Below are 285,636 nucleotides of genomic sequence, written 5' to 3' on the forward strand. Positions count from 1 at the left end.
CCCGCGAGTGCTCTCTGGGGTGTCTCAGGAAGGTGATGGAGCTGTAGGGAGCTGGCGGACTTCTGTGGCCACAGGGACCTGGTGGGCCACCCCGATGTCCGTGGGCTGTGCTGATCTTAACATTCCAGGCCCGGCAGGGGGCAGCAGTCTGGAGGGGAGGCCGTCTGGCTTCCTGGGAGCTGTGTCCATCATGTTCTCTGGCCAGTGGTTCCCAGAGATCCACCCTGCCAAACCTTCCTGCCAAGCACCTGACTCCTACCAGTGTGCTCGAGGTGCATACGGGTATCAGTTCATGAGGGGCCTGCAAATGTGTTGGCACTGCCCGGCACTGGGATGTGAGGTGGATGTCCCCACCCTTGCCCAGCTTGCATCCCACTGCGGTGACACCAGTCATCCACTCGCTGGGCAGGTATTCCTAGGGGACCACTAGGTGCCAGGATTTCAGCAACTGGGCTGGAGGAGGGGGCAAGGGCCCGTGAGCTCCTCCTTGACACTCACCACCTCAGGAAGGCGAGCCCATCTAGTGGGATAACTCCACGCAGGCAGGGTCCTCCAGTCCACCAAGGCCAGAGTGTCAGCTTTGTGGCCAGAGGAGACAGTAAGTGGACGTGGCAAAAACCAGGTTTTATAGACTGACATTTGAATTTCAGCTTATTGTATTGCAAAATGTTTTCCCCAGCCATCTGAAAATGGAAACATTCTAACCTAGGGACCTTAAGGAAGCAGAGGAGGGGCTGGATTTGAGCAGCTGGTTGTCTGTCGACCTTTACTGGAAGGAGCAGAATGGGGATGGTTCAGGGGGCCACGAGGCGGGGGTCACTGCTCCAGTTGGAACACCCAGATTCTCTCTGAGGGGCTGTTTGAGCTAAGACCTGAGTGAAGAGCTGGCTATGGGAAATAAAGCAGGTGAGGAAATGTTCCCGACAGGCACCAGGAAGTGCAAAGGTCCTGGGGTAGCTGTGAGCTTCACCGGCTTAATGGACAGCAAGAAGGCTGTGTTGAAGTGGGGGGGGGGGTTGGAGACACTTGCTCTAGTCCGAGGTCTGTAACTTGCATGGTGGGCTGTGGTTTCCCCCGATGCTTGGGTGTGAACCATCCTGAGGGCCATGGCCTCTCCTGTCAGCTGCTGCAGAATCAGGCCCACAGAAGTGGCTAGCTCGAGGCCACAGGGCGGGGGAAGTTCTAACCGGACTTCTCGCGCTGGTTCCAGTAGATGAGGCATTGGCAATTCTTCTTCTAAGTGCAAAAGCAAAGCCCCGAACATTCATTTCCTTTTACTGGGTGTCCACAGGCCCCTTCTCTGTCACCTAATTTTAAGGTCAGAGAATTGGGTGGTTGGACAACGAGGAGGCGAGGTGCAGCCCCCACTGTCCTTCAGCCCCGCGAGCCAAGCTTTTTCTTGCCTCTGGGCCTTTGTGCCCCATTCCCTAGGCCTGGCACACCATCCATGGCTGGCACGGAGAACTTAAGTTCTACGATTTCCTGGACTCGCTAAGGCAGTCATGACTAAGATTTCAAGAAACACAAGGGCCACCGTGTAGCCCTTCCATCCCAGCCACTCTGGTTCCCTCCAGCGTCCTTCCTGCTTGTCCCTCGGAGTCGGCGATCTCAAACATGCAGAGACATCTGCCCCCTCTTACAAGTGGCGGCGCTTCTGTCCGTCCTTGTATTTAAAATCTCCACTGCTGTTCTTCGTTGGTGCCGTTCCAGAGCGTCTGCCGGTCTTTGATGGTTGTGTGTGCAAACAGACCGTTAGGTTTCCAGATTGTTCTCCAAACACGGACTTCTGCAAAGCGGATCCGCAGCACGAGTGTGCGCCCGTCTCAGTGGGGGTCCTGCGGAGTCCTGAGTGGCAGCTGCACCAGGGGGCAGTGCCTGGTGGGGGAGGGGGAGGGCCTGGAGGTCCAGGCAGGCCTGCCAGGTTTCTTCCGTAATTTCCATCGGGGGCCACCCAAAGTCACAATCTGAAGAGGAGGACATGTGGGGTATGGTGAACTGGAAGAAGCTGCCCAGGGCCTCGCTGCTTCCTCTTAGCAACCGGCCCCCACCAACCAGGAACCGCTGGGACCACCAACCTTTTTATAATGTAATCTGACACTCGCCTCCTGGTGGCCACGTGCAGAACTGCAGTTCACAGCCAGGACTGGGACCTCTGGGAATAGGAAGTGGGTGGGCTCAGATTGTCCTTTCTGATCACGGCTGCTTATTGAGGCAAGCACTGGGGACACAGTGGAGGACAGAACAGGTGCGGTCTGGGTCCTCGCTGAGCCAGCATGCTCACTGGGAAGAAATCATCCAAGGACATCAGCCCTTCTGAGGGGTCCTGCCATCTGCTCCATGACCCTGAGGGGCGGCGAGTATGGGAGCCACTAACCTGTGAAGGGCATCCAGGTGGAGGGCAAAGCACACCACAGGCCCTGAGATGGGACCGGCTTCTTTCAGGAGGCAAAGGCGGCCAGCCGGACAGGGAGGAGGAGGAACTGGGGACGGGCTGTCACGACCAGAGGGGGCGTGTGGGTGGGGGGACTGGGCGCCCTGTGCCCAGAGGAGGCGGGAGGCTGGCAGAGGTGTTGGCTGGGTTGTGGGCATTTTACTGAGATTCATACCACCCAGCTCACCTGCTGCAAGGAGGCATTTTACGGTATGATTGGAACTGCGGAGAAGCACGTGGAACAAGCTGCCATTTTAGTCATGTGGCCATGTCTCTGTCGTGGGAATTTCCACGTGGGCAGTGGGCTCGCTTCTGCTGCCCAGCCTCCTCAGTGCCCCTGTGCACGTGGAAGGGCTGGCGTTGACCACCCGCGTTGACCACCGTGACAGCCGCCGCTGGGCCCACGAGCGCTGTGGTCCGGGTAGGGAGCAGAGTCCGCCCAGCGTGGGGCAGCGGGCTAGTGATGGTGGGGCGGCTCTGGGCGTGGCTGCTCGGGAACCCCGGGGTCTCCTTCCTGCAGCGCCTCCCAGCCCGTGACCACCACGCAGAGGCGCAGGAAGGCTTCGAAGGCGGAGGGTCGCACCGGCCTCTGGTCACCGTGCTTAGATCTGGTGAGACTACAGCTGCGGAGCTGGCAGCGGCTCCCCATGCCACATCGGGTCTCCCGAGTCCTGGCTGCAGAGTTCCAACCCCTGGTGGCTGGACAAGCGGCTCAGCGCTCTTCCGACGGATCGCCTTTGGTGGCTCCAGGCGCCCTGAGCGGAACATCTCTTCCGTGCCCTTCCCACGGCGGGCAGGTCTCCATCATAACCACACCCACGCTCGCTGGCCGCCAGCTCTGCTGCGGTCCCGCAGGCAGGTCGCACGCCCCCTGCCGGACCACTTAGCAGCCAGTGCAGGTCTTAAGTGAATGCAGCTGACTGGCCGCTGGAGAGACCCCAGACCTGGCTGAAGGGGGATCTGGGAGGGTTTTTTTTTTGGGGGGGGTACTGGGATTTGAACTCAGGGGCACTCGACCACTGAGCCACACCCCCAGCCCTATTTTGCATTTTATTTAGAGACAGGGTCTCACTGAGCTGTTTATCACCTCGCCATTGCTGAGGCTGGCTTGAACTCGCAATCCTCCCGCCTCAGCCTCAGCCTCCACGCCTGGATCACAGGCGTGGCCGCCATGCCAGGCTGGGGAGTTTTCGCTTCCTCTTCAATTCAGGAAGGTTGGGCAGAAGCGGGAGGTGTGTGGGGGAATAGTACCCTTGGCTTTGCCACCTAGGGCTTTTCCCGGCCTGGTACTCCAAACTCCTGCCCATCCTGGGCCAGCTGCGTCTTACTAGGTTTGTAAAGACCTGGATCCCCCTTGATGAACCCGAGGGGAGGGAGTGGCGTTGACACGCACTACATCTGTGCACCAGGCAGTTGATTCCAAAGCATCCTCACTACCTGCCCAGAGAGACTGAGCAAGCTGTCTGAGGCCACACAGCCAAGCTGGACTTGAATCCAGTCTGCTCACACACACACACACACACACACACACAATACCTGCTCCTAACCATTACTGTATCTTTGTTATCACTGGAGAAACTTTTGTATAAAATGTACAAATTAATTAGTAATTAATTAGGCACTTTCTTCACTGAGCAGTTTCTGGTCCTGGGACATAACAGAGAGACAGGGTGGTGGGTTAAGACGGGTTGCAAACCCCGTCCTCCCGGGACCAAGCAGGGAATCCAAACTATGCAGTAGGCTGGGGCAAACCGACCTGGACACACTTTCGTCCTTACATTAAGAATGTCACAATAGATTAGTGCGTCTCTTTCCTTCTTGAAACATGCAGCCCCCTTACCGGTTCAGTTTTTGTGTTTCTGCTTTTGATAGAAAGCTGTTTCTCCATGTGATTGCAACAGCCTGTGTGTGTGAGGTTGATGGCGAGCAATGCTTGTGTCAGGGGTGTGATGGGGACTGTGGCCAACAGGAGAGCCCAGCAGGTACAGCACAGCGGGGAGGGAGGCAGAGTTGGGGCTCCTGCTGAGCCCGGGGGATGTTGGCCAGGCTCCCCAGATTATCTCCTTCTATTTTAGAAAAGTTGAAAATTTAGATTTTAATTTTTTTCTTTTCTCTTTTTTGTACAGAGATTGGACCAGGGGCACTTAACCACAAAGCCACATCCCCAGTCCCTTTTTATAGTTTATTTAGAGACAGGGTCTCACCAAGTTGCTTAGTGCCTCGCTAAGTTGCTGAGGCTAACTTTGAACTCTCGATCCTCCTACCTTGGCCTCCTAAGCCTCTGGGATTACAGGCATGCACCCCTGCGCCTGGCTGAAAATTTAGATTTTGAGTCGAATGTCCCAAGTTTCATATAGTTGGGTTAAAGCTTGAACAAATAGTGTGTAGAGCAGTAAACTCCTCTGTGGGCAGATCTGGCCCGTGAGCCCACCTGTGCACCTGAGTCATGGGGTGCTGCGGGGGTCTGAGCCCTGCTCCTTCCAGCTGTGAGGCCCCGGCCCCCTGCAATGCCTCTGAGTCTCGGTTTCCCCCTCTGTAAAATGGGGCTGATAAAAACAATGAGCCCTTGGACGAGCGTATTTGCCAAGCCTGCGCAAAGCTGATGTGGTGATTTAAGAGATTGTGAACTGCATCATTAAAAACTGAGGGCGGGGCAAGGGCTGTGCGTAGGAGCACAGCGACATCGCGGAAGGCTTTAGTTAACTCCTGCTCGCCGTGTGCGCACTGGCCTTCGTGTCTGCGCACGCACGCGCTGTACCGGGTCTTAATGCAATCCTCGATTTTCTGGACGTTATGGCTTGGCTTATTGCGCTATTCAGTTGGGGTTTAATGCAATCTTTCTGTTCTTTTTCTTAAAGAGTTCGGATCTCATTCTGCTGTCCGGGTGGTCTTGAACTCCTGAGCTCAAGTGCTCATTCTGCCTTCGCCCCCACCCCGAGCAGCCGGGACTGCAGGGCAGGCCACCTGCCTGGCTGTAACGTGCTGTTCTGAGTGCTCTCCACGTCTGAATGTGCTCAGTGCCAGCGGCGAGGTGGGGAGGCTGTCCACTGTCGCCTCTGTTTTACAGCTGAGAAAACCGTTTGGGAAGGGGAAGCTCCTGTGCTTGGAAAAGGGAGGGCCGGGTTCCACCTTGGCCCTCAGGCTCTCCCTCCTCTCCCGGTGGGCGAGGGCTTCGTCCAGGGCCTGGTATGTGGCAGGTGCTCATTGAGGGTTAGAAGCAGGCTTGCGGTTGTCCCCCTCGCTGGGCCACCCCAGGTGGCCAGGGGACTCCCCTAGCTGGGGCTCTGTGGGCCCAGACACGGGGTGGGAGCAGCGAGAGCACAGAGGTGCCCCTCCCTATCGCCAGCTGGCTACATACTGAAGGACGAAGCGTCAGATTAGCACCAGCCTCAGTGAGCTTCGGGCTGTAAAACCGCGCCCCTACGTTCCCACGGAAACCGCCATTACAGTTGTGTTATTACAAGTCGGGCGGTGGCTGGGTGTGGCGGCGCACGCCTAAATCCCAGTGACTCGGGAGGCCACGGCCAGAGGATCGAACTCAGTGAGACCCTGTTTCATGATAAAAAATACAAAGGACAGGGTGTAGCTCGGTGGTAGAGCACCCCGGGCTCCGCCCCAGCTCGTGCGCGCACACACACGTCGAGTGGTCCACCTGCAGGAACGGCCTTTCCCAGGCCAGGGGTTCCCTGACAGCTCTCAAGGCCACCAGTGACCATTTGCCTCCCTCACAGACGCTGTGTCTGTTGAGACCTGGTCAGTGCAGAGGTGACCTTACTGGTAACTCCTGGGCCTGAACGCATCGGGGATGGTGCGGCCACTTCGCCAGGGCAGCGGGTTCCTGGTCCCATCTGAGGGCAGCTCCAGCCAGCTGTGGGGGCGCACTGCCCCCTGGTGGTCACTGGTGAGCACAGCTTCGGCCGAGAGCGCCCCAACCCAGGCTCGAAGCGCGTTAAACTCCAGTTCTCCTCCTCCCAGAAGGCGCTGTGGGCCCAGGGCCCATGGATGGACCCTGAAAACAGTCTGGGTGCCCTGTGCGGTGGCGCAGGCCTGTAACCCCAGCGACTCCGGAGGCGGAGGCCGGGGGATTGCAAGTTCGAGGTCAGCCTCAGCAATTTAGCAAGACCGTTTCAAAAACAAACAAACAAACAAACAAGCAAACAGCAGGACTGGGGATGTAGCTCACGGGTAGAGCAGCCCTGGGTCCAATCCCCAGTCCACAGACACACAGGCCACTGTGAGTGACCAACCCTGGGCCCAGAGGGCACACTGTCTGTGACCACATCTAGGAAGCTCCAGTCAGGCCAGACGACCTTGGCGACAGAACCATCACCTGAGTTGAATCAAGGTAAAAATACATCACGATGCCACCCGAGACTTGGATTTGTGGGCCACACTTTACGTAGACGGCTGCTTCCATACTTCCCCCCAAACCGCTCCCTGGGCAGCCTGGCAGTTTCGAAAGGGTAAGTCACAGCCTGCCAGGCTCAAGGCCTCTCCTGTCGTTTTGCTGGATTTAGACTAAAATCCCAAACCCAGGACTGGCAGGTGCAGCCAGATCTGGCCTGGCTCTGCCCTGGGCCCCACAGGCCTCCTACCCACTGAGCCCACCTCCGACCTTGGCCCAGCCCCAGTCACACCCGCTTCTTCCTTTACGCTGGGAGCTTGGAGCTTCCTGCACCTCTCCCGGTGCCTTCCTGGCCTTCTCAGCATCCTGGTCCCCCGGTGGTGACCAGCCCCAGGTCGCCCTGTCTGCATTACCCCAAGACTTCCTCCCGGCCTCCAGGCTCCGTCTGACTCCGCTCTGCACTGTGAGGACAGCGGCCTCAGTCTTCAAGGAAACAGGCTCTGCCGTGTGGCCTCAAAGCTAACATCTCAACTGACAAGAAGGCTCTGCCCCTCGGACAAGCTCCAGGGCTCCTTGGTGGACCCTGCTGTGTGCTTGGGCAGATGCCAGGGTCTTTTCCAGGAGAGTGTCCACAGGGCTCCTTTCAGCTGGTCCTTCTTAAGTGGGCCAACCGGGGACCCCAAGACCCATTTTCTACCCTGATGGGGCTAATGAACCAGTGCCCTGCTCCCGTTGTGTGTAACATGCGTGACTGGTTTTCTGAGTAGAAATCAGAGCCTATGAAATACGGCAAAGCTACTAAGAACACCATTGAGTGCTGTGAAAGCGGAGACTGGGCTGTGATTCAGGAAGAAACAACTCACCGCATTTAAACCATAAGGAGATTTATTAACCAACCTAGTAAATGTAGCTCAATGGGCTGGAGAAGTGACTCGGGGTAGAGGCCTTGCTTAGCATGGGTAAGGCCTTCGGTTCAACCCCCAGTATCACAAAAAAATAAAAATCAAACAAATACAGGCCAGGGTTGTGGCTCAGTGATACAGTGTTTGCCTGGCATAGTGTGAGGCACTGGGCTGGATCCTCAGCACCACATATAAGTAAATAAAATAAAGGGATTGAGGCTGGGGATATGGCTTAGTTGGTGGAGTGCTTGCCTTGTAAGCACAAGGCCCTGGGTTCAATCCCCAGCACTGCCAAAAAACAAATAAATAAACAAATAAATAAATAAATAAAATGAAGGTATGGGTTCATCTACAACTAAAAAAATTAAAAAAAATATATATTTATAATCTGATGATCCTTCCCAGACAGTTACCCTTTTAAAAACTAAACAGTGCTTTACCTGTGGAACTCTTGGTTGATTACAACCTCACAGCTTCCACTCTGGGTATGTCAGGATGGCCCACAGGTGAGACCCAATGAGGAAACAGAATTCAGGATGGAGGGCAAGACAGTGAATTTGAGGGACATGTCTTGCATTCAGCATGGGGAGGGTTGTCCGAGGTCACCCATTCCTGAACTTTTCATTCGAGCAAGCCAAGGACTTCTGCTTTGTTTTAAGCTACTGTTTCTATCATTTGTAATGGAAAAAAAAAATCCCAATGGTAGCTCTCTGAATTCTAAATCCCTGGGCTAGACAAATTCCTGCTTCATTTCCAGAGGCCAGTCTGGGGACATCTGTGGGGTCTCCATCCTGCTGGACTGCTCTGGAAGATCTGGCGTAATTTGGAACTTCCAGAATAGTCTACCTACTCTACTTCTAGAATGTTCTGGAGAGCCCCAGGATGTTACTAGGGAAATCAGAAAGATAGGCAAGGTGGGACCTTGGAATCCTGGTGACGTGTCTGTTGGTCCGTTCAGCCAGCCATCTGCCACTCACCAGGCAGGTTTCTGTCCGTCTGCCACCCCCCACCCATCCACCCAACGCTCACGAAGCTCTGCTTTCCGGTGGACACTGAATACGGATGAGGAGACACTGTCCTTACCTTCCAGCCGTCAGACTCGTCCAGAATTCAAGCTCGAGTGCTTCAAGGCTGGGCGGTCATCTTTCCAACCCCCGTCATCACAACAGAAAGCAGTTGACACCCAACGTCAAGGGCGAGGCCCATCCCCTGCCCCAAGTCTTCCTGTGTGCCGGAATAAAATCCACTAGTGTTGCCAATGGTCACCTATGAAGCGAAAAAGTCTTCTAAGTAAGTAACTGACTTCTATTTTCCCAGTCAGGAAGTTTGGTGGTGGCAGAAACGGGGGTGGGAAGATGGTCATTACGCGTGGTACGTGCGGAAGGGGCGCGGTGGGGAGACGGGGGCACCCAGGGCGTCCCATCCCGGAATCCGGCGGCTCTGCTCCAGTCTCCTTCTTCACTGTGGCCAGAAACCAGTCCATGCGGCACACACCGCCGTCCATGCGGCACACACCTCCGTCCATACGTGAGAAGCCCAGACGTGCCCACTGTTCTGAGGCCAAGCCGGGTGTTCAAGGTGACACTGGGGATTTGGCCTCCTGGCACCCCAAGTCCTTGAGTTACCAGACCACGCTCATTCCGCACGGCCAGGCTTCAGGACTATCAACCACCCATAAACAGCCGTCATCCCAGCCGCCCACCCAGGGGTCCACTCACTCACCTTTGTGGCCATCTGTCCCTACGTCCATCTGCTCTTCCAAACAGTCATCCACTCACACACCAAGCAACCGTCTGGTCGTCCACCCGATCGCCCACACACCCACCATCCACCCAACCACCCGGCTAGCCCCTGTTAGCCACTTATCTATCCACCCAGATGTTGGCCAGCCATCCAATCCACCCCCCACCCAACCATTTAGCCACCAGTTCTCCCATCTGCCCAGACGGCCGTCCACCACCCTGTGGTCCATCCACCACTCCAGTTAGACAGCTGCGCGTCACCTGAGGACACGTGATTCTGAGAAGTGTGTTGCTAGGTAATTTCACCATCACGTGGCTACAATGCGACTAGGCGACACCATCCTACGGGACCACTGCTGGATCTGAGGGTCTTCATGGGCTAAAATGCCACTTGGTGGGTGACCTGTTTTCATCTTCTCCCTGCCTGTCTGGGGATTCAGATTCGTGTCAAGCTCTGTGCTTGAGTCTGTGAATACAGAGATGGAACCAGGACCACCTGCCCCCAGGGAGCTCGGAGCCTCCCGGGGAGTCTCTCCTGTTGCCGAAGGTTTTCTGATGACCGCAGATTCCAGTTCTGAGGCTCCCATCTCCACTGACACAGATATTAGGCAGCTGGCAATGTCGGGGTTTCACCAGTATGGGCTCATATTTCAGCTTAGCATTCAGTCCTCCGGAGCCAGGTCCTACTTGGTCCCCTATAGTAGTGACAGTGTTCATGATATCCTTCAAACTTTCCAGATAGGACCCCCTGCCCCTTTCACTGGGTCCTTGAATCATTTAGAATCTACTGGAAAGTCAAGTCCTGTTGCAGGAAGGGAAGTTGGTTGTATTTTCCACCTCCGCACACTTTCCTCTCAATTCTTTTAGGAATAGATCACTATTACTGATTTTTTCCCTTGGGGCACTAGCCCTCTACGACTTTCTGATCTGAGCGAATCCAAACCTAATCCAGTTCCATGAATATCCCATGACTCAGGTGTGGCCCATGAGGCGCAACCCCAGGTTTTTGTCATGACCCCTGTGGAGAAGGTGCTCTCTGGTTGTATGATTTTGAAAGACGCTTGGAGTCACTGTGCCATAACAGGGAAGAGCCTAGCCTACCCGAGAATTAAAGCACGTAGGACAAAGTCATTTGATCCCCTGGATCCAGCTGTACCTGAACACAGATCTCAACTAAAGTTCCTGGAGGCATCTCCCTTTCTCTCTCCGCTCTCTCTCAGCTTCAGCCAATTTAAGTTGCATTTTATTCTTTTGCAGCTGAAAGAGAGCAACGATCTGGAAGCCTGAAGAATGGGACTAGAGTAACTACAATCGACCCCACTTCAAAATGTAAACGTGGTTTTATTTAATGCCTTTTATCCATCACAAAGTACTGCTTCCTTCCCAGTGTCCTCTCCCTAGAAAACAAGATGGCAGCATAAGGCACGTGTGCTGTCCAGACGTCTTCAAAACAAAGATAAGCCAGTCCTCCCAACAGCCCCGAATCGCCTCCCTCCAGATGCCGAAGAACGATCGTCCCCCAGGGCACGGCCTGGAGGAGAGCCCTGGCCAGGGCTGCCGGGTCCCCTGCCCTGCCAGGTCCAACGAGTGGACCCGCGGCTAGGACACCAACGCAGGTGCCAGAGCGTCACGCAGAGCGTGAGGCCAGTCCATAAATTAAGAACAACACGACAGAAACCCGCCGCCACCAGCCTCCCAGCGGCCGTCCTGCTTCTGTCCCGCGAGTCCTGCAGAAAAGTCTGGAGTCGCGCCAGCCCCGGGTCCCAGGGTGGCGCGGGGCCCTCTCCTCCTCAGGACCCCCGCCAGGCGGCCACCGGACGTCCTCTGGGTGCGGGACGCTGCCTGGGTCCGGCGTGGGGCCTCCGCGGCTCTGGGCGGTGGCTGGCGGGCGGCGGCGCGGGCGCTATAGGTACTCCAGCTCCAGCGCGTGCCTGAGCGCCTCCAGGTCTGCGTGGCAGGAGACCCGCCAGAAGGGCATGTTGTGCTGCGGACAGAGCGAGAAGGGTTAGCGGCCCAGGCCAGCCGGGGTCCCCAACCCTGGGCCCCAGGGCCCTGCTGGCACCCGGGTCTGGCCAGCGCCCTCGGCGTGGACAGCCGTGCCCACTCCCACTGCCCACTCTGGTGCTGCCGGCTGGTCACCCGCTGGCCCTCCCCGGCTGCCTCAGTGGCCAAGGGGCCACAGGGCCACAGGGCCACCTCGGGTGGCGACTGGCTCTGCCCTCACTCGCTCTGGTTGGAAGGTCCCTCCAAGACTCTCGCTGGAATTGAGTCCCCACTGTGAGGCCTTAGGAGGGGCGGGGGGCACCGCAGGAGGTGACCAAGTGGCAACAGCGACAGCCGATTAGTCGCTCCACGGGCAGATGGCTTGTCTCCCAGTGGCTGTCAGGAAGCCAGTCTGCCGTCCTGCCTGGTGTGGGGTCGTGCGTGGCCTCTGCTGAGTCCCCACCAGACGCGGCCTCGCAGGCCCCCAGCCCAGGATCGCGGAGCCAAATCAGCCTATAAATCGCCCGCTGTGGTGTCTGCTTGGAACAACAGGAAGTGGGCCAAGGCAGGTCCCCACCCTGCTCCTTCAAGAGGCCGCCTCCCGCTGGGTGCCGACCTCCACTTGGACAAGGACCACTGGCCTGAGCCTCCGTGGGCCAGCGGTCAGTTAGCCCAGGATGACACGTGCTCCCTGTCCCCACGCCACCACTGAACCCAGGGGCATCCTACCATGGGGCTGCACCCCCAGTCCTTTTTATTTTGAGACAGGGTCTCCCTAAGTTGCTGAGGCTGGCCTCAAATTCTCGATCCTCCTGCCCTAGCCTCTGGGGCTGCTGGGGTCACAGGTGTGCATGGCTGAGCCTGGCTCTTTCCTTTTCTTTAAAGCTCTGGTTTCTATCTCCTCTTTTCTCTACAGCAGGTGATGCTGGCTCTGTGTTGGCATGATGTCGGGTTTTTAATTAAATTAATTAATTAATTAATTAATTATTATTACTTTTTTGCGGTGCTGGGGATTGAACCCAGGGCCTTGTGCTTGACAGACAAGCTCTCTACCAACTGAGCTACCTGCCCAGCCTCCAGTTTTTGATCTTAAATGATCATGAGCTAAGAGAGCACACTGAACAGTACATACAGGCAGTAACGCGGCACGACACGGACGGGAGGGGTCACAGCAAGACGTCCCTAAAGAGGAAGGATCGCCAAGCTCCACAGGGTGACTGATGGCCAGGGGCAGGACTGCCCGTCACGGTGACCTTAGGCTATTTACTTTGCTCCCGGTCTTTAAAAGGGGGACAACACTGCTGTATACAGTTGTTGCAGCTGGTCACAGTGTATGGCACATACTAAGTGCTTACTGAATACCGTGACTACGTCTGTGCACATGAGGACGGATCTGGAGAAACAGGAGGAGGTCGGAGGTGCAGGGCAAAGCCCGCGTGTGCGTGTGAGGATGGAGCGCAGGATTCTTCAATGATTTAAGAGAGAAGAAGACGAGGACGTGGGAATTAGAGGTCTCATCAGCGTAGACATGAGCCAAATGTCAAGGGAGTCACCAAGGGGGAGGCCTCTCCTCGGTGGCAGTGAAGCGGGCGGGGTCTCCCGGAGAAGAGCCGGGACCTAAATGATGTAGAGGGCCTCTGGCTGGCACATCACCGAGGGAGGACGCCCAGGGGGGACATCCCTGCTCAAGCAAAGGAGACTCAAGGATTCGAGGGGCAGAGGGAGCCGGCACCGCGGTCGTGCAGAGTGGTTGTGGCATGAAACATGCATGCACAGGTGCCTGCGTGTGCATGAGAGCGGTTTCCCTTTCCTATCTGGATATTGTCAGGTTAGTATGTGAGGTCTAGAGCAGTGGTAGCCAGTTTGAGGTCATGAGGCAATAAATCAGAAAATAAAAGGTCAAAGAGAGTTAAGCAAAGCAAAAGGATGGAAAGGGGTACCGGGTGACATTAGGACCCGCGGAATCGATCTGCAGCCCCCGTTTCCAAACTTGTTGGACGTGGCAGCGTTTAAGCCATCATCACAGAGGTTTCCTGCGACCCGGGGCAAAAACATTCTGCGCCTCCTTGATGGTCACTGGCGGATGGTGTCTGACGAGCACCCAGTGCCCGGAGTGCAGGTGGCAGTTCTGCAGCCCCCAGGGTTCTGAGCACAGAGTCCTTTGTTCCTGGAACACACTGACGGAGCCCGCTCCGGCCTCCGGGGCTCCTTGCTGGACCCTCCTCCTCACTCCTCCCCCGAGATCACTGTCGCCCTCCTGGTGTCGGGTGGGCAGCACGAAGCCCCAAAGGTGCCCACGCCCCGCTCCCCGGGGCTGTGAGGATGTCGCCTTCTGTGGCAAAGGGCTTGTGCAGACGGGATTAAGTTGCGGATCTCCAGATGGGACACTGTCCAAGGGCAGGACTATGTCCCCAGCTGTGTCCCCAGCAGGGTCTCCACACAGGTGCCACTCTCGCGGGCTTTCCCTGAAGTCACACTCAGTAAGAAACACCCCCCCCCCGGAAGTGGAGCAGGGTGAGAGGCAGCAGATGTGTCCCTCCTCCTGAGGACGGGGACTGGGGAGGCCCCTCCAGGCCAGTGGCCCCCGCAGAAGGCAGAGGGCCGGGTGTGGGGGAGGGAGCGGACGCGGCGTGTGAGAGGGACCGGGGCGCAGCGCGGAATGTCACGTCGCTGCTGCTTGCCGTGGCTTCTGGCACACAGTAGGTGCTCAGAATAGGCAGGGAAGGAAGGCGAGCAGGAGGGGCAGCGGGAGGGGCAGGAGGCCCAGGCAGAGCCTCTGGACGCGCCTTCGCCTCCTCTGTTGTGGGGCTGAGACGCTTCCCGGCTCAAGGGAGGCAGGGAGCTCTGCAGGGAGGGGAGCGGGTTCCAGCTCCTCAAGCCACGGCCCGTCCTCGCCCCGGCCAAGCCCTGCCTGTCCCTGCAAAGATGGATCATTCCCGTGGCCACCTGGCCCATCCTGTCCCTTTGGGAGAGAAGCAGCACAGGAGGGAGATGTCCCAGCCGCCTCCTTCACAGGCCTGACGGCTCCCGGTCAGTGAGGCGGGGCAGGTGACCCCTGGAAGGAGGGCTAACTAACGGCGGGGCGCAGACACGGGCAGAGCCCCGTCCTGCGGCCGTATTTCATGCTGCTCGGGGGCTGGGAAACCTGGGCTAAGACTCCGTTCATCAGGCAGGGACAGCGTCCTTCCCTAACTGCAGAGTCCTCTGCCTCGGACATTGGCGGAGGGAGTTTTAGGGGAGCTTAGGGTGTCTCTTGGTGGTCTCCTTCTTGCCAGGTAGCTCGAGGGGACAGATCCCATCTGCTCCTTGCCAGGCATTGGGAGCAAGACACAGGTAGACTCACACGTGCCAGCTGTGTGACCTTAGGCAAATTAATCAACCTCCCTGGGGGCCGGTTCCCTGGGGGCCGGTTCCAGTCCTGCCTCATGCTCCCTAACATTCCTCCTCTTCTTTCCAGGAGCTCCCATTTCTCAGCCGGGCACCTGGTGCTGGACAAAGTCACATCTCCCAGCTACCTTGTAGCAAGGCGTGGACACTGATCAGAATCCGGTCAGGGGGCAGAAGGAGTGGCAGTGTCCGCGCCTGTGGGCTTGTGCCCTTCCAGGGAGGGGCGTCTCCCCACCTTCCTTCTCCTTCCTGGCGGAAGTGGGGTGGGGTCCAGGGGAGCTGCCCTGGGCCTGGCCGTGGGGGGCCAGGAGGCGCCTGGGCGTGGCTCTGGCCCCCAGCCCTGAGCAGCTCCCGATGGTTTACAGGAGAGACGGAGAGGCCCCTCTGCCCTGTCAGCTGCTGTCTGGTCCCTCGGTCCCTCAAAGCACGTGCTGCTGTGGAACCTGGTGGGGTGGCCTGTGGACACGCCTGGCCTGGGCCCTGCTGGAGAGGCCTCAGCCCTCAGCCCTGCTCAGCAACTAGCCAGCGTGTGGGAATCAGCGCCGGAGAGGGGACCCTGCGCATGCTCTGGGCCCAGCGAGGAGGGTCCTGTCACTAGCAACAGATCCACAGACCAGGAGAGGCAGCTCAGAGAGGGGCAGCATCGGCCTAAGGCCACACAGCCAAGAATGCAGGAGGGAGGACTTAAAGCCAAATGGACTCCCTGGTCTGATGTGTCCCAGTGAGCTGTGCTGGGAGGCAGGGAGGCCCCTCCTGTCCCTGTGCAGGAGGCTGGTCCAGGTCAGCAGCCTCCAAGAAGAAAGAGCCTGCCCACTAGGGGCCATCCGGAAATTGCTAGGGTTCGCATTGCCCCGGACCATCTGGGGGCGTGTTCTGCCCGCCCACGTGCCTTCTGCCTGAGGCCGCCCAGTCGCTGGGAGGTTTCCAGGGGTGCGACCACTGGGCACGAGAGGGGGCCGGGCTCTTTCACCCAGAGCCCCGGCGCGCTCCCATGCGGCTGGGCCCGAGGCCTGTGAACGGGCCTCTGGGCGTGGGGGCTGTGTTTTGTGCGCGGTCACTGACACCCGGAGGCCCACGCTACCCTGGGCTCCATGGCTTTCTCTCTGTCTCTCCTGCGGGTGCCGCTGTAGCCAGGGCTGTGGACCTCGGGTCCCTCTGCCTGCTGTGGACACTTCCCCTCGGGCAGCGAAGGGGTGCCCGAGAACATGTCACTGCTCGTCAGATCTGCATCTGGAGAGGGGCACTGGGGGTCGAGGCCTCCTTGTGGGCAGTGGCTCCAGCCTGGGTGGCCTCTCGGGGTGGACGGTGCTGTCCGTGGCCCGTGTTTCCCGAACGTGGAAATCCGTGTGGCGGTTCACGTGATGCCCTGCCACCCGTTGGCCATATCCTGTGCATTGCCCGTGTCACCATTATTTACTTAATGTCCTTCCCCTCGAAGTCAATTCGTTTTCAAGTTAAAGAAATATGCCTTTAAAAAGAAGTACTCAGGCCGGGCGCAGCGGCCGCGCCTGCATCCCCACAGCTCCGGAGGCTGAGGAAGGAGGATCGAGAGTTCAAAGCCATCCTCAGCAACTTAGCAAGGCCCTAAGCAACTCGGCGAGACCCTGTCTCTGAATAAAAAATGATAAGGGCTGGGGATGGGGCACAGTGGTTAAGCACCCCTGGGTTCAACGCCTGGTTTTTAAAAAAGTACTCAGTGAAAGTGGAAGTTGTTTCAATGGCCTCAGGCCCCTCCCTGGTCCCACCTCCACCACGCCCCTCTCTCCCGGCTCCCTGATGTGGCCATGCTGGCTCAGACCTTTGAACACGGTGCCTCTTGGGATGCTCTCCCCCTGGAATCCACTTGGCTCAATCCCTCTCCCCCACTCTGCTCAGATTCCACCTGCCTAGATGGCACCTAGGCTGTAACCTGTCCCACACCTCTTGCCACAGCCTGCCTAATTCTTCCCCCAAGTTCTTGTCACCCCCTGGCTGCACATCGCACTTCTCTGTCCCGGCTGTGAGCTGCAGGAGGGGTGAGGGCAGGGTCTGCTCTGCTCACTGCGGGATCCCCAGTGCCTGCAGCAGTGGTCAGCGCACAGTAGGTGCCCGGCTAAGAGCGTGGGCACCAGCCGAAGGGCCTGGGATAAAGCAACCAGTCTCGCAAATCACTGTTTCATGACAAGAGGGGACAATGCCCTGCAAGAAGGCTATGGGCAGCTGGAGGAGGACGCAGAGGCCTCCCCGGGAGCCGGGTGGAGTTCTTTCCTCAGGAAGTGTCTAATGGATGTGTCTGTCCTCAGGGGCAAGGGCAGGAGCCCACAGGTGGGGGAACGGCCTGTGCAGAGCCTCCTAAGCCCCTCCCCCTCCGGTCTCCAGGGAGCGACCCTTTTCTTCTGAGTTTCATCCGCTGAGACCCTAAACATTTTTGCATTTCCTCAGGATTTGCTGCCAGGGACGGAAGGGGGAAACCAGGTCCCCCAAATTAAGCCCTGTGACATTAACGATCGCTCCCCAGGCCTCTGGGTTGGGGGTGGCAGGCTCTCTGGGGCGCTGTTGACAGGCCAGACCCGGGGCTTTGGCAGCTGTTTCTTTTCCAAGAACAGAGTTGCGGCCACCAGAACCCCCTGCCCTCTCCGCACGCCCGAGATCACAGATGCGGGATTTTCTTTTTCATTAGCTTAATGCTGCCTTTATTAACTGGGAAGCGTTCCTGGAACATATGATCAGAGCGCATTAAATAAAAGGCGCGCACGTGCATGCCGCCCGCCTGCCCCGCCAGCGTCTCTGGGATCCCCGCGGCGTCCCAGAAACAGTCCAGGGCTACCAGGGGCGCAGCCAAAGGCACGAGGGGATTTGCAGAAGGAAATTACTCAGGATGCTTCTGCGATTTGCACGTGGGAACGGACTGGCCCGCAGCGGCCGAGGAGCGCGCGGCCTGCGGCGGCGGAGGGGTCGCGGGGAGCGGCCAGCGCGGGGGCGGTACCTTTTTGGCTCCTTGCTCCTCTTCCACGCCGTCGCCGATCACGATGTAGACGGCTTTCCTGCCGAACCTCTGCATTATTCTCTCGAAGCAGCTCTCCTTCCCTACACGCGGGGCGGGGAGGCCGGAGCCCGTGAGGACCCGCGCACCCCGGCTCCGGGGGCCATCCCCACCCGAAGCGGGCAACGCAGACCCAGGGAACCGAGCAGCTGGCCCGGGCGGCGACGGCAGGAAGAACCTCGCGGGGCCCAGAGCAGCCCGAGCCGCCGTTGCTGGGTGAGCGCGGGAGCCTGCGCGTCCCGCCTGCGGAGTCCCCGCAACACCGGGTACGCGGCGGCGCCGGCGCGGGGCTGGGCGCAGAGCACCTGCCTCACCATGAGGCCCCGGCGTTGCCCAGCCACGAAGAAAACAAAGCAAAGCAAAACCCCCACACCCACAAAACCCAAAAAGCAACATTTTATATCGCTATCTTATCACAATTAAAAAATTTAAAAATCATTAAAAAAGAGGTACTAAACACACCTGCCTAGAGGTGCCCGGGAAGAAAATGAGAAGGCCAGAGGTTTTGTTGGCAAATGCTATTCTCACAACTGTTTTGGCCTGAACTGCTGTGATTTTAAACTCCAAAGGCACTTTTAAGTCATGTTTAGACTTAGAAGATCAGTACAGGCAAAAACCTGCTCCAAGACAATGCGTCCAAAATCTTAGAAATGGATGCTGATTCCAATTATGCAAGGGGAGAGCTGTCAGTTCCATTCGGTGCTGTTAATTTCTCATTTTCCAATTCTCCCTCATCCAACCCTGGTGAAAGGGTTGTGAGGGTCGCTGGCAGAGTAGGTCAACCTGGCCGGTGACATTTCCCTGGCTGTCCCGTCCCCAGGATGGAAGCCCGCCCAGCTTCCCTACCTGTCTTGGTGGCACTGTAGATGTTCTCAATAGGGAACACGGAGCCCAGTCCATACAGCAGGACTTTGGCCAGGGCAGGGATCAGTTGGGTGGTGGTGACCAGCACGTTGACACAGTTGGGCCTGAGGATGAAGGAGACGGGATCAGAACCCAAAGGTACGTGAGGCCAGGCCTCTGGGCCCCGCAGAGGAGCCTGATTTGGACGGAATTCTGCCAGCCACCTCAGGGGAGGGTGGGCCCGGCGGTCCTCGCGCGCCTCCTCTCCCTCAAGTCTGGAGCTGCCACGATAAAATGCAACCTGAGTCTGATACTCTGCTTATATAATAGATGTTTGTCCCAGGAGCCATGCATTTGTTTAATTAGCTGGAGGGTCTCGGAGATGTACATGAGTGACATGGAGTGAGAGTAGGACAGAGGGCGGTGGGGGCTGGGGTAAGCTGGGGACCGTGTGCCAGTTCTGAGCTGCATCCAGTCCTTTCATTTTATTGAGACAGCCTTGCTAAGTGCTGAGGCTGGACCTGAACTTGTGGTCCTTCTGCCTCAGCCTCCTGAGTCTGGGACTGTGGGTGTGCGCCACAGCGTCCAGCCTGTTCTGGCCTTTGGAGAGAATCCAGAAACCCGGAGCCCTGCTGGACCCCGAGAAGTCTCTGCAGCCACTTGCCCCCCTACGCTAGCGGGTCCGGCGGCCTCTGTGCCTCCGCACGGAGCTTAGCCCCAGGTCGGGGAAGTGTGCCGGTGAGGATCTGGGAGTCCGCTCTCCCAGGTGTGGGAAGGAGGAGCCACACTCTCTCCCGGGAGAAAGTTCAGTGGCACCAAGCGAAACAGGGCTCCTACTTGCCGGGAGTTGATGAGGTTCAGTGCCTTCAGGGAGTGCGTGAGCCAGAGGTCCGTCAGCGCCTCCAGCTCGGCTCGCAGCTGAAGCCAGGCCTCTCTTTTGGGAGCTCCTATCAAGCCTGTGGACAGAGAAAATAGAGGTGCCATTATTATTAGGAAGGGCAGAGGGACAGGGTGGGGGGAGAAGGGCGGTCCAACTGCTGGACCCTGAGGGTTCAATCAGATGGCAGCCAGCACCAGCTTCGCCCAGCAGCCCCTCTTAACTTCTGGGGTCAGCTGATGGTTTGATGAATCCATCTACTGACTGATCCTTCTACCCATCCATCCATCCATCCATCCACTCATCCATCCATCCATCCACTCATCCATCTATCCATCTACTTATCCATCCATCCATCCATCCATCTACTCATCCATCCATCCATCCATCCATCCATCTACTCATCCATCCATCCATCCATCCATCCATTCACCCATTTATCTACCTGCCCATTCATCCATCCATTCATCCACCATCCATCCATCCACTCATCCATCCATCCACCATCCAACCATCCAACAAGGATTTCAGGAATACCTTTTTTGTGCTTGCTATTGTAATAAGCACTGAATAGACAGAGAAGAGATCAACAAAACATGAAGATTATAGAGCTTATACTGTTATGGTAGAGATTATTAATAATAAAAAACACAATAACTAACATTTATTGAGTTCTTACTGTATGCAGAGCTTTGTGTTTTAAACACAACTTATTTCTTTTCACCCTCGAAACAGCCCTAGTGATGAACATTAATTTTATTTCTACTTTTTAGGTGACCAAACAGGCCTTGTGAGGGTGACTGAGCTTCTCAGCATGGGGGAGAAATAATAACAGCGGGCAGTGGCCCCGGAGCCTGACTCGTGGTGTTTCTCGCCCTGTCTGCCCTTCTCAGCCCTCAGCCCCCTACCGATGAGCTCGGAGCTCGTGTGAGTCCTTGAAAGCATGCAGCCTCTGGTTGTCCCCTGGCTCTGGGGTCCACAGTGGTAGCACTGGCTCAGAGCGCTCACGGCACTTTGCCACTTACCAGGCCTGCACTGCCTGCGGCCAGCAGCTCCCACTTGGCCCTTGGCTAATCCGGGGCTCCCCGAGTCGCCTGCCCTCCTCCCGCTCTCTCCTCCAGGCTTGGTCTCCTTCCACCCTCCCAGTCGACGACAGCCATATTCAAGGAGTGCCGTGTGTCACGCACGCTTCCAAGCACCGTCCCTGGTGCTGATCCTAAGAGCTGGGCAGCCTGGGCCCTACTGTACACCCCAGGACAGCGAGGCACAGAGAGGGCAATGACCCGCTGGGGATTCTGCAGGGAGGGGCGGAGGTGGCCTCAGGTCAGTCCAACCTCGGCCTCCCAGATGCGGCTCAGCCAGCCGCTCCCCCTCCGGCCTGCCCGGCAGACGCCTCTCTCTGAGCACTCCGCCAAGCCCCTGGGCAGCCTGGTCTGCGGGGGCCCCAGGCTGGAGGCTGTGGTCCTGACCTGGCTAGTTCTCAGGTGCTGAAGTAGCTGGGGGGCAGGGCTGGCATCCTGCCAGCAGCGGTCCTGTTGTTGACACCTGGGTACCTGGCCCGGCTCGGGGGGAGCAGAGCAGAGTGCCCCAGCCAGGGCGTGTCCTGGGCCTCAGTGTCGGGGGAGCAGATGGCCTCCGTTGGTGGCTCCATTCCCGTCTCCCCTACCCAAGCGCACGGGCTCCCCTCCTGCCTGAGGCCCGTAGCTAGGAGGTGCCAGCACGGGGACAGACGGACCCGCAGGATGAAGACCAGACTCTCCTCGCTCTGGGAACGGTGGGGAGTCCTAGAAGTCGGGGGGCCAATGGGACATGGCGCACTTCCCTGCCGCCTCAAACCCTCTTTCATTTCCTGAAGACCCCGGTGCTCCCCAGGCTTCTCCCAGGAAGAGCCACGGGCCTGGAGAATCTCAGAACCACCAACCGGGGACCTGGACGTTGCCTGCTGACCCTGCCTCCATCCGTCAGATGCCTCCTCCGGTGACAGGCGAAGGCTGTCCTGCCACCGAGGCCTGTGGTTTGCTGGACGGCATGTGAGCCCAGGGGACCTCTGAGCCTTGAAGTGCAAGAGGCAGCCAGACCCAGAAAATCAGCCGCCGACGTTCTTGAGGGAGGGGAGACAGAACCTAGCTTAGAGCCCCATCATCCCGAGGGAATCTTGTTCAAAATGCAGGCTCTGCGTTGGTGGCCTGGGATGGGGCCTGGGGCCGGGCACTTCTGCCCAGCTCTGCGGCCGCACCTCTGTGGACTGCACCTCAGACCGCGGTGCCCCAGCATCACCTGGAGGCTCCCTGGAACACAGATCCTGGCCCAGCCCTGCGTTTGGATTCGATGGGTGTGAGGAGGCCAGAGAACCCGCACGCCTCCCGAGTCCTCGGGTGAGGCTGCTGGTGAGGCTGGGCAGGTAGGGAGGGACATGGGCTCCCAGAGGCCTCCGGGGCAGCCCCGCTCGGCAGCTGCTGGGTGTGCAGAGAAACTTGCAAAAAGGTTATTTTAAAATCAGGACAGAGTGACCTGGAGCCCATAGGGAATCGGAACCTCCGTGACCTGCAGCCCGCGGCCCTTCCACAGAAGGACGGGCGCCGGCTCCATCCTCCGGGCCCTTCCTGACCGCAGGAGTTTATTCACTGGGCTCTCACCTCCTACGTCCCTGAACTCCATTCTTGGACTCCACGAGGCAACCCACCTGACACCTCGCCCCGTGTGGCGCTGCTGGAGGGCGGCCCTCGCAGGGAGAGCCTCGGGTCCTGCTAGGAGGACGCGGCCCTGCCCAGCCCCACCCTCTGGGGGCAGTGTTCCTGGACAGGAGATGCCGCCTACTCCCAGGCTTCCTCACCCTCAAAGTCAGGGAATCGGATCCTACTGGTCCATTCCGGAGGGGGCCACCGGGTTCCCTGCAGCCAGCTGGTGCATGGAGACCCCGCCCCCGACACCCCAGGCGGGTGGCGGGCGACACAGGCGCTGGCAGGCGTCCACCGTGGGCCTCGCACTCACCGCCCACGTTGTTCCTGTAGGTGTTGTACATCTCCTTCACCCGCCGGTAGCGGAAGGCCAGCTTCCTCATCCAGTCCACGCCGCCGTGCACGCCGGTGCCCAGGCACAGGCCGGCCCCCGGCGCTGCGCTGTGGAAGCCATCGGTGGAGAAGTTGTAGGTGCTGGGGAGGCAGGTGGGAGAGCGGGGTTAGTGTCCTCGTGCCGGGAGACCCCAAGGGGGCCTGTGGGACCCCCGTGACTCGGGCGTCGGGGATGCGCCCACCCCAGCAGGCCGTGGCTCCTGCTCCTGGCAGCTCCGCGCCCCCGTCTTCTGGTGTCGGCAGTGCCTCTGGTTTCTTCGGGAAACGACAGCTGCCCCTGCGTGCAGTGGTCACGCCAGGAAAGCCTGCCATACGTGGCCAGGACGCTTCAGAAGTGACACGAAATTGGCCATAAACACGGGCGCCAGGAGGGCAAGGAGAGGCAGGGGGCCCAGATGGGCCGGGCCGCGCCTGCTCCCGAGAGCGCCTCTTCTGCCTGCAGCCGCGTCACCGTCACACTCAGGACACGACGTCACCAGGAGAACCGGGGCCACCGGGGTGTGCAGCCCAGCACGGACAACGCTTCCAAGGCCCACCCAGTGTCCTCCGAGGGGAGGCGGGAAGGGAAGCGGGCAGCTGGCCGCTGGGGTGTTTGTACTCTTCGGTCGTTTCTGCATTTTCTACGCGTGTAAGAGCGGGAAAAATATTTCCTTTGTTCAGGAGAGATGCCGCGGGAACGGAGGAACATTTAGAATCCTCCCTTGTTTGTTGGGAGCGGTGAGGGGTGCTGGTGTGTGAAAGGTAAGAATGGTTCTAACTCGATTAGGTCATTACCCCTATTTTTCTCTTTTTTAGGTGCTGGGGAGGGAAGCTGGGGCCTCCAGCCTGCCAGGCAAGAGCGCAGCTCTACCTTGGAGCTACCTCCTCAGCTCTCCCGTGTTAACATCGGGCAACTGGAAAACTAGAGGCTGTCCACACCCCTCTTGACCTTGCTCGACCTTGACCTGAGTGGTCTGCGCCCTTCATGGGGGTGTTACATGGGCCTCTGGGGGTCCCTTCACCAAGAGGCAGGGGGCACTCCTGTTCAGAGCCCGAGGAAGAGGCTCAAAGAGAAGGAGAAGACGGCCAGCACCCACTGAGTCCCTGAGAGATGGCCTCTGTGCCGGCGACTCGGTGGCCACTCCCCTTCAGTGGGACCCAGCGGGTGCTGGCTAGTTTCCCATCAGAGTTTTCAAGCCCATCATGGCCCCCCGACTCCAGAACCCCAACTCTTAACCACCCTGTGGTCTTCCTGTGCAGTAAAGCTTCCCATCTTGCCAGAATTTATTCTTAAAGAATATTTATTCTAACACTGACCATCAGTTTGGAGGATCCTCTGAGGAGATGCCCGGATACTGTCAAGAGTGGAGGCCCCTTGGGGAGGGTGGGGCAGGGTGTCCAGGAGGGACCGACGGGTCAGTAAGAGTTGGGCCCTGGAGCTGGGCTGCCCGGGGTTTGAATCCTGCCTTACCAGCTGTGTGATCTTGGCAGGTGGCTTAATCTCCGTGCCTCACGTCCCTCGACTATGACGGGGGTGACAGGAGAGCACCTGTCCCTTAGGGCTGCCTCAGAGATTCGAGGGCTTCTCTCAGGAAGTACTGCCAGCAGGCAGGGTGCTAGGCAAGGCCCCGGAGTCGTCTTACTGCCAGCAGGACCCCTCCGGCCCCCAGAAGAAAGCCACACGGATGCTGGGAGCTGGCGTAAGGTAGGTACTCAGCGGCCATTTCCTGAATGACTAGGTGGGGAATCTGATTTGGGGAAAGACCCCTGGGCTCTGGACAGGACTCCGAGCTCGCTGCCGGCAGTGCTGAACCTGGAGCCCCGGCCTCGCCGCCTTGAGCGGGACAGCGGCCCCCAGAGACCGCTTCGTGGAAAGGACACGTTAGCTTTGATCTGGGATTTATTTACCGGGGAGCGCTGGCTGGCCCTGTTCCTCACCAGCCTGGTGGCAGAGGGACGTTCTGGATGTCTAATCAGAGGGCAGCGGGTGTCTGGACGTCCATCACTGTGACCGTGCGGGGCTCGGGAGACACTGGCAGGGCCCCCATGGGGACTCCCACTTCTGGTCCAGGCATGAGCGGGAGACGCCAGCGGGGAGACCTTGGCCCTACAACCCACCTCGTTCGCTCTGTGGCGATGGACTTGGGGTGCGGAGAGGTGACAAGGGGCCGCAGCACAGGTGCGCCGGGCTCCATGTGGGTCGGGTCTCCCCCGGTGCAGGCTGGGAGTACAACAGCCACAGGCCTCTGAAAGCCGCCTCGCCTTGGGCAGCGGTTACCCGACCTCCAGAAACCGAGCCTTAGGGGTGTCTCCCCCGAAGACCAGACTCGCCACTTCCTCCCTCAGGAGGTGTCTTGAGTATCGACGGGATGGGTTGTTTTGTGTTAAGAACACACACATGCTAGTGAATGTCATCGAGGCGCCAAAGGACGTCTCCCAAACTCCTAAGGGCAGTGATTTCGGGCTCGGGGGGCGAGTGCTTATGATGTGTCTGACCCCAGAAGGCAGGGGCAGAGGTCAGGGGGCGAGTGCTCATGATGTGTCTGACCCCAGAAGGCAGGGGCAGAGGTCAGAGGTCGGGGGAAGAGGCTGACGGAGGGGCCGGGTTGTGCTTTTGAGTTCAGAGGGGCTCAGGGTCCACATCTGGCCAGCAACAGGCGCGTCTGGTCCTGGTGACCAGCCCTCCCCTCCTGAGAACCAACCGATAGACATTTTTGACTCCCCAGATTCCTACCTTAAATCTTGGCCATTGTCATCCGAGGAGACGTCGTCAACGTGGATCTGGTCACAATCCTGTGGAGGATTTGAAGAGAAGAGAAGAAGACATGGGTCTGATGAACGGATGGCACCTTTACGAGTGGGTTCCATGAGCCGGGGGTGGGCTGGGCGGGGCGGGAGCCAGCAGCGGGGTCCTGGGGGCTTTGCCACTGCGGGTCAGAGGTGCTCTGCTGAGTCTCCTCCCCTTGCTCTCTGGTTTCCTTATAAGGGAGCAGGTTGGCCGTAAGGAGGGTGATCATAAAATTCATCACCCAAATTGGGACAGTGTTGCAAGGCAGGGGACCACGATTTATGTCACAATGGGGGGTGAAGGCGCAAACCAGCCTCCCTAGCCTCCCACCTCTCAGGGAAAATGGCAGCTCTGGCCACGCAGTGGAGGCCCTGGCCATGCAGTGGAGGCCCTGGCCATGCGGTGGAGGCCCTGGCCATGCGGTGGAGGCCTTTGCCTCCCCGAGTCTCCCCTGCTTGGAAAGCTCTCCTGCCTTAGCCTTGAAGAACCCTGTGCTCTTTAAGCACCAACTTCTGGAGGCCACCTCCTGGGTCCCAGGGTCTGCGACCATCCCTGACTGAACACTACATCCCAGGTGGCTAATCAGAGAACTCAAGGCCTGCTGCTCTCCATACCCTCAAGCCCCTCGGCTTCCGTCTTTCCTTGGTCCTATTTCGAGTGCTCAGTGGCCACAGGTGCCCAGGGACTGCTGTACTAGATGCTGCCCACATTTCCATCACCACAGAAAATTCCATGGACAGCCCTGGGGGGATAAAGGAACTAGGCGGAGTCCTCGTCCACCAGGTTGGTAAGTCCAGTCAGGGCGGAGCTTACAACTTGGCCTGCAGACTTATTTCTTTAGCCTCCCCTGTGCTGCAAAACATTTTTCTGGAATGATACCCGACGTGTAACTCAGGGAGCCCTGTCTCTCCGGCTGCTCTTGGGAGTTTACGCCCTGCAGTGCACAGCCCCCATCCCTGTGTCCCCACCGACCGTCCTTTGGGGCGGAGCCGCAGGGCATCTAGTTGCAGGACCCCACAGTCTCTGCCGGGTTTGCTCCCGTGGGCATCTGAGTTCGAGATCTCTGATTCGCACCGTTTCATACGACTGGAAGGATCTTAGAACCCGCAGTCCCGACGTGCTCATGAATTTGCGTTTAGGAGGCAACACTGACTTTACAGACAAAGCAGGGAGAAAACGAACCCAGAGGCCCATTTCCCCAGTGCATTGGAAAAGCACCTCCAGCCTTTCCCTAAGCTTGAAAGCCCCTCCGGGGTGCATGGGCTCAGGCCCTGGGCAGGGTTCCACGGGCTTTCCTTGATGTCAGGGGGAAGGTATTTGGGGAGGCTCTGTTTTTCTCATTTGCAAGGGGATTGCCGGGGGCGCTAAAGTGTGACAATGGTGGCGATCACATTTCGGGCTTCATAAAATACGACGCTCAGCTAGACACTACCTCATACCCCACCAGCTGACCTGGATCCAGTTACCCACCCAGCCTGCTACGAGGGGACCAGGACAGTGCAGAGCACAGGAGGCCCGACTGGGTTTCTGATGGAATCTGATGGCCCTGAGTCTGCTGTCCCTCCCCCAGGCCCCGGGGCGGGGCCTCTGAACGTCCACGTGGATCACAGGTACTTCTGGTCTCTCCTGGGTCGAGGTGTGACTTCCCTGGGCTTTGAGTGGACCATGCTGCAAAGACAGCAAAGACAGACAAAGGGTGCCCTGGCCTTGACCTGGTAACAGGCCATACGTGGCACTGGGGACCTGCTCCAGGACAATCTCAGCCTCAAGGAACTTCCACTTTTTTTTTTTTTGAGACAGAGGTTCCCTAGGTCTTTGAGGCTGGTCTCGAACTGGAGATCCTCCCTTCTCCCCTCCCAAGTAGCTGGGATCGCAGGGCCACTGCACCCCGAGAGACATCTGCAGGGCTTGTGCCGGGCTGTCCCTCAACCCAGAGAGAAATGGGAAGACAGCGACTATTCCCCAGATGGGAGGACAGCTCCATAAAATGTGGTACGTCCATTCACAGAATGCTACGGGGAGCTGGGAAGAATGAAGTCGATCCTGGTGGTGACACCAGCGGTGTGTCCAGCGTGAGGGGAGCAGGTTAAAGCGGGGTACACTCAGCTGGGCAAGGCAGTGCACAGCTGTGATCCCAGGGAAAGGAGGAGGCGGGAGGATTGCAAGTTCAAGGTCAGCCTGAGCAACTTAGCAAGACCCTGTCTCATGAATAAATCAGTAAATCAAAAGGGCTGGGGATGTGGCTCAGTGGTGGAGCGCCCTGGGTTCAAATCCCAGCACAGACAAAAACAAACAAACAAACAAACAAACAAAACCCTGATGCTTCAGTAGGTCATGTATATTTATAAGAACGTATTAAAACACCAAATATTTCGTATGGATACATGCATAGAATAAGTAAGTGGAAAAGTCACACGTCTGACCGGAAGCGGCAGCTCCGGGAGTTAAGGGAGGACTTGGCTGCGTGGAAACACTTTCCTCTTCTTTAACAAAAGAGAGTAAGAAGTGTGGGTGTCGCTCTTGACACGTTCGTGGAACGTTTCTCGGCAGGGAGGAGATGAGACCTAGTATTGGGTAGGAGCTGGCGTTTAGTAAGCGCGTCCAGTGTGGCGGGACCACGCTCGGCGCTGCACGTGGATGGAGAGGGAGCCCCTGGCACCCCGGCGAGTGAGGAGAGGCGGCGGAGGTGCACGAGCAGCCTGCTGCGGGTGGAGCGCCCCCGGCGGCCGCGGTTCCAACCCTGCTCTCTGTGACTTTACTGGGAAGATCGCGTTACTTGGGGCCTGGGGGCTCTAATCCGCGTGACAGGCGTCCTTATGGAAAGGGGACATTGAGACACAGAGGGCGCAGAGGAGGAGTGCCACGTGCGGTGAGGACAAAGGGGGGGTGACACCTCGGAGACGGCCGGGAGCTGGGAGGGGACTCTCCTCACGGCCCTGGGCGGGAGCCGGCCTGCCCCTGGACGCTGGGCTCCAGGACCGCGAGGCGGTCAGCGCCCGTCACTCACACCACCTGGTCTGTGCTACCTCCTTGCACAGCCTGACGCGATGCCCACGGTGCGGCCGGCCGAAGAGCCAGGCCTGGACGCGGCAGCCTTGGCCGCGAGCTGTGATCATGGAGACGCACCCAGCCGGCGGCGGGAGAAGCACCTGGGCTTCGCCGCTCCCCGTGCATGCTGATCACGGCCACGGTCGAGGCTGGAGGCCGGGGCCCCCACCTTGGGCCGTGCTGACTCCTCGTTTCCCTCGCACCCGCCCTGGGCCCTCCCTGAACACACACGATGACGGGTCACGCTCCCCGCGTGGCTCTCAGGGGGTCCAGCTGTCGTCACCGCCCCAGCCCCAAGGTGGCCTGTGGCCCGTTTGTGCACCTGCAGCTTTGCTGGCACAGGCTGTGTGCGTTCACGTGCACACCCGGCAGCTGCCCGTGCACTGTGTCACCATGAGACGGCAGCACAGCCTGCAAAGCCTAAGTGTCTGCCGTCGGGTCCTTTCCAGAGGCAGTTTGCCCACCGCGGGCCGAGACACCGCATCACCTCCTTGCTCTCCCTGCTTCCCACACTCTCTCCATCCAGCGGCAAGGCGGGCCCTGCTAGACCCTGAGTCAGATCATGTCCCTTCCCAGCTCCAAGCCCCACGATGGTTCCCACCTCCCTCCAAGTAAAAGCACAGCCGTCACAATGAGCCCTGACCCCACCTGCGCACAGCCTCATGCTTGTCACCACTCTGACCTCTTCTCCCCGCACCCTTCTTCTTGCCATGCTATAGACAGAGCCTCCAGCTAGCCCTTCAACAGATGGTGCAACCTGCCACAGGGCCTTTGCACTTGCTGTTCCTCTGCCTTGAACACCTTTCCCTTCTTTTTCCATCTGTCCAAAGCCTGCTAAAGGCTTTGTTGATGTTCCTTCTTTGTAAAAACTCCCCCAACCCTATCCCAGATCAGATTGGGTGACTTCTGTTTTTCCTCCCTAACTTTGTGGGGCCTCTAGGGCTAACTTAGGCCTAATACAATGGCCATTTTCTTCTTTCGTCTGTTAACTTGGAAAAGTCCAAAGACATTGCCCCCCGCTTTTTTTTTTTAAATCAATTTTTGCAAGACTGGAGAGTAGGGCAGTTAAAGGCACAGACTCTGGGGCCTGGGTTCAAATTCTGGTTCTGCAACTTACTAACTAACTGGGTAACCTTGGAAAGGCATTGCGTCCCCCTTGCCCTAGTTTCCCAAGGTAACTGAGCTACTGAACATACCTACCTTGCAGGGGACATAAGGATTCAGTGAGTGGATACAGGCAAAGCCATTTGAAAAGCATAATTGCCATTTTGAGCCGTATGGGTCCAAACTGCCTGGCATAGTCACGGTCAAATATAACCGAGTTCACCATTGAGAGAGGCGCAGGGACGGTCAGCTCTGCAAAATGCACTTCTGAGTCAGACCCCGCAGAGAGGTCAGGATGCTGGCATGATGCACCTTGGAACTTGGGGTGAGGCTCACGACCCCGAGGTGTCAGGGTCTGCATTTGAATGCCGGTCCCCGGGCTCTGATCCCAGCCGTGACATTTTTGGGTGTGATGTGGGCAAGTCGCTTCACACCTTTGAGTCTTCGGCTTTTTAAAGTCAATGTTTTATTTCGGAGTAGGTTTAGATCTGCAAAGTTCCTGCATCCATACCCGTCTGACATTTCTATTCACAGGCTGCTTCCGTTGCAACGCGTAACACATCTTCCACATTATTATTGGCTCCAGCTGATTCTGTGTTCTGATTCCGTAGCTTTCCCGCAGGGCCCGCTTTCCATTCCAGGATCCCAGCAGGTACCACGGTAGGTTTAGTTTCAGGGTCCCTTGGGCTCCCCTGGGCTGCGACAGTTTCTCCTACTTTCCTTGCTTCTGAGTTTAAGGGAGCAGTGTCCAGGTGATGTTGTAGAGCGTTTCTCGGTTGGGATTTATGGGTGGTTCTTCTGGTGGCTGGACTGGCCTGGGGCTTGGGTGGGGAGGCCCCAGAAGGGAAGGGCCCGCCTCACCTGAGAAGGAGGGTCTGGACCCTCACCATGACTTGCCACTGTGGCCGAGGACCGTGATCACCTGGCTCAGGTAGGTGTTGGTTAGGGCTCATCTGAAAAGTCATCTCCCTTTCTACACTGTATTCCGGAAGGCAGGCCCCAGGCAGGGCTCGTGCGGAGGGAGGAACATCCTCCGCCTCTTCCCTGCTCCTTTTGGCTCTCATTTATCTCCATGGGTCTGGACCTGCGGGGACCTGCTTGGTACTTTGGGTCAGGGTCAATGCTACCTTATGTACTTTATGACTGAATCATTCCAACTTAGGCCTTTGGAAGCTCTCAGTTGGATCCTGTGTCCCTTCCCTACGACCCGTCACTGTGGGGTTTTGAGCAGCTCTTACTTTCTGGCCCGTCCTGCACGGTCCCTGCCCCAGCCCTGGCCCGGCCATTTCTCCAGGGAGCACCAGGTCCTTTGATTGGAGGATGATGTTACAAACCAAGATCTGGATGCTGGTGGCCCACGGCGACAGGGGTGTCTTTGCTTCTGGGTCTCCTCAGGTGACGGAACAAGGTCATTGGTCTCATTTTGTGTTTTTAAATTATGAAACATGCCTAGTGCTTCTGCCCGCAGGTGTGTTATGAGGCAGTGGCAGGCACTTAGTAGCTGGTACCAAGTATGGTCCCAGGGTGTCCTTTCACCGGCATGGAAACCGAAGTTCAGGCAGGAGCTCGGGAGCCTCTGTAAGAGGGCGAGGGGCTGATCCCGTCTGCGGCCACGGCAGGAGCACCCACCTTTCAGAGGGGTGCCGTTTGCCCACTCCGCACGAGCTCAGGGCCTAGCTTCAGTTTAGGGGTGACGCCGATCCTACGGAGTGTGGGGGAACATTCCATCTTTTTCTCTGCTCTAGTTTGTGTAGGGTGGGGCCGGCCTCTCCTCCCAGGTTCACTGGAACTGTTGTTGAAAACCAGGGGGACCCGGTGCCATTTTTGGGGAGTACTCTTTAACCCTCTGACACCCTCTTACAGTATCATTTTATTTCATTCATTCATCATTTCCGCTGGGCTGGTTTTGGTAACCTAGAGCTTTCTGATGGTGTCCGTTTCACCTAGCGCTTCAAATTCCCGGGAAGCCTCGCTGCTGCTTCCTGATTAACATCAACGAACCTGCGGGAAGCTGTAGTGAGGGCCTCCCTTTCATCCGGATGTTGTTATTGATTTGTCTCTGCTCCTCCTTGATGGTGCTTGCCCAAGGCGTGTCTAGGGTCATGGTCTTTTCAATCACCCCTTCTTAGGCGTCTCCTGGATCCCCCTTCTCCTGCACCCCACAGGCTTCAGGCTTCGGAATTCACAACACGTACCAGAACCAGCTGGGATTGAGCCGGCGACGGTGGCACTTCCCATACTCTGCTGCTCTCCTCCAGCAGAAAAAAGAAAACGGTTGACAAATCTGCTTTAGAAAAACGACTCTCGACTCTCCTCGGGGCCCAGATGAGCTTGCCGGCCACTCCTTCGTCTGCAGGGTGGGTGTGTTTTAAAAGTGAGATTGTCGTTGCTGCCTCTAGACCAGCCCAGAGGGCCGCCCCGCCTGGGAGGACACCTGGCGTCTTTCTAGTTGTCTCAATGTTCAGCCTGTCCCTAGAGCACTCCAGAGGCTGTGGCCCGCGGTGCCACTGTGGCCCGTGGGGAGCTGGGAGAGCAGCTCAGAACTAACAGTGGAATATCCTCCCCAGAGCGCCTGCAGAACCCGTCAGCAGTCACGCCGTGAGGCACGCAGCGGCTGCTGACCCCTCCAGCACGGGCAGTCCCAAAGCTCCAGAATCTGCACCCCCGCCCACCAGGTGGCCAGGCTGCTCCTGAACCCGCCCAGGCTGCCTCTGCTGAGATCGCCAGGTGCCTCTTGCTCCTCACTGAGGGTCTTGTCTTCATCTGCTCTGCTGATCCACATTCCCGAGTCACCTCAAAACCGCAACCTCCATCACAGCCGGACACCCCAGGTCAGAAGGCAGCTTGGCCTGGGCCCAGATCTCACACCACACCGGCTGGCTCCTGGACTCTGACCTCTCTGACCCTCAGTTTCCTCATCTGTGAAATGGAGGTTGGGAGAACACCTCCCTTGCAGGCGGCGGGGGTTCAGGGAGGTCTTCCCGCGGGTGCCTGGTGCCGTGCAGGGGTGCGGTGCGTCTGTCATGGGGTGAGCAAAGTGCTCAGTGCCTCGGTTTCCCTGTCTCCTCAGTGGGGGTGCAGAGGGCACCTGCCTCCTGTGGCCGTCGGCTCACAGGATGGACATGCAGGTGGCTCTTCAGTCACCGGCTTGGGCACGTGGGATCCCGCCAGGATGGTGTCCGTGACCTCCACGTGTGCCTGCACCCAACAACCACGTCATCTCCCCCGTCCACGGTCATCCTCCTTCTTTCTAGAAATGCGCCTGGATCCCCTGTGCGTTGCTCTGACCGCCGAGGAGTCCATGGGGAGCGGGTGCGGCCGGGTCTCACTGCGTCAGGATGCCATTCCCCGATGAGTCCTGGTCGCACACAGGCTGTGAAGGTGCCGGCAGAGCCGGTGGGAGCTCTGGTCTCCGTCTGCAGCCACCAGGGGCCTCTTCCTCTGAGGTCAGATCTTCCGGCCTCCCGGGAGGCTCCAGTCCCTGCTTGGTTCGGCTCCCGTGAACTGCTGTCTGCTTTCTCAAGCCAGAGAGCCGCCGCTCTTCCTGGCAGGGACAGCCCAGCACAGTGGACACAGGGGACACAGTGAGGAGCCTGCTTCCAGAGTCCCAGTGCTGCCACTGAGAAAGGTCACTCGAAGACAGAGTAAGAAGGTGGCTGTCACCAGGAGGAAGAGGGCTCCCAGCAGGTGGCCTCCGGAGCCACGAGGAACATGCTCCTGTTGTTCGGGGGAACCCTGTCCCCAGAGGAGCCCGGTGCAGCAGAGACGATCCTAGTGGCGAGTGGACGGTCACACCCCACGAGCCAGTGCTGGCTCAGGAGCAGGCCTCGAAAGCGCCAGCTGTAGTCATCGCCATCAATCACCATCACCATGGCAACGGAGAGGCAGCTCGTGGCCGGAAATTCAGGACCTCAGGGCGGCTCTGTCTGACAGAACTTCCACAGCCCTGGGGATGCTCTCCGTCCTTGGGATGGCCACTGGCACAAGGCCCAGCGCCTGGCTGCACCTGCCCCGTCAGGCGCTCAGGACAGACCGTCGACAGGGCTGCAGGACGATCCAGGGCGGTTCTGCCCTAGGACGGGGCTTTCCAAGGGCTTTGACTGATGTTCGGTATGAAATTTCACATCACGGAAACAAATCTCTAAACACTATTCGCCACTACGATTTATGAAGTGCCTTATCATACTGTTTTATTCCCTTTTAAACTTATTAAAGATTATTAGCGAAGACATTGTTGGGGTGTCGGTTCCCCCTTCTCCTTTCTTTCGAGGTGGGGGCTTGTCTTGTTGCCCAGGTTGGGCCTGGACTCCTGAGCTCAAGTGACTCTCCCACCGGCATGTGGGACTGCATGTGTGGCCACCCCGTCCCCCTGGAGTTGACGGGTGACAAGCAGCTCTGGCACAAGGCAGGCTGGCTGGGCGTGGGGGCGGCGGCTGTGGGGGAAGCTGCAGCAAGCTGGGAGCGTCTTGTCCCCACCCCGCCGTCACAGTCTGCCAGGCCTCTGTGTTGCCCCTGCTGTTAGGGAATTAGCATAAGGATTGAGAAGCCAGCGCTACTGCTCAAATGTATAGTAAAATACATTATAGTAAATGTAGTAAAATACATTATAGTAAATGTAGTAAAATACATTATAGTAAATGTAGTAAAATACATTATAGTAAATGTATAGTAAAAGAGAAGGAGCAATTCCCTGTTGCGGACCCCTCCTGCATGTCCCTGGGGGGCCGTCCCTGTGCTCACTGCCCTCCTGAACTCCCTTCATTACAGCCCAGAGGCAGGGGCTTTCCCTCTGCCCACTTAACAGAGGAGGAAACTGAGGCTCAGAGAGATGGAGCCGCTTCCCCAGGCCACACAGCCAGCAGAGGGCAGAGCCCGGGCTCAAGGCAGATGGCCCGGTGAACATCCAGTGATCCTGGTCAGTGTGCGAGCCTCGGGTTCCTCTCCACCGGGGGCCTGCGAGCCCCCCGCCCAGCACAGACACGGCTTCTGTTCTCCGCTGGGCAGCCGGGTGAGCCTGCCAAGTTGTTGACGGTCTCCAGCGGCCTCTTGTCAGATGTGATCCAAAGGCCGCCCATGCGTCACTGCCCACCACAGCCCTTCCTGCCCTCCACTCAGCTGCACCGGCCTCCGTTCTCTTCCTGGAACCCACCAACCTCGGCCGTGCCTCAGGGCCTTTGCACTGCGGTTCCCTCTGTCTCAAATGCTCTTCCACAAGATACCCGTGTGGCCCCTCTCTCACGTCTGCAGGTATCTGTTTAAACGTCAGAGAGGACTTTCCCGGTGAGACAGCACCCCTGAGACAGCAACTCCTGCGGCCCTGCCTTTCTTGGTCTCTCTTAATGGCTCTGGTTGTCATGGTAGCATATATTTGGTTGTTTGTGGTCTGCCTCCGCGACCAAGAGGCCAATGTCTTGAGGACATGGGTCTTGTTCCCACTGGGGACTGAACTCAGGGGTGTTCTACTACCTAGCTACACCCCACCCCTTTCAAAAAATTTAAAAAGTTTTGAGACATGGTCTCACTTAGTTGCTGAGGCTGGCCTTGAATTTATGATCCTCCTGCCTCAGCCTCCTGAGTCACTAGGACAATACTTGTGTGCCACTGTGCTGGCCTCTTGTAGGGTTTCCAGTGTGGCTGAACCCACAGCACTTGGCCAGGGATAAGTTCTCCAGGAGGAGTTGCTGGAGGCAGGAATGAATCTCCTCATTTGCAGATGTCACTGTGGCCTTGGGAAGGGACAGATCTGACTACTCCCTGGGTGGGTCCCTCCAGGGAGGCTCCATGGGGGAGCCCCGGGGCGTGGGGGCTGCTGCTTAGATGCTGGCCGAGGCCACCTCGCACCAGCAAACAACATGTTTCCACTTGTGTGAGTTTTAACTTCTCCCTGCCTAATGGTTCGATTCTGCCGAGGTGCCCTGGGGGCTCCTGGCACGCACGGGGGACATTTTTGAAAAAACATTAGAGAATAAAAACACACTGGCTTCCCCGAGTAGCTCCATCTGGTAGTGAAGACCCTTCTCCAAGAGGCGCGACGCAGACTCCAACTTCGGGGTCAGTGCGAAAGAGCAGAGGGGGAGGGATTCTGAGGACATCGCCTGAAACCCAGGGGAAGCCACCGCCAGCCAAGAGCCACAAAAGCCTCCTGCGACCCGTCCGGGGTTGTCACTGCACATCTCTGCCCGCCCGTGGGAGCCTCCCTAAGGCGCAAGGGGGTCCCCGCGGCCCGCGCTGCTTATCTCGTGACCACGCCCAGGAGCCCCGCCCGGCCCCGCCCACCCCACGCCTGTCCATCAGCAGGCGCCTGGGCTTCGCCTCGGTTCCCGAAGCCCTTCCTTACCCCGGGACCGGCCCGCGTTCTTCCCTTGCTTGGTGGCGACAGCCGCCGTTCTCCCACCTCCACGCCTCCCCCGCTGCTTTCCATTCTCCACGCGGCAGCCAGATCGTGGCCCTTCCTGCTTCGCGTCCCCGCGCCGGGGCTCGCACGGCACTTGGGATAAACTGATGCCTCTGCAGCTCCCTCTCCAGACTCGTCCTCCTGCCGTCCCCGAACACTCTCTGCGCTCCTGTGCTCTCCCCAGGGCCTTGGCCCTCACTGTCCCGCCTGCGGGGTGGCCGCCTGGTGGCTCCCTCCGTCCCTCTGCTGGGAGCGCCCTCCCCGGAGAACGCCCGTCCGCCGCCCTGGCTGGCTTTCTTTGCGTCCCTTCCGCCATCGCAGACCATCTCCTTTTTGGATTTGATCGGCCCGACAGCCCCTCCCTTTTTACTCTAAAGCCAGTTGGGTCTTGATATTTGCAATCTGCTCTGTCTTTTTCACATTTGGCTCCGGAAACTCTTGCTGAATGTAATGGGCATTTAAAAACTCCTCAAAGTTCTCACCTTCTTCCTGTCCTGCGCCCCCCAGCCAGGAGAGGTCGCTAAGGAGCACCCGCGCTTGCTCCTGGCTAAGGACCGGCCTGGCCTGGCTGCCCTGGGCCTCCTCCCCACACCAAAGCTCTTCCTTACTCAAGTTTCCACCTGGACCCTTTCCTTGAATTGGGTTCTTACTGGGCAGAGAACATCCAGTCCATTTTCTGGATGGGACTAGGGGCTTGCACTTCAGAACCCAGCTCACTTGGGCAAGGATTCCCATCTCTGGCTTGTGGAACAGGAGGAAAACCCTGTCTCCTTTCCTGATGATAAATATTCACAAATCCCTGGACTAGGACAGGTCTGGAATCCACAGCCTTTATATTTCAACTCTATGCTTACTCCCCAGGGATTTTCTAGATCCTGAGAAACACTATTCCTAGTAGGATAAACAGCATTGTTTTCTCACATACAGTTTTTATTGTAGGATGCCTTTATTTTCCAACCTGTTGAGCCAATAATGTGATTGTAATTTACTAAGCCAGAAGAGCCCCACACTAATCTTTTTATCCCTCAAACCCTCCTTCACCTTGAGGAAAGCTGCTTGTTCCTCCATTAGAGGGAAGTAATTCATATTTCCCTTCTTGCTTTGGTTACCAGGAAGCTCAGATGGACTCAGAACCTGACTGAAGCAGTTCTGAACCTGGATTTTTAAAACATTCATTACACAGCTCTTTCTCCCTTTGCCTTTGCTTTAATAGTTCCATTTTAAATATGTGTTCCATTTGAAATCCTTCCCAAATCCTTCCGACAGAGGCTGGGTATAAATAAATGAGTTAAGTTTATTTCCGAAGCTGCTCCCCCCTCCTACCTCCTGTGCATCTTGCTTAGGGGCTCAGAGGCAGATACACTAAATAAGATTAGTCCCTCTGCTCGCTCTCACTCTCTTTCTTTGTAAAACATGCTTTCAGGGGAACGTAAATTGTTTTTAAAAGCTTCCATCCTGGCCCGCTGCTAATTATTGTTGACCCAGGAGAATCTGCACTAATTTGCCTTAATAAACTGATTAAATAGCAAATTTCAGGAGGAAGAAACTGCACGGCCTTTATTGGATTAGCAGAACTGCATGTGGACATCACTTGAGCACAGAGGAAGGCCCATTAGCTACCAGGAAAGCCAGGGAGCTAATCCGGCCAAGTGTTTCCAATAAGCCGTTGCTGGCCACAGTTCTGTACCTTCTCGGGGGTTGCTAGCAAGTTTCAAGCCTCTAAAAGCAAAAGAAATTTTAAAAAAGGAAGGGAAGAAAGAAGGGAAAGAAGTATCTTCCTCCCCACCAGATGCAGGCGGCTAAACACAGCAACACTGAGCGAAGCAGAAACTGCAAACCTCCAGGTCGTTGAAGAACAGGTGTGTGTCTGCGAGGTTGAAGATCATTTCCTCCATCATCAGGCCAATGCGCACGGACGTCGTGGTGTCCTGTGGGAGAGAGAAGCGCACAGTCCCATGCGAGCGCAGCCTTTGGGGTCCCAGCCTCCTCTCCCCCCACCCCCAAGGCAGTTCTGGTCCTTCCTCTCTGCTCACTCGCGTGGCCTGGAGTGCGCCTGTGCGCGGCCCGGCTGGTAGCGGTGCCCAGCCTCCAGGTCCTGCTCTGGTTCATATCCACCCGCTTCAGTATTTAAGTCCCCTGCAAACGCCCATGGATCTGCCAAGACACTTCAGTGTCACAAGGACACGTCTCACAGAAGTGGCTGTAGGCAGGGGGGCCTCCTTCCAACACTTTTTGGTTTTGAGGGACCCCTGGTTCCAGAGAAGAAGTATGAACTATTGGGAGAGCCCCCATGTTGGTCTAAAAAGTTTGCTCTCTGGCCCTTGCAGAAAAAGTCTGCTGGCTCCAGTACAGTGTCACTGTTGAATTCAGGTGTGCTCATGTGACTGGCTTTGGCCGATGACATGTGCGCAGAAGTGGAGTGTCACTTTGGCCAGGGGCTCCGTGAGCTAGTGCCTGGTTCCTCAGGCTGTCTTTCTTCCCACTTCAAGGGAATGAGCACGTTCTAGATAAAAGCTATTCTATTTGCCTGGGTTCCAGAGTAAGTGGTGTGGATTCGAGCTGCTGCTGGTAATGGATTTACGCCATAAATGAAAAGGAGACTGAGAAATAGAGTCAGGGATGCTTGTTACGGTCGCACGCCTTGCCTATCCTAACTGACACACGTGGGGAATAAGTAGCACACTCAATTTCAGTTCTGCTTGCACACGGCGATGCTCTGTGGAGCATTAAAAAATCCAAACCTCAGCCTGCATTGCACACCAAGACAATCAGGGGGTGGTCCAGGCACCCAGAAGTTCAAAGTTTCCTGGGTGATTCCAGCGTGCTGCCAAGGTGAAGAGCCACTAGCCCAAAGTGTATACAACACATAGCTGGTCAATTCCTGACAAATACCTGCTAAGTGCTCTCTGCACCCCCTGCAGGTATGATCTCATTTAGTCCCCAGAAAACTCTATGAGGTGAGCGGTTGTTTTCCCATCTTATAGATGTGGAAACCGTGGTGCACAAAGGCAGAGTACCTTTTTCAAAGCCGCACAAGCTAGCAAGTGCAGGGATGTGACCCCAGGTCCCTGGCTTCAGAGCAACTCCACCCCTGAGCGGGATTTGGAGGGACTGGGGTCAGGAGAGGAGAGAGGAGGCCTGTTCCCTCTCTCCATAGACTCGTTTTCCTGTTGGATTTTCCCCTGGGAGTCTGTGTTACTTCCATGATAAAAATAAAAATGAGGAAGAGAAACCCAGCCGAGCACGGGGGTGCACGCCTGTAATCCCAGCAGCTCCGAAGGTCAAGGCAGGAGGATCGCAAGTTCAAAGCCAGCCTCAGCAACTCAGCGAGACCCAGCCTCTAAATAAAATGTAAAAAAGGGCTGGGGATGCGACTCAGTGGTCGAGGGCCCCTGGGTTCCATCTCCAGTGCAAGAAAAAGACAAAACGAAACATAAACCCTTCTCTTTTTTTTTGATTTTTTTTGGTTGTTGATGGACTTTTATTTATTCATATGCGGTGCTGAGAATCGAACCCAGTGCCTCACACAGGCTAGGCAGGGGCGCTACCCCTGAGCCACAGTCCCGGCCCCCATAAGCCCTTCTTGACCCTAAAGAGCACATGCAAAAAAGAAGGAAAGGAGAGAGCGAGAGGCGGCTGCTGATCGCAGCTCACAGGCGCTGAGGACGGAGGCCCAGGCACAGCCTCTAGGCCAGGCAGCTCGTTAGGGCACCAGAGTCAGGACCGGCACCCTGGGCCCCGGCTGGGGGTCGAGGCAGGGAACCTGCTGAGAGACGAGAGCAGATGAGGAAAACACTCTCGGGAGCCGAGGAGGGAAAGGTTTTGGGGCGTTTTCACACATCACTCGTCTCCTAACCATTGCACCTCCGAGAAACTGCATGTCCCCTCCCGGTGTGGCCGTGCTGGACCGCTGTGCCCGCGGGGCGGGGCCCAGCAGGCTGTCGCCGCCCAGGCCCCAGAGGGAAAGCGTGAAGGTGCCGGTGGCTTCTGTGGGGAAGCATCTGCAGAGTGACCAGAAAACCGATCCTGCACACGAGCAGGAAGGAAGAAGACCGTGGGTGTCGGGAGGCGCGAGGGGGAGTCTGGGACGGAGGCTGGGAGAAGGGAATGAATCCTTATCCGGCATTCATGACGCCGGAGGTCAGGCCTAAGCCAGAAAACAGATGGCCAGCCACAGCAGAAGCCTGTCGCTTAGAAAGGTCAGCACAGGACCAGAGCGGTTGCCTCTGGGCAGAAAGCAAGGGTTTCGGGTCACTGGGCCGCGCCTGTTTTCTTAGAGGATCTTTGTAATGAATTTAAAACTGTATGCATGTATTTCTTGTGTTAAGAAATGAAAATGGCAGGCAACGTATCTAGTAATTCCAGTTTTCTTTCTTTCTTTTTTTGTTTTTGGTACCAGGGGTTGAACCCAGGGGTGCTCAGCCACTGAGCCACATCCTCAGCCTGTTTTTTTTTTTTTTTAATTTTATTTAGAGACAGGGTCTTCCTGAGTCACTAAGTTGCTGAGGCTGGCTTTGAACTTGTGATCCTCTTGCCTCAGCCTCCCAGGTTGCTGGGATGACAGGCATGTGCCACCACGCCTGGACATAATTCCAGTTTTCATTATTTATCCTGGAGAAAAACTCAAACACATGAACAAGGGACAAGATGGTCCTTGAGGTCGGGAGTTGTGTCACATGCCTGTAATCCCAGTGACTCTGGAGGCAGGAGGATTCCCAGTGTGAGGTCAGCCGAGGAATCTTAGTGAGACCTTGTCTCAAAAATAAAAAAATAAAAATGGCTGGGGATGTAGCTCAGCCGCAGAGCACCTCTGGGTTCAATCCACGGTGCTCTTAAAAAAAAAAAAAGTTTCTTATAGGACTGTTAGTTGCAAAAGATGGGAAACAATTTAGCTGCCCAGCCAAGGGAGACTAGAGAACAAAATGCAGTCTATTCATATGGAACACTAAATGTCAATGGAAAGAAATGAACTAGATCCTTACGCGTTAACATGAACACACAAAAAAAATAGTTGAGTGAAAAAAATCCCTTTTATATATTATATATTGCATTTGATTACCATTTGTTCGTAACACCTGTTATCACGTATGTTCAGGGTGCTTATGTATTCACTGATATCTGAAAGGATGTCTGCACAGTCAGAGCAGTAAGTGCTTTTGGAAGCAGAGAGGAGGGACTAGGAATCAAAGGCGATGGTCAAAGCAAAGTGTAGTATCATCCAGAATATTCTAGAAAATTTTTAAAGAAGATATTTGAATATTTATAGTGCAATTAAAAGTTAAACAACAACAACAAACTAAAGATACCCCAGTGACTGGAGACCCGGAGCCCACTCTGAGCACGCCCACATCTCAGGCTTCCTGAAATCCTGCTCGCCCTCTGCCTACGGGGTGGCTCCTGCTGCACAGACGAGGCCTCCTTTCAAAAACTCCTTACTGGAAACTAGCTGGGCCCGAGCAGGGGAGTCTGGACCAGCCCCCAGAAAAGCACCCAGGAGCTCGGTGACCCAGTACTGCCTGCAGCAGACCACTTTGCCCAAGTAGAAAGTGTTTTCCCAGGGTGGCAAAGATGGAGAAATTAAAAAAAAAAATTGGTGGCGACTCAATATTAATTAATATAAAGCACATCTGGACTGCAGGATGGGAGCCTGCCCTCTCATCTCAGGTCACCTGTGGAACTTGTCCCCAACACACTCCATAAACACGCCACCCGGCTTTGTGGCTCCAGTCACCCTGAGCAGCGTGGAGGGGCACCGCGTTGGACCCAGTCAAATAAAACTTAAACTATGGAGCCTTTGCGCCTTGCTCTCCAGCTAACCCAGGGCCCCGGCCCCTCAGATCCCCTCTGATCTCTCTACCGCCTGCACAGAGCGAGGGTTAAGTGAGATAGCAGGTGTGTGAACGCCGTGCCCAGCCCTGGCATGCAGCCGACTGCCCGGGCTTTGGTGTGGTCGCCCCCGCAACTGCCTCACACCCCACGCAAAGAACCTGTTTCTGTCAACCCAGCAGGAGCACCGAAATCACCCGGCGGCACAGAGCGAGTGAAAACCGTTTTCCTAATCATTACAAACTCTTTGGATTCAAGAAAAATCAGTGGTTAATTTCCTAAACAAGCACTGGCATAAGTGGATCACTTTAAAAAAAAAAATCAATTTAAACCAGACAGAGAACAGAGACAAGGGAGGTTTTCCAAAACCGGCTTCATCCTGGGAAGGACGGTGCCGGGGCCGGGGGGCGCTGGTGGGTGGAAAGGCATCTCTGTTGGAGAGTCTGGGTGGTTCTCTCCCAGGGAAGGCTCACACCAGACAAGGGCAGGGCGACTGTCCCCATGCCTTCATGTGTCGCAAATCCCCGAGGGCTGGTCTCGCTGAGGACGGTGCGCAGCAGGCTGGTGGGAGTCCTGGGGCGCCAGCAACGCCCACCCCGGGGTAGATCCTGAGGCCCTGGCCGGCAGCGCGTAGCCTAATCCTTGTGTGTTCCTGGTGCAACTGTCTTGATCAGACGGTGGCTGGGCAGTTCATCATCTGGGTGGCTCAGAGATCAGCCTGGGGGATCACAGACACCTGGTGACGTGGGGCTGTATTTCTTGGCCGGAGGGGAGAGGGTAACGGCATAAAAGAAAGTCCCTCCTAAAACAAACCAGTGTGATAAGAAGCAACCGGGAATGAAGAACGCGGGCTCGTGACTCTCGGAGGTTCCAAACGGGGGCCAAAGTTACTCAGGGCTGAGGGAGGCGGCAGCGGTTGGCATCTGCCAAGGGTCTCGGCGGCCTCAGATTTACAAGCGCTCCCGCCGAAGCCACGTCAGGGCCTGCTTCCCAGTCCCTATGGATTAGGAGGCCACCGTTTTTATTACAACTGACCCAAAAGTTGCTCTAATGAACCAGAACCCAACCTGTACACTAGAACTTCCTGTGTTCCCAACTTTTCTAAGCACGTAGCACTTTTGCAGTCGATGACTCTAAAATGCGTTCAACCCAAATAAGGGAGATGTGTGCGCTCTCTGATCGGCAACACGAGGCTCTGGACAACAGGAAGACAAGTTCCAGGTTCCACAGGAAAGGGCCCACGTGACTGGGGTCTTTGGGGTCCTTCCCTGTCCTGGCTGAATAATAATCAAAATAACATAGTGGAGTTTTATCCGGCCATAAAGATGAATGTAGTTATGTCATTTGCCGGAAAATGGATGGAACTTGAGAACATTATGTAAGTGAAGTAGGCCCTGCTCAGAAGATGAAGGTTGTAGTTTCCTCTCCGGCGTGGAAGCTGGGGAGGAAAAAAGAGAAAGGGGGTGGGGGAGTCTCCTGAAAACCTAGGGAGATCCAGAGAGTGGAGGGAAGGGACCTGGGAGAGAGGAGGGAAGGGAAAGGGGAAATACTGAGGAGTGATATTGGCCAAATTACGTTGTTTCATCACGTGCACGTATGGATACGTAACAGCAGATCCCGCATCACGCACGACGGTAAGGCACCAATAAGAATTTGGAAAAATAATAAGGAGAGCCCATCTTCCCGAGCGCTCTGGAGCAGAGGTTAAGTGTGGCTCTGGGCTGTCAGCCTGTGGTCAAGGCCACGCCCGCCTGCACCAGGGATGACCTCTGGCAAGTTATTGGGCCTCAGTCCACCTCCCTTTTCTCACCTGTAAATGGGCTCACTTACTTGACACTTTGTTAAAAAAGATTAAATGAGTTTTTCAAAGTGCAGGTTACGATACTTTTAGTGACAGTTTAATGGGCAGCATTAAGAAAGAAAAAGACTGGAAAGGGCCATAGTATCTAGCGGTCAGCGGACCGTGGCCTGCCGCCTGCTTCTGTGAGTCAAGTTTACTAGAATGCGGTCACCCCGCTCTGGTCACTTCACGCTGACAGCTGCTCTCGGGCCACAGGGCAGCGCTGAGCATCACCACCCAACATGAAGCCAGAGTATTCACCAGCTCTTTATGGAGAGTCTGCCCCTCTCCAGGACAGACAAGGAAACAGCGAGTCCGTCCTGCACAGCAGCGGTGAACGTGGACGTCTTGGGGGTGCCCTGGGCTTGACGCAAAGTTACTTCCCACTGCGCCCGAGTGGAAACTCCTAACAACGGCCAGCCGCTGGCTGCTGGGGAGACAGAACCGTGCCCAGAACAAAGCCAGTGCTGGGGACATTGGCTCAGTCACAGCTCCTGTTACGTGTCACCGCCACTGATTTGTGCGATGCCCCTTGGCTTGGACCAGGTGGCTTTGGGGTTGAGGCTCGTGCCTGATCTGGCTCCATCATTCTGCGGCTGTCCTCCATGCCTGTGAGGGTCACTCTGTGCTGAGGAGTGTCTGCCCTCCAAGGCTGAGCTTCATGCCAGGACAGGGAGGGTGTGCCCCCCGCCCCCCGGGGTATCTGAATGCACGCGGCACCTGCGGTGTGTGGTGGTCTCCAGCCCAGCCGAGGCGCTTGGTGGCTTCCTCTGGGCCTCTGCCGTGAGGCTGTGGAGGCTGCTCGTGCAGGGAAGACCGTCGGCAGGCCTGGTCTCAGACCCCGGGCCTCCCTGAGGAGCGTGTACATTCACACTGAGCTTCGGCCAGCGCCTGGTGCTCGGCTCGGAGGCCCTGGCCACGCGCTTGTGCTTAGTGTGACTTCAGGTGATGTCTCTCATTGCCCTGGGGCTGGGGTCTCAGTAGCTGAGGTCAGTCATGAGGGCCTTGCGTGGTTGTATCACTGGCCCCTGGGAGACACAGGACACGGGTGAGACCCCAGACCCCAGGGCTCAGGTGGGCTTCCAGGGCAGCCCTTGGCACCCTTGCTGCTGGGAAAATCGGGTGGAGTGTTTGTGCTCCACTGGGAGGGGACACCTGGAAGGGACGCTGGCCCTCCCCTGGACTCTTCCCCTGTGCCTTTTCCCGTGGCTGATTTTTATCTGCCTCCTTTGACTGCAATCAACTGTCGCTGTGAGCACAGCAGCCTTCCTGAGGCGTGCAGGTTCCGGTAAGTCAGAGTTTGAGGGGGGTCTTGGGGACCCCTGACACAGTGTCTTTATTAGACACCTTTAAAATCCTCTTTAACAAAGGAGGCAGCATGATATCATGGGGCAACCCGATCTCTCTGGGAATGAGCTTCCACATCTGTAAATTAGCAGTTACTACGTTTTGGTGGAACCAATACCCCTTCCTGGCCTTCCAGGGTGATGGGGGATTGAAGGACTGGCCAGAATCATAGTCATTGGTTCAGGGAAGACCACATGGTCAAGCTGAGCCAATGGGAATTGGCCACAGGACGTCAGCTCCAACTGCGGGTGGAGGGGTGGAGCCGGAGAGGCGGGTTGGTAGTGTGGGAGCTGGGGACCGGGCACCCACTTGGTCAGTGCCCAGGTGGTGACAGATCCATATGAGATCCACAGGAAAGCATTCGGAATCCGGGCCTCGCTATGACTGACGTCTACTTCAGGACATCCTGGTTACATGAGCAAATGAATTTTCTTTTTTCTTAGATTACACTGGGCCACATCATCACATCTGCAAAGTCCCACTTGCCACATAAGGTGACACAGGTTTTGGGGACACTGTCCACCGTGGAGAATGGAAAATTCTGACATCCGATGTGATTTTCAAGCCTCTTGCTGCGTGCATATGTAAAATCCCCGTTTCTCATGACCAGAGCCGAGACTATAACTGCATTGTATCAATAAACACAAAACGTTTTTGCTCAGGTTTGACAGGAACTGGATGTACTTGCTCAGACTCCACAGTCCGCCTACCCGCCTCGACATTTTCCCTTCATCTGTACAGAATCCCCCCACATCTTCTTCATTTTCTTAACTGCAAACATTTAAATGAGAAGCAGGTGCAGGTGGAGAATCTCTTGTCTGAAATGCTTGGCACCAGACATGTTTTGAAGTTTTGATTTTGTTCCGATTTTGGAATACTTGCTTATGGATGAGATGTCTTGGAGATGGGACCCAAGTCGAAACACAGATTCGTTAACATTTTATACCCATCTTCTACGCACGGGCTGCAGGTGGTCTTACGTGATACTGTTAGTGCATCTGTGTCTGACCTATTCCAAGGTCAGCTGCGGACTTTTCCACTTGGACTTTTCCGCTTGCGGGATCACACTGGTGCTTAGAATGTTTTGGGTTTGGGACGAGGGACGCCCGGCCTGTGCAAGGATCAGGTGGTTCTGCGTGTCCTCTTTGGGGTCATGCCCGAGCATGTGCACACTGAAAGATGTAGTTTAAAAATACTTTTCTTCTTTTCTTTCTTTCCTTTATATTTCAGTTAGGATATTAAATTAATTTGTAAAATGCTGTGAGTGGGCAGGATATATTATTTGGGATTTTCATTCAGGATGGTAAAAGAGTCATTATTTTAAGGAATTATTTTAAAAGGGGACTTTGGATGTTGATAAAGTTGAAATCTGCTGTGGGCAAAACTGGCCTCTGAAAGGGGGACTCAAATCCTGCTGCCACCGGCTCTGCCAACAGTGCCCGCTCGTCTTCTGGGCCACGGGAACACGGGGCTGCAGCTCACCCACACCACCCCGCCTGCCCCCGCGGTTTTCCCAGGAGCAAGGGATTCAGAGACATTTCCCCAGAGTAATAATACGCACGGGGTCTCCTGATCTGAGTGTCCACTCTGTGGGCGCTGTGCCCAGGCATTTGACCTGCTCCTTGTCATTTACCTGCTTTCCATGGGACTGTTAGCTCCTCATTGACAGAAGGACCGGTGACAAGCATGTCTGTCATCCATGGAGTAGCTAGAATGCTCTTTTAAAAACAAAAATCAGGGCTACCCCTTCTCATATGAAACCCACTGGACATCCCCTGGTCCTCTGAGCACAGCCAGCGTCCTGCAGAGGTCTGCATGTTCTGATGGTCACCTACTTCTCCACTCCCCCAGCCTCTCTGCTTCAACAGGTCGAACTCGCCTCTGCCCCAGGCCCTTTGCACTTCCCATTTCCTCTGCCTAGAACCTCCTCTCCCAAGCTCTTTCGAGGCTAGCTCCTTGGTAACATTCACTTCCTACTTCCAGTGCCCGAAAGGCCTTCTCTGATCATTCTATCTAAAATAATCTAAGATAGCCAGGAGTGGAGGTGCATGCCTGTAATCCCAATGACTTGGGAGGCTGAGGCAGGAGGATGGCAAGTTTGAGGCCAGCCTCAGCAACTCAGCAAGTTAGTGAGACCCTGTTTCAAAATGGAAAACAAAAAGGGCTGGGGAGGTGGTTCAGTGGTTAAGTGTCTCTGGCTTCAATCCCCAGTACCACCCCGGACCCTGCAACAAAACATCCAAGATGCCAAGCTCCCACTTACTCACAACCCGTGTCCTGCCATAGGTTTTAAGAGCATTTATCATGATCTGAAATGAACTTGTTCCCTTATGATTTTTGGTGCTTCTCCCCAAGTTGGAGGAGGCACGTCCATGACAGCTGTGGCTTTGTCCCTTTTACCCAGAATGCAGCTGGGACAGCAGATGCTGCATTAAGTATTTCTGAAGTGAGTGTGTGAATGGGTGCAGCTCTATGATCTCACTGCCTCTCCTCAAGAGACCTCTTCCCTATTTGACAGAAAAATCAAGACTCAGAGTGACGAGGTGACAGTCCAAGGTCACCGGCACAGGACTGGACCACGCGGCTCCCCCTTCACTCCTGCATGTGTCTTTGCAGGAACTAATTATTAAGAAAAGATGCTTAGGGGTAGATTACAATTTTTTTTCGGGGATTGGGGAGAAGGTAAGTGCCTTATTTAAAAATTGTCTACTTTTAAGAAATGAGGAATTCACTGGATGACATTCTACTTCCAAGGAGAGAGACATGACAAGCGGCTGTCCTTCTGAAACCCGCGCTGGCCCTCTGCTCAGGCCTCAGCTGGCTTTCCACTCTAACGACCTCCAGGCTTGGAAGGGAGCAGGGAGGTCTGTGGGGTGGGAGAGGCTCCCCTTTATTGCCTCTGAGCATTTGTGCCTTTAATTTCCTGGATTTGATATGAAAAAGCAAAGTTAACTGGTAAATCCCCCCTTCCCGGAGCCCTTTCCCCCAGGAAGGGCTGTGCGGGAACCAGACCTGGGGCCAGACTGGAGGCAATTCCAGCCCTGCAGGCTCAGGGCCCGCCTTCCGCTCCCAGCCTGCCCCACGTGGGTGGGGCCTGTAACCCTTTGGGTGGTCACCTGGGAGTCAGAGAGGGGTGCTGTGGGAAGACTGAGTTAGGAAATCAGCTGTAGGGCCTCTTCACAACTGCTAATGTTAGAATCTGTAAAGAAGTGTCAGGCACACACACACCTCTGGGGGTCGGGTCTCCTGGCGACCCAGAGCCAGGCTGCTTGCTTCCTTCTGCCACGGGTCCCTCGGGCCCACCCAGGGTAGGAGGGAGATGCCCAGTCTTTGCTCCCAGATGCACCAGCTCTGACATCCCAACCCCTGGACTCCCCTGGCCCGGGCTCAGCCTGTCTGTTGTTTCCAGCTGGAAACCTCTGCACCATCCCAGGGGCAGAAGCCCTGAACGCCGCTCTGCTGCAGCCGGGAGGGGAGTTATTCGGCTGCCTTCTGCTCCCCGGGGGGCATTTCCCTGAGGAACTGGGTACCAAGTGCGGGAGCGGCCTGGGATTTGGAGGGTCTTCCATATGCTGCTCTGGCAACTTTGTCAACAGCTACTGCTCGGAGAAGAATACTTAGCTCCTCAGAAACATTCTAGAAAACTGGTGGTATGGTAACCCAATTCAAAGGGCTGATTAGTTTCTTTTTAAAGTAGGGATGTGGGCTGATTTTTTAAAGGGGGAGTTGTTGGGAACATGAACATTTTGCTTGTTTACAAACTCCCTCTCCGTGAAACATTCAGCCTTCTATGAATCAGGGGTTTTCAACCATGGCTTTGTTGACATTTTGAGCAAGACCACTCTGTTGTGGGGCGCCCTGTACTCGGCAGGATGTGCAACGTGTCCCTTACCTCTACCCGCTGGATGCCAGTCACACCCCCACCCAGAGAGGACAGCCACCAGGGTCTCCAGACTTTAGGAAATGCATCCTGGGGGCAAAATCACCCCCGGTGGAGAACATGCGCTCTAAATGATCTTAAAATCATGAAAAGGCACGGGCCCGCGTGTTAGGAGGTCAGCTCTGGAACTGCAGAGCGGAGAAGCCAGGCGATGAGCTAGAGTAACGGGAAAAGCCTCCAGCGGGCTGAGCGGGGTGCGCTCTCCTGTCCCGGGGCAGTGTGACCCCAGTCAGTCCCACCCCTGCAGCCAGGCACCTGGCAGCAAATCGGGGACCTGCCCTCACTGTCAGAGAGCGACTCGGGCAGGTGGCTCGTCCTCACGATGCCCGCTCTCTTGGCATCCACCTCCTGGAGGCAGGGGTGACGAGCGGGTGACAGGCGCCCGGCTCACAGGGAGCACTGAGGTCGGCCAGACTCGCTTCCCGGGCCACATCCATCGTTTGCACTTGCCTGACCTTTCTCAGGTGCCACCTGAGAGGAAGCTCAGGGAGGCGCTCGGCTTGGCACCTTGGGATGCAGGCCCCTCCCTCTCCGTCAACGCCCAGAGGGCCCCGAGCCAGGCCGTGTCTCGGCAGGGCCCTGTCTGGGCTCGCACCGGGCAGCTCGAATTCGGGCGCCTGCTGGCTGCGTTGGACTTGCTTTTCTTCTGTCAATTACCCGACACCCCAACTTGGGGACAATGGGCTCCGGCACCTATTTTGGAGGGCGGGCTTCCCTCCCTCTCCTTGAAAGAAAAAACACACAAACACACACCAATCCAAGCCATCACGCCATCCAGCCAACCTTTAAAAAGTCCCCCGCCAAGTAGCTGTTTACAAGCTGAACAAATAATGACTCTGCCACAAGGAAGAAAAGTATTAATTAAAGCTATTCATTAAAGCAGCTTCCCTATTCTGCAGGGTTTATCTCGCAGAGGTGTCAGCCAAAGGTCAGGGACGGATTAAGGCACAATGCCGAGTTCTGCCAGTTAAATCTCCTCCTTGCGGTTGGCTTTTCATAATAAAGTTGTCATTAAAAGAAAGAATTTAATGGTTTTAATTGAGTTTAATTACATGGAAACTCCTGGAAAACAGATCGGCTTGTTGAAAAAAAAAAAACTTTTTTAGAGAAAGACAAGAAAATGCTGGTTGTGAGGCAGGAAGAGGTGAACTCACATGTTCAAATGGCGAATCAAAAAAAAAACCAAAACTGACTCGGCCCCTTGGCAGATTCAGTGGAGAAGACAGGAGACGGAAGGGGCCTGAGCTCAGCTGGCAGAGCCGCCAGTGCCAGGAAGCCCGTCCTGGCAGAGCCGAGCGGGCAGACGGTGGACCACGGTCCAGTGGCCCCTTCCGAGAGGCAACGCAGCCCCAGACGTGGGTCGGCCTGGGAAGAGCGTCCGCGGCCGCACGTCCGAGGGCTCCTGCACATCTTACCAGGGTGTAAACTTAAAGGCAAGGATAGACGGGTGGGCAGGGCTGTGAACACGGAGAGGGCAGTGACCGTCCTGCTGTGCCCGGGACTGCGCGGCTCCCCGGGTCTGGGGGCTTTCGGTGCTCTAAGTGGGAAAGCTCTGGACACGCCTGGGTGAGGTGATCTCTGTCCGGGACCAAGCGGTGGCCACGTCCTGGGAGACCAGTGGGTTTTCGGAAGTGCTCAGGACGGGCCCGACGCTCAGGCCACTGCCTCCGCCGGCCCGACGCGGTCCTTGCCAGCCCTGTGCGCCTTCTGCTGGATGCCGGCAGTGGCCCCTGAGGGATGGCTTCAGGGCAGGCTGCCAAAGACTCGGCTTTGTTCTAGCACCCAGTCACCCCCTGCGGGGCCCTGTGACGTCACTACCCTGCTGTACACCAGGCTGCACAGGTGGAAACTGAGGCACGGGGAGGCCAAAGCACCTGTCTGGAGTCACCTGGCTTTGAACTCAAGCACTCTGGCCCCACAGCCCACGCTCTGGCCCCAGGGCCGGTGAGCTTGTCCCATGCAGGGTTGTGGCCTGCATGGTGTCCACCACGGCTACTCATCTCTGCTGCCGCAGCATGCAAAAGCAGCTGTGGATGGGATGTACGTGAACGGGGAGGCCGTGTGTCCATAAAACTTTATTTACAAAGACAAGCTGAGGGCCAGGTGTGGCCACGGGATGGTGGGGAGAAGGAGCAGCAGACTCTGTAAGGCCACATCTAGGGACTGGGCCAGAAGATTGCACTTCAGCTCTGAAGGTCTACTGAGCACCTACTAGGTGCCAGGTGAGACCAGGCAGCCCGTGGCCCCCAGGTGGCTCACCAGGGTACCTGCTGCCCTCACGGAGACTGAGGAACAGCTGGCAGGGGGCGCACACAGCCTGGGGGGCTTTGCTCTCCCCACTCCACATACAAGAAACCCTTACATTTCCCCTTCGCTCTTATTAGAGAAAAACACCTGTGTGAACGAGAAAAACTTGGCCTCAGGGTCAGAGGCCATAGGGAGCGGTGGGGACTGTGGCAAACTGGCGAGCACCTGCCCTGTGTCAGGGAGGCCGCGCCAGCCAAGGGGTACCCTTAGGGATGGTGGGCTCCGTATGGTCACATCCTTTGTTTTTTCAAGAGAATCCAGAAACCTGAATTTTTCTTGTTATAACTGATGTGACTGCACCTGGGATACTACGTGCTAGCACAACACGGGTGCAGTGATTTGACCAGGTCTTCAACGCCAACATTCTCATGTCCTGTGGTGACACCATTCAAAGTCCCCCTTCCAGCTATTTGGAAATACATGTATGTCACTGTCCCTTACAGTCAACTTCCGACGGAACAGCCTCTCACGATGGCACCTCTGTGCCCAGGACTGCCCACTCTCTTCCCAGGCTCGCCTAACCACTGCTCCATTTTCTGCTTCCACGAGAACAGCTTTTTTAGGTTCCACATTTGAGTGACATCATGTGGCTTTGGTCACTTAACATAATGTCCTCTGGTTCCACCCCTGTTGCCACAAATGATGGGGCAGAAATCTGAATTTTAATGTGAAATCCCCTGGGTTTACATGCTGGCAACTAATGGAAAAGTGTCATGAAAAGACTGCGTTTAAGAGTCAGCGTGGCCTGTGGCCCCCCCACGCCCCAGTGTGGCAGCCGGCGTGGGAGGAACCGGGACCAAGGCCTGAGGGTCGTCTTGGGATCACGGGGGGCCTGGCTGGCCGTGGTAGGCCGGCTGGCTGAGGGGATGAGAGTGGTCTTTGGAACTCTGGGTCTGATCCCTTCTCTGCCACTGACCGGTGTGGTGGCCTTGGGCAGGGCCACCGTGTCCTTCTGGGTAGAGGGGGGATTGCCACCTCTACCAGGCAGGTCTGTCTTGGGGACTGAGGAGATGACTCATGTGAGGAGTCTGACCCGGAGCCACACACGGGAGGAAGATTTATGCCTTCCTGCCCGAGACTGAAGGATTCTGGGTACGGGTTCTGTGCCACAAACTCACCAAAGTAAATACTCCAGTTTTGATTTTCAGCTCTCTGCCTACATCGGACAATGGATGAAACAGACCGATTCCTAGAAAACCACAAATTACCAAAACTCACCCAGGATGAGGTCACTGCGACGATGAGAGAAGCCGAACTCGTGAAACCACCCCAAGGCCCCAGGCCCAGCTGGCTCCGCTGGAGACGGTACCCGTCAGCCCTTCCGGAGGGGCTGGTGCCGCTCTCCACGGTCTTGCCCGGCACACACAGGCAAGGGGACGCTTTCCCACCCTGACACCAGGACCAGACGGGGACGGACCAACCAGACGGAAACCAAGCACCAAGAAACAACGAAGAAAATGACCCAGTCTTTTCAGTTAAAAAAAGAGCCACTCTGCTCCCCGGAGGCAGGACTCGGAGGCAGGGGCGCAGTGCCCGGGCTTCTCTTGCGGGGAGGGTGGGCAGAAGCTCGTTTTCCGGTTCACAGCCGAGCAAACTGAGGCCCCAGAAGAAAGCGACTGGCCCGGCCGTGCATCCAGGAAGCAGTAAAGATCGGATCCAAGGCCTCTGGATGCGGCCACGTCCCTCACCCCACAGGAGTTCCATTAGAAATGGCACAACAGACGAACGAGAAGTGACCTTCTGCCCTGGCGGGCACACGGGACACGGCCACGTGCTCCCCAAGTCTGTGCACGGGGAGCCTGACTCCCTCCCCCTCTTCCTCTTCTCTTTTTTTCTTTCTTTCTAAATCCACATAACACGAACCTTTTAAGCCACACAATTTGGTGGCATTTAGTACACGGGTTGTACAACTGCCACCTCCGTCTAGTTCCCCAAAGAAACCCAAAAAAACCCCTGACCCATGAAGCACCGGCCCCCTCTGCCCCTGGCAACCCTGGTCTGCACCCCATCACTGTGGATTTACCACTGTGGTTGTTTCACAGACGTGTACAAAGCACGACCCCCTGTGTGTGTCTGGCTTCCACTCAGCATCGTGTTCTTGGGGTTCATCCATGTTGTAGTCCGGAGCAGCACCCACTCCTTTTTCTGGCTGAATACTACTCCATCCTACTCTGATCCTATGATTTGCTTATCCCTTCACCCACAGATGGGTGTTTCCAAAGACATCCTTAAACTGCATTTTCTACTTCGAATTATGCCCCTTCAAAGTTCTCCTACTCTGCCACTGGAAGGGCAGGAAAGTTCAGGAATTCACAGGAAGTATGGGAAATGGGTTCTGGTGAGGGGGGTGAGGGGGACAGTTCCCATTTTCTTATCAAAGTCAACTCCAAACTCAAGGCAGCGATGATGACAATGACAGTTGACGCCTTCCTGCCATTGGGCAGGTGACACCTCATCACGGGGGCTCATGGAATCCAGCAATCTTTGGATAAGCTCAAAAACCCCATTGTTGAGAAATATGCGCAGCACAAAACCCGCAGGTGGGGTGCAGGGGAGACAGCTTCTCAACCGCCCAGTTAAGCATCAAGGAAGATTGTTCCCATTATTTCGGTTCCCAGGGTGCTTGAGTTGTTTTCCACCGGATCATTGTGAGGCGCCACCCCTGTATTTATAGGAGACAAAAGAGCTTCTCACTCCCGCCCAACCCACAATTTGTTGTAGGAGATTTAAATCCATCCTTTTTTTCCCTTCAGCATTCACCAAAAGGTGGGCTGGGTGGGGAAAGAAGTTGGCAGAAGGGGTCTCGGGGAGCAGGCGGCATTTGTTCAATAGGGGGGTGGAGACTTGGGAGCCTGAACAGAGACAGCCACTCCCGAGGACCCGGCCTCTCAAGCTGCAGAGAGCACAGAGCTTCAAAGAAAGTCTGCTAATGAGCACTTTCCTGACAACCCCAGACCATCTCCAAAATATATTTTCTGTTGGAAATAATCCTTTAATGCTCTAAAATACATAAGCAGAGGCACTTGGCAAGGAGGCCGTGGCCCAGGGCAGCGCTTATCAGGAAGGATTAGGCCGACAGAGGGTGCCACTCCCTCCCCCTGGGTCAGCCCCTCGCGACACCCTTCAAAGCTTTCCCAACCTCTTCCTGGTCCCGGTCCCCCCCAGTGACTCCTGCAGATGTCTGTGTCTCGCTGTGCCTCGAAGAGTGAGTGGCCAGCCCTGCAGCCCTGGTCCTGCAAAGAAAATAACCAGAGGGCCGGGAAGCCCCATCCCAGCCGAAGCTTCTCGTAGCCACAAGGACCAGTACCTTCCACTGAACTGGAGAGAGCGCTGGGGGCGGGGGCGCAAGGTTTAACCCCCGTGGGAGAATGAAATCCCCGACTTCCTCAGAGAATCCCTTCCAAATTGTGTTCATCTTGACTTAATCCACCTCTACCGAGCGAATTAGGCAGTATTTATTTTGAGAATCTATTTTATAGAGTTCCAAGGACTCTGTTTTGCTTGAGCCGCCCTCCCTCCCCATTTCCAGACCTGCAGGCTGCAGAGGCCGCCAGGCCTTTAAACTCGCAGGGCGCTCCGCCCACGTGACCAGCACAAGGTAAATAAACACAGCTGAGCTCCGAGACCCGGGAAGGTTTTCTCATTAAAGAAATAAAATAAACAGATGTCCTTAAGCACTTTGGCTTGTGTTTGCCAAAGGATGGAAAGCTCTAGATGTCTGAGCGGCAGACGTGAATCAGAGCCACATCTCCGGGTGGAAGGGGGAGACAGAAAGGAAAGAATCCGGGGTCCTTGGAATTAACTAATAGTCCCCCAGGGAGGGCGCTTTTGATTTGAACCTTAGCAACTTCTACAAATAGTTTTTAACTGCTGGGTCATAAAACCAGGGTTTTTTATTTCTTCTCAGTTTGTAAAGCAGTAACGGACAGGCCACGCTGCGTATCGCCCACGGGATCTGATTGAATCCGGATGGTACTGAGCTGGGTCCTGGGTTGCGGAATGTGAGCTGGAGTCATGTAATGGCACCCGCTGAGGACCCTGGCTGGTTGGAGGGGGCAGAGGAGCCACAGCGGGGAGAGCAGGCCAAGAGCTGGCCGAGCCCAGTCTACCCGGGCTCTTCCGGACACACTGGCCGGTGTGGGTGGACCACAAGAAAAGCCACCGCGGGTGAACTCAGGGCTTCCACCCTGCTCAGACTGTCCTGAGTGAGAGTCACCGAGGACGCAGCTGAGACGCAGGTTCCATTTCAGTACGCCTGCGGGCGCCTGGTGCTGGGCCCTGGATGGACTCTGGGTAGCCCTCGGAGCTTAAGTTACAGCAGGGCTCAGGCAACGAGGAGTTTTAACCTGTCTAAGAACCAGCCATGGTGCAGCCAGACATTGGTGCGTCCTGGATGTCTTAGTGTGGGTCTCCCCCAAAGCTGACCCTGAGTCCTGGACTCAGGCAGCTTCCTGGGAGGTGATCCCCGGCATGGCTGGTGACCCTGTGGGGGTGGGAGGGAGGCTGGGTCAGTGAGCAGGTCCCCACTGTGGGGACACGGTTCCTTCCCCTCTCTGGGCTCATTTGGTGCTTTCCGTCAGGTCTCTGAACTGTTTGGGTGGAACCACTTCCTGATTGGCCGCTCTGAGGTGGGACTCGCGGGCCCCTCCGTGGGCAGTGGCCAGCAAGCGCCCGCTGCCCTCGCCACCCATGCGGTCCTTCTGGGTCTCCTTCTCCAAACAGAGTTGCGGCAGTGACTGGGGTAGCAGTCCAGGTCCTCTTCCCAGGAGGACCGTGCAGACCCCCGGCACTGACCTCAGTAATGTCCTCCCACGTCCTCGCCCTCTTCTGGTGATATTAACTCTCCTCCCTTCGAGAAGGGAGGCTGCGGCCCTGCCTTGGGACTGGCTGGCTGGCTGACTTCGGCTGACAGAGCCAGCAGAGGTGCCGGGTGCCATTCCAAGCCCACTTCACCCTCTCGCCTCAGGAGAAACACGGTGTGACCACAGGAACCAGCCAGGGCGTCCTCGCTGCAGGGTGAGAGGCCCCCCCCAGCAGAGACGAGCAGAGACGAGCCGTCCCAGCCGAGGCCACTCTGTACCCGTGATCTGCCAGCTGTCTGTAGCTACCTGAGGGAGCCCAGCCAGGTCGGCAGAGGGCCCTGCCCACCCACAATCTCACGGGCTTAACAAATGCTATTGTTTATGCCACTAAGCCAGTGATTTGTTGCATAGCTAACTGGTAACACAGCTGAGCCCCCTTGGAAACTGGGATTACTTTTCTTGCCTTTTGTTTTCCCGTGAGTTCATAATGGCCTTAAAACCCCTCCGAATGCATCTGGATGCCCGGGTATTTTATCACACTGTCTTCGTGAAGATCTCTCTTAGCACCTCGGACCCGCTTCACTCAAGATCACTGCAGCAGTCGCTTTCTTTCACACTGGGACCTTTCCTTGGGATCTGGGGATTCCCTTCCCCTTGCGACAACGGTGAATTCCCTGTTCCCTGTGCTTCCCCGTGTGTGCTGGGCATCTCTGGAAAGGAGCTACTAGACAATGATTTGTTTTCAGGCAGTGCCTCTGCGCTTTCCTGAAAATGATTTTACTATACTGTCCTCCTCGACAGTGTGGCTGGGTATTAAACTTTTGCTTGGCAAATAACTTCTTCATAGTTTTTAGGCTTTTACCTGTGGAGTCTAGCTTTCAGTGGCTGCTGAGAAGTCCGAAGTCTTGGACTTTGATTCCTCAGAAACGTGGAATAAATCTTGACATTGCATGTCATCCTTACATGGGGGCCACGCTTACTTTTCCTGTGTGTGCCTGTGGGTTGCTGGAACGTGCATTCTGACTGCAGTTTTGAGCTCTTATTGGGCGGAAACAGTTTTCTACTTTTGGTATCTGAACTTCAATGCCAAGGGGCCAGGCCCAATCTGTCTTCAGGCTAGATGTGACTCCAGGTGGCCATTGGCTCCCTCTATCCTGAGGACTTGAGCTGGGCCTGGCTCTTGAAAGGAGTGGTGGGGAAGGAAGCTCAGGCAGGTATGGAGGGACACCTGACCCTGCCGCCTGGCCCCAGCCCAAATCCCCACTTGCCAAAGCATCTCTGGCCCCAAGCCTGTGTGGGAACACTCTGGTCAGCATTCCAAACCTCTGCAGAGCCCCTCCGGGGTCAGGCTCTGGGAGGGGCAGACCAGGCTGGCACTGGTCATGTGTGTGGAAGCTTGTTCCCCAGCGCGCGGGCTCCGCAGAATGTCACTTCTGCTGTGTTGCCATTGTGCCTGCTAAAAACTCCCTACTCGTGAGCTATTTATTTACTTGTTTGTTGAACAGACATTTGTCCAGGTTCCAGGGTGGCAGAAGATGAGTGTGTGGCCACACAGGCCCCTCCGTGTGCGGGCAGGGTCACAGTCTGTGGGCAAGCTCACTCCAGAGGCTTTTCATAGCCATCCTCCAGACAGTCACATGACCACTGGCGGCTCACACCACCAGCAGTGGCCCACGGCTTGCCCTTCATCCCTTCTGGGCTGGGTGACCCTGGCTGAGCCACACCACCTCTCTGGGCCCGTTTCTCCTGAAATGAATATGAGGGGAGCCGAGGGGTCTGCAAGTCTGTGGTGGGGATCACACGAGAGAGAGGGCTTAGGGCTGAGCTGGCTACCAGGGTGTTGTCCACCTCTGTCACCCAGAAATGTTCACGACTGCCAATGTGCCCCAGGTGCAAAACTGCTTCTGATGACTAGTCACTGCGTTAGAGCCCTGGGGAAGGATGCGGGGCGGCGCGGAAGGATCTGGACCAGCGTGCGGAGGGCAGAAGCCAGAGGCCGGGCATTTCCGCGATGCCACTCGCACGAGAAATAACCGGCAGGCGAGGACAAGCACACGTCTCAGGACACAAGGGAAGGCCACGAGGGAGGGGAGGGAGGATGCACGGGGTTTTGCACGGAAACAAGGGACCTGGTGTGGACGAGGAGCACCGGTGACGTCCGGCGCTTGAGCCTAACGTCAGCAAGTTCCCTGCAGAGGGCATGCGGTCGGCGGCGCCAGGGCTGAGGAATCTGTGCAAGGCGAACTTGCCAGCTGGCAGCAGGGGTGGAGGGGAGACCTCTTCAGCGGAGATGCCGACAGAAGCAGCGGCGGGGGCTCCAGACCCCCGCGGCTCCCACTTCCCACCTCTCCAGCCTCGCTGGCCTCCTCGCTGTCCCTCAGGCTCCCCAGGCAGGCTCCTGCCTCAGGGTCTTTGCACTTGCCCGCGGGTCTCCCACCAGAAACCTGTGGCTCACTTCAAGACTTAGCTTCCCCGTGAGACCCTCCTTCCTGCCCACGGCGGCTCAGGTTTCATCCCACCCTCTTCCCGCAGTCCCTCCTGCACCCCGCCCCCTTCCAAGCTTTCCCTCTATTTCTCATTTGTCTGGTTTATTGTCTGCTCTCCAGGAGGCCGAGCTCCCTCCTTCACCCCTGCTGTATCGCCCATGCCTGGAACAGTGCCTGGCTGCAGGGTGCCTGATGCACAGTCATGACAGAGGCCGGTCCGGGATCAGCATCTGTGAGCTGAGTCTTTGATGCATGTGCCCCTAATCGCCATGACGACAGAAAACACCTGGCTTTTCTGCCCCAGTTTGATCTGTGGAGGGTCTGAGGTGTCCCTACACAAGGACTAGGCGTGATGTGAGTTGTGACTCCCTGTGTGGCCTTGGGTCCCTGTTTGTGGCCTCCCATTCCCGAGGGAGTCGGTGGGAACTCTGTGGCCCTGGCTGGTGCGTGGAGCTGGTGTCCTGGCTGATTTCCAGCAGCCCAAGCCCTCTGGGAAGGAGGCCCCTGCACCCCACATTGGCACTTAAGTGTCTGTGAGGTCCTGTACCCCGGGGGGGGAGTGACGTCTGAGCCGGAGGGTCAGGCAGATGTGACCAGAGTCCGTCTCCCTGAGACTCCAGATGCCACCAGACCTGAAGGAGCCCTGGGCGGGAACCAGACACACCCCAGCACCCAGAGTGGACAGGGGACTTGAGGTCTGCGGGCTCCCGCCTGACCCCTGGGTGCTGCGGGAGCCCCCGGGGTCTGATATCACCTGCAGAAGGCAGAGGAGCACCTGGGCAAGGGGAGACTGGACCTGGGAGGGGCGCTGCATCACGAGAAAGTAAACTTCCCCTCGTGCACCCGCGTGGGTGGCGATCTCTCCCTGCCACAAACAGGCAAGTGTCCCCTTGCTAGCTCCGGGGCCTGGGCGGAAGGAGAAAACGGGACCTGGCCCCGGGCATACTTATGGAGAGATTTCCCCACATTTTGAACCAAGTGGAAGAAGCTAATGAAATCCGTGCAGTCCACAACCTGGCTGCGTAAAGCCCCTCTGTGGCCATGTGTTCCTGCCCCATGGAGACGTAAGGGCGCCCGGGCCAGGGAACCACAGGCCTGCCGCTCCTGGTGGGGCAGCCTGTGAAACCAGCAACCGCTGAACTGCATTTAGGGTTTGATTTTCTTTCATTATCAGTTTTTTGTCATTAATATTGATTTTTAAGATATCACGTTGACATATGATTTTTCTTGGTTGCTCAGTTTCTTGGCACCACTGAGCTTTGGTGCCCGAGGGACCATAACCCTGCCCTGGCACTAGCTTCCACGGAGTTCGCCTTCTAGCACGTGTGTCGGGGTGGGGCAGACAACAGGTACTAATATCTAACGTGCCAGGTGGAGACAAGGCTGGCGTCAGACGGGTTCCTGCGTGGAGGGAGGGAAGTGCAGTGGAGGACACTGGGTAATGAGCCTTCTTGGCAGAGAGGTCAACAGGTACAGGGTTGAGCCCGTGAATGGCTTGCCACTTACAAAGATGGAGGCTGCTCATGAGGCACAGCTGGGGGACTCTTCCTGATTTCAAAACCTACTAGGAAGCTACCGTCATCAGGGCGCTGTGGTCCTGGCACAAACACAGGTATTCATCAGTGGAGCAAAATTGAGAGTTCAGAACTGTGTATGATCAATTGATTTTGGGGGGCAGTGTGCTGGGGATTGAACACAGCAGGGTTCTACTACTGACCCACATCCCCAGCCTTTTTTACTTTTTATTTTGAGACAGGGTCCCACTAAGTTGCTGAGGCTGGCCTTGACCTTGTGGTCCTCCTGCCTCAGCCTCCAGAGCACTGTGATCGCAGGTGTGTGCCGCTAGGTGCCGCCACACCTGGCTGATCAACTGAGTTTTGATGGAATGCTGACCGTTTGATGGGGAGGGAAGTCTTTTGGAGATGGTGCTGGGCACCTGATATTTCTGTTTTCCAGCAAGTTTGGACCCCTGCTTCACCCCAAACAGATCACAGACCTAAATGGAAGAGATACAACAATAAAATTCTTAGAAGGATGCAGAGGACTGAATCTTAGAGGCCTGGTTCAGGCAGTGGTTTCTCAGGTGGGACACCAAAATTACAAGTGACAAGAGAAAATACAGTTGAACTGGATTTCATCAAAATTAAAACTTACTACTTCAAAGGACACCATCAAGAAAGTGAAAAAACCCCAGGATGAGAGAAAATATTTGCAAATCACGTATCTGGTAATGATTTGGAATTCAGAATATATAAAACTTCTGCCAATTCAACAATAAAAAGACAAGTAAATCAATTAAGAATGGACCAAAGATTTGAATAGAAGTTTCTCTGAATAAGATATGCTAATGTCCATGGAAATAGCCCACAGCAACAGCCCTCTGCCATCTAAGTCACCAGTTCACACAGTTCGTTATCAGGGAAATGCCAGTCCAAGCCACCGTGAGGCACCACTTCACGCATCCTGGATGGTGATACCCCAAAAGACAGACAGTAATCAACACAGGTGAGGATGTGTAGACACTGGAACAAGTTTACATTGTTGATGGGAATATAAAATGGCACCGCCATTTGGAAAATACTCTGGAAGTTCCCCCAAACCTTAAGCTTTGAGTTACCATGCGGCCCACACAGGTGTATACCTAAGAGAATTGAAAATCCATGTCCCCGCAAACGCTCGGCTGTAAGTGTTCCCGGTAGCATTATTCATACAGCCGGAACCCCAGCCATCCATCGGCTAATAAATGGGTAGACAAGAGGTGGAATGTCCACACAGTGGAGGCTCATGTTGTCATCAAAAGGTACAGAGTACCCATACATGCTACAACAGAACCATATTGTGGGAGTGCATTTAGACACACTATCCGGAAGAGGCAAATCGGAGAGACAGGAAGTAGGTAGTAGTTTCTAGCAGTGGAGGAATGGGGTGGTGGCGAGGGAGATGGCTCCTAATGGGTGTTAAGTCTCTTTGGGGGAGTATTGAAAATGTTCTAGAATCAGTGTCTTATTGCTCAGCTCTGTGAATATACTAAAGATCACCGAATTATATACATGGAAGGCAAATTTTTTATATGCAGATGAGTTCTCATGGTAATTAAAAAGAACTGCTGGAGCAGTTGTCTTAGAGCTGAGGTTTACATCCGCACCGAGCTGCCCAGAGGGCGCTGGGGCAGACTCTCTGCGAACCCAGCATGCTGGAGAATCCTCTTAGTACCCCTTCCTAGCCACAGGCAAAGGCTCCTGACCATCCTGACCACCCTGTGTCTGCCCGACCCCAGCTGGAGAGACTAGAGTTCAGAGGCCAGGTCGAGGAAGACGGGTTGGGAAAGAGGCCGGGGCCCTGGTGGCTCCGGCTCAGCAAGGGATTTCTGATGCATGCACACGATGCAGGGAGGCAGTTTGGCTCAGCCCTGGGGCGCAGGAGACGGGAAGGAAGAGATGACAGCCTCCAGCCGCACTTCCCCTGATCGGGAACAGGAAGAGAGCCCAGTTTCTGGTTTAGAATTCAGACACCCTGTTTTGAACCATGGCTTAATCAGGTTGGCTTTGCTGGTCTTCTTTTCCTAAGTAAATGGCAGATCCTCCCTGGGCTGGGGCTGTAATTGATATGATTTCTGCCTCCTGCACAGCGCTTGGCATAATGACCATAAGCAACGAGGTGCCAGGCCTTGGCAGGGATGCCCGTGAAGAGGCAGCAGCGTCTTGGCCTCCAGAGCCACATCCACTGGATAGGCGGGGCTGTACACTTGGCTGGAAAGAGCACTTGGGGTTCCTCTGGGGCCCATGCCTCTCCCACTCAGTGCATCTGCTGGAGACGGAGGGGGCCTGCCTCTCCTCTCCTCCCCAGGAGCGAGTTCTTGAGCTGGTCTGGCCCGTCAGAGCTTCAGAGGCCGGCATGTGGATGGGCCCGTGGTCCCGTCTGGGACGATGAGATTCAAGCCTAGGAGTTGGGCTGGCATCTACACAGCAGAGGTTCCTTCTTTTTAGCTGGCATCGCTGGGAGGAAATCGCCACATGGAGAAAGTCAAGTAAGGAAGAAAGACCTGAGAAGACTGCCTGAGCTCCCAGATTCCATCCAGCCAGAGCGGAATCCCAGATAGCCCTGGGTGTTTCAAGTTGCCATGTGATAAACCCCCCTGCAGCTTAAGGACTCTGTGCTTCAAACTGCGAGTCCTGCTCGAGACCAGCTATTAATAATGAGCTTCCCACGGCTGCAGCGGTAGGAAAGCCCAGCGAGGAAGAGCTGGGGGCTGGCAGTTGGGCCGTGAGTGTTTCTGTTCTAGATACCCCAACTGCACAACCTCCCTGGGCCTCAGCTGCTCTGTCTGCAAAATGGGGCTCACCATCATGCCCCTCCTGGCCCTGCCATGTCTGTGGACTTCCAGTTCAGAGCTCTGGCCGACACCTCTCTCTGGTGTTCCAGGCCTACAAAGGCAGGTATCCCCTGGGCCTTGTAAATAGAACTCACTCGATTCTTTGTTATCCCTTTTCTATTTTGTTATTCTTCCTCTTATTGTATGGTCCCCTGGGCTAGAAATGGCCAGTTGCCTTCCACTCTTTCTCCCTCTTAGAGTAATAGAATTCATACATTTTAACTTGGCATGTGACTGGTCCAAAATAAAGACTGCATTTCACAGGCTCCCTTGCAGCTAGTTGTGGTCACGTGACCAAGTTCTAGCCAGTAGTTTGTGAGCAGAGGTGCTACGTGCGATTTCTGGGCTTGGCCCTTAAAAGAGAGACATGTGATTTCCCTCTCAGCTTCCCCTTCTTGCTGGCTGGGATGCAGACGTGGGGGCAAGCTGTGCTTCATCTTGCCAATACTGAGGGGACGGCAGAGAGTAAGCCTGAAGGAGCCTCAGTCCCTGGTGCCGCTCAGCCGCCTCACCAGCTTGAACTGCTCCTTGCCGCAGTGCCTGCTGGGGAGGGCCAAAGTCAACCTTTGTCTAGTTATTTTGCATCTCATTTAGGATCGCTGGATTTAGCAAATAAAAATACTCATTTTGCACCTTATAGAGAGCAGGAGGAGGGGACGGAAGATTCTAGAACGGAAGTGAAGAGGTCCAGACATCATGCAAGAAGTCATTGTCCTCTCATTTTCTCTTGGACGATCTTACTCCTCAGCCTCAATTTCTCCTTATGCATGAGGGAGACTAATTGGACATGATGGTCTCTTAAGTTCTTCCAGTTCTGACCTTCTGTGGGTCTCATAATCCTAGGACAGATGTTGACACTCAGATTCCAGGGGGCCAGAGAGTCCCATCACTGGGTTTGAGGGCCAAGGGACCGGAGACAGATGTCCCCCTCTGCGGGCCCTTGCTGTAGGCTCCTGTTGATTGCCGCCACGGGGGAATGCAAGATTCCCGGATTGCCTAATTTTTCAAGAAGAGCTGGAAATCTAGATTGTTTTGGTCTGTGCAATCTCCTGATTTTTAAATGTTGGCAATAAATTCACATTTTTTCAAACACTCTGGGGGCCAAACAAAAAGATCTGCAGGCTGAATTTGGCCGGTGGCCACCAGTTAAGAATTTCTGCTTGATACTATTTTTTTTCCTTCCTTCCTTCATTTAACAAATATTTACTTGATACCTACTAAGGGGGAACACTGTTCTCTGCACTACATATAAAGCAGTGAGGAAGAGGGGGACCCTGTGCTCCTGCAACCTGATGTTCTAGGGGATCATTCCAGGCCATTCATGTGACAGGTATCTACTGAGCAGTCCTGTCCCCTGCACTGGGCTGGGTTCGGAAGATGAAAAGGTTCACGTTCCTTGCCCTTGTGACGCTCCTGGGCTACACGGGAGGCAGACACTTCAGCACAAGTTAAAAACGAGGTCGTAGAGAGAAATGCAGTTTAGATGGAAGGAAGAGGTTGGGAGAGGCCTCCTGGAGGAAGGGAGGCCCACACCTGAGTCCCAGCGACTCGGAAGGCTGAGGCAGAAGAATCACAAGAACCCATGAATTTAAGACCAGCCTGGGCAGCACAGTGAGACCCCGCCTCACAAAGAAAAAAGTAAAAGTAAAAAAGAACCAAAAGACAAGCAGGATTTAACCCATAAAAGAACATTCTAGAACATTCTAGATTAGAGCAGAGGCTTCCATGTGCCCCTCTTCCATGTCTCCTCAGCTTTGACCATTCCTGCGCGCAGTCAGGCCTTCCACAGTCAGCACCTGTGACTCCCCACTTTGGGGCTCCTGGGGGCAGGCCCTCAACCCGTGGCAGGAAGGATTTTGTGGGTGACCATCCCAGCTGCCTCACTTTCTTGTGGGTCAATGCTGGGGTGTCTTCCATGACTGGCCAGTGGTCTCCGGTGGGACTGTGCCTGCTGCCCAGAGCGCTGTTACGCAGCCTGCTTGGATGTCCTTCCCCTCCCTGCCTTGCTTCCTGGGGACACCTGGGACACTCCCAGGTCGACTACCCACACTCACTCCTAGTCTCAGGATCTGGTTCTGGGAGGCACCAGTGGAGATGGGACAGGTGTGGCAGGTTCAGGACAGAAAACTACTCAGGGCACGTAGCAGGACATGGGGCTGGAGAGGGGGCAGGGCCAGCTCGAGGAGGGCCCAGGAGGTTGGCGCTAGGGCTGTCAGTGTGGAGGCCACTGGTGATTTTTCAGCAGGAGTGACGTGACCAAGCTTGTATTTCAGGATGACCCTTCTGTCTGGGGCAAGAGTAGAAGCTGGGAGGCCACATGGGAGGTCAAGCTGGAGGTGACGGTGGCTGGGATAAGGTGGGGGTTGGAGAGGGGTGAGAGGCAACGAGGAATGACATGGGCCCAGCAGGGAGCTCGGGGCTTCCTTTTCTTGAGGGAGCCCCAGATTTGGCTTAAGGACTGGTGGTGAGACATGGGTGCAAAGGTCACACCCCAGGTCACAAGGCCCTGCCCAACGTGGAAGCAGGTTGTTGGCAGAGCCACAGAACTTCATGGTGGGCAGCCTCAAAGGACAAGAGGAGCACAGGTAGGGGTGACTTTACTGGGGTGGGTGGGACAGTCACGGACAGCCTGGCCTTGTGGACACTGCACTACTGTGGCCCCTCGGGGGCAGCCCACCTGCTTGCAGGGCCTGCGGGGCCTGAGGAGCCCACGCTGGGCCTTCAGCCGCCACCCTCTGCCAAGCTGCACGCAGCCCAAAAACACATGCCGGGTTCCCACAGGCCCTGCTGGACATATTAACGGCATTCCAACGCGGCGAGAGATTTCTGCACCACCAACACCATCTTTACGTCCTTTGCAACGTCATGGCAGACAATAAATCTATCTTGCTAATTATACATCCAGCTCGCTGTGACCCCCATAAAAACCAGACACAGCTGGAAAAGCCATGAAGTGATGTCAAACCATATTTCTGGTCTCTAAACAGAAACAGAAATATTTTCCAGGCGCTGGCGAGAATCACGGTTCCCACCCATGCGTGGAAGCAGCTGCCGGTGGGTCACTCACCTCGGAGGAGTTGATCACTAGGCTGTCCTGTAAGCACTGCCCTTCTGCCCCCAAGGGTCCCCCAAAAGAGATGACAGATCCATCACTTGGGGCTGTTAAGAAGTCCGTGGCATGGAGGCAAAGAACCCGGGAGGTTTTAGCAATCTGGTTAATTACTGCATCATTAAGGGCATTAGATCTCTTCCACTCGCCACCATCAACCAACAGCACTTGCCCAGAATTCTAACTGAATGGGTCCCCAACACGATTTGTCCACCATGCATTTGCAAAGCTATTGCTAAGTTCCATGCTGAAGTTGACAATGCCCCTCCTTCGTCTCCGAAGAACAAAACCTATTTGCTGGAGACATTCGGCTGAGCAGCAGGGAGAACCCTTGACTCACTTCGTTTTCTAGCTAAGACGGCTGCCTCTGGCTGCAGGGTGTCCTAGCCCTTTCAGGAAGGGGACAGCTGAAGATTACAGCTTGCATGCAACCAAGTAGATTGTCCAACACTTCATATATTGGAAGAAAAGGCACGGGGGACGGTAGAAGGGGAAGCTAATTAAATTTTCACATGTCAAGGGAAAATGCACAGGCATTTTCAAACTTGGGCAGATCTAAAGAGGTGGTAGCTTTTGTTGGAGAAGCTGCTTGAGGAACTGCCCCCACAATTCCCAGGATAAACTGGCTGGACGGAAAGTTATGTGGTTAAAAAAAGAGAAAAAGAATGGATTCTTACCTTCCCGTATCTGGATGCGAACGTCCCCGTGAGTAAGGAGTGAAAAATAATTATGGTCTCATCCAGGTCCCACACGAACACACGCTGTGAGGGAGAGAGGGGACAATGGAGACACATGGACTCACTAGCGTCTGACTTCATGTCTGCAGAAATCGATTCCCTTGGAGGAAAAGTCATCTTGAAACACATCACCCTGAAGTTAGAAAGCATGTGACTCACCTACGCGGTGAATCCCCATCCAACCTCAGCTGGGTAAATGTATCACGAAGGCCCATCTTTGGGCTCCTAACCCTACAGATGCCAGAACCAAGAAGCCTGTTCCTGCCTTCCACATAAAAACTCAGAGAAGGAGCAGCTCAGGCCAAACACAACAGTGAAAATCACATGATTCACTTGACAACATGAAATAGTACCATTTTAATTCACTGCTCACCGTGAGCCCGACTGTTCCTAACCATATATGTTTGGAGCAAATCTGACGATTACCTCCGTGGCTCTCCATCACATCTCTGTACTCACTGATCTGCCAACAGTGTGACAGAGTCTCCCGACTAGGCCGTCTGAAAGATGAAGGTTGGCTCATGGTAACCTCCTCCCTTTCTCCAGAACCTTACATCTTTTCCTTAAGTGAATCCTCCTATTTCTAATTCCATAGCTTTGAACATTCTCCCTGGGCTCAAACAGGAAACCCGACTTGGAAGATATGGATATTGGCGGCCCTAGTTTTTCTCCTGTCACCTCCTCTCTCTGACGTCTTTCATCTTTAGCTTTACTTCTGCACTGTCAATGTGGATAAATTAGTTCTAAGTTTGGTTTTATATCTAAAATTAAGTCTTTTGTGCTCTGTCTACATGTTGATTCTAAAAGTTGGTAACCAATAAAGAACATTTATATCTTATGATCATTCTTTACACAACCAAGTAACATTCTGGATGTCCATTCTCTATATCTTCAGTCTGATAGCCCCAGATCCACTCTAATGACCATGTTCTTACTCTCAAGGTCATATGTGTCCCCTTCACTTGGATTCCTTCCTGTTTAAAATAATGGACCATATGTCAATTTTATGAATCAGCTTGTCTGGTATAACTTTTTGGTTTTGTTTGAGTTTTATTCACTATTTTTATTTTTTCTTGTTTTCTATGATGTACCTTCATTATAATGTCCCTCTCTAGCAAAGATGTACATCCCCAGAGTTAGTATCAGATTTCTGTATCAGAGATGTGCATCCTCTGATAGAAGGCAAACGATTATATTTGAACTTTCTGCAGAACTTACACTCTGAAACCTCCCTTTCTGAGTTGAATCCACTGTTACTTGGATTCCAAGTCTCTTTCTTTCTTGATTTTCTTCCTTGTTTTACTTGAGTACATCCTTAAGTTGCTTTTTCTGAATGGATTCATAGAAAGAAATCTTCCTGAATTCCTGGATAGCCGCTATCTTTATTATCTCTAGTTTCTCTGGGTACAGAATTCTAATTGGAAAATCATGTCTTCTAGATCTTTGAAGGAATCATTCATTATTTCCTAGTGTCTGTGGTCATTGATAGAAAATCTTAGTTCACTGATTCCTTGTAGATTTGACTTTTCGTTTTCCTCTAGGGTTTATAAAGATATTTTGTTTTTCCTTGATAGCCTCAAATTCATAAGGTTGTACCTAGTGTGATCTTTTTTCATTCATACTGTTTAACACTTGAACATTTTTAATCCAATGACTTACATTTGTGATAGCTCTCAAAAACTTTACTTTCTTCTACCTTCAAAATAATTTCTTCCTATCTTTTTTTTTCTTTTTCTTTTTAATAGTTCTCTCTTTCTGGAATTTCTGATCGTTAAATTAAACATTTTAGATTGATATTGTTTCCTTTTAAAGAAGATTTTCTATAATTTTGTCTTTTTGATCTATGTTTTGGGATAGTTCTTTGCCTTTTCTTCTGGTATTGGGAATTGAATCTAGGGGCACTGAACACTGAGCCACATCCCTAAACCTCTTTATTTTGAGACAGGGTCTCGCTAAGTTGCTCAGGGCCTGGCCAAATAGCTGAGACTGGCTTCAAACTTGTGATCCTTCTGCCTCAGCCTCCCAAGTCGCTGGGATTACCGGCGAGCACCACCATGCTTGGCTTCTGGGAGATTTCCTAAACTTTCTTTTTCAACCTTTCTTGCAGTCATCTAAAAATTTCCAATAACTGTCTTTTTCTTTCTGAATATTTCTTTCCCAATAGCCTCCCCTTCTTATTTTATGGATACAAAATCTCCTTGAATTTTCACAACAGAACCAATCAGAATTCTTCTAAGTTCATTTCTGTTTATTAAATCCCTTTTCTTCTCATTTATCCCATTTATTTATCCTCATTTTTCTGATCATTATTTTTAAGAACAAAGGAACTTTTTTTTTAGGTCTCTGTGTTGAGAGGAGAGCAAATACGCCACTCAGTCTGCCACTGTGCCACGTTTGAAAACCCTCTGGAGGTCAAGGACTGTATTTACGATGGCATTGGTCATGCCGTAAGAAGTACAAAGAAGCATCTAGAATAAAAAAGTCACACCAGCATGCCAGGTCCTCTCGTACAGAGGTGTCTGAAGCAATCAGCGCAGTCGAGGGTTGTTTTGTAAATTTTTCGGTCCCGCCAGTCGCACGCAGGTGTATGTATGGGCTGGGTCGCGGTAGAGTGTATTTCTTATTCTGCTCATGCTAAGGAGTGTTTGCCAGCCACTGCTCAGGAGGAGCCCTCTGAGGTTCCAACATGCTAATTCTTAATTGATCTGAACGAAATGGGCGAATCCGTTTAATTTAGAAATTTTAGCTGCAGGGGTTTTTAAAAGTCAGGGAGTATTTTAAGAGTCGATGCAGGCTCGGTTCATCCACCCTCTCCAAGTCCTCTACCTCCATCTCTGCCCCCAGCCCTAGGGTCTCCGCGGCTCAGCTCCCGGTGGCCGTTGTGCAGGTGATCTGTTCCTGAGCTGCCACACTTTGGACCACAGTGGGTTTCTAACCCCCGATGGGTCAGATCTTTATCTGGAAACTTAAAATTGGGGCCTAGAAAGAAAGCCATTGTCTTTGGGGGCTGGTGGCCCATTTTTGACATGTGATCTGAAGGGCAAAGATGGCTAGTTGGTAGGGAGAGGACAGAGGGTGAGAGAGAACCCAACACTTTCCCAGGACCTGATTTCAGCTGAGAGTAGAGCAGGGTCAGGGGAGGCCCAGGGACAGCCATGCTGGGGCACCAGTGCTTGGACACTGCAGAGACACCCTTGTTGGGGGACTCTGGTCCCTGCACTGGGGCTTGTGGCAGCGAAGGCCTAACACAGCTCCTTGCCCGTCCCTGGCCTTGTGGGTCCTCTGGAGTGCCCCTGCCCTGCTCTAGGAGGGTCTCTGCATCCTTAAAAGAAATTCTGCTTTTTCACTTAAGTAGCTCAAGTTGGTTTCTGGCACCTGCAGTCACAGGATTTTAGCTAATACATGCTCAGAATTTTCCTTCTTTCCACTTGGACATAATTTCTCTCTCCTGGGCCTCAGTCATTAGCAGAACTGCTGAAGACTTAGGAGGTGTGACCCAGGCGGCCCTCCCTGCTGACATTAAGCCCAGAAGCGAAGCACGCCTCACACCTTTCTGACTGTTCTCTCCCAGTGGTACTTACTCTGGAATCAAGAAGCAGATGTTTCCAGAATAATATCACCCTGTAATCCCCAACTTCCATGCCACAACCCTTCTCAGTTTCATGGAAAAATGTCTCTCCACTCCCAATGTCCCCTACCAAGAGCAGAAGTGCTGGGCGACCCAATATTTGCGGGGAGGAAATATAAAGGTATGCATTGCCCTGCGAGCTGACTCTGGCTCTGCGACGCCAAGTTGGTGCCCTTGGGAATGTGGGAGGCCATCGGTGAAGGTGGCCTGGAGCCAACTGACCCCCTTCAGCCTTCTGCAAAGGCCTGAGCCCACTGAAGGCCTGTGCAGTCTCCTGATTTGGGAAGGGAGGTGGATAAGTGGATGGTGATATGTTATGGGGGTGGGGGAGGTAAGATAATAGAATGAGACAAACATCATTACCCCGTGTGCATGTACGATTATGCAAATGGCATGGCTCCACTTCGGGTACAACCAGAGAAACGATAGTTGTACCCCATTTGTGTACAATGAATCAAAATTAAAAAAATAGAAAAGACAATGAGGGGAAGCTGGTGCAGCAGCCTGTGCCTGAAGTCCCAGCACTTGGGAGGCTGAGGCAAGAGGATCGCTTGAGTTTGAGGCCAGCCTGGGGCAGCACGATGAGACCCCATCTCAATAACAAAAAAGAGGAAAAGCAAGAGCAGACTCCCCTGGCTCTGCAGCCCAGGGCCCTGGGCTAAGTAAGGGGCTGGTGTCCCTCAGGAGGTTGGCTAATCACAGAGGCCAGTGTGATGAAATGCCTTCTAGGACAAGCAGCCTGGACACCTGCTGTAAATGACCACTGTAGCTGGACTAACAAATGCTGGCTTAGTACCAAATGCCTCAGAAGTGTCCTTAAGGGTCTGGGTCTCCCAGCATTCAGCCCCAGGTCTTCTGAGAAGAGCACTTTGGTTTTCTTTCCCCTGTGTGGGCTGTCTTGGTGGAGCTGTCAATCAAGGGCAAGCACATGACCCAAGTCGGTACTACGGGATGCTGTCACCTTGAATCTGAGACTGGGTGAAGCAGTACTAGAACCTAAAACAGTTGCTCTCGGACTGAGTGAGCACCTTCCAGGTTCCCTCGATTCCTCAGCACTGCCTGGGTTGGTTCCTTCCTTCCTAAGAGTGGTCAATGGCCTTCTCTTCCAGTATTTTCCTTAAGTAACCGGAGCTGGCTTCTGTTGCCTGCATCCGAAGGCTGGTGGCTAGTGCTCCGAATTCCTCAGGCTTGACAAGGATCTCTACCCCCCACTGTTCAGCATGGAGACTCCAGCAAGCGGCTGGACGGCACACGACCCCTGCAGATGCCACACCAGACTGTAGAGGTTCTGGAGTTTTCTGGGACCACTTAAACCCCGGGATTCTCATACAATTCTGGGGCAGGGGAGAGCCCCCCAAATGAGATGGAATTTTCTAGCAGCCTGGTGGGATTAGGGCTCAAGGTGGAAATCCCGAGTTCAAGGCAGCGGTGTAGACGGCATTTCTTAGCGTTGGAGTTTGTGGCCGAGCTTTGCAGCTGCCACGTCGAGAGCACAGGGGTACAAACAGGGCGTTGGAGCCATCAGCCGAACTGCTGGTGCTGACCCAGTCTTCGCCAGCACCACTTGCTGAGCTTCGTGAACCCAAAGGGCAACACCTGCCCCCCTCCTGCCCACCGCCACTTGGGCCACAGGGAGAGATCCCATACGCCAGTCACCAGTCACACAGGCCGTCTGGGTTACCTCGATCTCACTGTCTCCTGTCGGGGAGGGGTCGCTGCTCCTCTTGGACCGTCCCCGGAGCTTCCCCTCCGCGGCCCGGTGCGGCCTGTCTGTGTCCCCCTCTTTGGCTGGTGTGGAGGGTCCATTGTGTGTGTTGTATTCACCTGGAGCAAGACAAGGAGCAGTGGACGAATCAGAAGTGCTGCGGGGGCTGCTCCCAGGAAACGCCACGCCGGCCCACAGAGCCCAGGGCACCCGGAGGCCGGATGGCGAGCTGAGCTGCTCTCCAGTGACCCGCTTGCAGCACTCACGAGCTTCCATTCGTCCAACCACTGCCGGAGACTCAGGCACTGTTCAGGCGCTGGGGGACCTGGCCTGTTCTCACAGCACTTAAAGAGTCTAAGGAGAGGAGAGAGACGTCACCTGAATCAACAAGCCAGTCTAGTGTCGGGGGGACCAGGCAATCAATCAGGACGGGGCGAGGGTGCCAAGAGGTCACCCAGTTCCACGGGGCTAGTCCAAGAAGGCCTCATGGGCGAGGGGACACCTGACCAGCCATCTGGAGGACGTGGGGGAGGGGCCCCTGGCAGAGCTGTGTTTATGGTGGACACAGTTTTATGTGTACACCTCTATATCCAGAAGCCCGCGAAGCCCTGGACTCGCAGGAGGAAGAAAATCCACATTGTAGGCAGCTGGGCATCCAGTATTTCTACTGCTGTGGTCTGGATGTGGTTTCAGTGTCCCCACAATGGTTCATGCATCAGGGGCGTGAACGCCAAGGTGGCTGTGTTGGGAGGAGGTGCGGTTTTTAAGAGGTGGGGCCTACTGGGTGGTCCTTAGGTCAACTGGGGACATGCCCTCCGAAAGGACTGACTTCCTGCCCGGTGGAGCGATCGCTTCCTCCCGCGTGACACCTGCAGTACCAAGGTCCTCCTGAGAGTGGCGCTAAGCCAGCACCATGCCCTTGAACCTCAGAACTGTGAGCCAAGAAAACCTTTTTCTTTGTAAAGTGAGTCTGCCTCAGAGATTTTGTTCTAGCAACAAAAATAGACTAACACGTCAACCTTAAAGAGCGTCCTCCCAGAAGGTTCCTCAAAAAGACTAGGCACAGAACCACCATAGGAGCCGGCTATACCACTCCTCAGTATTTATCCTAAAGAATTAAATTCAGCATACTCTAGCCATATAGCAGCACAATGCTCAGGAGTCAACGGAAGCAGCCTAGGTGTCCATCAATGGATGAGTGGATAAAGAAAATATGGCATATGTGCACCATGGAGTTTTATTCAGCCATAAAGAAAAATGAAATCATGTCATTTGCAGGAAAAATGGATGGAACTGGAAAAACATCATGTTAAGCAAAATAAGCCAAACTCAGAAGGTCAAGGGTCACATGTTTTCTTTCATAGGTGGGAACCAGAGAGGAAGAAGGAAAAGAAAGGTACGGGGGAATCTCATGAAAAAATCAAAGGAAGTTCAGTAAGTAGAGCGAAGAAACCAGTGGAGGGAGGAGGGGAGGGAAGGGGGATCCACAAAGGAGATCTGCCACAGAAAACCGCGTGCTGCATGAATGTGTGCCAACAGGCCCCAGCCGCGGGTACCACCATAATGCACCAATAAAAATATGGAAAAAAGAAAAAATACACAAACATTTCAGTAAAAAAATAAAATAGAGGTAGATGGGGGTACACGGGAAGAACTCCCCACGTCCTCTTATGGGCGTCTGGATCGGTTCTCTGCTAAAGCAAGTCTTCGAAGCTTTATCGCGAGAGACTTGTTGACCTGGGAACTCCGTGAGATTGCACGTGGGGAGCATCTAGCGCGGGTCAGGCCACCAGGAGCCCATGCGGCTTGAGCCACAGATCCACGCGGGTCAGCGAGGAGGGTCAGGGCGGATGGGACTTGCTGCTTCTCATCAGGGTGGGTTTCAGGGTGGGCTTCAGGGTGTGGCCACGCTGAGAGGCTGCCGCACTCATGCCCCTGGGCAGTCCAGTAGCCCCAGACAAGCCAAGAGGTTGATGACACTCCGCCATCTCCGTTTGACTCATGAGGGGCTCAGGCTCAGCGAGGTGATCAGACTTGCCTACTGCACCCTGCAAATTACTGAGAAAATCTGGGCCTGTCTTTGTCATCAAAGAGTGACAGAATTGTGACGCAGCATGGAGCCTTCAGGGACTTGCCATCCCACTTTCTTACTTCACAGTCGCTTGTAAATGCATCCTGCAGACCCTCTCTCCTGCTGCAACGGCCAGTTCTTGGACCATCAGGGGGAAATGCCTTCGTCTAAAAGTACTTGGCAATGAACTGATTCTTTTTCCTACCCTGGAAGGACTATTTCCCCCCAAAACCCAAGGGACTCAACTTTGTTTATTTAATGTTTAAAAAAACTTCTTAGCAGACTGAGGACATAATAAAAAGGATGTGATTTCGGATCGTCAAGATGGCCGGGTGTTCTCCAACACCCTCGCATTTTCAGGATATAGCGTCAGAGATTCCCAAACACTGAGCTAGCAAGACTTTGTGCAGGAGAAAGAATTTCTTCTGAACTCACAGATGCTGAAAAGCAATGTAAATAAGGTCCATCCTGAGTCACTTGTTCACTTAAGGTAGTGGGGCTTAGAAAATAGTTGTTTTCCCCATTACAATCCGGGCAGACATTATTTTTAAAAGGAGTAAATGCCAGCTACCTAAGAAATGTCTAAAATAAGATGTGTGAAGCCAAATCAGCATGGATGCCTGGGGACAGGCACCCCTTTATCCAAACTTCTACATTCCGGACAGCAAAGAGCCCAAGTTCAAGGTCAGAGTCAAAAGTTCTCAAGATAGAGCAAAATTAATCTTCTTTCTTAGAGTCACTTAACTCTCTTTCCTCCTGTCTTTTAATGTACAGGTTCTGTATTTGAAATGCTTGGGACCACAGTGTTTCAGATTTTGGAGCTTTTCAGATTTTGAAATATTTGCATAGACTTTGCAGGTTGAGCATTCCTCATCTGATTGACTCTGACCCTCAAAAAGTTTTAGATTTGGGGAGTATTTTGAGTCTTCTTGTGATCCCACCTCTGGTCCTGCTCCCCATGAAACCTCTGATCTTCTTTCCTCCACTAGCCATTAGACTCGTCCACTAGGGTTTTAAACAAATGGAATCCCACAGCACAGGGTGCGTTCTTTTACAGTCTGGCTTCTTTTTTTTTCTGGTCAGCATAACTGTTTGAGATTCAGTCCATGTTATTTATGTTAGCAGCTTGTCTCTGTGTGACTATACCACAATTTGTTTATCCATTTGCCTTTGGTGAACGTTTGTGTTGATTGAAGTTTTTGGTTGGAATAAAGCTGCTATGAGGGAGATCCAAGATGGTGGACTAGCGGGAGGCTGCATTCCTTGTCACTGAAACTTGGGTTTCAAGTAGAGGAAAATCTGTTTCTTTGTGGGCAGTCTTTGCTGCTCATCAATCCCCTGCTGTTTACCCCATTTGTCCACCTCGATCACCCGTTGTCTGCCAGCATATCAACTACTTTTTGAGTGTGGACTGCTCACTGACTGCCACCTATCATCTGCCATTTGCTTGTCTGCCTGCCTCTTGCTTGCCCATCTTCTGCCTTTCACCTACCCATCACCCACAGATTGAGGTCCATCTGCCGATCATCCCCTGGCAGCCTGAATATCTCCAGTGAACTGTCAATGGATCACCTGCTGCCTACTGTTGCCTGGAAGTCCATTGTCACAGTACCCACAGGTTTGGTTACACACGGCTGACACCATTTGGGGACAACAACCAGGACCTGCAGGAACCCCCCGGCCCAACTGACTGTGCCCCACGGGAACTCAGTGCCTGCACCCTGTGCTGCAGTTCCCCATTTGCCAACACGTTTGGAAGCCAGTGCAGTCATCTTGGATTATCCTGGAAGTGGAGGCTGCCATCTTTAGGTGGGGCAAATCCCATCCTGAGACGTCTGCTGGGGACTGGAAGCTCATTGTCAGGTACCTCTCATGCACCAGGCTACTGAAGACTGGGAGGTTTGAATAGTATATGACTGTTACAGTGAAGATTTTTTTTCTTCTTTTTGAAAAATTTTAAGTTTTTATTTCTTTAATTTTCTCATGCTATTTTCCTTTTGTTTACCTGTTTCCTCAGAGTCTCTTTCTCCCTTTTCTCATGCTAACAACCAGCTTCTTTTGATTACACTTTCACTCTTCCTATGATCTAGTACTTCTAGGTACTCTTTTCTTATCCCATTAACAGTTACATCCTACACCCCTCCCCATCCTCTTTTCCACCATTAGAAACTGTAGACCTTATTGCAAATGAATTTGTTATACCAAAGATAATAATCAAACTCCTCCTCTCTGTTTATTATGACAATACTGTTAACATCTTCATAGGGGCTATTTGGTTTAGGGCTGTATATTATATGTACTGGGTGCTGCTAATATTGATCTCTCCCCTAAAAGAGAGGTTTTGGAAACCTTCAGGGTTACTATAAGCCTGTGTGGAGGGGCTGCAGTACCCCAAATTTGCACTGCTAGAGGGAAAGCTATGTGAACAACATGAAAAAACAAGGGAAGAAAGTGTTCCAAACAAATCGAGATTCTATATTAATAGAATCAAATGACAGCATGTTAGAAGAAATGTCAGAAAAGGAGTTCCGAATATACATAATTAAAATGAGTTGCGAAGCAAAGGATGAGATAAGAGAGCAAGTGCAGGCAATGAATGATCACTCCAATAAGCAGTTGAAAAAGCAACTGCAGGAAGCAAAAGATCATTTCAACAAAGAGATAGAGATTCTGAAAAAAAATCAAACAGAAATACTTGAAGTGAAGGTAACAATAAACCAAATAAAAAACTCAATGGAAAGCATCACCAATGGACTAGATCACTTGGAAGACAAAACCTCAGACAATGAAGACAAAATAATCTTCAAAATAAAGTTGACTGAACAGAGAAGATGGTAAGAAATCATGAACAGAACCTCTAAGAACTATGGGATATCATGAAAAGACCAAATTTAAGAATTATTGGGATTGAGGAAGGCACAGAGAAACAAACCAAAGGAATGAATGATCTGTTCAATAAAATAATATCAGAGAATTTCCCAAACCTGAAGAATGAAATGGAAAATCAACTACAAGAGGCTTACAGAACACCAAATGTACAAAATTACAACAGATTCACACCAAGGCACATTTTAATGAAAATGCCTAACATCCAAAATAAAGATAGAATTTTAAAGGCTATGAGAGAAAAGCATCAGATTGCACATAGGGGGAAACCAATATGGATAGCAGCAGATTTTTCAACCCAGACCCTAAAAGCTAGAAGGGCCTGGAACGATATATTTCAAGCTCTGAAAGAACGTGGTTATCAACCAAGAATCTTATACCCAGCAAAACTAACCTTCAGATTTGAAGATGAAATAAAATCCTTCCATGATAAACAAAAGTTAAAAGAATTTACAAATAAAAGCCTGCACTACAGAATGTTCTCAACAAAATATTTCATGAGGAGGAAATGAAAAACAACAATGGAGGTCAGCAAAGGGAGGAACTACCTTAGAGAAAAACCACTCAAAGGAGAAACCAAGCCAACTTAAAAACCAAAACTAAGCCCAAATGACTGGGAATACAAATCATATCTCAATAATAACCCTGAATGTTAATAGCCTAAACTCATCAATCAAAAGACATAGACTGGCAGATTGGATTATAAAGAAAGACCCAACAATGTGCTGCCTGCAAGAGTCTCATCTCATAGAAAAAGACATCCACAGACTAAAGGTGAAAGGCTGGGGAAAAAAATCTACCATGCACAAGGACTCAGTAAAAAAGCAGGAATTTCCATCCTTATATCAGACAAAGTGGACTTCAAAATTAGTCAGAAGGGATAAAGAAGGACATTTCATACTGCTTAAGGGAACCATAAATCACGATCACACAATGATCGTAAATATTTATGCCCCAAACAATGGCACATCCATGTACATCAAACAAATCCTTCTCAACTCTAGGAACCAAATAGACTGCAATACAATTCTGGGTGACTTTAACCCACCGCTATCACCACTGGATAGATCTTCCAAACAAAAGCTAAACAAAGAAACCACAGAACTTAATAACACAATGAATAACTTATACTTAACAGACAAATATAGAATACTCCATCCATCAATGAGTGCATACACTTTCTTCTCAGCAGTACATGGATCCTTCTCTAAAATAGACCATATGTTGTGCCACAAAGCAGCCCTCAGTAAAAAATAGAGATACTACCCTGTGTTCTATCAGATCAAAATGGAATTAAATTAGAAATCAATGATAAAATAAAAAACAGAAACTGCTCAACATCTGGAGACTAAATAATATGCTATTGAATGAAGTATAGATAACAGAAAACATCAGGGAGGAGATAAAAAAAATTCTTAGAGGTCAAGAAGAACAATGATACAACATATCAAAATCTCTGGGACACTATGAAAGCAGTACTAAGAGGAATATTCATTGCACGGAGCACATTCAAGAAAAGAATAAAAAGTCAACAACTAAATGACCTAACATTATATCTCAAAACCGTAGAAAAGAAGAACACCAAAAGTAGAAGACAGGAAATATTTAAAATCAGAGCTGAAATCAATGAAATTGAAACAAAAGAAACAACTCAAAAAATTGACAAAACAAAAAGTTGGCTCTTTGAAACAGTGAACAAAATAGATAAGCCTTTAGTCACACTAATAAAGAGAAGGAGAAAGAAACTCAAATTACTAAAAGTTGTGATGAAAAAGGAAATATCATGATAATTTCTACTGAAATACATAACATAATGAGAAGGTACTTTGAAAATCCATACTCCCATAAATACAAAATCTTGAAGACATCATCAAATTTCTAGAGACATATGATCCTCCAAACTGAATCAGGAGGACATAAGCAATTTAAACAGATCAATTTCAAGCAACGAAATAGAAGAAGCCATCAAAAGCCTACCAACCAAGAAAAGCCTGGAACCAGATGGATTCTCAGCCGAGTTCTGCAAGACCTTCAAAGAAGAACAAATTCCAATACTCCTCAAATTATTCCATGAAATAGAAAAGGAGGGAACCCTTCAATTCATTCTATGAAGCTAGTATCATTCTGATACCAAAACCAGACAAAGACGCATCAAAGAAAGAAAACTTTAGACCGATATCTCTGATGAACATAGATGCAAACATCCTTAACGAAATTCTGGAAAATTGCATACAAAAATATATTAAGAAGATAGTGCACCATGATCAAGTGGGGTTCATACCAGGGATACAAGATTGGTTCAACATCCGGAAATCAATAAATGTAATTCATCACATCAATAGACTTAAGGTTAAGAATCATATGATATTTCAATAAGTGCAGAGAAAGTGTTTGGCAAACTACAGCACACCTTCATGCTCAAACGCTAGCAAAAATAGGGATAGTAGGAACGTACCTCAACATTGTGCGGGCCATTTATGCTAAGCCCATGGCCAACGTCATTTTTTTTTTTTTTTTTTTTGTGGTGCTGGGGATCGAACCCAGGGCCTTGAGCTTGCAAGGCAAGCACTCTACCAACTGAGCTATCTCCCCAGCCCCAACATCATTCTTAATGGAAAAAAAACTGAAGGCATTCCCTCTAAAAACTGGAACAAGACAGAGATGCCCTCTTTCACCACTTCTATTCAACATCATGTTTGAAATATTAGTCAGAGTAATTAGACAGACCAAAGAAATTAAAGGGATACGTATAGGAAAAGAAGAACTCAAGCTGTTACTATTTGCCGATGACATGATTCCATATTTAGAGGATCCAAAAAACTCCACCAGAAAACTTCTAGACCTAATAAATGAATTCAGCAAAATAGCAGGACATAAAGTCAACACACATAAATCTAATGCATTTCTATTCATAAGGGATGATGCATCCTCTGAAAGAGAACTAGGAAAGCTATTCCATTCATAATAGCCTCAAAAACCAAACAAACAAACAAACTTGGGAATCAATCTAACAAAAGAAGTGAAAGATTACTACAATGAAAACTACAGAATACTAAAGAAAGACATTAAAGAAAACCTTAGAAGATGGAAAGATCTCTGGTGTTCTTGGATAGGCAGAATAAATATTATCAAAATGGACATACTTCCAAAGGTGCTATACAGATTTAACACAATTCCAATTAAAATCCCTATGACATTCCTCATAGAAATATAGAAAACAATCATGAAATTCATCTGGAAGAACAAGAGACCCAGAATAGCCTAAGCAATCCTGGGCAGGAAGAGTGATGCAGGAGGTATCACAATATCAGACCTTAAACTCTACTACAGAGCAATAGTAACAAAAACAGCATGGTACTGGCACCAGGATAGACAGGTAGACCAAGGGTAGAATAGAGGACACAGAGACAAACCCACATAAGTACAGTTATCTCATACTAGACAAAGGTGCCAAAAACATACAATGGAATAAAGATAGCCTCTTCAACAAATGGTGCTGGTAAAACTGGAAATCCATATGCAGTAAAATGAAATTAAGCCCCTATCTCTCACCCTGTACAAAACTCAACTCAAAATGCATCAAGAATCTAGGAATTAGACCAGAGTCCCTTCCCCAAACAGAAGAAAAAGTAGGCCCAAATCTCCATCACGTAGGCTTAGGACCAGACTTCCTTAACAAGATCCTCACAGCAAGAAATAAAAGCAAGATACAATAAGTGGGATAGATTCAAACTAAAAAGCTTTTTCTCAGCAAAGGAAACTATCAATAATGTGAAAAGAGAGCTTACAGAGTGGGAGAAAATCTTTTCCACACATACTTCAGACAGAGAACTCATCTCCAAAATTTAAAAAGACCTTAAAAAACTTTACACCAAAAATAAAAAGAACCCAATCAATAAGTGGGCTAAGGAACTGGGCAGACACTTCACAGAAGAAGATATACAGGTGATCAACAAATATATGAAAAAGTGCTCATCAACCCCAGTAATTAGAGAAATGCAAATTAAAACCAACCTAAGATTTCTTCTAACTCCAATTAGAATGGCTATTATCAAGAACACAAGCAATAATAAGTGTTGGAGAGGATGTGGGGAAAGAGGCACACTCATACATTGCTGGTGGAGTTGCAAATTGGTGCAGCCACTCTGGAAAGCAGTATGGAGATTCCTCAAAAAACTTCGAATGCACCTACCATTTGACCCAGCTATCCCACTCCTCGGTTTATACCCAAAGGACTTAAAATCAGCATACTACAGTGATGCAGCCATATCAATGTTCATAGTTGCTCAAATCACAATAGCTAGATTGTAGAACCAACCTAGGTGCCCTTCAACTGATGAATGGATAAAGAAACTGTGGTATATGTACACAATGGAATATTACTCAACCATAAAGAAGAATAAAATGATGGCATTTGCTGGTAAATGCATGAAGTTGGAGAATATCATGCTAAGTGAAATAAGCCAAGTCCAAAAAAATCAAAGGCCGAATGTTTTCTCTGATAAGTGGATGATGATACATAATGAGAGGGGAGGGCAAGAGAAGAATGGAGGAACTTTGGATTGTGTAGAGAAATGGGGTGGGGGGTAAAGAAAGATAGTGGACTGAGACAGACATCATTACCCTATGTACATGTATGATAACATGAATGGTGTGAATCTACATTGTGTACAATCATAGAATGAAAAGTTGTACTCCCTTGTGTACAACGAATCAAAAGACAGTCTGTAAAAATTAAAAAAAAAAGTTGCTATGAACGTTTGCCTATCAGTCTTTGGACAGAAGCTTTTTTTTCTTTTATGAGTTCTGTGATTGCTGGGTCATACGGAAAGTAATGTTGAACTTTCTGAGAAAGTGCTGAACTGTTTTGCACAGTGCCCATGCCCACCTCCTTCCCCCCAGATTTCCTGTTGCTCACATCTCTGCTAAGCTTGGCAATGGTCCAGTGGTCCATCCGTAATGAATCCCATTCTTGGGGGGATGCAGTGGAGTCTTATTATAGACTCAGCATGCCTCTCTCTAATGACTAATGACATTCAGCATCTGGGTTACGTGATTTTTCTGGCCATTCCCGAATCTTCTTTGGTAAAGAGTATGTTCAAATCTTCTTCTTTTTTTTTTTCCCAGTGCTGGGGCTTGAACCCAGGGCCTTGTGCTTGTGAGGCAAGCACTCTACTAACGGAGCTATCTCCCTAGTCCATATGTTCAAATCTTTTGCCCATTTCTTTACTGAATAGTTTTCCTACTGTTGGATTCTGAGAGTTCCATATTTATTTTTGATGTAAATACTTTATCAGATAAATTATTTTCTCTCAGACCCCAGCTTGTCTTTTCATTCTTCTGTTTGAATTTTTGTGAAGTTCAATTGATATATATATATATATATATATTTTTTTTTTTCTTTTTGCATCAAGTTTTTGGTGTCATGCATGAAAAAATATTTGTCTAACTCAAAGTCACAAGATTTTCTCCTGTGTTTTATTATAGAAATTCATAGTTTTTATTTAAGCCTATGATCTCTTTAGCATTACTTTTTTATGTCTTCTGGAGTATGGACAGAAGTCTAGCTTTTCTTGATATAGATATCTGTTTTAAGTGGATGAGGACATATAATGGGGGGGTGAGAGGGGTTAGCGTTAGGGTTAGGGTTAGGGATAAGGAGGGTAGTAAGAATGGAGGAAGGAAGGACTGTATAGAGGAAAAAGAGGGGTAGGAGGGGTGGGGAAAGGGAAAAAAAATAACAGAATGAATCAAACAACATTACCCTATGTAAATTTATGATTACACAAATGGTATGCCTTGACTCCATGTACAAACAGAGAAACAACATGTATCCCATTTGTTTACAATTAAAAAAAAGATACCATCAAGAAAAAAAAAAGAAGATATCTGTTTTAGCAACTTTTATTGAGAAGATTACACTTTCCTCATTGAATTGTATATTCATGTGAGGTTATTTCTGAACTCCATGTTGTTTCCAATAGCACACTGTTGTTAACTACAGTCACTATAATGCACGATAGCTGAGCTTATCCCTCCTATCAAACTGCAGCACTGTATCCCTTGATCAGCTCCCCATTCTGTCCCACCCATGATGCTCGGTCCCTGGCAGCCAACAGTCTGCCCTGTGCCTCTGAGTTCCACGTTTTTCAGATTCCACATTAGAAGTTGGACCACATGGTAATCTTTTTAAATACAGATGCCTTTAATTATTTTTCTTGTCTTATTGGACTATCTAGAACCTTTCGTACAATGTTTACTGGAAGAGATAAGAGTGGATATCTTCGTCTTATTTTAAATCTTAGGGGTAGTTGTGGGTAGTGGTTTTAGTTGTCCAGTCTTAGTGAGTTAAGTCTGCTGTAACAAAAATGCCATAAAGTAGGTGGCTTAACAATAAAAATGATTTCTCACTGTTCTGGAGTCTAGAAAGTTCAAGATCAAGAGGCCAGTTTATTCAATTCCTTGTGAGGGCTTACTCCTTGGCTTGTAAATGGATGCTTTCTTGCTGTATCCTCACATGGGAGTTGGTAGGGTGGGGAGAGAGAGGTTTTCTCTCCTCTCTTCTTTTTTTGGTACTAGGGATTGAACCAAAGGGTGCTTGACCACTGAACCACACCCTCAGCCCTTTTTATTTTTTATTTTGAGACAGGGTTTCACTAAATTGCTTAGAACCTCGCTAAGTTGCTGAGGCTGGTTTTGAACCTGTGATTCTCCTGCCTCAGCCTCCGCAGATGCTGGATTACAGGCTTGTGCCACCTTGCCTGGCTCTCTTCTCTTCTAAGGTTCTTGTAAGGGCACTAACCCCATTCGTAAGGGCTTTACCCTCATGACCTAATCACCTCCCACAGATCCACCTCTCAATGCCACCACATGGACGGGTAGAGCTTAAGTGTTTGGATTTTGGTGGTGGTGGGGACACAAACATTCAGTCCATCCCGTGTGCTTTCCGATTAAAGAAAGTTCTGTTTTACCCCCTGCTCCTGGTTTGGAGTTTTTGAAATAGATGATGGTTTCATTCAGTGTGTTTGCTGCATTTGCTGAGATAATCCGCCCCCCCGCCCCAGTTTGTGAATGTTGCAAATCGTAGATTGAATTTTAAATTTAGACCAACTCTGCATCCTTGGGATAGATCCCATTTAGTTAGGATGTATTATTACCCTTTTAAAATATGTTGTTGAACTTGGTTTGCTAACTCTTGTTCAGAAATTTTGTGCCTAAGTTTACGAGCACATTGATCTGTAGTTTTCCTGTCTGCATCTGGTTTGGTATCAGGATGATGCTGACCTTGGAATGTGTCGGGAATTACGGTTCCCCCTTCAGTTTTCTTGAAGAATTTGTGTAGAAAGTGTCTTCTTTCTTAAATATTTGGTAGAATTACTGAAGGCATCTGGGTTTGGCATTTTCTTTATGATTTATTTTATTATACTTTTGTACGGGGGATTGGACCCCGGGCCCTCAGCATGATAGACAGGTGCTCTTCCACTGAGTTACATCCTCAGCTCTTCTTTATGATTTTAAAAATAACAACAAAAAGTCAATTTATTTAACAATACAGGCCTATTTAGGTAATCTCTTTCTTCTTGTGTGAGTTTTGGTAGTTTTTTTCTTCTTTTTTAAAAAAATGTTTCTATTAGAGCATTTTAGCTTACTTGAGAGTTGCATTCATTTGTGATATGATCACACATACATGGAATCTAATGTGCTTCATTTCAGTCTCTAGCTTTGTTAGTTTTTGTTGTACAAGGAATGTGTCCATTTCATTTAAGTTGTCAAATTTTTGGCATAACAATCACACAATTTCATTACGATCCTTCCTTATCAGATTCTTGTGATATCACTTCCTGCATTTCATGGGTAATTTGCATCTCCCTTTTTTCTAATATTTTCGGTTTTTAGATTTCATGGATTTCCATTCTGATCTACTATGGGTAGCAGTGTGCAGAGGATGCCAGCCTCTGAGCTTGGCAGCAGCAACCCGGGGGGGATTGAGGACAGTTTCAAAGGTGGAGTTTTTGTGGGAGACTTGAAGAGTGCATGAGCTTGGGTACAGACTCACGTGCCCTTCCCTTATAACAGACACAGGAAAAAGAGCTGACAGCTATTTATGTCATCAGAATTTGCTGAGCTTGTTAGACACACAGTAAAAGCCAGCTCACCCACTTGTTGGTGGACCTTACACCCAAGGATCAGTGAAGAACCGGGGGATATAATAAGGATAAATTTCAAAGAGATACAATGTACCTACATTTACTTCTGATGGGGAACAAAGATAACCTTCTCAAATTCTTGGAAAGGAAGTCTTTAGAGTCCAATTTGCCCTTGGATACATAGTGATGATTACTTAATTTTTCCTGCTTATAGTTCCTCTCTTCCCTAACTCCTCATCAGTTTTCTTCTTCGTTGTTGAGACCATATGGCAGAGGGTCTCAGGCTGAAAAGCAAGTTGTCTGAAGATAATTCAAGATCACGAAGAAGGAAAGTCTGTTAGACCTCAGAGAAGGCAATTTAGAAGTTGCTAAATAGGCACCTGCATTGGCTAAATACTCTGGGATGAGAACACAACGGCCAGATCAATGCTCAAGCCTCACGCTTCCTTAAAGGTTGACTTAAAAATGCTCATCCACACTGTCTACATCTGACATCCAAGCAGGGGTCCTCCTACCCACCCCGCGGGGGTGAATCAATAGCCACACTGAGAACTCCAGGGACCAAAGAGGTTCCCTCTGTGCCTTTTCTGTTCTTTTTTGGGAATCTGTATTAAGGAAAGCCCACACGCCGTCATGCTGGCTTGACTTCCACAAAGTCCCAGCACAGGAGTGGGTTTCAGAAAAGAAGGCAAAGGAACAGCGCTCAATGATGGCTATTTCGCATTTGAACACCCTAACTTATAGCTGCCACGTTACTTAATGCTGATGAGCCCAAAACACCTCATAAAAGGGAAGACGCACGCACAGCACATCCAGGGCGTGGGGCATGGCTCCCCAGGCTGGTGGGTGGGTGGGTGGGAGTTTGCCCCCACCAGCTTCTGACATCACCGGGACCCAGGACGGGACTCTGCCATACACAGCTCACACCAAGGTGGGATCTGCAGCACGGTTGTGAGCATGGTTTTGCACACCCAACGTGTCTTCTGCGTATGCAGAAGGGTTTGGGAACCCCCTCTGCCTCACCCTTCGCTGACCCCAACTGCAGCTCCAGCTGTGGGGGAGAGACCCAACTGGGCAGCCCCAACCCAGCATTCCATCCCACAGGCCAGAGATGTGGCAGGGGATGGACACGTGACCGAGTCTGGGCCAACGGGAGCTTTCCAGGGTTGCTGTGATAGGCAGGTGGGACTGAGTCGTGGTGGGAGGCAACGGCTTAACAATGTTTGTTAATAAGTGTCCAAGTAGAGAAGACCACACAGGCATGTCCTTGGCACGTCACTGATTAATACCAGCCTCCCTTCCTTCTGGGCACAGGTCACAGACTCCAAGGCTAACGTGGGCCAGGTGGGTAACAAATCTGAGCTAAGTTGCCGGATATGGAATCGCACGTCCTTACTAAGTGGACCAGGCATGCTTAGTTTCCGCCAAGCGTTGTTCCTTGGGAATGGGGTTAGACCAGCAGGATCTTTCCAAAGAACCCAGAAATGAAGATTTTTAGGTAAATATTTCTACTTTTGAACTCGGCTGCCATTAAATGCACGCACACACACACACACACAGACACACACACACACAGAAAGGTCAACACATCTGGGGGGTGGATTTATGGATTTAGCCCTGGAGTAAACAGTTCATCACAACTGAAGCCCACACCACATCCGGGTCCCTCTTTCACCTAGGAGCTCAGACCACACAGTCACGAGTGACCCCGTCAAGGTGACTCTACGTACGTACCAGCCAGGGACTCAGAACTCTGGTTGGGGACGTTGTGAGGTGCCTCCTGGAGGACGTAGGTGGACGTGGACAGGGGCGAAGGGCAGATGCTGCTGGCGGGGACGTAGGGGGGGTTGTAGGACGAGCTGTAATACTGGGGGTACTGGCTCTGAGGGAAGCCGGGGTAGGAAGGGTAGTCCTGGGAAGAGAGAAAAAACCAAGCCGCGGGCGTGAGTGACTTGGGCCCCGGGGCCCCAGAACGCTCTCCCACCAGGACAGACCCTCCAAGGGCAGGGATGTCTTCACCACGGTTTTCCCAGAAAAGTAGCCCTACTAGAAGGTGAAGGAGACACCAGGAGGGGTGTGAGGGCGAAGAGGCTCTCCCGGGGGCCTGGCCGGGCCTGGGTAGTTGCGCACCCGCTTCGGCCTGCCTTTGAGGGCTGCTCCAGGGGCTTTAATTCCCTGGCACTTCCTGCCTGCCCTGTGCACTGGTTCTAGAAAGAGTCCCAGGACCAGAGATGCAGGAATTGGCAGTTGGACGTGACCCCGAAGGATCAGGTGTGGCCTTGACAGAGTCCTGTTGGTCACTGTTGTGTTCCCAGCACCTGGAACAGTGCCTGGCATACATGGTGACTCAGTGAAATGAAGAAACAACGAAGACCACGTGTACCCAGGAGACTAGGTCACATCTGAGGTCCATGAGAAGAAGGTGCAAATATAACAGCACCTGCATGCATCAGGGATCCAGACTATTCTTTGAGGGTGTCATGGAGACCAAGGCAGTAATGTCAATCACCTTTGATCAAGTTCGCTTCAACAGGCTAGACTTTTCTTTCATCTCACTGAAGAAGAAATGGTGCATTCCTCACCTGTTAAAGGGCCCATCTCCCCTGGCACAGTTTAAAAACTTGTTTTAAAAAGCTTTTCTTTGGTTTAAAAATGACTGGAGACACACGGGAGAGCAGTGCAGGGGGCACCCAGGTCCGGTGCCTTCAGCAGAATCCTCCATCAACCCCCAAAGTGAACCAGGCGGCTCTCTATAGCGGTTGGCATCCACCTCTACAGGGCCGACCTGGTTTGGTTAAGCCAGCATTTGTGAAGCGCCTACTATGTGCAGGGCTCTTAGCACTGGGGATGAGGGGGTGAGCTGGATGTGCTGGTCCCGTGAGAGGCCCGTGGCCTGGTGAGGAGCACGTGCACCTGCGTTGGTGTAGACGCAGCAGGTGTGGGTGGGGGCAGGGCAGGAAGGAACATTGACCCCCAGGCCATCTTGAAAATCTCAAAAGATCTCTCCAGAGGCCTCTTGCACAATTGGCCCTGTGGTCTCCAAACCTGGGGACTCAAAGGAGGGAGTTCTGGTGGGGGCTGTGCAGTGCCTCGCAGGCCACTCTGCCTTAAGGGACTGAGAAAATGGCGCTGTGGCCATGCCTACCTGGTGCACGCTCCCGAATCCGGCCGAGTTGGTCAGTCCGTTTGCTCCTTGGTAGAGGCCCGCCGTGCCTGCAGGAGAGACGGGGTACAGATTAGGCTTCTCACAGTCAGAGGCGGATGCCGAGGAGAAGGAGTGGTGGCGAGGCGGGGTCTTCGAGGGCTGAGGCGCCTCATTACCACATCTCCCTGAACCTCCAAAGTGAGGAAAGCAAATCACGTCTTTATGAAGGGGTCACAGTGAGTGCAGCACACGCTGCACACAACACAAATTCTCTTGAACCTCAAGGATTATGTTTTTATAAGTTATTTATTTTACAAATTGTGGTAAAATGACCCAATATGCACCATCTCAGCCATTCAAAAGTGTACAGCTGAGTGGCATGTGGACACGTGCAATCGCCAGTGTCCATCTCTAGCACTTTTCCAGCTTGTGAAGTGGGAACTCTATGCCTTGAACAACGGCCTCTGCCCCACCCCTGCCAGGTGGCTTCCTGGCTGCCTGACTTTGACTCGTCCAGGAGCCAAAGTGGAACCCCACGGTGTTTGTCTTTTTGTGACGGGCTCATTTCCCTTGGCACAGTGTCTTCAGGTTCATTCATGATCTGGCCTGTGTCAGAATTTCAGGATGGAGAACGTTCCATCGTGTGCACAGACCATAGTTTGCTTATCCAGTCATCTGTCAATGGACATCTGAGTCATTTCCAGCTTCCACCTACTGTGACTAACGCTGCCGTGAGCTCGGGTATACAGGTGTCTCTTTGAGACCCTGCCTCCAGTTCTTTTGAATATATACCCAGAAATGCCATTGCTGGGTCTACGGTAGTTCTGCTTTTGATTTTTTCAGGGAGCCGTACTGTCTTCCCTAGATTGTACCACGAGGTTCCGGTTTCTCCTCATCTTTACCGAGGTTTATTATTATTATTTTTATAGTAACCATCTCAATGAATGTGAAGTGGTAATAATTTTGTTTTGAATAAATGAATGAAATGACTTTCCCTCTCTGAGTCTTAGTTACCCCGTCTATAAAGTGGTTATGAAAATTGGGCTGAGGAGGTAGCTCAGTTGGTAGAGTGCCTGCCTTGCAAGCACAAGGCCCTGGGTTCAATCCCCAGCACCAAAAAAAAAAAAAAAAAAAAAAAAAAAAAATGCTACTATGACTAACAGAAAATGCTCTTCAGTGAATAAGTAAAAGGATGCACTGGTGGGGTAGCATTTTCTAAGATGGGGTGGTCAGGGAAGGAGAAGCCAAGGTGACATCTGAGCTGAGGCGTGATTGGTGAGAGCCCAGGGATGGAACCATCCCAGGGGAAGAATATTCATAAGTATTGGATGCAAAATTCCTGGGGTGGGTGGCGATGGATTTGGCAGACTGGAGAGGTGGAAAAAGGCCTGATAGTGCAGGAGCCCGCAGTGAGAAGGGGGTGACTACAGCAGCAACAGCAGTGGCCTTGTGTGTGTCAGGCACCATGCTGAGCTCTTCATGGGAAAGAGGTGCATAGACAGGTTCCGTGACTCAGCCAGGCCACACAGACTGCGGTCACAGCAGCTGGGATAGGGTCCCAGGCAGTCTGCTTGAGTCTGTTCCCAACATTCTCCATTGGGCTTCTACTGCTTCTTTTAAAACTTTATTAGGTTATATGTCATTCGCTATAAAATGCCACCATTGTGTGCGTTCAGTGTCTGAAGTACATCGGTATAATTGTGTTAACCGTCTCCATGATCTAGCTTTCAAGTCTCTCGGTTACCCCAAAGTTCCCTTCTGCCGGTTCAGTCAGTCTCCATCCCCCATCAAGCAGCCATTGAACTGTTTCTGATTCTATAAAGATTTTTCTGGGCCTGGGCTGTAGAGCTCAGGGGTGGACCACTTGCCTAGCATGCCTGAGGCACTGGGTTCGATCCTCAGCACCACGTAATAAATAAATAATAAAATAAAGGTATTGTATCCATCCCCAACTAAAAATGATTATTATTAAAATAATAAAAAATTATTATTATTAAAAATAATAAAAAAGATTTTTTCTGGAAATTCATGTAAATGTGAAGGAACAACATGCACTTGCTTGTGTCTGGCGCGTTCGCCAGCGGGGTGCGTGGTGCTCATCTACATTCGAGCCAGGTCTGTGGTTCATTCCGTTTTCTCTCTGAACAGTTTTCCACGGTACACATGCAGTGTCCAATTTTTAACTGTCATGGACAATGGGACAGTAAATATCTGTGTGCAGGCTGTGTGTGTGTGTGTGTGTGTGTGTGTGTTAAAGTGGAATTGTGGAGCCATTGGTAAGTGCATGTTTGACATTGAAATAAAGGGCCACATTGTTTTCCAATGTCTCTGGGCCATTTCACAGCCCTACGAGCAAGGCATCTCCAGATTCTGGTATTTTCCGTCCTTTTGATTTTAGCCATTTTAGTAGGAACATAGCAGTATCTCATTGTGATTTTAAGTAGCGTTTCTCTAATGACTAATGGTGTTGGATGATTTCCACGTGCTCATTGGCCACTCCTGTGTTTTCTCTGGTGAAATATCCATTCAAACCTTTTACCTAGCTGGGCACAGTGGTGCACACCTGTGGTCCCAGGTCCTGAGAGGCTGAGGTGGGAGAAGCACTCGAGTCCCTGAGTTTGAGACTAGCCTGGGCAACCTAGTGAGAGCCCATTAAAAAAAAAAATCTTTTGCCCATTCTTTGAAAAGTTAGATTGTCCTCTTATGAGTTACACAAATTCTTTAAATATTCAGGACTCAAGTTCTTTATTAGATATGATTTGTAAATATTATCTCCTAGCCTGTAGTTTGTCTTTTCAGTTTTCAATAATGTCTTATGAAGAACAAAAGTTTCTAAGTTCTCAGTTTTTTTTTTTTTTTGAGTGTCTTTTTATAATAATAGCTCTTACATTTAGATCCATGACTCAACTTAAGTGAGTCTTTAGTACTAACATGACTGGATGGGTCTTTCTAAATATCCACCCGAGCTGCTGGGCAGAGAACAGATGGATACTTAAACCAACTGTGACCCACATCAAATAAGAAGATTCTAGAGTCCTGGGCTGGTTTTGTGTGTGTGTGTTATGGTGCCTGGAATGGACTCCAGGGATCTTTTTCCCTGGGGATGGGATAGGAAAAGGTAAGAGGACAATAAAGGAGTAGTGGACACCTCCAGGAATGTCTAAGAGGACAGATCCACAAGGAATGGGGGTCTCTGCACTTGTTCTGCATTAGCATCTCCCAGGAACCAAAGCAAACCAAACAGACACCTGGAAAATTCTAATGCACAGCAAGGGTCGAGAACCAAGAGTTGATGCTGAATCCTCTCTCACCCAGATGGGAAGGCTGAGGTCCAGAAAGGGAAGGCAGGTGATGCTGATGCTATGCCTCCAGAGACCGGGTAGCAGAGATGGGCTGTGGCCTGTCCCCTGCTTCTCAGCTTGGTGCCCTTCATGGCAGCACAGAAAAGTCAGGATCCCCCAAGGGCACTGGGACCATCAGTTCATTCCTTGCTCAGCTGGGATCACTGGGGGCCTTTTGCACCATGCCCTGGATCAGGTCTTTCCTAACCATGCCACTTTGTTCTCACACCAATCCTGAGAAGGCACAATTACAGCCCTAGTTTCCATGCCGAAAACGGGGGGCTGAGGAGTGAAACTTGCCCAAGGTCCTAGGGCTGGTCATCTGTGGAGGTGGGATTCATTTTTTTCTCCATTAATTTATTCAAGCAAACAAAGTGCTGGTGGGGGGGGGGTAGAGACAATTCAAATGACAGCAGATGTTGCAGCTGGTACTATGGAGGCCAGGAGGAAGTGGCACACCATTTCTCAAGTGCCTAAAGAAAAGACCCATCCACCCCAAATTCTATATCCAGAGCAAACCTCCTTCAGGAGCGAAGCGACATCAAGGCATTTGCAAGTGAAGAGAAATGGAGAGAACCTGATCTGCCCCGAAAGTTCTTAAAATAGAAAGGTAATTTAGAAAATTTTAAGAAAAAAAGTAAAAACATGATAAATAAAGTCCTGTAAGACAGTTCCTTGCTGCGTGGCTGGGCCAGCAACTCAGCATATAGTTGGGTCATCAGTTTCAGTTTGCTGTCAAATTTCCGGAAGTTTTCAACTGTGTCTTAAAATTCTACAAAAGATTTACATAATTCCAAAGTCACATCTGCCAAGTAAATTATATTCGTATTTTGGAGATACGCTGGGTGCTGGGAAAGAAGTGGAGAGGCTTTTGGGAAGCTGCTTTCCCAGGGAGCTTTGGGCAAAAAAAAGGTCTTGAATGTTGACTGGGGAAGAGGTGGAGCCAGGGAAGAATTCTAACCCAACCTCCAGAGGATGAAGAGGGTCAGCAGAGTGAAGGGCACAGGAACCTGAACAGGCCACGCCGGGCCTTCTCTGCTGAGCTTCATCACACGGCTGCTCAGCTGCGGCTCAGCAGCCACGGGACTGGGGCCACAGCAGTGTGGCATGGGGGAGCCCCCTCTGTCTTCGATGGTCTGCCCAGACACGTTGAGCAGGAGGTCGAGGCCGACCTATTACACTCAAGGTCAGCTGTTTGGCCCTGGTTACCATGGCAGCAGCACCTCCTGAAGCTTAGGGAGCCACTTGTTCCAGGAAGTCTCCTGGGGCAGCGTCTTCTCTTGGGACTTTGCTTCTCTTTTGTGCCCACCTTCTGAATAATGACTCAGGGCAGTTTGGAAACAAGTAGGCTGCTGTCTTGTCCCTGGGTATTCTTTCTCCAAAATAGCCTCTTGTTTATTTTCATTTTGTGACCCAGGGTCCTCTGAAGAATGGAGAGCTGGAAAGCCGGCAGTGTGAGGGTGGCCGCAGGGCCCGCAGCACGGGATCCATCCTGCCCAGAGAGGACCTGGAGGAAGGGACACGGGGTCCCAAACCTGTGCCACAGCAGGTGGTCTTGGAAGCAGCTGGAAGGTCAGGCACAGACACTGCTGGCTGGGCAATACCAGGGAGGCTCCCAGGATGAGACGTGACGAGGGGATAGAGGCAGGTCCAGCTGGGGTCCCCCAATGCCTACTCACCCCTCTTCCACCAGAGTAGTGGAATCTCTGCTCTCAAGCTGGGCACGTGACTGATCAGAATAAACACACTTCCCAGCTCCCCTGGTGGCTCGGTGTGGCCAAGTGATGAGTTCAGACTGGGACAGGGGTGAATTAAGGCCCGCAGCTTCCTGGTTGTGCCCCTGAAGGGCAGGGCAGCCCCTGCTTCCCCCTGGAACAGGGCTAAGCCACAGGCCAAAGGAGCCTGGTCCCTGTCACACTCACAGATGGGAACTGCCACATCGTTTTGGATTTTTAAGTGAGAAACACCCTTCTGTGTTACTGAAGGCATTTTGAATCATTGTGGCAGAGAACTGCTACCTCGTTTGGTTGATTAGTTTGGTTGTTTTAAGTGAGAGCAAACTTTCTATGCCTGGCTCAGTACACTTTTAAAGTGGACGCTCATTCAGTCAGTCAGTCCCTCCTTCAATCACGCGTTTCTTCACGAGTCCACAACATCACCACGAGGTGACCACTGTCCTAGATATGGGGTGGCAGCTGGCATTGGGAGAGGAGACAGGCAAGAAGCAAGTGGGCAGATACATGAGGAGTTAGGGTCATTCCAGAAAGACCACCACGCAGGGATGGCTGAGCACAGGCCTGCCGACAGGTGCCCTGCAGAGGCACCCACCTGTCAGGGGACAAATACAGAAATTGGGGTGAGGTATAGACACCTCTAGAGAAATTCCATGGAGTAACTGTAGATCAGCCACATCTAGTAATAACAAATCAAATTGCAGTTTCAGATTTTTGTTTTAAAATAATTTTTAATTTATTTTAAACATAAATAAAATAATAATTTAGTGCAGATTGCTGAAAAAATTTGGTGATGGTGTGAAAGTGTCTTGCCTGGTGTTTAAACTCAAAAATATGGTGAACAATGCAAAAAAGTTAAAAGGCCAAGGAAAAAGCAGCCAGTATATTGGCTTTTCAATCTAAAGTCATCCAGGATTCAAAGAATGACAGGACCCCTCTCTGGGCCCTGCACCTCTGAAATAATAACTTAAATATGAAACAGAGAATAAAACAAATGGATATGTGAACAGCAAGCCCTGTGGATGAAATGGGAGAAGGCAACATCAATTTTGTAACATTTTTTGTCTTGGGCCGGCCCACAGTTAACTGCATGGCCACTTCTAGTTAAAGAGTAAGTCTCAGAGATCCAAGATGGCGGACTAGAGGGAGGCTGCGTTCGCTCCGTAACTCCGGTTTCAAGTAGAGGATATCTGCTTCTTGGTGAGGCAGTTTTTGCTGCTTATTGATCCCCTGCTGTTTACCCCATTTGTCTGCTGTGATCACCTGCAGTCTGCCAGCATATCGTCATGTTTTTTGAGTGAGGATTTCTCACTCTCAGGTGCCTATCATCCACCATTTGCCTGCCTTACTCCTATCCATCATCCAAAGCACGAGGTTCACCTCCCCATCCTACGACAACAGTCAGCAAACTGATTACTGACTGCCAGTGGAGCACCAGCTGCCTGCTGTTTCCTGGAGGTTCACCGTCACAGTACCTGCAGGTTTGATTACACGTGGCTGCTGCCATTTTGAGACAATAGCCAGGCCCCATAGGACCCCTGGCTGGACTGACTGAGCCCCGTCTCCAGGATCCCTCAGCCCAACCCATCACTCCCTGCCTCTGGGGCCCTCACATCGACTGACGGCTCCCTGCCGCCAGGACCCCCAGACCAACTGACTGCGCCCTATCACCAGGACCCCAGACCGACTGATTGCAACCGGCCTCCAGGATCCCACAACCACACCAAACACACCCTACCTCCAGGATCCCTGCCTGACCAACCACACCCCGCCTCCAGGACCTCCAGCTGACCACGGCCACACCCTGAGCTGCAGCTCCCCATTTGCCAACACATTTCAAAGCCAGAGCAGCCATCTTGGATAATCCTGGAAGCCATAGCTCCGATCTTTAGGTGGGGCAAATCCCATACTGAGACGCCTGCTGGAGGCTTGAAGTTCATCGTCAGGGGCTATTTGGTCTAGGATTGCATGGTGTCTGAATTGGGCACTGCTAATATTGATCTCCACTTAAAGAAAGGGTTTTGGAAACCTATAGGGCCACTATAAGCCTACAGGGGGAAATCTGCAATACCCCAGATCTGCACTGCTAGAGGGGAAGATACATGAACAACATGAAAAAACAAGGGAAGAAAATGATCCAAACGAATCTAGATTCTATATTAATAGAATCCAATGACAGTATGTTAGAAGATATGTCAGAAAAGGACTACAGATTATACATGATTAAGATGATTCACGAAGCAAAGGATGAGATAAAAGAGCAAATGCAGGCAATGAATGATAATACCAATAAGCTGAAAGAGCAACTGCAGGAAGCAAAAGGTCATTTCAACAAGAGATAGAGATTCTCAAAAAAAACCAAAAGGAAATCCTTGAAATGAAGGAGACAATAAACCAAATAAAAAACTCAATGGAAAGCATCACCAAAAGACTAGACCACTTGGAAGACAGAATCTCAGACAATGAAGACAAAATATTGAATCTTGAAAATAAAGTTGCCCAAATAGAGAAGATGGTAAGAAATCATGAACAGAATCTCCAAGAACTATGGGACATCATGAAAAGACCAAATTTAAGAATTATTGGGATTGAGGAAGACACAGAGATACAAACCAAAGGAATGAACAACCTATTCAATGAAATAATATCAGAAATTTCCCAAGCCTGAAGAATGAAAAGGAAAATCATATACAAGAGGCTTACAGAACACCAAATGCACAAAATCACAGCAGATCCACACCAAGGCACATTATAATCAAAATGCCTAACATTCAAAATAAAGATAGGATTTTGAAGGCTGCAAGAGAAAAGCATCAGATTACATATAGGGGGAGACCAATACAGATAGCAACCAACTTCTCAACCCAGACTCTAAAAGCTAGAAGGGCCTGGAACAACGTATTTCAAGCTCTGAAAGAACATGGTTGCCAACCAAGAATCCTATACCCAGCAAAACTAACCTTCAGATTTGAAGATGAAATAAAATCCTTCCATGATAAACAAAAGTTAGAAGAATTTACAAATAGAAAGCCTGCACTACAGAATGTTCTCAACAAAATATTCCATGAGGAGGAAATGAAAAACAACAATGTAGGTCAGCAAAGGGAGGAACTACCTTAGAGAAAAACCACCCAAAGGAGAAACCAAGCCAAATTAAAAACCAAAAATAAGCCAAATGACTGGGAATACAAATCATATCTCAATAATAACCCTAAATGTTAATGGCCTAAACTCATCAATCAAAAGACATAGACTGGCAGAATGGATTAAAAAGAAAGACCCAACAATATGCTGCCTGCTAGAGACTCATCTCATAGAAAAAGACATCCACAGTCTAAAGGTGAAAGGATGGGAGAAAACCTACCATGCACATGGACTCAGTAAAAAAGCGGGGGTTTCCATCCTTATATCAGATAAAGTGGACTTCAAGCCAAAGTTAGTCAGAAGGGATAAAGAAGGACATTTCATACTGCTTAAGGGAACCATAAATCAGGAAGACATAATGATAGTAAATATTTATGCCCCAAACAATGGTGCATCCCTGTACATCAAACAAATCCTTCTCAATTTCAGGAATCACATAGACCACAACACAATAATTCTGGGTGATTTTAATGCACTGTTGTCACCACTAGATAGATCTTCCAAACAAAAACCAACCAAAGAAACAATAGAACTCAATAACACAATCAATAACCTAGACTTAATAGACATACATAGAATATTCCATCCATCAACAAGTGGATTCACTTCCTTCTCAGCAGCACATGGAACCTTCTCGAAAATAGACCCTATGTTATGCCACAAAGCAGCCCTTAGGAAATGCAAAAAAATAGAGATACTGCCTTGTGTTCTATCAGATCATAATGGACTGAGAATAGAAATCAATGATAAAATAAAAAACAGAAACTACTCCAACACCTGGAGACTAAATAATATGCTATTGAATGAAACATGGATAACAAAAAACATCAGGGAGGAGATAAAAAAATTCTTAGAGGTCAATGAGAATGACAATACAACATATCAAAATCTCTGGGACACTACGAAAGTGGTACTAAGAGGAAAATTCATTGCATGGAGCACATTCCAGAAAAGAATGAAAAGTCAACAACTAAATGACCTAACATTACAGCTCAAAGCCTTAGAAAAAGAAGAACAGAATAACAGCAAAAGTAGTAGAAGACAGGAAATAATTAAAATCAGAGCTGAAATCAATGAAATTGAAACAAAAGAAACAATTCAAAAAATTGACAAAACAAAAAATTGGTTCTTTGAGAAAGTAAACAAAATAGACAAACCCTTAGCTACACTAACAAAGAGAAGGAGAGAGAAAACTCAAATTACTAAAATTCGTGATGAAAAAGGAAATATCACGACAGACACTACTGAGATACAGAACATAACGAGAAGCTACTTTGAAAATCTGTATTCCAACAAATTAGAAAATACCAAAGACATCGACAAATTTCTAGAGATATATGCTCCTCCCAAACTCAACCAGGAGGACATACACAATTTAAACAGATCAATATCAAGCAGTGAAATAGAAGAAGCCATTAAAAATATACCATCCAAGAACAGCCCAGGACCAGACGGATTCTCAGCCGAGTTCTACAAGACCTTCAAAGAAGAACTCATCCCAATACTTCTCAAAGTATTCCAGGAAATAGAAAAGGAGGGTACCCTACCAAACTCATTCTATGAAGCTAATATCACTCTCATACCCAAACCAGGAAAAGACACATCAAGGAAAGAAAATTTTAGACCAATATCCTTGATGAATATAGATGCAAAGATCCTTAACAAAATATTGGCAAACTGTATCCAAAATCATATTAAGAAAATCATGCACCACGATCAAGTGGGGTTCATCCCTGGAATGCAAGGATGGTTTAACATCCATAAATCAATAAACGTAATCCAGCATGTCAATAGACTTAAGAATAAGAATCATATGGTTATTTAAATTGATGCAGAAAAAGCGTTTGACAAAATACAACACCCCTTCATGCTCAAAACACTAGAAAAAATAGGGATAGTAGGAACATACCTGAACATTGTAAAGGCTATTTATGCTAAGCCCATGGCCAACATCATTCTTAATGGAGAAAAACTGAAAACCATTCCCTTTAAATACGGGAACAAGATAGGGATGTCCTCTTTCACCACTTCTATTCAACATTGTCCTCGAAACTCTAGCCAGAGCAATTAGGCAGACCAAAGAAATTAAAGGGATATGAATAGGAAAAGAGGAACTTAAGATGTCACTATTTGCTGATGACATGATTCTATATTTAGAGCATCCGAAAACCTCCTCCAGAAAACTTCTAGACCTCATCAATGAATTCAGCAAAATAGAAGCCTATAAAATCAACACGCATAAATCTAAAGCATTTTTATTCGCAAGCGACGAAACAGTTGAAAGGGAAATGAAGAAAACAACTCCATTTGCAATAGCCTCAAAAAAAAATAAAATAAAATACTTGGGAATCAATCTAACCAAAGAGGTAAAAGATCTCTACAATGAAACTACAAAACATTGAAGAAAGAAATTGAGGAAGACCTTAGAAGATGGAAAGATCTCCCATGTTCTTGGATAGGCAGAATTAATATTGTCAAAATGGCCATACTACCAAAAGTGCTATACAGATTCAATGCAATTCCAATTAAAATCCCAATGACGTACCTTACAGAAATAGAGTAAGCAATCATGAAATTCATCTGGAAGAATAAGAAACCCAGAATAGCTAAAGCAATCCTTAGCAGGAAGAATGAAACAGGGGGTATCGCAATACCAGAACTTCAACTATACTACAAAGCAACAGTAACAGAAATGGCATGGTATTGGCACCGAAATAGACAGGTAGATCAATGGTACAGAATAGAGGACACGGACACAAACCCAAATAAATACCATTTTCTCATACTAGACAAAGGTGCCAAAAATATGCAATGGAGAAAAGATAGCTTCTTCAACAAATGGTGCTGGGAAAACTGGTAATCCATATGCAACAGAATGAAACTAAACCCCTATCTCTCGCCCTACACAAAAATCAACTCACAATGGATCAAGGACCTTGAAACCAGACCAGAGACCCTGCACCTTATAGGAGAAAAAGTAGGTCCAAATCTTCACCTTGTTGGCTTAGGATCAGACTTCCTTAACAGGACTCCCATAGCACAAGAAATAAAAGCACGAATCAATAACTGGGACAGATTCAAACTAAATAGTCTTCTCTCAGCAAAGGAAACTATCAGCAATGGGAAGAGAGAGCCTACAGAGTGGGAGAATATCTTTGCCACTCATACTTCAGATAGAGCACTAATTTCCAGAATATATAAAGAACTCAAAAAACTCTACACCAAGAATACAGATAACCCAATCAACAAATGGGCTAAGGATATGAACAGACACTTCACAGAAGATCTACAAGCAATCAACAAACATATGAAAAAATGTTCACCATCTTTAGTAATAAGAGAAATGCAAATCAAAACTACACTAAGATTCCATCTTGCCCCAATTAGAATGGCGATTATCAAGAATACAAGCAACAATAGGTGTTGGAGAGGATGTGGGGAAAAAGGTACACTCATTCATTGCTGGAGGGGCTGCAAATTAGTGCAGCCACTCTGGAAAGCAGTGTGGAGATTCCTTAGAAAACTTGGAATGGACCCACCATTTGACCTAGCTATCCCGCTCCTCGGCCTACCCAAAGGGCTTAAAATCAGCATACTACAGAGATGCAGCCACATCAATGTTCATAGCTGCTCAATTCACAATAGCCAGACTGTGGAACCAACCTAGATGTCCTTCAATTGATGAATGGATAAAGAAACTGTGGAATATATATATATATATATATATATATATATATATACACACACACACACACACACACACACACACACACAATGGAATATTACTCAGCTGTAAAGAATAATAAAATTATGGCATTTGCAGGCAAATGGATGAAATTGGAGAATATCATGCTAAGTGAGATAAGCCAATCTCGAAAATCCAAAAGATGAATGATCTCACTGATAAGCTGATGATGACACATAATGGGGGGTGGGAGGTGGGTGAGAATGGAGGAAGGAAGGACTGTATAGAGGGAAAAGAGGGGTGGGAAGGGTGGGGGGGGGAGGAAAAAATAACAGAATGAATCAAACACCATTACCCTATGTGAATGTATGATTATGCAAATGGTGTGCTGTTACTCCATGTACAAACAGAAACAACATGTATCCCATTTGTTTACAATAAAAATAAATTTTAAAAAATAATAATTTAGAAATAATTTTTAACTTACTTTAATTTAAATAGCTCCAAATTTCCTGTTTTCGCCAGGGATCATTTTCAGACGTCTCTTCCTCCCTAACAGTCCCTCGACTGTGAACAGTTAAGGTCAGCGCTCCACCGTGTGTGTGGGTATTGTCCGTGCCCTTGTGCTTCATGCAGGTTTAGTTCCCTGGGGTCCCGGCCTCCCCTGGGAGTGCGTGTCTGGGTGATGGACTCCTATTGTACTCTGGGCTCCATGAAGGGGAAGCCGTCCTCACTGCGAGGGAGCTCCGGTGCCTGGAGGTGGCCTGGCACCCTGGCACTGGACACTGTGCTGCCTGGGCGGGATGCTGCTGCCCACCCTCCAAGTAGGTACTTGTTACTCAGTTTACGGAAGCTCAGTGCTGGGGGACCCCGTGACTCAGCCCAGGGCGTCAGTGCTGGGGACTGCGGCCCCCACGCCGCCAGGCGACCAGGGTCACACGCAACACGGGAAGGAAGGAGCGCCGGTGGTGCAGGACACGAAGCGAAAGGTGTGCGAGGCTGGGGCGTGAAGTGTGCAAACCCACGGGGAGCAGTTAGATGGCTCCTTAAAAGTCACACTTAGACTCACCAGCAGGCCCAGGGGACTGAAGGGGACACTGAGCACAGATGTGCGCAGCTGGGCTGTGACCACACGCGGAAGTGGCCACGTGTCCACCGAGGGGTGAAGGGCCCGCAAGACCAGGCAGGGCAGCACCCCGAGTCCGAGGGTCGCGACTCCCAAACGCCCGGGTCCGCCGCTGAGCGCCGACACCCGCAGGCGGAAAGTCCCCACCGCGCAGCGCACCGCGCTCCAGACCCTCATCCCGTGCGCGGGAAACGCGACGGAGCCTCAGGGCAGAGCGGGTCTCCCGCCGGGCGTCTCATCACGCAGGTGCCGGCATCCCAAAGTCTGCAGAAACCTGGAATCCACCACATTTCTGGTCCCCAGCATTTTGGACAAGGGACACTCATGCTGTGTTTCCACACGGTGGAATATTACCCAGGTGTGAAGAGGAAGAGACCCACACCGACCACAGCGGGGACCACTCTGGCTGCTGTGCTGAGTAGCCAGACACGAAGGCCCACCCCGAGTGGCTGCCATCACTCCAACCCAAGGGCAGCTAAGTCCAGAGGCAGCAGGGGGTGGCGGCTGCCAGGGTTGCACAGGGCAGCCGGTAGAGATGGGTGCGACTGTCCTTTTGGGGTGATAAAAATGTCTGGGAGCTACACAGAGGTGGTGGCCACACCACACGGGGAAGGAACCTGATGCCACTGAATTGTGTACTTTAAAATGGTTACTTTCCTGGGAATTCAGCTACTTAAAAAACACTACAAAACCTGCTCCCCCTGCCCTCCCATATGGGGTCTCCCAGGCCTTGCAGCAAAGGCAGGGTCCAGAGGGGCCCAGAACTGACCCGTCCTCCTTCCGCACCTCCTGGGCACTGCATCCCGGAGACCCCAGAGCAGACAGCACCTGAGTCTGCACAGCCCCTCCAGCCCAGCCTGAGGCCGGGGACCCTTCTCCACCCCTTTGGCCTGTCCTGTCCCACCTCTCCCTGTCCCTTGTTGACTCTGTGACAATATGAGCAGAAGGTTCTGCCTTGCAGGGAGGACACACAGGCCCAGCCCTCCTGGGCTGGAAGGACCCCCTCTGAGACCACCCAACAGGCCCTGCGTGGGGGAGCTGCTTGTCCCTCGTGTGAGATTCTGGATCTTTCAAAATGTCGGTTTGAAAAGATCCGTGCTCCCTGGTCCTGGGAGGCACTGAACCTACGCGGGGACACTCGTGTCTCCTGCCTGCTCCTCACGCGTGACTGAGCCCTCCTGTGTTCCCGAGGCCTGGAGGTGACCACGTGAAAGAGGTGGAGCCGCTCGCAGCTGTGGGGTGCCTTCCAGAGAAGCCGGTCCCCGCCAGGCCAACAGAGGCCACTTGGGAGTGGACGGCGGATCCCAGGTCCTGTCACGGGGCATTAGACTTTAGAAATCCCATCCATGGGGACGTGTTTCACGGGGAGTGGGTGTGCGCTCTGGAAATCTCTGCTTTTCTGCTGAGAAAACCCTCCCCTGGTGGCCCCAGCTGGATACTCTGATGTCCCTCTTCTGTCCTCCACCAGCTACTTCCTTGTCATATGACCACAGGTGACAGGGGGTCAGCAGGCTGAGGCCGAGGGGGCAAGGCCAGCGCGACGGGACAGATGTCACCGGCTGGGACTCTTCCTCCCAGGCAGTCCTGTCTTGGGCCACGGACCCTGAGCTGGGACGTGACGTGGCAGCAGGAGAAACGGCAGACACGAGTTGTCCCAGCACCCGTGTTCCAGAGCTTGGGCCCCAGCGCCCAAGGAGAGGGCCCAGGCGCTGACCTAATGTCCAACCCTGCGGGGGCAAAGGTCAGCATGCAGTCAGGCCCCAGGTCATTCGCTGTGTGTCAACACCCCACACACCCCAGCGACCAGGCCACCTGTGGTCCAGAAATACCCAGTGGCTGCTCAGGGCTCCCCGCAGACCGCAGCCCCCTGCCCTGCGCAGGGCTCAGCAGGGAACAGAGGAGGAGGGAAGGTGGGCGGAGAGAAGAGCAGGCTCTGGGGCCCAGGGATTCCATCCCCGCACCCACACCCCGGGTCGTGGCCAGTGCAGGCAGCGCTCCCGGCCTCAGGTGACAGGAGGGAGGGAGCATGGAGCAGGTCGAGGCACAATGATAAGTGGCTTCCGCGTTGGGGAGCAAGAGGGAGTGGTGGGGACTGGGGCAACCTGGAATGGACGGGCTCTGCCTGAGCTGCAGTAGTCGGCAGACGCCATCTGGCTCCCTATAGGCACGGCCATCCCTTCCCTCCTTCTCAGCTTCTCCCTATGGAGCATGACAGGACAGTTTGCGTTCCTGGCCTCTCTTGCAGCTTCAGGATGGCCACGCTCTCCAGTTCTAGCCGCGGGTATTTCTGCAAGACTGCTCTATTGTTTTCCTGTCCCTCCCTCCCTGTGCCTGGCTCCTCCTCTGAATCCATGAGAGGATGTGGTGGTTGGAGTTACAGCAGCCATCTTGGGACATGAGGTCATGAGCTAAAAGCTTCAAGTCCCCCATGCTGAGGCTGAGGGCACGAAAAGATGAAAAGAAACTGTCTTCGAAGATATAATTGAGCTGCTGAACGAACCCAGGGGGCCAGGGGGCTTGCTGAACACACACTAAATGTGATTAAATGTGACTGTGGTTTAAGCCAACATCGGTTGGGCTTTTTTAAATGTAAAGTTCAAAGCATTCCTAATGATACAATGCTCGGCTCCTGCCAGCCTCTGCCACGGGGGAGAGAGAGTCTATGTGGCCAGAGCTTCTGACTTTTCAGAAGTCAGAAATCTGGATTGTATGTGAGATGTCTCAACTTTTAAATGTAGGCAACAAACACGAACCAGTTGGACCAAAAACAAAACAAAATGAATGAAAACAAGTTTGCAGGGTGGGCATGGTCTATGGGTTCCAGGTAGTGACCCCTATGGGGCCGGGACTGTGAGAGTCCTCTGCCCGCAGGTGCCAAGACACAGCCAGGAAGAGCTCCTGACCCCGGCCGCCTCATGGCCTTTGACTGACATATCAGAAGCAGCCTGGGCCCCAGAGGTGGAGCCTCCCATGAGCCCCCAGCACCACAAACATGCCAGCGTCTGGTTAGAGACTAGAACTGGGGCCAGAATTCTGGAGAGTTCGGGAAGCTTCTCTCCACCCAGGAGAATGGTGGCTGGGGACAATTTCATGCTGAGAATGAAGTCCATTCTGATTGACAGACACCTAGGCTTGCAGGCTGAGGCTTACACCTGCTGCACCAGGGATTTGTAACGTCCCTGTAACTGTTCTTGGGGATCCTGTGTGGACAGCTGCCAAAGCCAGCCCAGCCCATCGCCCAGCACTGTGGTGCTAACAAAAAGTTAATTGAGTGCGCAGTACTTTTTCCTTATCAGCCCCTACCCTGGACTCGTCTTTTCCTTTGCTTGTTTCCTCTCACTCTCTTCACTCCCCTGGCAAGAATTCTGGTGTGTCTGATACTGACTTAGTTTGTTTATCGTATAATGAAATACCGGAGGTAGGCTAACTTTATAAAGAAAAGAGGTTTATGTAACTTTCATGAACGTTTACCAGGAATAATTTACTATAATAAACAGCATCTTGAGTCTTGCTGAGAGAGAGAGAAAAGGCCAGACCTGAAGGCTGAAAGTCCAAGGCCAGGCTTCCTCATTGATTTGGTGAGGCTGGGTGGCAGATGGCTTCATGGCAGCGGCGAGGAGTCACATGGCCAGATAGGAAACCAGAGCGCGGGGAGGGATCACGTTTGCTCTTCTTACCACAACCCTCCCGGGAGAACAATCTCAGGACCCCTGAGGACGACCTTCATCCCTTCTGAGGCAGAGCGCCCAAGGGTCTCAGACCCCCTGCCCACCGCCCAAGTCCTGTCTCTTAAAGGTCCCCCGGGGACAAAGCTGTCAACACGTGAATCCTCGGGGGACAAACCACATGCCCACTGACCGTAACAGATGCACGCTCCTCTGTTTACGCCTGTCGTGCATCAGCCCGCCCTCGCCCTGGGCAGGGCTCGATTCCCACGCAGCCTGTGCTCCACTTCACGTGGTTTCTTGGTTTTCCAGCGGTGTTGAATGGCCGGGCCCTGTGCTGCTGTGGCCGCCTCCTCTGCTGTCAGGTTCCTCCTTCACGGACCTCCCACTCGCTGTCCCAGGAGATGCTGGCGTGGCCTCCGTCTCTGTTGGCCACAGGCTGCACTGGATGTCCCCCTTGGGGGCCTCCTCTGTGTAGCGAGTGTCCTTGGGATGCAGCCCCAGGAGTGGAACTGCTGGGTCCCAGGGCTGGTCGGGCCCGGTTTCCCCAAGGCCTGGGTGGGAGCTCTGGCCGGGCTGCCCAGGCCCCAGCCCCTGGCCCGGCCACGTGCTGATTTCTGCCTCCTGCTGGGACTAACCTGTTGTTCCTCTGTGGTCCTCATCGGGTTCCTCTGATCGCTGGTGACTGAACATCCTCTCTGGGGCTTGTCACCCTCCCGATTTCCTCCTCTTTTTAATGAGACAGTGACAGTTTTGATGGCAGCTCCTTTGCTGGCCCAAGCCCAGCTCTAACCGGATCCAGGCCCTGGGAAGCCTTTTGGCTATTCCCGTTGGCATCGTGAGGCGAACGGTAATAACGTGGCGCTCCGGGCTTCCACTTATGAACACCATCTTCTCGAGGCCAATCAGTTCACCTGCGTCATCTGTGTAATCCTCATGGGGAGCCTAGGAGGCAGGTCCTCCCGGGAAGCCATGGAGCAGGGTTCCCGCCAGGGTGGCCCAACCCCGCAGCCCAGGTGTCCAGCCATTGGCTGCGTGGCCTCCCAGCAGCTGCGGGACACAGCAGGGGCCACTGCCCACCACGGTTCTTTCGAGCCAACCTAAAGTCCACTGTACAGTCACCCTCAGATTGACGTGCCATACCGGGCAGCACAAGGAAAGCCACTGGGTCACCCTGGGCCACCTCTGGATTGGCTCCCTATACGGTGCTGGCCTAGCACGCTTGAGGCCCTGGGTTCTGTCCCCAGCATCACACACAGCAAACAAAACAGAACCAATTCCTTTCCCCACAGCAAAGGGACTGCTGCCTGCCTGCGGTGACACTCGGGAGCACGTGTCCCCCTCTTAACTCACTGTCCCTGCCATTAGGATACAGTTGGCGGACACGGCCAGGTCTGCATGGGATGAAGCCCGGGCGGTGGGGGGTGATATAAAAAGAGTGGACACGCACCAGTCTCAGCACGGAATTGGAAAAGCGGAAGCAGGTAGAGGGACCCCCAGGAGACCCCCGCTTAGGGCCCCAGCCACGACCTTCACATGCCCACCACTCGGCTCCTCAGCTTTACCCAGAACACAGTGGTGTTGGCAGAGAACTGCCAGAGCTGGCGCCTGCCAGCCCCCGACTCCTCCGCAAGCCCTCGTTCCTTTCCCTCCATCTGCCGAGAGCTGGCCCGGCGCCAGGCGGGCAGCATCTGATGAGCGTGCTGGGCTGACTTCTTGGATCCAGGGCCCAGAAGAGCCGAGAATGCACACGTGATGGATGCATTTGCCTGCCGACCAAGGACAAGCGTGGGACTTTCTAAGCATCCGTTTCCCCATCTGTAAAATGGAGCTGATTTATTTGGTTCTCAGGAGCACAAAGCACAGGGCCCAGCCTCGAGCTTGTGATTGACAAGCGGTCGCTAGGATCACTGCTCCTGTGTATTAATAGCCATCAGTGGAGGCGTCACAAATGCTCCTAGGTCACAGATCTGCTGCTTTTTGAAATGCACGGGAATAAAAGCATCCAGGGAGGGTTAAAGGAGAAGTCCCCCAGTGGGGCCAGAGGGCAGCGCCGGGCGGAACAAAGCTTCTGGACACCCAGATTGAGTCCTCAGCTCTAGACCAGCAGGGACACACGGCGGCCCGCGTGCCAGGAAGGGAGGCGTCCCGGCTGTCTTGCTGAGGCTCAGGTGTCTGGCCCATTTTGCCATCTTAAAAACACACCCAGCCCCACGTGCTGAGCCTGCACTTCTGCATCTTGGCTCCACGTGCAGGGAGTCACATCTGTGTTCAATCAAGCCAGTTGCCAAGTGTCACAATGGCCTCATTCACAGGTAGCATAAAGCGTATTTAACTGGTCATAAAACAATCCGCATTCCTGAGAATGCCATTTCAGAGGTGCCCTGTCACCGTGCCTCTGCCACATGGGTCGGCATAATGCGGGGGCCGGGAGGGGCCCGGAGCAGCGGGCTGGGAAGGAGAAGCTGTACCCACAGCCAGCTCCTGCAGGGGCGCGGGAAGGGGCCCCCGCGGCAGTGGCAGGCGAAGAGCGCGTGTGGCGGGTGGTGAGGCTGCTCCGGGCATGCCAGGCACTGACCATGTCTACCTGTTGGTTCCAGTGACACCAGAGGATGGAGGCATCCGGAAGACCTGACAGAAGGGTGGCATCTGAGCAGAAACCAAGTGGATAAGAAGGAGCCAGTCACACAGAGATGTGGGGATAGAACATTCCGGGTTAGGGGAAACAGCAAAGTGTACACAGGCCCTGAGGACAGTGAACGGCACGGAGAGGACCAGGGGCAGCACGTGAGAAGAGGTCAGAGGTCTTCAGGGGCTGTCTGCACGGGGCCTGGGCGGGGGCAGGGACGTCAGGGTAAGCCATTGGGTTTGTTTCTGAGTGCAAGGGAAGCTCTGGATGGCAGCTTCTAGACAGGAAGTGACAGGAGCTAATTCAACCTGGGGAAGGTCTGACTGTCCACTTTTACCCAGTGTGGCAGAAACAGATCAGGAGCTCACAGTGGATCCCAGGACTTGCTCCTAAGGATCTCATCTGGAGGGATCCTTTGGAATACTAACCTACAAAGATTATAGTCTCTGCATCGAGTAACACATGTGGGAGACGAATTTTCACTGAAATAGTCCCAGGAATTACAATGGTGGAAACTTGGCAGGGTTAGGGCGTGTGACCCAGACTGGACCAATCAGGGCTTCATGGTTCCCGACCACAGTGACAGCAGAACTAAGCAGACCAATGAGAGGGAATTTCAAAGAGGCTGGAGGGTCTGTAGCCGGGTCCTCCACTAGGGCAGTCTGTCAAAGCACAATCGTAGCACATGCTTCCACCCGCGAGGGACAGACAGACAGACACAGACGGGGTGGGAGCGCACCAGCAGGCAGATCTGCTTCATGCTTTTGAGCTCCAGATCCATCCACGCCTGGCACCCTTAATAGTTGAATTTTTCAATTATTTAAATCTGCAAATTTCTCTTAAAAATATCAGGCCAGTTTAGGGTTCATAGGTCGGGTCTCGTTTTAGTTGTGTCTGAAAGAACTCAAGCTGAATCCAAAGTTCACAGGTACCAGCCAGAGACAGGGAACCTGGCCTGCGTGGCCTGGAAACTGGCTGATGCTCTCGAGTCCTGGAGTCGGACACCTGAGCAGCCAGCTGCGGAAAGAGCACCTCCTGGACGCGGGTCAGGTCCCGGCCCTGGGCACCCTGGTCCCGAGGTGGGTCCAGGCTGAAGGGTTTGAGAAGACCGGCCTCCTGGAAAAGTCCTGATGGGTTCTTGAACTCAGCCCAGATGTACCCCTGGCCAGCACCCGGCGGGCACTGTGAGGCTCTCCAGGGAAACCTGGTCCTGGCGCCGTGGCCTTCCTGGGGGTGGCTCTTCATTCGTTCAAACTGGAGCTGGCAGCGGGACCCCCAGTCCTTCACCCCAACTCCCGGCCCTTTGGGGTCTTATCCTTATAAATGCGGTTGCAAGAAACGGACCCCAGAACGACCTGTGTCCTGGAGCTGCTGACCAAGGGGCACCGAGGACCTGGGAGGAGGGAGGCGCCCGCAAGCCCCGGGCGGGCGTTCTTAGTAAAGCTGACACCAAGGACGCTCAGCCACCTGCGGGTGGGCCAGGCGGAGGGTTCCAGCACGCTCCAGGCAAGGCCGCGGGGACCTGGGCGCAGACCTGGCCACCCGCAGCTCCTGCTCTGCACTCAGGTCGGGGCAGGGTCCTCCCTGACCTCCTCGCATGGTCCCCCATCCTCCAGCCCCAGCGCGCACTGCTCTGGTTCTGCCGTTACTTCTTAGGTCGCCCCGCACCCCTGAAATCACCCTGCTGAAGCAGGGCCGTTATCTCATTCCACCACCACGCAGGCTCCGTGGAGCAGACTCGCTCCCGTTCCCTGTCCTCGGCCCGGTTCCCGGGAGAGTAAGAGGCGCCTAAGAAATGATAAGAAGAAAGCACCTGTTTTATTCTTGGCACTCTCTCCAGCCTCCAGCACAGCACCTGGCACGCAGCAAACGTTCAGTACCTATTTACGGATGAGTAAGTAAAAGAGTGAATGAATTCATCTGCATACCAGTGCCAACTGCTGAGCCGCTGTCCTGAGCCAGGCGCTGTGCTGAGGCTCTAGCCCTCACCCAGTCCATCCGCCATTCAGCAGGGACAGGGACAGAGCACGGCGAGGCAGGAGAGGCTCAGTCACGGCACCAACATCCCTGAGCACCTACTGTGTGCCTCCACCAGCGTTTCCTGGGCACCTACTGTGTACCTCCACCAGCGTTTCCTGGGCACCTACTGTGTGCCTCCACCAGCGTTTCCCAGGCACCTACTGCAGGCCAGTCTGTGCACAGCCTGAAGGCAGAGGAGTGGACAAAACCATGAGAAGCACTGCTCTGTGGGGCAGAATCCTGGTCCAGGGGCTGGAGGTGAATGTAAGCGCTGTGTCCGGTGCGAGAGGGGCTGCGGCGACCAGGGCAAGGATGGCCTGTGGGAATACTGGGGCCGGGGCCGAGGGCTGCTGCCTCTGGTTCAAGATTCCCAGGAGACAGGACTTGGAAGCAACCTGCAGCTTCTGTCAGGCCATAGGCAGCAGCGCCGGGACCTGGGCTGGCTGGTCTTCATCTCCATTTCCTCCTACCTGCAGCCTGCTGGCCTTCCCACCCACCCGGAAGGCTTCGTAGCGGTGGCCGCGGGCGTCCGGTCTGGCTTGCTCTAGCCGAGCCTCCTCTCCCCGTCCTTCCCTTGTGCTGCAGATGCGGACGCAGTGTGTGTTTCCGACAGACGCCCGGTTGGTCTGGACGGTGATGGGCTGCCAATCACACGCCCATGGACATGCTGCAGTGGCAGAGCCTGCAGGACGCGCAGCCCCGGAAGCCTGTGTTCAGCAACAGGGAGAAGCCTGGCAGAGGCCAGGGTGTCACCCTGGGGCAAATGGCCAGCCTCCGGCGAGTGACAGGGTGGCCGTCCAGAAAGCCACAATTCCGCCTCTGGTCTAAAGTTTCCTGGCAGTAAAGACAAGCTTCTCCAAATTGATACTTTTTCAAAGAGAGAGGTCAAGCGCTCACCAAAATGACCTCCCACGGCAATCCTCCAACGCCTCCTAAGATCACAAATCTGTCTGTCGGCCCTGACGGGCGAGGAGTCTCGTAAAATGCCACGGGGCGCTCGGGTCCGCGTGCTGGAGCCCCAGGCTTCTCTCCCCTTCTGCTCCTGCAAAGCTGCTCTCTCAACTGTTTACCATTAGGAACAAAGTTCCTTCCGCAGACCTGTAAATTCCAAGTGGGTCTGTCTAATGCACGCCAGGAGGAGGTGGAAATCACTTATGCAAAAGCCCAGCTCCCCTTAAGATGTCCTCTCCTTCCAGATCAAAGCCTTCTTGTCCCGGGTCCTCACAGCCATAATTCACTCCTCGCCCTAAAACCTCACGTCGCTTTTAGAGGTTTGATGGTCGGAGCAGCTGCGGACCCTGGCTTTCATCTCGGCTGGATTTATTTCCCCTCTCTGGTCATCCTTCCAAGCTGCGCAGGTTGTCATCTCCAGAGCCCTGGAACCTGGGCGTTCCTCCCACGCCTGCCGTGGCTCAAGGGTGTTTTAGAGCTTTCCTGAAATTCGCAGGGTCGTCCCACTTCCTGAGCACTGCATAGGTGCCAGGTCAGCAGAAGGGACGGGGGAGGCCTGCCCGTGTGTCCTGCTGGGTTTTGTTAACATTCGGTCCCCTCTCTATGCATGGCAGCAATTTCGGGGAGGGGACAGGGGCTGGGCTCTGCCCACCCAGACGCCAGCACCAGTGTCCTGCGGCCCAGCAGGATGTGCCGGCCAAGGGTCCAACCTCACCTGCGTGGTCTCTTTGACAACTGCCAGCTTGCACAACCAGCAGCAGACCACAGGAGACACTGGACGTGCCCAGGTGAAGGGCCAGTGCCCCAACACCTGGCCAGCGTTCACCCCAAGATCCAGGTCAGGAGAGATGAGGAAGCCCGGGGGGAGTTAGAGACGGAGACTAGAGGGAGGCCCGACGACTCACAGCAGAGGGGAACCTCAGCTGGACCCTGGGGTAGAAAAGGGACATTTGTGGGGCAACTGGTGGATCTGTACACAGACTGCGGTGGGGCCCGAAGCACCGCACCGATGTGAGCCCGGCCCGCGGCTGCAGGGTTAGGGTTAGGGGAAGTCCCGGGTGGCTGGGAACTCCCCCTACGGCCTTTGCAAACCTCCGCAGCTCCCAAGTCTCCATATGACAGAAGGCAGACAGGACGCACGAGGTCCTGATGGTAGGGCCTGAACCTGCTGCTTGCCGGCTCTGAGCCTCCATGCAAGACGCTTAATGCCCTGTGCCTCCATCTTCCCGTCTGTAAAATGGAAATTAAAGAACATGCAGGGCTAGTTGGAGGAACGGGATGAATGGATATACAGCAGGCGAGAACTGTGGTTGGAATAGGGTCCCCCAGAGCCAGGTGCTAAAGGCTTGGTCCTCAGGGTCATGATCTTGGGAGCGCATGGGGCCTTTGAGAGGTGGGGCCTAGCGGGAGGTCCTTGGATTGCTGGGGTGGCCCTTGAAGGGGCTGTGGGGTCCTGGTCTCTCAGTATCTCTCTGCTTCCTGACCCAAGATGTATGTGGCTGCCCCACCAGCTACTCCTGCCATGATGCCCTCCCGGAGGCCCTGAGCCATGGGGCCACCTGATCTTGGACTGGAACCTCCAGAACCATGAGCCCAAATCTCCCTTTTCTCTTTATAAGCTAACGGCTCCGGGTATCTCGTCACAGGCCATGCAGCTGACTAACACAAGTACCAACAGGACACAGCCCGGCACCCACGTCTCTCACAAAGACAAGAGCACAAAGGTGAAGTGGGCCTCGGGGGGCTCGGCCCCCTTTACTCATTTGCGTGCCCTTCCCTCCCGTGGGCAGCTGCGTTTGCTGCTCTCAGTGAGGAGTCTCACCTCGCCGGTCCTGTCACCCCACAGTGCACGCGAGCTCAACCCAGCCCCGGAACCACGCGCGGGGCAATATGGCGGCCTTAAGTGCAGCTTCCAGGGAATTAAATACCACGTCTCGGCTCAGAAGAGAGAAAAGCCATTCTTTGAGAACAGGGACAGGCCACCTTCACAATAACCGGGGTGGCAGATGTTATGCAAATGAGGAAACTAAAGCTCAGAGAAGTCAAGCAATGTGCTTGGGGCCACACAGCTGGTTCGTGGCAAGTTAGCTCCCCAGGCAGCTCAGAGCCGCAGAGCCTTCCCTAGGTACACCACGTGGCTGAGCTGGCGAACCTGCTCCCACGGTCTACGCCTCGGCAGGGCACGCTGCACATGACCACGTGACTCAGAGGCATCAGAGGCTGCAGGTGACCACGTGGCTCAGAGGCGGTTGGAGGCTGACTGCGTGCCACCACGGCTGCCTGGTGACACGTTTCGAGTGGATGAAGGGACTGTTCCAGGGAAGTCTGACCAGCACGAACACCACACCCGAGGCCGGGGGTCGCGGTCCTGCCACCGGCTGCACAGCCTCCCGTGGCCGCTCACGGGTGGACGTTCCTGCCGAGAGGTGGCGCTGACCTCAGACGAGGGCTGGGAATGGCCGGGGCAGCCCGCAGTGATGCTGCCCTGTTGGGGACGCTGTTTGGGGACGTGGGGAGACACTGCCACCACCGTCCTGGGCGGGACAGGGGCCACTTCCCCTCAGCACCACGGGGCAGAGCTGGGCCACCCCCGGCCTCTCTTCTTTCCTTCTCTCTTTTGGGACAAAGCTCATGAGGTTTGCAGGACCCACGTCCACTCTGGATTCGCCCGACTTCTCCCAGCGTCCCCTGCAGGTAGACGCAGCCAGGTGCATAATAATGATCCAGTGCCACCTAAGAGGTGCTGTGCTCAGTACCCCGGTGCGCCTGAGAGAAGAGGGAGGCCCTGTCCTCTCCTCTCGTCCTCTCCCCCTGGGAGACTGGGACGTGGTGCGGTGCCATCCTGGGCTACAGACCCAATGTCTGTGTCCCCTCAAAACTCATGTGCCGACACGGGGTCCCAGGGGGACAGCACGTGGAGGTGGCCTCTGGGAGGTGACGCGGTCATGAGGGTGGGGCCTTGTGCGTGGGGTTAGAGCCCTCGTGACGGAAACCCCAGAGCTCCCTCCCTGCCTCTGCCCGGTGAGGACACGAGAGACGGTGGACATCTGTGAACTGGAAAGCCGGTCCTCACCTGGCCCGGCCGCGTTGGCACCCTGATCTTGAGGATCGCTTCCTCCAGAACCCCGAGAACAGATTTCTGCTGGCTGAGCTTCTCGGTCCTCGTCACAGTAGCTCAGAGAGACGGGTGCTGGGTCCTGCAGAAGGGGCGGCGATGCGGGGATTGTGAACAGCAAGGTGGAGAGAGCCGGGGTCTCTCAGTCTGAAACGTGGGAGGGCAGCAAACCGCTCTCCCAGAACCGGTGCTAAGCGTGGCTTTTGTTACAGCAGCTGAACGTTCCTGATTCTGTTCCCCATCCTCATGCGCGGCCTACGCTGGGAAAACTCTTAAAGACAGGCCCTGCCTCCTTTTTCTTGGTTCAATAGTGCTCTTGTTGCCCACGCAGACGGTCACAGAAATAAGCCGAGGGAAAGGACAGAGGCAGCCTTGGCCAGTGGCTCCCCCAGGACGATTCCCCAGGCGCACATGCTTCAGCCGCTGGAAACCGGTGAGGAGTTCCGGGCAGGCCGGGCAGGTGGCTCTGGAGAAGGGCTGGCTCCACGCGCCCGCGACCCCCGTCTGCACACGCTGCTCACGCCGTGGAGCTGCGTTCCCTCCGCCGGGACCAACAGCACGAGGCATGACCGACACCCTGGGACCCCCGAGCCCGGGCCCCAGTAGAGGCAGGGCCTTAGGACCCTTCACGCCTGGTGTGGAAACGGTCCCCATGAGGACCCGCGTCTACGCGGACTCTGCCGTGAAGGGCGCCCGAGCTGTGTGGACCCAAACGCAGAGTCCCTGCGGGCAGGACGAGGCCGGCGCACGGCCACCCACACCAGCACGACTCTCCAGAAACACGGGCTCGAGTCTGTGGGCGGGAGGATTTCCCGGCACTGACGACCTCGCCGGAACCGGCTGCCTCGTGATGCTGAATGTCTCCTCTGGTGGCTGTGAAAACAGAGCCTTCAAGACCACCCGACGTGGAGAGAGCAGGCGTCCACCTCTCTTGGCCCCCAATGTTGACAGTGACAAGGACGATGGTCCAGGGACATGAATGTGGAGCTTCTTCCCTGCCAGCCAAGCTGCTGTGAGTTCCATTCAGACCTTACGCGGTTCTGTGAGGCAGTGCTATCACATGGTGGATCAGAGAGGTTAAGAAATGCGTCTGGGGCCACCCAGCTCAAAGTGGTGGGGAACATGCCCGGTCAGGCCAGGCTGTGAAGGAAAGCATTCACGTCACCTCCGGAGCCAGCGTGGCCTTGTGGAAGTGTGGGAGAGTGTGGCCACGGCAGCTGCTGAGGGGTCAGACAGCCCGCCGGCCCTGGCCAGCCGTGACACATACACTCACACAGTGACACACCGACACTCGCACATTCACACTCACACTCACACTCACACACACACTCACACACCCTCGGGGTTTCCTCTGTTGCTCTGTCCCAGGAGCACCCTCGGAGGCAGAAGCAGTAGCTGCTTTGTCCCTGCGTCTGTGACCTCCTGTGTGACCAGAGCAGACCCTTTTCACACCCTGACCTTTGACCTTCCTGCCTTGGGCCCCGGGGGCCAGGCGTCCCCCAGCCTGGGTCAGGGCATGGTCACATCCGGGCTGCTCCCCCCCGACCCCTCACCCAACCCAGGGCCCTCCTTGCTCCTGCTCTGTGGCATCCACCTCCTCCTCCTGAGTGTCCCCACAGACTCCCTGACGGCCCTGGAGGGCTGAGTGGTGACCCCCCAGTCGCGGTCCACCCAGAACCTCTGAGCGCCACCTTACTTGGAAACGGTCTGTGCAGGTGTGACCGAGGTAAGGAGAAGAGGAGATCCTCCACACTAGGGTGGCCCTGAATCCAACGAGGTCACCCCGAGGCAGAAGAGGACACGCGGGGCCCAGACACACAGGCGGGGGCGGGAGGGACGCGGCCAAGCCCTGGGCTCCGGCGGCCAGGCAGCTGGAGGAGGGGGTTCTCTGCAGCTCTGGGGGCCGCGGCCCCACAGTTCAGATCTCCCGCCTCCAGAGTGCCGAGAAGAGCTGCTGTCATCTTAGGCCACTGGGTTTGGGTGCTGGTTGCAGGAGTCCCGGGAGCAGGTCAGAGGACCCGGCCGCCTCCTCCCTGGACGCCAGCTCGCCGCCCCTCTCCTCCTCCGCTCCTTCTCCCTGGGCCTCCGAGCGCTGCGCTTGGCCATGCCGTTCTTCTTCGGAAACACCCTTCCCTACTCGCCCGGCCGGCGCTGAGGCCGGTTCCCGAGCCCCTCCCTGTTCCCGGCGACCCGCCGCCCTCTGGAACACTGAGCTCCACCGACCTTCCCAGCAGTCCGGTTGTCCCGTTAGGAGTGACTCCACGGTGCTGCTTTGATCCGGGGCGTCCCCACCGCAGCCCCAGACCGGTGCACGAGGACGCCCTGACTCAGCCCTGCCAGGGCGACGGGCGCGGTGGGCAGAGCGGGCCCCGCACCCAGGAGAACCCGTCGGAGCCTCGATGGCGGAGGGGATGCAGCAGAGGGGACGGCCGGCTGCAGGGGACTGAGGCTGCCATCAGCTGACCTGACCGAGGCCGTCACCTGGCCCGCTCGACGGGGCCAGCTCCATCCCAGGTGGGAGGGGGTGGCAGGGGAGTCAGAGTGACCACAGGGGCAGGACGCGTCCACGGTTGCTGGCTCAGAAGAGGAGGTAGGGCTGCCGACTGCAGACTGTGAAAGGCAGACAGATTCTTCCAGAACCCCTGAGGGGCACAGTGTGCGGACACCCTGACCGCGGCCCAGGGAGTCTCTGCCCTGCTCCTGACATGACAGGTGGCACTTTCTGTGATCATGCAGGACAGCAGCCCGGGGACTGAGGCATGGGACACCCCTGCGGGCTGCTCCGGGGCCAGCTCTGCTCCGTGTGACCCATGACCCCTGCCCTCCACGACGCCGCAGTGGCCTGGGGTCAGGGGGCTCCTCTCACTTGCATCCGACAAATGGGGACCCTGAGGCCAGCAAGAGGTGCCGCTTGCTGTCACCCAGGTGGCAGGGGGTGGAACCCAGTGGGCCAGGTGTGCAGGCCAGGTTCTGAGCCCCCGCACGCGGCTGTGCGGAGACAGGGTGCGGAGTCTAATACCTCTCAGGAGGCAATAAGTCCGGAGGAGAATTCTTCTGATAGAGGCCACTGAGCGGAGCATCCGCCTGTGCCTTGGAGCATCCGCCTGTGCCGTGGAGCCCAGCCGGACCCCCGCAGGGGGCAGAGCGCCCCCCTCGCTCCCGCGGCATTTACCAGAACACCCGCCCGTCTTCTGAAAACGTGGGAAAAGCTGTCTAAACGCTCTGACCCGAGGCCCGACTGGACATCGGGCCGCTCTGCCGGCTCCGCACACCCTCCGGGCCACTGCACGCTGACACCCAGGGAGACGGGAAAGGACGTGTCCTGTTCTAAATGGTGACGCTCCGCCCCCAGGGAGCTTCCGCGTGGACTCTGTTGTAAGCAGCGCCTTGCGGCACCATCTCGGCTGCCGAGCTTGATTTGGCCTTTATCTTCTGCACCTGGGCCAGTCGCCTGCCGTGTCCTCCACCCGGCCCTGGAAGCCTTGTGCTGTCCCCGAGCCTCAGTTTTCTCACCTGTCAAATGGCAAGAACTCACTGGCAGCAGGAAGTGAGGACCAAGGTCAGAGGCAGGCCAAGGGCCCGGTCCGGCCGCTGGAGGCCCTGGGTCAACGCCAGCCAAGTCTGAGCACTCGGCACCTGCCACGCCCTTAGCCACCCTTTCCTGGTGGCCGCCATGAGGCTGGCGGTGCTGGGCGTCACTGCCTCGGGCTGCCGTGAGGTGCACCCGCAGAGACATCTAGTGTGAATCCCCCGGGAGGGGCTGGTGGGCGGCGGGGACAGAAGGGGCTGGTTTTAAAACAACAAAGCCGATTCGGCACGGTCTGCCGTGGTGTTTGCAGATCTTTGAAAGAGATACTGTGTGCTTGGGGAGGGGCGCCGGGAAGGGGTCGTATTTATACTGTAAGGAGGGCCCTGACCTTTGCCTCCGGCGGCCCCTCGCTGCTGAACTTGCTGCGGTCCGGCCCCCTGCGCCGCCGCAGCCTCAGACCGAGACTAATGCGAGCCAGCTGAGCGGCGGGCTCGGCCTCCCCTGCCGGGGGTTTCCATTCTTGCCAAGCCCAGGCACCTCTGGGACGGAGCACGGCTCTCAGGCCCAGGGACCCTGACGGGTGATGCTGCGGGTGAGCTGTGTCTCAGAGCAAGGGTTCGACTCCGGGCCCGTCCCTGGGAATAGGGTCTTTGTAGATGTAAAGACGTTAAGCTGAGGCCGCTCTGGATCAGGGGGTCACAAGAAGAGGGGCAACTGGGCACCAAGACACAGGGAACCCCAGGGGGGAAGAGGCCGGATATTAGAGGGAAGGGACTGCAGGCCCAGGAGGGCGTGGAAGCCAGCGGGAGGCCTGGAAGGGTTCTCCTGGAGCCTCCAGGAGCCAACCCTGCCCACCCCTTGATTTCAGATCCTGGCTTCCAGCACCCTGAGACTCGTGTTGTTTGGTGCCACCCAGATCCTGGGCCACGGAGTGCGACCCTAAGAACACTCACTCAGGTGACCTTGCACACTTGCGGGTCTTCATCGACTTTCCTTCCAACGTTGGCAGGACCCCGTCACGGGCGCCAGGGGAGCCTGGCCTCTGAGTGGCTGCCTCCTGCCCCCAGCACTGGGACGCTGGGTCACCGGGCTGAGCATGTCTTCTCCCCCACCTCTGCCCCACGTCCATGTGGGGAAGATTCGAACTGGATTCCTGAGTCCAGGTTTCCACATCTCCTGCCCCTCACAACCACCCGGGGTCAGACCTCCCGTTTTGTGTTATTTCCTATTTTCTTACACCAACTTTAAATGGTCTCACGTTTTTGTATAGTGTAGCTTTATCTTAAGCCATAATAACTGTGAAAATCACTCCCGTCTTTTATTAGGTTTGACCGAGAGGAGACTTTATGTCACTACTGTAAAGAGAATCCATTCCACTTGCCATTGATAATAAACACACAAAAATAAGACATAGAGAAAACAAATGTTTTTAGGTCTGATAAATATGGTCACCCGTCAAAGATCCCAAACCTGGGGTTTACTCCCATTTTGTTAATAAAAGGGATTCAAGAGACATGGAAGGCGTGCTAGTAACCAGGAAGGACTTCCTGTCTCACCTTATCATGGGGTTGGAAAGAGCAGAAGAGAAAAGAAAGGGCAGAGGAGAGGCTTCCTCGCGTGAGTGGCTTCAGGTCCCCTCTCACCTCCCATGGAACTAATCTCTTATGCTAGTAACAGTCAGGACAGGTAATGGTGTGCGTGGTGACAAACATCCCCAACATCTCAGTGGCCCGACTAACCCCAGGCTGGCTGAGCTCTTACGCTGTGTCCACTGCGGGCGAGCAAGGGCTCTGTTCCCTGGACTGTCACCAGTTAAGCAGTGCCGCCCGCCCCCGGCCCATCTGAACACTGTTGGAGACAAGAGCTCCTGGAGGGTCTGGTACTGTCCCTGGACTGCCCGGAAGGACCCTGGTCCTTCTACTCTCAACTCTCTGCCTCTGCTCCCTTCCCTGCCCACACGAAGGGCAAGAGCTGCAACCTGCCTCCGGGTCATTTCGTGGGATCCAACATCAGCACTAACGCAGTCACCGCGACAACCTGTCCTAGGTGCACCCAGACAAGTCCCTATCGGGAGCAGGCCAACTATGTCTGGTGGCGGCTGCTGATTTGGAAATGAAGTTTGATTGGAACGCAGCCATGACGTTTATTCAGTGGTCTGTGGCAGCAGTCCTGGGTCGGGGCAGAGCTGAGCGGTTGATACCGAGACTACACACCCCGCGGAGCCCGAGGCACCTCCTGTTCCAAACTTTATGGAGAACGTTTGCTGAACTGAGTCCGGAGACGCCAACCAGCTTCCTAGGCGTGCGTCCAGGGACCCCGGGGGGTCGATGTGGGCACCGTCACTACTTCCTTGCCTCTGGGTGACCAAAAATATTTCCTGGTCCTGAGTTCTCAGGCGACATCACAGGGCGCAGCGAGCTTCTCAGTGTGGACTGTGACTTCAGAGGCCCAAAGCCACTGACCTCTGGTCCTGCCCTCCTGTTATGTAGCCCCAGATGGAAGGTATGACCTCCCTCACTGTCCTGTGCTGGGAAAATACACCCTTTCCGGCCTTCCCAGCCTTCCAGGACCCTGCCCGGCTGTGCCAATGGTGACATTGAATGTCCACAGGCACAGTGACCCCGGCAGGTCTCACGGCACAGGGAGAGAAGTTAAATCCCCAGCAACAACAAACTCTAGATATGGGATCCACGGAGGTCACAGCCCTACGACCCTCACCCCAAAGGGCGTCCTCCCGCGAGCGCGCTGTCCACCTCCCTGTTGAGGTCCCGGGGACCTGTCTCTAGACCAGTCGGAGGAGCCTGGGAGCTGGAAGGTCTGGCAGCCAGGACGGCCCTGCACCCACGGGGGGCTGCATGTCCCTCTGCGTGGCCAGCTCTCGAGGCGGCGCTGACGGGGGAGTGGTAGGGAAGCAGTCAGGAGGCCCCGGGAGGACGGTGCAGAGGTTGGAAGGGATCCCTGGTTGTCACAAAGGGACCCCCCAACACACCACGGGGGTGGCAGGTGGCTGCAGCAGGCACAGGCCTAGCACGGCGACCAACACACCAGAGCAGACAGGCGCCGAGAGACCCTGGGCTGCACGGGAGGTGACACGGGGACGCTGGAAACACGGAACTGCCCCTCGCAAGGGGTGCCGGGCACCATGCCCCTCCCTGACCAGGACAACGGCCAGTACTGTCAGGCACCCTGACCTCGTCCCAGGCCTGCCCTGAGCCCCGGGCACGGATCACCTGCATCCAGCCGGTGACGGCTGCTCCTGTAGACCCATTCCACAGATGAGGCTCTTAAGACCCAGAGGAATGTCATTTGCCTAAAGTCCCAAGGTCAGTGAGTGGTGGGGCTGGACTCAGTCCCAGGCGCATGGCTTTCCCTGTGCAGCCCGGGAAGCCAGACCGAGGCCAAGGCGCGAACGGACCCTGAAGGACTCAGTCACGTGATTCAGTGGGAAGTGTACAAGACGAATTCAAAAGACAAAATGCACGGCAAGATGCTATTCATGACTGTAAAACCCCGGAACCTTCTATTGGTGGGAAAGAAGCACACGTGTAAATGCATAGTGACACTTCTGGAAAGATACACACTGTTAGGCTTACGTGGTTTAAAAATAATGAAAAATAAGCAGCAGTATAAAAAGGCAGGTGGATTTGGGCTTCAGGACAGCGCTGGCAGTCTGGGGCACACGGGAGCTTTTGAATATGAAACACCCCTAGAGCGCTGGAAATTCCCTGCAGGTTTCCTGGCTCAGGGGGAGAATCTCCGGCCTCGAGGCGGACGGGCCTGGCTCTGAGTCCCTGTTCCCATCCGACTTTTAGGAGCAGGTAAAATTCGATTTGTTGTAAGAGGCAAACTGTGCACACCACAGTCTGGCTTCTGAGTAGAGATGGGGTCACAGTGTGTCTGTTGGTCTGTCTCTGCTGGGCAGCTCCCTGCCTGCGGCTGTCCCCGCTCCCCTTCCTGCCCATCCCTAATTATCCTTTCAACTCCTGCACAGATGACTGGGCGGCCAGGGCGGGAGCAGGCCTCTGGCCCTCGTCTCTAAGGACCCGACCTGAACAGGACCCTCGGCTTTTGTGTGTCCTTGCTTTTTTCTTTCTCTCACTCCCCTCCCCCTAATTATCGGGTGGGAGAGGATTTATTCTGCCATCTTTTCATCAAGCGCTGCAGGTGCGGACCTTGGTGGGGGCTCAACTCTGACTTCACTGAGACAGAAATAAAAAGGATAAGGAAACGGGCTTTTGGTCCTTCAGCATGGAAGGATGAGCTGGATGATTCTAGAACTTTCTCAGTGGGGTCACCAGATCCAGCAGGGTACTGACACAGGCCTGTCCCAGAATCCTGGCTCCACCACAGTGCCTGACCTGAAGGAGGAGGCTGGAGAGGGAGGACCAGAGGGAGACAGGCACTGTGCCTGGTGCCGAGCGGCTCTGCTGACCCCACCGCAGTCAACGGCTCTTCTAAGATGCAAAACAGATCACCTCCCTGTTTTAAAACCCCAAAGTCTTCCTGGTTCATCCAGGAAAAGTCCCGAAGCCTTCACACTCGAGTCTGGCCTCGCCCCTGTTGACCTCATCCTCTGCCCCTGCCCTCCTCTCCCAGCCTCCGGCCTCCTGCCTGCTGGGAGCACTCTCCTGATTCCATGCACGGCCTCCTCAGAGACCCTGCTGTCCTTCCCAGCTCCTCGTGGTTCCCTCTCCCTGTTGATGTCCCTGGAGCGTCACTGCACCCAGACGCGCTCTGTCACTTGCTCCCTCCCTCCACCCCTGGCTGTCGCACATGCTGTGCACTGGATCACGCCCCACCCCCCCGCCCCGTAGGCCAAAATCTCTAAGTCCCAGTGCCACTGTTGGGAGGGGGCCTTAGGGAGGGGACTAAGGTCAGACCAGGTCAGAAAGGCCATCACGTCATAGCTGGTGTCCTTATAACAAGAGGAAGGGACACCGGAGACCCTTCTCCAGGCAGTCAGAGGCAAGGCCAGCACAGCAAGGAGGTGGACATGCACGCCAGGAGGAGGAGGACAGCCTCTCGGCAGAATCTGCTGGCACTCAAGGTGGGACTTCTGGCGTCTAGACTGTGAGAAAACAAAACCCTGTCCCTGTGATGCAGGCCCGTGTCCTCTCCCTGGGACATGAGGTCCACAGGCCTGGCTGCTGGCTCAGGACTGCACAGCCGGCCCCTGGCCTGCTGCCTGGACAGGGCCTCTCTCACGGCCGCTGGCTGAGTGAGTGACAGACGTCTCCCCCCCCCGCAGCCATCTCCCCTGCCTTGGCTGCCACCGTGCAAAGCTGCCATGGCGTGTGGCACGCTGCTTGGAAATCCATGGGGACACTCTAGGGACACAAGTGGCATTCAGCGGGCAGGCAACAGGGGCACTGGACCTGCTGCCACATGTGGGTTAAGCCCAGCAAACTGAAGACGGTTCTCAGGTCCCGTCTGACTTTCGAGCGGCCACCAGACATTCACGTGGACGAAGGCCTGGCTAGGGTTCCAGGCCATGGGGGTCTGTCCAGCCCCCACCCAGCTTTGTGAGGTCACTGTCCTGGAAGAGAGCCTGCCACTTCATTTTTGTAGTGACCACACCAGCCCGCAAGGGACAAGGGCAGGTCACAAGTCCTTGGGACAGAGCCTTGAGGCTGTCAAAATCTGAAACACGGTCCTCTCTGGTTCCTTTGCAGCGAACGCTGGTTGACCTGTCTTAGCATGTCCGTCCATCGTACCCCTAAATACACAGGGAGTCTTCTCAGGTTTTTTAAAATTTTTTCAGTGGTAGCTGGACACAACTCGTTTATTTGATTTATTCTAGGTGGAGCTGAGGATGTGCGAGGGCAGCACTCTGCCACTGGGCCGGGATCCCAGCCCCATTGCAGGGTTGTAACACACACGGAACCTTGTAGGATTGGGGTTGGCTGGGAGAACAGCTCAGCTGGTGGAGCGCTTGCCTCCCAAGTACAAGGCCCTGGGTTCAAGTTGTCTGTCAGGCTACTGTGAATCTTTGCCCTTCATTATGTTGTCCAGAATGGCCACACTTGGTCAGATAGTGATCAAAAATGTGTTTTCTAAGTCGGGTGTGGTGGTGCACACCTGTAATCCTAGCGGCTAGGGAGGCTGAGGCAGGAGGATCACGAGTTCAAAGCCAGCCTCAGCAACTTAGCGAGGCCCTAACGTAGCAAGACTCTGTCTCAAAATAAAAAAAATAAAAAGGACTGGGGATGTGGCTTAGTGGTCAAGTGCCCCTGGGTTCAATCCCTGGTACCAAAAAAAAAAAGTATTTTCTAAATTATCTTATTTTTAGAGTTCATAGTGAGAGCCTCTTGGTGACTTTTTAAAAACACATACAAACAGGACAATCACACCACCCAGGCCCCGTAGGGGAGGAGAACTGCAAAAAGGCAGCCTGTGTTCCCTTAGGCCTGCACGGGAGTCATCTTTTTAAAAACATTTGTTGGCAACAACTTAACTTTTCTTCTCTGGGAAATTTCTTATAAAAGATTTCTGGTATTTGCTCAGTTTTTGAAAGCGTGGAATGACTGGCCGACGCAGGGACATGTGCCCTTCACGGAGTAGGCCACCGCCTGGCCCGGGGACCAGGGTCCCAGGCCAGCCTCCCCTCCCCCTCCCTGCCCCTCCCCCTCCGCCTCCCCCAGGGTCCCCCGCCCCTCCCCCCAGGCTCCCGACATCTTGGTCTGTGACCAGTCCCAGATGGACAGGGCAGCTCAGGGCCAGAACGTCAGGGGGCATCCATGTTCCAGGTGCCCTTCCACATGTGTGCTGCTGTCATTCACTGCTGTCCACTGTCCCGTCCTGGGCTGTGAGCTCCAGGGGACAAGGGCCACCTCTGCCCAGTGCACCTCAGTCCAGCATGGCGCTGCCACCAGGAGCCACTCCCTTGCCCCCTGGGGGACGATGGCCGCATGAAGAGGCCAGCCCGGTCCCACCTGCTCTCCACGCCACACGCAGACCGGCAGGGAAGCTTCTGAGGTCCTTGGCTTTGCTGCTTTGCCCTGGAAATCCCTCTCAGGGGAGGACGGGCAGGGAGGTGCTAAGGCTGCGAAGGATCACCCTCGCGCACAGGCTCCTCCGCGGAAAGCTCTGTCCGCCCAGGCTGCGTAACGCAGCGCCACCGACCAGCGGGCTTAAGTAGCGGAGATTCGGTCCTCACCCGTCTGGAGGCTGGAAGGCCAAGATCGAGTTTCCTGGTGAGGCCGCTCTTCCTGCTTGCAGATGGCACCTTCTGGATACGTCCTCCCCTGGCCTTCTGGGTGTGAGCACTGGGGTGGGGTGGGCGGGGAGGGCAAGCCATCTGTCCTCACAAGGTCACCAGCTCAGTTCAGAGGCTCCGACCTCACGACCTCAGCTGACCCCGGTTCCATGGCGAAGGCCCGTCTCCAAACGCCCTCATACCAGGGCTTGGAGCTTTAACACACGTGGTTCAGGGGACACGGTTCAGTCCATACCCGTCCTGGTCACCCTCTCACCCAGCCCGGCATTAACCAGGTTAAGAGTTGACGGTTACACTTCCCTTAGAGCTGGGCTCCCCCATCCCTAGCCACATTTTCGGTATCATAAATTAAGAGGAAACAGAACTAAATGCTAAACTCCTCAGCCTCACGAGCCCCATTTCCAGTGCTCGGTGGCCCCAGTGGCCGGCAGCTGCTGGATGCCAGCGTGGACCCAGGATGACCCATGACCACGGGATTTCCATCGGACCGGGCCGCCTTAGCAAGTTGTTAATTAGAGTCCCCGCTGGTCCCCAAACCAATTCGCAATTTCCGTCTGTTTTCACCTGTCACTTGCAGGGGCAAATTTTGGAGAGGGGTGACCAGAGCTAACCTGTTACCCAGCCAGAGGAAAAGGCCACCCCTTCGACCTCCCTGTGTCCTCAATGCGGAAGACCTGAGTCGAGAGGGCGGCCAGCCTGCCAGCCAGGCGAAGGTGACCCCCAGGGCAGGTGCCCCTCGGGGCCAGCAGGACGTGCTGGGAACCTCACCCAGCCTGTCGTGCGCAGAGGAGTTGCTGATTCACACCAGGAAACCCGACCTCAGGCCAGCAGCCCCGGGGGTGCCAGGCCTGGCTCCCATCCTGAAGGACGATCAGGCCAGCGTCGCCCGCTCAGAACTGGCTGGGCCAGGACAGCCCGAAAGTTGCCGCTGCCAAGAAGAAATGGGGACATGGCCCCTCTTCACCGAGAGGCGGCCCTGGGCCCCAGACACCACAACTCAGGTTCCCAGGGACACACCTCACGGGCGAAAGAAGCAGAAGCCGGCCCCCCCAGGGCCTCCGTGCCTCCTGGGTCACCGCTCGGCTTGTGACTGGATCCTTCCATTCCTGGCACCAGGCCCTGTGGTTTGGTCGAGGAAATATGGAGTCGGACGTCAGGAGGGAAGCAGAGAGACCCGCCTGCACCTGCTGGTGGGCTCCCCGGGGAAGCAAGGGCAGCTTGAGATCCGAGGCCAGTGCGGGACGAGGAGGAGGACAGTCCCCCCAATACAGTCTTAGGGCTGGAAAGACGGAAAGACCTGCTCTGCTGGGACCTGCTGTCATCTGGCAGCCGTGGACTCAAGCCCAGCAACACCTCCGACCCAGCTTCAGCCGGCCGCAGCTTCCAGCTTGACCCAGCCCTCGCCGGACGCCTGGCTCACGCCCCTCCTGCACCCCACTAGAGCCCTGCGCTATCCACATATGAAGCCCCGACTCAGAGGAACCACGCCCCAGAGCAGGGGCCCCCCATAGAACTGCTGTAGGATCACTTTAAAAAGAAGGGCATTTTTTTTTTTTTTTTGTACCAGGGATTGAACCCGGGGCACTCAACCACCGAGCCACATCCCCAGCCATTTTTATTTTTTATTTTAAGACAGGGTCTCACTAAGTTGCTGAGGCTGGCTTTGAACTTGTGAGCTTCCTTCCTCAGCCTCCCAGGTCAATGATGGGCTGTCAGGGACCAAGAAGAAGTTCTCACTCTGAGGACGTTCTGACCTTTATGATAAGCAGCAGCCCAGGGAGCATTTTGCCGTTGCCTCCCCTGCACAAACACCCTGCAGCTGAAGGCTGACGGATTCCCGGAGCGCGCCCCCTCCCCACTCCCGGCTGATAGTTCTGCCTATGGCCCGCCGGCGTGAACTTGCACCTTATCAGGAGCCCAAAAGAAAAACACAGCCAACCAGCCTGTGTCTCATCATACCCCTCATTCCCTCAGCATAAATACCCGTGAAAACAATAAAAATTTGCAGCTTGATCGGAATTCCTGTCTTGCTGTCACTCCCTGTGTCTCTTGTCCCTTCATTCCTTCTCTCTTAGGTTTGCCGTCCTGCGTTGATGTCCCGTGGGTCAGGACAATGGGATGACAGGTATGTGTCATTGCATCTGGCTAACGTGCTTTGATTTGAAACGTAAATATTTCTTTCCAGTATGTTGTCCGTGATTTGTTTGGTTTGCTTGTTTTTGTTTTGACTTTACCCTCATTTCTGGTGTTCTTTGCCATGTCCCTCTCACAGCTGAACTTGTCCTTCTTCCCTCCCTCCCTCCCCCTCTCCCTTCCTTCCTTTCATAGAGGGGACTGAACCCAGGGGTGCTTTATCACTGTACTACATCCCAGTCCTTTTGATTTTAAAATTTTGAGACAGGACCATGCCAAGTTGCTTAGGGCCTTGCTAAGTTGCAGAGGCTGGCCTTGAACTTATGATCCTCCTGCCTCAGGCTCCCGAGCAGTTGGGATTATAGGCGTGGCCACTGCACCCAATTGGTCCATCTTTTCCCTTATGGATCCTGGATTTCTAAGTCACGGTTAGAAAACACATTTCCATTCCAAGGTTGTAAAAATGGTGCTAATTCTTGTTTTAGTACTTTTCTGGTTTCCTTTGGACATTCAAACTGTGTGTCCACTTGGGTTTCTTTCTGGTGCATGGTAATGGGGCGTGATGCTTTCCAGCTGTGCGGTGGTCCCAATACCAGTCGCTGGACAACCCATCTTTCCCCAGGGACTCGAGGTGCCACTTCCTAGGGACTAACCCTCCTGTCTTGGGTCCCTTCCTGGACTGTGTGTTCCCACCCGTCAGTCCATCTGTCTGTCCATACTAGCATCACACAACAGTGAGGATGGAGGCTCCCTGAGACCCTTACCCGGCAGCCTGCCCAGCACCCAACGCTCTTCTGGTAAACATTTCTCCAAGTTCAACCTGGTTTACAAAGGAAGGAAGAATTGGTCCCAGATGCAGAAAGTGGGGCCGCCTGACCTGAAGGCAGCACTTGCGGTCACTGCTGCCCCGAGGTGTCATGCTCATGCAGCAGGTGGCCCTGCGCTGGCTGGCACGTGTACCAGGAGATGGGCACTTCAGACCTGCAGGTGGGCACTGGTGTTGGTCAGTGCCCAAGGAGGGTGACCTGGGGAGAGCTACCAGGTTTAAGCATGGGCTTGCCCCTTGACCCAGAGTCCCACTTCCTGAAAGCTGCCCTCCAGCTATACTTGTATCAATCAATCAATAAATGAATACATAACATACCTATGGGTTTTCATAGCCATGTTGATAGTAATTGCAAAAGGCTGGAACTGAGCCAAACAGTCTCTGATGGGTTAAATCACTCATGGCACATCATTCGATGGAATAATAGATGCCCAGGAAAAAGAACGAGGATGTTCTGTCTCCACAGTGACAACGTTCTCCAAGGCATACGGCTACATGAAGCAAGCAAGTGCAGAAGGGTGGAGAGCCTGTTATCTTAAAAACAAAAGCGTGGGCAGATGTTCCTGCACATCTGGAAGGCACCACCACATCTTTCTTCCCTACAGGCCGTGAGCAGTACATAACTGCACCCAAATAACAGGGCTTATAAGAAAGGCGGGGCCGGGTTGGCTGCTCAATGCAGCTTTGCAACCAAAGAGTATCAGCAAAAGCAGTAACGATCCAAATAAAGCACCGTAAACAGTGCAAAGAACCACCAAATACATGACCCACAGGGGAGGCCACAGTAGGACGGACTTTGCTTTGAAAGGAGGTGAAGCACCTTGGCGGGAGGGCCGGGAAGACCAGGGAGGTGTTGGGCCATAAGAACCAGGACCAAGTGCACGGAGATCGGTCAGGCCAGCGAAAGCAGCCCCTCCAAAGCAGAGCCCGTGGGGTGGCAGGAGCCGAAGGGGCTCCCGCGAGGCTGGAGGCCTGGACCTGGCCAGGTGTTTTGCAGGTAGCTGCTCTTGTCACCCAGGCTGGGAAAAGTACAAATGACCCAACGCAGTGGGACAGCAGAACAGACCTGCTAAGGGGGAATCAGCGTCAGAGACGGGGCCGGGGGACAGAAACAGCAGAAGGACATTCGAAGAAAGAGTGACCAAAACACTTCCAAATTTGGTGAAAACTACAAACCCACAGATCTAAGAAGCTCGGTGAACCCAGAGCACGAGACTCGTGAAGGAAATCGCACCAAGACCATGGCCGTCATGAAAACCTGCCTCAGAAGAGGCCAACTCTGAAGCAAGCGGGAGGCTCAGTGGTGGGATGCTCGACTTGAAGATGGGAGGCCCTGGGTTTGATATCCAGCAGAGAGAGAGAGGGAGGGAGAGGGGGAGGGAGAGGGGGAAGGGGAGGGAGATGGGAAGGGGGAGGGGAAGGGGGAGGGGAAAGGAGGAAGGAGAGGGGGAGAGAGAGAGAGAGAGATGGGAAGAGATGGAGGGGGGGAGAGGAAAGGGGGGAGAGGGAGGGAGAGGGGAAGGGGGAGGGAGGGGGAGGGAGGGGGAGGGGGAGGAAGGGAAGGGGAAAGAGAAAGAGGGGGAGGGAGGGGGAGGGGAGAGAGGAAGAGGAAGAGAGGGAGAGAGGGAGGGAGGGGGAGGGGTAGAGGGAGGGAGGGAGGGGGAGGGGTAGAGGGAGGGGGAAGGGGAAGGGGAGAGGAGGAAGGAGAGGGAGAGAGAGAGAGAGATGGGGAGAGATGGAGAGGGGGGGAGAGGGGGAGGGGGAGGGAGGGGGAGGGGGAGAGAGAAAGAGGGGGAGGGAGGGGGAGGGGAGAGAGGGAGAGAGGGAGGGAGGGAGGGAGGGGGAGGGGTAGAGGGAGGGGGAGACAGAGAGATGGGATGGGGAACAAACCAGTGTCACCCTGGAGTTACCCTAGTCATTTCCTTATGTCTGAATCACATATGGACTAACTGTTGTCATGGTAACAGGTGATATGACAGACGCTCACATTCCACTTCTATTTGGGAAAAGAACTTCAGAATGGAGTTAGAGGTACTATTAAGAGTGGTTAATTGTTTGGGGACAGGAAACAGGGTGGATGTAGGAGCAAGGCAGGAGGAAGATTTCTTCAGATGTTTGAACTGGGTGAATGAAAACCTGCTCCTGAAATTCATGTGAAAGGGGAGTAACTGTTTCTTTTTTTGATTTTTGATTTGTTTTAATTCGCTGCACTTGACAGTAGAATGCCTTTCATGGGCCTTTTCTTATTACCACAGGAACGTATGGAGGGCGGGCAGCGGGCGTGGCTGCTTTGGGCCCAGGGTTTCTTTGGGGATGGTGAAAATGTTGGGGCGTCGGTTGTGTTGGCGCCAGGACTCTGTGAATGTACCCAGAACCCACTGGACTGGGCACGTCCCAGGGGCAGAGTGTACAGGGTGAGAATTATATCTAGCAGAAAATAAATTAGTTAAAACAGAAAGAAGGAATACGTGACTGTTGGAAAAACAACTAGAGAAGCACGATTTTAGTACTTCAGACGGGAAGAGACCTGAAAGATCACGGCATCTGGGATGTCCCAGTAGGCACAGTTTGGAGGGGGGACCCTCAGCAGATCTCCCTGGGAACACTGCCTCCCGAATCCCATTCCTGGGGAGTCCCGAGGTGCGACACTCTGGCCACATCCTACACGGGCTCTGGAAGGTCCTTCTTTAACTTGAAGCCACACACCACTTACCGAGCGTTCTTTGATGTATCTGACCATGACCTTTTCCAACCCCTTTATATTCCGCCATTAGCACTAGAGCTGTGGAATGCAGACCAGTACAGCTCAGTGACTCGTCCGATGTCACACAGCTTATTGGTGCCAGAGGTGGGCTAGGTTTCTTAAACCTGACACGGGTTCATTTCATAAGTCCAGTACAAGTCTCTGGCCTTGGGTGTCTCAAGCCAAGGTGCCTGGTTCTAATCCCCGTCTCTGAACTTTCACTTTTTTTTACCCATTCTTGAGTCCCGTGTCCCTATGCTGTCCCTGAAGTGGCTGCTGGTGGGTTCTGAGCTTTGGTGTTTGTATTCACCAAAGACCTGCGTGGTCCATGCATATTCAGGTTCAGGCCCTCACGACCTTCTCACGGCAGCTTTGACCCTCCGCTGGGACTCAGAGTCCACAGGCAGGAGACAGAGGCAGAGGCAGAACAGAGGACCCAGGGTCAAGGGCAGGGGCGGGGCTCTGGGGTGGGGCTGGGACTTCACCGCGTCTCCAGGGGGTTCCACACGGTCCGTTTCTCACTGCGTTTGCCATGAAATCTAAACTCCTTGTTCTTCAGTGGGAACACCAGTCGCCTCCTCTATGCCTCAGTGTCCACTTGAGAGTGTCACCAGGGCTGTGCGGATGACCCACGGGATGCCACCTGGCGCCTAGCGAGAGCTCCGCGAGGTTAGCTGGCACCGTGCAGGGGGCAAGCCAGACCCGGGCTGCTCTTCCTTCCCTCCTCAGGCCCCAGGCCAGGGCTCCTGCACCTGCACCCAGCATTTCCCCGTGTCTGGTCTGCAGCGGATTCGCTTGTCCCAGCTCTCCCAATGCAAGGCAGCTGCAGAGCGCGGGCCTGCCCTCTCCCCTGAGGTCCCCCTCCTACGTGGCCTGTCACCGCTCCAGCATCCCAAGTCACCTTTGGGAGCCTCCATGCATCGACATCTCCCCACACACGGCCTTCACACTGGCCATTCCCTCTGTCCCCAGTGCTGCCCCTGGCGGCCCTGCCTCACCCTCTGGGTCTCTGTCTAGCGCCATCTCCTCACGACGCCTTCTCTGATGTGGCTCGTGCTCAAGCTGCACGGGCGCCTCGGCCCCACGGTCACAGCCCACACTGCTATGGCTTCCTCACCCTGGGCTCCTCAAAACCCCTGGGCTTATCTGTTGGCCTGCGGTGTCCGTCGCCCCGCCGCCACGGAACAGCCCCGAGGGCGGATCCCAGGCCTCACTGCCCACCAGCGAGCCCCAGCCTGCGACGCGCCTGCATGGCTGGAGCAGGGGTCTGTCCCAGGAGCCGGCGCCCGAGGAAGGACGCCCCGCGCAGGCGCCCGGGCGCCACACTGACCGTGCATCTGGTAGGCGTAGGGGCTCTGTCCAGGGGCCGCGGTGCTGAAGCCGGAGCCGTAGCCCAGGAATCCGCTCTGGCTGGGGGAGTGGTTCAGGCTGTCCTCCGTCTTGATGCCTTGGGAGGAGGAAGAAGCACCAAGGACACAGGGTTAGGACGTTCCCACCCCTGCGGAGACCTACCGGTCAAGGCAGCAGCGCGCAGGTCCATCGGCTTCCAGAGCAGCCGTGCTCGGGAGCCCACAGGGTTGCGCATGCGCTCTGCTTGGCCCGCATCACATTTTCAAGGAAAAATCTGAATGAGTTATTTTGAAAACCCATAACATTTCACCCCCAAATATACACTTATGGCTTCTCTGACCACAGGATGGTCCTGCACTGCATGACCACGCTACCAAGTGACAACAGGCTGTCCCTCGGTTCCCCTGGCCTGTTTCCCAGGTCACTCATGGATCCGGCGCTCTCCGTGACCTCAAGTCTGGTATTCGTATGCTCTTTTCTTTTAAATACATTCTAGGACACTCTGGAAAGTGAAGGGAAGCAACACGAGGGCCTCATGTTTGGTCCATGCCGTCAGCTTCATGCTACCTGCCTGGCTTTGGGGGCACGGAACCTGCAGCCCTGGGACCCACTGAGTAGCCATGTATGGCTTAAACGTCCATGGTGATTCTGGGTGGAGGGTGTCACTTAATGGTGAGGGACACTCTCTGCTCTGCACACGGGGGACATGCTTAACCAAAGACCCTCTAGTCACAGCTGAGTCTGCCTTCTGCTCCAGCCACACTCCCCATGATTACCCAAAGCACAGGTGCCGACCCCACAAGCACCAGGCAGGGGAAAGGAGTGGGTAGAGGGTTGCAGGATGAGCCAGCTCCCGTGGCTACTGGCTTTTTCTTTTCTTTTTTGTGGTGCTGGGGATTGAACCCTGGACCTTGTGCATGCAAGGCCTGCACTTTACCAACGGGGCTGTATCCCCAGTTCTTGCTTTCTTTTTATTAAGATGCAATGAACACACTCTAGAAAATTCCAACAGTCAGAAGGTATAGAGAAGTGTCCTTCTCCATCCGCGACCCTAAGCCCAGATCCCCTTCCCACGGGCAGCCCCCCTACCAGGCTGTAGCCCTTGTGTCCACCTCCGGGCATGGACCTGCGCAAGGACAGGCGTGCGAAGTTGCTGGGAGGAGTCTACACAGACTCTTCTGCAATCTTCTCTTTTATCGCTTCAAAATATGTGACACTGATCATTCTCCATCAGATCATGAAGTTCTTCCTTACTCTCTACTTACAGTGTGCAGTAGTTCATGGATACGAACATGCACACACACATATATTTGCTGCAGTTTGGTTTTATAGCCGTGACACACACATTTTCGTGTCACATACAAGTATACCTTTTGGGTAAATTCCCTGCAGTTGGATGTCAGAGTCCAGGGACAGAAGACATTTTTGTGGACATTGCTAAGTAATGGGGTTACAAGCAGTGAATGCCTGCTTCCCCGTGCGCTCTTTTAGATCACTATTAAACCTGCTCATCTTTGTCTGTCTTCTAAGTAGAAAACAGTATCTTGTTGCTGTTTGAATTTCCATTTCTTTAAAGAAAATGTCTCTTTCTGGGGGGGCTTTGTAACTGAGGTTCCCCCCCCCAGTCACCCCTGGGAAGCAGGAGATGGACTCCGAGTCAGGAGATGCGGCGGGAGTCCTGAGGCTCGGCTCAGGGGAACTGCACAGTTTCTCCTGCAACCTCAGCTGGGGAGCCTCCTTCCGCACGAAATGCAGGGTTGTTGGGAAAGTGAAGGGAGAGGAAAGGATGGAACAAGGCGCTCTTTTGTCCTCACGGCAAATCCACAAAACAGGCAACGTCATCTCCCCCGCTTTAAAGATGAGGAAACCGAGGTTCAGAAAGCCAGCCCACGAGTCGGGGCCCTGCACTGGCTGCTCACTGCGAGCTCGAGACTCCTCATCTTGATCCCTCCCAACAATGGTGGGAAGGGGTGTTCTGGTGCGGTATGAGGTGTACCCTCAAAGCTCCCGTGTTGACGCAGGAATATCAGAGGTGAAATGGGGGATTGCGAGGGCTGTCACCAGATCGGCCCACCCTAGTTGGGAAGGAATGAGTGGGGACTGCAGGCGGGTGGGGTGTGGCCGGAGGAGCTGGGTCCCTGGGGGCGTGCCCTGGAAGGGCTCCTCCCTCTGCTTCCCGGCCACGTGAATGGAACAGCGCTCCTGCACCACGCCCCCGCCATGATGTTCCACGCCCCCACCATGATGTTCCCACCGCCTCGGGTCCAGAGCCATGTGGTCAGCCCATCATGCACGGAACCTCTGAAACTCTGAGCCCAAATTAACTTTTCCTCCTCTAAGTTGTTCTTGGGTATTTTGGCCACAGGGATGCTAAGCTGTCACAAGGGGTTTTATGCAGTAGTCGGTGAGTCTACAGTGACAGTGGTGACAAGGTAACGAGTCATATTTACTCCACGCCTTCCACTGCTCAGTGCGCTCGGAAGGGTGAGCTGTGAGTTAGGGACAGCCTGTCTCTGGGCACCTGGAGTCACTCTGACCTGTGTGGTGCCCCCAGGTCCTGCATGCCCGCCCGTCCCTGGGCTCCCTCACACACTCTGCTCAAGCCACGGCCTCAGCCACTTTCATTCATTTTAGTGGCTGATGTCAAAGTACCGGTCAGCACTGTGTACCTGGCCAGTCCCCAGAGTGTGTTCTGGGCTGGTTCCAGGCCAAGACGGAGGGACGCGTCTCCTCCTGCAATGCCCGAGCGTCCGTCTTGGCTGGACAGGAGCATCGTGATGGGTCTCATGGTGGGCGCACCTTTCATTTTAAATAGACACAACTGCAAGAACATCTGTGGACTCGGGGCCTGTGTAGAGTGCACGTCCCGCTCTTGGTCCCTCCTCTGTCTGCTCACACCTCTCACCTTCCATTTCTCAGCTTACACGCTGCTTCCCAGGAAGGGCTTTCCAGGACCCGGGTGGGCCCTCCACTGCACTTCTCCCTCATGTCACTCATCACAGTCTGTCTGTTTATCACCTGTTCCCTCCTGAGGCTGAGAGCTGAGGAGGGCTGGATTCAGGCCAGCCTCGTCCACTGCAATCTCCCCACACATGGCTCCCTGTCTGGCATGTATTAGGTGCTCAATAAATATCTGACGAAGGAATGAACATGAAAGGAAAAAAACAAGGATTTTTCACTTCTTTTGTTTGCCGAAGGGTTGGACCCCAAAATTCTGACCCCTGAGGCTAGGAGGAGATGGCCAGGGGATGCGAAGGGCTTCATCCTATAAGTCAGTGTCCCAGGTGGCAGTCTGGGGGTCAGCCACAAGTTCATGATGGGAAAGGACAGGGAGTGAGGAGGAGACATTTGGAAACCCTACAGTGACCTGGTGCTGCTCGGACACAAGGCCTTGTCTCTAGACTTGTATTTTGCAGATCTTTTTAAATGTTTAATTTCATTCATTTCTTTTTATGTTACCCAAGGGTCAGTCCAGGATGGATTGAAATTTTACAGCAAAAAGTGAAACCCTGGTCCTCCCACCTACGAGAAGCGCTGCGCCAGGGACGGGCAGCTTCTTGGTAGGGCAACACGGACCCCGTAGAGTGCGCGGAACCACCGCCAGGAGCCTCTGGCGTGGCTCGCGGGGGCCCTGGAGTGGGGGTGAGCGTGTCAGAGAGGGTGTCGACGCCCGGGAATTCCCTCACTCGTCGGGCCACCAGGATGTCCTCAGCACCCGCAGCACGCCCGAGACACAGGCTTCCGCTGCTGGAGACAGAGCAGGTTGGGATCCTGCGTCCGGGGCAAGGAGATCGGGGAGAAAGACGGGCGCGACGCTCGGGGTAGCAGAACCACGCCTCGGGCACTCCGGGGAGCGACTGGATTTCTGGGGCTCCACGTGCAGTCTTGATGGTGTTGTACAGAAGAATAGAGCAGAAAAGGACATAGTAATGTTGGGTAAGGGGGAATAAGGAGTTAGAATTTTAAATACAGTGATCTGACAAGGTCCCACGAAGGAGGTGTTTGAACAAAAACCCAAAGGAAGTGAGCGAGCAAGATATGTGGATCCTCCAGGCAGGAGGAACAGTATGTGCAAAGGCCCTGAGGTGGGGTTATACTTCGTATGTTGGACGGGCAAACATCAAAGAGGCCCGTGTTGGAGAACAGAGTGAGCAAGGAGGTCAGAAGGCTGTGCAGTGGGGCAGGGCAGGTGTACTGCAGGGGAACCTTTGGCTTTGACCTGGAGTGGCGGAAGTCAGGAGAGCTCTGAGCAGAGAGGACAGAGTGGAACTGGTATGTGCCTAAAATATCCACAGCTCTCTGTGTCTCAGATCCGAGCCACGGTGCAAATCCTTGATGGGCTCACCACAGCCGCTCTGGGACGCCCCCTGGGCTGTGCCTTCCATGCTCTGAACCCCAGGTTTCTCATGAAGACAAGGAGGGTCTTGAGCCAAATTCATGCTTGCCAGCCCCAGTGCTTGGTGCCACCGCCAGGTGCTCCTGCGTCCCCCCAGTACTCTTTGTATTTTTAAAAAATCTGCTCAGGGCCTGGGAAGTAGCTCAGTGGTAGAGTGTTTACCCAGCATGCATGAGGCCCTGGGCTCCATCCCTGGCACCACAAAAGAGGAAAGATCGACTCAACTTAAAAACGATTTGCTTGCCCTTAGCAATAACGATCAAGAAATTGCAGGATCAGTATGTAATATATTAAATAATATATATTATATACAATGCACGTTAAAATAAATATGCAACCCGAAATCCTTTCTGGGTTGATTTGGGTGCGCAAGGAGAGAGGACCGCCTGAGGTCCTGCCGGCACCCAGGCACCTGTGCAGGTAGCCATCGGGGGCCTCGCAGACCCGCCCTTGCTCTCCCACCCTGCTCTCCCCGAGCTCCTCGCTGGCCTTGACTGTGGGCTCGTGGGCTCTGCCGACCTCGTGGAGAAGCATGGGGTGGGGGAACGGTCTGCCCTGCCAGGAACAACCCTCCCCTTGCGTTTCCTCTTGGGCGGCCCCAGGCAGGCGTCAAAGATTCTAGGACAGCCCTGCCTGCTGAGAGGACCGGCTCTTGCCACTTCTGCCATTAGATGCCAGCGGATTTGCGTCCTGTTCAGGCAGAGCCCACGGTGGTAGAAGCTCAGGTATGCAGGAGACACTGTGGCCGAGATAGGGAACCAGCCGGGGTGGCAAGCAATGGGTGAATGGATAAACGACCTGTGGAATGTGGATAAACAGTGGAATGTGTTCAGCCGTGAAGAGTGAGGTCCTGTCGCTTGCTGGAAGGCGCACAAAACTGGGGGACCTTATGTGAAATAAGCTAGACTTACAAAGACAAGGTCCCCGTGTTCTCTCTAATATGTGAAAGCTAAAAAATAGTCAACCCAAATGTCGAGGTGTGATTACAAGAGGCTGGGCTTGTGAATCAAGGGAGGCCAGATTGGATCGGGCACGCTGTGTGCGTGTACTAAAATAGCCCACGGAGCCCCACCATAGGGCCAGTTAACACATGGCAATAAGAAAAGAAATTCAAACACACCAGTGCGGTCTTCTCAGTTCCTCCCATCAAGATCAAGGTCTTTCCCTGCCCCATAAATAGTGACAAATTTTGGGTGGAAAAAGCAAGTTCCGAGAGAATGCATGCTGCTGTCCATGGTTTGAGGGTCTCTCCATCAGGGTCAGCAGCTGCAGCCCCGGGCCAAGGCCACCTGCCACCTGCTTCTGTAAGTGAAGATGTCCGGCACCCCCGGCATGCCCGCTCACTCCTGGCTGCTTGCACTCCACACTGGCGGAGCCCAGGAGGTGCGGTGGCATCTCACGGTCTGCAGAGCAGCAGTATATACTATCCTGTTATTTCCAGAAAGTTCTCAGACCCTGTTCCACATAAAGAAATGCCTGGGAGCCGGGCACTGTAGCACATGCCTGTGACCCAGCAGCTCGGGAGGCTGGGACAGGAGGATTGTGAGTCCAAAGTCAGCCTCAGCAACTTAGTGAGACCTTGTCCTAAGTACAAAACAAAAGGGCTGGGGATGTGGCTCAGCGGTTAAGTGCCCTGGATTCAATCCCTGGTAGCAAAATAAAGAAAAAGAAAGGAACGCAGGAGACTTATAAACCTCAAACTCAGGGCTGCAGGGGTCTCCGAGAAGAAAGGAAGGCCACCTCCCTTTATTTTTTTAAGTTGGATGGTCTGTTCTTGGGTGTTTGTGGGACTGCTCGTTTTGCTTTTCCAGATGTCTTAAACATTGCATAATAATCGGAGAAAAAAATACCCGGTGCTCCCAACACCCCTGTCTCTACTTGGCTCAGTTTGGTTACTGCCCCTGCCCCCGCCCGAGCTCTTTGAACCACAGTGAGCAGCACATTTGCCAGGGGGGAGCTCCTAGGCAGGATCGGGCACGGTCTGACCAGGCGATGGCGAACACTGTGCTCAGGCGAAGGCCAAGGCCAAGGGGAGCGGCTTTCCTGCCGCTGTTACTCTCCAGTGACTCGGACATTCTGGGGCTGCGCGGCAGCCTGGCTTCTACTTACACAGCTGGCGGCATTCACTGGGCACCCCCGTGGGCAGGGCCCTGAGAGCCAAGCCCTTTATATAGATTGGGGTCCACAGGCTGAATCCGGCCCCGGCCTGTTTGTGTAAATAAAGTTTTATTGGAACACTGACACTCCCATCACCGTTCACACCATCTGGCTGCTTCCATGCTACCATGGCAGAGCTGAGTATCTGTGATAGAGACCACAGGGCCCCAAAGTAGACACTATTTAACATCTGGCCCTCTATAGAAAAAGTTAAGATGATCTCTGGCACAGATCATTGTACTTAACCCTCACAACGACCAGGGGAGGCCGGATTTATTATTACTTCCATTGCATGAATGAGGAAACAGAGGCCCAGGGAGGAGAGGTCACTCACCGGGGTCTTGCGACTGGCACTGGGCAGCGGAATTCCAGGCATGTGCTCTTAGGACCTACCCGGTACTGTCTGGGAACAGACCGTTTGACAGTCACTGAGACAGTTAACTAGCTTTGAACCCCATGAACTTCCATCTATCCAATGCCGTGTTTTGTCTGGGAACAGGGCTAGTTTTTCTCTTTTTGGCTGCATTTTTCTTGGCTCTGAGCCAGGCTGGGTAACTTACATGTGATTGTATCGCAGGTCTTCAAGCACAGGAGGGAAAGAAAGTTAGAAAAGATGTCCACACCTGTCACAGGTAATCCCCCAGGATTTATGAGACTTGGTTCAGGCAGTGTGGCTCCGGATCCAGGCTGCCTGGGTTTAATTCCACCTCTGCCACCAACCAGCTGGGTGACCTTGGGTGAGTTGTTTACCCTCTCTGATCCTCTGTTTCTTCATTTCTCTAGGGAGGATAATGATGTGACCTTCCTTGTAGGGGTGAGATGGGGATTAAGGGAATTAGTGGACATCAAGCCAAGTGAGGGGCAAGAAGTCAACAACGGTGACGATATGGGTGACATGACGGCTGGCAGGTCCTGCCCCTCCAACCTCTGGACACATGGTCAGCTCTTTAGGCAGCTGTGTGTTCACCGCCATGACCTCCAGTCTCCCCGTGGTCTTGCTGCTTCCCCTCCTTTCCTTCCAAGCTGAACTCACCCCAGCAGCCCTGTCTTCTCTCAAACACCTGGAGTGGAGCCCCCGCCCTCTGCTCGCCGGCTTCCCTGTGGCTTCCGGTCTCACCTGGAACAAACCCCAGATCTGTGCAGAGGCTGGAGCTCTGCCCGCCCGGCCCACCCTCCCCTCCTCGCCGGACCTGGTGAGTTCCTGCCCGTTTCCACAGCTGCCCTCTGCCTGGACGCTCTCCCTCCTGAGTCTGCACAGGTCCCCTCTCAGTTCTCGGCCAAATTAGCGGCTCATTTAAAACGTCCTCCCTGGCCCTGGCCCTCAAGTAGACTTTCCTCATTCTGGCCTCTCTTAGGAGCTCCTTGGCTTCCTTCGTGTCACATGACTGTAGTTTGAAATACAAAAAATTTGTTTAGTTTTCTTTTCTCTTTCTAGGACAGGGTATGCAAACTCAAGAGTCGTCCCGGGACAGGCAGGTCATTCAGGGAAGTAAACATGGGCTGGGTGGGGACTGTGGCAAACTGAGGCTAATGGAAACAGCCCGACGCAGAGCCACGTGCTCCTGACACCAGAAACGTGGGCTCGGGGGGCCCAAGCGGCTGCTTGGAGGCATCGGAATCGTGAATTTTGTGTGATCACTTGCCATTCCCAAACTGGCGGTCAACGTTAAAAATGTGAAGTGTGATTAAGGGTCTCGAAAAATCCACCAAAATCCAGAGTTCACACACCCGCTGCCGGTTTGCAGCCTCCGTTCTGAACGGCCAGCTCTGTGAAGATGGGGCTCGTCCTGCTCCGTCGGCCACCGCGTGCTTGGGACGCAGAGATGAAGGAAGGCACGCGTGACGGGCGGAGGGAGGAAGAGGACGAAGAACAGAAACGCAAGGCCCAGGCTCTGCGGGCAGCAACGCAAGGGGGCTGGGAGGAGGAGCATGTGACCTCAGGGGAGGAGACTGCGGCCAGCGAGGTCAGCGCGGCCTCTGGAAGGCAGGGCTGCTGTCCCTGCGTTCTCTCCACCGGGTGCTGGATATGCGGGGACTGCGCGGCCGGCCCGGGTTTCCGCCTGCGTGCCTCCTCTGTGGCCCGCTTCTCCTCCTGTCAACCAGTTGCTCCGCTGAGGCTGGCCTGACCCCTGGCTGCGTGGGCGGGCCTGTGGTCAACATGGCCATCCAGATGGGACATTCCGTCTTCTCTGCCCCGGTGTCGGATCAGGGTGGGTGTGGGAGCCTCTGCTGGGAGCCTTTCTGGGCCTGTGAGGGAAGCCCTACTCTGGGGACCTGCAGCCTGGAAGTGCTAGAGCTTTGTCTGCCACCACAGCAGGAGAACAGGCCGAGACTGAGGCTCACACCCCAGGGCACAGGCTGAGTCCTGAGAGCACCACTTGAGCACCTGGATCCAACCCTGCCTGAAGCCAGTGCCCCAACATTTTTCAGCGATGTAGACAATAAGCTCCTTTGTTTCCTTAAGCTGATTTGGTGCTGGGTTTTTGTCACTTACTACTCTGGTTGACACATCAATTAAGACGGAAGGTAATGGTGAGGATAAAGCCCAGAGGCAGGCAGGTGAGCCAGGTTCACAGAATCCTCAGTTCTTAGCAGGAAAGTGTCGGCAGTCAGGTGGAGAGGTCCCCCCACACCCATTTCTCCTTCTGACACCACCACGATGTTTCCCTGGAGAGAAGCACCCCTCCCACACAGGCCACCCATGTCTCCAGCCTCTTCACCTCCTGCCCCCCACCTCTTGTAAGCCTTGCTTCCAGACCCAATTTGAGCCAATGAGGGCCCGTCTGGGATTCTGGTGGAAGCGCTCAGAAAGATGAACTCTCCACTAGTAATGGAGCTGAAGGGAGGCTAGTTTATAGGCACCATCTTTGTTGCTACATGGGGAGAACTTTAGTGGGAATGAAGTCAATCAGAGGAAAGTTTTTGAAGGTAGAGTGAGACACATTCCTCACCATGTTATCTGAGCACCTGGATCCAGCCATACCTGATGCTATTTGTATCCCCAGATGCACCAGCATGTGAATCACTAAATCCCCAGATAATCCCTAAACTGCCTTGGGTTAGGTTTCTGATTCTTGCAATCAAGAGGCCTTGATTGAACCTACAGAATTTGAACCATGTTTATAGTGTCTCTTTTATCTCCAGTCCAAAATCAGTCTGGCTGCATTTTTCATTCTGCATTTAACTGAGGCAGGAGGGAAGGACGAGGACGTGGTGTTGAGGACCCGGGGCTGTCGGTACTCACTGTAGGAAGGGATTCCGTAGGCTTGTGCAGGAGGCGGGTAAGCCGCGTAGGGGGCCGCCTGCTGGATCCCCCCGCTGTACTGCGTCTGGCCGTAGGCCGCCATGGCGGTGGGAGGCTGGCTGGGCAGGCCACGCGGGCAAGGCCTGTGTGCAGGGAGAGAAGTCTGAATCTCCCGGCCCCGCCCAGCATCCCGTCCCCTGGCTTCTGGCACGAGCACCACCATCTTTGCAGGGAAGAAGCGATTTATGTGTTCACCAAATCTGGCCTCGGTTTCCTCTTCCTGGAAACCAGGAAGATTAATTTCCCTGTTTCCCTTGCAGTCAGATTCAATCAGTGGCTGGTTCCACCCAGCCCGACGTGGGCGGTCACATTGTAAGCCACTCCCCTGTGCCACCAAGGAACCCCCCACGCCTCCTGCTCTCTCTCCTCCTTTGGTAGCAAAGCTGGAGGGCAAGTTAGCAAGAGCAAGGCCATGACCTTGTGGAGAAGGCTGCCCCAGAGTTTCACTGGACCCATGCTGGACTTGATGTGAGGAACCAAAAAGAAATTAACAAAAACAAAAACAAAAACCCAACCAAACAAAAAAACCCCAAATCCTTTGTCACGTGAAACCACTGAGACGTCAGGGTTGGCTGGTTGCTGCAGCTGAACCTCTCCCACCCTGACTAGCCATCCTGATTGAGATACCTCCCTAGCTTTAACAGAGCTGTCAATCAAGGTGTCCGACCGTTGGCCAAGGGGCGGGCCCAGGGTGCAAGGTCAGCCAATCAGACTGTCCTGGGGATCCCAGCAGTGACACCTGGAAGTGACTGTCTTTCCACTTCCTATGTCTTGGATCCCTGGAGCCATCCTGCACTGGAACTTTCTCCAGGCCTGATGATTCCATTTTCATTTTCATTGTAAGTTATTCTAGATCTTTCCAAGACAGTTCCTTGAGACTTACATCAGCTGGAGCCGATATTTGTTGCTTGCCACCCAGTGGGATCTGTGCTGAGTAACAGGAGCCTCCAAGGGCTAGGTTGTCAAGGGCCACTCGCCCCCGACCTTTATAACCTCATGGCTGCCACCAACCACTGTGATCTTATGTGGGTTGGGACGCGTGTCCCACAGGTCTGGCGTGTGCTTTCCATCTCACCTGATGCTCTTAGGAACTCTTTGCAAACGGAGCTCTTACAATTCCCGTTTTAGAAATGAAGAAATCAAAGCTCAGAGACCTTAAGAAATAAACGAAGACCTAGAAAGAGACAAATCTAGAACCTAAGCCCCGGAGTGAACTGACGCGTTTAAACCTGACAACCCTGCGGAGTTACGACTCCTATCCCCACTCACAGATCAGAAAACAGGCAAAGAGGCACCGAAAGCACACAGTGGATACAGAGTGTGACCCCTGCCTCCGGAATCCATGTCCCCAACCCTCCACCCTGCAGCCCTGGCTGGCCACAGCAGGTGGCTGAGGCTGCGTACCTATCGTAACCTGCGTGTGCGCAATGGTAGACACTGATGAGGTCCCCAAGGCCCTGCCTGGCTGCACTGTGGTCACCTTGTGTCACTTTAGTTAAAACCCGTTGGTTCTAGACGTGAAGCCTGATGCTCCCGCCGAGAAGCCTCAGGGTAGGCCTGAGGGGGCCCGAGGTCGGTGGACTCAGAGGGTCCCTCTCCGCTTTCTCTTTGACTCTACTGCTCTGATAAAGGGTTATCTTGGGGATCTTTTTTCTGAAATGCACAAGACACTCATTTGAGCGAGGGACGCTTGAACCAGGCCCCGAAGGGCTGTCGTCCACCTGCATCCTGCCCCACGGGGCCAGGAAGCCGCAGCAGTGGGATAGGCCTCCTCCCACAGAGGTCTGCCTGGAAAAGACTCCGAGGCGCTTCTTTCCTTAGACGAGAAATTTCCGAGAAGGTGGAAATCCCAGAAAATCGACTCCTGCTCCCGCCCAAGCCAATTTAAGCGACTTGGACTAAATTGGGGCTGGATTTACAACCCAGAGAAAGGGTGGAAGCGCTCTCTAGCCTGGGCCTTAAGGTCACCAGGGAGACGTCCACTACCCACACCCCAAGCGTCCCCTAGAGGGAAAGGCAGGTGGGCAACACCCTCTGAACCGCTGGCCCCTGCACGGTGGGAAGGAAGATCTGTGGGTGCTGAGGAACGCGCCATCTCCCCTGAGGGACCGCTGACCACCTGGCCAGCCAAACCCAGGGCTCTGCGCACAGCTGAGGGCTAGGACTGGCAGCTCCAGAGAGTGGGCAGAGAGCAGAGGGCCCTGGGCGCCTGGCCTGGAGCTCCCACGCTTGGGGGGCATGTAAGGCACCCGGCGAGGAATCTGCCTCCCTACTCTGTCCCCGCTGGACCAAGTCCTCCAAGGGCAGGGACCGTGCCTCCATCTCAAAGTCCCAGGACTCAGCGCTGGAGTTGGTCCTGAGGTGTGTTGGGTGGATGCTGAAGGGAGGGCGACAGGAAGGAGAGAAAGATGGAAGAAACGAGAAGGAGGGAGGGAGAGGCCTGGAGAGAGAGAGGGAGGGCGAGAGGGGAGAGGGAAGGAAAGGAGAGCGAGGAAGAGACAGGGCCGCCGGGAGGAGGAGGGACCGAGCAGAGCCACGCAAGGGGAGGAAGGACCAAGGAAGAAAATACCAGCCGGCACCTCAGCCGGCGCCCCAGGCCCTTTCGTGGGTGGGTTGCTGGACTGCACCCGTTTTCCAGATGGGGCCGCGGCCCAGGCAGGCAGGCGGGGCCCTTGGTCAAGGCCCCTCAGCTGGGAGGCCGTGCTGGGCTTCCTGTCCCAGGAGACCTGCCCGAGCAGGAGCCCTCTCCCGACCTCGCCCTCCAAGGAAGGGAAAGGGAGGGTGAGCCGGGACACACTCACCTGGCAAAAAGCTGGGGCACGCTCGGAGGGGCCGGCTTGGTGACACCTGGAAGGGAAGAGAGAAGTGGAGAGGGCTTAGTGGTGGGCCGCGTGCCGTTCTGCAGCGGCGGCGAGGGCAGACGGCACCGGGGCAGGAGGAGCGGAGGCGGGACCTCCACGAGAGCTCACTGAAAGAGGGGTTCGGGCCCCTCTCTGGGTGTGCTCATCTCCCAGTCCTTAGTGAAGGACGGCAAGGGCACCTGGGAGCAGCAGAGTGCGGTCCACGTCCTGCCCATGGTACAGATGGAGAAGCTGAGGTCAAAGAGAGAAGAGTGCCCTTGAACCAGGGGCCTTTCCAAGCAAGGGAAGGGCCATTTGTCCTCCCGGAGAGAAGCTGTCTTCTCCTGCCTCGGTAGCAGCTGGAGCCCCACAGTGGCGGAGCTGGCTGGCTCTGGTCATGCATCATCCGTTCCCCTCTGTGGGGGACATCACCTAGATGTCCCTCCCTCCCACTTCCGGTCCATGGACTTGGTGGTCCACCCCAGTCCACCTCGGGTGTGAGGCAGGGAGGCCTGAGCTCCTGGTGCAAGGGTCCTGCGTGGCGCTGGCAGCAGACCCTGCGTGGGAGGGGACACGCAGGGGGAGAAAGGAGCCGCAGGGGGAGAAAGGAGCTGCAGGGGTGTCTTGGGGAGGATTTGCAGGTGACCTTCGCCTGGAGCGTTTTGCGCTCCAGCATCTTTAACCCTTAGGCAACTGCACACGCTCAGGGCAGCCTGGTCGGATTCTAGATGGTGGGTCTCCTGCCCTCACACCTGCACCTGCTGCGGTTTCCTGCCCCAGCGGCTGAGCCCTGAGCCTTGCTCGGCCCCTGAGCTGGAGGCTCCACCCCTTCTCAGCCCTGAGGCTTGGGGAGCAGCCTGGATCTCGGGGCCCTGGAGTCCTCCCGTGCAAAGGGGCTGGAAATCCACACGCGCACAGGTGAGGACCAAACGAGGGGATGCTGAAGCTGAAGGCCCGGTGCTGGCGACCTGCGAGCCACCACCCTCCCATTGCCTTCCCTGGGCTGATATTTAACCCTCACGATCGTCCTATAAGAAGGGTGCCATCACACCCGCAGGTGCAGGGCTGGAGGCCCAGAGAGTTTGAGGAGCTCGCCCCGGGCCACACAGGATGTAAGGCGTGGCACTGGGACCTGAGGCCAGGGGGCCTGGCCCTGGGGTCTCAGCCAGGACCCTGCAGCCGGATGGCAGTCCTCATGGAGTTAGCAGACAGCATTCCCTTGGGAGTTGAAGAGGAACCCGACCTGGGTCCGTGGTGTAGACGCCCGATCCCACTCAGTCCTCACAGCAGGGCATCGAGGGGGCAAGGCCCCTGTCCCCACTGCACAGACAGAAGCCGGGGCTCCAAGCGCGGGCCACGGGCGCGGGAGCCTGAACTCCATGCCCGTCACCACCCCGCCCCAGCGGAGTCCCTGCTGTCGGGTCCCCAAGCCCTGGGCCCGGGGTCTTCGGGTTCATCTAGAGAGCCGGCTGGAGCTTTAGGACAGACACGCCCGTCTTATTACAGAGGTTGGCACGCGTCGCCCAGAGTGAAAAGGAAGGGCACTTTCTTTCCGTCGGAGGCGAGAGTGCGCTTGGCGTGTGCGTGCGCTGCAGGAGGCGCGAGGATGGGTCCACTACAGGTCACGCTAAGAGACAGCCCAGCGCGCCCAATGGGGGCCCAGCGCCAGGACAGCGGCACCCAGCAGGGGCTCCTCCGCGGGGCCTGTGCCCCAGGCAGGGCCCGCGTCGTCCCTTCCTCCTCGTCCCCAGGACCAGGGAGCCAGCCTCTCATTCTGAAGCAGCCACAGTCTCATATGGGGACAGCTCATGACTCGAGCTTATTTAGCTATAAATAAATTACTGAATTAAACATCTTGAAAGTCTGCTTTAATAAACATGCACATATTCATAGAAATCGAGATCTGTGGAACGACATTCCTACGGGCGCACACGGCTCAGCCTGCCAGGAATCGGGAGCGGGCATCCTTGCTCGGTCTCCACGGAGGGATCGGCCACCTGCCTCTCCTGCGCTGTCTCCTGCCTCCGCCCTGTTGCTCCGAACCAGGAACCACGGCCTCCCCGCCTCGGGCCGGCCTCCCTCGGCCGCTCTGCACCTGCCACCGCTCCCCTCCCCCTGCCCCCAGCAGCCGGGACGGCAGACACAGGCACCGGCCGATGCAGAGATTGTGCTTATGCAGACCGTACAATTTTTAAAAAGGACTTTTACATGTTTTCGACTGTGTCACATTGAACCTTTCCATCCCAGGACACCCGGGGAATGAAGAGGCGGGAAGATGCGGGCATTACTTATGGAATGCTCCTCCCTCCCTCCGTCCCTCCCTCTGGCTGGGGCTGTGGGCTCCATGTCCAATCTCGACAGCTGCATGAGGCAGCCTTCCCTCCTCCAGGGGCCTGGGACGACGCGGTCAAGGTCAAGGTCGGAGATTCTGGGTGTGGATAGGGCGCTGGGCAGGGACTTCCCAGGAGCAAGGTGGAGAGGAAGCTCTGTCTCCTCCTCCCTGCTCTTGCTGGTCCAGGGCTGTGGTCCCTGGAGGTCACGTGGACGGGGATCTACTTGCACTTGCTGTGGCTTAACATCGTCATCTCACCGGGAAGTGGGCTTGCCAAGTGGCCAGGGTGGGCACTGCCAGGTGCCAATGGGAGTGTGGCCACTATGCTCCCAGGAGCAGCCTGGTCCTCCGTGAGGCCTGGGGGGGTCTTTCAGTGACCTCCCAGGTGACCACGTTACCACTTTCTGAATATCGCTAGACTTAGCAGCTTCTTCCAGAGCCTGGACGGACACACAGAGGGTGGAGGCACAGGAGGCTGAGGCCAGCTTTCCACCCTGCTCAGGAGGGACCTTGCCAGCCTTGGCAGCACCACGGGACACAGGGACAGGGCTCTGCTATGGCCACTACTCCACAGTCTGCCAGAGGGACAGTGAGGTGGCGGTCATGGCAACCTAAAGGGAGGGCCACAGGACTCCTGGGTCGCCCCATCCTACACATGGGCCATCAGCACGAGGGACAGAGATGGTGACTCTCCAGGTGAGGCCCAAGTGAAGACCACATGCTCAGTGGCAGCAGCACCCCCTCTGGTGCCCAGCAGGTGCCATGGGACTGGCCACGGTGGACTCACCACGGGACTGGCCACGGTGGACTAACTGCAACAGGGGCCAACAGGGAGTCCTCGGTGACAACTGGGAACGCAGCCCTGGGCCTGACCCCAGCATGGCCAAATCTGTCCACTCCAAGCTTCACTTCCCGTCTCGGGGACAGCTAGCACTCGAGTGGGAAGGGCAGAGCCTCCTCCCTGACTTCGCGTCCCTCCCAGCTTCCTGGGGGCAGAGGAGAAGGGTCAGCCAAGCAGACGGCCAGCACCTCTGGGATGAGCTCACCCATTCATCTGCTGCCCCCATGTGCTGGGCCTGGGGCTGCGGTCATGAGCAAAGGCAGCCAGGGTCCCTGCCCCTCAGAGGCTCCTGTCCACTGGGGCGGAGGGAGACAAAGGATCATGCAAATGAGAACCCGGTTACAACCAGTGAGGTGTGAGAACGGCCATGTCCCCAGGACCTCCTGGGAGCTGCCAAGATGCCGACTGATCCACAGGGCTGACGTGCAGGCCAGCACCGTGGGCCGACCCAGCACTGCACGTTGCTAAGAAGCACCACAGTTCTGGGTTCCTAAGAAAAACTCTTCACCCCAGAAATGACAAACTCAGAAGTATGTCAGGGTGAAGACACTAACACAGCTTAAGTATCCATTATCCGAACTGCTTGGAGTCAGAAGTATTCTGGATTTTTCCAGATCTTAGAATATTTGCACATACATACTATAATGAGATATCTTAGAGATATCTGTTAGTCAGCTTTCCATCACTGTAGTGAAATACCTGAGGCTGTTAATTTATAAAGAGAAAAGGTTTATTTTGGCTCATGATTCTGGAGGTTCCAATCTAAGACTGAATGGCCTTGTGACTTTGGGCCTCTGTCAAGGGTGGCACACCACCATGGGGAGTGGGGTCAGGGTGTGGAGAGGAAGAGGAGGAGATCCGTGACCCACAGTCCCCTGAAGGGCATGCTGCCCTGATCTGAGGACGCCCTGCTGGGCCCCATCTCTTAAAGATCCGAGCACTTCCCATGGACCAGCCTGCGGACCTTTAACACGTTCTCCTTTGGGGGTATTCAAGACCTGCACATGACTTATGTTTCATGACGCCTTATACACACAGCCTGAAAATAATTCCATGTAACGTATTTTGTAGTTTCATGCATGAAGCAAAGTTTCTCAGCGGGGAATTTTTCACTTGGACGTGTCCTGTCCACCCTCAAAAAGCTTCAGCTTTCGGAGCTTTTTAGCTCAGGGACACTCAACCTGTGTGAATGAGCAAAACACAAGATCCAGTTTGAGACAAGAACGACAGCAGGTTTCTGGGTGAGACGCCACTTACCGAGGACACACAGGGTTCATTTGTCCCTTCATGCATTCAGCAAGCGCTCACTGGGCGCCTATCATGGGCCAAATCCACAATTCCGTCTCATGACTTGCTAACTACGCGTTCTTTCCAAAGGAAGCAGGCAGGCTGCAGGCGTCATTTTCAAGTTCAAATCCTGGCTCCGCAGCGCTGGAGCTGAGTGACCCTGTGCCCATCTCTCCCTCTCCCCAGCCTCAGTTTCCTCATCTGAAACTTGGCAACAGCCATACCTGCAGGCGAGGCCCGCACCTGCTCCACATGCCAGGGGCTACTGTTGGCCTCCCACACGCCAGGGGCCCTTGCTGAAGCCGCGCCAGTCCCTGCGCCCCTTCTGAACCTGCCCACCTCTCCCCCCTCCCACTGGGCGGATTAAGAAGCTCATGATTCTGAAAGCAGCCACCAGGGTCACGCCATGGAACTAGACCTGAGGACCAACTCTTAACCCATCCCCAGAGAGCTGAGGGACCTCCGGGCAGTGCGGTCTCAATGCAGATCCTGCTAGCAGTGACATCTACAGACCGCGTCACTTCATGTCCCTTGAGGGGGTGGCTCAAGTCGCCCCCACAGCAGGGACAGAGTATGAAGGTCACCTTACCGGGAGTCTGGCAGTGCACACCCCAGCTTCACCTCTTACGGAGCAACTGTGTGCCTGAATATATCACTGGCCCCTTGTGGGGTGTTGGGGACAGAAGGGAATGAGGTGGCATCTCCCTCGTGTGACGATTTTAGGGGATCCATAGATAGAGGCTCTTTACTGAAATCTCCACAAATTCATCCTAATGCACGTCAGCGTCATAACGCGACTATCAGAGTCATTTTCTGGAACTGATTTAACTCATGCTCTTAACACGAACTTATTTCAAGGGGGTTGTTTAAGACAGATTCGTTAGCACGGGCAGTTCAGGTGTCCCAATCCTGGAGGCTGGGGGTGACCCTGAGGGGACCTGGGGAGGGGTGGGCCCCCGTGGGCAGCTCCCGCGCTCAGCCTAGGGGTCTGCAGTTCCTCAGTGCCCCAGCCAAGCTCACCATGCACCTTGGGAGGCCATGCCTGGAGGTGGCCCTGGGTGTGGGGTCCCGGTGGGCCAGCTGTGGAGGGCTGGGCGTGGACCTGCAGCTGCCCAGGCTGGCACCTGGGCAGAGCTCTGGGCGGCTCCCCCTGGTAGGAAGAGACGCACGCACTGGGCCAGCCTCAGGCTGGAACCGGCGAGACTGAAACTCAAAATCGGGCCTGGTCACGCCCAGGGGAGAGGCGTGCAGGAAGCTGGGGAGCCGGCTTGGTCCTGGACGGGGGCTGGTTTCACCTGTCCTGAAACACTTAATGAGATTAGGGCGTGGCCTCCGAGGACGCATCTGCATTTTAAAGGAGAAAGTGTCTTGCACTGAGCAGGACTCTGCGTCTCCAACCCCCACTCCTTCCAGAAGATGGGGAGCAGTTCAGATCCCAACTTCTCTGAACAGTAATGGCTGACAGGTCCTATTTCCCAGGGGCTCCTGCCAGCCGGGGCTCTGTGTCAGGGCTGCGTGAGGATTCGCCTCTCGATTCCCGTAACAACCCAGCAGGGACGTTCTCCTATCTGTACTGACAGATGCGGGGAAGGAGGCGGGGAAGCTAGGACTTCTTGAAGGATTCAAAGGCATCCAACAGGAACCTGAAATGACCCGTCATAACCTCCCTATAGGCATCTGTCCATCTGTCCATTTGTCCACCCATCCGTCATTCTCACATTACCAATAGTCTCTCGGGTTCTACTATCACCTAGGTTCTAAGGCGTCCGCTGAACAGGAAGAGGAACTGAAATACACACGTAGGACTGAAATGCTGGCTTTGTCAGGGAAGAATTCAGTACCTAGAACGATTCTCAACCTGGGTGCACCACCTTGGCCAGACAGCTTTATAAAATGCCAAGGTGGGGGCCGCGGGCAGCTCAGTGCAGAGCGCTTGCCTGGCACCCGGGAGGCACCGGGTCCGATCTTCAGACTGCGCGCGACTGAAAATTCAAAAAAGAAAGGAGGCAAGTGCCCGAACCTCAGCCGGACCATTAAACTAGCAGGTGGGATGTTAAAACACAGAAAAGCAAACACTTCCCAGGAGATCCCAAGATGCAGCCGAGTCTGAAAACCCCTGCGGGAAACCGTTCTCACAGTGCGACCCCCGGCCAGCAGCACGGCCTTCCTGGGACCTGGGGGAGCGCATCCTGGCCCAGCCGGAGCTCTGCAACCAGAGTCTGGGCAGGACCAGAGGCGCTGTGCTCACGAGCACACCCAGATGATTCTGAGGCAGGCATGGGTTTCAGGGCCAGTGAGGGCCTTGCTGTTCAGGGCGTGGCTGGTGGGCCAGCGTCGGAGTGGCCTGGGAGCCCAGGATGGACGGACACGCCCAGCGGAGCAGCCCCAGGCGATTCCTGCGCACACTCGGAGGGCAGGCCCGACTCTAGGGTCGCCCTGCGTCCAGCACCCTGCTCGGCCTGTGCCAGTACCGTCCCAATGTCCTTTCTGGCCCAGGCCACTCCCGGCCGCGTCCTGCTTCATTTCTTCAGAGACATTACCACGGACGTTCCTTCTTCGCTTAAAGACCCAGGACTTGCCTCTGGGAGCTGAGCACAAGCTCGGGAGGCGTGAGGGGCTGTCTCCACTGCCCACCATCGTCCCAGCAGCACCCCAGCGCCTGGCCCCCGCAGGGGTTTAGGAACAACCTACTGAATACAGGGTGCAGCAACCACAGTCTTCAATATTTAGAAGAGGAGACTGAGTTCAGAGAGGGGCCCGGAGGTGCCAGGTTCACACAGGGAGCGAGCAATGGCCAGGAGGCACACGTGGCTCGGGTGACTACAGACCCAGAGGATGTGACGTGCAGTGACCGCAGGGAGATGTAGAGAGCACGACTAGGAGCAGAGTCCCTGAAAACAGCCGGGGGGTGGCCTGGTTCTCCCCAGGATCCAGCGCCTCGCTGGCTTCTGCAAGGATGCGCTGACCCACGGCTGGAAAACGAGGAGCGGGTGAGCGCGAGTGAGAGGCAGGCTCTCCTGGGGAGGCCCGGAGCCTCCACAGGAGGCAGAAGGGCAGCGGGCTGGGGGAGGGCTCGGACGCAGTGGGGGACCCACCGGGTGTGGGGGGCCATGCACTGTGACCCAGGACTCCCTGCAGAGGCAGCGCCCGGATCCACAAGACTGGCGAGGGCAGAGCAATTAGAAGCCATGGGCGTCACCTCAGCGGTCACGTGCAGGGGCAGCGAGTGACCGGGGCACGGGTGGTCGTGGTCTGCCACGCAGTTGAGGAACGGGGGAGGGGCCACACGTCCCTCTCGGATGGGAAGCACGTTGGGGAAGGCACGGGCAGCAGGGAGCTTGGTGTCTCAGAGGATGTCCTGGCAATCCCGTAATCTCTACAGCAGAGGCGCACTTAGAAGCAGCCCGAGCCGCGCGTTAGTCACACAGACACATTTCCACGAGGTGACCGCAGAGAAAACAGCCTCCAACAGCAAAGCCACAGGACGTGATAACTGGTTATTCCAGGGAAAGAAGAAGACAAGATTGCATGGATGTGCAAAGGAACGTTGGGGCTAATTTTCAAGGTTTTATAAGGACCGTGCATGTATTGCCTGGAGCTTCAAAACTGATTTATCTTAAAAAAAAAAAAAAAAATCCAAGAAAGGCCCTCCAGGCAGGGGAACGGCATGTGCAAAGTCCCTGGGCATGGCTCCTGGGGTCTTCAGCCACTCGGCTCTGGCACAGCGCTGCCTACGTTCACTCCACAGGCGCTCCTTAAGGACCTACTATGTGTCATCCCCTGCCCTCTGCAGTGGGGACACCTGACTAATAGAATAGGCATTGTAGAGAATGTGCCAGACAAGGAAATAAACACTCACGATGGACAGTAGGGTATGAAGAAAAGGAGCCGTGTGGTCAGAGTGGCTGGCTGCCCTGAGCCCTCAAAGCTGACCCAGAATCCGGCACCTGGAACCTGGGCCAATGTCACACTCTCCTCACTGGTGTGGACACTAAGCCAGCTGCCGTCTGTCCCCACCCTGTTTATTCTCGTATCAGGGATCCTGGGGGTGTGAAAGACGGATCCCTTTCTGCTCGAAACCCTCCTGTGGCTCCCTCCTCACTCAGGGCAGCAGCCCACGTCCTCCCAGTGGCCCACGAAGCCCCACGTGGTCTGACGCTGCCATCTGACTGTCGGCATCTGCCCCTCCTTTGCCCCCTGGCTCCCGTGGCTCCAGCGACACTGGCCTCTCTCTCTCCTCACACACTAGGAGCGCTCTGCTGCCTCAGGGCCTTTGCACTGCCTGTTTCCTCTGTTCATAAGGCTCTAGCTCCACAGAGCCCTGTAGCGCCCTCCTTCCCTCCTCCGGTCCTGTCACCTTCCCAGTGGCTTCTCCCATAGCCACCCTAACAAAGGCGGCAGCCCTCCTCCTCGCCCCTCGCCCTCCCTCCCACCTCTTTCCTCCACAGGGAGGGCGGAGTTGTTGCTGTCTGCCCCCTGCTCTGCCAGCACCCTACAGGGGCTCCCGAGGACCGGGTTCTCTGTGCCGTCAGTGGGGACGGGACCCCGGAGCTCCTGGTCTGTTCCTGTGCGGCTGTAAGCTGGCTGCTGGGCACACGCATGGCCTCAGCTTCTACATCTGTGAAATGGGCCCGGCGCCCGCCAAGGGCGTGAGAGTTGGCTGCACCGCGCGGGTCAGGGGAGCAGACGATCGCCCAGGCTCACGGTTCAGTCCAGCTACTCGACCTGCCGCCCTCGGCTTCCTCAGGTGGAGGAGTAGCAGCACCCACTCTCCAGGCCGCGGGGATGGGGCGCCCACGCGGTGCCGGGTGCAGAGAGCGCGATGCGGAGGGCGCAGCCTGGTCCGCAGCTCGGCCGCACCGCGCCTGGCTGCTGGCGGGAAGGCCGGGCCCACACAACCCAGGGCGCAGGGCGCTGGGCCTGGGGCGGCCCGGGAGCTGGGCCCAGGTGGCGGAGGCGTTGGCATTTCAAGAGAAACAGTCCAGACGTTCTGTGCACGTCCGTCGCGTTCACCTCAAGCGCTGCACGTGCCGGGGAAGCCCTGCCGGGGTTCCTGGACTCGCCTGGCCCCCAGGTGGGCGGGCGCTGCACACACCACTCCACCCAGCGGGCGCTGACTGTGCCCCCCGGGGACAGGTGAGAAACTGAGGCTCAGAGAGTTTCCATGGCTGGACCGGGAGCAGTGGGGCAGGGAGCTGGACCCGGCTCCTCCCGCAGCCCAGGCCTTCCCGTCCCTGCAGGCTGTGCACAGAGCACCGTCTCAGGTGGCTGGAGCCTCCACTCAGAAGGACAGGGACACCGTCCTCTCCAACTGTCAGAGCCCAGAGCCGTTTACACAGACGCTCCACGTGCCCGGAGCATGAGGGTGTGTCCTCTGCTACCCAGCTTTGGCCCTGGAGCCCAAACCCTCTTGGTGGGACTTCCAGGAAGGTCGTTCCAGCTTTGTAAGTAGCGTGCAAAGGAAATGTCATGTCCTGGTGACAGCAACTCGTGGAAGCCTGGATCTGCCTCAGAGCAGATTCCTTGTGATGTCACACTCCACTAGACCCATTTGTGCCCCTGAGCTGTCCGTCATCAAACACAGCGAAAGAGAAAGAAGAGTCGGGGGTCTCAGAATACCAACAGCAAATCCCAGAGCTGCCAAATAAAGGGTTAAGCCCAGTGCTTCAACAGCACAGCTCAATGCCTTGTGCTAACTCCAGGCTCCACCAGGAAGGCGACAGATCCCAGCAGAGCAAACAATGGCTGGGATTGTTCTGGTGAAAACTAGTCTGGCCGCATCATTTGCCAAGGATTTTTTAGACAGCTCTCTCTCTCCTCTGCTTCCTTGACGCCAACCCGACCTGAAAGCAAAGGCTGAGGAGTCCTTGTCCTAACGTCAAAGCCCCGTAAACCAAACGCAGTCTGGGACCAGGAGGTGGCCCGGGAGAGGTGGGAGAACTCAGCTCAGCGCGAGGCTGGGACGTGGACCCCGCCCAGGGCTGGGCTGGGGGGTGGCAGTGGCAGGGAATCCCGGAACCAGAGACCAAGAGAGGAAGCTCAGGACACCCTCGGGCACACCGGTCCCACCAAGAATGGGACACAATTGTCAGGGACGTGTGCCAAAGTTTTGGTCCAGGGGTGACGTGTAAATGATGTCAGGAGAACTGGCCCCGGGGGACAGTGCTTCGGGGACGAGCGGGTCCCTCACCACCAGCGAGCCCACCACCTGTCCGCCAAGCTGGCCGCGAGGCCTACCTTCTCCGTCACTCAGCGCCCCCCCGGAGTGGCCGTCGCGGCTGAGGTGCGGTGCTTCCCGGCGGTGGCTGTCGACAGTGCGGCTGGGCGAGATCACTAGTTCTAACATTTCCTTGTACCTGCGAGGAGACAAAGGGAAATGCGATTTACTCATTAATTATGCATGCTTACTAATGAGTCCTATTCCTTCCCTAAGAGGGAAAATATTAAAGCTGATTCCTAATCCCAGCCTTCTCAGAAATCCTACATGGTCAAAATTCACTGAACTTTTCATCCAAGGGAATAAGGGACTGAAACGAAGTGCCAGCTCCCCCCAGAGAACAGCCACCTGATTAAAGGCCCCCTCCCTCCCACTGTATTACGGCCTCTCTTGCCAGGCCGTCTGCATGAACTGCAGCGAGCCGAGGCTTCCTGGCGCAGCGGAGGCTGGGATTCGGACTCCCAGAGGCCTGGGGTGAACTTGGAGCTCACTGTGGCCAGGACAGGGAAATGGCCTGGTGCTATTTGCACAGGTGCAGAAAGGCCCAGAAGGGGTCTGGGTCGGTGACATTTAAAGAGTGCTTCTGGGCATCAGTGCCACAGCCCATCTGCCTGGCCCCTCCCAGGCAAGAGCACACTGTCTCCTGAACGTCAGGAGTTCGATGATAAGGCAGGTCACAGGGACAAGTCGCCTCGGGTCTCTCTCTCTGTCTTGACCAGGGATTGAACCCAAGATGCTTAACCACGGAGCCACAATCCCAGCCCTGTTTAGTTTTTGTTTTAGGACAGGGTCCCACTAAGTTGCTTAGGGCCTCTCCAAGTTGCTGAGGCTGGCCTTGAAATTTTTGTCCTCCTGCCTCAGCCTCCTGAGTCCCTGGGGTTACAGGTGTGCGCCACTGGGCCTGATGGGTCTTTCTCTTTTTACTGAAAGTGTTTCCAACTCGTGCACCATGTCCACAGTTACTCCTCCTAAATTCCTGCCGCTTGGTCAGGAAATGAAGTTTCTAGTTAATGCAACATCGTCACAGCCAAGGTCTCGGCCACACCTGAGGCAGCTAAAACCCGTCAGGTCATCTTCAGAGGAGGCGCCGCATTAGCACAAGTTACCCGCGTTGACACAGCACAGGTGCTGACCAGTGGCACGCGGTCCTGGACACAGATTCTGTCATAAAAAGGTCACGGATTTGGTGAGTTTTGATATCTTGAGCAAGTTACCAAGACAGTCCAAAGCACAGGCTTTCTCATCTGGAAAATGGGGATGACGGGTGTGGCTCTCTGATGAGGTCAAGATTAAGGAAAGGACTCAGAGGCAGCCACCTGGATGCCATCCACCACCACAAGAAAGGGGGGGACAGAGTGGTCACAAAGTGGAATACAACACAGCAGAGAAAAGGACCGAACCAACGCTTCCCAGGTGCCAGATGCAGACCTGGCAGACCAAAGTCAGAGCCCAGCCAAGGGCAGGAGGGCACGGTGGCAGGATCCCAATTCCACAAAGGCCAAAACGTACAAATCAACATCTGTTCCGCTGAGGGAGGCAGGGGCGAGGGATGAGGAGATGAGTCGCGTGTCGAAATGCCGAGCCCCCATTCCAGGGGAGGTCTGGGGGATGCACTTTGGGAAGGGGGCTTCGCCTGAGTTCGTGAAGCGTTGGTGCCAGGGCTGACATGAACGGGGCCATAGGCCAAGCCCAGCATGTGGCCTGCTTTGCGTACCCATGAGCCCAAAATGGCCTTCACGTTTCTTAATGGTCGGAAAAAAAAAAATCAAAGAAGGATACCATTTCACGACACGTGAAAATGTCGTAAAACCCAGATTTCAGGGTCTGTGGGTGAAGTCTGATGGGAACACACCTCTTCTTGGATTTATTCTTCTGCAGCTACCTGCTCACTGCAGCTCCTGAGCACAGCCGTTTGGACAGAGCCCATCCCCGGTGCTCGGAGCTGAAGACATTTTATATCTGCAGAAAAGACTCACCGAGTCCTGTTGACTATAATCAGGGCTCTGGGTACAGCCCTGTTGCGTGCTTTACTATATTTCTTTGCATGCCCGTGACACCTAATTATTACTAGTAGTAGCAGTTTGTTATGGTGGGACTGGGGATGGAACGCAGGGCCTCATGCGTGCTAGGCAAGTGCTCGACCACTGAGACACGTCCCCAGTCCCCTAATGAGACCGTTTTCTTTTCTTTTTCTTTTAAAAGAGGCAGCACTGATCGCAGGCCTACCATGGGAAACACACACTGGTGAATTCAATGAGGGAATCCCACGCAGATCAGCGTCCAGTGCTCGTGACTTTATATCAGCTAATAAAAGTTGGCTTCTAACCTTCCTGGGCACTTCTGCCTCCGGGGTGCCATCTCCCCCAGTGCCACAGGCCCTGCAGGATGAGGCTAGGGGTCCTGTTTCTTTTACATCAAAGCATATCGTCTGGTGCGGGGCAAGGGGCAGACATTGAATCTGCTGTCCGATCGTAGGTGCCAGGTTTGCACTTGACCGGAACCGCTCCCTTCCTTCTTCTGGGTGAGTGCAAAGACTTTAAAGTTGAAAAACATCTGATGTAGAGAGAGCGTTGGTCTCCAGACGTCTGGATGCTCTGGTCACGGGCACCACGGGCAGCTCACTGTTAGTTAAATGTCCAAATCCGGTTAAGACCTAAGTGAATTGTCCTCCCCCACCCTGGGGTTTAAAAATATTTGACGTAGTTGCCAATATTTTAAAAAGGAGGCAATTTCACATGAAAATCTGTATTATTAACTTCTCTTGGAAATGGAAGATGTGGCCCCAATCCAGCATGGCAACCACGAGCTGGAGGTGAGCAGCCGTGGCCGGGAAGCGCGTGGCTTCCTGTTGGCCGCGGGCCCCTCGCTCCCTACTCCCTCTTTTTCCGTTGGCGTGTATCCGTTCACAGAAGCCTTCCAGGAAGGTGACGGCAGAGTGGCCCTCGCAGACCGGTCCTTGACTTGCCTACTTTACGGAGGGTTCCTGCCGTCGGGAGAGCTCTTAGCACGGCCAAGCAGCACTTGTCGACCTCGCAGCAGGGCGGGGACGCGTCTGAGTGTGACTCTGGGATGGAGTCAAAGCTAGGAAGCCCGTGGTGCACCCACCGAGTCCCCCGGGGTCCCCAGGGCCAAGCCAACAGGAAGCAGCTCCCTCTCCCCAGCACCGACGGACGCAGAACCTTGTTGTCATCTACAACTTGTGGAGGAGGGAGGAAGAAAGGGACCAGGGACAGAGGGACAGGGTGGCAGGAAGTCTATGCTCCCAGATCCCTGTTACTCTTCCTTTTCCACCCCACCCTCGGCAGGGACTCCGATGCATTAAATGTGTAAATGGGCTGTTTTGTGTGTGGCCTGTGCTTTAATTTACATGCTTATTAGGTTTTTTATTTTCAGTGTGAACTGTATACATACATACACATGTAAAATGTCTACATGTATTTAACGTGTACATACGTCCATATATTTTAAGTGAGTATATATATAATCGCTGGATGGATATCTAGCTTGTAGCTATAATTTTATACACAGTACCTGCTCTATTAAATTTACGCATTGCCCAAGTGCTGGGTCGCTAGGTGGTCTTCATTTCCCAGCCACCCTAAATCATACTGCAATGAGTATCTTCACTTACCTGCATTAAAAGTTTTGGGGGCTGGGGTTGTGGCTCAGTGGTAGAGGGCTTGCCTAGCATGCGTGAGGCCCTGGGTTTGATCCTCAGCACCACATAAAAAAATAAAATAAAGGTGTTGTGTCCACCTACAACTAAAAGAAAACATTTTTTAAAAAAGTTTTGGGGCTCTGTTTATTTATATCCTTTATCCTTGATTTGTTTTCTTGTTCAGTTGCTGGGTGTCTTGAATTGGTTTATTGTTGGCTTTAGGTGCTCTAACTTTCTTTTCTTAGTCTTTCATTTGACTGTTTTCTTTTAATTCTGATGTCTTCTGTAATGCAAAACAAAAAAAATCATTGTTTTCCTAATAATTAATGAATTCATGTCTTTTTTTTTTTTTTCTTTTTTTTTCTAGGTGTAAAAAATTCTTTCTTTATTCCTGGGATTTAGAAATTGGTGCATGTTAAGCTATTCACTGAGAATTTTACCTTTCCTGTATAAATCTTGAATCTATCTAAAGTTTGCCTTTTTGATGGTTTAAAGTAGTGTTTTTCTCTAATATTTGAGATAATTAAAATAAGCCCTCTTTCCTAGTAGGTATTAAACTGTCCAACTGGACTCACCTCCCAGCTGATAGAAGAGCTTGTATTTTTAGTTCAGTGTCACAATCATGAGTAGAAACAAAAGCAATAAAAAGCGTTTGAAGCCACTGGAAGACAGTTGGGCAGGACCTGAAGGCCCAGATCCCAGAGGTGGGAGTGGACTGAGCCAAGTCTGCTTTCCACCACTTCTCCCTCCAGAGTGTCGCCATTTCATAAGCAAAGAAAAGAGGGACAGCCTGGCCGTTCCTGTCTCGCTCGAATGGGGCGGCAGAACCTTGAATTCAGGACCACCAAGGCAGCTGGGTCGCAGGCGTGGGGACCCTAGGATGTGAGGCCCACAGAGGTGGGAGGCTGATTGTGCACATGGCTATCACCAGTGAGGCAGGTGCTGAGTCTAAGCAGGGGCTGGTGAGGGGCAGAGAAGCCAAGCAGAAAGTGCTTAGCAAGGAAAGCTCTGCTTCTGGCAACTTCCATTACTAGGGAGACAAAAATTGGAGTTCATGGCCAACCAGGATGAGGAGGCTCGACTAAGACCTCGGGCTCTTAACTGAGATCCTTGAGGGTTATTTCCTTGGACTCAGGTAAACCAAATAGATACTGATTTGTGTCATCCTAATCTCCTATTGGAGCAAAGTGATTTGCCTCTACTGTCACCATTTGCCCAAAGAAAAGTCACTTTTCTTTTGGGAAAGAAGTAACCTTCTCGAGACTCCACAAATTTTCATACCTGATTAACAATTACCAGGACTGCAAGGAGAGAAGACCAAAGGATCAAAAACTAAGACAGAAAAACAAACAAATCCACAAGAGATTCAGACTGGAGTTGTCAAACATGAACCACCCAATGTCTGTAATAATATGATCAAGAAAGAGGATTTAAGCCCAAGAATGCTGCCAGAGAATTAAAATATTAAAAAAATAAAAATAAAAAAAATGACAGAACTGAAAAATAAAACAACTGAAATTCAGAACTCAAAGAGCGGAGGAACTGCAGGCCGCACGTGACAGAGGAAAGGGTCAGTGAGCTGGAAGACAAGTCAGCAGGCAGGCCTCAGGAAGGAGGTTGGAAATGGGCCTTCAACAGCATTAAAGAAGCATGGGACGTGGTGAAAGGTCTAGCGTATATGTAATAGGAGCCACAGAAGGACAGGAGAGAGAGAGGGAGAGAGAAAGGGGGTAAGTGAAAAGGAATATTTAAAGAGAAACTGACAGAAGACTTTCCAAGACAGATGAAGGACAGGAAGTTTGGCAAATCCCAAATAGGATAAATGCAGAGAAAAGAACTGGGTGCAGCATGGCCAAAGCACACACGAGCAAGAACCTATTAATCTTAAAAACAGGACGGCTGATGGGAGCAGCGGCTCATGCTTGTAATCCCAGTGGTTCAGGAGGCTGAGGCAGGAGGATTGCAAGTTTGAGGCCAACTTAACAAGGCCCTAAACAACTTAGTGAGACCCTGCCTCAAAAATAAAAAGTAAAAAGGTCTGGGGATGTGGCTCAGTGCTAAAGCACCTGGGTTCAATCCCCAATCCAAAAAAAAAGAGAACAAAAAGACATATCACTGTCAAAGAAAGAATAATAACAAGACTGATAAATGGCTATTTAGAAGACACGATGGAAGACAGAGAACAGTAGATTTCACCTTCTGATTTGGAATTTCATGCCAGTCAAAAAAAAAATCCTTCAAAAATGAAGCCAAAATAAAAACGAAACAAACCCCGATTGGGATTATTTTCCAACAGCAGACCTGCACTACAGAAGAACGTTCTGGAAGCATGAGAATTCAAAGTGCAACATAAAAGGATAAACACATGAGTAGGAGGAGGTTAAATGTAGTTAATATACTTTAGGATCTTGCGTTTTCTAGAAATGGTAATGGTTCTAATTTATAGTAAATTTTAAGAAACATCAGGGATGCAGAGAATCATGTTTAGAGTAACCACTCAAAAATAATAAATGCAAACTTTTAACTTTTTACATTACAATGATTAGTCTAGATATAAACAAAAAATAGACAAACCAGTTAAAGATCACCAGACCAGATTTACTAATCCAGGCTTATTAGAAGAGCCCCCCTTTGTAAATGGAGTCTTGCTATGTTGCTCAGGCTGGTATCAGACTGAGATCCTTCTGTTTCAGCCCCTGAATAGCTGGGATTGCAGTGTGTGCCACTATGCCCAGCTTACAAGAGACTCTTTCTGATATAGAGACATATGAAGATTCAATTCCCCAAATTGGGGGAAAATCCATATGATACAAACATTAATTCAAAGGAAGCTGGCATAAGTCCAAATGGACTTTAAAATAAAACCCATTATTAGAAATTGAGAGATTCAGAGTTGGGCATGGTGGCACACACCGGTCATCCCAGCAGCTCCGGAGACTGAGGCAGGAGGATCACGAGTTCAAAGCCAGCCTCAGCAACAGTGAGGCACTGAGCAACTCAGTGAGACCCTGTCTCTAAATAAAATACAAAATTGGACTGGGGATGTGGCTCAGTGACTAAGTGCCCCTCGGTTCAATCCCCGGTACAAAAAAAAAAAAATTAGAGATTTAGAGAAACATACAATGATGATAAAAGAATCAACCCACTGAGATATAATAATTAAACTGTCCATCCTTTGCAATTAATTAATTTGCATGGTTCTGACTCCAAAAAGGAATAACATAAAAACAGTTGGCTGAGTCTACGTCTGTTAGTCAATGCAGGATCTTAACTTCAAACAGCAATTTGGACATCCCATCCTTTGGAGGTAAATAGACAGCAGTAACGAAGCCAATCAATAAAAGATTGGTCTTCGCAGAGGCAACAGACTTGAGAAGGTGACAAGGGCCGTCTCCTGCCGTCAGCAGCAGCTACAGGCGCCACTGATGTGCAGAAGCAAAATACTACCCTCCAAATATAGGAATGGGCAACTCAGCCTGCAGAGTTAGAAAAGTCCTTCCAAAAATTCTAATCATAGCTCTCCTTTTCCAAGCACCTATTACGTGCCAGGCCATTTTCCCGATTGCTTTTACATTATCTCCTTGAATTCTCTCAAGCACCTGGGACACAGGATTATCTGGCCTATGTTTCCTGATAGGTCGCTGAACACAGATGGAGTCTGAGCACAGGCACCTTGAAAACGCGAATCATTCCTGTTTGGTGCACTTACCCTGGCCTGCCCCAGGATCGAAAGGCAGCTTTTTAAATTTCGGCACACAGTGAGTGTTGTGTTTTATGAGTCATTTTGTTTTATTATTGAATTACAGGGGGCAGTGGAGGAGGGAGACTGATCTCTTGGGTGTTCCGAGGCCTCGGAAGGTCTTAACCTGGCCCTGATTATGGTGCTCATTTTACAGAACACAGAAGTAAAAATAGCTCACTCTTACAGAGCACTTACTCTGGGGCCCAGAGCTCTTTGCAAAGCATGGGCTCATTTCATCCTATGAAGTAGGTAGAGATGAGGAGACTGCGGTTCAGGGTGACTTGGCTCTTTAGTGGGTGGAACCAGGATTCACAATCAGGCGGTCTGGCTTCAGGCTCTGTGCTCTTAACCATAGCTTGCAAATAGAACTGGGTCAAACTTTGAATCCAGGGTCCATTCAAATCTAAAGTTTACTAAACTCCCTGGTCAGAGCGCCTAATCTGTCATCTGGGTCTGAATCCCAGCTGCTGTCTCTTATCAGCTGAAGGTCCTGGGCAATCGACGCGACTTCTCTGAGCCTCGACTTTAAGGATGGAGAAAATCATAGCACCCTCCTGACCTGGTTACCCTGAAAATTAAGTCAGCCCCGAGGGTGTCCTGGCGCTTAGAACACGCAGTCCTGCGCATCCCAGGTGGACCCCGGGAAGCCTCCTGAGCATCACCGGAAGCCACAGGTTCCTGTGGTGGTTTGGGAGGCAGAGCTGGCTTCCCTGCTTTCTCCCCGCCCCCGCCCTTCTGCACAATTATTCGAAATAGGAGCCCGACTTATTCTCTGCAGTGGAGGGAAGAGAGACATCAGACGCCCTCTCAGAGCTGGCCAGAGGCCTCAGCTTCCCTGTACCAAGACGGGAGAGGCAGCAGAGGCCCGGGATCCACTTACCAAAAAAAAAGAAAAAGAAATTTTTTCTCTCTGTGTTGCGTTATTGCAGAACCCTGAGCGCGCGGCTTTGCACCGCGGAGGGCGGGAAGAGAGGCCCGCGGCCCGCCCTGGCCTCTGGCCTGCCGCTGCGGCTGGCCGCCTGGGCCATTTGTTACCCTTTCACCACCCTGGTCCCCAGGGAGTGGGAGGTTTTGGGGGAGCGCGGCCCCAGGAGCGAGAGATGACAGCTGGAGGGGGGCGGGGGCGGCTTCAAAGGCGCGAGGGATCCTAGGCAGATGGAGGGTCCCTGGTGGGCGGCCGCACACCTTTCCGCACCCCTGAGTGCGAGGCTACCTTGGCTGAAGACAGGCCCTGCCTGCGAATTGGAGAGGGCGGATGGCCCGGCGGCCAAGAGGCCTTCGGAGAGCGCCAGCTCCGGCGTCCGAGGAGGGCCTGGAAACCGGGCGCCGGCAGCCAGCGATCACAGGCCACGGGACAGACGGCAGCCGCCACCTGAACGTTTCTGGCCACCTCCACCCCCACCCCAAATGATTGCAGCCCAAAATACATCTGCTCGTTGCAAACCTGCTGGGCCCCTGTCTCCACGCAGGTCACCCTCCCTCCTCCTTCCAGGGCCCACCCGGCCAATGCCTGGCCAGGTGTTGTCAAGTTCACCTCCACGGCCACCGGCCAGGTCCAAGCCGCCACCCTCTCTGCCCTGGAAGACTACCGCGGCCTCCACGCCCCTCTCACCTCGGCCCTGCATGACCTCTGATGACTTCCCGTTGTTCTCAGGGAGGACTGCAGCCTTCTGAATGGCCTCTCTCTGGCTTCCCCTTGCCCAGCGTCGTAGGCCAGCACACTGGCCTGCCTCGCTCCATGTGCTCTCCTGTACCGGGGTCGCTGCACACGCAGGCCCCTCTGGCGTGGGGCCTCAGTTCTAGCAGGAATTCCCCAGGCCCCCTGAACAGGCTGCTTCCCGGCCCACGACCCTCCCTTTACCCACCTGTCACAACACCAATCTTTACCAGAGTTTCTAAGTATTTCGTTTCCACCTGTCTCCTCCACCAGAATTCAAGCTTGTCCAGGGCAGGGATTGTGTCTGTTTGGTCCAACATCATAGTCCCCAAATCTCCTAGCGGGCCACGACAGCAGTTTTAATAAATACGGTGTGAGAAGTGAATGTACTTATGAATAAACGTCCTCACCAGCCGATATTCCGGGAGTGCTTATTATCTGTGGCAAACCTGGTGTCCGTGGTGGCTGTCAGTCAGCACTGCACTGATTAACAGTTTGAGACCCCCGGTCCCCTCTCAGGCCAGCATCAGCACTGCATGTAAGACAAGGTCAGAAGCACAGGGCCCGTGACTCCAGCTGGTCCCAGGCCACCCCCAAAGGGACAGATCCACACAGAGCCCGCGCGAGGGGCCTCCCTCGCATGGCTGTTCCAGGTTAAGCTCTGCCTGGCTGTGGAGCCCTGGGCAGTCCTGGGCTAAGGAAGCAGGAGGAGAAAGCAGACACGTCCAGAGCCAGCGGGACATTCCAGGCCCAGGGGACACAGCGTCAGGTCAGACCAACCCGTTCCCTGCTCTCACCACAGCCGGCATTCTGGAGTGGAGCTTGCTATCCTGACTGGGTTGGAGGCCGTTAGTGGCTGACCTCAAGCCACGGGACGTGGAGGCTCTGTTTGGCCTCTGCCTCGCCCGCTGGGAAATGCCTTATTCATTTGTTTCCCTTAAAATGTAATTTTGACTGCCCAAATAATACCTCAAAACATTTGTAAATGGCTTTTGGAATTTCAGAGAAGATCCAAGCCACCTGCAGCCACGGCCTGGCCTGGATGTATTCACCATGAACACGCTGAGTAGCTCGCAGGTCTGCTCACATAGGAACCCCCACAGGAGCCACAAAAACAGATGCTAGTGTTTTAGAAGGGTTTGGTGAGTGTGCTTTTATTCATGTTATTGATCTGTAGACTTTGTTCTCATACTTCTTCCACACTAATAATACATTACCTTGGTGTTCATGCTCCATCAGGTCCCGGAGATCTAGCTTATTCTTTTCATTGCTGTATAGTATTCCCAGACATATCCCCAGAGTTCATGAGGACAGCCAGCCTGGGTCCTGCATCTTGGTCCTGGACTCAGCACTTGCCTTCAGGGCTTACAAACTCTCACTGATACGAACGTGGCTCAGCGTGAAGGGGACCAGTGACGGAACTTTGTGCTCTATGTGCCTCAATCTCCAGAACACGTAAAACAACAGCCATTTATTTGGTTATGTGGTTTTGCTGTTCAAGGGCTTTTTTTTTGAAATTTTTTATTTTGAGAATAATTGTAGATTCATAAGACTTTGCAAAAATAGTACAGAGAGGTCCCAAGGACTCCTGACTCAATTCTCTCCTGATTTCATCCTCCCTAACTACTGTGTGACATCCGAACAGGAAACGGCCACTGGCGGAGTGTGTACCGTGGTGATGCGGAGAGTTATGTCCCCATCGTGGTCACAGAGATAGAGAACCATTCCCTCACACGAAGCTCTGTCCTTCATGGTGCTCCACCCTGGTCCCCAGCAACCCCCTTCACCCCTGGTGACCACAAGTCTGTTCCCCGTCTCTGAAATGTCATCTCAAGAGTGTTATATAAACGGAATCCCCCAGCGTGTGACCTCTTATGACTGGGTTAAGAAAACAAAAATGACCCACGATGCAAATTCAGGGCCTGCGTTTTACGACACGCGCTCCAATATTCTCTGGGCCCACAAGAGACAACCTTCAAAAAAAAAAGCACCCAGTGTGCGGTGACAGACGGAGACGGACCACACACGTTCTGTCTGATTTCTGGTTGGGTTCAGGAGGGCCCTGGAGCAAAATACAGAACTTTATAGAACATTTCTCATGCAGAGCCATAAAAAGAAAAAAACCCAGACCCACACCCCAACCCACAACCAGCAAAACAAGGCACAAGCAAATTACCAGGCACTCTCAGCACCGGGACGGCGGCCCCTGCCAAGGACAGCAATTACGCCGAGTGCCCGGGGGCCCCAACAACAGGCTGAGGTGGACCCGCTGGGGGTCAGGGCACCTGGACAGTTCAGTCACGGCCTCTGTGCTCGGGAGACGCCACCCTCCACTGTCCCTCTCCTTGTTGGCCCAACCATGGTCCATCACAATGACCAGACCCATCCACATGGGACAAGCCTGCCCTGACGTTGTAACCCAGGGCCCTTTAATTTGGGAAAAGGGATTGAGAGGGAGAGAAATATCGGAGGAGCTGAAATTAGAACCAAGTATCAGAACGACTTCCACCCCATTCCCACCCAGCCCCGCGGAGCGCAGGCTGGGGCAAACTTGAACGGAGGGTCACTTAGACCAAGCCCAGCCACAGGACCGGGTCCCCCTCTTCCCCACGGTCCCTCCGAGCCTGGCAGAGTGTCAGTCCCATTTCATAGAGAAGGAGAGGGAGGACAGAAGCATAAGACGCTTGCTTCAGATCCCGCACCCGCGGCACAGCCGATTTGAAGCCACCGTCTGGCTCGGACTCTTGGGCCTCCCATGTCCCACTCTCCTGCCATCTGTCGCTGACAGCAGCAGATGTCTTAAAATTCATCTTTTCTATGACTGATCTCTAATGACAGCATTAGCCTGAAATCGAGTGGGCCGCGCAGGGATCCGTGAGGTTTTCAACATTGTCATTCTCGTTTTGAGGCTGGAGCGGCTTCACTTGCGATTCACAGTGAAGCCCCGCCCCCGCCCCCCTATTCGGTAAGATGGCTTCATGGCGAGGACCCGAGACCTTTCCCCCAAGAAGTCCAGGCACACAAGTGCAGATCAAGGGCTGGAACAAACCTCCGAGCACCCGCTACCCGGGCGGAGCAATTCCTAAGATCTGATCGCAGCGTCTCCTGTAAGCTTTCGCGTTGTTTTTCTCTTTGCTGAAGTGTTTCCAGCAAACCCAGCTGAAGTGTCTTCTCTCCCCAGAGCAGCATTGAAACCACCGTCCTCTCCTGTGATTACACCCCACAGCGCGCACAGCCCTGGTCACCTGCCCGGGCGTCCCTCCACGCCCTTCTGGTGTGGTTCAGGAGGTTTGCCTGTGGTGTCTGCGACCTTCGTTTCATGGAGAGGAGCCTCCCTCCTTTCTCTTCAGACTCCTGACACGTTGAAGAAACTAGATTAGCTGCCCTACAGGACATTCCATGTTCTAGAACGGAGGGTCACTTAGACCAAGCCCAGTCACAGGACTTGGGGTGGATTTATTTAGTTTTACACTGCATTTCCCATAAATCAGCTTTAAAATGTGAGCAGGTTCAGATTAACTGGGGGCAGGCGGGGTACAGCAATCATGCTTTAGAAGTGCGGCTAGTGGGCCCGGACTGGCTCCGTGGTACAGCATTTGCCTAGCACGCGCAATGACCCGAGTTCCAATCCAGCACCACAAAACAAAAAAAAGGGAAGGTGCTTGAGTTCCGCTTAGCACAATAGGAGGCCTTCGAAGTCCAGGGGCCCCTGTCTCCCAACCAGCCTGGGAGGCGGGCAGAGCCAGCAATAGCCTGGAACAGCTGATGACTAGCCAGACTTCCTGGGCCCCTGGGTCTTGGGTTCATGTCCAGCTCTGCCACTTCCTCGTGGTGTGGGATCTTGCTTGACTTCTTTACATCCACAGAATACCCAGACTCCTAATGGACTTCCCTATCCCCACCCCGTCACCTGGCCCCAGTAACTTTCCTCTCAGGGCCAGCTCTGCCCATGCTCACACCATCTACTCTCCCTCTTACAGTATCTTAAAGCGAGTCCCAGAATATGGTTCCATTTGTAAATATATTTCCGTATGAAACACTAAAGAAAAGACTTCTGTTGAAAACATAGCCCAATCACCATTACCATGCCTGCAAAATTACTGCCTATCACCAAAACATTTATTTAAAAAAATTGTTGTGTATGTTCTTATTCCAAATTAAAAGTACAGCGCCAACAGTTTCGACACATAGTTTTCAACAAGTACACATAGAATTACCTCGTTGTCTTTAACAGCTCTATGGCATTCCATTGAAATGATGTACGCACGTTTATTTAACCTTTCCCCAACTGGTTATTTTATAGAGAGAGGTAGATAAACAGACTAACATAGATTTGGTTTGGCATATATCAGATTTTAAATAACATATTGCCATTTTAATCAATGATGCAATGAACACCTACTGATCTCTGTATTTCTCAGCCTTGGCAGTGTTGAGATTTGGGGCAGACAGTTCCTGGTTGTTCAGGACCACCCTGTGGACTGCAGGCCGTGCAGTAACATCCCTCATCGCCTCCTCTCTGGATACCAATGGCTTCCCTCTCCCCTACTTGTAACAACCAAAAATGTTTCCAAATATTGCCAAATGTCCCATGGGGTCAAAATCAACACTGGAGGAGAACCTTTCCTCTAGTTGTACGCACACTCAAGCAAGCAGAGAACTCCAATTTCTACTGCAGAGAAACAGTAGAGAAACAGTAAGAGAGGAAATTTCAAAATGGCGGCCACTAGAGGACACCATCGGTTCCCACCAACGCTGGATTTTACTGTACTTTCACTGTACTGCCATCGTGCTTACTACGAAAATCTGAGAACTGACTCTTCACCAAGAACTGCAGGTTAGTGTCTTCCATTGAAGGTTGTCAACCAAAGATCCCTTCAGTTGCTCTGCTTTCTAACATCATGCCTCAGCTTAGTGGAACATATGGAAGAACATGAGATATGTTTGGTGAAGGTGGCCTTAGAGCTGGGGACAGCATCACCGCTTGGATGTCCAGCACGCTTTGAATTGTAGGGTTGTTTCTGCATCCTCCCAACCACATTCAATCACAGATCGCATTATCGCGGGGTTGGAACACAGAGAAGGGAGGAACTTCCAAGTTCTAAATGAAGCCTGAAATCAACAGCCTGAGTGCATCTCCTTGGCCACATTTAACATCCGGGCAAGCCTGCGGGGAAACATTAAACAAACCCCAAAAGGGTGCAGTGTGGGGCTGAAACAGGCCAGAGACTTAGGAAAATAGATTGGAGGTTCCCAAGTTAGCTTAGGCTGACTTCAGCTTCAAAGGCTGAAAGCAGGATGAAGAAGCCCCAGGGTCTGGAATTTCTGGGGTAATAAAAATATAGCCACAGTGAAAACAAAGTAAAAAATGAAGAAAACAGAAAAAGCAAAAATGGAGGAAGATGGGGAAGTAAAAAATGAAGAAAACGGAAAAAGCAAAAATGGAGGAAGATGGGGAAGACGGGGAGAAACACAAAATCTAAAAAGCCCTGTACATGAAGAGGAATTAAGTCACTTATTCATTCAACAAACACAAGGGAGCACCTCCTGTGCTGTCTGCCAGCAGCAAGCTGATTCCTAGGAATCCGGGGGGTAAGCCCTTCACCCCCGAGAGCTGATATCCAGGTGGATTTCACTACAGATCGTGGGTTCACATTTGCTCACCCAGCGGGCATCCTGTTACCCAGGAGAGATGAGAAAGGCCATCTGAGCCCACCCTCCAGAGGGACAAAGCCCTCAGTGTGCACCGCCCTCTGAGGCACTTTAGTTATGGATCACTTACTACCTGGAACAGCCCGCGAGGTAGATAAGTTGTGCCCCATTCCACAGGAGGGAAAACCAAGGACAGGAAACTAAACAACCTGCACAAGATCCCCCGAGGGCTGGTGGCCACGCTCCTTTGCAGCCGAGGTTTGGGGGGTGGCGGGGGGGTTGATCTGGCAACATCTGGAGATGTTTTTAGTGGTCGCAGTTTGGAGGGAGGGCAGGGTCCAGCAGGTGGCGGCCAGGGATGCCGCTAAACATCCCGCAGCCCACAGGACGGCCCCCAGCGAGAATCAGTCGGCCCGAAAGTCAAAGGCACCGAGGTGAGAACTGCTCACGCAGAGGGGCACCACTGTGCGCGGGAGAGGAACTTTCCAAACTGACAATTAGCAGACAGAGGTGGTGGAGGGCGGTGGTTAGAGATGGCCGGGGGCCCCGTGCATCCTGGCTCTGCACAGCACCGGAGAGAGGCCCAGACTTGCGGGTCCATGTGGAGGACGCCAGGGAAGGGCTTCCGTGGGAGAGCTGGGCACTGTCCTCAGCAGACATGCACTCGGGCCACCTGGGGTATCTAGCGACGGTGGCCCAGGTGGGTCAGCAGGGTGCAGGCCTTAGATGAGCACCTAGTGCATCTCTTGGCCTCCAGCTGCGGCCCCAGGACAGCAGACGCCAGGGCTCAGGGAGACGAGGAAGGCAGGCGGAGGCGGGGCCCCTTCACGGGCCCCTTCACTTTATTTCAGAGGAATTTCTCCACCGCTCCGCCGCAGACAGCCCACGTGCCCGGGTCACATGACCACGCCCAGCCCGGCGCCACAAAGGCCTAGTCTATCCCGGGGGCCGGGATGTGGCCAGCAGGCAGGAGCAGGGCTCTGTGGGCCTGGAAGGAGGGGCGGTGGCTGGGCCACCCTGGCCTGTCCTGAGGCGTCCAGTGCACCAGGCCACGCCCATCGCCCAGATGTGTGAGAGGGTGGCCGTCCAGGAGCCCGCCGTCCTGGCTGGTGGAGCAGGGCTCGGCCCCAGCAGCTGCACCCAGGCTTCAAGGGACCCGGCTCATTAGTCCCTCACTCCACCCTCGGGTGACACCAGCATCCTACCCGGTGTCCCCTAAGAGCAGCAGGCCCCCTGCCACCTCGGGGTCAGTATTACTGCTCCTCTGTCCTTGCTCTGTGCCCTCCCCCACCTTTATGCATTTTCTGAATAAGTGTCACTGCCTCGGGAAGCCGTCCCCAGCCCACCACGCCAGCGCCACGCTCACCTCCTGGATTGTCCACTGCACCCCGAAGCTGCCCCTCCGGTCACCAGGGCCACCGGAGTCAGTAGCTGTGTATTTAATTATGTCCCTTTAGAATCCACGCAGCAACCCGAGTCACTGGCGGCTTGGACTGTGGCTGTCCACCCTGAGATGTGGCCAGAGCTGTCCGAGCGCAGAGCCCGGGACCAACAGGAAAGCAAGGCGCTCGTGATGCGAGAAGAGCACCTGCTTCTAATCCGACGTCTTGAGTTTTGGTAGCTTGTGTTGACACGCGGTGTTCAAGCGTTTCTTTCTATATTCTCAGCGTGGCGTGCGCCTTGCCCTCGTGAGGCCTGTCCGCCTTCCTGGACGGCGCGGCCTGAGGAGGCAGGTTATTAACTGGAGTGTCCGGCTCTCTTCCTTGTGCCCCGAACGGCCTGGCGCAGAATGAATGAAATCAATCAATAAAACCGGGAAGACCCGCGGGGCTGCCTCGGTGGTGTCCCTGTTGTCACCAACGCACGGCGCTTTGAAGTTCTCCAAAGAACCTTCCGCGCTCTGGCCAGGAGCTGCCGCTCACTCGCCTAATCCCAGGCGGCGCGGGCCCAGCTTGCAGATGGTGGTTCCGCACTTGCCGCGGCGCCTGCCCTGCTGAGCGCCTTGCGCCCCAACAGAGAGGAACGTGGGCCGCAGCCGGAGCCAGAACTTCCGGCAAAAGTCAGCAGACGGCGGCCTGGGAAGTCCGTCAACCTTGACTGGACAAACACGTTCTGGAAAGGGCCGCTCGCGCTGGTGGGGCCCCGCCTGGAGGACGGGAGCCAAGGCGACGCGGTCGTGCCAAGCTCAGAGCGTCTGGGAGACCCAGCAAGCCCGGGCCTGAACCAGCCAGGTGGGTCACCTGTCTCCGTCCCAGGCCAAGGAAAACAGTCCTCCACGGTGGGAAGGAGGCACGTCAGGCCAGACCGGCAGTCGGAGGTGTGGGGCGCAGGCCCTGCAAGGCCACCTGGGACTGTGACTTGTTTCCAGCCTCTTGGAGGTGGCCTCCAGCTGAGGCCGTGGTGGGCTGTCCTCGGCAGCGCCCAGGGACTCTGAAGACTCCCAGCTCAAATTTGGGCACACAGCTGGGGATCCGCTGTGAGGGGAAAGGATTCAGGACTTGAGGGGCAGAGAGAAGGCAAACTGTGTCTCGGCCGCTGACGCTGAGCTTCAGCTCCTCAGGCGCCCATCGGCCGCAGCCTCGGGGAGCGGACCCTGTTGGGCCTGCGCGGTTGGAAAGCGGTCCTCACTGCAGGCAGGCTGGGTCCCCACACTGGACACAGAGCGCCCGGCGAGGAGACCAGCACCCGGGCACCCTCCAGCTGACCGGGAGCAAGTGCCGGGGGAATTTGAACCCCGGGCGTTCTGCTGCTCTGCTCAAAATGAGCTGCTTCTAGCCTGGCCCTGTCCCCACTTGCCAAAGCCAGGGGGGAAGGGCGGCAGGGCCTGACTCACCCCCTCCCCGGCCACTCCCTGCTCCGAGCCTGCTGCTCGCCAAGCGCATGATCCACGACTCCTCGCACCCAGGCTCGGCCCTCCACCATCCCAGGATTTGCACCCAGGTAGTGGGCCCCCACATAACCGCCACAGACGCAGCAGGACCCGGACCCTGAGCTGCACCACCCGGCTGGAGGGCCGGCTCTGCGACCCGATGACAGCTGTGGCCGGGGGCAGGTAACTTATCCTTTCTGGGCCTCAGTTTCCTCATCTGAAAAACGGGGATGATAATGACCCCTACCAATGGGATTGGTGGGAAGGTTTTTAAACAAGGTAACGCTCCAAAGTGTTTGGCAGACTGTCTGGCAAGAGTCCCTTGCCCGCCAGCCACGCTGCGATGCCCGGCCTCCGGCGAGGTGAAGGTGGAGGTCAGGCTCCCTGGGGAGGGTGGCAGGCAGAACCTTCTGTCCCTGCCCTGCTTCCACGAACACGCCTCCCTTCCGTGGCTGTGGCTGCGTGCAGCTCTCTGCTGCCAGCTGCGGGGGTCTCTCTGCTGCTTCCCAAGGACTCCAACAGCCTCCAGAGGCACCTCCCAGCCTCCGCTGCCCGCCTCCCCCAGATCCTCCTCCAGGCCCCTGGAGCGAGTTTTAAACGTGCATCTGACCTCGCTGTGCCCCCTCTAAAACTTCTTTAATGGCTCCCCACTGCCCTTGGGCTAAATTCCAAACTTTCACAGGGACTGAACACAGTGGCTTTCAAACTCTTTGACCCAGACTCGCAGCTAGAAAGCCCCGCACAATGCAGCACTGTGTAGCCCTTTATCAAACTCGAATAAAAGTCTCAAAACACTGTGCTGACCTCCTGCGCCACCCGGGCCGGCACTTTCTGTTCTACCCTTGCCACCACCTCCCTTGCGGGCTGTGACCCCTCGAAGAGACCTCATGGCCCGCTGTCTGCTGAGTCTGCGTCAAGAGCCTGGAGCCCGGGCGGCAGCCCCTCGAGGGAATCTCTCCCCGCTGCTCCTGGCAGCGCGAGCTCTGCTGAGGCCCTGGTACCTATCCTCCCCTACCACTGGGCCTTTGCACTGCAATTCCTTTGGCCCAGAGCATTTTCCTCCTTGCCATCTGGCCTCAGGCAGGCCACCTGCCCACCGCTCACCCTCTGAGCAGGACCCGGTCATCACCCCACGCTCCTCAGCCTCTCTGAACGTCTGAACCCCTTTGGGACTTAATAAAACGATGCCGGGGGCCCTCTGCAGACCAACTGAGTCAGAGGCCTCGGAGCACGAGACTTAAACAACAGCATGGAGAAGCCCCACGAGAACGGAGCGCTTGGGTCCGCTTGGCGTCTTCCCGGCCCCAGCGCTGACCCCACTGCCGCCTCCGCCTCTGCCGTTCCGTGTCCTGCTGCTGCCGGGAGCACCGGCCGCTCACGAGTTTGCAGGGAGTCGTTTCTCGGGCTCTGAAAGGGGCCCCTCTGGCTGCACAGAGCAGACCAGGCGTGGTCCCCGACTCATGACCACATGTCCACTTTGACCCAGGTCCAACCCCAGCGGCTCCGCTTGCCAGGTGTGTCCCTGGGTCACAGTGACATGTGGAACCCCCGCCTTGAGCCCGGTTCTGGAGCGGGGATGACCAGGAGGACCGAGGATCAGGCGGGAGAGGGAGCGCCGTCTCTGACGCGTCCACACGCCAGAGCGGGAGGGGCGAAGTCACACGTGTGTGTGTGTGTGTGTGTGTGCGTGTGCGTGTGCGCGCTGGGGGTCCGAGTGGCAGAGAGAAGCAGGACAAGCTGAGGACTGAGCAAGGCGAAGCTCAGGTCCCGTGGAGGGACAGCACCTGGCTGTCACAGCTAGGGCAGTGACGGCGCAGTGACGGTGACGTGGTGGTGACCCCCCACCCCCACCCAGCACAGAGGACATCTGGAAATGCCTGGAGCCTTCTGGTTGGGGCAGTTCTGGAAGGCAGAGGCCAGGGATGCCGTCAACCAGCCCTACAGTGCGCAGACCAGCCCCTGCTCCGAAGGTCATTCAGCCACGAGTCCCCGTAGTGCGGGGCCGAGACCCCGAGCTGGAGGAAGCCGCCTCTCAAGTGACAGGTATCAGTGCCAAGGCAGCCGGGCAGCCTCGCCCGGGCTTCTGGTCCATTCCACATTCCTTCCTATTTCCTGAGCACGTACTACAGGCTGGGTGGTGAGGAGAGTCCCCTGGGGGAAAGTCACCGCTCGTTTGTTTAATGTTACTGTCTTCACATCAGCCACGAGAGAAAAATTACACAATATGTTCCTTGTTTTTTCAAAATTGTAGAAAACGATCAGATTCATCAAAGATCACAGAACTTTCTTGCAACCAGGCACATTTCCTCTCCCTGCCTAAGGCATCCCCAGCCCGGCAGGGAGCTGACTAGAAATGATGGTGATTTCAAGGCTTCGCTGGGCTTTTTGAGTTTTCTCACTTTTCTGTTTTTTTGTCCAGTCCACCACCGGGCCTTGGCACGTGCTGCTCTGCTCAGTTACTCTTCCCTGCCTCCTCCTCACATCACTGCTCGTCATCTTCAAGTGCCTGCTCAAGCATCTCCTTCTCCATGGCCCTCCCCCACCCGTCACCCTGTCCTTGGTCCCTGTTCATCGTTGCCCCCCACGTCCCAAATGTCAAGTTCATCCTCCCATTCAGAATAATGCTTGGCACACGGTGTGAGTTCGATACGAGTTTGTGGAAGGAAGGGAGCAGGAGGAAGGAAAGAGAGCGAGGAAGAAAAATTAGAGCAGGTGGCTTCGGGACCGTCCGGGAGAGGAGCGGCTCCCACCCAACCGCTGCTTCCCTCTAAGCCCCCTCCTGCTCTGACTTGTGGTCTGTGGACAAAAGTGCCTAGCGATCAGGCGGCCGCTCCCTGCGAGGGACACGTTGACATTATCCTATGCTGCATCTCTCCAGAAACACCACGCTGATCCGTGCTAAGTACCACGTGCTAAACCATCGTCCCCAGCCCGACGGACGCGCCACAGACGCGAACATCAGCAACGACATGAGCAGAGGCTCCTTCCTCCAAGCAACTCGAGAGGCCCTCGTGTGTCCCCAGACGCCAGGGGACGCCCACAGCCACCGTCCCCTTTGGAACGAGTGCTGGGCCGGGGCACGGTGGCAGGACACTGCAGCTGGGCATGGTGGCCAGCGTGGGTCTGGGTGCGTGGAGAGCCACGTCTGAGCCACCGGCCAGTCCTGGAGATGGATGGGCTGAAGCCAGCGGTGAGCCCCCAGCGGGGGTGGGGCAGAGGGAGGCCGCCTCCCGCTCTGTTCATAACGCAGCTGCACAAAGTAGGTGCTCAGCAAAGCCTGTCGAAAGACTGCGTGGGGGCGGGGAAATGGACGGACCTGGAAATTCACCGCGTGGTTCTGCGGGCTTCTGAGCCCAGCTGCGGCCGCGCTCAGTTAAACCCAGGGAGCCTGGGCGGCCTCCACGGCGGCCTCCACGGCTCTGCATGGCCTGCCCCTGGCCTCCTGGCTGCCCCTCCAGCCGCAGCCCAGGCAAGTGTGCGCCTGCCCCTCGTCCCTGTCCCCAGGGCGCTCCTCCTCTTCAGACCTCCCCACGGCTCCCTCATCTCCCTCCACGAGCGCACGTCTGGGCAACCACCCTGTCATCCCACCTGGAAGAGGAGCCCCATCAGCCCGATCCCCAGCCCCGCCTCCGTCCCCACAGTGTGCCCACGTCCCCGGCACCTGAGACGTCCCCTGGGTTAACGATTTCTTGCCGATCTCTCCTCTAGACTAAGAGCCACAAAGAAGTTGACTTCCAGCAACTAGCTGTGCCTGGCAAATAATAAGCCCGGATAAATATTTAAGAGGAGAGAAGAAGGGAGGGAGGGGAACTAAGAACATTCGGGAGGCAGCAAAAGAGGACTCTCCAGAGAGGCTAGCTGCTTTGACCCTTCCTCCAGGTGACCCCAGCCTCCCTGTTGTACAGATGACGAGACAGAAGTTCCAGGAGTCACAGCAGGCCCTCTTCCTGCTGGATCCCACACTCTGACCCACTCCTCTCGCTCACCTGGACCATGGGTCAGCACCCACAGGTCCTGAGAGAAGTGACCCGTCCAGGACCCCAGAGATAGTGGACAGGCAGGGACGAGCGGCAGAGTCCTCCGACCCAAGGCACCTGGCCCCCGGTGGCTCCTCAGAGTGCAGCCCCCTTGCCGTCTGGGGCATTTGTGAGAATGTCTCTCTGATCCCGAGTGACCAGAGTTCCCAGACTGTGACCCAGTGACCCAGGCCGTGGATCGCAACTGGTGGCAGCAGAGAGCAGGAAGGGGCAGCGGGGGCAGCGGGTGACCTGGGGAGTTATCACGGGTGGCGGCAGAGACACCGGCAGACGGCAGGGAGGGTCAGAGGCACACCACGCCTGGCCCAGGGCAGCTGCCGCGCCTCCCGTCTCCAGGCTGGTTGGCGGCAGGACACCCTCTGCAGCGGTGGCACCTGTTAGAATCCTCACGGTCAGACAGGGTGCCCTGTGCCACGCAGCATGGTGGTCGCGCCCTGCTCAAATCCCATCTGTGCAAACCAGCCCGGCCCGCGGCCCGGGAGTGCGATTCTTTGCCCAGGGCTCTCTGCATGTGGGGCATAACTACCCCGCTCCCTCGCCTGGGGAGGGAGCACCCAGGACGAATGCCAGGCCTCCCAACGCACAGGAAGCTGAGGACTCTGGGAAAGCCGGGAAGCCAGCCAGAACCTCTCCAGACGGCCCTCGGTGGCAGAATCAGCCAGGCTCAGCTAGTTTCACCGCGAAGCCCGCTTCCTGCCTTCCTCGGGGGCGACCTGCGTGCCTGGGTGCAGCCCGTCCAGAACCTAGCTGCAAGGGAGTCTGGGAGACGGCACTGCTAAGCTTCCAGCCTCCCGGGCAGGAGGCCGAGAAGATGGAGCTGGAGCAGGAGGCTGCGGAGGCAGGTGTCACGTCCTTCACGCGCTCCGGCGCCCCAGCCAAAGGGCGATTAAAATAAGCTGGGCGACGGCTCTTTCAGGAGCTGGGTGCTCATTCTGGGCCTCCTCCTCGCATCTGGGCTACAGAACTGACCAGAACTGACTGCCCGCCCCACCACCCGACCCTGCACAAACCACGCAGCCCCTGGGGTCCCGCTTTCCTTGTGTGTCACATGCACATAATAATGGGCCTACTTCATAGGGTGGGTGCGGACATGGAGCTCAGGTGAACAGGTGAGGCCCTGGCCCAACATTATGCAGTGAGCCCGTGGCACAGCCAGGTTGCCACCAAGCCACCTGCTTTCACACAGCCTCCATCCAACACACACACACTCCTTAAAATGGGAGTCAACTTAACACCTAAACAAAATTATCAAGCCTGTAAGCCTATCTGAGCAGCCTATGCATTCAGTAAATATTTACTGAGCACCTACTGTGTGCCTGAGAGGATGTGGGGCCAGAGATACCCCCACCATCTACCTCCAGGTGGAGTCTGAGGATGACATCAGAAAAACGAGAATAAAATGAAATCAGGAGTCAGAAAGCAACTAGAATCTTTTCCATATCATCTGAGCCTGGATCTAGCTATACCTGAAGTCAACTCTAACCCCAGACTCTCAGTTCCTTGAGTCCATAAATTCCCTTTACTTGAACCAGTTCGAATTGGATTTTCCAATACTTATCACTGAAGGTCTTGATCGTGAGACAAAGTTTGGCCCAACTTAGTCTCAGACTTAGCAGGATCATTTCTAAGGCATTAATACCCCTCTGTTTCTTTGTCTCACCATTAATGTCAGATTTTTCCATAAAAAGATCTGGGCCATGATGTACAATATAGTGCATTTCCAAGCAACTCCTTATAACAGGACCTCAGCTGAAGTTTAAAGATGTGTATTTGAGGGGGCCCTGGAGGCCCTACCAGGAGGCGGTAGAGCCCTTGCCACCGAGTCAGACACCCCACTCCAGCCCCACCTTGACCAGCCGTGAGCACACAACACTACATGTCGCTCCAAACTGCCACATCCACACCTTTAAAATAATGTTAGTGTCCACCGCCTCCAATTTTTGAGAAAATTAAATGAGCATATACGTATCTGTAAAGCAGCTGACACAACGAACGGTGAACAAATGTGAATACAACAGACACGTCAAGAGCTGGTCTTCCAGGAGGTAGACGGCACCGCGCTGAAGGTGTGGCCATCTCAAACTTGAATGGAAAAACAGTTCTCTTTGAGAAATGAGCACATACTTGTGTCTCTAAGTCAAGAACTGACAGTTACTTTGGAAATAGGGTCAAAGTTTTAAGGATTAGGCAGTAGTGTGTACATAATGGACAGAGGGGCTTTTAGCAGGAAAAGGGTGAAGAGGATTCTCAAAGGCTTCTTTGAATAGTGTTTAGCAGCACTCAGTCTGCGCCGGGCATGGAGGGAAAGCCGGCAGCGCGAGGCGGCGCCCCGGGCAGCGAAGGCATCCGGGGCCTTCACACTGCACAGCCACACCCACCGGGGGTTAGTGAAATCTGTTTAGAATTTTTTTTTTAAATGAAGTAGACTGAGGCAGGGGGATGGCAAATTCAAGTCCAGCCTGGGCAACTTGTCTCAAAATAAAATACGAGGGGCTGGGGATGTAGCTCAGTGGTAGAGCACCGGCAAGGAGTACTGGGTTCAATCCCCAGCACCACCACCACAAAGGCAGGAAGGCAGGAAGGAAGGAAGAGAAAGGAAAAGAAAAAAGAAGAGGAAGAAATGGAGTAGGCCAGATTGACAATACAGAGCCCCTGGGGCAAACCCAGCCTGCTGCCTGCTTTATAGATAAAGCTTTATTGGCACACAGAGGTGCCCATTCATCTTCATGTAGTCTACAGCAGAGCTGAGTGGTTTTGACAGAGACCGTGCGTCCCACAAACTCTAATATGTTCACCATCTGGTCCTTTACAGAAGAAGTCAACCAACTCTCGGGACAGACTTATGATAGTTCATTGATGCTGTTCATGAAATATTTTGGATTGGCTGTCTGGGTCACAGTGGGTCTGTACTGCACCCAGTGTAGAGTATGGTCACGAGATTCACACTGATCCAAGAAGTGTCAAAGGAAATGACATGTATTCCTCTGGACAGGTGCTTGGAAAGCTAGTGTATGATGCCTTGCAGCTTCAGGGTCCCCAGATGACCCAGGAGGGACATGGAGCAGGAAAAAGAGGTAACTGTCTACTGTGTCAAGTCTCTCAAATTTGGGATTATTTGTTACCACAGCTTCGTCAAACTGATCCTGACTGATGTACATGGAAAACATGAGTGCTTGTCACATGTGGTAAGGGTGAGGGTTGTTTCTGGAAACTTCCAGTTATATAATGTGCTGTTGTGGGGCATGGGGTGTCTGTGTGTATTATGCAGCTTTTTCTGTCATTATGAGAGTGTGAAATAAAATATGTTTCTCACTGAGGATCATGATCAAAAATCATTTGACAACACTGGTCTAGAATTTGGAAAAACCTTAAGAGTCCAGAGAATAACACTGAAAATATCCGAAAGACTCAACAAGTCAACTTGGGAGGAAGTTCTCAGAAGCAGCGAGTGGAGGGCTAGTTTCAAGCGCATCATGTATGTTATTAAAAAGCGGATTTCCAGCTGGCCATTCTGGAGCTCCCAAGGACAGGGGTCAGCAAACATGTTTTGTGAGGAGCTACTTGGTAAACATTTGAGGCTGAGGGGGCCAGGAAGTCTCTGCCACAACAGCTCCTCTCTTCTTCCTATAGGGAAAGCTACAGAAAAGACAGAAAGGAATGGGTGTGGCTGTATGTGTGCCAATAAAACTTTATTTATACAAAAGGCAACTGGCCAGATCTGACCTGTGGGGCTCAGTTGGCTGACCCCTGCTCTAGGAGACGACACAAAGGAGCAGAAGCAGGAAGGAGGACTGGCATTTAGGCTTGTGGAGGGACTAAAGAGGAGTTCCTATCAGAGCCAAGCTTCTTCATCTGTACTGGGGGGGTAGTAAACTATGGCCTCTGGGCTAAATTCTGGCTGCTGTCTGTCTTCACAAATAAAGTTTTATTTGTTTATGTGTCGTCTGTGGCTGCTTTACACAGACATGTGGAGACTGCGGGGTTAAGTGGTTATGACAGAGTCCATCTGGTCCACAAAGCCTAGACTACTTGCTCTCTGGCCCCTAGAAGGGGCCTATAGGCTGACCCCCGGCCTACACGGCCTTACTCCTTCCCAGGTTCACGTTCAAAGAATGGTGTTTCATGACTCAGGATGGATACAGGGTCATATTCAGAAAAGCCCTCAGAACAAAGGGAGCCCCAAGCAGAAAGATATTTTTAATAAAATAAATAGGGCAAAAGCCAAAAAAAGAATCAAAGTAAACCCTGGCCCTGCACCCTGGGGAGATTTTGACCGCAGTGACGCTCGAGAAATGAGTTCACAGCTCAGACGTGATCCATAAATGTTAAAATAACAAGAACAATAAACAGTAATAAAGCACAAAGCCACGCACCCCGTCTCCGGGCAAGACCTCCCAGGGTTCTGAGTGTAGGAAGAGGGAGGGAGCAGCCTCCCACTGCGGACAGGCCTGGGCAGGGCTCGGAGGGTCCTGCAGGGACCCCAGGGGTGACGTCCCGAGGAGGAAGGGACTCAGACCTGAGCAGGCAAGGGGACTCAGATTCTGAGGCCCCCTCCCTCTTTGAGGGGCTCGATCCCTCAAAGGGTGCTTCGAGCTGCCTGCGTTCTGATTGTGGCCTCGTCCAGCCACGAGGGCCCCCAGCTTGGCATCCCCTCACTGTGAGACCTCGCGGGCCCTGTCAGCCGCTGGTGGCTTGGCGGACGTGCCCCGCTCCTCCACCCGCTGGAGCGGAGTGCCCGAGAAGGTCTGCAAGCTGACGGGCGCAGACTCGTCGCGGGGAGAGCTTGCCATCCAGGCCCACAGGTGGACAAGAGCCAGCTGCACCCCCTGCCTGCAGCTCTGCACCCGCAGGGCCCCGAGCCCGCAGAGGAGAGGGCCAGGTCGGGCCAAAGTCATCTAATGCCCTCAGGATGGTGGAGTCAAGTCCTCAAGAGGAGGAGCTTGGTGGCCGTGGCACAGACGTGCACCTCCGCAGGGCCCGAGGCCAGGCAGCACCAGGCAGCACCAGGGAGCCGGGGAGGCAAGACAACCCCTTCTCGGGCAGGCACCAGCCGTGGGCCCGGCGGCTGCTCAGCGCCCCGCATGTCTTGAGTTGGTTGAAACAGGGAGCCTGGGGCCGGGGACTCTGTGTGGAACACGCACCTGGCATGCACGAGGCCCTGGGTTCAAGTCCCAGCACCGCAAGAGATGAAAAGAAAAAAGCCACGCGGCTCAGTGGGTTAGAAGAGCTTTACCTAGAGCTGCTCGCTCCATCCCGAGCCCCTATGAGGCGGCAAGGACCCCATTTTACAGATGAGGAAGCTGAGGGCCAGAGAGGCCAAGGCCCCCAGCTAAGGCAGGCGGCTTCCTCTGCTAGTGTCAGGGCTGCTCCTTCTTAGGAACCCAGGGAGCTGCCGGGAGACCCCGCAGGGCCTGCACCCCGTTCTGGCTTCCCTCCTCCACCCGCACCTCCAGCACACGGAGGCCCAGGGAGGCAGGACTGCGGCCGAGGCCTGACGGATGTTCCTGGGACGCTCCTAAGTGGGAGTCCCGCTGGGAGGGAGCTCATGGAACCTTCCAGCACCTGGGAGGTGAAGGTGCTGAGGTTCAGCAAGCGCCCCGGAGCGCTGAGCCCCGCTCCCCTCTCCTCGCCCCACCCTGCGCCGCCCCTTCCTTCTTCTCACCGCCAGGGAGACCGGCGCCCAGAAGCCTGGGTGGCCCTTACAAACCTCCGCGGCACCAGAGCCCCCTGACCACCGGCTCCTGCCCCACCCTTGTCCTCGGGCTGCAGGAAGCGTCCCCGCCACACGGGCCCTGCACACTGAAGTGCTGGGATAGCACGCTTCCTACCAGGCCCCGCGGACCCCGACACCTGTCCCCCAGAGGAGCTGGCGCCACTTGCCTCCCTGTCCCCGCCATTCCCGGGGGACCTTAGTCGGCCTCGCGCTGCTAACCCAGGAGCTGGCAGCACCGTCCCGGCTCCAGCCAGGACGTCCCTGGCCTTGAGGGGGAGGCACTGGAGAGGGAGGAGGGGGACAGGAGACCACGGAACAGGAGAGACAACCGACGCGGCGCGGCTTCCCGCCTGGGGAGGAGCTCGTGAGGGGACACGCAGGCCGCACACGGGGCTCAGCTGCCCTCACGACGGTCCAGCCCGAGGTCAGCGAGGAGGGGCTCTGGCTGTCCTCTGGGCACTTGGGAGCCTTCCTCATCAATCTCACGACAGGTCTGCGGGGTCGTGGAGGTTGGCGGAGGGAGGAAAGCTCCGCTAGTCGCTCAGCACACACAGCGCTCCCTGCGCAAAGGCCCGGACCTCAGCGTTTCTGCGGACGCTGCGCCGCCCCGGCTGGTCGCTCTGTGCCGAGGGGCGGGCGTCCCTCCCTCTGGCCCCAAGGTGCCTCGCCTCCAGCGGGGACACCCAGAAGCGTCTGCAGACGCTGTCAACCCTCCCCCAGGGACAGAGTGGCTCCTGGCTGGGAAGCAGGCTCCGCGGGTAGGAGATGCTGGAGTGGCAGGTGGGCCGGGCGTCAGGTGCAGAGGAGGGACCTGGGTTTGGAGAGGCCACGCGGCTGCCTCGCTCGGAGCCACACGGCCAGTGCCAGCGAGGGGCACAGACCCGGGCGCCCTGCTCCAGAGCCCGTGCCTGAGTCACACCTTCCAGGCCACTGCAGGCCCTGCGGAGGCTCCTTCGGGGGTGGCATGTCCATGGCATGGCCGCCAGAAAGACGTCCCTCAGCGCCGGGGCCCTGGGCCACGTTCCCTGCCTTTCTCAGGGGCCTTTCTGGCATTAAAAGGCACCTTTCCTTAGGCTGCCCACTGCCCCGTTGGTGGGGTGGAGCGTCTGCACAGAAGGGATGTCAGCAGGAGGAACCTGGCGGCCATCGCCCCCCAGCAACGTGCCTCCTGGGACGGGAAGGCCCGCCTGGACCAGTGCTCCCCTCCTGCTGAGCCCCCGGCCCTTCCGTTTCCTCTAATCCCCAGGGCGAGCTCCTGAAGGAGGGGCTGAGAATATCTCCATGATACAAATAGGGAAGCTGAGGCACAGAGAGGGGAAGGAACTTGCCCAGGTCACACAGCTGGAGAGAGGCAGATCCTGTGTCCTCGGCTACTATGCTCAGCAGCCCCTCTTGACAGTGTGCTAAGGTCTCAGGGTGTCACACAGGAAGGCGTTTAGTCTCCCACACTCTGCCGGGTAGACGTTATCACCCCAACTTTATAGATGTGGACACTGGGCCCCCCAGAGATCACCGAGGCCGCTCAAGGCCACAGAGTCAGGAAGGGGTAAACCGAGGAGCTCGCTGCTGCACTGCTGGCCGAGGCCCTGCCGAGGCCTTGGGGAGGATCTGGTTCACCTCCTTGGATCCCGCTGGCTCCTCTGTGGAGGGCCAAGTGCCCACTTTACAGAAGACACGGGCCGGGCAGGGCTGGCCTTCAGTGGCCCCCTCGGGCAGAGCCAGGGTTTGAAGCCGGGCCTGCGGGACTGCAAGCTCAGCTCTTCCCGCTGCCCCTCGGTGTGCGAGGCCGCCGCTGTCCCAGTCCACAGCCTTGGCAGCCAGAGAGCCGGTTTGAAAGCCGGTGCCTGCTCCCCCGCTGCTCCCTCTGTGACTGTTGCCAAAGGGCCAGCCCAGAATGGCAGCTCCAGGTGGCGCGACAGACGGCGAGCGGGGCGGCGCAGGGCCGCAGGCAGACCTTTCACCCGGGGTCACCGGCTCCGCTCCGCAGGTCGCCTGGGGCCGGCAGGCACCCTGCTCCTGCCACAGCTGTCAGGGTCTCAGCCGGAGGGCCTGGGGCGCTCAGCCTGGTCAGCAAGGCAGCTGGCCACCGCCCGATGCCACCAGCTGCCTGGAGCTCGCCCCACCTGGCCCCTCGGCCACCATCGCCGTCCCCTCCTAGAGTCCTTGGCTAGGTCCTGGCCACCCTCGCAGAAGGTCTTTAGCGCTGGGGGACAGGAGGCTTGCGGGCCTGTGTCTGGCTGGACGTGGTCTTGGGTCTCGTCTTTTCTTTCTTTTTGAGCTGGGGTGTGCTCTGCGGCCCGGCCTTGAGCTCACCACCCTCTCTCCTGGGCCTCCAGAGCGGCAGGACTACGGGGACCTCCACTGGGCCTGGCTCGCCTCTTCCTGTCCTCATTCAGGTTTGGGGTCTGTGCCCAGAGCCACGTGGCCACAGCAACTCTGCTGTTTTTACTGTCTTTTTTTTAAATGAGCAACCGCAGCAATGGCAGAGTGGGCTTGGTCTACACGGCTGCGTCTGACACTGGGCTCCTGCTTAGTCCAACGTGACCTGGGCAGATGATTCAGCCTCTCTGTGCTTCTGTGTATTTAATCTGTAAAACTGTTCGTCACGGGTTGGGGCTGTGGCTCAGTGGTAGAGCACTTCCCTGGCACATGTGAAGCCCTGGGTTCAATACTCAGCACCACATATAAATAAGCAAAACAAAAAATCCATTGACAACTAAAAAAAATTAAAACAAAACAAAAAAAATGGTTAAAAAAAACCCTGTTCCTCATGACACCAACCTTGAGGGCGGTCAGGACTATGATGCTGCTGATGTAGAAGAAGCACTTACAATGACACATAATAAATGCTCAATAAATGCTATCACTGTTAATGACCTGTGTTTATGTCGTGTGTGTAGAAAGTCCCCACTATCTACTATATTTTAAAATTTGGATAAATCCTTGAAAGGTCAGACCAAACACTTCCTCCTCCACGAAGGTTACTTAGATTTCCTGGTGGGCATAGCATGCCACCTGAGCATCTCTGTAAGGTTCTAGCATGACCCTAGTCACACAGTGGTTCTTTCATCTAACGAGTGGCAAATTTTATTGAGTACTTACTATATGCTAGTTCTCTCCCTGTGCTCAACATACATGATCTTCTTTTTCTCTTTCCTCAACTTTACATATAACAATAATATATCCACTAGAGATGAGGAAACTGAGGCTTGGAGGGGTAAAAGGACTTATCCAAGGTCACGGCAATCATAAGCGGGCCAACTGGAACATGATAAACCTCCAGGGGACGGCAAACCCATTACAGAAGGGAAGAGGACTAGACGTCTTTGCTGCCCCATCTCTCAGACTCCTTCAAACCAGAGGGTGAAAAACAAACCAAAACAAAAAACCCCTGATGTCTAAAAAGATCAGTCTGGCTTTTTCATTGCAGGCTTCTGCTGCAAACAAATTCAGTCTCTGTGGCAAGGATTTACAGTAAATCATTCCTTTTCCCTGGAAGATGATGTATTAGTCAGGACCCTTTCTGATGCAAATAACTGGAAATTTAGCTCAAATTGGTTCAAATTAAAAGGGGAACTCATTGACTCGCATAACTGGAAACCTTAGCCATAGTGAGCTTCAGACATAGCTTGATCAAGGGATTGAAAGGGAAAATGGAGACATAGCATTGTTCTTTCTCCCCTGGCCACCCCCACTCTTCCCCGTCTCTCTCTCTCCCTCTCCCTCTTTCTCTCTCCATTTTAGAGCTATGCTTTCCTCCATGTTGGCTTTATTCCCTAGCAGCCTTTCCCACAAGCTGCTGGCAAAGATGTCTTCCGAGCCTTCGACCTCACCCCTACTGCCTTGAGTACCAGCTAAAAGCCAGGAATGATTCTGATTGGCTGAGCTTTGGATCACGTGCCACCCCTGAACCAATCACCAGCACCAGGGTCATGCTAAGCACTCATTGGCTGGATCAGAGTCATGTGACCACCTGAGGTGGGGGTGGGGGCTGGGGTCAGACCCTGCCGAACTAGGTGGCTTTGGAGTGGGGAGGCGGTAATTCCCAAAAGGACAATCAGGGTGTCTTTGTGTGGAGGAGGGTGGGCTGGGTCTTGTCTGGCACAGAGTCCTGGCAGACAGCAGCTGCACAAGAAATATTTGTTGAATGAATGAACGGGTTGATTTTCTAACTGGGGCTTGCAGGCTTCTCTTGGATTTGAAGCTCTCCTCTCTTAGCTAATGTGGCCAGAAACTTCTCTCTGGTATTCGAAAATTCCAGATTGCTTTGCTGGAAGCATGGCCTGAAAAGTTGGATTAAAAAAGACAAAAAGGAGAAAAAAATGGATACATGATGAAATATGTGCCTTGGACTCCCCAGCCAGGAACCAGGCCGGCCGATTATAGGTTTCTGCTCTCTGGCCTGGATCTCCTGTGTGCGGGGCAGAGAAATCCCCACCAGTCCTGAAACAGAAGTCTGAATAAGGAAAAAGCAACTACCCCTTTCCAGGAGGGTCCCTGGTCCCCAGGGACTGTCCTCACTGCATGGCGTGGAGTAACTTGAAACCTTGGAAGCAGTACTACTACCATTTTCTCTATTATACAGTCGAGGCACAGAGAAGTTGCCCGGGTCACACAGCACAGGAAGCTGCATGATTTGAGGCCTCCCATCAAATCCTTGTGAACTAAAATCATGACGAAGATAAACTCCTTGTTCTCCATGAAGTTCCTCCCTAGATTCGTGTACACGAACCCAACCCCAGTCCCTCACCAGCAGAGATTTTTTTCTCCTGAAACGTGAGTTAGATCCGCCTGTACTTTTTATAAACACAAAGGGATTTATTACTGTGCAGTCAAACTGCTCCGGAGCGAGTTCTCTTCCCTCGCAGGGCAGGACTGTCATCAATTTAAAGGGCTCCCCCTTCCAGGCGGCACTTAGCGGGGCCTCTTAAAATCACTTTGGACTCTGCCCTCATCTGACCTTTCCAAACCGCTTTCCAGGCACGCTGCTTCCTGGCGGGCGGGCTGCGCAGGGTGGATGGGGAGCTTTGCTCCTGAGCGCAGTCGCAGATTATCCCGGTGTGAGGGACGAGAGACACTCCCGAGTCCCAGGACCAAGACGCTGGCTGGAGTCGCCTTCTGGGGCTACGGGGCCTTCGGGGGATGCGGGGGACACCCCGCTGTCATTCTGGGAGAAGGGGGTGGCTGGAGAGGGCTTGGGACCTGCTTGGAGAGGCTGGGGCAGGTGTCCCGAGCTGATGTTGTGACCCCACCCAGCGGGCACTACCTAACACTTGCACCTTCTAGGAGAAAGGTGCCGCTTTTGTCACCAAAAAAATGGTGTCCCTTTGTCTCCCAAGCCAAATGCCATCATTTTCCCTGAAAGTATCTAATGGTATAATGATGAGTGGTAATAGCCACCATCACCAAACCCTTATTATATTATACGCTCTCCACTCACGCCTACTCATTAATCGTATGAGGGTTACTACTAAATAATAATATCTATAATGTAAGCTGTATCATTATATTAATATGCTATAACCATATATCACAACCTAGGACTATAAACAAGTGACGATGCTTATCTATTTGACGTGTATTGAAAGCTCGCTATGTGCCGGGAACTCATCTGAGCACTGAAGATGATTCCTTGAATTCAGAGAGCGGCCCTGTCCACAGGTGCTGGTAATCGCCCTATTTTTTCGGGTGAGGCGAGGTGACATCATTTGCCCGGGTTGCACTGTCACTAAGGGGGTCACCATTTCACTAAGGTACCTGCTGTCTGATCCCTGTTTCCCAAGAGACAAAGATGAGCTCGGGGGGTGGTGCCCTGGAGACCGTCCGGGTAATAACTGCAGGTAGCAGGGTGAACAGCGGTGTCATTTGAGCACGGAGACGTGAGCACTGTCCTGCACGGTCCTCATGATAGCCCTGCGAGGTAGACTTTGCCACAGTCATTCAGCAAGGACACTGAGGCCCGGAGAGGGGAGGCAGGCCTCTCTTTGCTTCAGTTACTTTGAGATTGCTGTCAGTTGTCACAAAGTAGGTCCTCATTAATGCAGACATTGCTGGCTGCCTACAAAGAATTGCTTGCCCCCCCCAGCACTGACGGGTTACTAATCATCGGCTCACACACCCACCTCCTGCCTTCCGGTGTGAGGTCTGACAGCACGCCCTAGGTCTCGCTCGCTCGCTCGCCTACAGATTCCCAGCACCTCGTGCAGAGCTTGCCCCAGGGCAGGGGTAAATGCATTCATCCGTGTGACAGTTATTTACTGAGCACCTACTATGCACCAGGCCTGGTTCCGGGTGTGCCTTCCCATGGCCTCTCCCTCTGGCTCCCTGTGTCCTGGTGACCTTGCATACCCCCACGAAGGCCATACGGGCCAACCGAGTCTCAGTGGAGAGCCCTGGACCCTCCCGGGGAGGCCAGATGGCCGTCACAGGATGAGCTCCTCCTTCTGCGGCTCCAAGGAGACAGGACTTCCCTCCTTGCCCCTCCTGGGCACACTCAGCCCAGAGTCGGTTCCTCAAGGACAGCGTGTCCTGCCACTTGCGCCGTCTGCCATCTGGCCCTTGGGTCTGGTGTCCCCCAGGGGACTAGGATAAGAGGACCGCCAGGCTGGGCTCACCTGTGTTGCCAGAAGGTCGTGACCCGAGTCTGCCTGAGGGGCCAAATCTGTGGCAGTGTGGCTGGGTGGCCGGGCAGCAGCTGCTGTGCCACAGCAAAGGGACCGAGTGACCACTCAGCACCCACACGAGCCTCATGGGGCCCAATGTTCCCTCCTGTCCCCAGATGCCTAAGGGTCCCTTCCTGTGTCAATGGGGTCCTGGTCCCCTGCTCGACACTGCCAAGTGACCGGCGTACTGCCTTCTCTGGGGGGAGGGCACGGACGCGTCCCTGGTGCCCATTCTACAGGCAGGGACCGAGGTTCTCGGAGGGCAAGCCCCTTACCGGCCCTGAGCAGGCTGGGGTCTCAGCCCATTCCAGGCCAGCACCTGCTGCCGCCTTGTACCCCCCACTGGGGGAGCTGGGGGCTCCCGGCTTGAGCGACGCTGGAGCGCAGTCCCCTGAGGACAGGCGGGTGCCCGTGGGGATAGAGAGTACGCGGGCGGGCAGCAGTGGGACCCAAGGGGGGACCATTGTTGTCCTTGGCCAACGTGTGGGGGGCCGGGGGTGAGAACCGAAAAGCAACCAACTTGGCCCCTGCCCCTGCCACTCTGGAGGGTCCCAGGTGGCACGCCGGGCGGCTCAAGCCGGCCTGTGGCTTCCCGGCTGCCAAGCTGGCACCCTGAGCAAGTTTCAGGGGCTGCTAGATCCGGGCGCTGAGGACAGAGCGTCCGGCCGTCCGTGGCCACGTGAATCCATCTCCTCCATGTGCAGAGACGCTTCCCGAAGCCTCCCGGGGCTCCCTTGGAGGGAGCGCAGATGCCGGGCAGCTTGGACGGCTTCCTGGGGGCGCGGAGCCAGCCCCGCTCTGCTGCCGCTGGAGGTGACTGCTCAGCAGTCAGCAAACACTCGTCCCCCGTTGCCACCCCAGGGCCCGACTGCGGGGAAACAGGCACAGCCAGCCACCCAGACAGGGGCTCTGCAGTAACGTCCCCGGGCCCAGGTGCCAGGGCTGAGGACGTGAAATGGATTGAAAGCTCACGACTGAGAACTGTCAGCTGCCCGGCTGTAGGGAGGCCGAGTCCTCCCACGGGCCCATCAGGAGCGGCCCGTTAGCCCATTTCACAGAGAAGCAGACTGAGCACTAGAGAAGGAAGGTTGCAGAGGCGGTAAGTGGGTTGAAAGGTGGCGTTGGACACAGAGCCCTGCTCCTGGCTGCCACCTGGCCTTCAAACCTTGAGGACGCACGGGTCCCTCCTCCCAGATGCCTGCTGCAGAGCCTCAGTTCTGCTCCCCGAGAGGTGACCCTGTCTCTGCTATGAAGCCGGCATCCTGACAGCTGGGACAGGTTATGAAGGACAACGGGGACACCACGCCCAGGCACAGGAGGCCAGTGGTTCCCAACTGGGGGGTGGCTGCCTGGCTGGGGGCTCCCGCCAGTGCGGAGACACTGTCAGCCGTCAGGACTTGGAGCTGGGTGGCGTGCTGCTGGCATCTACTGGGTAGGTCAGGCCAACTGCTGAGCATCCCGTGGCTCCGTCCCCTGGTCCCAAGATCGGCAGTGCTGAGGCTGAGGAACCTGGCACTGCAAAGTGGCGTCTCTCCCAGGGTCACCATGGAGGTGAACTGGCTGATCATTCCCACGGGCCCCCAGCACAGTGCCTGCCGCAGCCCGGGCATTTCAAAAGAGTCTGTTTCCCCGACTCTGCTTCCCTCCCACCAACCCCAGAAAAGAAAGGAGAAAAGAAAAAAGTGCCCAGAGCAATTAATTGCTCATTTTTAGTGTATGCCAAACTGTGAAATTCCTGAAAATGTACAATACAGAGCTGGGAGCGGAGGTGCCGCCTGTAATCCCAGCTACTTGGGAGGCTGAGGCAGGAGGAGCAAAAATCCGAGGCCAGCCTCTCTCTTTTCCTCCAACCTCACAGAGGTCTCAGCCGGGACAGGGGACACCTGAGCAGGAAGAACTGCATAAGTCTGACTTGGATTATCAAGTCCAAAAATCTGACAAGTCACCCTCTCATAAAGCGAAGCAAACCTCTTCATCTCTCACTGTGGGTCAATGAAATAAAAATAAACAGTAACGCTCCCAGCACAGAACTCCGTGACGGACAGCTGTTCTCATTGGTCTTTTAGTTTTAAAAAGCTTGAAGTTTTTGTCTAAGTTCCTGTAATACCTGCAAGTCACTTTAAAACTCACATCACAGACTTGGTCATTAAGAGACATTGTGCCTCCAGCCCAGTCCTCCAGGGACCCCCATGTCACCTGCTAAGTGTTTCCTCCTGGTGATTAACTCACGTCCCCAAATAACACGCCGACGAGGCCGGTCTCCAGCGTTCGGCTGGGCTGTCGGCTCGCTCCTCCTATCCGGTTTCATCCAAATCAAAAACATATTTTCCAGAATCACAGAATCTTAGCGGTGGAAAAGACCTGGACGTCATCTCACCCTGATATTTTCAGATCGGTGAACTCTGTCTCCTAAGGCAGGTTCGAACACCCGAGGTAGGAAGGGCACCGTCTCCACGGATCGTCCCTTCGGTAGAACCTACCTGGTTTGGGGCGTTGAAACCTCACTATTCTGTCCTTGTTCCCATTTTGCTCTGGGGGCATGAGAGGCCCACGCATGTGGCCCAGGGTTCGTGAACTCTGCTCAAGGCCCATGTTCTGGATCGAGGCTGGGATCCCCGCGTCTTCCCCCAGACTCTGCTCCACGGCTTCTGGGGACGGGCCACTAACTGCTCCCTGCAGAGTAGGTCTAAGGAGCAGGGAGTCGAAACCAGCCTCGGAACCTTTGATCATTTGGGCCTCGTTCACCCCTGAGGACTCTAATTTCCACCAAAAAAAATCTGTGCTTCAACCCTCAAGCTTTTCCTCTGCCTCCTATCCTGCGGGTCACTGAGGATTAGCCGCCGAGGTCGCTGCTCTCTCCAGCCCCGAGATGGGACTGTCCCCTCCAAGCAATCCTGGCTCCTCCTGAGCCCAGGGCTGCGGGCCTTCAGGCCCTGGCAGAGGTGGCTCTGCCTGTGTCCTGCTCCTCTCAGCGCGAAGGAAAACCAAGTGACTTTTTTACACAACTTACTTGTGGCGAAGCACGTCTCCAAGCCTCTCCCACCCCACGCTTCCCTGAGCCTGCTCCAAACCCTCAGGAACAAAGTCTCCATTTTACTATTCTCTCGCGAGTTTCTCTCCTCCTGATCGTCTGCCTTTGCTAAAAGTAGCTGTTGGCAGAAGGATCCGCGTTTCAAGCAGCCTGGGTGGGAGACCGGGGCCAGGGCACAATGTGCTCTTGTTGGAGGGAGAATTCGCGTGGAGTTCAGAGGTAGAGGCCACCAACATCAGCACAGCCGTGTTTCCGGGCCACACAGCCTTCTGGAACCCTGTCCACAAAGCAGCCCGCGGAAGCCGAAAGCCTCTTCCCGACACAGCCAAGCAGGGAACGGGGACCACATGGGGGAGGCAACTTTTCCATGAGCAAACCTAACACTTACTGTCTGCCTAAGATTTTGAACCTCTCTGACCCTCAGTCTCCTCATCTATGAAACGGGGCTAAAAGTACGAACCACCCAGGGCTCAAAGTGAGGAAAATGAGAGACAAGGACGCACTCACGGCCCCTGGTGCCCAGCAGGTGCTCAGTAGACAGTAGATGTCATTCCTGACCTTAGGTAGGAGGAAAGTAAGGTCCGTGGAGTTTAAGAGCAACCGAAGCAGTACTTGAAAGTTCAGAGACTCAGGCCGCCAGCTGATGTGGCCAAAGGTTTTAAGTTCCCATTTTTCCAGTGATCCAAACCCATGTCCTGAAGTCCCCGCGCCCAGCACGGGGCTGAGAGGATCTGAGCTCGTGGCCTGGGCTCAAGCCCACCGCCCCACCTCAGGGCTGAAGCCCCGGTTCTTCACCTGCTTATCAGGCGGAAAGCGAGACTGACGAAAGCCGCCACGCCCCGAGCCGCGAGGGAGAGGAGACGTCCCCGGAGCACGCCCGGCCTCCTTGGACCCTGGGCACCCTCAGCGGTGGGCGCTACCCACACACCCTTTCTACAGATGACAAAACCCAGGGCCACCTCACCCCACACCTGAGGCCCTGCCCTGATTTTCAATTTAATTTTTAAAACAGATACCACAGGCGGGGCACGGAGGCCTAGGCCTGCAATTCCAATTATACAGGAGGCTGAGGCAGGAGGATCCCAAGTTGGAGGCCAACCTGGGCAATTAACGAGACCCTGTCTCAGAAGGAAAAACAAAGGGGACTGGGAATGTAGCTCAGAGGTAAAGCACCCCTGGGCTCAGTTCCCAGGACTACAGACAGACAGGTACTACCTTTGCACGACTCAAAAATTTAAAGGCTAAGGGAAAACGGGAAGGCCTCATTCCTATCCCGCCTCCGTCCGCGTGATGGTTAGTGGGATCTGCCAACTCGACTGGGCCACAGGGTGCCCAGCTTAAACGTTATTTGGGGGTTGGGACTGAGTGGGTGTTTCTAGAGGAGGTCAGCATGGACGTCAGCGGGCTCAGTCAGGTGGCTTCCTCCCGAGGTGGCTGTCATCCAATCCTCTGAGGGCCGAGTAGAGCCCAAGATGGGAGGGGACGAAGGGATTTGTCCACCTTTGTTAAAATCTTTCTGCCTCGTCGCCTGAGCTGGGGCTCTCGCGCCATCCCTGCCCCGGCCCACCCTGGGCTGGGACTTTTGGCCTGGCCGCCCTGGTTCTCAGACCTCTGCACTTGGAGTCCGTGACATCACACCAGGCTGCCCCTGGCAGACCGTGGGGCTTCTTGTCTCCATAACTGCCTGGGTCAATTTCTCATAAGGAGAGAGAAGGAGGGGGGGGGGGAGACCCTACTGGTTGTGCCTCTGGAGAACTCTAGTACAATCCATTCCTTATGTATCCTTTCAGATTTTAAGAATTCAAATAGCAAAAGCAGGGTATTCTTATTCTCTCCACTCCTATTTTTTAAAGGTCAGTAACATAAAACATGACTTCCTTTTGCAGATATTTTTCCAAAAGCTTTTACCTATTTAGTGCCCTGAGTGTCCCCATTCCATCCTGTGGATATGCCACCAGCTATGAGCACCTGGCTGTCCGAAACTTTTGCTGTTACAAACAAGGCTACAATAAAAACTGTGCCCCATCTGCTACTTTGCATCTGTACAGTGGGTCCCAAGCTTACGAGGTCGGGAGTTCACCCCTAATGAGAATAAATCATGCCCAACCGCCCCCCAGGACTCAAGTGATCCCCACTCCTACCAGCAATAGAAGAGAGAGTCTGTTTCCCCACAACCCCACCAGCAGAGTGTGAGCCAACTTCAGAGTTCGTCCATTTTACAGGCGAATTTTAACTATCTCTTATTTTATGTGAGGACCACATTTTCATATTCTTAAAAGCTCTTTGCGTTTCTTTCTGTGAATTGCTTGTTGTGTCTTTCATCTGTTTCTCTAGATTATGGCTTTCAGGTCAATTTCTAGATGGATTTCTGATCAGCCTGGTACGGTGGAGAACCAGCCTCTTGGCTGTGACACGCCCTGCAAACACTCATCCCAGGGTGTCCCTTGTCCTTTGATTTTGCGTATGATGTTTGCTGGTGCTGAAGAGTTTCACTCTTACACGGGCCAATCGTCAGCCTATTCTAGCTGTGGGGTTTGGGAATAAGCCTCTGTCGGGTGGATTAAGGCCCTCAAAGAAATAGGTGACGCCCCACTCCTAGGGCCTCAGAAGGTGTCCTCATTTGGAAAGGGGGTCCTTGCCGATGTAGTGAGTTAAGATGAGGTCGCCGTGGGCCTGGCGTGGGCCCTCCTCCCTCTGACCGTCCAGCCCGACTCTGCTGGAGCGCGTTCCTCCCTGGCTGGAAACCGGGGGTGGGAACCGGGAGGGGCACACGCTGGCCGGGCGCGGAGGGCTGAGTTTTTCTGGTTAACCTGGGAGGAAGGGAAGAGGAAACGACCTCCTTAGGGCCTCCTAGACGGTGGTGTTAATAAAGCAGGGACGGGAGGGGCGAGGGTCACCCTGACCCGGTCAGCGTGACCTGCGGTGGCTAGACAGCGGTCCTTCTGCCTCTGCCACATCCGGGTGCCTCCTGCACCAGGTGGCTCTCCTTTCCTTGTATTTTCTTGCAATTTACTTACTTTACAACAAACTAAAAATAAACATAAGTTAATATACCCAGAAAGGGAGGTTTAAAAATCACAAACATAAATCACTGTCAAGAAATCGAAGGGCACTAAAAAAAGAAAAATCGAGCACCCACCTGAGACTTTCTCCTGGACTTGATTAAAAGAGTTGAAAAAGTGGAAGTGAGATTTAAAAAAAAAAAAAAATCACTAAGAGTTTTTTCTTTTTTGGGCCAGGGATTGAACCCAGGGGGGCCTAACCACTGAGCCGCACCCCCAGGCCTTTCTGCTTTTTAGTTGTAAGGGGACACGATACCTTTATGTTATTTGTTTATTTGTATGTGGTGCTGAGGATCGAACCCAGGGCCTCATGCATGCCAGGCAAGCGCCGAGCCACCACCCCAGCCCCTCCAGCCCTGCTTTATGTTTTATTCAGAGACAGGGCCTCGCTTAGTTGCCAAGGCTGGCCTTGAACTCACGCTCCTCCTGCCTCAGCCTCCAGCCGCTGGATTACAGACGTGCAGTGGTGCCAGCACTAAGTGACTCAATGTCACTCGATGCTCTACTTTAAAGTCACCACCTAAAGTCGTGGTGTGCAGGGTCCTGTGCCCTGGGGCATGTGGGTGTCCCTGACGGGAGGTGACCGGGAACAGCGAGGGCTGGGCGGACACTGACCTCTGCACGGAGCGTGCACACACGGGCGAGCGCGCTTTTCTTTTCTTTATGAGCTATTCCAGAGTGAGCTACACACACCGTGACCCCTGCCCTTCACACCCGTGTGGACTGCCTAAGAACAAGGGCCATCAGCTCCGGTCCATCATCAGCCTCCGTGACCCCAAGACTCAGCCACTTCCACAGCGCGATCTGTCAGCTGACCAATACTGTCCCTTGTCCTGTCTCCCCATCCAGGGTCGGTGTGACCCATACTGTCCCTTGTCCTGTCTCCCCATCCAGGGTCGGTGTGACCCATACTGTCCCTTGTCCTGTCTCCCCATCCAGGGTCGGTGTGACCCATACTGTCCCTTGTCCTGTCTCCCCATCCAGGGTTGGTGTGGGTGCCGCCACTCCTCAGACTCCTTTCACCTGGGATGTGTCCTCAGCGACCCCGTCCTTTCCGACACCGGCATCTGGGGAGAATAAGGTGCCTGCTTTGCAATAAAATGCTCCCCCCCCCCGCCCCCTGCCCCCTTCACGAGTGGACTCAGCCCTGTCCCAGAATTCCCTGCGGGTGGCGGCGTGTCCCTCCCCCGCCTCCGTTCACCTGGCCCCACTTAAGAGGTTGGCACTGGTCACCCAGTGACTACTTTTCCCCTGAAATCGACAGGCCATCTGTGTGGGATCCTTTGTGATCACGTGCAGGGGATCCTCTCCGACACCTCCACGCAGATAGACGTAGGTGCGCTGAGGATCCCGGAGGAGCTGGTCTCCACCGCGGTAAGAGGAGCTTCTGACCCGGCGCCTCCCCACCTCTCCAGGCGGCCTGGGCGTCCTCAGCAAGAGGGCTCCCCATCTACGCGCCATCCGTGACTGGCGTCCCTCAGGATCTGCGCTTTTCCCATGGTCTCGTTCACCGTGCGACGCTCTCCTGGCCCTGGATGGAGTCTGCTGTTAACTCAAGCTCGCTGTTTAGTGGATTATGAAGCCACTCGGGCCCCAGCACGGGTTTAGATCGAACCGGGGGGTAAGCCGGCGGTCCGCGGCTCCCTGCCTGCGGTCCCCTCGCCGTGGGACATTACGGGGCACCCCCTTTCTTCTCGTCTCCCAGAGCTTTTTCTAGGCATCTTGATTACTGAGTGCTGCCCTTTCGATGTCTCCCTGGGCAGCGGTGGGGGCGGGGGTCCCGACCTTGCTGAGGCTGCTCATCAAATCACACGGGACTCCCCTTCCCTGGGGTGGAGGTGCCTGGGGGGGTTGTTCCAGGTGCACAAAGCCTTAGGAGGGATTGGGAAACCCAGGTTCCAGCCCTCTTCACTTCCCCGCTGTGCCTCAGATCCCTCATCAACAAAATGTGGCCAGTGCTGTCTCGCTGTCTCACAGAAACGAGTCCAACTATCACCCAAAGGCTTGCAAGAGGGCCTCAGAAGTGAAAGGTGGTTCTAATAAGACGAGAGGAAGCAGGGTAACTTGGTAAATAGGAAATCAACTGTGTTAACTATAGCGGGTGGGAGAGGACATTTTTAAGTAAACAAAAACAATGTGTTGGCTGATACAGCTTCAGGAACAGCTGGACCCAGGTGCTCAGGTAATGTCATTGGGAATCTTTTGTCTTCCATCTTTGTCTCTTTTCCTCTGAGTTGCCTCTGTTTTCAGGCAGGCCTTCCCTAAACCACACGGCCACATTCCACTAGTTGAGCAACTCAGAGAAAAGAAGGCACCTTTCCCCAACAATCCCAACCAAGTTCCCAGAGTTGGACCTCACTCCATCTGTGCCCATGCCATTCCCTGAAGTCAGAAGGAGACTGCCGTGATGGCCCCGTGGGGGCCGCACGTCTAGACCCGGACCTGGGAATAGGGTAAGAACCTGAAAGTGCAGAGGAAACCCGAGAGAAAGGAAAGGAGAGGAAAACCAGAAGACGAACAGATGCCCGCAAGCAAGAGGAGCCACCTGTACTAGGAAAGCAGAGAAAATAGAGGTGAGTGTGCTTCGTAAACTGTAAAGTGCTGTGAGTCACGACAGGCAACGCTCCAGCCCACGTCTCCACGGCCCGCGGCAACACGACCTCCCCTGGCGGCAGCTGTAGTGCTGGGAGCCAGTGAAGCTCTGCAGGGTTGAGAGGTGGCGCCCAGCAGGCCTGGCTGGGACAAAGGGACTGCAGGGTCAACAGTGGGCAGACTTTCAAAAGGGACACTCTGCTCGGTGGGTAGCTATCCTCGGTGGTCTAGGTTGGTCCGGAAAAGAAAGAAAACCCGCATCACGCTGAAACCAAGAGAGGCGCGCAGAGCCCAGGAAGAACGCGGGCCACGCCCGGTCCCCGTGGCACCTGTTTCTCCCAGACGGTGAGCCCCGCCCCCGCGGCACGCCAGCCAGGGCCCCTGTGCCACCCCGCAAGGTCTGAAGCCGGGTCCCCCTGACGCTGCTCTGGTCCCTGCAAAGGCCCCTCTGGGGCCTGGAGGGAGGGGACGCGCCAGGCTCACCCCTGCAGCAGGACAGGAACGGGGACCCAGCGAGGTCAGGGGAGGCTGGGATTTCCCCAGGGTCCTGCTAAGCCCAGGGGAGCCCCAGGTCGCCCGTCAGCTGACTCCAGATTCCTCCAGGAACATGCCTGCCACAAAAAGAGAAAGGAACAAGTGGCCGCGGGCCGCCCTTTAGATCTCTGTGTGACAGGATGAAAAACAGCACATGAGCAATTTGGTCATAAAAAGCAAACCTGGTAACATCCTCAGAATGGAAAGAATAAAAATAACACTTTTGTGTGTGTGTGTGTGTGTGTGTGTGTGTACGCATAGTGCTAGGGATGGGGCCTAGAGCCTCGTGCTGGGCCGCTGAGCTACACCCCAGCCCCAGGCCTGCCTTAAATCCAGGCCCTGGAGCTCTCTGCATCTGGGCCCCTTTCCTCCCTGTGCAATGGACCAGCTGTCCAGTATGACCCGAGTCCCATGTTATTAGCAGTTGGCAGAAAGTTGAAAGGCTGTGTGCAGCCTGCAAGCCGAGTTCCAACCCTGGCTGGCCACGTCCTAGTTGCCAAACCTCACCCCGTCAGTTAGCTTCTCTGACCCTCGGTTTCCTCATCTATACGATGGGGATAGTAATTCCCGTCTGCAGAGTGTCAGCACACTCATTCGCTGAGGTTTCTTGAGCACCTATTGTGGGCCTGGCACCTGCTGGATGCCTGGAACCCAATGATAGAATGACAGGCACAAGTCTAGCTGAAAGAAGATGGAATTAGGCAAGAGGTCACGCCACGAAGTATCTAATGACAAGCTCAAGAGCTCCGAGGAAGGGCGGGACGTGTGAACGCGTTGACGGACAGCGGGGTGGGCTGACCTCCTGGCCAGGGAGCACTGCAGGGAGGGCGGAATTAAATCAGTCACTTGTGATCCTGTCACATTCCCTGCCACCTGTACTGTATGCATAGTTCCCTTTAAAGGGATTCTTTGGTTCCCCTTAAGCAAACAGCTTCATTCTAAGAAACATCCCTCACTTGGGGCATCGACAGACGGGCTCTGTGACCACGGCTTCATGCTCTCCCTAATGCACACCAAGAAGAACACGCCAGGGTCGGAAGGAGGTCCCAAGGTCACCCTGGACGCAGGAGCAGCTCTGCCCTGTGTCCAGCTCCCAGCAAGGGTCTCAGGTGAACCTCTCTGCTGCTCGACTCCCCTGGGAAGAAAGTGGCCTCATTTCTGAGACTTTTGAGCCCCCAACTCTCCTCTCAATGGAAGGAAAGCCAGCTCGCCAGCAGGCCTTCAAGGCAGGGCAGTGACTCACGGGAGATCCAGAAACGGGAGGCCCAGAAACAGGGCCGCTGGTCCCAGGGAACCCCCATCGATCGGGAAGCTGTCGCGCGCACACACACAATCATCCACTCACACGCCACACCGCACCGCACGCGTGCCACACGCACACCCACACCCATTCACACAGCATGCGCTTCAACACGCGGCACACCCACACGCCCACAGCACACGCACACACACATTCACACATGCTCTTCAGCAGTTAAAGTTATTTAAACTTTTAAATAACTTCTTAATTTGGTTTAATAGCATTTCAAGTTTCAGAGAAGTGGGGCAGATTTAGGTCAAATAAATTTAATTCTGCCTTAAAAAAATAAGTGGAAACTGCAGCCCTGGGCGGCGGGATGGCAGACGTCACGCTGCAGAGCAAGGGGTGAGGGGCCGCTGCTCTCCGCGCTGACCCTGCGTGCGCCGTCGGCTTCACAGAGTTTCTCCCCTGCCACAAAGAAAGAATGGCCGGTATCACGAGTCGTGAAACAAGTGCGCATTTTGTCCATCCGTGTTCCTCTGTTCTGGATAGAGGCACAAGGTCGAGACATCTTTGGCTTCCCCTTCGCAGCAGCCGGGAGGGGATGTTCTGTGATGGCAACTGACACTGAGCCCTGGTGTCCGGGGCTACTAGAGGGATGGGTGGGGACTGTGGCACAGAAGAGGGCATGCTCTGGTTAAAGGGAGAGGCCGTGACTGATTCCTCCATTGTCACCGTGCAAGAATGCAGACCTCATTTGGCAGATCTCCCAACGGCTCAAGAGAAGCCAGAAATCTGGCTTTTTATATGGAATCTCCTGATTTTTAAATGCTGGCAACTCATTTAAATCAAAACACCCTCAGGCCAAAGAAAGCACATCTGTGGGCTAGAGGTGGCCACAGGTTACCCGTTTGTGACCTGTGAGGCAGGAGGAAGAAAACGGCCCTGGAATCAGGAGATCTGGGCAGGACCGAGGCTCCGAGACCAACTCGCCGCGTGGGGCGACTCTTCGGCGTCTCAGGGCCTCGGTTTTCCCGTCTGAATGAGGCCACAGGCTGGCCAGACAGCGTCCCCCCTGTGCTATGCAGACCCCTCCGAAACGCAGTCAGTGGAAAGAATGGAGAATCCAGGCCGTGGAAGGGGCATAATCTGACACCATTTCAAAAACCGGTAATTCAACCAAAAATGTTTCTCTTCCCCGGCTGAGGTTTTTGGAGGCAGTGGGCGTGTTTCTACAAAAACACAGCACACCAAGTCAGGAATGTCATCAGGAAGGACGTGGCAGCCCCACACGGGCTCCCGTCTGGGCTCTGCTTGCCGAGAGTACATGCCGTTCCGCCTTCCCCGAATGACATCTGGGGGCAGAGACACCGAGGCTGATGTCGGCTCCTCTGGGAGGCTGAACGCAGTCAGAGACCCAGGCGGCCTCCTGGGGAGCCCAGCAGACTCCAGATAGGGCCTCCCACGCCAGTACAAGGGAAAGGGCACAGAAAGGGCCAAAGTGCAAGGCTCCAGGCCCCAGGGGCTCCGCGGCCCCCGTACCCACCCCCGCTTTGAAGGTAAGTCAGGCTTTGGCTGAAATTCAGTGACGGCCACGATGCCCTCCGTTGGACCAGGGTGGACTCCGGGCTGAAGGGACCCTCCATCTGAAGGGACCCTCGCCACTCCCACCAGACAGAGGAGAAGACCCAGGCTGGGGCGGGTGAGGCCCGTAGGTGGTGGAGTCCAGCTTCCAACCCACACTCCTGCCCACTAGCTTTTTAAGACACTGGGAGTCCTGTGGACTCGGAATCTTCCCGAGGTTGAACCAGACAACGAGTCACTGGAAAGAGGCCGCCGTGAGCACAGCTGACCTGTGCCCGGAGTTGACCAGCAGCGCTCTATGGCGCGGGAGAGGGTCTTGGTGACAGGGTGGGGTCCTTCCTAGAGGTTCTCTGTCCCCCTGTCCTCAAAACAAGGAGGAGGAAGGAGGCTGGGGGACCCAGAACCCAGGCAGGAAAACAACGGTAGGGTGAGATGCTGGCCTGGCCACACGCCAACAGGCTGGCCCGGGCACGCTGCTTAACCTCCTGGATGTCACAGCCTCTTTCAAAGAGGCCAATAAAATACTCACCTGTGAGGACAGAAGGCAACACCGGGCGGGGGCTGGTGCCAGGTCCTGCCCTCGGCTTCCGCCCGCCCTCCGTCCTCCCAGACGCTCCTGGAGTGGCCCGAGACGCCTCCCTCTGCAGATCCCTCCCCAGCTCGGCCTTGAAAGACATCAGAACCCAGCTCTTCCCCAGATCCCTCGGCTGCCCCCGGCCCGGCTTCCCTGAGGGGTGTCCTCGGCCCCTGCAGTCTGCTCTCAGGACAGCCTAACTCGGGTCTGTCCCTCCCTGGAGAGCTCACCTCACTCAGAGGAGAAGCCAAACACGGGACCGGGGCCTCCAATGCCCTCCCGCCCGCCCGGCTGCTTCTCTGACCCCAACTCCTGCTCCTCTCCCTCCAGGAGATGCTACGGCCAATTCCTGACTCGGCCTGAACGCACCAGGCAGGCCCCGCTCAGCTTCCGTGCTAGACAGTCCTGGAGATGTCCTTGCTAGCCACGCGCTAGAGACGGCCAGGGCCAGCCCACAACAACCACCGTGAGCTTTAGGTGGAATTTGTAGGCTGCCGGGTGAGCCGCTGGTAGCCTGAAACCGGCAAAGGCGGGAACATTTACACCAGGGGAAGCGACTGAGCGAGAAGTCAGGGCCTTTGATTTCCAGAAAGCCAGAGTACCAGGTGGCCACGGTAATGACCTCCCTGCTTTGCACTGACTTAAACGTGTTTTCCCGGCTCCATTCCAAACTCCCACGGGACCGTACCCGCTCCACGCCTCCCAAAAGCACTGGGCACCATCACGATTTATATTTGCTTGTTCAACTTCCTTCCGCCAAAAACAAAAGCTCCCGGAGGGGCAGGGCCGGGTCGGGTTTGCTCAGAGCTGCTCGCCTGGGACCAGGGACAGCGGCTCGTGAGAAGAGTCCAGTGACTCTGCCTTGCATGACTGAATGGCGGCTTCCCTGGGCACCATGCACGACATGAGCACCATGGTATTTCAGACACTCGACAGCACTGGGGACACCGGAGAAAGGCCAGTGGCTCTCTGGGAAAGCAAGAGAGAAACAATTGTGCCTCATACACAGCAGCAGCCTGGGGGGAAGTGAACTCTCCACTGGTGGCTCATGCCCCTGACAGCCATGGTGGGCACGGTTACCAGCTGTGCAGAGGTCGTGGGCAGCATCAGAACTAGGCATGGCAGAGCCAGAGCTGGAGGGGACATCATCCAGAGACATCCCTCTGGTCCCCGTGTCCGCCCTCCAGCAAGCCCCAATCGCCGTCTGCACCCAGAGTAAACCCTTCTATTGGAAAAAATTTTGAAAGGAGCATCAACCGTGTCCTCTCTCAGGTAGAAGCAAAGAAACTCTCAGAGATTCTTTAAGATGGTTGACTCTCTCCTCCGGGGCTGAATTTCTTCTCCAGCTTCTTGGGTGGACCTCACAAATGGCCTCAACCGTTGGCAAGTTCGCCTGATTAAACCAAATCCGCCAACTCGTGACCTGTGCTGCAATGCTGAGCCTGAAGGGGGCACTGCAGAGACAGGACAGCGGTCCTCGCTGGTGCTGCTCCTTCACGCCTAACCAGTGGGCACCAGGAGAGAGACCTCTGCTTCTGCCGGGGGCAAAGTCCGTATGTGCACGGGACTGACCTCCAAGACAACGAATTTCCCAACCCCAGGGGCGAACAGTGCCAAGCTCGGGACTCTCTGACTTGTCAAAGACGGATGTTTTCTCCCATTTTTAAAACACTCGTGGTCAGCCTGAATGACCTCTCATTTTCACATTTTTGATGGAGAACGGCATATAAGAAAGATTTCCTTTCCCTCTTACATCTACAGTGGGAGAAGCAACTGTACCATCCCCACGGGAAACAGTAACTCCCTCTGAGCCTCGGTGTGGGAGGGACAGTAGGGAGTGATAAGGACTGTGGGGAACCGACTTACCCCTCTGAAGGGGACAGCCATTTCCCAACCCCAGTCGACTGAAGCCATGTGTAAATGTGGGCACGGTGTCGACAGATCTTGTGATTTTTTTAAATGGAAACCAGAAATCTGCATTTGTGTGTGTGAAAATCCAGTCTTTCAAACATTGGCTCCATTCTCCATTTTCAGCACTCTGAAGACCAAACAAAATGCATCCTGGCTGCCAGGTTGCAACCTCTGTGTTGCATCAGATGTTACTGCAGGGTCCTGGAAGGGGCAGGGAAAAGTTCAGCGGCGGCGATGGCTGTGTGTGTGCAGAGCTCGGAGGGGGAAGGAAGCTAGGCTGAGAGCAGAGGCCAGGAGGGTCAGCACAACTGAGGGCCCTGCTACTCCTTGGGTCCCAGGGTCATTCCCTGTTTCTCCTTGGATGGCCAGTTCTTCTTGGGTGCTTGGTTACAGTGCCCCAAATATCAAGTGCCAAATTTATATAAGACACCACAGAAAAAGGTGAGCCACACCTTAATATCCTTACTTGAAAGAAAAGATCATCCTTCAAGTCTTTGGGAAAGAGCAGGTCAGGTGCAGAATAGCAGTGAGTCTTAAAGGACCCACCTCAAAGGGCTCTTTGAGGAGTACAGGAGAAGATGCACACAAAGAGCCTAGCACGGAGCCTGGGAAAAGCATGTAGCCACCCAGGAAGAGAAGTGTGGAGAAGATTGGCCTATAGGTGTTACAATAATGTTTGGGGGCCACAAGGAGGCAGTCCACCCCACTCCTAGTAAATGTTACTGACTTCTACTTTTCTTCCACTCCCTCCCCCTAGTTCCAGAGATGGCACAGGGGTGGACTCAGAGATGGGTGCATGACCTACATTTGAACTCTTGAGCCAGCCATACCTGAAACCAGATTCCCTACAACTTTTCATTTCTCATATCAATTTCTTTCTTTTCTTCCTTCCTTCTGTCCTTAGACCGGCTCAGAAGCAAGTTGTCACATCCGCAACAATCTCAACAGTTGAGTCCCCTGGGCTGAGTTTTTGCTTAACAGCAGTTTTCGGGTTGAGAAGGCAGACGATGAGATCAGGGTTCCAGCCTGAGCATCCCAGGTCTCTGAACGCTCCCTGAGCTTTCCTTAGCGCCCCACCCCATCCCTGCCTGATCCCTCAACTTTCCAGCGGCCCCTCTCTCCGGGCTTCACGTCTGCAGCCATTGGAATCTGTGGCCCAGTCGCAGAAACGGGAACGATGTGAGGAGCTTCCTGCCATTCTAAACAGTGGCTGACAACCGCTTATGAAACCTGCAAACATTTCAGCACTCTTAAATCAACCCCAGATGACATAATCATCATCGGGAAACTAATGAAAAGCCGAGGAGGGCGGATTTGGACCGCGCTGCCGTCGCCCCGCGAGCAGGAATCAGGACTCCTGAGAAAGACATAAAGAGAGGCGAGCTGATTGCTCCTTGGAAGAAGTCTCGGCCCAGCCCCAGGAGACTCAAGTCCTACTTTTTCCTGGAAACAATTTTTAGCATCTCTTGGCGTCCTTTCTGGTCAGGAATTGGTAACAAGAAAAGCCAGAGCGAGGGAGAGGGGTTTTTTCACTGAAATTAGATCCCAGGCTCAGCGGGATGTTCAGGGGCGGCTTGCGCACCCCGAGTCCATAGGTGCATTTTGGATCTTGCTTTTAAAAATGCAGATTCTGATCTCTTAGAACTGCTGGCAATTTAGGGACTCAGTTCCTCAAGGGCAAGAGCAGAGCCCCAGGGTCAGTGACCACACCCACTTCATTAACCAGGACCTGTGTGGCCTCTCTGGGCAGCTGATTTCAGGTTCGGGTTCTGGGTAGCTTTAGAAGTCATTTTTAAATGATAATAATGCTGACTTCTGACATGGCTGATTGACAGAGCAGTGGCTGGGCGCTGAGCAAAGCCCCTCGGGACCTGTCCCCCGCCCATGGCCTCATGTCCCCCTGCGCTCCTCCCTCACTGGCCCGGGCCACTCAGACCTCAGGGATTTTATACTTGCCTCCTTGTTTCTCTAGAATGTTCTCCTACTCCTCCCTGTGCTCGCCGAGGCCTCCCTCCCTGGGGCACTTTCTGGACACCTGTTCTTGATTACTCCCTCCCAAACTTATCAGCATCTGACATATTTATGTGCTCATTTTCTGTCTCTTCCATTTAATTACAACTCCACGGAGGAGCAGATTTGGGTCGCTTTTGTCCTCCGCCGCATTCCCTGTGTCTGGAGCAGGGCCTGATGGACAGCAGGTGCTCGGTACCAATTTTGGAGGAATGAACGAATGTAGTCCCACACTCTAGAGGGAGAGGGACACACTGCGGGGACAGAGGAAGGCGATCGCAGGTGAAGCCAGGCCTGCCCCCCGGTTAATGGAAACTAGGCAGATGTTTCTGGAGAAAAACACCTTCCTCAACAGAAGACAGGAAAGAAGAGTAAAGCAATGATCCTAAAATTAGCCTCCGGCTGACACTGGACAGTCGCAGCAGGGTCAGGCCCAGCTCTTGTTCCTCTCTGTCTCTGACCCATGCCACCCTGGGTCTCTGGCTGTTCTTGAGACAGGACTGGGGGTCTCCGCTCGGCCACAGACAGGCCCCATAAGGGGTTGAACCCCTCCCCTGGCCTCTGCAGGTGCTGGTCCCCAGTGGCTCTGGCTTCCAGGTCACCTGCTGACGACAGCCTGATGACTTCTTGGGTGGGGTGGAGGACAGCCAGGGGCCAGTCTCTTCCGCTCAGTCTTAAGCCATTTGAAAACACCCGAGCCGCTTCTTAGCTTAACCCTCGAGTCTCCGGCGCCCTTTCCTCCCTGCCGTCCTGGACAGGGAGTGTGGTTTCAATAGCTAGTTTTTAACAATCACTGCGCGTGTCAGGTGTCACCTGTGAGCTCCTGCAACACAGACTCTGCTTTCTCACTTCGTGCGGGAACCGAGGTGGGACGAGCTCAGTGCGCCCCAGGTCTCCAGGCGCAGTGATCTACCGCCCACACAGCCTGCCCCTGAGGCGACAGTGGGGTGCAGAGTGGGGGGCGCTGCTTTGTGCTGGCGCAGAGACCTGCGGTGCTGCCGTCGGCACCAACACACAGCGCTACATGGCGCCCCACGGCAGGTGCTGTGCCGTCACCGAGGGTCGACAGTGCACTCCCGCCATAGCCGAGGAGGCGCAGGATGCGGAGCGAGTCAGCGCGGCCGCGGAGCCTCGACGGCACGGCGTCGGTGGCTGTGCCACCTGGGTTTGAGTGAGAACACCGACCCGCTCGAGGAAACCACCCAGTGACATCTCTCAGAACGCCCGACCCGGGCCAGAGACCTGGCCTTGAACCCAGCAGAGCAGCTCTGAGCTCCTGTGCCAAGCTGCAGCTGAGGCCATCACAGAACATGAGTCCACCCTCGAAAAGAACCAGAAAATTGCAACTAAGACTTAATGTCCCCTTTGGTGGCTTCCCAGGCCTGTCCTTCATTAACTCATTGTGGAGTTAAGGGGGGCCAAGGAGAAGGCAAGTCTGATTCTTCCTGTGTTTAAAGAGGCGGGGGTGCAGGGAGTAGGACAACCTGAAGAACCACACAGCTGGGCTCCGCCCTTTCACTTGCTGTGTGACCTTGAGCAAGTCACTTAACTTCTCTGTGCCTTACTTTCCTCATCTTAAATGAGAGCAGCATGGCACTGCCTTCAGAGAATCATCGGGAGGAGCACCCGAGGCAAAGGCTACAGTCCCTCAGAACAGTTCCTGGTGTCGAGCTGGCACCTGGGTCATTGTTATCGACATCATATTCACCCGGAGGTTGGCGCTTCTTTCAAAGACCTGAGACAGACTGAACGTGCCCAGACAGGAACAAACCCAGCGCTGGCTCTGCTGACGTCCTTGAGAGACCTTGTCTTTTCATCTCATGCTCCTGAAAACACGGAGTGCAGAAGTGCAATTCTAGTCAGTAACGGGTTCTGGTTATTTGGGGGGATTTGTCATGAGCCACTTGCAGGGACAAGTTTTAGGAGCAAAATATTTCATTTTAAATGAATAGATTGTGGGGGAAACTTCACACCATCTGATTCACATTTCTCAAATGTCACTCATCAGTTTGGCCATACCTGGGTGCCACCTTTGCTATTAATTACTTGACAGACTTGATTTTTAAACTGTATTTGTCTTAAGCAGTAAGAACTCACAAAACCATTTGTTTGAAATGTTTGCTATGTTTTTTCCAAATGCACGATCAAACAAAAACATGACTCTCAAAAAAAAAAAAAGCTCATGCATATTTTAAACTAATATGGGAAAGGTACATACTCCCATTCAAAAGAAGACCAAAAGATTCTTCCAGAATGCTTGAAACCCCAGGACCGCAGCCACCTGAGAAATGGCAGGCATGCCCACAGGGACAGCGTCCTTCACTTGCTCCCTTTCTTGGACTACTCCGGGGCAGATCTCTTCCACAGCAGAACTGGAAGTTGCATAACACCATTCCATTTAAGCTGAATAACAAATCTGCGGTACAAAGTGTCTGTTCTGTGAACTAGTGAGGAGACTGGGGCTCAGAGGCCGGGAGCCACCAGCCCCAAGTCCCACAGCAGGTCAGTGGTGCAGCTGGGCAGTCCACCTCCACATCCTCCCAGCAGCCGCTCCGCCTCTGGCAATCTGCCCGTCAGCCCCACATCAGGGCGCAGGGCCTGGCCTGGTCTGAGGAGGAAGTCCCTCCTCCTGCCTGGCGTGAATGGCAGAGGTCTGCAGAGGAGCTCCACCAGGAGAAGGACTGCCCAGCACACTGCCATCCCCTTTCCCGTTGGCTCTCCAGAAAAAGTTCACTGGCACCCACTGTAAAGGCCACAGAAACCCCAGTTCACTGAGGATGATACTTGCTGTTTTTTCCAGCCCTGAGGCTGGAACCCAGGACCTTGCCCGCGGTAGGCAAGCACTCTACCACTGAGCTACACCCACCCCCAGGGAAGGATGCTGTTGAAACCCACGAATAGGCCATAAATAACCGCTGGCCAGGGTGAAGTCTCCGGAGTCCAGTACGACTGTCCACGTGAATGTTCTAGAAGGTTTATTCCAGGATGACAACAGGTCATACCGGAGAACAAGCCTGTGCCCTGGGTCAGAGACACGGAATGGAATGTCACTGAGTGGCCACCTGACATGCCCAATTCCCAGTTTCTCCATTTGCTAACCGGATACCCCTAGAGCATGGAGATATTTTTTTGTGAAAGGATTAAATGCACTTTTTGAAAGTGCTTGCCACATAAAAAGTCCTGCAAGAGGCACTTACGTCTGCTTCCTCTAGCCGCGATTCCCTGCTCTGAATATTGAGATTATTTTGATTTATAACTCTCAGAGGCAGACCTGCATATTTTCATTCTTTTAAAGTCCCCAAAGGCTGGGGAAGTTTCATTCAATAACAGAAAGTGACAGGTAACTTTTACATATCCCACACAACCCTATAAAGAGGAAGATCACCGCTGTTTTGTGAATGGGGAAACCGAGGTGGAGCTAGGATTTGAACCTACAAAGCTGGGCGGCTGGGTCTGGCTCTCGGTGAGGAGTCCACCGTGTATAAAATCTGGTGACGAATACAACTGAGATTATGTTATCTCCCAGAGCCTATCAGACCTGGATCATTCAAAGCCGGGGTTACAAGGCGGCTGTGAGTCTTTGGCAGGTTAAGGCAGCAGGGAAAAAAAAAAAAAAAAAGAAATCTTTTGTTTTCCTTTTTCAATTCATTAAGGCTGAGGAGGGGAGTAAGAACCTCGTTTCTTTCTTCCCATGACTTCCCTTTCATTTTAACAGGGAAACGTGCATTTCAAAGACTGCTCAGTAGCAGTGTTGAAGTCTCAAGTTCAATCACAATGTCCCCATTGTGGCCTGGGGACTCCCTGGCCTTTAAGCTTGGGTTATAAAAATTTGGTCTGAGCCCAAAGTCTGGCTTTAATAGAATATTTTAATTTTGTTTAATGAATATTATTTTAAATCTGTTTGGCAGTTTTAAAATGTGTTCTTTTATTTTCAAATTAAAATGGACTCATGTTCGGTGCTCTCCTGGAGATGGGGGTGCAGCGTGGGATGGGGGTGATAATAATACAAGCTACCGTTTATTGAGTGCTTACTATGTGCCAAACAGCCCGCTATGTGCTTTGTACATGCCTCCACCTCGAATGCTCACAGACACCCCGTGGACGGCCTCTACCATCTGGAAGGCCGAGAGGCCAGACCCAAGACTGCTGAGTTAGCAAGTACGGAAGGACCGAGGTTCAGGTCCCAGGGCCTGTGCTCTTAACCACAGCCCTCGTCCCCTCCTTACTGCCCAGCAGCTTCCAGGGACATCATTCCCTCAGCTCAACAGCTGGCTTACTCCACAGTCAACCCCAAAGCAAAGCTAAGGCTTCGTAGGAATTGTCTGCTTTGAATTATCAGTGGTTCTATGGACGGCTGCAATTGTCATTGCTATTATTACCAAACTCATTTTGTAAAGGGAGAAACTGAGGCTCAGAGGGCTTAAGTAACTTGGCTCAGGTCACCCAGATGGTAATTAATGATGACAGCAACGACAGCAGCCGACGTGGGTATGGTATGTACCATTCGCCCAACCCAGTCCTGACACTTGCTCTCCACAATGAATTTCTGAGGAGGCGCACTACGTCCACCAGGAGGGGAAACTGAGGCACAGTGAATTGAGGGGCTTGTCTCAAGTTAAACAGTTGGCAAATGCTGAGCAAGGGTCTCCACCCAAGCCGCCCTCTCCGGGTCCCACGGTGCCAGCGCTGAGGCCTGGGAGCCGATCTCCACGGCCTGGTAAGCAGCGCGGAGCTGCCTGAGGGGCCCAGGCACCGGCATGTCCCACGTGCTCCGTGGAGTTTCCGGCACAGGAGCCAGTGCACGACCCTTGCTGAGCTGGGTGAGGGTCTGCAGAGGGGGTCTTTCCCTCCATCCTGCTGCTCGAACAATGGAAAGCTCCAGAAGTCCTAGCAACACCCTCGGTCCCCTCACAGATGGTCCGGAGACAAGAGGCAGGGACCCTGGGGAAAACACGTGGGACCCTGACTCCAGGGGAATTCGGCCCTGCTGGCCTTTGGATCTGCAGTGATTAGCCCGGTCGCAGCCTTGACCATGACGGTGGTCTGGGGTAAAGGACAGCTCAGCGGAGGCGCCGCAGGCTCCCTCCCAGCCTAGGAAGCCCTTGACGAACACGGAACCTGTGAAGTGCTTCATGAACTGTCCCAAGCGCGTGCGCCCTTGCCAACTGCTTGTCTTCCCAGACCGCCGTGGCTCACGGGCGGCGAATCTTTTTGTCAAGTATCACAGTCGCTATTTTAGGCTCCGTGGACCACAGGGTCTCGGTGCTACCTCCTCGCCTCTGCAATTACAGCAGGAAAGCCACACAGGCCAGGTGACAGCAGTGACACGGCCACCAGCCCCACAGCTTCCAGCCCCCAATGTTCATTAATTCCTACAAGGGCAGGTTCAAGGTGCTGCGAGGACCAGCTGGTGTCTCTTGCTTGCCAGGCCTGACTTCTGCACCTGACCATGGGCTGATAGCCATAAGGCAACACAAATGGAGACTGACTTCTGAATCCGGCTCTTATGACAGTGGAGAGCGGGCAGGCTGGGTAGCCTAGTGGTTAGGAACCAAATCTGGGTTTAACCCTGGCTCTGAACCAGACTAGCCTTGGGCACTTTCCTTCACCTCCCTCAGACTCAATTCCTACATCTGTCAAATAGGGGCAATAATAATAATGGTCCAGCACATCCACCAGCTTTTGGAGACAGAACACGAAGTGTTTCCTGAGTAAAGTCCCTGGCACACAATAAGTGTTCAATAAACATGGGCAACTTGTTGTCACCAACAAGTCCTACACGCGTGTAAAAAAAAAAAAAAAAAAAAAAAAAAAAAAAAAAACCCAAAAACGAATTCACTGAAAATAAGCTGAAAAAAAAAATGACAGACAAAATTTCCAAAGTCAGGTTCTTAAAGGTACTTGGGAGTCCCAGGGGATCGGAGAAAGTCTCCACTTAGCAATCCCCCCAGGCTCTGGCCGGCCCCCAGCCTGCATGCACGTCCTTGTGTCACGGTGCCTTTCTTGTGGGTGCCCGAGCAGCGCCCAGACATTCCGAGCGTTTCAGACGTTTGCTGGGTTGAAGACACTCCTCCCCTCCCGCCCTTCTCCTCACCCCGGTCCGCAGCTTCTCTGGGGACTGCTCAGCGGGAGGACAGCATCGGGGAGTCCGGCCCTCGCAGGCCGGGGGCGAACCATCTTCTGGGCGCCACTCTTTTCCACACTGGATGGGGCAAGCTCTGCTGGCAACAGCGGCACAAGTCACAACCTGTTGTGCCGTGTGTCACCATCGGACCAGAGTGCTGGCTCTTCTCCACAGGACCAGCCACAAAAGGCCAGAGGAGCACCGTCCTGCCAGGCTCCTTCCCGGCCGCGCCGGGCACTCAGGCCCGTGCTGCTCAGACAAGTGTTCTGGAACACCCCGGAAACAAAAGTCCTGCTAAGTGCAAATAACACACACCCTGCAAAGAAAACAACCTCTTTGTGCCGACACCTTTTCTGTCTCTCTGAAGAGGAGGTTTACTCCCCAGGCGGAATTTCCATCAGCACCTGGGTTGGTACCAAACTCCAGGACACAGCCGAGGACACTATGTCCGTCTCTGTGTTTCAGTAAACTGCTGATCAGTGAGAATCTAAAGGTTTGTTCTTACACCCTGCAAACCGCCCCCAAGCCAAAAAACACAGTAGGGATAATGGCAAAAAAAAAAAAAAAAAAAATTGTTTTAGATACTATTAATATCTTAACCACAAAGTGACTCTAAGGAGGGAACTGGAGGGGAAGAAACGGGCCAGGGGAAGGCAGAACATGCCCACCTCTGGTTCACACGGATCCAAACATCAGGAAGGGGCTCTGCAGTGACAGATGGTCCCCAAACCTGACTTTTCTCCGGATCTGTGAAAGGGAAAGTTCAGATGGAGACGGCCATCCCAGCCCCCATGTCCATTTACCATGGGATGTCTTCGCTATTCTCAGAACCCGAATCAAATCAGGACCAGAAACCGGCTTTCTGAGTCCACTTCAAACTCATCCAACAGGCAGGAATTTAGGCTTGGCGGGGGAGCTAGGGCTGGTGGCTTTCGCCCTGTTTTGGTGACCTTCCTAGCGCTTATTTATGCACTTCAAGCCCATGACCTAATACACATTGGTTTGGCTTCTTTTCTCATAATAGCAGCCTGTAAAAAGCTTTTGAGAATTCCCTGTGTTTTCTCATTTTGGGGTCAAGAAAATAAAATCGATATCTAAGTAACCTTAAAAAAATGGCCTGCACAATTTGAGAATTTGGAGTGTTTCCACCAGGACGAAAGCTCTCTCTTAAAGCCTCAAAGATCGTGGAAGTAAAGACCCACATTTGCCACTTTTAGGGTGAGATATTTGGTAACGGCATATGTGAGGATTAGCTAAGAGGGACTTTTTGACATAAGTCAAACAATGACATTTAAAACTCACGCTAAAGCAATTACCGTGTGGAATTCTTCCGTGTTTTTCCCATTTCTTAAACAAAAGTGTTCATGTTTTCAGCATAGTCTCTCGCTGTAATTTTTTTTCTTGGCAAACCCACCTCTTACCATGAAACCCAAAATATGCGCGCTGCAGAAACAATAATGGCTGAAACAGACCCGGCTGTCCCTGGCATGATTTTTTCTTTGCAAAATTAAAATGTCTTTTGGCGAATACACTGTACATTTCAGTTCTGAAAGACGGTTCTTGGGAGATGGATAGAAAAGAAAGGGGAACTGATAGATTCGGCTGATGGGATACAAGGGAAGTTCCGTTCAGGCAGGAGCCGGTTCCTCATTCTTCGGGAGGAAAGCATGTCGAGTTTATCATTTTTCCTTTAGTTACGTTCCCAGAGAGTAGACGGTTCTCCTCCGAATGACTGCAAGCAGATACGTGCATATCTGTTGCATCTGGGAAGGCACAGACATAAAAATATCTAACTTCACTAGACACTCGAAGGGAAGCAGAAGGGGCCGAGTCCAGGGCCATAGAAATCACACACGCTTTATGTAACTGACACAGCTCCGCGGATGCAAGATGATAATACAGTTTCTAACCTCTGTTAAGTGCTGTGTTCATTTTTAAAGATGTTGAAATTGGCATTATCGCGCATCTGAGTTCCTGTTTTAAATTTCTGCCTGCATCTGAAAGTAGAGACAGGCTTTTCAAAACAGCGTGAGCAGCCACATCTGGGCTCTCACTACCGTCACCAGAAGGCGATGACAGCGCGGACGAAGCCCCTGCTTTCTGTAGTTGTGCGACTGCGTGCTGAGACCCTCTCTCTATCCCGCCAGGTTTCCCCAGAGACCTGCCTCGGCCCCACTGACCCGCAGCCCGCCTGTCCCACATTCAAGCCGCCGGTGGCCTCCCTTAATGTTCCAAGTGGCAGAGACGAATCGCTTCAGTTACCTGACTCTCGGGACCACCTGTTCCAAATTATTCTTTGCTCTCCAAATGTTTATGATCTAACCCCTGAACAACACCCACCCAGAGCGATCCAGCACCTTCCAGTAAACCTGGCTTGAGCTATGCCTACCGTAACGCGGCGGGGCCTTTCCACTGCCGGTAAATTTATTGACTCACTTTAGGAACTGAAATGTGTAGCTTTAGTATCGAAGGAACAAATCAAATTAGCCCTCATGAATAAACAGTCATTTTCCTTGACAGAACCAGAACCAATCTGCTGAATACAACTGGCATTTGTGTCTTCTAAATACTCGATATGATTTTTTTCTCCCATTTAAAACAACAACAACAAAAAAAATCAAGGCAGGTTCAAAGAAATACTTTGTTCTGTGCATTAAATACCATCCAAATTCAGCGTCTCCCGGGGGGAAAGGGTGCAGGAACTTCTCTGAGCCAGGGTTTTTGTAGCACATGGGTAGGGCATATTCCACGGAGAACTGAAGGCCTGTCTGTCATCTTGACTGGCTCTGGAGCCTGTGGGAGTCATGTGATGTGACTCGGTTTCCTTGTTAACAGGGTTGGGATGATATTAATACTTAAAGGGCTACAGTGAGAATCCACCCTAAAAACTGGTGGAGAGAGTCGACTTCAAGTAATTAATGGCAGCTACTTTCACCATCTTGTGAAATACAAGGATGTAATTTGGAAGTGAAGAAAATGGCAAAGGCACCCATGGCCATGAAAGCGAGTGCCAAGAAAGAGGCAGTAAAAATAAAGCAAAAGTCTAGGGCTTCCTCCACCCGCTTCCCTTCGTACACCTGGCAGGTTCCTTCCCACCTGGAAGCCGACTTCAGATCACACACAACAGGGAACAAGCTCTGGCTCCTGTCATTGATTCAGTCGCTGCAGCCTCGGTCATTGTCAATGGAAGTATTTGTCATCTGATTGAGGGGGTTTTATCCTCCCCAGAGTCAAAGAAGGTGTTAGTCAAACACGATTCGCCAGGTAAGACCTTCAAAGAGCGAAGCTAAAGCACCGTGTCCCGTGAGCCCCTGCTGATTACTGGCCTTCCAGGTCTTCCTTCTCTGGTGCCTTTGGATTATTTGAATAGACACAAATGATAGGGGGAGAGGTGAGGCCTTCAGGAAGCTGCTGGGATCCTGGTGGATGGGGATCCGGAAGAGGGCTGGGAGTGAGCAGGAGTGTGTGTGTGTGTGTGTGTGTGTGTTTTCTGTCAACAGGCCATGTTTTCTCAACTCTGGGGTTAATTCTCTGTAAGGAGATTCCTCTGGAGCAGAGTCTGCCAAATCCTCTTTCAGAACAGCAAGCTAGAAAAAGCGTGCCCCCAACAAAACCCAGTCTTGGCAACAGCAGAAGAGTTCTACCAATCAGCCGCTTTCCCTGCACAAAGCCCACAGGTCAGGAGGACCGTCAAACTGGGGGAACTCCCCCCTCATCAGAAGCCTTTGGGAAGAGGGTTCTTCTCTCTCCCAGGGAATTGAACATCAGGCTGGATGGCCTTGCTTTTCATTTGGTGTCCGGGTAAGAGGCGGGTAAATTTTTCCCTTGCCACGTGACCAAGCCCTTTCCCGGCCTTTGCACCCAAATGCAGGAAGTACACACCTCAGCTGTGTGGACACCGGCTGATCCACACACTTCCTTCTCCCCTGAGCATCTTTGATGGGAAGGAGGCCTGCCCCAGCCCGCACCCCAGGCACGGCTTCCGCACACCCGCTTGCAGAAGGTGGTGTGCCTGGAGCTTTAGCCACAGGCTGTGTCTAAGCAATACGTCGTTGCTCCCCCTCAATTTCTGACAGCCACAGGCTCTCCCTGCCCAGAAAAGTGCCTGTCATGAGTGCATGGAAACCCCACTTCTTGTCCATAAGGGCCTGTGATTTTATTATACAAGGAGTTTATTGCTGGCCTAATTAGTTTCAAACTGGGCATTCCAACTGAGGACACCTAAAAACATCTGGTAAAAGGAGAAAGAATGGCCCTTGTTCTGAGCCGCTTACCCTCGGGTTTCTGCATAACTCTGGTCTCTTGCGCCCAACGCAAGTTATCTTTGGAAAAGTAACTGAAAAAATAAGGAAACGGTTTCTTCTTTGTGGGAAAGGAGTCATCTTGTCAGGGGGGAACCAAAATCATCTTAAAGTGGACGTGCTTGGACTGCGTATTCGGTTTCACAAGCTGCCGGGGTCTCCTACCTCGCTCAGCCTAATTCCAAATATACTTAGCCACACCACAGAGCCTTTAGGCTGAGGGCTTTTCTGTTCTCCCGACAGCAGCTAGCATTTTATCAATTTATCCGTCTGGAACAAGGCTTGAAATCTCTGACATCCAATTTAAAGCAGAAGTAATATACCACATATTTGAAAGAGCGTGTCTTGGTGTTTTTGCCAAATGGTAATCCTGTAACAAGTCAACAAATCATCTCTCTTTATGATGTGTTTAACGCAACACAAAAGGTTTGAAAAGAAGATGCTAGAACTTAAGTGATTAAAACAGCTGCTTTCTTTAAATCCCAAAGTACTGGGGTGCACATCTTTTTATTTCCTTTAGTTATCTGATACTAGGGAAATGATTTATGTGTTTATAGAGAATTCTTATACACACAGGCACTACGCTGGAGCTATGTCAAGGCAGAAGAAAAATGCCAATTCTTTTAGGATAAAATAATAAAGTTAATAATATTGAGAAGCTAAAATTACAAGAGAAGAATGAGGACCTGCAAATTACTTTAAAAAAAAACACTCAGTTTCTTTCAAAGCTACCCAATTTTCACAATTGCAAAATTTAGAGTTTCCTCCAGAAGCAAGGAGATTTTTGAAAATAGACACAGTTTTATGCTTAAATCAAGATTCAAACCATTATCATTTGTTACATAAATTCCCCTTAACTTTCTCTGAGGATGTCTGGAGGTAAGGAAAGAGAACGTTTGAGGAGTTTAAGGTAATGAAGAGAGAAAAGTCAGGGGGTGGGTGGAGGTGTGTATCACTTTTTTTAAACTTCATTTTATTTATTTATTTTTGGAGGGTTTTTTTGCATGTGGTACTGAGGAGTGACCCCAGTGCCTCACACACACTCTACCACGGAGCCACAACCCCAGCCCGGGAGCATCACTTCTTAGGTACAATTGCCTAAAGGACTCTTTCACAAAGACTATTTTGAAAAGGAGCCTCTGTGTCTCAGGCAGGCGACTGGACTGATGTGTACGTTAGGTGGTAACAAATGGGCCCCAGGCTGGTCCGGCGCCTGCTAGCTCTTTACTCCTCCTCTGGTAATAGAAATTTCACTTAAGCAAGCAAGGCTCCTGGAATTAATAGATTCGGTTTGAAATCCAACAATTGTCCGCTCCTTATAATTTCCTTTGGGGGTGGGGTGGGTTCCCTAACTCAAACAGAATTCAGCACTCAAATTCTTCCACGTCGTTTGTAAACCATTCTGCTTCCCCTCCGCCCTGGTCAACAGGACTCAGGGTCCTCTATCCACGGTACCTGGTAATTAAAAGGTACTTCCACCAGCAGTGATTCATACCCCAACGTGATATAAAAAATGTAATTAAAGATGATGTAGCATTTCAAGAAAAGGGGAGAAACGAGAAGGGTATCCATAACTATGTAGCATGGGTCTTGCTTTAAAAAAAAAAATCCAGAAAGCAGCAGGGGTGCGCACTGTCAATGCTGAGCTGCGGCTTAGGGAAAGTAGGAGCCTTTCAAGTAGAAAGCGCTTTGAGGATTTTGTGATAGGAGTATTTTTGCCAGTCACGAGGCTTTCCTAATATTTCTAATATTTTTTAATATCCCTTGCTCTTATAAACTATTGGGGGGCACTAAATACATTTAAGGAGCCGACACGGCCTTTTAACCTCCAAACTGCATGGCGAAAAAACAATTCCAAGTGCATCCGCCGCTTTCTCCCCTTAAACAAACCCTCGCCTCTTCCTAAACCTGCTTTTGATGCGAAGTTTTGTAAGTTTCAACGCCAACTTCGGCAGTCGCTGGGATTGCCCGCTCGCTCGGGTACAAAAGCCCTGATATGGGTCCGCCCTGCGGAGCGCAACTGAATTTTCAACAGAAACGTACGGAGAAAGAGGAGTCTCGGCGGGCGCCGGGCCGGTGCGGGACTCCAGCGGTTCGCCAGCTCCTCGGTTTACCCGTAACCACTGCCCCGGGCGTGAGTTTGTCTCCAGTTCCCGGGGCCGCTCGGATCCATTAGGAGAGCACCGCTCTTCGAGCCTCCAGGGCCAGCGATCCAACCCAATGCGGAGGACCCGGCCGCGTCTACACTGCCTGCGCACCGTGCACTTGTCCCTCGCGCGGGAGTGCAAACTTGAGAGTCGCTGGTCCCCGCCCCAAACGCGCAAGGAAACTGAGGCCCGGGGATTGGGAAGGGCTTTAAGAGAGGGGATCAGCCCGCTGCCCCGCTGCCCTTGTGCCTGAGTGGCCCTGGGCGCCCCGGAAGCCCGGATCCGGGCCGTGCGCCCCCGAGCGCTCAGACAGCTGCAGAGGTCGGGCGCCCGAGTGCCAGCCAGGCGCGAGGCTAGGGCGACTCCCGGTGGGCGGCCCGGGCGGGCGCCGCGGGCCATACTCACCGCGCGCAGTGGAGAGGGCGCCGGCGCGGGTCCGACGCGGCCGGGCTGAGCGCGGCCACACGTTGCTGTCGCCGCCGCCGCTGCCTCCGCCTCCTGGGCTGCCGCGGCCGCTGCCTGCGCGGGAGGACTGGCCCTTCCCCTCCCTCGCCGGGCCCTCCTCTGCCCCCGCCTGGTCCCCGTGCCGCTGCGTGGGCGCGTGGGGGCGCCGAGGCGCGGCGCTGGCTCCGCGGGCGCACACAGCCGGCGGCCGACGCGGCGCGGGGCTCGGGCTCTGCAGCTGCGCCGCACTGTCCCAGCGCCTGCTGGCAGCCCAGAGCGCTCGCTCTCCAGTCCCGGAGGAGGCGAGGGCCCAGCCTCCTCCCCACCCACCGACACCCCACGCAGACTCCCTCCCGCCCTCCCGGGGCAGCACACCCTCCTGCAGCCAGGCACGGCCCCCAGACGGGAAAGGCTGGCTGAAGGGACCTCACCAAGGGCACTAACACGCATTCGTTCAGCCACCTATTCATTCATTCATTCATTCAACAAAGATGGAGCATCTGCCGGGCCTGCGCAGCTGTACAGCTAGAACAAGACGGACGGGTTTCTGCTCTCCCGGAACTTGCACTCACGGACAGACAGACCATAAGCAAACAATCAAGTAAAAAATAGAAAGCGACTTGAGAAAGTTGTAATTACTATGGAGGAAGAAAAAAATTCGCATTGGCAGGGAAAATGGGGCTGCCATAATCTTGGCAGAAGCAGCCAGGGAAGACCTCTCTGAGGAAGGGTCATCTGAATGATGAAAAAGTGTCCTTCACGGTGAGAGGGGCCTAAGAGAGGGGCATTCAGAGATCCCCGCCCCCTTACCCATTTTACAGACGAGAAAACTGAGGCCTCAAGAGCTTCCCTGGCTTACCAAAAGAGATTCTGTAACTCCCTCCACTCACAAGTCCATTTTAGACACTCCACTGACCTCATGGCCAGCCTTCAGTCTTACCCACAATAAACGGTCTCAAATGGAGACCTTGCAGTGTTCTCCCCTCTCACCACCCTCTACTATGTAGGATTCCACTGTGGGACACCCAGGGGGTCCAAGCCCCAAACATGGTCAACCACTGACATATGTGGGCCTCAGTAAAACACAAAGCATCCAGATGCATTTGAATATCAAATAAACAAGGACTAATTTGGAGTATCAATACTTCCTCTGCAACAGGTGGTGTATCCTTATACTAGGGATTAGTCCTGTTTCCCTGAAATTCCACTTTAACTGAGTGTCCTGTATTTTTGTTTGCTAAATTTGGCAACCTGGTACTCCTTTAATGTACCCACTCTCCTGTCTCTGTCTCTGTCTCTCTCTCTCTCTTTATTTTTGTGCTGCTGGGGACAGACAGAACCCAGAGCCTCACACATACTAAGCACACATTCTGCCACTGAGCTGCACCCCAACCCCTTTCTTATCTTGGTTAATTTCCCCAAGACACTCCGAGGTAGCTGCTGTCAGCTTGCCCATTTTACAAATGAGCAAGTCCTAGCTCATTGAAGGCAGTTTGTGGCTGAGCCAGGCATGAACTCAGGTCTGGCCAGCGTGAGCCTCGCTCTTGAGATAGAATCCAGTCTTCCTTGCCAGTTGCCTGGTCATTGGGAAGCACATGTCAAGGTTCCCGGGCTCCTTCATCCCTTGGAGCTCGGGTCCCTTTCTTACGACCCTTGAAAGAAAATAGAAATGGCTTCCATAGTCACTTGTTCTTATAAAATTTACAAACGTCCTCTGCTTTTGACATTTGACTGCAGTCAGTAGAGATGGCTCTTCTGCTCTGCTCCCACTTGCCCTTGAGTAGGATTGGCCACTGGCACTTTGACAATCCAACCGAGGGAGAGAGGACTTGGGAATTTTGTGATGATTGTGCAATTTTTCAGCTTCTTAAAATCTGAACTTGTTTGATTTCTTTTCTTAAAGAAATACTTGCTTTTTTTTTTTTTAATTTAATTTTGGAGTCACAAAAATTTAGTAGCTCTCTTTCTTAAATAAGGGCCCCAAACTGCATAGGCCTCACTCTCCCTGGTCCCAGCTCTGGTCTTAGGTGACTCTATGTATCTGTGGTTCTCTCCAAACGTCTGAGCTGAGCAAAGGTGTCCAGAAAACCTGGCTGCTCTTCCATGAGCCGGTGAGGATGAGGCCTGCAACGGCTCTTCTTCTGCCTCTAGAAGAACGTGTGTATGTCTTTGGCCTTGATTTCCTCACCTCAAAAGTGGACATAACGTTGCTCATTTTGCATTGCGATTGTGAAAATTCGCTGAGTGCACACTCCTAATACACTTCCTGCTATGACTGTAGTGACTCCAGCGATTGCTCAACTAATGTGATTGTTGTGCACAACGTCACATCACTTTCCCAGTATCTTTTTTTTTGGTACCCAGGACTGAACCCAGGGGTGTTTAACCACTGAGCCACATCCCAGTCCTTTTTTATGTTTTATTTAGAGACAGGGTCTCACTGAGTTTCTCAGGGCCTCGCTAAGTTAACGAGGCTGGTTTTGAACTTGGGATCCTCCTGCCTCAGCCTCCTGAGCCGCTGGGATTACAAGCCTGCACCGCTGTGCCCAGCTCCAGCGCATCTTTTCAGAACACTCCCAGATCCTGTCAACTGGGCCCTGTGACGTCTTCCAGAGGGATTTCATTTCTCTTAGCCCCTGAACTTTAATATTTTTAAAGGAATAAAGGGAAACAGAGCAGAATAGGGACTCTCAGTGAATCGGTTGCTTCTGCATTCTCCACTTCAACCAACCCCAGATTGAAGACATTTGGGAAAAAATTTGTCCATGGTAAACACGTACAGACTTTTTTTCCCCTTGTCATTATTCCCTAAACAATGCAACAGAACAACTATATACATAGCATTTGCGTTATATTAGATGTTGTAAATAATTTAGAGATGATTTAAAGTTTATGAGACAATGTGCATAGGTTTATGCAAATAAAACATACATACATACGGGGCTTGAGCACGGGAGGGTTGGTGTCCACAGAGGCGCTAGAACAAATCCGCCTGTACTGTGGGAGTCCTGTGTCACACACACACACACACACACACACACACGTGCGTGCGCGCACTGGGCCAGGATATGCACGTGATCCTTCCCATAATAACTAAAGGCACCCTATAGAATGCAAAGGGTTAATCTATTTCCTTCAAATCTTCTACTCCTTCACCCAAATCTGGCCCATTATCTCATAAATGGCAGCCACACCCCAAAGCCCCCTGAGAGACAGCAGGAGGCAGGTGCTTGTTAATTTTATTTTTCCTTCTCTTAGGGCAGTGGTTCTCCATCCCAGTGCACATTAGAACCTCCAGGGGAGCTTTTAAAACCCCCACGCTGAGGCCCCGCCCCAGAACAATTAAACCAACCTCCCTGGGGATGGACTGTGGCATCTGCACTTTTCCAAGCTCCCCAGGAGATTCCAGCATGCAGCTGAGGGTGGGAGTCCCCATCTTTGGGACAGCAAGAGTCGCAGCAGCTGAGCAGCAGCTGAGATAGGATGAAGATCCCATTTTTACCAAGGTCATGGAAAATTCAGCCACCTTCCTCTTTTTTCTCCCTGATTTCTCCTTGGTAAGTGTTTGTTCTCATTTTATGGCAACCAGCAAAACAATCCCAAACAAAAAGTGCTAAGCCATAAAGAAGAGTATTTAAGGTATAAACCAGGGCATGACTGCCCTGGAAGAAATACATTTTCTCCCCAGAATCTTCCAAGTACTCTAAAGCCAAGTGACCATATTGACTTTGAAAACTTGAACTTCACAATGTATTCAGCACATGTATGCATTACATACCCTACTAACATGCACACATGGTCTCTGTGCATAATTTCTGTGCCTTATTTCTATACAAATTCTTCCACCTGCCAAGATCTCCAAAAAAAAAAAAAAAGTTGCTCCATTTTTTAAGGCATTCATTTAATCTTTGGCTCTTTTAATAAAAGGATTTGAGTCAACATATCAAAACATATATATGGAAAATAAAAGCAAGTCAAAGACATGGATTGCCCAAAAATGTGAATTAGGATGTCTTAGACACTTGTTAGTGGTGGACTGAGGATTAGATGCTGAGCTTCCTGGCAACCAGTGCAAAGAGGGAAATGCGACCAATTGCTTTAGTGCTGTTCAAACTTTTACCCAAGGTGAGCATGTATAGAAGCTTGGTATGAAAAACAGGAGGGGAGGAATCCCAGCCACCACCTCAGGCCTCACCCCTTACTCTCGTGGGTACTTGTAAAGGGTCTTGAAGGAATCCCCAGGGCTCTGCATAGTCAAAATAGAAAACCATGGACTTGAAAGTGCTTCGTTTTATTTATGACTCCTACTGCCTCTAAGATAGAAAGAAATCAAGCTGCTTGCTCAATCAGGGCTTTGCCTGTTATTGTGAGAGAAGTTTTACCCTGAGTTCTTATAAAAGTCACAATGTCGCAGTGTGAATGTGGGGTGGGCGGGGACTTTTTGCAAAGTTTGAGATACAAACATATTCCTTAGCCAGGGGAGAGAAAGAAAGAGAGACAAAGAGAGGGATCTTACCTCTTCCCTAACCCAAGAAGAGAAGTAGAGGCATCCTTCAAACATCTCTCCAGGAAGTGAATTCCCAAAGAATGACTTTGCTTTCAATCCATGAGCAGCACAGGAATCAGCCGCTCACGATCATTGGATGAATATTTATAAAGTAAAATTTGTACTTCTGTCCCGGAATTTGATTCAGTGTTTCCATCAAAATAACAGGAAGGAAAAGTAGCATTTCTCCTACTGTTGAGAGAATGTGGAGACACATTTTGAAGAATGCACCAAGGAGCAGCAAGACAGAGTGTGGCTGGCTATGCCCCTGTCACCATACACAGGCCAACTGCTTGTTGCAAACTTAGTGTCCTCTGGTGATCAGGAGGCCCTGTATTGATCGTTTTACATCCTGGCACTCAAATTTGCTACTCTTAGTAGGCATTTTCTGTGGTTTGAATGTGTGCCCTCCAAAATTCAGGTGCTGGGACTTAATGGTCCGTGGAATGGTAATAACAAGTGGGGATGTAGGAGGTGACTAGACCAGGAGGACTCCTCCCTTGTGAATGGGACTCAGGACCTTATAAAAGAGGTCTGCTTGCTCTCTGCCTTTCTCCAGGTGAGGACGCAGTCTCCTTCGCTCTGGAGGAGGCAGCCACAGGCGCCATCTTGGAAGCAGAGAGCAGCCCTCACCAGACACAGAACCTGCAGCACCTGGTCCACGGACCCTGGACTCTGGACTGTGAGAAGAAAATTCCTCTTCTTTATAAAATACCCAGTCTCTGCTATTGTTGTTGCAGAATGAATGAACTAAGACAGCATTTTCAGTACATAGTTCTGTTTTAGGAAATTGTTTGGGGGCTTGGGTTAACATGTCATGCATTGTAATTTTTCCCATTTAAAATGGTGGGACATTACTTAGGGTTGGCCCCTAGGGAGGCACTATCAGGAAGTGGTAGATCTTTAGGAGGGGATTGCCTAATGGAAAGTCTTTAGGTGACTGGGAACTGCTCTTGAAGGGGACTGTAGGATCCCTGTATCTTCCTATTCCTGTTTCTCTCTCCTTTTTGGCTCATGAGGTGAGCAATTTGCTTGACTACATGCTTCTGTTGTGATGTGCCACCACCCTTATGTGGGGCCCCCCAAAATGAGCCAATCAGTCTTGGACTGGAACCTCCAGAGCCACAAACCAAAGTAAACATTTTCTCTTTATAAGTTAGTTGTCTCAGGCATTCCATTATAGTGATGGAAAACTGACTAATACTAGTTCCAAGCAGACTCTCTCAGCTAGGCTGGTGGCAGGCTTTCTAACCCTAATCCCCAGAATTTCTACCCCTCACCTCCTTCCAATTTTTATTTATTTATTTATTTTTTTGCTGAAGAGAAAAAGCAAATAGAATGACAAGATTTCTGGCTTCTTAATACATTTGGCCCGTCTTTTCTCCTTGCTTTTAGCTGACCATAATATCTTTGTTGATGTGTAGGGCTGACTGACCCTGGTCTGTGTCTGGGGAGTGAACTTGGAAGCACCGGCTGTGATACTTCATCGATTTCCAGAATCCAACCAATGTTGCTCTTTGTTCTAAAAGACTGTGATCCTGCAGATGCAGGAAGGGTCTGGAGAGGCTGGAACTCACTCAAGGCCAGAGGTCTGCAGGCCTTTAGAGAGTGGGACACTTGACAGTGAGAGAAGCACATTAACAATGGGCCCAGTGACCCCCCCGCCCCGCCTAATCAGGACCACTCAGGTCTGCACTGAAGAACAAAGCCATGCGACACGTGGTCAAGCATTGAGCGGGAGGCAGCTGCCAATCCCACGCATAGGCCAGGGGCAGTGAGCAACCTGCTCTCGAAGCCATGAAGTCGCTGACCTAACCCCTTTTGGGGAGAGCTCAGGACATCCCACCCACATCTTCAGTGGACTCCAGTGAGTCTCTGTCCCAAATCCCTGGTAGCTATGCGACCTCCATCACACTGAGGAGGGGTCCCCGCCTGGGTGGGAACCCTTCCTTTGAAGGTCTACCGCTCTGAAGCTCCTGCCCTGCTGGCCTCTCAAACATGAGCCATGGCCTTGGCAGTCCGCGTGGTCTAAGGGTGCCTGTCCAGAATAACGCTGCTCAATACTCAGGAACACACGGCCTGCACCCCCGTGCTGGGAAGCGGAACATGGATAGGGAAAATGACACGCATTCCTACCTCACAGTGTGCACAAGAAAAGCCCAGAGAGGATTTCAGGTTCAATCGTAAACCCTAAAACCACAAAACTTCCAGAAGAAAGCATGGAAGAAAATCACTGCAACCTTGGGCAGGGTACTGGTTTCCTAGAATACCAAGAGCCAGACCCTGAGAGAAGGCATTGATAGTTGGACTTGATCACAGTTTCACATTTTGTTCTTACAAAGCTAAAGTTGAGAAAATAAAGGCAAGCTGTAGAATGGCGGAAATCCACGCTTACACGGATCTAAAAACCACAGAAGGAATATGTAACAGATACAAGGAACTTTGACAACCCTGCAGCAACAAGGCGACTCAGATGCAAAAATGGGCAAAGCTTTTGAACCAGTTCTTCAAAACAGGAGATATGTAAGTGGCTCAAACTCTCCTAAAGTTATGTTCAACATCATTCATCATCGGGGAAATGCAAATTAAACTTACAGGCAGAGGACACATAAGTCAGACTTGTCGATTGATTTACAATGGAGTCAAATCATTGCTTAAGTGTATGATTTTTAAATAGAGGTGTTCCTAAGCTGTCACATAGTCACTGGCACGTTTAAAAGAATTTAAGGGGCTAGGACTGTCGCTCAGTGGTAAAGCACTTACCTAACACAGTTGAGGCACTGGGTTCGATCCTCAGCACCACATATAAATAAATAAATAAGTAAATAAAAAGGTATCCTGTCCATCTATAATTTAAAAAATTTTTATTAATAAATAAATGTGTTCCTCGGAACATTGCTTAAAAGAATTTAAGATCCGTCACAGTGTGACTTGTTAGAGTCATAAATACTTAAGCAAGTAGAAATGTTGGGCAGAAGAAATAGTCGTCAAGAAAATCTAGGGTATCATATTTTCTTGTTGTTCCTGGTTTTCTAGGGACATCAGCTTTGGTATGTAAGCCCAAGCCTAGCAAAAAAAATGTCAATATTTCTTTGGCCAAAAAAAAAAAAAAAAAAAGGAAAGAAATAAAAAGAAAAGAAAATCTAGAATATCAAACTTAGAATGCAGTTTAAAATGTTTGAAGACATTTAAGTATTAAAGATTTGAAAGCTAAGTTTATACATGGGACCAATATTTGTCAATATTTCCTTAAAAACAAGGACTGATTTTTGTTACGCTAGTCCTATGAATAGAACAATAGATTTAAAAAGAAAACTCCAAAGCCAAGGGAAGAACTAGATTTGGTAAAAGGCAACTTTAGGAATTTGCAATTCTTCCCCGGAGTTTGTGCTGGCTTGTTCTGCAGACCCAGCCACTGGCGCGTGGGAAAGAGTGTGTCAGGATGGAAACGGAGCAGTCACAGGAACACAGGCGCCGTCTCCTCTCAGAGCTTACTTTTGACCTGAGCCACCTCTACAGTCATGCCTTGTGTCCCCGTTTGGGCCTCTGCCATTGAGGTCTTAGCCACAAACACAAGAAAATTCTTTGCAATGACCTAAGGAAAAGAAAGGTCATTCATTACACTGGGCTTAGGAGCAAATTTAAAATACTGAACCACTTAATTTTTCAAAACAGAGGAATCTAAACAAATGCTCAACGGGTGAACAAATGAGCTTTGCTTGCCAAAACCCCGCGGTTTGGAAAGCCTTCTTTCCCTGGTTCCTTCAGCAGAGTGAATCCCGGGGCCTGTCCTCTCCAGCAGTGGGGAAGTACCTGGGGGACAGCGTTTCTAACAGCCTCAAGACCAATGGCAGTCAGACACCAAGTTCCAACTTCCCTCCTCGCAGGACGGCTGGGAAGATCAAATAAAATAACCCTTTTTGTGATCTCACCATGTGAATGATAGCTTACTTTTCCTGTAGTTCAGTAGTTAGTGATAGTGTTATTTATGGTATCCGCTTGGCTGCTGTGACATTAGGACACCTTTAAAAAGTGCCCACATGTGATACTATTTTTTCTCTCAAAAAAGTCTAGGAGACAGTGGCTGGCTGGCTTGGGGACCCCATGATCATCTTGGCCCCTGGGTCCCTCCTGTTTTGTTGCTCTGCCATGATCATTAAGAGGGTTCCAGTTTGAAGTCCAAGGTGGCTGCTTAACCCAGGTCCTCATGTCCACTTACTAGGGCAGAAAGGCAGAGCAGAGACTGAGTGACGGCTCTTAACTAGACTTTGTGACATTAAACGTGAGATTCAGCAGGATGTTGAGTTTTGAGTGCGCTGAGTCCTCTTGTAAAATATTCCTTGTAAGTTCGAACTGGTGTGTCCACTTAAGAGAGAAATTAAAAAATACCTGTTAAAATGTAAAGTGCCTGCTGTGGGGTGAGACCCAGGACTGGGGTGCTTCCTGGTGTGCACAAGGCCCTGGGTTCCCTCTAGCACCAGGAAGGAAGGAAGGAAGGAAGGAAGGAAGGAAGGAAGGAAGGAAGGAAGGAAGGAAGGGAGGGAGGGAGGGAGGGAGGGAGGGAGGAGAGAGGGAGGGAGGGAGGGAGGGAGGGAGGAAAGATGGAAGGAAGAAAGGAAAGAAAGAAAAGGAGAAAAGGAAAGAAAAGGAAAGAAAGAAAAGAAGGAAGGAAGGAAAGGGCGGAAGAGAGGGAAGAAGGGGAAGAAGAGAAAGCAAGCATGACCTGGTAATTCCACGCCCCATTTCGACTCTGGAGAAACACATCAGGCCGTCTACAGGGAGCCTGGGCAAGGTGACTTCATGGCAGCCCTGGTTATGACAATACAGAGGCAGCTGGCCAGACGGGCTGGTGGAGCCCTAGCGGAGAGTGCGGAAGGAGGAGAAGCTGCATAGACCGCCATGAGCGCTGTGAGGGACCCTGTCCGTGTATTAGGAAATAATCTGTGTACACACACGCCTGTAAATGCTCAGAACGGTCTGGAAGAATGTGCGTATTTAAAAGATCTGGAAAGGTTTATATTTTTAAAAAGAACACACATATATGTACATGTAACATATTTAAAAGGAATACATGTTCAATGCGTAGTGTCTCTAGTACAATACTGTCAAGCAGTCCTACTATAGTATATAGTGCTACAGGATTGAAATGTCGCTTACTTCATGGAACGTCCCTCATCTAGAGTGACGTGATGCTTTCTCCAATCGGATTTGAGTCACGCCGTTTGGTGACACCATGGAAGTGACGCTGTGTTCTTCCCAGTGTGTCTTCAGTTTTCCGCGTTCATGGTGACCTTAATTCCGACACTTCGTGAAGGTGGCGTCTGCCAGGTTTCCTGCTCTCAGGTCACTCTCTCTTCCTTTGTCATGAACAGGCCTTTTGTGGGGAGATACTTTGAGACAAGGTGCACGTCACGCTCCCCACCAAACTTCCAGTGGATCCATCAGCTGATGAGCTAGCCACTCCCTTCAGGGCAGGGTGTGACCCAGTGCTGCCCTGTGGGTTTCAGTGTCCAGATCACCCAGGGCGTGGCCAGTGCGCCTCTCCCGCCGGCTCTGGCGTCCTCTTGACAAGTCCCCTTCGCTCTGTGAGGGCTCACGTCCCTTCGGGGCCAGTCAGACATTCAGCCCCTCTTCTACTCGGCCTGCTCCACTCCTGGAATTAACCATTTCTCCAAAAGCGCCCGGTTCCTTTTAGTGGAGAAGAACTTGGAAACCGAGATCTGGGTGCCCAGGGAGTCTGCGGCTGGCTGCTGCTGCTGCCTGGCCCTCTGGGTGGACAGAGCTGCCCGTCAGAGACACGGGCTGCGCACGGACTGTGCCCTCGCGTTCCCTCCCTACCCACCTCGGGTGTTGAAGGTGGGAGTTTTCCAGGAAGGCCACACGGTGTGCAGGGCCCAGTGCAGATGGAAATGTGGGGAACCTGGTCCAAAGTGAAGAGTGGGGAGCGTAAAGGGACCAGATGCAGCCTCTCCCTTCCTCCTGGGGTCTCTCTAGACTTGTCGCCATGTTTTCCTTTGGCTCAGGGAAACTTACAGGGTGACCACAGACCATCAGCAGTGCGGGGCCATATCCTGGACCCTGAGCAAGTGCCACCTGCCTGCGGGCTCTTCTCTCTCCTGCCACGGGCTGGCTGGATGTGCTGTGCCCTGCCAGGCGGGGCGGCCAAGCCAAGTGTCTGCCTTCCCAGGCCACCCCTCCACCGGCAGCCACGGGCAAGCCCAGGGCACGGCGACTGCAGGCCTGATGCTCCGGTGCTCTCTGAGGGCACCTGGACAGAGGCTGACGGTGGTCCCCGGGTGGGGATGGAGACAGGAGGCCAGGAGGAGTCTGTGAGCTTTGTTGGTGGGAAGGTTCCTGAGATCCCGACTCAGGGAGGAAACGAGACGTGGGACCACTCTTGAGCCAAGGCTACAGACCTGCGTGTGCTCCTTGTCCTGTTGGGCTTGAAAAACCCCTTGGAGCCCTGGGCTGTGCAGCAGGGTCACAGGTCCAAGGCGCCTTCCCTGCCTACAGGGACAGTTCCAGAACCAACCCCGCCCTTTGCTCTCCCACGCCGACAGTGAGCAGGCTGGGACCAGGTGGAGCCGCTCACTTCCTCTGGTGGCAAGCCACCTGCTCTTCTTGCTGGGCTCCTTGCGATAGGAAGCCAACCTCGCCACGCTGGGGCCCTGGCACCTTGGCCGGGGCTGCCACCCTCAACAGGAGTGCCCTCCTCCTCACTCCAGGTGCGAGGCAGCACCCACCACAAACACCCTCCTTGCCCCTAGGACTCCAGCGCCCATGCCCCAGCCCCCGGGGGAAGGCACCTCTGCACTCCTGGGCACGGGCGGGTTCTGCTGGCCCAACCGTGGATGCCTGGCTTTTTAAATGACTTTGAAATTGAATCCATCAGAAAGAGAAGAGAAAAGAAGGGAAGGGGAAGGGGAAAGAGGCAGAAGGATGGACCCAAAGGATCTTTTGGAAAGTGATAAGCTGATTGTGTAACTTCTCTGAAAGAGGAAATGCCTCAGGAGGAGTCCCTGAAGGTGGGAAAAATCACCTTACCAGATACGCAGACCGTGAGTGGAACCAGAGTCCCTAAACGCACCAGCGCTGGCATAAAGAACCCAAGATACAATGGAATGGAAGAAGGAGCCCAAGACCAACGCTGGCTTGTGCAAATCTGTTTTGTTGGGTGGGGAAAGTGTGGGCCAGACTTAGGCTGCCCAGCAACACGCTGTCCATGGGAAAAGTTCATCTCACCTGAACGCACTGAAAAAAGAAAGGGAGGAAGGAGGAAGAAAGAAAGGAAGGAGGAAAGAAAGAAAGAATGGGAAAAAAGAAATAAAGACGGACAGAAGAAAGGAGGGAGGGAGGGAAAGACACAGGGCTACTTCTGGAACATTAGGGCTTCTTGGAGCCAGACCAGAGAGCAACAAAACAACACAACAAACCCAAACGCAAAATCCGGAGTGAAAAATACTGATGTTACTTGACTACAAAGGCGTTAACCTTTTGTATGGAAAAATATACCCAAAACTAAACTATAAGGCAAGACACAGTTCAGAAGGAACATTTGCTAAGTATAAAACGGATAAACTGTTAACAGTTCAGAGGATATTCATCAAGAATTCCTACAAATAAGACACAGATAATCCAGAATAATAGTGAACAAAGGGTATGATTATGCAAAGAATAAGCCATGAAATCGAAATGTCCAGTAAACAGTAGGGAGATGTTCAATCTCATTAAAAATCAAGACTGGCCAAAATAGAGCACACTGAGATGTCCTTTTGTATCCACTGTTAGCAAACATGAAAACATGCAAAAAACAATTTGCCTGAAGTTGTGAGGAAATAGATGTGCTCATAAAGTATTAGGAGATATATAAATTATTCAGTCTTTTTAGAGACAAGTTCAATAATAAAACTATGTATGTATGGTTACCTATATCATATTTTAGATTTTTACATTCTGTATTATTTTGTTTTAAATTTATAGTCAAGTAAATTAAGTATACAAACCTTTCAGTCCAGAAATTTAACTCCTATTTATCTTAGAAAAACAGAGGCACAAGGAAACGTATATAAGGACCTTTATAAAAGCCCAGGTTGATTGTCCCTATTCTGAAAATTGGAAATCTGACATGCTCCAAACTCCAAAACTTCTCAAGCGCCAATGTGATGTCGCATGGATGCATGATGTCGATGTGAAGCGGAAAATTTCATACCATGCAACTTTGTTTCATGTACAAAATTATTTAAAATACAATGGAAAGTTCTCTTCAGCCGCCATGCATGAGGTCTATATGAAACAGCCCAGGCTTGGGTCGCATGCCCAAGGGATCTCATTATCATGCGTGCCAGTATTCCAAAACCCCAAATCCGAAACCTTCTGGTCCCGGACAATTCAAATAAGGGACACTCACCCTGTGCATATCACAAACTGTGATTTGGGGTTTGTATAGACACAGGAGTGGCAGGCACCACCCTTGCCACCTAATGCAACCTAGCTAAGTGAGTGAGATCCTTTGCCAGCTGCTGTTGGTCCCAAGTGCCATGCACGCTCCAGGGCGGGGTGTACACGGGGCACGAGCAGGGCGTGGAGACCACGGGCGCCTTCTTAGACTCCCGCTGCCATGACACCTCTAGGTCGTGATTATTAAAAACCTAATCCTCAATTTTTTCCATTGATAAAATTATTTTGGCAGGGGAGAGGGAAGGAAGAAAGCGGATTTGTCAGCAAGGTAGAATTTCAAAGTGGAGTTTTTACAGCAAAGAGATGCCAGAATTCTTTGTTTTATGATTTATTCAGAGCCGACTATATACACTGATTTTAAATCGTCCCTTCAAGCCATAGTACACTGAAAAATACATATTTAAAGAGTATGTGAAACTGAATCACCTCTAGACAATTATTTTGAAAAATTAATTCCTAATTGATGATTTTTTAAAAAATCAAGTCCATTGTTGAGATTCCATTTTCCCCATATTTTTCGTGCAATTATATTAAATTGAAAATTGAGGCTCTGGGTGGTTCTGGCATGCTTGGGGGGGCAAAGTTAGAATTGAAGGATCAAATTAAAATAGGTCCCCTTTGAAATGCGCATTCAGGCAGTGATTATTTGCATGGAATCATGTGAAGGAAAGAGGATAGGAATGAACCTTATTCTCTTAAAGAGAAGACAACATCAGCTAAGCAGCAGAAGATCATCAGGGTGGAGGAGAGAAGAGCAAGCGGGGAGGGATGGCCTCGGGTGGGCCCCTTGCCTGGGAGGTTCCAGTAGGACTTCTCTGTGGCTCTCAAGGGCTCCCAAGCAAATCTGCAGCCTTGGGGTGTCAACTTGCCCCCTCTGCAGTGGCGGGCATCGTCCTGCCCGATACAGCCCTGGAACCATTTCTGGAAACAAACAAATCTGCAAGTGCTTCATGTCCCCGCCTCAAGAATGGATTGTGGTTCGGGCAAAGCCAGGCAAAGCCGGGCTGTTCTTTTTCACTTCTCCCAGCAAATGCCACAAGAGTTCAGGCAAATGTTTTGTTAGGAAGCCACTTCCCAGGCCAATAAACATCTTCAGTGCAGTAAACATTACGGGTGTTAGTTAGGGGCAAGAGAAAGTCCTGTCGCGCTGCTGCCGCCAGGGAAGCTGAACTGTAGTTAGTGCACATAAGGGCTCTTGAGCAACAGGCCCCAAACTGGCTTCAGGGTAAGGTTGTGTTTGTCCACTGCGGTATTTCAAAGAAGTTCCTAAAACAAATTAGATGTCTTCGTTGATAATCAGGAAATCTCATGTAACATCTGGATTACTGATTTCTGAAAAAATGAGAAGCTCTGTCAACATGATCCTATATCCTTGCATAAACAGTAGCAGCTGCTGGGCACGGTAGTGTATGCCTATGATCCCAGCGACTCAGGAGGCTGAAGCAGGAGGATTTGAAGTTGGAGGCCAGCCTCAGCAACTTAGTGAGGTTCTGTCTCAAAATAAAAAATAAAAAGTGCTGAATATGTGGCTCAGTGGTAAAGCATCCCTGGGTTCAAAATCCAGTACCAAAAAAATTGTTTAAAATGGCATCAGTTTATGTAGATGCTAACACACAATCTAGAAGTAGGGACAAAGGGAAGAATAAAAGTTCACTGGATTAGATAAAGGGGCATGAAGGGAAGGAAGGGAAGGGACAGGAGTAGGAAAGACAGTGGAATGAATCAGACGTGACTTTCCTATGTTCACATGTGAACATGACCAGTCTAACTCCACATCCCATACAACCACAAGAACGGGAAGTTATACTCCACATATGTATGATATGTCAAAATACACTCTATTGTCATGTACATCTAAAAAGGTCAAATAAAAAAAATTTTAAAAATGGCATCAGTGGACTGGACCTGAGTAGAGGTTATTCTCTCCTGGTTGCCCCAGGCTCTGCCGCACCCTATGGCCTCACACCTGTCTCTTCATTCATTTATCTGCACTCCGTGGCCTCTAGGGGAATTTTAGTTAGTAGCCCTGAATTCATTGTGTGTCTGAGTTTCTCTCACAAACTGACGGCACAGTGCTCTGCACGGGGAAACCAGGCTCAATCCCCACCTCCTGACTTTCAAGAGGCTCCTCTTTCTGTGGGGACCTGCCTCCAATTCTCCACACCCCTCCCGGGAGCTCATGTTTTATAAATTTCTTTCCAACTATGTTCCTAAAATGCATGATTAAATATTCTTTCTTTTTCTTTTTAAAAGAGAATCCTCGATTTGGCATCTATTTTAGCAGGAAGTCTGCTCTGAGGCTTTTGAGCGGCTTCTAATTGGAATTCATGATTAAGACAGTCTCGAAGGCAGAGTGGGTTGGATCATCCACTGGGATCTGAGATCACATGAGCCCTTCTAAGAATTATTTGAATCTAAAATAATAATAAAAATGACACTAACCTTTACTTACAATTAACATTCCAATTGGCAGTGGTGCCCCCTCTAATTGCCTGTCAGAGGCTTGGGTCTTTTGGGGTGTTAGAGACACCAGAAAAAGAGCCGGAGCTTTCCAGTGCCTAGGGTTAACTCATTCCTAGATATGTTGAAGCTAAGTCAATTAACTTACGCTACTTAGAAGTGAACAGGTGCAGGCTGGACGTGTAGCTCAGTGGTAGAGCTCTTGTTTGGAAATGGACAGATGCGACTTAGAAACCATCTGAGTACCTTCCTGTTCCCACCATTTTCCTGCATCCCCACCCGCCATGGTGTTTAATCAATACCTTCCACGGCAGCAGGTGGATGTCCTGAGAGTAGCCCTTGAAGTAGGTTTTCAGGTTTGGGAGGAGTTGAGAATTCTTCTTTTTCTCAGTTCTGCAAAGCAAATCATGTCATATTAATAAGACTTCTGGATCCACACCCCTTTGACCATTGGCCAAACCAGACAGCAGTGTGGCCTCTAACCGGAAGAGTAAAAATTCTGGTGCGCCATTTTATTGCAGGCTACCAGCAGCCCACCAACCTCACAATGAATGAGAATCTGGGTGAACAGATTGTATGAGAAAAGAAAAATCCTATCAGATGGCCTTCTGAGGTGGCAACCAGGGAAAGGAGGCAACTGCATGACCTCAGCCAGCAACAGGTCTGCTTTTGTCAACTGCAGAACTGAAATGGAGGCCCACAATCCAGATACACTAGTCAGCTTTCCATCCCTGTAACAACAACCCTGAGAGAATCAACTTATAAAGAGAAAAGGTTAAGCAGCATGTGGCAGCATACACTTGTAATCCCAGCTACTTAGGAGGCAGAGGAAGGAGGATCTCAAGTTTGAGGCCAACTTGGGCAGCTTAGCAAGACTGTGTCTTGAAATAAAATAAAAGGGGCTGGGAAAGTAACTCAGCGGCATAGTGCTTGCCTAGCAGGCGGGAGGCCCTGGATTTAGTCCCCAGTACTGCACCCCTCCCCCAACATCCACACACAGAAACTGATTTATTTTGACACACGGTCTTGAGGTTCCAGTCCAAATTGGTCCTGTTGCTTTGGGTCTGTGGCACACAAAGGAGTCCCACCATCTCCTTTGGAGGCATGTCCCCCAGTGATCTAAACATCCCCACTAGACACCACCTATTAAGTTTCCACAACCTCCCACTCTCCCGACCAAGCCTGAACATGTGTGCCTGTGGGGAACCTTCAGGATCCAACCATAGCACCCTGTGTCTGAAGAGCGAGATGCTCGTAGGACACCTTCTAGTCCCTTACGTTGGCAAATACAGCTTCATAATGACCTGGTGAGTTAGGCTCATACTGAGAAGTCCTGGACCTCCTTGTTTAGGCAGAAACGGGACCCAACCCACAACCCACGCCCCTTTCCCTTTGCCTCCACCTCCTGCCTGTTCCTCAAGCGTTCTTGCGTGTGAGTCTGCACTGGTCAGCCAGGGTGTCCAGATCCTGTCCCTCCCCTTGGTCTCCCTGGGCTACCGGGTATGCATATCAGAATGCATTTGGCTCTTGGAGGACAGCCCTGGGCAGGAGGCTCGCTGGCCCTGGAAGGACAGTCCCGGGTCCCAGGGTGCAGAGCGTGGGGGCTGTGTGAGCCGGGGGCATGCACGTCTCCTTAGTCTTGCTGATTGCGCCCCCAGAGAGGGCTCAGCCAGGGAGGGCCAGATGGGGACTTCAAGGCCACTCTAGTTTGAATTAAATCAACACTTCCCAAATGAAAATGGGTAAGTGTCCAAAGAGATCCTTTGGGAGAAGTTGATAGGAGTCACGCCGACACGGGGAGGAGGGCAAAGTTAGTGTTCCTCGCAGTCCAGGGCTTGGTCAGCACACGCTTACTCAGGGCCTTCGAGGTCAAGGCAACTCTTACAATTAAAACAGTAAGAGAGAGAAAATGAGTTCTTTCTAAAAGAAACTTGAGCGACGGAGAGAACATTCTGCAAACAGATGTTTGGAAAGGTTATTGTTAAGGGATTATTTTTAATATATTTACATTATTTGAAATTATATAAATGCCTTACATAAAGGCTCACATCTGCTCACACTTTAAAGTCCTGGAAATGGAATTTTAAAAATATAACTTAGAACCATCCTGACTTAGCATTTCAATGGATTTTTAAGCTCTTGTGTTAAAAGTTAAAAATCAAACACTTTTTAATTAATTTGCAAGGACAACAGCTTCACCACAGGGAAGACAGGAATAACCAGAAAAATCTCAACAAAAACCTTTTCAAAATTGGTGCTTGGAATTGAAAGATGGAAAGTGAATTTTTTCTTTTTTTTAAGTACAGCAACCGACACTCTTCTTGCAGTTAGAGGACACAAGTTTATAAATTATTTTATACATTGCTTTTGCATTTATGACAGTCATTAAAATCAAGTATTGACATAAGCTGTAATGTCGGACCATAAAAAATAAACCAAAAACTGGAATATAATGAAGGCTATTCAATTTTCAAAGAGTAATAGTAATTTAGTAAGACGAAGAAAATTCATTTTATCATTGAATGATTTCTTTTCAGAATGTTTATTTCTTCTCCATCCCTTCCTCTTTTTTCCTTGTCTATGCTTTCTCATTTACAGATATGTTAGGAGTTAAGGAAATAAATGAATTTTACTAGAGGAATTGCTTAGACATGTTCTCCTAATGTCTCCCTGATCCGAAGTCTGCAGACCATTGACAGAGGGGAGACCCAGGATGAGCCAACCGCGGCTCCTCTACTGTGGCAGGTCCGTGCACAGCGGGGTGTTTGCTTCTTTCTCCTCTTGGACCTTTCAAATGCATCGTGCCACCTGCTTTTGGGCGCAGGGGCGCGGCTGCTGGCCTGCGGTTTCTGTTCTCTGATCAGAGTGATACAGGCAGCCAGAGACAGTTTGCTTTTGTTTAAACTCTTGCTTTTTAAAGACTGATTTGCAGAATCCTGTTTATTCAATCCCTCACAGAAAGTCACCGACAAGGACAAGGGACAGGGAAAGCTACCAAGTGGAGGCCAGCAGGTTGGCGCTCAGTGACCACGAGTGTGCAAGCAGAGGGCCAGCAGCCAGCAGCGGCTGCTGTGGTCTCCGGGCACTTACCCTGCCCCGCCCTGCCCGCTTTAGGGGTGTTCAGTCTGTATACCAGCTTTTAATTTTGCATTTTGAGATGATTTCAGATTTTCAGGAAGCGATGGAAACAGTACAGAGGTTCTTCTCCTACCCTTCACCCCGCTTCCCCGCGGATGTGTGCAGATTGCCTAGAGTGTAGTGAGTACCAACCTCGTGAAGTGACGTTGCTGCGAGTCTGTTAACTCAGCCATAGACCTTATTCGGGCTTCACCAGTTTCTCCACTCATGTCCTTTTTCTGTCCCCGAACAGAAACATCTGGATGCTTTGTCCCTAGGGTCCCCAATCTCTGACGATTTCTCCATCTTCCTTGTTTTTCTTGATCTTGACTCAGTTATTTTCTAAAATGACTTTCGGCTGGGGTCAGTCTGATGTTTTCTCAGTCTTAGATTGAGGTTGTGTGTTTTGGGCAAGAACACTAAGCTCAGGGCACCAGCTTGAGGGCCACCTTACGTCCCATGTTATTACTGGTGATGTCGACGGATCTCTTGGTTCAAGGGTGTCTGTGGGGTGTCTTCCCATAAAAGCAACTAGGTGCTATAGTTTAGATCTGAAATGTCCCTCCAAAGCCTGTGTGTTAGAGGCTTTGTCCCTAGCATGTGGCACTGGGGAGCTGGTGGAACTTCTAAGAAGTGGGGCTTAGTGGAAGGAAGTTAGGCCACTGGGTCTGTGCCATTGAAGGGACAATGGGACCCAGCCCCTGCTCTTCCTCTCTTTGTTTTCCAGCTGCCAGGAGGTGAATAGGCCTCCTCTGTCACGTGTCCCCTTCATGTTGACTGTGCTGCCACAGGCCCAAAGTGATGGGGTGACCATGAACCAAGACCTCTGAAACTCTGAGTCAAAATAAACCTTTCCTCCTTTTAACTTGATTCTCTCAGGTATTTTGTCACAGCGTGGGGAGTGAAAACACACTAAGTTTCCCTTGGTAATTAGTAAGTGTTTTGGGGTGATACTCTGAGACTATGTGAGTTCCCTATTTCTCGGCAAACTTTTGCAAATGATTTCAGCATTGATGGGTGGATGTTGCCAGCAATGGTTATTATCACTGTGGTGTTGACCTGATGGGATTCACCTTCATGTCACAGATGAGTCAAGGAGGTTTGCAGAGCTGAAGCGGACCTCAAGACCATAATACCACATCCCTCCTCTGCTCAGGATCCTGCCATGGCTCCCATCTCTGTCAAGGAAAAAGCCAAAGCCCTGACAGGGCTCAGGAGGCAGCCTGCAGTCCTGCCTGATGCTGTCCCCGGTGTTACTCAGGCCCACTCTCTGCACCCCCCACTTTCCCTGGGCCACACTGGCTTCCTCGTCCTTCCTCAAAAATGCTCCCAGGCCTGTTTGCTCAGCTGGAGCCTCTCCATCCCTCAGTATCTGCTTTGCTCCCGATTTCACGGCTCAGCTCACGAGGCCTTCCCTGATGACCACGTTTGTCCCTCCTGCAACCTGGAACTCCTTCTCTGCCTCCCTGTTTTAACTCCCTTCCCCAACATGTGTCTAAACTTCCTGATGCCCCAGGGGCGTGCAGATGGGTGTCGGAGAGGACCTGCCAACCCTGCTAGCTGCCCTCTCCGTGAGCACCAGGGTTTGCACATTTTGCTTATGGCTGTCCCCCGGCCCAGCATCTAGGGCCATGTCCAGCACATAGTGGAATTTGATTAACAGTTGTCCAATGAACAAATCGACTTGGGAGCAAGAGTGAAAGGTGGGAACACTTCAGGCTGGGGCGTGGCTCAGTGGCAGAGTGTCTAGCATGTGCGAGGCCCTGGATTCCATCCTCTGTACTAAAAAGAAACAAAAAGTACTTAAGAAGATTTTACTTCATTTATAAGAAACAGAAGGACACGCCTGGAACCGACCACTCCCGAGGAGGCCGGCGGCTCTCCAGAGGGCGTGCAGGGCGCGGGCCTCGCTTCCCTGCGGCGTTCTCAGCCTCCCCGTCTCCTGCACGTGGCTCGCTCTTCAGCTCTACCTCGGGAACCTCCAGAACGGCCTCTTGAGCTCTGCTTTGCCTACAGAGCACCTCCCTCTTGGTGGAACCTCCCACGTGGTGGCTCTCAGCCGCTGCAGGCTCACGTCACCCTCCGGCAGGTGCTTCTAGTGGAGAGGGCTTCTCCTCCTCAAGATGTGCCATCGAATACCGAGGCCGCCAGCCGCCAGAGTCCCTGACTGGCCAGGCCTAGGCTGGAGCTCACTCTTGGTAGTGGGATGAGACTAGGGGACGAGGGGCCGTAGGCTGACTGGATGCAATTACTAGTAGTCTGCATGACAATTCTTATGTCCCCTCCCTGGTCACATGCACTGGGACCTGCTCCTTCAGGTCCGGGGACCTATACTTTTAGAAAGCAGGCCACCGGGACTGATTCACAGCCACGGTTAGAATGACTGGCTTATGGAATTTGCTCCCACCTCCTGCAGCAAGATGGGGGCCTAGTTCACAAATGTGATTCTAAAGTGTTCCGGTGCCATGCGCGTCAGGTGTCACACGCACTCCGTTGACGGCTGTGGTAGGAGTTGGCTTTACTTCCTTGCCCGTCAGGGCGTCAAAGTCATGGCCCTGCTCTCACCTCAGAGTCGACCATGTGACTCCAGATGAGCAGTTCGAACCAGCCGTCTCCTGGCCGCAGTGCCTGATTCAAGAGCAGACACAGGAGGAAAGACAGGTCGATGGCAAGCCTTCCCAGGGCTTTGGGTGGAGCTGTCAGAGAGGTGTCTGCCTTATTCTGGAGGTTAATATCATTAAGGTAGACAGGACATTTCTCAAATACTCAGGGATCAAGTTAATATTAAAGGAAAAATCACAAAATAAATTTTAAAATGTTTTAAATGGAATAATAAGGATAATAAAACCATCAAACTTTATGGGATCTAGTTAAAGTTATGCTTAGAGGAAAATTTGTATCTTTAAATGCTTATGCTAGGACAGAAACAAGATGTACACTTCATTACCTAAGATTCCACCTAAGAAGAGTCAAACAAATTAAACCCAAAGTAAGTATAATGAAGGAAATGATAAAGATAACAAACCCAATGAAATAGTACATAGAAAAATAATAGAGAATCAATAACATGAAAAGTTGGTTCCATGAAAACATCAATAAAACAAATAAACAGAGGCCTCAAAAAAAAAAAAAAGAGGATAAAACATCAAATTCCAATATTAGGATTGCAAGAGGAATCATCACTGCAGATCCTAAAAATATCAAAAATGTAGGAAGGAAGTCATGAACCCTTTTATGCCAATACATTCAACTATTTGGATGAAATGAGTAAATTCCTTGAAAAGTATGACAATAAAACTGATGTAAGAAATAACTAATGATTATCTCCATAACTATTCAAGAGACTGAATTCCAGAGCTGGATGTGGTGGTGCACACCTGTAATCCCAGTGGCTCAGGAGGCTGAGACAGAGGATCACAAGTTCAAAGTCAGCCTCAGCTGCTTAGCAAGGCCCTAAGCAACTTAGTGAGACCCTGCCTCAAAATAAAAAAATAAAAAGGGCTGGGGATGTGGTTCAGTGGTTAGCACCCCTGGATTTAGTACCTGATACCAAAAAAGAAAGAAAGAAACTGAATTCTAAATTTGAAACCTGCCCACAACAAAACCAATAACTCCATAACCTCCCCAGTGAATTCTATCAGACATTTAGGGGAAGAACAGCATCCGTCCTACACAGACATTTTCAGAAACTACAGGAGGTGAGAACACTTCTAAAATCTTCTAATGAGGTCACTATTGTCCTGATTTCCAAATCAAAGTTGTCACAAGAAAAGAAAATAACCAATAACTCCAATGAACATAGACATATACTCCTGAAACAAATATTAGCAAATTGAAAACAGCAATATGGATTTATTCCAAGAATGAAAGACTGACTCAGTGATCAATAACTGGTGTAATTCCTCAAGAAGCAGAACAAAGAAGAACAAAAATGGGTTATTTCAGTAGATGCAGTTACAGCAGGTGACAGAATTCAATACTGTTCCTGATTTTTAAAAAGTACATCTCTGCAAACTAGAGTGGAGGGAAACTTGCTCAACCTGATAGAAGATATCTAAAATAATATTAATAACCCACAGACAAAATTATTAATTAACAGTGACAACATAGTTGCCTTCTCCCGAATTTCAGGAGTTGAGACATTTGCTTTCACCTCCACTCAACATCGTACTAGCAAAGCTTGTGACTGGACAGTGGGGTGTTGGTGTCAGGACAGACGTCAAGGATTGGTACCAGATAGAGAATCCAGTCATACCTGCCCTTGTATGGTAAGTGGGTGTTTTGACAAAGGTACTCTTTAGCCAGTTTTTTTGTTTGTTTGTTTGTTTATTTTACCACTGTGATGAAAAGACCCAACCAGAGCAATTGTAGAGGAGGAAGAGTTTACTGGAGGGCTCACGGTCGCAGAGGTCTCTCCATAGAACCCTGCCTTCGGGCTCCAGGTGAGGCTGCACCTGGTGAAGAGTGGGGAGGGAAGCAACTCACACGAGGACCAGGAAGCAGAGAGTGGGAGAGTCCCCCGGTCAGACACAAAGTCTCCACCCCAGAGCCTCTCCCCGTGAACCACTCCCTCCAGCCACACCCCACCCGCCTCCCGTCACCACTCAGTCAATCCCATCAGCGATCAAGCCGAGGATCAGGTGAAGGCTAGAGCCAATCCTTTCTCCTCTGGACCTTCTTGCAGTTCTCACACGTGAGCTTTGGGGGACACCACATCTAAGCCACAACTGTACCAGGGAAATGCAATGGAAATGAGGGTTACTTCAACCAACCGTCTGGAACACCTGAGTGTTTATATGGGAAGAATTGAAACACACACACCCCATACAAAAAATCACCCAAAGCACACCATCAGCCTAGATGCAAGAGCTGAAATGATGGCATTTCTGGAAGAATCACAGAACCTCTTGTGATCTGCAGTTAGGCAAAAAAAGGTTGTAAACGGGCCAGGAAAACACACCAAACAGGAAAATAATGACTCAATGGACTTCATCAAACTTTAAGAAGTTTGGTTCTTTGAATCACAAAGTGGAAAAGTGAGGCGTAACCTCGAAGACACGGTTTTCAGCAGGTGTGTACAGCAAGGGTTGGATCTAGGGTGTGTAAAGGTTCTCACGAGTCAAGCAGACCTGCCCATCCAGCGGCCATCTGCCACCGTGTGGGACGTTGCTGGACCAGCTGAAGTCATCGTGGGAGATCCAGGGTCTCCATAGCACTCATAGCGGGGGGGTCCTGAGCTGGCCTCAGCCGCAGTTGCAAGGGAGCCTTGACAGGCCCCTCCCACGCCAGCCGCTGACAGAGCGAACTTGGCCTTTCCCAGAGGCAAACGCGAGTTGCTGTTTTCTCTGCTGTTCTATAAGAAATGCCTGATACGAAAGAGCACACGCACACCAAGCTAATGTCCAAAAAACTCCACGAAAACAGACACCAGCAATGTTCCCAAAGTCAGTATTATCAGAAAAGACTTTCAAGAGAACTGGGACAGAAAATACCCAAGGATATGGCCAAATGGTGGCCCCAAGTGTGGAGAGGCGGGTGGTCAGAGGCCGCAAGCTCTCAGAGAATCACATGACTTGCTAGAAAGAGAAACTGATAGCAGCCCAGACCGATCGACTAGACGCAAACCGAAACGTGGGCGGCCCAGGGCGGGGCGAGTGAGCTTCCAGGGAGGCCCAGAGGCCCCCCAGCAGCCAAAACACCTGGGGGGATCCCGAAGAATTCACGCTGACCTCAGAATTCTTTCTACCAACAGCCTCGGTAATCAAGACAGGATGTCCTGACATAACGATGGTCCGGCAGACCCATGGACAGAGCAGAAAATCCAGAAACAGATTCACACTTTCCGGTCCATCGACGTTTGACCAAGTTGCCAAGTCAGTTCAATGGGGGGACAGGAGGTCCTCCCGACAAACGGTGTTGAACAACTGAACATCTGTACGGAGGAAGCCCAGCAGCCGCCAGCGCCCTCACACCACACGCACAGATTAATCCAAGCCGGATCAGAGGCCTGAAGGCAAACCCACAACCATAATGCTTCAGAGGAAACCTTGAGGAGGGCGGAGAGAGCTCTCATGCAGACCACGCAAAGCACGGGCTCCAGTCAAAAAGCAGAAGAAACGAGCTCCGTCCAGGCTGAACGCTTCAGGCCACTGGCAACACCCCCAGTCGGAAACAGCCCAAATGCTCGTCAACAAATAAATAGGCAAATACATGTTGTATCTGTGACGTGGGGTGCGGTTCAGCATTGGGAGGAACACGCGAGTCATCAGAAAAGGTGGGTTTGGGGAAAGATGTCAGATGCAGAATGGTACCATGGACGAATGCGGTTTCAGCCGAGGTCTGGCTCAGGCAAAACGCATCCCTGGTTTTCTATTCTGTTGTAGGGACAGAAGTAACGTTGACTGGAGTGGGAACTTGGCTAACAGAAACATGGGAGAACTTTCTAGAAGGGGGAACTAGAAATGTTCTGTATCTTATTTGCAGATAAGTTACGTGCATTATAACTGTAAAATCTCATCGAACGGACACTTAAGGACGGGCACTTCATTACATCAGTAGGTACCAGTGCAAATTATGCCTTAATTGAAAAACAAAACAAAACTGTGGAATAGGGAGCATTGTTATTCCTGTTTCCAAGTGAAGAAATTCAGGCTTAGCGAGGTTAGGAGACTTACCCAAGATCACACAGGAGGTGGCTACGTGGGTCCTCAATCCTAATTGACCTGAAGCCACGGGAGCCTCCTGCAAGCCTTTCTTTTCCAGTTTTAATAAAAATCCCCCCAGTCCAAGGGTCTTCAGTATATCTGCATTTGGAGGGAAAGTGCCCTGAGACGGATCTCAGGGGACATTGCGTGGACTTCGCAGACCCTATATTTTGATGCATTTTATTCTAATCAGTTTATTTTCTAAATATCTGTAATTGAAGGCAAAGAGCACATTAAGCATCAGAAGCTCTGGCTGGGGAATCAGTGAAAACAGATTCCAGCAAAACACTTGTAAGTGCCACGCCAGATGGCGGCTGCCACCAAGCTCTGCCCCCAGGCTGAGGCTGCGACTGCGGCCGGCTGACCAGTCTGCTATGTCTCCCCCACCCTCACTTTCCACCTCTTGCTTCTGAGCTTCTAGAAAGAATTGCAGAGGATGCCTGCTCTCAGAAACAAGACTCAGCACAGGGCAGCGACCCTGTTAGAAGAGACATCTCACCTGCAGTGATATTTGTCCTTCGGCATCTCTCCTTTCGTCCTCTCTGCCCCCCGACAAAGCTTACAAAATGGGGAGGTTTGGTTCCCCAAAAGACGTGCCTGGAATGCGCTCCAATTTGGAGGAAGAACTTGCTTCCTTGACTCCTAAGCAGGCAGCAGCTGGGATGTGAGATTTACTCCTCAGAGGGCGGAAGGAGGCAGCCGCTCCTCTAAGAGCTGGAACTCAGGACTCAGCAACGCGAGATTCTCCAAAGGATCAAGCAAAAAGCATCAGATGATAAATCTGGAGTGCAGAGTCCTGTGAAGAGTGAACTATTTTCCTCGTCACTAGAGAAAGGCAATGTTTCCAGGCAAAGCAGGAAGCCCGCAGAGCAGAAGCCGGAATCAAAGGAGGCAGGAAAAGAAAGTCAAATGTGCACAGAGAGTCTCTTGCTTCATCTTCATGACGGAATAAACCAAACTCATTGATTGCGACAATACATCTTAGCCTTGGATTTAGGAATAAGCCTTCCAAAGACGATTTAATAACGTGGAAACTACTCTTGATTCAATTGTAAACCTAAAAGCAAGATAATCAACTCTAGAAAAAGATTTCTTTCTATCGTTAGAAATATACCAAAATATTAATCGTGTTCCTGTCCAGGTAGTGAGATTTTGGATGATGTCTATTTTCTTTAAAACACTCTATTTTGCAAGTATTCTACAATAAGTCTGCATCTACAATGCTTTGGGCGGTAAGTAATGAAAAGTCAGACTCTTGGTGCCTTAAGTCATGAGAACACGCACGTGCGTGCGTCCCTGCGTGCGTGCACACACGTATCTTTTTTAATTTGAAAGCTAGTGATTTCAGGGTTGATCTGGAACTTTAGCGTGACCTCAAGGACCCCAGCTCCTTCTTTCTGCTCTATCATCTTTATAGTGTGGCCGTTTGTTGTCAGGCTTCTTGTCTCATGAACACAGAATAGATGCCACCGCTCCAGATATCACAGTCTTTTCAAAGACAGGAAGGGGAAGTATGGCCAGGTCAAGGACAGAAATTCAGTCTTGCCTTTTATCAGGGTGCAAAACTACTTCCTAAAATCTCTCCCATCAGACTTACTTTTACTTTTAATCACCCGTAGCTAGATCACATGGCTACCCCTAAACTTCTTCCCTAAGATCCTGGGAATTCTGTGTTCAGAACAAAACAGGGCTATGCTTCTGACGTTTCCACGGTCAGTCCAGGGGATACATAAAAGGGCAGAAGCCAAGCAGCAGGGAGAGGTGTCCGACAGACAGACACACCACACACACGTATGTACGCACGCATATCCCCAGAAGAAAGACTGGAAGCAAGGTCATTAAAATGTTAATAGGGCTTTTCATGGGTCGGGAGATTCGGGTCATACTAATTTTCTTTTAAAATTTTTTTCTGTCTCTCTACTTTTCAAGGTCCCTATGGTAACTATAATTACAAAATTACTTTTGTCAATGAGAAAACCTTTAAAAGAGTCCGACCTCTGGGGTCTTTCCTCTCACTTCCTTGCGCACCCTGTACCTATCCACCTTGTATCACGCAAGTCCACCACGGGTCTAGCCCTGGGGATGGATGGCCTGAGAGCAGGCTTTCATCCAATCCTCGCCCAAACCCCAGGAGGCGGGCGCCATTGTGGGTCCCATTCTTCACACGAGGAAATTGAAGCTTCGAGAAGCTAGGGGAGTGACTCGGCCAAGGTCCCGCAGGAGGACGAGTCCAGCCAGGACCGGACGAGTCCAGCCAGGTCCAGCCCAGGCCTGCGACTCAGAGTCCCCTGCAGCCCCACAGCGCTGTCCTCCGGGCTGCCCCTCCGCAGTTTCACGGCTTGCGTGCATACTGTATGGAACGAACATTGTTATATTGCAAGTTTTAAGAACCTTTTATAAGTGGTATTATTCGATATGCATCTTTCTGAAACTTGCTTTTCACAGTTAACACTGGGATTTTGAGGCGGGTCTCTCTTGATACCTGACCCTTCGTCTCTCCCACATAAAATCACTGACATGCAACAATGTCTATTTTCCCATCACCTGGACACTCAGAGTCTCCCCCACCCCAATTATATGAGCACTCCTGTATTTGGTTGCATCCTCCTGCAAGTATCCTGGGGCACACGTGGGCACAAAACTAGGAACACAGCTGTTGCTGGTCAACCCTACTTGGTGAAGACTGGTCTCCCGCCAGCAGCTTGTGACCACTGCTGTGTTCCACATACTCGTGAATACTTGGTGCTACTAAACGAATTGTTTTGCTGGATAACTTTAGAGTTCAAAGGTAATCTTGAAGTTAAAAAAAATAAATAAATAAACCCCTAACCTTTAAAAATATTCAGGGCTTATTACATCTTTGATGTCAGGTAAGAGTCAAATCAGACAGAGAGCTTGCTGAGACAGGCGTCAAGGGAGAGGGAGAGAGAGAGAAGCTGGCCTGGTAGTGCATGCCTGTAATTCCAGCAACTCGGAGGCTCGCAAGTTCAAGACCAGCCTCAGCAATTTAGTGAGGCCCTAAGCAACTCGGCAAGACCCTGTCTCAAGATAAAAAATAAAAAGTGCTGAGAATGTAGCCCAGTGGTAAAGCATCCTTGGGTTAAATTCCCAATACCAAAAGGAAAAAAATTAATGGGGTTAATTTACATACAATATATGCACACATCTTAAATGCCAGCGGGTGAGTTTTGACAAAGGCTCACGTGGGTGTGTGACCAGCACCACAGTCTGAATATAGGACATTTGCATCACCCCAGAAAGTTCCCACGTGCCCTTCCCTGTCCATCCTCACACCCACTCCTGGTCCCGGGAAACCATGGTCTGTGTTGTCACTACAGGTTGAATCTGCCCTTTCTAAGTGGAGTCCTATGGCCTCCGCTCCTTTGTGCCTGCTTCTGAGATTCAGCGTGTTCCAGATCTGCCCCGTCTCTGTGTGGGTCAGAAGTGGTTCCCTTAGTGCCACGTGGTGACCCAGCGGATGCGGTTCCAAGTGCCCTTTGCCCTATCGCCCCAAGGACGCTTCTGTCCACTTTTGACTCCCACGAGTCATGTGGCTGTGATCATGTCACCGGCAAGTCGGATAAACGCTGAGTTGTCGAGAGCTGTGCTTGCAGCCGGGACGTCGTGAGTCCCCTCTGTGACCCTTCTGGCCTTCCCCGGCAATCACCTGGCTCCGTGGGTAAGCCAGTGAGTCCTCCCCGAGAGGAAGAAGGGAGGGAGAAAACAGAAATGAAAGAAGAAACGGCGAGCAGGAGGGAGGGACGGAGGGAGTACCGTTCCAATCTGAGGGAAAGTTCTAGGTTTATGATCCGGAGTTGAAATGTCCTCCTGGGAAGGTCCTAAACGGATGCCAGGGGCCATTTGGAAGTTGGGCTGCAGAACCCACAAGCTCACTTGTCACCGGTAATATATGAATCATCACTTTTGCAGAAGTGTGGCCAGGGCGAGCGGTCAAGTGTCAAGGAGAGCCCGGCGTCACTTGATTAGCGTTCTTGACCTTGAGCCATACACCCGCTCCTGGCAATCTTTATTTTATTTATTTTTGGTACCAGGATTGAACTTAGGGGCACTCGACCGACCACTGGGCCACATCCCCAGCCCTATTTTGTACTTTATTTAGAGACAGGCTCTCACCGAGTTGCTTGGCGCCTCGCTGTTGCTGAGGCTGGCTTTGAACTCGAGATGCTCCCGCCTCAGCCTCCCCAGCCACTGCTTACAGGCGGGGGCCACCGCGCCTGGCTTCTCTGGTCAATCTTGAGAGACTCACCCCGGGGAGGAGCAGGCAGGTCAGAGGATTTATCTCGCCAGTGTTTTGGTCTCTGGGTCACTCTGAGCTCATTCTAGAGGGGGCCTCCGAGGCCTCTCCCAGGACAGAGGTGGGTCACCCCTCGTAGCAACCCCTGCAGTCCCTCAGAGACAGGCCACGGGGAAGGGAAGGTGTGGTGTCCTAGGATTGGGTGTGGGTGGAGAAGCGAGACGGCATTAGCTCAGGTGTTCATCCAGAGCTTCGCTTCTGGCTTCCAGGGGCCACGCTCTTGATGCTGGCGGGGCTAGCCCCAGAGAGGAAGGCGGGAGACACCTGGTCCTGCTGGCGCGGACACACGGCCCTCTGCCACACCTCGAGAGCCGCAGCCGAGTGCAGTGGCTGCCAGAGAGACTCAGATGGGGTCTGGCTGGGCTGTGTGACCTTGAGCAGGTCACCTCTGCAAAATGGGAACAAGAGTTCATGCGTCCGGGAGAATTCAGCTTTGGGAGGCCTGACGCTTTAACAGTTTTGGGCTTTTTTCAAAGAATAAGGCTAGAGCAGGTCTCCCGAGTGTGGGGTCTCCCAGCGCTAGGAATGTGTGTCGAAAGTGAAGGCCCTGAGGCCTCGTGGTAAGTCCACCTTTGCCCACCAGCAAACTTTTATCCCAAGTTCTTTAAGGATGCAGGACAAGAGCTGAGCAGGGCCCTAAAAGCAGTGCTAATGAGAAACTGCAGGAACCTTGGTGGCAATTTCCTGGAGTTCGGAAGTGAACGTGTCAATCCTCACAGTGAGTGGGGTACGGTGTAGCCCAACACCCATTCTACAGATGAGGAAATCGAGGCCCAGAGAGTTTGGCCTTGGCTTGTGGCAGCCTGGCTCCAACTTCTCTGCTCTTAACCACTGGCCTTTACGACCGCGGGTGAGAAGTTGTTCCTTCTCTTAAACATCCACAGCCAGCCCCGTCGCGTGACACCTCTCTGGGTCAACGAGACCTTTCCCTGCAAGGCCCATGGAAGCCACTCTGGAGCTCAGAAGCCTGTCGTCTGAAAATGGCAACCCTGGTCAAGGGAACATTCCCCCAGGGGACTGTGTGAAAATACCACCCCCAGGATACGTGTGACACATGACCTGCTTGCCAGAGCCCCAGTCCCTCCGCATGATGTGGTGAACTCTGAGCTCGATCACCTTCCGTGGGGACAAATCCAGTAGCACCCTCTGCACAGCACGGTGGCCCACAGGAACAGACCTGCCCACGTGGGTTTAGGAGCAGAGCTAGGCTGGCCCCAGGAAGCTCTTTCTGGGTGGATTTGACCTCCCGTGGAGGACCTGCCTTTCACTGTCCCCCCACCCCCAACTCTGGCCCACGTGGGCTCGGAGGCAGCGCCATGTCCGCCTCTGAGGCAGCAGAGGTCCTCTGGTCTGCAGGGCCTCTGCCTAGTTACCTCCTTTCCTTCCTTCTTCAAAGTAGACAGCAGTTTCTCTTGTTTTTATTTTGGCAGGCCCCTTATAAATCCCTTCTCTGATAAAAGCACCTCCGTCTCCTCCGGGGACCTCATCCTCCACCTAATCTGAGTAGCAGCCACCAACCTACAGGGGAGAAGGGGCCAAACCACCAAGTTAGAATCAGTCTGAGGACTTCTGCTGGCACCATTGTGAAGTTCCTTTCCCCTGGGGTTTTGAGCAGACAGGGTTTTGAGTCAGCCTGGAGTTGCTCAGGAACATCTTTGCCACTGTGAGAGGGTGGCCTGCTTGAAAATGAAGCCACAGAGAAGAATGCAGATCCAAGAGTCCTATTGACATTGCTTGAGCACCTGGATCCAACCATACCTGAAACAGCACTCTGGGGCTTTCTAGTTACCTGAGCCAATGTATTTCAGTTACATGAACTAATCTATTTCCATTTGCTTAAAGTAGCTGGAGCTAAGTTTCTATCAACTGCAACTAAAAAGTTCTTCAAGGATACACTTTCCTTTTATTTGGTTCACTCTTGTTCATCCTTCAGATATCAGCTTAGTGCCTCCCTGGTTCCCAAGTCGGGGTGGGTCCCTCCTTCTAGACCCACAGAATCCTGTCTTTTTCACGTATCTTGTCATTTCCTGTTTGCTTCTTCCTTTCCCTTCTTAGACTCAGCCACAAACATGTGCCTGAGGCATAATGGGGTCTTCATTTTTGTTGATCAAATACATATCGCTGCACTATAGTGGGTGGGGTGGTGACCTTCAGTGTGGATGAACAGATACATTTAAAAAAATATTTTCTAATTAACTGCCTCTGTGACAGGAAGTCCCAAGGCTTGGCTCACAGAGAGGAGGCTGCACCTAGAACAGGACTTAAGGAGTGGAATTAAAATGCACCTATTTCTGCAAGGAGTTGGGGAGAAGAGAGGCTGCCTTGCCCCAGACAGAGATGCCATTGCTCTGGCCCCAGTAGATTTCCATTTCTCGTCCTGTACCAGTTGGGGCCAGGCACTTGCGGGGCGCAATTTTAAGAACAGACTGATCACCACTGAGAAGTTCAAATCTGAGAATCTTTATTAGCCGGTCGACTGACTGACTCACACAACACCCAAAATGGCTACTGGGAGAACAGCCCCGAGTGTGGGGTTGCAGGGGTTTTTAGACCATCAGTCAGTACATCAATCTTAAGTGCCTGTTGCTATGATTCAAAACTACAAATTAACGTCATGGGATCTGAAACCCTAAGCAGAAGGGGAAGTGGGTCAAAACGACCTTAATCAGGTACAAGTTAAAGAATGGTTACTAGCATCTAGACAATCGCTGTTGACATGACACATTGTCTAAGAAGAATAGGAACCAAAAGGAGAACAATCTTACATTGTATAAGAATTGCCATTTTGTGTTTCCAAACAAGTCACGCTAAGCAACTGTTGATGGGTACAGAGGCGGGTGTTCCCACAGGAGAAGCATTTCCTACATGACAGGGAACCTCAGGGAAAAATGGCGTCTGTTCGGTCACTGCCCAGATAGCCTGGCCCATAACATTTCCACAGAGTCAAACATGTCAGCCCGTCACCGCGCAGTTTTGCACTTTGGATTCCACAAAACAGCCTCTCCCTAAAACAAATTCCTTTGCTATGTTTAGAGAACCCCGTTGCAATTTCATTGAAGTTGCTCTTACTTTCAACAAAGGGCCTCCCTAACCCAACCATCCCGGAATAACTCCATAACACATTCACATCTTTCAGTAGAAGTTTCCTTGTTTGGGGGAGGGGAGGAAAATGTCATCCCAAGCAAATATTTCACTGTTGATTATGTTTTGAAACACCCTCCCCCCAACACACATTTACTCAGACATCCAATCCAAAAATGAAAATCAGCTTCTCTTCACGCTTTGAGGGTGTTGAATGATTTGGAAAGTAGACTGTCTCGGAGAAGTAGGGGAGCAGATTAATGTGTTTACTCAGTGGATCGACAGGCAGACGGATGAGAGACAAAGAAGAAACCGGGTCTGCGGAGTCCGCCCTGCAGGACTGGGCTGCCCCGGACACACCTGAGCTCACTTACCCCGGCAGCCCTGAGGCCTAGCTCTTACCATCCCCCTGCAGAGGAGGGCGCTGGGCGGGTGTTCAGTGATTTGCACAGCTAGATCTAACAGCTAGCACTGGGACCACCCTACCTGGAAGCCAGCCTCCCCTGGGCCCAAAACACTCAGTTCCTAGTGCTCAGTTGCACCGCATGCTTTTGAGCACGCACTGAGGTCCTGGTCACCTGCTTTTATATAAAGTTTTCACTGGCACAAAGCCACACCCAGCCCTTTACATGTCACCTCTGGTGGCTTTTGTGCTACAAGGGTGGACGCCAATAAGGTGACAGAGACCCCGCAGCCTGCAAAACCTCAATATTTGCCTCTTTGACCGCCACAGAGAAAAATATGCCGACCCCTGCTGCATGCTGTGTCTTATCAAATGGAAAAAAGCAAACTCTGAAATAGAAATTGTATTACTGACCCCCACCCAATGACATACACGGGTAATGATTACGCAAGGACAGAAAGAGATGTGTGTGTATTTGAGAAACAGATTGACCATATAGTTTTCTTTTTGGGGAATGGGGAGCTGCTCTAATAACACATTTTTTAAATTAAAAAGTTAATTGAATTTCTTAAAAACACTAATAAGAATTGGAACATCTCTGTTTGATCTGGATCGGGTTGGCAGAACACACAGTTTGCTCTTGGGCTGGAATTCGGGGTGTCTCGAAAGGCAAATCATTGCAAATTGTGGGAAGCAGCGAGATCAAAGCCTGCAGCCGGCGCGGGAAATCCAGGCGCTTGTGGTGCTTGGAATTGGGCTCCAAGCGTAACCCTGGAGCGGGGCTGAGGTGGGTGGTCAGGAGGAGGGCGGCCAAACGTCCCCAAGCTTTTTCAGATGCTTTCCTGTCACTGGCGCTTGGAGGAGAGTGTGTACCGAGATGACCGCATCTGGGCCTGATGGGCTGCTTCTGATTGGCCGGCTCAGCCTGGGAGGTGGTGCCCGGCAACCTGCGCGGTGCTCTTTGGACCAGGATCCCCTGCAAGAAACAGGACAGGAGGGACGGGAAGGCCAGAAGCAGGCCATCCTGGGGAAACCACTTTAGAGAGAAGCCGGATGCTGGCCATCCCATTAGAGTTTAAAGGCCACGTCTGGGGGGCCTTCATGCCAGACCCGGTGCTCGGCTCGGGCCGGATGCCAGGATGCAATCTTGGTACTTGGCCAGGGTCCCAGGGAGGTGACACCACGAGGTTCCAGTTTTTCTTCGCCTGTCCTGAGAACACTCCTTTAATTTCTTGAGAAGTGCCCACCCGTCCGTGTTTAAATGTCCTTTCCAACAAAAGTCCTCCCAGGAACCTTCAGTCATCGAGCAGGCAATTTGGGCCTTTGGACACAAGCTTGGGGTGACCGCTCTCAGTGTTCGCCTGCAGCCCAGGCGTCCCTGCATTCCAGGTTCGCTGCCCCTGCTCCCCAGCTGCTCCTGTGCACCTCCAGCTGCACGCGGCCCAGGCGAGCTCCTGGGCACACGGGTGTGTCAGGACACACCCACGCACAGCAGCCCCTCCCTCGTCCATTGCCTTTTCTTTTGCCCGCAAGACTTCAGAGATGCTGTTTTATATACGCCAAGGTCTGCAGCCAGGACTTAACCTCTGGATTGAACTTCTAGCGGGCACCGACCAATCGTGCGTATCTGTGGAGTGCAGCTTGATGCGGCACCACGCCTGTGCGGTGTGTACTGATCGGGTTCCAGGAAGCAGCATCGCCGTCATTTCTTTGCTTGGGAACATTCTAGATCCTCTCCTTCAGCTACTCTGAAGTGTCCGGGGGTCTGCTGGTCATCGCAGCCTCCCCGATGTACTGGGGAACACTGGAACCCCTTCTCTCACCTGGATTTTGGTACCACTCTCCAACCTCTCTCTGCCCCCTCCCCACCTCTGGGGACCTCTGTCCTGTCTCTTCTGTGACATGGACTTAGGCTTCCGCTCTGGGCTTCCTCCTAAAGCACGTCAGCTCCTTCCTTCAGAGGCCCAGGCAGCCATCGTCACCTGCTCACATCACCTGTCATCAGCGCGTGGCCCCACTTACCAATTCCAGAGCCACCATTGCGACCCAAGGCAGCAAAATCACTCAGGTGCCTCGCCGTAGGGAGCCCCACCCCCTCCCCTGCCACCACCGTCTGCAACCCAGCTCTGGAGAGACCTGTCAGAGCATCAGTGACCACGTGGCTTTCCTCCAGGCTGAGCGTCCCTGTGAGTCCCTACAAGGAGAAGGAGCTTCAGGTGTCCTGTCCTTCTGAGGTCCCTCGCCTCTCTGAGTTCCTCAGACACTTGCCCTTGCCGGTTCCTCTGCTTAAAAGCTCCTCCCCACTAGAGTGACCTCATGCGAAAGCTGGGCCCAGCGACCATGGTTCCTTGGGGAAATTTGAATTTGAAACTAAGAATATTGGTTGGTTGGGAGCAATTAAAATTGTGATTCCAAATTCTTTGAGTGTGGCTTGAATTAAATTAAAATGATAATCAGAAGCCGTGCATCTCTAATAGCACCTCAAGAGAAGAAGCTGAATCGCCGAGGCAGGTACTCGCTACCGCGAGGCACCGCTAGTTGTTAAGTTTGGTTGTCTAAACACAGATGAACACTCCTGGGTGTTTAGAAGTCAGATCTTGAGGACTTCAACTCATAATTATGAGCAGGGAGGAGGGAAAGGTCATCCATCAGAGAAGAATGATGGGCAGTCTACCGCTTGTCCTCTGAACATTTAATTCGACTGTATGCATTTCAAATGTGAACTGGAGTTTGAATTTACAAATCAGCCTCTGAATATGTAACTCAATGACAGTGACTTCACTGATCTCCTTAGTCCCTTACACTTAGGGAGACAGTCTTCTTTTTCTCTGTGCAAATTACAAATCTAGTAACAGCAAATTATGGTGCTAGCAGAAGAGATGACGCCCTGCACCACACACCCTGCTCCATAGCGCCAGCAGGAGAGGCAGACGGGGCGGGTGGTGGAGGGAGCTGTGGGCCAGGTGGCCACGCCCACGTCCACCTTCACTCCTGTGGAGATCAGCAAGAGCAGTGGGGAGCAACATGGATTTCACCCCCAGACAGACGAGGGTTCAACCCCTGCTCCTGCACTTTGCAGATGTGAGACCTTGTTCAGGTCACTGCGTCTCCTGGCCTTCTTTTCCTCATTTGTAGAAGTAATGGTCCCTATTTCAGTTACTGTGAACCTAAAATGTGATCACACCTGCAGAGAGCTGTATAGTGAGGGAGTTCTTTCTCTCTCCTGAGGTCATGTGATGTCATCTCAGGATATGTTTGAAACTGGAAAACTTGCAGAACCCAAAGGATCAGTGAGTTAACCAGACTGGTTGAGTCATGTGCCAAAGTCATAAAGCCGGTGAGCTGCAGAGCAGAATTCAAACCCAGGTGTCCTGGAATCTACCTGGTGCTCTTGCCAGCACCCGAGCATTTTTGGAACTTCAATCACGTGGTAACCCCTTTCCACCTACATTTTTTGCCAGATACATGCACCACCTGTAATATTATTTTAAGTATTTCTGTGAATTGACTTGTTTTATTATTGCGATTAATTTACTTGGGATGCAGCTCAGTGGTACGACCCTTGCCTAGCATGCACAAGACCCTGAGTTCACGGTTCCAACACCGTGAAATAATAATAATGATAGCAATATATTTACATAAATAAGAAACATTAGATCTTTATTCATAATGGAGACTAGTATCATCATACTGAGCACAACTGAGATTTTATATGCATACCTGTACACACGTATAAGTTTGTATCTCTAAATATTAATAAAGCCAAAACACCATTGTTGGATCCCACCTGGCTGCTGTGGCCTACTGTGGGCTCCCAGCCTGAAGCTCCCTCTGTCTTGGTGACAGAGGTAGATCAGCAAGTGATGGAGAGTCCTCCCGTGCATAATCACGATGATTAAGGGATGATTGGACAGGGATTGTTAATGTACTGGCTTCGGGTATGTTATTTAAATCATATCCACGTATAGCAATGCAGCCAAAGCATCGTTTCTCAGCCCACAGTGGGGACACCCGCTATGGGCTGAACCTTACCTCCCACCGAGGAATTGCCATCAAAGATCTTATTCTATTTTAGCAAATCTCATGGCCATAACTTGTGGGAACAAACACATACCCACCTCCAAGTCCGCGTCTGTTGGGTCTCTACCTCCATCCGTGCCAGGTTTGGGGTGCCTGCGACTCTGAGTGCAGTTCTTGTAAGCCTCTGTTGCACACTGATCTCTCATTCCTTTCCCTTTCTGTGTCTTTTCCATCCTTATCTATTTAAATCTTTGAAAATGCTAACCAAGATCAGTACAATAAAGACTAAAGCTAAACCTGAAAACCAATGAGGGATAAAAGATAAGAAGACTTGAGTGGAGATACAGAGAGAGAGAAAGAGACAGAGAAACAGAGACAGAGAGACACAGAAAGAAAGAAATAGAGATAACTGAAGCGATGGAGAAAGAGAGAAAGAGAGAGAGAGAAGAGAGACTTGGTGTCTCTAAATATCCTAAGACAGTGATTGTCAGAGTGTGTTTTGGTGACCTTGGGCTCCCCAAATCCTCCAGGGCTCCACCAGATCTAGCTGTTTTCATCTTGATACAATGCTGAGACTTTCGCCTCCTCCGCCTCTTCTGTTGCAAGAGTGCACTGGAGTTTTGCAAAGGCTGCGTGACATAGTGATGTCACTGGCTGATATTACCCTGTAATGGATTTGTTTTTGTCCTTTTTCACAGACATGGATGGATATGTTTTAGAATTTCCCCAGTTTAAATCCCTGCGATGGTAAAAAGCCATAGAGATCAGCCATGTAAATAAAAACGCTCAGGGTCCTCTGGAGAGGTCCTTTCTAAGAGTGTCAAGGGGTAACAGGCCAGAAGCCTTGAGAACAGCCTCCCTGAAACTCATCTGCTGGTTTCCGGGCGAGCGGGGGCGAAGCAGGACTGCGTGGGGCTGCGCTTGGCAGGGAGGTTGACCTGCAGGACCCAGGGCTCCACCTGCAACAAGCGCAGGGGGCTTTGTTGGGCCCTGGGAGGGCCGCGCAGGATCTCAGCACGCATGCGTGAATGCGAGGCGGGTGGGATAGAGAGGGGCTGGGCCCGCTTGGTGGGAGCCAGCCGTTTAGGGGCGAGACTCTGAGGTGGGTGGCGATGGCCCTCCCGCCCCTCGGTGGTCTCCGAAGTAGTCTCAGAGGCCCCCTTGGCTCAAGAAAGCCAAACAGTCTGGCCTGCCCTCCGCAAAGGCTCCTTCCCCCTGTCCCGGGAGCGGAGACCTCCCCCAGGCCCCCCGTGGGGTGGGAGTCGATCATCAACCACAGCGAAAACCCAAGCGTTTCTTTTCTTTGGAAAGCCTCTCAAAACAGGAAGAGGGGCTGTTGGCTGGGATTTGCCAAGAGTTAAGTCATTCCTCGCTGATACAAACAATTTCTCGGGTTACTCTTTGGGGCTCAGGAACATTCGTGAACTGTGCTGGGGTTGAACTCTTCAACTCTGAACTTCAGTCCCCTGGGTCGTCTGCTGGGGCTGGACCAAGGCACTCTAGCCCTGCCCGGGTTTTCAGAGCGACAGGGCCAAGCCTCAGGGTGGGTGAGACAAGGCCCTGCCACCTCTGGGGGAGACAGAGCGAATTCTTGCCCCAAGTCACTAGAGGGTGGGCTGCCTGCAGTCTTTCCCCGGTTAGAGGAGGGATGCCGGGTGTCCAGAGCCGGGTGCTGCGCAGCGAAGCCCCACGACGCAGTTAGTGCACAGAGGCCCCAGACCAGGGAGACAGGTCTACTGAAGCGACGCTGCGAGCCATTCCCTCCTGAGCCCTGGTGTTCTGTTCTACTCAGACGCGGGGTCACTGTGATCAAGATGCCTGACTGGAACAACTTAGAGGAGGAGCATTTATTTGGAGTTTGTGATTTCAGAGGCCTCGGTCCACAGAAGGCCAAGGCCACGGCTCTGGCCCCTGAGGTGAGGGGGAGGGACAAGTAGAGGGAAGCTGCTCAGCTCAGGACCAGGAAGGAGAAGGGAGGGGGAAGATGCGCCCCTCCAGGCCACGCCCCCAGGGACCCGCCTCCTCTAGCCACGCCCCTGGGCTCATAGGCTACAGCTCTCATAACCTCCTCATTTTAACTCTGAATATTCCTCCACATTAGCAGGAGCTTTTGGGGGGACACCTTATTTCCCAACCATCACACGTGTATAATCTCATTTAATTCCCTAGACCGCCTTGCAGGCTAAGACAGCACCCCTGGAGCCTGGTTGTGCCTTGCCACCGGTCCCGTTTTTCAAGACAGCTGCAACAGCACGGTTCATCCTGCCATGTAACCTCCTCCCAGCCAGAGGGGAGGTCTTAGCTTCGTCTGTTTTGTGCTTCTGTAACAGAATGCCAGAGACTGGGAAATTTATAAAGCTAAGGATTTCATTTCTCACAGCCCTGAAAGCTGGAAGCCCCAGGTCAAGTCGCGGTCCCTGGTGACCGCGGAGGAACAGGAGAGCGTGGGCAAGAGCCAGAGGCAAACCTGCTTTCATGACAACCCCTTCCCGCAGCAATGGCATCGGCCCCTCCACGAAGGCAGACCTCATGGCCTGGTCACCTCCAGAGGGCCCCAGCACCGCTGCAATGGGGATTCGGAATCCCACACGTCACGGGGACACATCCAACCCATAGCGGCCGCCCTCTCCACCTTCTCCTGCGGCGGGGTTACTTGCTCGAGGCCGGTGCCGCCGGCAGAAGGGAATCTCGGGCTTGCGAGGCCAGGCTGGAAAAGGCCCCGCTGCTGCGCTGGTTTGCTGGCAGGTCCTGCTGGAGGCGAGCTGTCAGGTCCTCCATGCTGCCAAGAGCCCAGGCACAGGGGAGGCCAGGGTCAGGTGGGGCCACACGCAGGTGCCTGGGGGTTCAGCAGTGCCCACTGAGTCCAACTGGCCCAGGTGCCATGCCGTGAGTGACGGCACACGCCAGGCGTGACCCCGCTCCAGGCTTCCATCTTTCCAGAAGGAGCCCTGACACCGGAGCACAGGTAAGCCACCCCTGCAAGGCCCTGTCTGAATCCCCAGCCCGTGTTTCCCAAGAACGCTGGCAGAATGATTGTCATTTTATGTCACTAAGTCTGGGGTGGTTTTTATACAGGAAAAATAACTAGGATGTGCCACTAACTTGCTGTGTGACTTTTGGGTGAGCTATTCTAACTTTCTAAGCCTGGGGCTGCTGATCAGGAAAACAAAGATAATTATATAGACTCCACAGAGATACAGGGAGAACTAGACAATGAAGCTCATGCTTAATACGGGACCTGGCACACGGCAAGTGTTTAATACACGTTTTCCTTATTAACTGTTGACGAATCCTTAATAAATAGAAGTCAGGATAGGAAAGAAATTGCTTTCCATCCCACAGTCCCTTTGGCTGTGCCCCAGTGCTGGGGTCAAATAATAAATGTAAATAAAATGGAATGTACAGCTGGGTGCAGTGGCACATACCTGTCATCCCCATGACTCAGGAGGCTGGGAAAGGAGGATCAAAAGTTCAAGGCCAGCCTCAGCAACTTAGCAAGGCCCTAAGAAATTTAGTCAGACCCTTTCTCAAAAATAAAAAATAAAAAGGGCTGGGCTTGTGGCTCAGTGGTAAAGAGCCCCTGGGTACTAAAACAAATAAATAGAAATTTAAACAATAAAATATACAGATCACAGAAAAAGTAATGGAACACACAAACGGATGATCCAGCTGACACTTGAGTTCAGCATAGGGGCATTAAGGAGGGGTGGGGTCTGTGGAGGATTAAAGCAGATATACATTTCTGAATAGGACAGTCACTAATCAATCTCAGCCAATTGCTGATATGAAGAAATGTGGACCCAGTATCATCCAGTATTCTAATTTTCCAAAGGAGCCATAAATCCATATTTGATCCAATGTGAAATTTCTCAATTACTAAATATTAGCAAGGAGCTCAAATTCATAAAAAAATATGTTTAGTGGCCCAAATAAGCATACCAAGGGGTCACTTTGGGGCGCTGGTGTTTTTAATGATGTGTGTTGGGAGGCCTGCTGATCAGGGCCAAAGGGACAGAGCCCCCTCTTTCCCGCCGCTGTCCTGCTGAGACACCTCCCTTCCCTGAAACATTCTTACAACACTCCGAGCCTTTGTGGTCTCACTGGCCAATTGCAAACCACCCATTTAGACCAGAGTTTCTCAACCTTCTAAAATTCATTGCTCTCCTAAGGAGCATTTCAAGATGTATTTTCCTTAATCCCCTCCCTCCATGAAATTCTAGTCCACAGGTATTCCATCCATCTGCTTCGGTCCTGCTTCAAACATAAAGAGTATGATGTCTTTTAACCCCTAAGATCACACTCACTGGTGGACGGTGGGGGGCAGGTGTTATGGTTTGGTATGAAGTATCCCCCTGAGGCCCATGTGCTGCAGGCTTGGTCCCCAATGCAACAAGGTTCAGAGGTGCAGCTTTGGGAAGTGACTGGACCATGGGGCTGGGACCTCATCAGTGGATTATGCCATTGACAGGTTCTTAGTTGAATGGGTGATTGGGAGGTGGTGGAAACAGGGGAAGGGGGCCAGGTGGAGGAAGTAGGTCACTGGGGACACGCCTGGACAGGTATGTGTTGCTCTGGCCCCTTCCTCTTTCTGTCTGTCTGCTTTCTGGCTGCCATGGGCTGAGAACATGTCTTCCACCATACCCCTCCGCCATGATGCTCTGCCTTACTCGGGCCCAGAGCAATGCAACCAGCAGACCATGGACTGAAACTCTGAGACTGTGGGCCAATCTCCTCCTTTAAGTCATTTTTCTCAGGTATTTTGTTCCAGTGAGAGAAAACTGACTAACACAGGGAACATGGCCCCTGGGGTTAAAAATGGGTTCTTGGGAGCAAAAAGGGACCTTCTTCGGTGTGAAGTGCAGATGTGCTTTTCCTAGGGTGATACAGGTGTAGTGTTGGCATTTCATGGAGGGGAGGTGGAATCAGGGGAAAAGGTCTAAAAGGGTCCTCAGAGTGGTGGTCGAAATCTGGTGAAAGTCTGAACCTGTTGTGCCAACAGCCCCTCAGCTCCTTACAGCCGGGGAAGTCGGGAAGTCACTAGTGAGCAGCCTGAGGCTTCAGGGATTTCATTGGTCAACGGGACTATATGTGGCTGCAGGCACAGCTGGATCCAGGCGTCCTGTCAAGATGTCAGAAGTCTACTTTCAGCCCTTGGCTCTCACTGCCTTGATTTCACTCCCAGGTGGGCGTTCCCTAAGGTCAAGGTAAAGATAGACCCTGCACCTCCAGGTTTACCCCCAACCAGCTCAACATCCCCCCTTACTGATAATCACCAACAAACTCCTGAGTTTCGCCCTGATTCTCTTTGGGCCACATGCCCTGCCCATCTCTCAATCATTCACCGTGTACAGAGAGAGAATGTATGGTCATTGGCTAAGCTGGCTCATGTGACCATCCTTGAACCAATCACTAGGGTGAGTGAGTGGCTGAGCCCATCTCCTCTGCCAGCCCTGGAACTAGGGTTGGGGTCAGAACTGCCCAGGAGGAGAGTGAGGGTGGAAATGTCCTCTGTCCCTCTAAAGAACCAGACAGGGTTAGCGGAAGAAAAGGGAATTCATCCTGAGAAGGCAGGATTATCCGCTGTCACCCCTGGGGGCTGGATACCTCCGTGACTCCCAGACTGAACTAGGGGGACTCACAGGGAATTTCCCAACATTCAAACCATTTTATTTATGTTAAAATAGGTCAGGGTTAATTCTTGGGGTTTGAAATTCTAATGGTAGACCTTTTGCTCTCTATTTTCCCACTTCTGTCGCTCACCTGTCCCTGCTCCCCAGAGGCAGTTGCTAGTTTCTGAGGTGACTATTTGTTCCCTGTTGCTGCTGTAACAAATTGCCACAAATTTAGTAGCTTAAAATAATGCAAGTTGGTTATATTTTACTTTTGTGGGTTAGAAGTCGCACACAGGCCCACCTGCTAAGATCAAGGTGCCGTCAGGGCCGAGCTCCTTCGTGGACACGCCGGGGGAGAATCCATCTGCTTTCCTTTGCAGTTTCTAGAGGCCTGAGTTGCTCGGCTCAATCTTCAAAGCCAGCCATGGCCAGTCATGCTTTGCATTCCCCTGGACTCCCTCCTCCAGGTAGGAAGACCCTGTGGTTACCTTTGGCCCACCCAGAGTCCAGGATGTCTCCCCATCTCCAGGTCAGTTGATGACCAGCCTGAATTAATTCCACCTACAACCTTAATGGCACCTTTCCATGTAACCCAACATTTCACAGGTTCCAGGGACTAGGATGTAGATCTCTTAAGGGGACATTATTTTGCCTACCAAAGTATCCTTAAGAAATGAGGTAGCCAGGTGTGGCGACACATGCCTGTCATCCCAGTGACTCTGGAGGCTTACAAGTTCAAGGAAGAGTCGGGAGGATTGCAGGTTCAAGGTCAGCTCCTGTGACTTAGAGACCCTGTCTCAAAATTTAAAAATAATTAAATAAATAAATAAATAGTAAAAAGGGCTGGGAATGTAGCTCCGTGGTGCAGTGCCCCTAGGTTCAGTCCCCAGTGCCACAGGAAAGAAAAGAACAAATCTAGGCATGCATAAGCAACTAAGCATTTTAATTTAAAACCTAATAAACAGCAGCATTGTAGAGTCAAATGTGGTGCACACCTAATTTTAACTTACTGGAATGCACAGCCAATTAATTGCCTTGGATCATGACCATCATTTATTTTTAAGGAAATAGAATGCACAGCACATAATAAAAATTAAGTATTGCTTTGTGAAACTTTTGTTTCAGTCCTTTGTGGGTGGGTGCATATATGTGAACTGCGTCATGATATAAAAAGTATTTTTTACAATGAGTCACAGTAAAAAATGTTGGGAAGTTATTATTATATAGTTTAGTGGTTATGTGAGGTTTTGCTGGGGTCAGACTGTCTGGCTCCATCCCTTACCAGCTGTGTGACCTTGAATAACTGACTGGATTACCCTGAGCCTCAGTTTCTGTGTCTGTAAAATGGGGATGACATCGTGCCCACCTTGGAGGGTTTATGGGACGGTTCTGCGGGCTGTGATGCACTAAGTATTTGGCACGGTGGTTGGCATGTGATCATCCTGTTATTGTCTTTGTTTTTTATTATCCTTATGATTCTTTGAGAGACATGGGGGGGATTAAGTTTCCAGGGGGGGAAGAACAGGGTCGCACAGGGGTTTCTGTACAGGCTGGACGTGTGGGCTCAGCTCGGTGGACTGAGGGCCAGGGAACAGAGAGCAGAGGGGGTCCCGGGCCTGAGCCTAGTGCTGTGGCCCACTCGGCCAGCTCCAGGCGAGGGCTTTGGAGGTGCCTGAGACAGGGAAGCGTTGTCATCCGAGGGGCTGACTCAGGGACCCATCGGAACCCTCTAGCTCTGAGCACAGATCCGCTCATCCGCTCAGCCAGTCGGTGTTTATGGAGACTCCTGCACAGGAGGGTCCTCTGACTCGGACCTCTGTCCTCATGGCGGGCACAGCCTCAGGTGCGCGAGCATGTGGCGGTGGGTAACCGTGGGGTGCAGAGTGGTGTTGCAAAGCAGCATAGAACCTTACAGACAGAAGAACCGGGGACTCTGATGCGCCCGAGTGGACACGTGCAGGGCTTCAGGCGGGGAGGGCTTCAGGCGCCCAGCGAGGCGTGCGTACTCTCGTGGAAATGGAGTGACCTGCCTGGGGACTGAAGCAGGCTCACAGTGTCCTGAGGAACCTGAAGGGGTGAGACCCCAGCAGGGGCCAGAGGCATAGGACTGGGCAGTACTGGAAGCAGAGGCAGAGAAGAGAGGCTTAAGGCCTGAGGGTTTGGAACGGAGACCCCAAACCGAGAAGAACTCCATCAGACTGAACAGGGTCATGGTACATAAAGCCTAATGGCCTGTGCCAACCTCATGGGGCCAGCGGTGCCCAGATAGTTGGTGAAACACTATTCTGGGTAGCTTTATAAGGGAGTTTTGAGATGATATTAACATTTAAATTGATAGTGTGAGCCAAGCAAAGTCCCTGTCCCATCTTGTCACCCTGTACTACTTAGCACGAAATCAAACCCTAGCTCTTTGCAGGGAGAAAACGAACAAGAAAAATTCCTAGTGAGCTTCTTGTGGGGGAAATAAAGAAAGTAACATATCAGGCACGAGTCAGGGCAGATAATTACAAACGTAGAAGGAAGTAAAATAATGATAAGAACACCGTTTTGGAATCTATGGCAAAAACATGGTCTGCCTAGAGAACTTAAGTGACTTCTAAGCAAAATGTAAATGACGAAAATTGACCCCAAAAGAGGTCAGAAATGTTCAAAACAGCAGTCAATCCCAGGAAAAAGAAAAACGTGGTTGAAACTGTCCCAGATATCGTTCAGAGTGTTACAGTCAAGAGAAACAGACGCAAAGGCCCGCAAATCAATTCTCAAGGTGCAACCTTAATGCCAAGGCTTGTTATTCTTAATACAATTAGGAAAACTCTAGATCGCATTGGCTAATGAATGAAGGTGCTAAAATTCTCAACGAAGTGTCAGTAAATATAATCCAGCTCATAATGAAAGAAAATACATTGTGTGAGCCGGTGTCAGGGATTTCAGGGGAACAGGATCGCCCCACAATAGAAGCTCTGATAATAGAGCCCAGTCCCCGAACTGAACAAGGACCCAGAGTTGGTATCAAATGCTGAGATGGCATGTGATTAAACTCCACAGCATTCCTAGAGAAAACTAAATAAAACCAAGAAGAAACTACATGAAGAGGATGAAAAATGTTTACTCCAACTCACAGTAGACCTGCTTCCATGTCATGAATAACGATGTAGGCCCAGAAAATGAGATATAAGACAGGTAACTGCCGGGACCCCGTGAGATCAGAGTTCAGAGCTAATGAGATCCTATAAGGACATGAAATAAGTGGTGAGAAGATTCGAAATAAAGAGGCTAAGCGATCTCGTTTTTGCAGACCACATACTTGCAAGCTTAGGAATTCAAGAGAGTCTGCTTAACGCGGGTCTATACTATTAGCAAATGGTAATTCATAATTTGCTTGAATATGTACTGAATATAAAGATGTCAATAGCTTTCCTTTTCATTAGGAATAATTGATTATAAATGAACCTAGAAAATATTCCATTCATATCAGCGATCGCAACTATTGAAATACAAAGGAATCAGACAGGAAAAGTACCAGACTCATTGGAAATGACTAAGATTTAATTGAAGAACAAGAAACAAAGGATAAGGAACAGAAGCCTAAAAAAAGGAACTGCATAGGAAGACACAGGCTTCCAAATTTAAAAGGCATGAGAATTTTCCAAATTTCATATAATTTTAATGTTGTGAAACATTGAATTTTACAAAATCTCACATTTGGAAATCCATCCTACATGAATAAAATAGTCAGTCTGGGACATAACATCAAGGATCTTAGTGCTGCATCCATTATCCAGGCAATGAATTGGGAATGATCTGAATGTCCTGATGGGCATAGTATAATAACTTCACAAGTTACCTTATATCCATACCGTGACTTTTATGTCACAGTGTGAATTAGATCTATACATGTCAACCTGCAGAGGTATCCATAATGGATACTGATTAATCAAATTTTAGAAAGAATAGGGATCTTAGACCTGTGACTGTGTATTGGCATGTGTTTAAATTCATCTTTATTTTTTAAAATACTTTTTAGTTGTTGATGGACCTTTATTTTATTTATTTTATTTTATTTTATTTTATTTTATTTTATTTTTATATGAGGTGCTGAGAATCGAACTCAGTGCCTCATACATGCTAGGCAAGCACTCTACCACTGAGCCACAACCCCAATCCTTAAATTTATCTTTAAATTATATAAAATGCCAATTCTTATGTCAACTAATTTTTTTTCTTAATGTGGATAAAAATGGCCAAGAAATTTTTGAAACTGAAGATAGGGGTGTGGTGGGACTAGAGGGGCAGGATGATCCGTCTTGGGCTGGATGTTTCCATCTGTCCCTTTTCTACTCTGCCCTGTGAATGTGTCCCCAGCGACCTTGTCCTCTGACACCCCGGTGACTTCAGACAGGGGAGGCATTGGTTAGGAAGGTAGGAAGAGGTCAAAGTGGGGATATTTTGCCCCAGCTCCTTACCTGTGGATCACTGTGGATTGTCCACATCTGACCACTAAGTCAGACTATATCTCCACATAACTGTGTTCCCCAGATCCCAGAAAACACTTCCTCCTGGAACTTTCCTGGTAGGTGCTGAACACCAGGCTCTGGGGGTGGAAAGCATTTGCCAATTTCCTTGGTGTAAACATCCCCACTGAGGCTGATTTCAAGCTACGAATGGGAAGTTCTGTGTTGACTAACACAGCTGGTGTGGCTAGCCTGCAGCGCCCCCTAGGGATAGGTACAGTGGCGGTGCACTGCCCTCCCCTCTTGGCTTCCTTTAAACTGGTCAGCCCCTCCCTGTGGTCCAGCTTGAGTGGCCCTTGGCCTCCTGCTGAGCTCCTGGCTGATATATTGCAAGAAAGCTAGTGAAAGAAAAAGAGCAGAGAATAAACAGATCCATGGGACAGTGTAGAAACTCTAAAAATTAAATCAAAATGTAGTTGGGAGATTTATGAATATATGTTTGAAGGTGGCATTTAAATTCAGTAGAAACAGATTGTTTTTATTAAAAAATGACGCTGCCATAAATGACTGTCCCCTGATAAAGACACTTTGGCTGCACCTCATACCACATTCAAAAGTAATTCTAGGTGGATCAAATATCTAAATGCAGGGAAATAACATTTGAATAATATTTCAGAGAATATTTGCATGTACTCAGGATAAGAATGGGGGGAATTTGCAATAAAAATGACAAGTAAAGAAATAACATCCTTCATCTAGAAGTTGACAAGAAAAAATATTTCAGTTGCAAGATGGACAAAGGATATTCACGATAATTCACTCAAGGTCAGCAAAATCCAAATAGTAGGATACAATTTCACACTCCTTTACTGATAAAAATTGAGAAGATTGGAAACTTCCAGGGCTGGCAAGGATGTGAGGAAACTGTCCCGTTTTTGGTAAAACATGAAGTGCAATGATAGTCTTGGAAGTATTAAAAAAAGAAGTCTGAGTAAGTTAAGACTATTATGAAAGTATTATTAAATTAAACTGCTTAGAAACTTTGACCCAGAAATCTCATGTTTGGAAATCCATCCTACATAAATAAAATCGTCAGTCTGGGGCGTCGCACCAGGATCTTAGTGCCGCATCCATTATCCAGGCAATGAATTGGGAATGATCTCCATGTCCTGATGGGTATAGTGTAATAATTTCATAAGTTACGTTACATCCATACCGTGACTCCTACGTCACAATTTGAATTAGATCTATACATGTCAATCTGCAGAAGTACCCATGTTCTATATTAATTAATCAAATTTTAGAAAGAATAGGAATCTTAGACCTGTGACTATACATTGGCATGTGTTTTTATGAGTACTGGGGAGGAAAATGATACAGAAAGATTCTCACCTAAGTTTTTTTTTGTTGTTGTTGTTTTTAATACTGGGGGTTGAACCCAGGGACACTTTACCACTGAGCTGCCTCCCTATCCCTTTTCAGTTTATGTTTTTTATTGTGAGACTGAGTCTTGTTAAAAGTTGCTGAGGCTGGCCTTCAACTTGTGATCCTCCTGCCTCAACCTCCTGAGTCACTGGGATTATAGGTGAGCGCCACCTCACCCAGCCTCCCCTAATATTAAAACTGTGACTTGAGTCTCAGAGGGTGTGTTTTAACTAGCCTCTGTTGGTTGATTAGTTTCTCTGTCGTATTGTTATTGGGAAGAACAGTACAATTAAATGCACTAAGATACACGCATACACGTTTAAAATCTTGAAAATATGTACTGCATAGACTTTCCACGTATAGATATTCTGTTACATTTAACCAGTTTCCTACAGTTACACGCTAGTTTCCTTTCGAATTTTTGCAATTACAAACATATTTTTTGCATATCACATCTATTCATGCAAATTCTCGTTCGAATCTTTGTGTCTCCTACACGCCACCCACTATGCAGGGCTGGGGAGACAGCCCCTGTGGAATCAATATTCAGGTTACGGGGCACAATGAACACGTGCTAAATGCTCATACAATACAGCATCTGTGCTATGATTTGAGTTTGTTTTCCAAGGGTTCATTTGGCCAAAGCCTGGTATGGTGGTGTTGGCAGCTGGCGGGACACTGAGAGATGGGCTATTGGGGGTCCTGCCCTTAGAAGGAATTAAAATAGTTCTAGTGGAACTCCTTGTTTAATTCTCAGAGGGTTGTTATTAAAGAACAAGCCTGGATGCTCTCTGGATACGCTGGCTTCCTCTCTGGCATGTGATCTCTCCCTCTGGCATACACTCCCACTCCCATCTCCTGAAGCATTCACCAGAGCTGAGATGATTCCAGCACCAGGCCTTCAAACCTCCAGAACTGTGAGCAAAAGAAACCTCTTTTCTTTGTTAACTTGCCCAGCCTTGGGTATTTCCTTATAGCAACAGAAAACAGACTAATACAATCTGGTAGCAAAGAAAAATAAAACCAGGTAACAGAAAGAGTTATGGTAGATACAGGGCAGGAATCTGCTCTTTAAGACAAGCTGACCATGATGATTAGGTGACACTTGAGAGGATACCTGAAGGAAGACAGAGAGTGGGACCAGCATACACAGACATATGAAATACACTGGGCACTGTGGCACATGCCTGTAACCCAGTGACTCAGGAGGCTGAGAAAGGAGAATTGCAAGTTCAAGACCAGTTTCAGCATCTTAATGAGGCCCTAAGCATTTTAGTGGGACTCCGTTTCAGAATTTAAAAAATAAAAAGGACTAGGGTTATAGCATAGTGGCAAAGTGCCTCTGGGTTCAATCCCAAGAAAGAGAGAAAGAGAGAAAAAGAGAGAGAGAGAGAGAGAGAGAGAGAAAGAGGTCTTGTGTTACCAATCAGAGATACTTCTATATAACATCTTTTGATTTTTCCTTTCAGTTATTTGTTTCAATTTGGAATGCCATAGTATAGACATTTTTGTATTGTATTGCTTCTTCTCCTTCCCCTGGACTTCATATGATGGGTATTTTCTCATGCTGTAGGTATGTTTTTCTGTTGATTTCCTTATATGAATTCCTGAGAATGAAGCTGCTGGCGTGGAGGACATGCCACCTAGCACGTCGGTAGTCACAGGCAGACCTCTTTACATCCCGCCAGCAGAGTGGAAGAACGCTCTGTTTCTTAACATTTTTGTCAGGACTGTGTGAGGTTCTTTTAAGTCTTTGCCATGCTGATCGCTTTTTTTTTTTTTTTAAGGAAAAAAAAAATCTCTTGACTACTTTCATCCTTTAAAAAAAAAAAAGTAGAGTTAATAAGCCCCTCATTTTAAAAAGAGATGGGGGAGGAATTCAGGAGTTTGCTTCTCTCTTCAGGCGACAGATCTGGACCTCCGTCTGCATGGACAGCTTCGAGGACCGAGACATCTGCAGGACTTCTTGGTTTTGTGGACAAAGAAACTGAAACACAGAGTTGAATGATTTGCCCAAGAAAACTGGTGGAAGACCTGGGCCTTCGGCTTGGATCTCAATGGCCTTTCTACTAGAAAGTGCAGCTTCAAAAAGCCACGCAGAGGTTGCGGCAGGCTCTAAGTGGGGAGTTTTGATTTGGGGCTGGGGGTGAGGTAGTCGGCTGGGGGAGGGAACGTGGTGTCGTCAGACCTCAGCAGCCCTGGGGACGCAGGCTTTGTGGAGCAGAGGGGGCTGCAAATGTGACGGTCTGCAGTGGGTCCCCAGAGTTTGGGGAGTAAAGCCAATGTCAGGAAATTAGCTCTGTTGGCCGTCTTTGTCATCCTGGACCCCCGGACACATGCCTCCGGCCCCCCCAAACCCATTTCAGAAATCCGGCTCCATTTTCCTTGCCTCTGACCTCCTGGCTGAAGTTTCTCTCAGCATCATAAAACCCAGGGTTGTAAAATTCATATTGTAACTTTAAGAGCCACATCTGTTTTAATCATTTTTCCCCCTGTTTTAAGAACACAACGGGATTTTAATGGCGGCAATAAACTGGGAGAGTTGAAGGAAATTATCACAGATTTGTAAAGCTGTAAGGCAGGTTCCTGGGCTCATGTGGGCAGTCAAATTACAAAGAAGTAACCCAATTGCTTTTATGGCAGGCAGATCTCTGGTTTAAGCATTTCTCAGTTTAATCTATTGAAGAGGATTAGCATTTTATTCACTTTGGCGCTCAGAACAGCCTGGGTCCATATTACCCTGATGGTCCAGGTTGGTAGGAATCATGAATCTCAGAGATGCAGGAAAATCCAGAGAAGTAGCGTGAGGTGAAAATTATTGGGTCTGGCAAATCAGACGGACCTAGTTCTCACCCTGACTCCACCATGTGTAATGGGGTACGTGGCTTTAGGCAAAGTTCTAATTTCCCTAAGCATCCCCTTCCTCATTCAAATATGGGGCTGTATGAGCAGGTTTTGCAGTGAAATTATATGAGGAAGTCACTAAGTGTTGTGCCAGGCAAACAGTAGGTGCTCATTAAATGCCAGTCATCACATCTGGTCCTGATGAGGAGGCTATTTGGAGTAGCCTCCTCTGGCGGGGCCTTTCTCCTGCCAAAATGCTCACTGGATTCACCTGCCACTCCGCCCCAGGCTGTTCCTGGCCCAGCACTCAGGACAAGCCAGCGTGCTGCTGAGTCCCCTGTCCCAGGCGGAGGCTGGAGGGCAAATGGCTCTACTCCTCCCTGCAGGGGGAGGCCCGCCGAGCACACCTCTGCTGCCTCTCCGTCGTGGGGAGCTGTTGCCCACAGTGGGAACCGGGCGTGGGTCGGGCCGTGTTCACTTCTACACAAGCACCCACGACTCGCCCGGGCACCCTGCTACAAGGCCTCTCAGGAGCAGGTATCCCTGCCCCGCTCCTGGCCCCCAGGGCGGAACACGTCCCAGGTGTGTGCTCTGTCACCTGTTTTGTCTGAGGGATGAGGCCGTCTGTGGTCACGTGGTGGTGGCCACGCCCTCTCCCGTCCTCTCCCCTGCTTCTCCTGCGATCCATCATCCCTTCCCATGGCTCGAATGATCCATGTGCTCGCGGTCCTCCTCAGGTGACGGCTTCTGGGAAGCCAGTGTCAGGGGTGAGTCACATTTGAGTGACTAGACGTCAAGAATGAAAAGAACCAGGGAGGAGTGGGGTCAGCCGGTCGCGGTGGCGCGCGCCTGTGATCCCTGTGGCTCCGGAGGCTGAGGCAGGAGGATCAAGAGGTGCTGAGCAACTCGGTGAGATCCTGTCTGTAAACAAAATACAAAATGGGGCTGGGGATGTGGCTCAGTGGTTGAGTGCCTGAGTTCAATCTCTGGTACAGAGAAAGAAAGAGAAATAAGAATGGGATAAAAAAAGGTGCCTAGATTTTTCGATTTTTGTTTTCTTTTACTTTTTTGGTGCCCCATTTTCCACAATGCAGAAGACTGAGCGGGGGGCCTGAGACCACAGTGTTCCAGTCAAGAGCAGAGTCCAGAGCCAGAGCCGGGGTTTGTGTCCTAGCATTCTGCTGACCACCAGAAGGAACAGTGGCTGCGGCCTCTGTTCCGGGTTCAGCTGTGAAGTGGGACTTACACTGTATCCCACAGGGTCCTGATGGGGACTGAACAAGTTACTGTAGCTGACACCCTTGCTGGCGTCTGTCATCATTGCCATGTGGTTGTGGTATTAGCGCTTCTCACATGATAAGCTGGGGACTCCAGAGCCCTCCCGGGTCTCCAGGGAAGCAGTCGTGAGATAATGACGGATATGAGGAGACCTTGGAAACTTGGTTTCTCCCGCTCTGTCTGCCACTCTGAGCCCCAGAGACTGTGACTAATTCCCTTTGGTCCCAGGGTTTGACTCCAGACCGCTCAGTGCAGTGGCTCAGGGAGTCCATGCACTGAGGGGACAAAGAAAGGAAGAAAAGGGGGAGCATGGCTGACTGCAGGTAAGGGAGCATCAAGGAGCTCCGGGCAGCCAGCCCCGCATCTAGTCCACCCGGGAGCTGCTTCCAGTGCCTCCAGTGCCCCCAGGGCAGCTCTAGGGACTTTTGAGCTTATCTACCCCAGAGTGAAAAGGCTCTCTCAGAATGAGGGGCTGGGGCTTTGCTGATCTGAGATAAGGCGGCCAGCTCCCAGCCTGCCCTAACCCGTAACCCGAGCCGCCTGGCTGCCCGGCGTCTGGGTATTTCTCACAAGTGAGGGGGACAGAAAGCCAGCCCAGGTAGACACGCCAGCCCCAGACTCCTCTCAGACAAGAACCAAATGTGCAGATAATGACCCTCTGCTGAAAGCAGCTTAATCCCAAAAGTTGCCTGAAACTCAGGAGTGTACAGTGGTGTAACCCCGAGAAACGCAAATTGGCAGGCAGTTCCTAGTGCCGGGTTCCAGTCATTTTGGATTCTGAAGCCAAAGAAAAAAATGTGCATCCCTACTGTAGATGTGCTTTTATCTAGTATTTTTTTCACAACTAATTTCTTTCCAGGAGGAGATTTTAACTTATTAGCAATGAAGTTGCTTTCATGAAAGCCAGCAAAGAAAAAGTTGATATAAATTCTGTTAAGGGTGTCGATAAAATATTTAACAATAAAGTGATATTGTGAGTCTCAATACACTTCCTTTCAACTTCTCAATATATGTTCCCAACTAGTTTAATGTTCCTGGGAATTACACAAAAATATGTATATGGAGTGCCCTTTTTGTGGCCACAGGCTCTTACAAGGTCACAGTATATGCCACTGCTGGATCCTGTCTTCATTATTATTTTATTTATTTGTTTGTTTGGGTTTCTTTTTTTCTTTTTCTTTTTTTGTTACTGGGGATTTAACCCAGGGATGCTTTACCACTGAGCTACACCTCCTGTCCTTTTTAATCTTTTATTTTGATACAGGATCTCACTAAGTTGCTGAAGCTGGCCTCAAACTTGTGATCCTCCTGCCTCAGCCTCCCGAGCCGCCTGACTGGATCTGTCTTTAAAATTGTGATATTTTGCTCCTCATGGGTGTTTTAAGAATAATCTTGATTGTTAAAACCACTGTATTAAAATATTGTCTCCTTGACAATATTGTCCTTGACTCCTGAGTGTCTTGGCATCCTCAAGTTTGGTGTTCAGTGCTCTGACCCTGGATAAGCTAAACCACCAGAGCTTTACCTAGCATATACCTCCCCTAGGACCTGAGGCTACGGCGACTCTCACACCTGGGCTTGGAGATATTCATTACAGCACAAGCAACCAACCCAAAACCTAATTTTCCTATTTGCACTGTTTGAAGTGTTTTCTGTGCATTATCTCAGTTCACCTCGCAATGTTGCTACAAGATGACAGATGAGGAAACCGGGATCCAAAGTTAAATAATTTTCCCAGGGACACACAGCAAGGGAACGGCAAAGTCAGGCACTCTAGCCCCAGAGTCCAAGACTTTAGCCACCTTTGCATCTGATTTGATTGCAGAATCTCTATGTAGGTGTGCACATGTAATGTAGAAACATCCTGGGGCAAAACATTCAAGTGTTATCCAAGGTGGAAGTGAAATTATAAGGCACCGTAGCTTTTAATCTTTTAATACAAGTTGACAAAGTATGGATTCTTGATGGCAAATATATGTAACATTTATAATAAGACATCAGAAAAAATGCGAACTAAGGTCACTGTATGGTATGTCCTATGCGAGTCAATTTCGGGGTCCTTTAACTCTTGCAACGGCTGTTATGAATTCTGCAGATGAGAAAACGAACCAAACTCGCAAAACTTGAAAGCGCTGGATCCTGAATTCGGATTCGGATCCCTGAAGTAGGACGGGGCTGAACGGGTGCTTAGGACCTGCTTTTCTTCAGTGTGCTTTTAATGACTGTCTGCTAGTGTCCTGCAGAGGAAGCACAGATTTTCTAGTCAATCCCCTGTCGTTGGGCATTTAGGTTATCGCGCTGCTACCCAAAGGGACTTCCACTTTCTGCATCCAGGACGCCCCTTGCCCAGGGACTCGCGGCGCTGCAGGCTGGGTCCCACCGCCCCAAGCTGTCTCCTCGGTGTCCCCGTCCCCAGTCTACGGGAAAAGGATCCGACTTGCGGTCGGGGACCCCTGCTCTGGACCCGCCTCCGGGTCCCTGGGGGAGCCTCGGTGCCTGCTGCCGCCGGCGACACCATCTGCGCCGCGCAGGTGTGCCGGCCCCCTGCCCAACCTGGGGGCTGCGAACACTGGCCCGATTGTGGCCCCCGCGAGCCCGGCGGGCAGCTGCGCCGAGCTGCCATCTGTGCGCGCCGGGCCGCCCGGGCGGCATTCAAGCGCTGCCAAGGCCTAATTGATGAGAAATGGCCCGGAGCAGGTGCGAACCTGCCTCCCGAGGCGGCGGCGCGGGGCGCGGGCTCGGGGGAGGGCCGGCCGCTTCGCGGGGAGCGCAGCTGTCGAGGGGTCATTACCCGCGGCGTCCCGGGGGCGTTCCAGCCCGCGGCGGGCTTGGCGACAAAGAGACGGAGCGGAAAGGTGGGGGGCCGTGGCGGGAGCCGGGTCCCCACCCTTTGTCGCACCCCGGAGCCTCCTCCCGCCAGGACCGTAGGGCCCCACGGTGCCCCTTCGCGCCCGCGACCTCTGGAGGAGCCGGTCGCCAGGGAAGACCAGCCTGGCACCGAGGGCGCCGGCAAGCGGTAGCTCCCCCAGGGGCTGCCAGCGTGGACTGTCCCCAGAGACCTGCGGCGTAGTGACCCTCCCACCTCCGTTCTGTTTTGGTTCGATGTGCCGCCTCGGTATATGCCTGAAACGCCGTGGCAGTCTCCAAACGGCCTGTTGAACGTGCTCACCTGGGCTGCCCCCACCTTTCACCCGCCCCCTGCAATTTGTGCAAGGAAATTGTGCAGTTTCCCAAGATGTTCACGGACCGATCGGTACCACCCGGGTTCCCTAGGGCCCTGCGGAGGGGTGGCCCGCCTGCCCTGCGACACAGGTCTAATCAGCGGACCTCCAGGTGGGAGTCTCCCCTGCGTTCCCAGGGCTGTGCTTGGCACCTGCAAGTGAGATCGTTTAGAGCACCGTTTGGAGGCCCAATAAGAGGCCCAAGAAGAGGTGAAATTCCAGGATTAGGATCCTCCTGGTCCCACCCCACTCACCACCCCAGAGGCCAGCTGCATGGAACCCACATGCCCTGTCACTTGGCTGCCTGGAGCAGCCAGAGTGATCTTTTAAAAATGGAAATCCAGGCCAGGTGAGGTGGCCCAGGCCTGTCATCCCAGCTACCCAGGAGGCTGAGGCAGTGGGATCACAAGTTCAAGACCAGCCTCAGCAACTTAGTGAGACCTTGTCTCAAAACAAAACAAAGCAAAAAAACCAACCAAACAACAAAAACGAGTGTGTCCCTCTATGCTGAAAACTCTTGAATAATTTCCTACTCCACAAAAATAAAATTTCAATTGCCCGTTATGGCCTGCGATCTCACCGTCTTGCTCAAGGACACCTCTCTGCTCGCATTTCATGCTCCTGTGTCCTGGGCACCTGCAGATGCTGGCACGCTCGGGAAGCATTCAACAAGATATGCACTGTGTGGCCCAGCGCATGGTGACCAACAGCAGTGAGCAAGACAGAAATTAAAAGTCCCTTCTGTACAGGGCTGGCATTCCAGTGGGGGACACAGACAAGAAGCAGAGAAACCACCCCCCATCCCAGTTGCTCTTCCCCTGGGTCTGTTCCTGTCGTCTGCCACACCATTCCCCAGAAATTCACAGGCTTGGAATCTTCAGATCTCTGTTTAATGTCGCCTCCCCAGGGGGCTCTTCCTGACTACCCTGCTTAAAATCATGTTTATGCTAGACTTCCCCATCCATCTGATTCAGCTTTGCTTGACTCTAAGGCCCTCATCACCATCTGACATACTATATAACTTGTTCTCCTAATTATCTGTGGTTTGACTACATTTCCCAGCATCCCTTGAAATTGGGCGTGGCCATGTGGTTGAGTTCTGACCAACGGAATATGGGGTGAGTAATGGACACCACTTCAGCCCTGGGCTGGGAAACCTCCCTTGTCTGTCTCTCCATCCTCTGTGGGTGCTGAGGATGGGATCAGGGAAGCCCTGGATTAGGACTCTCTAACCTGGGCTCAGTCCAAAGGGATCTGTGGCTGGAAGACAGAGGGGAGACCTCTGCATCCTATTCTTAAAAATTTGCATCTTTATTTTCACTCACCTTTAATTGGCGAGTATTTCTGTCAATTACAAATGTAACCAAAAAACCACAGTTGCAGCAGTAAGATCTGTGACTTTCCTCCGGAGAATTAGAAATATTTTCATACGACTTGACAATTGCTGCCAAGGTCTCCAAGATTTTATTTACAGCAAACTTTTCCTATGAAGATACATATAGTAAATATCTTCACCTATATGGTAGTTTCTGTTGCAACTATTCAACTCTGCCATTGTAGCACAAAACATTAGATAAATACACGAGAGTGGCTGTGTGCTAATAAAACTTTATTTACAAAAGCAGATGGTAGGCCTACCCAGTTTGGTCCATGGACATAGGCTGCCAATCCTAGCTTTACATTAGGATGCTGGCTGCTTTGAAACAATGGTAGCTAAAAGCCTGGCCACGCTATCTTATTATTTGATGTGTTGATCAAGAAGTATATTTATTACTATGTGACAAAGGAATATTATTCAGTCATAAAGAAGGAAAAAATATTTTGATGACCATGTCTTAATGAGGTTGGCCTTCTTTATAGTCCTAGGTATTATATTCTTTACATTTAAAGACATTGGTCCATGAAGAGGTCTATGAGTTTCACCACACTGCTAAAGGGGTTCATGGCACAAAAGAGTAAAGAAGGCCTGGGTCATGGTGGTAGAACCACGGTTGCAAGGACCCACTGGGCCCTGAGGCACTGCCCTGCCAAGCTGCAACGGGCTGTGACCTGAACAAAGCTTTTTTTTTTTTTTTTAATTCAACAACAGAGATTTGAAGAATGTTTGTCACAGCAGCTGGCCTACCCCAACACACTCTCTGAGGAGGACAGGATCTGGGCTGTTCATGGCTGTGTCCCCAATGCCTAGAACCTTCCCTGGCATTCAGTTCCCAGCAGCTGTTATGAAAGAGGTGAGGGAGGCCCTCCCGCTCAGCTCAGTGTCTGCGTCACGCTGGAGCTCTGAATTGAGCCTTAGAGACGGCATGGCGGAGCTGGATGCAGGCAGGGTGAAGCTGAGCGGGTGACGGGAGGATTCAGGTGGGCAGCTGGGGGCAGCCTAGCCCCTACAGGAGTCCTTCCCCAGCACAGTGGCTCAGCGGTGGGCGTGGCTCAGGCTCAGCTCTGCCCTGGCAACGCCCTTCCCCTTGTCTTCCTCCTGAGCCTCCAGGAACAAGGGGAGGTGGAAGGGTCACTCAGCGTCACAGGCTCAGAGGCACCCTGATCAGGAAGGAGAGGGCACAGTGAAAACTTCCGCACAGCGGTGCCAGGGCCCCTCCATTTCATGCCTGGGAACTCCATTCCCCAGGCCCCTTCTCTTCTTCCTTCTCTTCCCCACACCCCAGTCCCAAGCACCCGTCTGCCGTCCGCTTTCTTTCTTCTCTGGTTTCCCATTTCCCCTGCGCGTGTCACCCGCTCAAGTCACCTGCCCTTTCTGGACCTCTGTTTTCTCAATGTGAAATGGGGTGAAAGCAGGGTGGACGGGAGGACTAAAGGCTCAGGGCCCAGCTTCACCTGAGAGAGGCAGAGCGCACACCTGCACGCTCCAATCCCTTCCGTGTGCCGGAAAAAACCAGGAGGGACACACCAAACCCCTGATCTGGTGGACATTATTGTTTAGGATGAGGCTGAAGTTTTAAAAATAAATCCATGTGGAGAAGACATTAGGTGGACAGCAAAGCAGTGATTAAGGGACTCGTGGCTGTGGAGCTACCTGGAAAGCCGAGGGAACGACAGGAGTCTGGGTCTCCAGAGCATTCGCTTTCAGAGCCTGTGCTGATGGCCGAAGACCAAGCTCAGCCTTGAGGACCTCCGCCATGGCTCCTGGCCCACTGAGGCCGGAAAGCACACTGACTCCCCTTTAGTGAGCCCAGTAGTGACTCATCTGAGTCCAACCCTGGAACCTTGAAGGTGACCTGACTAGGGAGAAGGGTCTCTGCACATGCGATCGAGGTAAGAATCTCAAGATGAGACCACCCTTGCTTAGGGTGGGCCTAAATCCAACGTCCAGCCTTCTGAGAGACTGAAAGAAGACGGAGACCCGGGAAGAGGCGCCGTGAGCACAGAGGCAAACCCTGCAGTGACACCGACCAAGCCCAGGAACACCAGGAGCCACCAGAAGCCGAAGGAGGCGTGGAAGGAGGCTGCCCTAGAGACTGCACCGAGCGTGGCCCTGTTGACGCGGTGGTTCTAGATTTTGGTTTCCAGAACTGTGAGACAGTGAACGTCCGCTGCTTCAAGCCACCGAGCGTGTGGCCATCTGTGGCAGTGGCCCTAAGAAATGGGCGCAGCCTCCACGGCACACAGAAATGCCCCATCTGTTCTCCCCGGGACGCCGCCTGTCCAGGGTCGTGTGGATGCAGGGGAGGAAGCTGGTGATCTGGACCCACCTGGAGGCCAGTTCCTGGCAAGTTGATGAAGCTTGAACTCCAAGGCCCGTCACTTGTCTCCAGCACTGTCCCAAGCCCTGGAAGCACGCGTTGGCGACATTTGCAAAAGAAACCCACTGGGCCCGTTTCTCTCGGCTTCCAAGCCCTGGTGGTGTTGGGTGGTGGCGGCACTTTAGGGATCGGCCCTGGGGAGTCCCGCTGGGCTGAGTTCAGTCTGACTGCAGTGGGACCTTCTAAGTGGCTCTCGGTCCTCGGCAGGGTTGTCACCGCTACTCTCCAGGTGTCAGTACGTCTTTGCAGAAAGTCGCTCCTGTCCACTGTGACCTGGAGGTCATGGTTCCAGCTCCAGGGTGACACTGGCAGACTGGTGATGAGAGTCACAAAGTCAGAGGGTGTCTAAGGTCAGTCACTGCACTGGGGACACTTGAAGTGCCTGGACACGTTTGAGCCCTGTAGAAAGGAAATGTGATCGTAATCCCCCTATCTTCAACAACTGTCCTACTCAAATATACGGGTTATGGACTAAATAACGTCCCCCACGCCACCCCCAGATTCCTACGCTGAGGTCTGGGCTCCCCCGCCCCGTGCCTTAGAATCCGACTGTGTTTGGAGCGAGGGTCTTCACAGAGGTGATTGAGCTTAAATGAGGTTCCACAGGTGGCCCTCGTGCCTGGAGCCCTCAGAAGAGGAGGTGGGGACACAGGGGTGACTACTCGAGAAGATGGTCACAGCGAGCCAAGGAGAGCGGCCTCGGAGAAACCCGCCGCCACACCTCGGTCTCAGGCTTCCAGCCTCAGAACCGTGAGGAGGGAAGTTTCTGTCGTTTAAGCCCCTGGTCGGTGCCATTTGCTATGGCAGACCCAGCAAACGAGCGCGGATGTGCCGCAGCCAGTAACGGTTCACAAAGCCCGAGGACACTTCTAGGCGGCCAGGTCTTCTCTCTGATGGACCCTTCTTCCCTCGCTACAGCACACGATGTTTCCAAGAAGAAACCATCAAGGGCTTGTGACCAGAAAGGGAAGATGGTTCCGGGACTCCGTCCTGCACCGCTGACGCTCCAGGGCGTTCTGCTTTCTTGTGTGAAGTGACTGATCTTAAGTGGTCGCTGGATCCAGGACTCTCGAGGTGGGTCAGGCAGCTGATGAATAAACACGCCACGTTGTTTTTTGCCCTGATTTCGGGGTTTGTGCTGGCTGTTTAAAAAGTACTGGGTTGTCACTTCCTTGTGAGCAGTGTTCCCTTGTGCCTCGTTTTGTGTCAGTGATCTTGTCCTCCTGAAGAGCACGTCTCTGAGGGACTAGGCTCCAGACCCAAGGCTGGCTCTGTCTCCGCCCTCCCCGTCTGCCCCAGCGGCTCACTGTCGGGGGACCCTCACCCCCGGAGAGGGCTCCCTTCCAGCCTCCACCCGCTCTGACCCTCTGCCGCCCGCCCCCTTTCCTGGGAGGTGGGTGCTGAGCACCAAAGAGAAAGATACATAATTGATGAGCCTGCTTGGGCTGACAGGTCAATTAATTATTAAATACAGACTCAACGGGGAGAAATTTCATTATGGGGTCATTTAATTAAGTGGCAGGCCAGAGGGACATCTGAGACGGGATTTCAAAGGCTCTTATTTCTGGACCAAGTCTGAGGGTGTGAATGAAAAGGAGATGGTCCTTACCCCGCCGTGTTCTCTGGATCCCTCCCCCATCGCTCCTTCCCCCTCCCCCCCACCATCCCCCTTCTGTCCTTCCTTCATCGTTTGTTTCACAGCAAAGCATCCAAGAATCTCCACACAGCCCTCCAGCTCTCTGACATCACCCCTCAGGGCTTCATAACACGTGGAGACCCGTGCTGGTGAATTCTGGTGCTGATGCTCCGTGCTCCGTCCACCCCGGGATCCAGCACTTACTCTGCAGAGGAGGGAGCTGGACCAGACCAGGCTCCACCCTGATGGAGTCTAGTCGAGCAGCTGGGGTGTTTCCCAGGCTCCAAGACCACTGGGGCTCAGGGATTCAGAGAGGGCAGGAGCCTGCGGGCCTGGGAAGTCAAGATGTCTCCTGGGAAAAGGGGCCACTAATAAGCTCTATCAACGGATTCAAGGTTAATTTATTGAGCATCTAGTGTGCTGATCCCACTCTAAGTGCCGAGCAGTAAACAAATGAGCAATGACGCCGGCTTTCAAGACAGAACATTCTAGTGCAGGGAGGGAGTGGTAGCTGAGTAAAGAAATAAACAGCAGAGGAAAAGCCGAGAGGGAGACGGTGACGTCATGGCGGCTGATGCTTGATCTGGCCAGCGAGCCTGCCAGGTGGTGTCCAAACAAAAATGTGACTGGCAAAGAGTGAGCCAGGGTGAGGTCTGAGGACAGCACGCTCCTGGGCGAGAGGCGCTTCGAGCTGGGACTAAAGTGGCAGCAATCGGTGAGTTAAGGAGAGCCTCGTGAGTCCAGAGAGGGAAGGGGAGGAGATGAGGTTAGCGAGTCCCGGGACCACACTGTGCAGGGTGCAGAGGGTTTCGAGCCGGTGGGGACCTGGTCTGCATTCTCTTGAAAGGATCCTGGCTGCTCTGCAGAGAGTGGCTTGGACAGGGAGCAAGAGGAGAAGTCGGAAGTCCCGTGAGAGGTGACTCAGTAATTACAGATGTGGTGGCTTTGGACCCCAGCAGTGGCAAGGGACGTGCCGGGAAGCAGGCGGGTTTGGTACACTTTTTATTAAGAGATGATGGGAGTTACTGACTTGTGAGCGGAGGAGAAGGAGGGGCCCGTGAGCCTGTGGCCTGGACGTGGGTTGGAGGCGCTGGCCCCAGCAGACTGGAGGTGGCGGACGAGGACTGAACCAAGAACGCAGCTCGCCTGGCTCTGCCTGGACCCGGCAGGTCATCTGCAGCTCCGCCAACCTTTTCCCGCGTAAACATCTTCACCCAGACTAGGCCCCCGACAAAGGTTTAGGAGGGATTGAGGCAGAGGGGACAACTCCCCCCAGCCTCTGGGTCCTACACTGAGGATGGCTTTCCAAGTTGCTTCTCCAGGGTGAAACTGACAAGGTCAGGTGCTTAAGTGCTGTAAATATTAGAAGAGACATTCAAAATGACAGGCATAACCAAACCAGAAAATCCTCATTTCTAACCAGATACATTAAGGATCTGCTTTTGGTCTCTGCCCCAGGGATGCGCCACGCAGCTGTCTGGCCTTTGCAGACGGCCCGGGCTGCCAACTCCCACCTGCACTCCTGGGTCAGGCCCTTTAGTCAGCTTGCTGTACACACAGCTTGGAGACTTCCCGCAGGAAGGAGAGGGACCCTGGGCTGTTGAAGGGACAGCAGAAGCTCACCCCAAGAGTTCGTCGGGTTTTACGAAGTTCTGTAGGGTGAGCTGACTTCAGGCACAGTCTGTTGCAGGTGCTCGGGCTGTGCCTGTCCATGCCGCCTCCCCTGGTTGATTCGCAGAGGGGACTCCCCTTTGGGAGGTCAGGGTAACCAGCTGACCTTCAGCCCAACGCCCTCACAACGCCCCGTCCTTGTGGAAAGAGAAACATGTGCCCTTGAGAGTTGCTCAAGCAGAAGGCATAGATCCCCCGGGACTGGCTTGGGGGTCCTGGCTGATGCTGTAGGCTCCCCTGAAACCGTGGCTGTGGCCATGGGCATGAATGGCCGGATCAGCTTGTGAACTGTGGGTGGGGAGAAGATCTGTCTGACACCCGGTCAAAGCACCTTGGGTGGTGAGTATAGCGGCTGCTCACCACTCTTCTGGCACGTGTGGATGGCTGGAGCCAGGGTGTCATGCAAAGAGGACCTCTAGGTCTGCAGCCAGCACAGAGGCGCAGACTGGCCCTGAGGACACGCTTAAGGCACTGGATCCACCCATGCCTGCTTCCAGGTGGAAGAATCCCGCCAGCTGACAAATACGCCTCGGGCTAAAGTCTGCAGGAGGTTTTAGGGTTTTGTCACCTATTACCCACGGGGATTAACGCCAGTTCTTGACCACAAACGGGTAAAGAAGCATGAAACTACACGATTCCTAGACATTCTAGATGTCCCTTCCAAAATTAACAGCAAAGGACTGTGGGAACCGGGCTGTCAGTCTGGCTGGTGACATTTTTCTACAGGTGTCAATGCCCGGTCCACTGGGCCACCCTGCCCACTCACTCCTCCTGGTCTGTCTGTCTGTGCTTTTGCCTCCCCAGGGAAGGAGGATGGGCTCTCTGGGGGACGGAGACTCCAACAGGGTGAGGGACGGAGCCCCGTGCCGTGTGGAGGAGCAGCGTTTGGAAGCCGAGCGGACAGCAGATCCCCAGGACCCCGGATGGTGCGCACCTGCTGTGTTCAGGGGTGTCGGGGAGCCCGGCGTAGCTGTGGGAGGAAGGAGAACCAGGGGCAGATGGGTGCCAGGTGCGTCAGAGAGGAAATGGGGTCAGGGACAGAGTGCGAGGGCCGTGGGCCATTGGAAAGGCCTGGTGTCGCGGTCCACATTACCACAATGCTCAGGGTTACACACATCCCTGACCACATCCCACCCTGCACTCCACAGGCCACGTACGTTGCTGTGCACACCTAGACACACTCACATCTACATAATTCCTCACACTGGGACCCTTGCCTCCAAACCACTGCCTGGCACCCAAACTCTAGCACACTCACCTGTGTCTCTCTGACATGCACACAAACATGCACAGTCACAAACACACATTTGCACACTGACTGGTCCCAGCCAATGCACGCACTGTCACTTGCAGGCAGAGTCCCATCAGATGCCCCTCCCGCGCCCTGGCACTTCATAGGCACACACACACACACACACACACACACGCACACACACACGCACACGCGCACACGCACACGCTGTGCACACCTTCACACACACACCTCCTGGCATCTGTGTGCAAGTTGGGACACGATCGGCCACGGTCTCAGTGCGCTTCCCCTGGTTTTTCTCACGGGGTTCCTCTGTCTCTGGGTCTCTGACGATCAGCCTGCTGGGGTGTTGTTTCGGGGACAGCCGGGGCGGGAGCTTGCGAGGTGTGGAAGAGTTGCTTCCCTGGGGAGGCTTCTGAAGAAGAAGAAAAAGTCCTCGCCTGAGGGGAGGCCGGCTGGAGCAGGGGTTAGGGGATCAGGCAGGGTCGCCCCCTGCTTCATGAACCCGTTTATTTTCCTCTCCCTCCTGAGGAGTTTGCAGAGACTGACAGCCACAGCCGCCAGCCCGCCTGCCTCTGCACGCAGAGCTCCCTGCAGCCCCTGCGGGCCGCGCACGGGAAGCCATCTGGGACCTCGCCAGCTCTGTGTCCATAGGAGGATGACCAGGGTCCCCAAATTCATGTTCCCTGGAACCTCAGAAGGTGACCTAAGCGGGAACCCGGGATGTTTTCAGACCTGATTACTGAGGGTCTTGAGAGGAGGGCATCCTGAGCTAGGGTGGGCCGGTGGCTGACATCCTTGGGGGGGCAGGCAGAGAGAGCAGGGCCGGCGCTCCCACAGTGAGCCCGGGCCCCCGGAGCTGGAAGGGACAAGGAGCAAATGCGCCCGGCAGCATGGCCCACTGGACCCTGGACCTCAGGTTCTGGGCTTGAGAACCGTGAGGAATAAGTCCTGTTGCTTTTGGTCACCCTGTTTGTGGCAGGTCCCCAGGGAGCAGACACGGACCAGCTGACCGTGTGGACGTGGGCAAGTCCCGCTCCACTGGGCCTGGGTCTGCTCACCTGCCACATGGAAACTCTTGATTTGTTCAGAGGGCCAGGCGTCTCCTAGGCGCCAGCACCAGACACACTGCAGGGCAGATGCCCCTGTGAGGCGGATGTTCCAGAAGGTGGAGGCAGATGATGGGAAAATAAAGGGAATTCGGATCCTTTGCCAGGGTCGGATTTCTAGAATCCCAGCCTCCATCTGGCAGATAGAGCCAAACTGGGATGGTGCACGTCGTGGGAAAGCCGCACACATCACGGGGCGTTTCTGTGTTTGGCTTCCTTCAGGGAGCGAGGCCTGGGGAGAAGGCCCCTGCGCTCCCACAAACAGCCCCTGGATCCCAACATCCGGGCAGTGACCCGGGAGGGAGGGAGGTGAAGCTGGACGCTGACCCAGGGCTCCACCAACCTCGGTCACAGTCTGCCTGTGGCCCTCTTGTCCTCTCCGTCCCCATAGGTTACTGTCTCTCTGGCTTCCTCTCCCTCTGAGCCGTGCTTGAAGGGCGATTGCTGGTAGCTTCCCTGGGATTCCGGAGCACACGAAAGATGATTTGAATAATACAGGACGACGGCTCTGGCCAGGAAGCTGGGCTCCAGCTCTCGGCTCATGTGACTTGGGTGAGGACTTGGCCTCTCTGCCACAGTTTCCTCCTCTGTTAAGGGGTAATGACCGTGTACCCTCTTGCCTGGAGCAGCTGGGAGGCTCAGTGAGGACCCTGTGACTATGAGCCTGGTTACTGTTACTGGCTCTGTGGCTGCTGGACCCTCTCTGGGCTCACGGCCTTGTGAAAAGCTCGCACTGGGCACCAGCTCTCCGGCCCTCGGCCGCTGAGCGGAGCAGAGGAACAGGAGCAGCAGCAGAGTGGCCCGGCCGCTTGCTCCTGACTCCAGGGACGCCAGGGTTGGGGTGGGGACTGGGTCAGCTGAGGTGGGGACGAAGCCTCAGCTCTCCCAAAGGCACAGCCTGAGCTGATGGATTCATCTTCAAAAAATCCAGCAGATTGTTGAACTGTTTCAACACCTTCCTCCAGCAGCGGCCTGATAGCCAGATATGACCATGTGGCACTAAGGTTGGAGACATGGTGGGGGATGAGGAAAGGCCCCTGGTGGCTCCTAGAGTCTAGTGGGAGAGGCAAGGAAACACACGATACTCAGACAAGGAAATGTCCAATCCGATGGCAGGAGGAGGGACTCATGGAGGAGGGCGAGGGACCGGAGGAGGCGGGTGTCAGGAAAAGCATCGCCCTGGCATGACAGCTGGACACGGCGGGGAGCCCAGGGCAGGTTAAGGACGGGTCAGAGGAACTTGCACTGCCCAGGTGAGATGGAGTGGGGACCACTCAGGTATCCAAGTGTGACAGTGTCATTGTGGACAGTGATTGTCAAAAATGGACCACTAGCGCCATTTCCGGGAGAGTTTTCCAGTCCCAGTTGGCATCCCCCACTCTGGTTTCTGGACTCCCCCCGTCGACAGCTCCTCCAAAATCCTCTCCAAACCGCGGACTTGCTTTGCCATAGACTCGGGCCTCCAGCCCATCCTGACCCTGTGGAGTGTCCCCAGCTCCGGTCCAAGTGGCATCGTGTGCACCAGGCCGGCTCTTCCTTCGGTTGGATAAATGCAATGGGGGATGGGCAGAGGCCACCAAGGGCGAGATGAATGTCAGGTGGAGCTGAGCACAGGGGTGAGGGGCCCCAGACCTTCCCCCACACAGAGCGACGGGGTTGGCGGATGCTCTCTGGGTTCCAAACCCACTCTGTGCCATTCCCCACCTCCCAGCTGCCTCCCCACCTCAGGTGGCCAGGATGCCAAGACCAGGGACATCTGGGGCCCATTAGGACGGCATCAGCCCCACACAGAGGCGTGTTGACTGACCCTCGGTTGGGCTTTCTCAGACATTAATGGTGTTTATTTTCCAATAAAGACTTAGTCGGGATTGCTGCCCTGGCCCTTTCTG

General features: G+C 53.0%; 1 protein-coding gene and 1 long non-coding RNA gene across 2 annotated transcripts; one reads left to right on the forward strand and one right to left on the reverse strand.

Moving 5' to 3' along the window:
• Nucleotides 1-10,741: 10,741 nt before the first annotated feature.
• Nucleotides 10,742-171,618, reverse strand: Eya2 (EYA transcriptional coactivator and phosphatase 2). The gene is made up of 16 exons (XM_047541636.1): nucleotides 170,919-171,618; nucleotides 154,864-154,982; nucleotides 144,128-144,173; nucleotides 141,267-141,409; nucleotides 131,450-131,566; nucleotides 88,265-88,332; nucleotides 86,854-87,031; nucleotides 71,992-72,134; nucleotides 66,623-66,706; nucleotides 37,755-37,844; nucleotides 25,317-25,375; nucleotides 22,524-22,684; nucleotides 19,497-19,611; nucleotides 18,659-18,780; nucleotides 17,756-17,856; nucleotides 10,742-11,404 (listed from the first exon to the last, which is right to left on the reverse strand). Exons 2-16 carry the CDS (start codon nucleotides 154,970-154,972, stop codon nucleotides 11,324-11,326), a joined length of 1,617 nt encoding a protein of 538 aa, XP_047397592.1. The 5' UTR covers nucleotides 154,973-154,982; nucleotides 170,919-171,618; the 3' UTR covers nucleotides 10,742-11,323.
• On the forward strand, nucleotides 30,763-33,675 carry LOC124977793 (uncharacterized). The gene is made up of 3 exons (XR_007107259.1): nucleotides 30,763-30,930; nucleotides 31,688-31,879; nucleotides 32,090-33,675. It is a non-coding gene; the product is annotated as an uncharacterized LOC124977793 (long non-coding RNA).
• Nucleotides 171,619-285,636: the final 114,018 nt, after the last annotated feature.

The sequence above is a fragment of the Sciurus carolinensis genome, chromosome 2, assembly GCF_902686445.1.
Source record: "Sciurus carolinensis chromosome 2, mSciCar1.2, whole genome shotgun sequence".
Classification (NCBI taxonomy): Eukaryota; Metazoa; Chordata; class Mammalia; order Rodentia; family Sciuridae; genus Sciurus; species Sciurus carolinensis.

Excerpts from the sequence above, each read along its gene's own strand:
- Eya2 (XM_047541636.1), bottom strand. The coding sequence starts at position 154,972 with ATGTTAGAACTAGTGATCTCGCCCAGCCGCACTGTCGACAGCCACCGC. Across the intron at positions 72,135-86,853 it reads GAGTTCTGAGTCCCTGGCTG|GTGAATACAACACACACAAT; the intron begins GTACGTACGTAG and ends GTCTTGCTCCAG. Across the intron at positions 25,376-37,754 it reads TGTTCTTCAACGACCTGGAG|GATTGTGACCAGATCCACGT; the intron begins GTTTGCAGTTTC and ends AATCCTCCACAG.